Below are 231,251 nucleotides of genomic sequence, written 5' to 3'. Positions count from 1 at the left end.
AGAAAGGAGCATTAATCTGCATGCTGTTGGCGAAAAATCTGATAATGAGAATGACACAGGACTGGGTAGCCTTGAGATTTACAAATGTGAAAAATAACATGAGCCAAGCAATATGACTTGTACCAGAAGTGAACGGCAACTTAATTAAAATGGATCTGGACACTTGCTTGTCTGTTTCAGTCATTCCACAAAATGAGTTTGAACAGTATTTCAAAAATACTGAACTGAAGCCTGCAGATATCCAACTAAGACATTATATTAGAGAAAAGCTCATTCTTGTGGGAATGACAGCAGGCCACATGGAGTTTGTATGCGGTAAAACCAGGAGGGTCAGCATTGTGGGGCACGATTGACTGAGACAACTGCAACTCGATTGGAGATCCATCCACCATTTGCACGCCACATGCAATAAAGTCAACAGGAAGTGAATTAAGAAAGGTACTGGAGAATGCCACAGCTGTGCTCAAGGATGGCATAGGAAAATTCAAACATATCAAGGGTAAAATAGAGTTGAATAAAAATGTTATACCCAAATTTTACAAAGCCTGTCTGGTTCCTTATAGCATCCGTGATAAATTAGCCAGTGATCACAATTAGGCTGAAGGAATTCTTTCCAAGGTTAAGTGGAGCCCATGGGCAATGCCAGTAGTCTCAGTAAGCAAGAAGAATAGGTCTGGCATTTTAAGTATGTGGTGATTTTAAGGTCACCATCAACCCAGCACTTAAGGTAGATCGATACTCTCTGCCCAGGATAGAGGACATCTTGGCAAACCTTTCTGGAGGAAAACACTTCAGCAAAGTGAACTTAGCCAAGATGTACCTACAGATGGAGACCGAAGAGGTGTTCAAAGCCTTTCTCATCATAACACTCAGAAAGGGCTTTATTGCTATGGTAGGCTTATTTTTGGAGTGGTATCTGCTCCTGCACTCTGACAGAAAGCTACTGGACCAGATGCTGCAAGGTTGCCCAGGCACTCAGTGTTACCTGGATGGCAAGGAACATCTCCAAAATCTCAAGACAGTGTTGAAGATATTAGAAGACTATTGTCTCAGAGCACGATGCTGCAAGTGTGAATTCTTTAAACCAAGTATCACTTACTGTGGTCAGACCATTGACACATAAGTATGCTGATAAAATTCAAGTAGCGGTGGATGCCCCAAGATCAAAGGACATGTCACAGTTTGTCTTTTTTAGGATTTGTCAATTACTAACAGGTTCCTGCCAAACCTAACTACTGTGTTCAACCCCTGAAAATCATTGCTACAGATCGGGAAGAAATGGCAGTGGACAAAGCAGTATGAGGTGGCTTTCCAAAAGAACGGTGACTGTACTCACACATTATGATCCACATCATCCAGTGAAGTTTGCCTGTGATGCCTTGCCTCATGGTATAGGTGCAGTCGTGTCACTTGTTATAAGTGATGGAAGTGAAAACCCCATAGCTTATGCATCATGTTCCCTTACTGCTGCAGAGAAAAGTTACACACAGATTGACAGAAAGGCCTTGAGTCTGGTTCGGGATGTGAAACATTTCAACCAGTATTTGTATGGGTGAGAGTTTACCTCATTACTGATCATCAACCACTGGTGTCAATTTTCAATCTAAAAAATGGTGTTCCACTAACAAAAACAACACAAGTACAAAGATGGGCTCTGTTATTTTGAGGATACAATTATAAGATTGAATTCAAGAAGACAAATAATCATAGAAATGCTGATGGATTGTCCCCTTTACTCCTGGAAAAGGAAAGAGCTGAAAAATTTACAAAAAGGACACTCCCCTTGACATATCATCCCTAATGCAAATTGGAGGTCTCCCTATTACTGCAGAGATGATTCAAAGGGAAATGAGAAAAGACTCCTCACTGTTTCAGGTCTACATGACAACTCAATATGGTCGGAATGTGCAGCAAAAACTCCAATACCCCTATTTTTACCAGGATGAACTTTCCCTTGACTGTGGTTACCTTATGTGGGGATTGAGAGTTGTTGTACCATCCAAGCTAAGAGCTAAAGTGTTGGAGGAGCTTCATGCTGGTCATCTAGGCATGGTCAACTCCTACAACTATCATGGAGAAGGCCCCAGAACCTGAGATTGTTTCACAGTGACAAATCTCACCTGCCAAGTAGAGTAACACCTACCCTCCATCAGAAAAAGGCATTATCCCACAGGAGTAGGAAATCTACAGCGATTAATTCTTTTGGCCTGAATGGGATCATGCTTTGGATGCCTATATAATAGTTGTATACTGTGTATAAATGTGCGTTTTGCAGTTACCAAGCATAAGAACCTACCTCACATATAACCAGGTCTACTGCCGAGGACCATGCTTTCAAGGAGCTTGAGAGACACTTCACCATCGCTCCCATTCTCCACCATCCAAACCCTTCCGGACCTTTTGTGGTAAAGGCGGATGCATCTGACATGGGCACTGGAGCCATTCTCTCCCAGAGTGGATCGAATGGGAAGACACACACTTGTGCTGTCTTCTCCTGCGAGTTCGACTCTACTCGCCCTTAAATGGTCCTTGGACAAGTAGAGACAATGGCTGATGGGAAACACTGAACACTTCCTGATTTGGATTGACTTCCAAAACCTTATATCCATTCAGCAGACTCGGCAACTCAAACACATCAGACTTGCAGGGTCCTCTTCTTCATGCAGTTCAACTTCATCTCCTACCAACCGGCTCCAAGAACACTATGGCTAGAAGTCCTGTCACGACACTTTGACCCGGCTGAAACAGACCATCATTCCATCCTCCCAGATCCTTGTCCTGATTGTCTGGGACATTGTGAACCAGATCCGCCAGGCCCTACAGCACGAGCCTACTCTGGCCGAGTCCCCTGGCAATCATATGCACATGCTGGCAGCTGTACACTCTGAGGCACACCAGGGGACGTTCCTCACCCCTCTTCAGCCATCCAGGCACAGGTCGGACTCTGGATATTCTGCGATGCTGTTTCTGGCGGCCCACCATGATTGCAGCTGTATGTCAATTCACCGTAGCCTGTCCTCAATGTGCCTATCCTTCAACCAATGGCCCTCTGGTCTCCTGCAGCCTCTACCAGTCTCTCAATGCCTCTGGTCCCTCATCACCATGTATTTCATCATGGGTTTGCCACCTTCTGATGAGGTCACGGCGATCATGACAATGGTGGGCCCATTCTCCAAGGCAGCCCACTTCATTGCCATCCCCAAACTTCTGCAGCCACTGTCTGCGGACCTGGTTCTCCAACATGTAGTTGGCATCCCTCAGGACATTGTGTCGACAATTCGTCTCCCACTTTTGGCAAACCTTTTCTTCCCTCTTCTGCACTTCAGTGAGTTTGTCGTCTGGCTATCATCCACAGAACAACGGGCAGTCAGAAAGAGCCAATCAGCAAGTGAAGTTTCTGCGATGCTTCCCTGCCTCTAACCCATCCACATGGGAGAAAGTATCTGCTTTGGGCCGAGCTGTCCTCCAATTTACACACCTCCTCCACGACGACTATATCACCCTTTTAACATGACTATCAACCCTCACTGTTCCCCATGGAGGAGCCAACAGTGGAGGATTTGTCCACCAGGGCCCTGGTTTCCCACTGCCAGAATGCTTGGAAGATGGCTCAAAGAGCCACGCTAGCTGCCGACCACACCTACTGCCACTAGATCATACACTAGCAGTGCCCAGCCAGACTACTCCAGCCGGGGGAATGTGTCTGGCTGTCCACCCAAGATCTGCCCCTGTGCACGTTCTTCCGCAAGCTCTCACCCCGGTTTATTGGTCCCTCCTACCCATCGCATCAGCCCAGTCACACCATCTCCCATTGCTACTGTCCCTCAGGGTCGCACCTACCCTTCCATGTGTCCTGCCTCAAGCCCATTGTCCATGGACCACGTGGACTCAGAACATCCAGCACCCTAGGATTGTAAAAGGTGATCCAATGTACACCTTGGAGGCCAGTTGATGGATTCACATCATCATAGACTGGGTGTGCAGTATCTAGTTGACAGGGAAAGGTACGGCCTGGAGGACTGGTTTTGGGTGCCGTCAAGTTCCAGTGGACTCATCCGGATCAGTCTGGACCATCAGATGCTGGCCATAGGAATTGGGGGGGAGGGATCTGTCAGGCGTGAACAAGCGGGTACTTCTCAGTCTCCACCCAGACAACAGGTATTACCTACCATGTATTTCCAACTCATCACCTGCGACCTATAAAAACCCAGCTCGCATCCACAGCCATTGTTCATTCATTGAACCAGCTGGATTCAACTAGATGCTTACCCAGCCTTCACTTACCTTGTTGCCTTTAGCTTTTTCTGTTCTCTCTTGTTTTGTGGTCCCTCGAGGATTGCTATTTTGCAGTTTATTATTAAAGTTATCATTCATTATTAAATAGTCTCTCCTGCTCTGCTTTTGGGTTAAGCCTTTTCTAAGTTTCCTGACAATATCAATCAGCACTCAAGCAAATAAGATAATATTTAATAAAATTTTAGACAACTGCATCCTCGGGAAGCTAACAGACATCAGGGACTTTTTCATCTTTGTTTGAAAGATTATATTGACAATTACAGTTATTTTGCATATTTGTCACAAGTAATGGACAACTTTTCATTTTCATAAATAAAAATATTTCACCAAAACCACAGACATAGTTTTTGTACTAAATGAGTACAGTTTACATGGCTGTATTAATATTCCTTTATATGTGCTTACTCAGTAGATTTCTTCAAAGTTCAGAGTGAATTTCATGTCAAGGTATATATATGTCACCTTATACTACCCTAAGATTTATTTTCTCACAAACATTGACAGTAAACACAAAGAAACAACAGAAGCAATGAAAAACCATAAAAGACAGACAAGTATGTGTTGAAGTTAACAAACTGTGCAATACAAAAAGAAAAAAAGCATAACAAAATAACTAAATTAAGCAATAACTATTAAGAACATATGATGAGGAGTCCTTGAAATTGAGTCCAAAGGTTGTAGGAATATGTCAGGGGTGGGGCAAGTGAAGTTACCCCCCCCCCTGGTTCAAGAGCCTGATGGTTGAAGAGTAGTAACTATTCCTGAACCTAATGGTGTGGGGCTTGAGCTCCTGGACCTCCTTCCTGGTGGCAGCAGTGAGAAGAAGACATGGTCTGGATGGTAGGGTTCCTTGATGATGGATGGTGCTTTCCTGTAACAACGGTCCTGGTAGATGTGCTCAGTGGTAGGGAAGGTTTTTCCCATGAAGACCTGGGTTGTATCAACTACTTTTTGAAGGCTTTTCCATTTAACTGCATTGGTGTTTCCATGCTGTGAAGCAACCAGTCAGTATACACTCCACCGAACATCTGTTGAAGTTTGTCAAAGTTCTAGATGACGTGCTGAATCTTCACACAGTAGAGGTGCTGCCGTGCTTTCTTTATAATGGCACTTAAGCGCTGGACTGAGAACAACTACTCTGAAATGATAACGCTGAGGAATTTAATGTTTCCGATCCTCTTCACCTCTGATCCCTGACAATGACTGTCACCTGGGCCTCAGTTTTCTTCCTCCTGTAGTCAATAATCAGCTCTTTAGTTTTACTGACATTGAGTGAGAGTTTGTTGTTGTGGCACCACTCAGCCAGATTTTCAATCTCCCTCCTATCTGCTGATTCGTCACCACCTTTGATTCAGCCATCAACAGTGGTATCATCAGCAAACTTAAATATGGCATTGGAGCTGTGCTTAGCCACACAATCATAGGTAGAAAGTAAGAAGAGTAGGGGGCTATGCACACAGCCTTGTGGTGTTCCTGTGCTGATGGAGTTTGTGCAGATGATGATGTTGCCAATCTGAACTGACTGCAGTCTGCAAGAGAGGAAATCAAATATCCAGTTGCACAAGGACATATTGAGGTCTAGGTCTTGGAGCTTATTGATTAGTTTTGAGGAGATGATAGCAATGAATGCTGAGCTGTAGACAATGAAGAGCATCCTGATGTATGCATCTTCACTATCCAGATGCTCCAGGGTTGAGTGAAGGGCCAATGAAATGACATCTACTGTTGACCTGTTGAGATGGTAGGCAAATCAGAGGGGACCCAGATCGCTCCTCAAGCAGGAGTTGACAGGTTTCATCACCAACCTCTCAAAGCAATTCACCAGTTAATGTAATGTTACTGGGCAATAGTCATTGAGGTAGGTTGTCACGTTCTTCTTCGGCACCCGTATAATTGAAGCTGCTTGAAGCAGGTGGGTACCTAAGACTGCTGAAGCGAGCAGTGAAAGATATCAATGAACACTCCAGCTAGATGATCAGCACAGGTCTTCAGTGTTCAGCTAAGTACCCCATCTTGGCCAGAAGCTTTCTGTGGGTTCACCCTCTTGTAGGATGTGGTCATATCGGCCTCAGAAACTGAAATCACGGGGTCGCTGGGGGCTGTGGGAGCACCTGAAGTTATCTGCCAAAGTGAGCATAAAGGGTATTGAGCTCATCTGAGAGCAAAACCTTGTTGTCATATATGTAGGAGGCAATAGCATTCAAGCCCTGACAGAGCTATTGAGAAAATTCTGTGATTCCAGTTTGTTTTGAATTGACACTACACATGTGAGATGGCTTTCTGAAGGTCGTACCTGAACCTCTTGTATTTTACTTGGTCGCCAGACCTGAACTCCAGTGATCTTGCCCTTAGCATATTGTGGATATCTTGGTTCATTCAAGGCTTCTGGCTGGGGAAGACTCTAAAAGATTTTGTTGGGGACACACTCATCCATGACTGATTTTATAATGTCCATGACAACTGAGGTGTATTTGTTCAGATCCTCTGATGAGTCCATGAGCATGGCCCAGTCCACTGACACAAAGCAGACCAGAATCTGTTCTTCTTCATCCAGTGACCTCTTCATTGTCCTTATTTCTGGAGCCTTGCTCGTTGGCCTCTCCCTCTATGTAGGTAGGAGGAGGACAGCCAGATGATCAGATTTCCCTAAATGCTGTGCAGGTATAGAATGGTAGGCGTTCCTGATTGTCGTATGGCAGTGGTCAAGTGTGTTTTGATTTTTGATAATTGACCTAGCAAACAAGAATTTTTGAAGGAAAATGATTTCACATTACCTGCACCCAAAGAAGGGAAAGACAATCTTGAATTGTCTGGCTTAATTTTCAGATTATGCCCTCTTGTTCCTGGTTCTCAAGTTTTGAAAGAAGTGGATGCACTTGCCTCTTGAGAGTACAGTAAAAATTACACGGGTGTATAATAAAAACAAATCCAGTTTTAATCTGGGTTTTATAATTAGAATGGAGAATGTTGGTTGTGGGTCAGATAACAAGCAAGTATCTCTGAAGTGGGGTGTGGCAAAATATATGGAAACTATGCAGGATTCTGCCACCAACGAAGCAATTTCTCTGTATTGACAACATTAATTCTCTTTATCATTTTAAGCATCATTATAAGATCATCTACAAAACTTTTAAAACTGGCAATGCAAAGTACTTAATATGCTACCCATTGAACTCTACTCATTACTACCATGTGGGAGATACACACTCAGAGCTTCCTTCCCTCTGTCATCAGATTTCTGAACCATCTTTGAACCCACAGACACTACTTCACCATTGCCTCTTTTTTTCACTTTGTTTATGCATTTATTTGTAACATTTAGTAATTTATCTATCTTGCATTGTATTGCAACTACAAAACAACAAGTTTCATGACATGTCAGTAATAATGAGCCCAGGCATCCCACCCTGCAAAAACTCACTTCAGGGAGGTAGCACCATCAATTTGCAGGAGACTCCCCAGAACTTCCGGGAGAGGTGGGATGTCTGCAATAGAGTAGCTCCTTAGCAGCCAGCCAGCTAGTTTAAATAACGCTAGCTATGCTAATGAACGAATGACACCTGTTAAACTCACCTCAACATGCCTTTTACAGTCTTAACCCACCATGGGCAATAGAAAAGTCACTGTCGCAAACGGTGCAGCGAGCAACACTGTCATTATTTTTGACCCCTATTAGGCAGGGTACACTTTAGGGTAGTCTGGGGTGACGTACGTTTTAAATTTTCTTTTTTTGGAACACTCTGCCATGGCGCGCTTGCTCTCTCGCTCGTGCGCTCTCTCTCTCGTGGTTGCTCCCGTGCTCTCTCTCTCTCTTTCTCTCGTGGTCCCTCTTGCGCTCTCTCTTTCTCTCTCTTATGGTTGCTCTCTCTCTCTCTCTCTCTCTCTCTCGTGGTCGCTCCCGCGCTCTCTCTCTCTCTCTCTCTCGCGCTCTCTCTCATGCTCTCTCTCTCTCTCGTGGTCGCTCTTACACTCGCTCTCTCTTGCTCTTTCTCTCTCTCTCTCTCTCAAAAAAAAATTGATTTCCAGGATATTGTATATAATTTGCGGGCATCAGGGAGCCACTGTCGATATGCGGGAGACTCCCGGATCTTCCGGGAGAGGTGGGATGTCTGATAAGCCTGACCAGGATTCATAAGCTCTGCTGTCCTTCTGGTGAAGCAGTGCTATAAAATGTCCATTTTTAATATACCCACACTGAGGTGAATTATCTCCAGCTGAAACAATACTGCAAAATGGACTTATAAAAATATAATTCTGTATTTATTCTAAGATAAAGCGAGTGCAATTACAAAATACAAATAATATACACAAACGTTGGCAGCAAATTAGGAAAATTAATATTTGTTTAACAATTGTAATGTAGTGAGCAATGTAAAAATAAAAAGTGAAACCTCACACAAATAATGAGCATTTAATGGGAGATTTTAATTTTCATATAGACTGAGTGAAAAAGGACAGCTCACATAATAATATAAATAAGTTTATACATTAAGTTTTAGAAGACAGCACGGAACAGGTTATACAACATGTTGTGACTAGTAATGAATCAGGTGAGCTAGCTGACTATAAGAATACAAATCTTGAACTGTAACCATGAGTTTACACAAGTTTGTGCTGAGATACTTAGGTAATTTTACAGAGACAGAAAGAGGTTTAATGTTTCAGGTTAATTGCTCTTTATTGGACATTTTGGGATGTGACAGGCAGATGTAGAGAGACCAAACAGACTGTGAATGAATACATGGAGGCCAAAGTTGTCCAGGTGTTACAACTGCTTTTGATGCTGTCTGAGAGAGGAATTTGTCTGAAGGAGTGTTATTAAATCCCAGACCTTAAGATCTCATTGTTAGAGGATATCCTCAGGGCAATTCCTTCAGCTGCTTCATCATTAACTGCCCTTCCCTCCATCATAGTTTTAGAAATGGTGATGTTCACAGATGATTCCATCCACAACCGCTTCACCAAATTAAGCAGTCCATACCTGCGTGCTGTTAGACAAAGAAAACATTCAGGCATCTGCTGACAAGTAACATTCATGTGGCTAAGCAAGAGTAACTGGAACCACTTTCAATAGCACTGCCACTGTAGAATGTGCTGCCATCAATTTCTGGGAGACACAAAGAGACTGGCAGTTCCAGTCTGTCTTGTTCCAAATGCCTGAATCTGGAACAAAAAATAAAATTGAGGAACTCAGTGGATCAGGCAGCATCTATGGAGGGAAAGGAATGGAGTCATAGAGAATTACAGCACAGAAATAAGCCCTTTGGCCCATCTAGTCCATGCTGAAACCATTTAAACTGGTGACTCCCATCATCCTGCACCAGGACCATAGTCCTCCATATCCCTACTATCCATGTACCTATCCAAACTTCTCTTAAATGCTGAAGTCAACCTTGCATGCACCACTTGTGCTGGCAGCTCATTCCAAACTCTCACGGCCCTCTGAGTGAATAGGTTTCCCCTCACGTTCCTCTTAAACTTCCCAACTCCTGTACTCAATACTTGTGATTTATGAAGCCGATTGATTTCTTTACAACACTATCTATCTCTGACACCACCCTCAATGAAGTATGGACCTGTATTCCCAGATCCCTTTCTTCTATCACACTGAACAGTGCCCTATCTACCCCGGTTGGTCCTACTGAAGTGCAAAACCTTGCACTTGTCTGCATTAAATTCCATCTGCCATTTTTCCAGCTGATGCAGATCCCTCTGCAAGCCATGGTAGCCTTTCTCACTGTCCACTACAACCCCAATCTTGGTGTCATCTGCAAATTTGCTGATCCAGTTAACCACATTATCATCCAGATCATTGATATAGATGACAGACAACAAAGGACCTAGCACCCATCCCTGCAGCACACCACCAGTCACAGGCTTCCAGTCAGAGAGGCAAATCTCTACTACAACTCTCTGGCTTCTCCCACAAAGTCAATGTCTAATCCAATTTACCTCACCCTGAATGCCAAATGACATACAGGACCTTGTCAAGTGCCTTACTAAAATCCATGTAGCCAACATCCACTGACTTGCCTTCAACCACTTTCCTGGTAACTTCCTGGAATGATGTGACATGTGCCAAATCCTGCATCACTTTCCTGTGGCGACCATTCACTAGATACTGAATCAGTCATGCCACAGAACTACTATGGCTACTATTAGTAAATCAGAGGATGGATATCCTGTGTGAGTGACTCACCTCTTAATAGCTTAAGGCTTTCCAACCTACACGTCAGAAGTCAGAAATGTAACTTAATTTGCCTGACTGAACACAGTACCAATAAATCAAGAAGGTCAACACTATGCAGGACAAGTGCTTGATTGGCACCCTACCCATCACTCTAATTATTAATTCCCTCTACCGCTAGCATGTAGTGGCTGAAGTCCATACCATTTACAAAAGGCATTGCAGTTCCTCAACCAGGCAAGTCCTATATCATCTCCCAAACCCACAAACTTTGCTTCCAGGAAGGAGAAAGTTAGCAGATGCACAAGACCATTATTGCCTGTAGGCTGCTCTCTATGTTGTCCACCAACCTGACCTGGAAATATATCAACAGTTTGATGGATCTAAGTCCTGGAACTCCCTCCCCAGCAACACTGCAGGAATACCTTGACTGGAAAGACTGCAGCGGCTCAGCTTCAGTTAGGGACAGGCAGTCAATGCTGAACTTAATGACCTAATCCTGAAAATAGGTTTTAAAGAAGTAGTAAATGATTGAGGCGAACAAGAATCAATAATACTGGAACAGTGAAGTGCAAAACACAAGAGATGTTGGAAATCTGAAACAAATGAGAACGTTGAAAACATTCATTTGATCAGGTAGCATCTATTAAGAGAGCAAATGTTGCGTATGGATGATGGCTCATCAGTAATGATCAGTTCTGTCAACAAACAGGAAAGATGGATTATCTGAAATTATGGAATGCACTATTAAGCCTCAAGGTAAGAAATGTATGTATAAAGACAGAAGGTGAAGTGCTATTGTTCATATGACTTCATTAGATCAATGTAGAATGCCAAAGAGATTGAAGCCAGAGTGGGAGTTGTATAGGGGACAAAGCAACAGGTGAGGGTTACCTTTAAGGTGTCAATGGAGGTGTTCGACAAAGTGGCTCCTCAGTTTGTCCATGAGAGGTCCAATGGTGGGACACAGTGGTCTGGTCTGTGTCAAGACTTCTGCTTTATTCAGGAGTTATGAACTCCCACCTAATTTTGCATCTCAAACAGTAGATTCAAGCCTCTCTCTCATAGAGTGAATAGTATCATCCGCCAAGAATTACATTTGTAAATTAACTTCAAAGCATTTTACAGACAACAAATTACTTCTGGTTCCTGTTCCACTTGACACTTTTTAAAGACCATAAGTTATAGGAGCAGAATTAGGACCTTTGGCCCATCGAGTCTGCTCCACCATTTCATGGCTGATCCAATTTTCCTCTCAGCCCAAACTCCCGCCTTCTCCTTGTATCCCTTCATGCCCTGACCAATCAAGAATCTATCAATCTCTGCCTTAAATATACATAAAGACTTGGGCCCCCATTCATCACTCTCTGGCTGAAGAAATTCCTCCTCAGCTCCATTCTAAAAGGATGTCTCTCTATTCTGAGGTTGTGTCCTCTGGTCTTAAACTCTCCACCCTTAAGAAACATCCTCTCACATCTACTCTATCAAGGCCTTTCACCACTCAATAGGTTTCAGTGAGGTCACCCCTCATTCTTCTGAATTCCATGAATACAGACCCAGAACCAACAAATACTCTTCATATGACAAGCCACCCAATCTTACGATCAGTTTTGTGAACCTCCTTTGAACTCTCCCCAGTTTCAGTATATCATTTCTAAGTCAAAGGGTCCAAAACTGCTCACAATAATCCACATGAGTCCTCAGCAGAGCCTTATAAAGTCTCAACATTACATCCTTGCTTTTATATTCTGGTTCTCTTGAAATTGCCTTTCTCACCACAGACCCAACCTGCAAATTTAGGGGATCATGCACAAGGACTCCCAAGTCCTCTTCCACCTCAGATTCTTGTATTTTCCCTCCATTTAGAAAATAGTCAACCCTTTCATTTCTTCTACCAAAGTGCAAAATCATACACTTCCTGACACTATATTCCATCTGCCATTTCTTTGCCCATTATTCTTATTTGTCCAAGTCCTTCTGCAGCCTATCTGCTTCCTTGAAACTACCTTACCCTCCCCCTATCTTCATATCATCTTCAAATTTTGCAGTAAAGCCATCAATTCCATCATCCAAATCACTGACATATAATGTAAAACGAATTGGTCCCAACACCTGTGGAACACTACTAGTCACTGGCAGCCAATCAGAAAAGGCTCGCTTTAATCTCACTCATTGCCTCCTGCCAATCAACCACTGTTTTAGCCATGCTAGAATCTTTCCTGTAATACCATGGGCTCGTAGCTTGTTAAGCAGCCTCATGTCAAAGGCCTGAAAATCCAAGTACACAATATCAACTGATTCTCCTTCGTCTATCCTGCTTGTTATTATTGCAAAGAATTCCAACAGATTTTTCAGGCAAGATTTTCCCTGGAGGAAACCATGTTGACAATGGCCTACTTTATCATGTGCCTGAGACCTCATCTTTAATAATTGACTCCAACATCTTCCCAACCACTAAGGTCAGACTAACTGGCCTATAGTTTCCTTTCTTCTACCTCTCCCCCTTCTTGAAGAATGGAATGACATTTGCAGTCTTCTAGTCTTCCAGAACCACTTCAGAATCTAGTGACTCTTCAAAGATCATTACTAATGCCTCCACAATCTCTTCAGCCACCTCTCTCAGAACCCTGGGGTGTACACCATCCGGTCCAGGTAACTTATCTACCTTCAGACCTTTCAATTTTCCAAAACCTTCTCTCCAGTTATGGTAACTTCACCCACTAAGTGAGCCCTGACACTTGGAACTTCCACCATACTGCTTCCACAGTGGGATTGTAGGATATATCAATGCAACAAGAAAATAAATGCTGCAACAAAATTAAACTCTGTCAATATGATAAGCCAAACCAATGGGCGGCTATCTTAAGAGATTTAGCAAGACTTTAATTTAGAATGATAATAAAGGGCATGGACTTCAGAATAAATTCATGGAAAACTTCAACTCCATTTGGATGGAGGAACTGAGTTAACCTCACCAGTTTCTGCACTTTAAAAAAGGTATCCACACATAACTTTGTGTTCAGCTGGGATTCACACGCCTTTGCTAGATAAAAATGTGTCCACTTTTTACTAACTTCAGCAACTATGTGACTATTCACAAAATGTTACATTATGCCCAGAAGGCATACTGGTTTTCTTTGTCATTAGTCGCCGTTGTAATAGGGAGGCAATTAGTAATTGGATTTATGATACAATAATTTTTCGAACTTTTACAATTGTTTTGCCCAATGTGAATTGATGCAGAGACAGCCAATGGTGAATATTTTCAACCTATTCTGGGGTTGGATGATAACGAATAAAACTGACTCTTGGACATGAAGCAGATTACGTGATCTGAAATTTCCAAGCACGATTTAATACATTGCCCAAATTATCCCAGATCCAGTACAAGAAACAGTTCCCTGACCATTTCTTCAAACTATTTCGCACCCATCCGGCGCCGGAACGGCAATAGAAAGAGCGGCACGGATGCGCACGTCGCTCGCTTTAGTTTTACGGTGCGAGGATGAGCCTTGAAAATCTGATTTAAAGAGGAGCGAATGCCTGCCCCCTACCTGATATTGTCTCAGGCGTTCATTTGCTCGCCCGTGAGGCGCGCGTTCCGCTAGCAGCCCCCCGCACTCGCATGCGTTCTGTCGTGGGGAGGCGAGAGCGCGCTCCGACCGGACTCATCGACCCCCTCACCATTCTACCCGCAGCCACCTCATCCCTAACAACCTCTCTGCGCGCACACGGCGCACCAGAACCTACCCACCCACTTCGCTTGCGTTTGCGCGCCTCCGCCTTCAACAGCAGCGCTCTACGCGCGCGCTCCCGGCTACTCGTGTGTGTGTGTGTGCGGACGTCGCAAGCAGCCATAGTAATCCTGTGTGTGTGTGTGTATGTTTGAGAGAGGGAGGGATATACAACATATGATTCTTGCTGGAGAGGTGGGGTGAGACTCGGCAAAGGAGCGAGGTGAGGTAAGGAGGCAACTAGCGCGCCGCAGTGGTTCAGAACATCATCGGGTCTTAATGAAATTAGGGTCAAGGGAGCGGGCTTTTTCGTTGTCGTTCTTGCACCTTGCACTCACCTAGCGGTTTTATGAATCCAGTTACATTTGCAAAGAAAGAAAGGAAGTGAAGAGCGGCAGAATTGGAACGGCGAGGCTTTATGGATTTAAGTAATCAGTAACTTAACTCTTCGTGTTAGACCTGGTGTTGCAATGCGGAGTGTACCTACCGTAAACGTGCACTTTCTTCGCATGTTTTCTGTGTAGCGTTTCATCCAACAGAATACACATCGCCACTTCCCATCGGCTCACTCCTAGAAAGGGATTTTTTGGGTTGCAAATTTGCAAAACTGAAGGGAGAGCGAGTGAGTGTGTCGGTGTACGTTATTCCATAGCGAACGTGTCAATCTGTTGAAGCCCCGTTTTCTCCCTTGTAGTCTGCAGCCGTTGAATTTTTTCAAGTCATACAAACCGAGTTGGTAATGAATGACTGGAGCATTGCAATGGCTGCCCTAAACTGTACTGAAGGGGGAAAAACACAGGGGGGAAAGTGCGCCTGGTTTATGTTAAGAGCACGGCTGTTTAAGAGATTACGCCGCATAAAGCATTACGGCTCTTCTTAATTTCGATTTAGATTTCAGTTTGGCAGGCATCTTTTTAGATCCGCCTTCCTCTCTCCTCCCCATCCTCAAATGAGTGTCTATTAACATTAGGAGCCACGTTTATACAGTCCTGTGGCTTTGGTGGATAAAGGGAATGTGCGTATGGAATTGAAAGGGAGTAGGGGGCGTTTGTGAAAGTTCCTGTTGTAGGTTGTAATTCCACTTTTGATGGTTGAAAATGTCCTATTTTTGCAATTATAATAGGAATCCAATGATGATGAAATAAAATAGGATCGTGAAAAAACACTTTTTCTTGCAGATCTTTAAATTTTGTTCAACTCAGTATATGAAACAGTAAGTTCAGTGAAGACTTTCAAATGAAAGGTATAAACTGGGGGATGTCTCCTTTGTGCTTGGAACTTGTGTGATGGGGTGCTCTAGACACGTTGAATAGCATAGCTTTAGTGAGGAGCTAAAATAAATATTGTGGGAGAGGTTTGTATCTTAAAGGCTTTAAATCAATGGTTAAGGTGATATCCAGGATGTATGATTAAGACATGTTTCTGAATCATATGACAGATGGGAAATTTCTAATAATTAAATTAGAAGATTATATTAAAAGTAAATGTTAGTAAAATCAATTATGAAACTTCTTGACTGATGCAAAAACCCTTTTGTGGTTTGGCCTATGCCATATCCTAACTCGAGCTCCACCAATGTGATTGACTCTTAATTGCATACTCAGTTAACATCTGTACTAATTTAATTTTTACTCCACTGATGACCATTTACATGTTGTAAGCATTATGAGCAAGAGCATTATTTAATGATCATTGCTAATTGCCCCTGAGAATGTGGTGGTGCTTTGCTTTCATCCTTACGAATGTCCTCCAAGTGCCGTTCAGTAGAGTTCCATTGTTTCAAACAGTGGTTCCCAAAGTGGCGATATCATCCCCCCAGGGATGTTGGGAATTTGTAAGGGGAGGGTGATAAAGATAAGGGGGGCAGCTGAGGGATTCCAGGCTTAGTTGAATTACTGATCCTAAGCATTTGATCGTCAGTGCCTTGTAATTGATTACAATGATTGCATAATCACCTCATCGCTTGCTAACCCACTGTCCTGTTAGACTTTGCTTTTCAGCAACTATAACATGCTTTGAGCAATATGACACTTCTGTGTAAGGCACATCATGAGAAGTCTGGACTGAAGAAATAATGTTATTTCTGGGCACAGTGTACACATTACTGCTGTTCACTACTGTATTAGCTAGTACAATTCCCACAGTGATGCAATTCCTGTGAATTAGACTGTGGCGTTCAATAGGGTAAAGTTCAGAATCTGCCCTTTGGAATGGTCTTAACCGCGTTTGAAGGCTCCTCTAACATTTGAAGAGAATACACTCTGATAAAGCAAGCCAAGAACTTGGTTTATTTTTGGTCACCATGAAAATTTTCAAAACTGGAAAACACTTCAAGGCATGTTTCTTAGTACTTCACAACAAAACAGTGATGGCTTGCATGCTTCATACATTTCATTGTTAAATCTGGAAAACCCCATTAAATTGGAAAGGAACTGATTCTGCCAGGAGTATGGAAGTTCTGAAAGACAACTCTGTAGGAAGACAAATAGATGACATGTTTGGCAATGTGGATGACACATCGTGCAACATACTTAGGACAACAGAATTTGCTCAGCAGTTGGATGAGTAATTTTTGATGGGCAATGAATCTTTGCTTCTTGGTTATGTTCGCTTCATAAAACATGAAAGCACAGTTCATGAGTTGTTATTTGCAAGGAGACTAGAAACAGATACGGGTGGGGGTGGTCAGTATATTGGACTGTTGAGCAATTTTTTTTTTAAAGAGGAGATTCACCTCACCAACATTCTTGCTTGTTTAGCAGATGGGGCACCATCGATGACCGGACATCACGGTGGGGATATTACTTTCTTGAAAAAAGCAGTACCTAACATATTTACCATTCATTGTGTAATTCACAGACAGCATCTTGTCACAAAAAAACCAAATGATCGGCTGCACAAATCACTTAATGTCATTATCACAATGGTGAATAAAACAAGTCTCATGCTCTCAGTTTTTGACTGTTTCAAGAGATTTGTATTGAGAATGATGCACAGTTTGAATACTTGCTATTGCACACAGAAATCATATGGCTCTCAAAAGGAAACTGACTGAGATGATTTTATTCTCTTTTTGAAACCGTGATAAGATTCTTTGAAGACTTGAATGCTTAATTCAATAATCAACTCAAGAATATTAGATATTTGCCAAAACCTAATGAAATTGAAATTTTAATTCAAAAAAGGAAAATTAAAAAATTTATTACTTGTATGTATAATTTGATTCAAGAACAGACAATTAAACAAGGAACCCATAAGTCAAAGCAAAAATGGGAAACAGATCTGAATATTATTATTGATGAAACAAATTGGTCAAGACTTTGTCTTGACAGTATGACAAATACAATAAATGTTCGACTTAGATTAGTACAATATAATTTTTTACACCAATTATATATTACACCGCAAAAAATAAATAGATTAAATTCAAATCTATCTGATAAATGTTTTCGGTGTAATCAAGAAATTGGTACTTTTTTACATTCTACTTGGTCTTGTTTTAAAATTCAACCCTTTTGGATAAATTTAAGAATCTTATTGGAACAAATTACTGCAACTCAACTTCCACATAACCCTGTATTATTTTTATTAGGTGATATTGAAGGGATAAAACCGAAACTTAAATTGAATAAATATCAGAAAGAATTTATAAAAATTGCATTGGCAGTAGCTAAGAAGACTAGAGCAGTTACTTGGAAATCTGATTCATATTTAAGTATGGATCGTTGGAATAATGAAATGGCTAGTTCTATTCCACTCGAAAAAATTACTTATAATTTAAGAGATAAATATGTAACATTTTTGAATATTTGGCGCCCTTATTTACAAAAGACAGGATGGCATATTTAAGTGCTCCGATAAAGACTTTGGTCACTTGGGGAAAGTAACGAATAATTATACCAAATTTATTTTGAATCCCATGGAACATGTGGAAACCTTCCAATACCCAGGCGGTTCTTTTCTTTTTTTTTTCTTTTTCTTTTTCTTTCTTTTAGGTAGGACTATATATGGGGGGGGAGTGTTAAGGGGAGAGGGGAGGGTAGATTCTATTTTTTCATGTATTCTTTTTGAAAATTCAATAAAAATTATATTACAAAAAAAGAATATTAGGTATGATATTAATTATTTGTCAGAATTATTCACAAAGTTTAATGAAGTGAATCTTCATTGCAAAGAAATTATGTGAATCTTACCAAAGTCAAATCAGTCATCTCCACATTTCTGTCCAAGATAGCCCTATTTAAGAGCAACATTGCCATCATAATCTTTTCCAATTTCCGAGTCTCCCTGAGTTGGAAGGGAAAGAATTAATGCCAAAGTTCAAAGTAAATTTATTATCAAACTACACGTACATCACCATATACAACCCTGAGCAACACACATCAATGTTGCTGGTGAACGCAGCAGGCCAGGCAGCATCTCTAGAAAGAGGTACAGTCGACGTTTCCGGCCGAGACCCTTCGTCAGGACTAACGGAAGGAAGAGCTAGTAAGAGATTTGAAATATGAGATTTGAGATTTCATACAACCCTGAGATTGAGTTTCTTTCAGGCAGGCTCAGTAAGTCATTTAACCATAATAGGATCAATGAAAGACTGCACTGAGTGGACAACCAATGTGCAAAACTCAACAAACTGCAAATACAAAAAGAAAGAAGTAATAATAAATAAATAAGCAATATGTATCAAAGCCATGAATGAAGAGTCCTTGAAAGTGAGACCATAGCTTGTGCAAACATTTCAATGATGGGGAAAGTGTGGTTGAGTGATACTGTCCCCTCTGGTTAAAGGAGTAATTGAAGAGTAATAACGTTCCTGAACCTGGTGGTGTGCGTCCTGTGGCTCTTGTACCACCTTGCTCATGTCAGCAGCATGACCTGGGTGGTGGAGCGAGAGGGCTGCTGCTGATGATGGATAATGCTTTCCCATGACAGTGCTCCATGTGGAAGTGCTCAATGATGTGGAGGGCTTTACCCGTGATGGACTGGGCTGTACCTACTATTTTTTGTAGGATTTTCTATTTAAGGGCATTGGTGTTTCCATGCCAGGCTGTGATTAAATAAAGAAATGATTTTATTTGTAAGTTTAATTAGATTTGAATATTTTTGCAATTATTTGTTGCTGCTTTAAATTTGCAGTTCCTATTTTATTTCACTGTGCATCGCAAATCAAATTCTTAATAGTTTTTATGTAATGGCCAGTGAGGGAGAGGTGGGCACTGGGGATGTGGACTGAGAGCCAAGAGGGCAGTAATCCCTTTTTCTCCTCTCTGGTAGGGTTGTGAGGTTGACAGTGCTGTCAAATCTTGTTGGATTGTTGTGGTGCATCTTGTAGCTGGTTTAAACTGGTGGTATGTCAGTGATAGATGGAGTGAATGTTTACTGCAGTGGATAGAGTAAAATATAGCAGCTGCACTCAATACTCAACTTTTCAGGAACAGCTTCTTCCTCCCTGCCAGATGATTTCTGAATGGACATTGAAGCCAGTAACACTACCTGACTGGTTTTTTATTTCTGTTTTTGCACTACTTATTTAACTATTTAATAGGTACATACTTACTGTAATTCACATTTTTTCACATTATGTGTTGCATTCTACTGCTGCCACAAAGACAACAACTTTCATGACATACGCCAGCCTGATTCTGATTTGTCCTGGGTGGTGGTGAGTAGTCTGACTATTGCTGGAACTGCACTCTTCAAGATAAGTGGAGATTGGTCAAGTATTATTGGTTAAATAGATGGTGAAATACTGTTTGGAAACATGGAGTCGTGTCACTTGCTGTAGGATATCTGGAGTTGTGCTGCTTGTGTAGTCACAGGGGCAGAAACTCAGTTGCATAATATTTTATTTCTGAATTATGCAACTGAAAATCAATTTCACTCTTCCATTGTGAAGCCCGAAAATAACCATTTTCAGAGTTGCTTTGCGTCCCTTTGAAAATTCAGTGGGCCATTTTCCAACCTGAGTCACGATTTCCAAGTCACAGATGTACCAGATGATGTCAATGCCTGTGAAATGCCAGGACAACCTGGTGTTAACCAGTGCTGGTCTGAGAGCTTAATCAGCTAGATAAATTGCTTACTTCATTCTGTGAGTCGTAGGGGAAAAAAGAACAATGAACTGACCCCCAAATCCCACAGTCTACTGCCCCCTCACTACTTTAAAAATGCTAGTTCTGATTTTAGTTTATTTTTCCCCCCTCGGCCCTTGCGGTATCGTCATTTCTAATTGATTTCCATTTGAATGTGGTCTGTTTTCCCAGTTCGGACATTTGTAAATAAAGTTCTGTAATGTCAACATATAAGTGGCATTTAGACTGGCACGCGAACAGGCAGAGAACTGAGGTATATTGACCAAGTACAGGTAGATGAGATGAGTTTAAATTGACAGCATAGTTGGCACTGAGATCGTAAGCTGAAGGGGTGTTTCTGTGCCAAACTGTTCTGCTCCATGTTCAATGATGTGCAGTACATTAATTGCACTGCTTTAAATAGATGTTGAAAAATGCTGTAACTGCAATTCTGCCGTTATATGGAGCTGATGTTTATAATTTAAAAAGAAAGTAAAACATGAAACCACGTAAAAATGTCATTCTTTTATCCAATAAAGGATAAGGCCAATATTAACAAATATCAGGAGTCTTTCCAGTTTTTCTCAGCTGCTTGATGGTAGTTTTATACATCATGATATAACTAGTCCAAGTGCCATAATTAAATAAAGAAAGCTCGCATTTTACTTTTTGAAATGATTTGATTTTGAGTGTGACATTGAATTCACTCTTCATCATGACATTATATCCTTTATTGCTTCTGACAAAGGGGAGAGAGTGTTAACTGCCAAGAAGGAATTTTTACAAATTCATAATCTAATCTAAGGGTTCAAAATCCATATTAAGCCATGAGGGCAAAGTTTCAAGTATTTTAGAGTTGCTAGGGAACCCATCTAAAGTTCGAGCTCTAGTTACTGATTTTGTGGTAGTTATTACTACTTTGTTTTCTCTCCTCCTTTCTGAAGGCACTGATCATCTTATGGGATCTACACAACTAAACTGGTTTTATGCTCTGCATTCTCTCCATTCACATGAACGCCCCTCAGCAGAATCCATGTCAGTTCTCCACCTTACCTGAGGCAGCTCATGATCTACTTTGTCTGAAATCAACACCAATGAAGAATGAAGCCAAGCATTTTGGTCATTATAGCTTGGTCCTCAGATTACTTACCATGTGTACTTGTGCATTTGACCATTTAGACTTTAAAGCTTATTTCTGATTGCTGAGAAATTATTGATACGTTTCAGCACCTTGAGGTGCCTGCAGCAGGTAATGCAAGTCTCCGAATTATGTAAAAGTGCAGGGATCAGCACTACTTGATATACCATGAGTCCCGATTTTCCAGTGGCCTTTTCCTGAGTTGACCAAGACTGTGCATTGAAGGTTATGACACAATTCACCAAAGTCTGCTTTCTTCAAGAGGTGACTCCTGAGGTATGGGACTAGGTCTCTGCTTTCTAAAGCCTTGCTTAGAACCTTTAATACCTTTTAATATAGGTGGATCAAGTGGTGCTGATTGCTCGAGGATCTTTGCTTGACTGATGTCATGTGCATACACCAACCTGGTGCATGCGTCTAGTGAACAAGCAGGTGATACTTGAGAGGTCAGTCTCTGAGCATGTGACAATGCAAGTATTGCCTACAGACTGCTAATATTTCAGTGACCTTTATTCTGGAGTGTAGTTGCTGCAGGCTGAGGGGTTCCTCCTTAGTCCTGGTTCCGTTCTTGCAGAAGTGTGTAGGTGAGGTGCCAGACTGGGGTGGGAAAGATCTAGAGAAGTGTAAAATCAATGATGCAGTGTTCAACATAAGTCATCACGGAGTTTAGCCCTGAAGTAGACCCATCATTTTGTATCAGGGCTTTCATGCTGTTACGGAACAAGCATAAAATGAAAATGAATTCCTGTGGGTAGTGGAATTTGAGAAGGGTGTTCCACAATTCCTCCTGCTTGATGGAATCGAAAGTTTTGCTGAGATTTAAACAAAAAGACCGTCTATAATGGATGAAATATTTTTCTCGGTGTTTCACATGTTGAAGATTCTGTCCACTAGACCTCCTAGATGGGCAGAATCTACACCATGTTTCAGGAAGCAGTTCTTCAGCCACTAGGAAGAAGCTGTTGAGAAGAGCCCAGGTGATGATTTTTTTCTTGTGGTAGGTGGAGCAGGGAAGGCATGCACAGCTGCTTCCTTTCTTAGGTGTTCCTACTATTGTGTTCTGAGGTCCCTCTTCTTCTTCTTGAACGTGGACAGTGAGATTGTGCATTTGTGACTGATGCTCTTCACCCATGCCAACATTCCCTCATTGAGACTCCAAAGCAATTGATAAGCTTGCTGAATAGACAGTGCCATTCACGTACTTGTACACCCTTTGCCAGGCTTTGACGCTGAAAGAGACAGAGGAATAATACATGGGGAAGTCCTAAAAGCCTCCTTGAAGAGGTGCAATGGCTTAATTGACTCTCGAAAATGTTTGGGCCTTAACCACACAAAGTGAAAGGTGGAGCATTCAGGATGGTGCAGAGAACCTTAATCCTTGTTTCTAAAGTACACAGAAATCCCACACAAGCAGCAGAAGAATACACCATCTCTCCATCCACTTGCACCATCAGCTGTATCCTGTTCCATCCCTGAAGGAGCTTGTTGTTCCCACTTTGCCTTCATTTTCATTCATTATGTGCTGTGTCATGTGACGTGGGCAATCATGTTCTTGGCCATGATTGTTCTGGGCCAATTTTTCTACAGAAGTGCCTTCTTCTGGGCAGTGTCTTTACAGGATAGATGACCCCAGCCATTATTGATACGCTACAGAAATTACCTGCCTGGTGTCAGCGGTGGCATAACCAGCACCTGCGATAAGCACCAGCTGCTCCTCTGACCATCCACCACCTGTTTCCATGGCTTTACATGACCCTGATCAGGGGACTAAACAGATACTACACCTTGCCCGAGTGTGACCTTCAGGCAAGGAGGAAGGAGTGCCTTCCATCTCCTTTGGTAGAGACGTATCTCTACTCTGCCACCTATTGCCTAAATTTAGCTACCTCAAAATCCAAAACCACGGAGTGGAAGTTTCTATCCCAGGGACAGATTGGGAAATGAAGATGATTTGTTATATTGCTAGTATGTTACTGAAATGGTCTGTTTACCTTATTCTTGTGTGCGGCTTTTAGATTTCAGTTAGTTCTATGGCAACCAGCATTGGAGATGAAGGGCCTTGGCCTGAAATGCTGCTTGTTTATTTCCATGGATGCTGCCTGACCTGCTGAGTCCCTCCAGTTTTTATTTCTATTTTTGCACTACTTACTTAATTTAACTGTATAACTATACTTTTTTTCTATTATTATGTATTGCATTGAACTGGTGCTGCCAAGATGACAAATTTCATGATATCTGCCGGTGATATTAAACCTGATTCTGATTCACTTTGTGTGTGTTGCTCGGCAATGAAAAATGCAAGCTTTGTCAAATGTGGCAATCAGTTCCGTGTTATCACTTGATAATCTACATTTAATTACCGTATGATATGGATTTTATGAATGAGGCAGTGTAATCGGTTTCAGTGTGAGTTCAATGTGTTGTTATCACTGCAATGATATCAGATTCAAATGTGCTTGAATCAGAATCTTCATATTGCCGGGTAATCATTTTATAAACTGGCCTTTGATTCATCACAGTACACTTTGTACTGATAAAATTTCCCTTTGTTCAGCTACTTGAAACATTCAATTTTCACCTAAAGTTTTAAAATCCATGGAAATTCTCTGCCATGAATCACACATATAATTAAACATTCCTGTATTGTGTAGGTTCAGTGAGAGGTGACTCTAGAAGCGGTGGAGATTTGTTTTACTGTTCTGCATAGAATAAATGGAGCAATTGAATTTGATCTCAGCCTTAAAGTATTAAGGTCATAGATGTAACGCTTAGATGCTTGGTAATGTTGTTAGCATGGAGAAACATCTTGGAGAACACATGAACAAGATTTGCACAAAACACAACTGTGTATTCGTTGTTGATGTTTTGGTGGCATTAAGCTTCTCTTCATAGTTAAAGATGATAAATGCAGAATTGAATAAACATTGATCAGAAGAGAATTTTTATGTGTGTTACCTGAATTTACAGCATCTGCAGGTTTCCTGATGTCTAGCTTTCCCTATTTTGCATTATTTTTTGCTAGAGGAAGATGTTCCACAACTGAGCAAAATTGCAGTCAGAAACGGGTTTGAATGGGGGAAAAGATCACTGTGTATAGTCTGCATGTAGTACTTTGAGCTCTGTTTACATTTACATAGATCCATTGCTCAGATCCATTTGGTGTGCTTGCAGTGACCAGGGTATCTGGCACTGAGTCTGGTGCTGTGGCTCAGAGGAGAAGAGAGGTGAAGAGCGGTGATAGGAGATTCCACAGTCAGAACAAAGGTGAGATCCTGCAGTCCCGATAGAGGCACCCGAGAGGTATGTTGCCTCCCATGTACCAGGATCAGGGGTGTCTCTGATCAATTCCACAGCATTTTGGAGGGTGAGCAGCCAGAGGTCTTGGCACCAATGACATAGGTAGGAAAGGTGAGGAGGTCCTGAAGAGAGATTTTAGGGTGCTAGGTAGAGAATGGAAAAACATAACCACCAGGGTAGTAATCTCTAGATTGCTGCCCTTGCCATGCACCAGTGAGGGTAAGAATAGGGTAACTTGGCAGGTGAATGCGTGGCTGAGGAATTAGTGCAGGGGACAGGAGTTCAGATTTATGGAACATTGTGGATCTCTTCTGGGGAAGTTGTGACCTGTACAAGAGGGACAGGTTACTCCTGAACCCGTGGGGGATCAATATCCTTTTGGGAAGGTTTGCCAGAGTTGTTCCGGAGGGTTTAACATAATTTGGTAGGGGTTGGGAGTGATAGTGCTGAGGATGAGGTAGTTGATTTACAAATAGAGGCAATGTGTAAAGAGACTGCTAGCAAGGAGAGGCTGATGATGGGGTGAAATTGCAGCCAACAGGATAAGTTGCAATGTAAAAGGTGGACAAAATTGAAACGGGTGAGTACAAGACACAAGGTGTTACATTTGAATGCACACTGTATGTGGAATGAGTGAATTAACTTGTAGCACACTTACAAATTAGTAATGTATGATATTGTAGGGATCACTGAATCGTGACTTAAAGAAGATTATAGCTGGAAGCTTATTGTTCAATGATACATTTTATATCAAAAGGGCAGGCAGAGAGGGTGCCATGACTCTTGGTATAAAATGAAATCAAATCTTTAGAATGAGGTGATGTTGGATCGGAAGGTGTTGAATTGTGGGTGGAGCTAATGAACTGCAAGGGTAAAAACTCCCTAATAAGAGTTATATAATGATCCCCAAATAGTAGTAAAGATGTAGTCTACAAATTACTTCAGGAAATAGAAAATACATGTCAAAAAGGTAATAATATGATAGTTCTGGGGGATATCAATATGCAGGTCGATCGGGAAAATCATATTGCTGGATCTCAAGAGAGTTGAATTTCTAGAATGCCTATAAGATGACTTTTTAGAGCAGTTAACTGTTGAGCCCACTAGGGGATTCGCTATACTGGATTGGGTGTTTTGCAACGAACTGGAATTGACTAAGGATCTTAAGGTAAAGGAACCCTTTGGGGAAAGTGATCATAATATGATAGTATTCACCCTGCAATTTGAGAAGGAGAAACTAAAGTTAGATGTATCAATATTACAATGGAGTAAAGAGAATTACAGAGGCATGAGAGAGGAGCTGGCCAAAATTGATTGGAAAGGAACACTAGCAGGGATGACAGCAGAGCAGCAATGGCTGGTATTTTAGGGAGCAATTCAGAAGGCACAGGATATGTAAACATCCCAAAGAGGAAGAAGTATTCTGAAGGCAGTGTGACTTTAAACGTGGCTGACAAGGAAAGTCAAAGACAACATAAAAGCCAAAGAGAGAGCATATAATGTCGCAAAAAATTAGTGGGAAGTTAATGGATTGGGAAGCTTTAAAAAAAACACAACAGGCGACTGAAAAAGTCATAAAGAAGGTAAAGATGGAATACAAAGGTAAGCTAGCCAATAATATCGAAGAGGATATCAAAGGTTTTTTCAGAAATATAATGTATAAAAGAGAGGCAAGAGTAGATAATAGACTGCTGGAAAATTATTCTGGAGAGGTAGTAACAGGGGACAAGGAAATGGCAAACAAGCTGAATAAGTATTTGGCATCACTCTTCACCGTGCAAGACACTTTTAGTCTGCCAGAAATTCGAGAGTGTCGGGGGACAGAAGTGTGTGAAGTTGGCACGACTAGGGAGACTGAAAGGTCCGAAGGTAGATAAGTCACCTGTATACACACCAGGGTACTGAAGGAACTGGCTGAAGAGATCGTAGAGGCATTACCAGTGATCTTTCAAGAATCAGTTGATTTTGGAATGGAACTGGAGAAATGGAAAATTGCAAATGTCACTCCACTCTTCAAGGAGGAAGAAAGGCCAGTTAGTCTGACCTCAGTGGTTGGGAAGTTGTTGGGGTCGATTATTAAGGTTGAAGTCTCAGTGTACTTGGAGGCACCTGAAAAAAAAGACCAGTCAGCGTGATTACTCTAAGGGAAAATATTGCCTGACACATGGAATACTGTGTTCATTTCTGGTCACCTCACTACAGGAAGGATGTGGATACTATAGAGAGGGTGCAAAGGAGACTTGTAAGTATGTTGCCTGGATTGGAGAGTGTGCCTTATGAGAATAGCTTGAGTGAATGGCCTTTTCTCCTGGGAGCGATGGAGGATGAGAGGTAACCTGAGAGAGGTGTATAAGATGATGAGAAGCATTGAGCATGTGATTAGTCAGAGGCTTTTTCCCAGGGCTGAAATGGCTAACATGAGGGGGCATAGTGCTTGGAAGTAGGTACAGGGGGAATGTCAGAGGTAGATTTTCACACACAGAGTGGTGGGTGCATGGAATGTTCTGCTAGTTTCAGCAGTAGAGGTGGATACAATAGGGTCTTTAAAGAGACTTTTAGATGGGTACATGAAGCTTGGCAAAATAGAGGGCTACGTGGTAGGGAAATTCTCGACAGTTTCTAGAGTAAGTTAGATGGTTGACACAACATTGTGGACCAAATGGCCTGTAATGTGCTGTAGATTTCTATGTTCGAATTCTATTGGAATTCTTTGAGGAAATAACAAGCAGAATGGATAAAGGAGAGTTGGTGGATATGTACTTGGATTTTCAGAAGGCTTTTTGTCTAGGTGCCACACATGAGGCTGCTTAACAAGTTAAGAGCCCATGGAATTGCTGGAAAGATACTAGCATGGATAAAGCAGTGGCTGATTGGCAGGAAGCAAAGAGTGGGAATAAACGAAGCCTTTTCTGGTTGGTTGCCAGTGACTAGTGGTGTTCCTCAGGGGTTTGTGTTGGGGCCGATTCTTTTTACGTTGTATGTCGATGATTTGGATGGTGGAATCAATGTCTTTGTTGCAAAATTTGCAGATGATAAGAAGATAGGTGGGAGGGGCAGGTAGTTTGGAGGAAGTAGAGAGGCTACATAAGGACGATAAGAGACTGGGCAAAGAAGAAGCAGGTGGAATACTGTGTTGGGAAGTGTATGATCATGCACCTTGGTAGAAAAAATAAAAGCAAAGACTATTTGCAAGATATTTAAGCTAAAGTTCAGAAAGTGAAAGCAATGGATTTAAAAGATGGAGGCAATTGTAGGTGCTGTGAAGCAATGGGAACCCACCTGCTCAGTCCATGACCACAGTAACAATTTTTGAGTTTAACCAAGGTCTTCATGAAGTCAGTACAGAGTTTTCTCCCCCAAGGAAAGCAGGTGCATCTCTTGCTTTGTCATCATGGCAAGCTAACAGTTAAAACTGGGGTAAGACCAGAGGTGTCATGAAAGAGTGTTTCTTCTGAAATATTCTATACTGCTTTGTTACCGGAATAAACTGGTGCTAAATTGGTAGCTTGGGATTGAGTGAGCACACCAATTTGGCAAAAGTGAGAAAATCTGCAGACGCTAGAAATCCAAAATGCTGGTGGAACTCAGCAGGGGGTCTCGGCCTGAAATGTCGGCGTTTTATTTGCTTCCATAGGTACTTCCTGACCTGCTAAGTTCCTCCAGCATTTTGTGCGTGATACCAATTTGGATGCAGCTTACGATTCATATATTCGTGGCAAATGAAAAGCTAGGTTCAAATTAGAGCTTTGTTTGCATTTTTGTGCATAGTGTTTACTCTTGGAACAGATCTTGTAGTAATTAGTAGTGAAAAATAACCCAGGAAAGATGGGTTATCATCAGAGGAGTCAATTAAGAATTATAACCTTTTCGGTGTAAGGTTAGAATCTGAGCCAAATCTGAATAATAATTTCTTACTTATCTGACTGACCTTCGGCGTAAATAGAACATCATGCACATCCGTTCATCAATTCTATAAAAAAAATGCGTACTGAGCAGTTCATCCTGACCTGGAGAGGATATCGTACTGTGCTGGCTTGACGCGCCCATACCCAGCCCAGGCAATAAAACATGTTTAAACAGAGGTTATTCTGGAGATGCTGGGATCTTGAGCAGTGCACAAAAAAATGCTGGCGGATTTCAGCAAGCCGGGTAGAATCTGTGGACGTGAATAAATAGTTGACAATTTGGAACAAGTCGATATGTTCCTCATTTGTAAGGGTATCAAAGGTTATGGGGATAAGGCAGAAGAATGGGGCTGGAGTGGTGAAAATGAGTCACCCATAATCGAATGGTGAAGCAGACTTGATGGGCTTAATGGCCTAATTCTGTTCTTATGTCTTATGGGTAGACAATCCCCTTTGAGTCAGGGTGCACATCTTTTCCTCTTTCCCCACCCCCAGCTTTCTGTAGGTATCTCTCTCTCTGTGACTCCCTTGTCCATTTATTCCTCCCCACTGATCTCCCTGCAGGCCCTTATTTCTGCAAGTGGGACAAGTGCTACACCTGCTCCTTCACTACCAATCAAGACTCGCTCCTGCCACATCTATTGATGCAATATTTTCCTCTTCTTTTGAAGGCATTTCCCTTTGAAGTGCTTTTGTGGAGAGTCGGGTGCCCTCTGCTGACTCAGCAAACTGGGATTAATAATTCCTAGTGGCTGACATGACATGCATTAATGTGTTGCTGATTTACATGAATGGTGACTGTGGAAGCAGTGCCCTGCCCTTTAGTAAACCAGTTTTAGAATAGGCTGCAGTAAATCAGTATAACAGTTCAGAGGTATCAATCCTTGAGAATCTTGCCACACTTCTCTCCAGTGTTTAGCAGACTAAGCTTCAGATAAAACTTGGGCAATGTAAGAAATAATATGTCATCCAAATATAGAATTCTAGTAAAAACAGTGAAACCAGTGTTGCTCTCTTTTCATGCTAGAGATTTCCAAATGTTGCTGTGTTCCACTTAGAGAATTTGTTTCGTTATTTGTTCATTCTCCTGTCTCCTATCCTGAATCAATTATTCTAATTATAAGCATTGATTTAAAAGCTCTGATTTAATGATTGCACCAACTGTCCAACTTTATCATTCTTTTTTCCTTCCCTGCCACTGAATCCGAACACTTTGATTCAAGCTTAATTATCATTCAATCACACATGAACACAGCCAAATGAGACAGCGTGACTCCGGGGCCAAGGTGAAAAACACAGTACCAACAGTCACACAGCACAAAGCACACTGAATTGAATTGACTTTATTTCTTACGTCCTTCACATATATGAGTAAAGATCTTTATGTTACGTTTCCATCTAAATGTGCAATCATAGTAATTTACACTAAATAGAACAGTCAATGTAACATAGAAATACACTCAAATCTGCGTGAGTTCATCAGCCTGATGGGCTGGTGGAAGAAGCTGTCCCGGAGCTTGTTGGTCTTGGCTTTTATGCTGCCGGACCTTTTCCCGGATGGTAGCAGCTGGATTAGATTGTGGTTGGGGTGACTCAGGTCCCCAATGATCCTACGGGCCCTTTTTACACACCTGTCTTTCTCAATGTCCAGAATCTTGGGAAGTTCACAACTACAAACGTGCTGGGCTATCTGTATCACTCTCTGCAGAGTCCTGCGATTAAGGGAGGTACAATTCCCATACCAGGCTGTGATGCAGCCAGTCAGGATGCTCTCAATTGTGATCCTGTAGAAAGTTCTTAGGATTTGGGGGCCCATATCAAACTTCTTCAACCGTCTGAGGTGAAAGACGTGCTGTTGTGCCTTTTTCACCACACAGCTGGTGTGTACAGACCACGTGAAGTCCTCGGTGATGTGGATGCAGAGGAATTTAAAGCTGTTTACCCTCTCATCCCCCAGATCCATTGATGTCTCTTCTCCATTACTCCTGTAATCCACAACCAGCTCCTTTATTTTTGTGACATTGAGGGAGAGGTTGCTTTCTTGACACCACTGTGTCAGAGATATGACTTTTCCACTTCATTATTGTTTGAGATTAGGCCAATCAGTGTAGTGTTGTCAGCAAATTTAATTAGCAGATTAGAGCTGTGAGTGGCAATATAGTCATGGGTATTCAGGGAGTAAGGGAGGGGACTTAGTACACAGCCCTGAGGGGCTCCTGTGTTGAGAGTCAGAGGGGTGGAGGTGAGGCAGCCCACTCTTACCAGCTCCCGGTTATCTGACAGGAAGTCCAGGATCCAGCTGCACAAGGCAGAGTGAAGGCTAATGTCTCTGAGCTTTCTGTCAAGCCTGGATGGAATTATGGTGTTGAATACTGAACTGTAGTCCAAGAACAACATTCTCACATAAGCATCCTTCTTCTCCAAATATGTAAGGACAGTATGTAGAGCAGTGGCTATTGTGTCATCTGTCGATTGGTTGTGTCAGTAGGCGAATTGTAGGTGGTCCAGTTTGGGTGGTAGCAAGCTGCAGATCTAATCCTTGACCAGCCTCTCAAAGCATTTGCTTATTATTGAGGTGAGTCCGACAGGACGCCAGTCGTTCAGGTATGTTACCTTGGTCTTTTTTGGTACAGGGACAATGGTGGATAATTTGAAACAGGAGGAGACTCTACACTGGGAGAGGGAGAGAATAAAAATATAGCACATACAAGATAGCAAGGTATCAGTAAGATACTGCTATGCAAAAGAAAATAGTCCAGTCCAGAGCCATGAATACAGCAGAAATCCGCAGTCGACCACAATACATTTTGTCTTCTGTCAAGCGAACTCTGGGGGCCAGCTCTGACTCCAGCCTGGATGCTGGGCCACACTGCCCCCCGTTGGTGTGCAGCAGGTCCAACGCCTCTCTCCTGGCTGTTGTAAACAGCCGACACCACAGCTTAAGGCCTAGTCCTTGCATATACAAGGCTTGGGAACAGGTTAGAAGCTAGTCTGTCAGGGATGCCTAAAACCATTTCTATTTCTGGAGCTACTGTGCAATCCGAAATCTCTGGAGGGGAAGGCCCCAAATCCTTGGCTTTGCCTGTTGCTTGGCGGCTGGGGTTGGGGTTGAAGCACTCGGCAGAGATGGTGCTCGGTGTCGGAGGTCTGGTCGGGGGCTCGAAGTTTTCGGACAAACTCAGAGTCCGCTGTGTTCGGGTGCTTCCAGGATGCTGCACCGATGTTTGCAGCACTGGAAGCTCATGGCAGGGAGAGTTTCTCCCTTCTACCATCTGCGTGAGATGTTGGGGCTATCGGGAGTTTGAGACTATTTTTTAGCGTACCCATGGTTGGCTCTTATCAAATTACGGTATTGCTTTGCACTGTTGCAACTATATGTTATAATTATGTGGTTTTTGTCAGTTTTAGTCTTGGTCTGCCTTGTGTTTCTGTGATATCATACCGGAGGAACATTGTATCATTTTTTAATGCATGCATTTCTCAATGACAATAAACGAGGACTGAGTGTCCTCATAATCTAATCTAATCTAATCTAATCAGTCTGACTTCTTCACATGTACATTGTCTAGCAGGATTCACTGGCCAGTAGACTGGGAAGGTTGTCTGACTTCCTCCCCCATCTCCTCTACCCTGTCTCTACATTCTCTTACTTTGGGTTTAGAGATTAAACCTTCCTGGTGTGGATGATTTGTACATAAGTAGGCTGAGGCATGAAGGGGGTTTAAGAGCTGTGATTATATTCTGCAGAAATTTCTTCTGTAAGTACATAAGCATCTTGTTAATTAGCTACGTTCTAAATCTGCACTACAAGGTAAACTACATAGTAAGGTGTATTTCTTAATAATATCAATACTCAGATATTCTCTGATCATCATTGCAAGTCAACAGATTTCCTGGGCTCGGAGTGTTATTAGAGTTGCAGATGCAGAGTATTTTGTAATTTGCATTCGCCTTCCTAACAATGTGCAGTGCTGTAATCTTTCATTTTGATACAGAGCTATTTCTGTAGTCTGTAGGAGGATAAAGATTTTAATCCTTGCTGTTTGACTGCTTAAAATGCTTGATGTCCCATACAGAAGGAAAGTTAACAAAAAGTAATATTTGTTTTGTGTATAAAAGGTAAGATTATTTGAGTTATTGCAAATGGATTTTTCTTCACTATTACTGAGTGAGCTGATATTTGTGCATTGGGAAAATTCTGAAAAGCGTGTTCCTTCAGTTGGCTAGTGATACTCGAATGTAGTAGTGGTCGTGTTACTCTGTGAGTGCTGATTTTCCAGTGAGCTGTTAAACCAATGCTCTTTCTGTCAGGTGGGTACAAAAGATCCCACACCGCTGTTTTGCGGAAGAGCAGGAGAGATATTCCTGTGCTCAAGCCAGTCCTTATCATTTGATCAGCATTGCAACAGAAATGATAACTTGGCTGTAAGTAAATCATCATGTGTGCGAGATTGCTGTGTGCAAGTTGGCTGATGCGTTTCTTCCATTACAATTGTAAAATTTTTGTTGACATGGAGAACGTTGGGATGTTGTAAAAGGATCATGCGACCTGCTGTATAAATTCAGTGCAGACATAGGTCTCTTCCTCTTGCTCCCATTAAACTGAATGATCTTGTAGTTTATCTGATAAGGGAAGGAACAGTGAGGTATAGCCCTCAGAGGAGGAAATTAATTTTCTACTTAACACCCTTTTGGCCCGGGGTGCTACAAGTGTAGAGGGCAGATACTCTCCTCTTTTTTTTCCACCTCTTCCTCCCCGGTGAGGGCTTAAAACATTTCCCTCTTTCGTAACTTTACTACTGGCTTTACCCAGAAGAGGCTTCCACTTCTGTGCCAAGTTAGTGTAAATTTAAATTATGCTGTTTTTTTTCCCCTTCCATTGTGGTAATGGTTCCTGTTTGGATCATCCTGTCCCACTAAGGGAATTTTTTTTTTCTGGTTCAAATTATGCAGCAACAAGGATGGTCATGACCAGAATGGAAGCTGAAATAGGATATCCTTGGTTGCTCATTAAGCACCTGAATCCTCGTGAACTAATGAGTGCTTATTAGCACTGTGGGATTTTCAACAGCAAGATAGGATATTTTTGAGAACATCTGTGACATTGAGGATGCATCTGAAGCTGGCTTCCAGTATCATTCTTAAGATAGGATGAAGTTAAAACTTTATCATGAATAAATTGAGATCTATACAAAACATAGTATTTTATATTTCTACTTGCTGATTTTATCTAAGCAGTATTGAAAGAATAGCTACCTCCCATGGGCAGCTGTTCACAATGACTTGCCTAATCCTGTTCTGAGTTGGCTGCAGAATCTCTTTGTGGTGTAGCGTAATGTACTGGGTGACAGGTGGCACATACTGTTTATAACTGAAGTTGTTCGATATAATTTATAAACACTGTTACTGAGTTGTGTTCACTTTAGGAAATGGTGTCTGACATAATGACGTTAGCGTAAGGCGACTGCTTTTGGTTTGTTCGGAATGGAAGTAAAGGGCTGTGGCTTTTGTCAAACACACAAAATGACTCTGGCATGTTTTCCTCACAAAATCCTACAGTGGTGAACCTCGAAGCTCTCGGACAGCTCCCGAGTTACTCATCGACGTGTCGACCAACACAGTTGCATCGAAGTTTGCGGAGTTCTGGGAGCAGCACGTTATTGCATGGTTTGTATAGGTGGAAGCCCAGTTCGCACTGTGAGAAATCACGGCGGTCAATATCAAATGTTACTACATTGTACCATCGTGAAGTGGTTCATGGCGTCCAGAGTGGTGAGTCTATTGGAAGACCAGCCTGAACGTGATAAACATGTCACTCTGCATGCTCACCAATTACAGGCTTCTGGACTCTGAGTCTGAGTGTACCAAACAGTTGCTGTCTTTGCCCGGCCTGGGTGATGCCAGGCCTTCAGAACTAACTGACCATGGGCCATCTCTCCTGGGAAATCACCCTTCTTGTTCTTATCAACAAATGCCTGGTCAAGTCCACACAGCCCTCGCTAACACACTCATGAAGTACTTGCTAAAATGGCTGATAATCTACGCTCAGCCAGGTGGATTACTCTATACTATCCCTAATGTGTCATTCCTCCTCCTTTCCTTGACTCAATAAGCCCTGTCATCAGAGGCTCCAGCAGACTCACGCCCACAGCTTCAAACCAGACCACAGCTGGTTCAGTCTTTGCGATGTATGCTTCAGCATGAATGCTGAGAAGGGCTGACTGCCATGCAGCTTTAATAGTGCCAGGATATCGGGACATCACAGCTCCGTCAACACAGTGGGTTCCTGCTGCCGGGGTTGTCTGTTGTTCTCTTACCCCTCTCAGGGCAACACTTCCTGTGTGACATGGGCGCTGAAGTGAGTGTACTGCCAGCATCACCTAACGATTATAAGGCAGAGAGTTACGGACCCTCACTGGAGGCCGCCAACAGCAGCAGAACCCGGACTTATGGGAAACGATGCATGATGCTCTGCTACAGTGAATGACTCTACCTGTGGGACTTTATCTTAACTAAAGTTGCTGGCCCTCTGCTTGGCATGGATTTCCTGTAGACCCAAAGCACTTGGGCCTTTACCCTGTACCCCATTAACTTCCACACGATGACTCTGCCTGATCACCACAGGTAATTTACTCACCTAGTGGGTGAATTCCCAAACCTTACCAAGCTCACATTTTCCACACTAAAGGCTGGAGGAACTCAGCAAGCCAGGCAGCACTTATGGAAAAGGGTAAACAGTCGACGTTTCAGGCCAAGAACCTCCAGTTTTGTGTGTGTGTGTGTGTTGCCTGGATTATCAGCATCTGCAGAGTTTCTCGTGTTTGTGTCGCCTTTTCCACCACAGTCACAAAGCATGGGGCTGAGCACCACATCAACAGGCCCACCGGTCCGTGCCCATGCATGTAGAATTTGCTGACGTGGAAGTGCTTGGCATTGCACACAGGTGAACTGGCCCACGGGCTTCACCCCTCCCCGTGGTCCTGATGGTGGTTGCCATCCATGAGGCAGTTACCACTGCCATAATGAGGCCACCACCCTGGTCACTGCCCAGTCCCATATATTCAAGACCTTTCCGCACTTTTAGCCTGAAAGATAATTTTCACTGAAGTTGACTTCGTCAGGAGCTATCATCAGGTGCCTGTGTGTGCTGAGGATGTTCCCAAAGCCACATTTTGCCGACCTTGAGTTTCTGTGAGGTCTGAAAAAGGCAGATTTCCAACGCCTAATGGACTCTGTTTAAAAAAAAACATAGATTTTCTTTTAGCTGTGCGACATGTCGCCGGAGAATCTAAAACCAAACACTTATCACATCTCCACACAGTTTTCAAATGATTAAGCCAACATGGGCTGATTAGTAATCCCGCTAAATGCCAGTTTGTGTTGTGTACTATTGACTTTCACGGCCACCGCATCTCCACAGAAAGTGCGACACCTCTGCTGTAAAAAGCTTCGCTATTATGGACTTCCCACTGCCCTGCGCTACTGAAGCACTGCAGAAGTTTTTTAGGTATAGTGAGTTTCTATCACATTCATTCTGCAAGCTGCTGAACTTGTGTTGCCCTTCTATTGTGCCCTTAAAGGGCCATGCCCCAATCACGTGTGTGAGTGGTCTGCAGACATGACCAGAGCACTTGACAATGTACCAAACGAGCTCTTTCGAATGTGACCCTGTTGGCACACCTGCTCCTCATCGCACCTGTAGCCATCACTACTGACACCTTACACTATGCTGTGGGTGCATTGCACGAATAATTGGTTGGAAGCGTGTGGCAGCCGCTCATTGCCTTCAGCTGCCAGCTCCTTCTCTCCCCCGCCCCACACCCCAATAGGAAATACAACACATTTGACTATGTGCTTCTCAATTTCTAGCTATCTGTCCACCATTTTCATCTTCTACTGGTCAGCATTAAATAGCATTTGTTGACCACAAACCCCTTGAGCACACGATGGCCAAAGGGTCATACAGTTGCTCTGCACGGTAGCAATACCGCCTGGCCTACATTTTGGAATTCACAACTGACATACAGTGCATCAAAGTGAAAAATAAGGCTGTGGCTGACTGCCTCGTGGCTGGTGGACTTGCAGGACAGCAGTCACAGGCCTGTGGTTGGTTGATGTCAAGTCTGGGGACATGGGAGTTTCTCTCCTGTGCAATGTCTCAATTGGTTGCCCTCACCCCACAGTGCCTGCAAATTGGAGGCATAGTGTTTTTAACTCCATTCTTGCATTTAACAACTTCTTGCATCTGGGTGGGAATGCTTCATAGAAACTGGTTCTTTTAAAGTTTGTTTTGCCCAGCCTTAGGATGGACATGCGAGACCAGAGTGCAGTCTGCATTGTGCGTCATTGGACGAAAATTAACCCGGATGTTTGGGCACCTTTTTAGGTCGCTAAGCGACTCTTTGACCACGTCAGTGTGGACCTGGCTGTTCCTCTTCCCTGCTCCCACAGTTTCCAATAGCCTGTGTGAGCAGTTTCACCATTCTTTAAAGGCTGCTCTAAGGGCCTCTCTGACAGACGGATGTTGGCACGATCATCTCCCATGAGGCTCAGAACAGCTCCAAAAGAGGACCTGCAGTCCTTGGCAGCTGAGTTGGTATTTGGGCAGCTGCTATGGATGCTGAGTGATATTTATTCCTGGTGCCATGACCACCTGGTCGGTGTCTTAGCAACGTTGCACCCTCTTTTACACCTATTCTAAATTCCCATCACGACATACAATGCTCTTGGGTTTCAGTTGATCTATGTTCTTCCTCATTCGTTTTGTCCGTGATGATGCACATCACCACCCCCTTAAGCCCCCTTACGATGGCCCATTCCGAGTTTTGGAATAGGGTGAAAAGACTTTTATTGTAGATAGGAAGAGTAAACCTGAATGTATTTCTGTAGATCCCCTTAAACAGGCCCACCTAGACCCGGATGGTTTCACAACCACGCCTCCTGCATTACAACATGGCCGTGTGATTGTCAGCACGCACCTGGACGAGCCAGATGCACCTGCTGTTACCCCAACCAAGGCGCATAAGACCCGAGCCAGGTGGCTTATGTGAGCTCCAAGCAGACTCTCAATACCAGTTTTGGTGAATTCTGGGGGTGCCTGTGTTGGGTAATATAATGGGTGATAAATGACTCATTGTTCATAAAGGAAACGGTTCTACCTAATTCACAAACACTGTCATTGAGTTTATTTATTGAGATACAGCATGGAACAGGCCCTTCTGGCTCTTCAAGCTGTGCTGCACAACAACCCCTGATTTAACCTTAGCTTAATCATGGAACAATTTACAATGACCAATTAACCTACAAACCAGTATCTCTTTAGACTGAGTGAGGAAACCAGAGCACCTGGAGAAAACCCATGCGGTCATGGGGAGAACATACAGATTCCTTAAGCCATCACCCCAGAGTCCACCGACTGCTGCTCGCCAGAGTCCTCTATCCTGGGCCACTCTTTCAAGTTATCCTACATGTAGCCCATCCTCTCCTCCTCCATCCAGTGATGAGGTCTTTGGAACTTCTGTTGGCCAACCACCTGGCAGGTGTGTTCAAAGGCATCTTAAATCTCTCATTGCTAGTTCCCATCTGCTTCAAGAGGGCAACAATCATACCAGTGTCCAAGAAGAGGGAGAATTGAACCCAGGTCACTGACATTGTAAAGTGTTGTGCTGACCACTATGCTACCGTGCTGTGTAGAGTTGTGTTCACTTTAAAAGATGGTATCTGATGTAATGACTTTTGTTCGTAGTGGAAGCAAAGAGCTGTGGCTATTCTTAAGCACATAAAATGACACACATGTTTTATTCTCCAAATCCTACAGTGAGATCAGTAGCCTCTGCTGCAGGTGGGGGAGTAGTTTAGGATGTTGTGCTCTCCTTCCACTGTTTCCATGTGATGTTAGACTGCTGTCATCTTAGATGCTTGAAGATTGGAGCATTCCTGAATGCTTCTCCTGGACTAAGGATTCCATGAGTCACTGAGGAAATTATAGTTGGTTTTTCTCCATAGAGACTTGGAAGAGATTCTTGAAGAGATTATGAGCATATCTTCCTGAAGCTAAACTTGGAGATCGGTGTTTTGTTTAAGTAAGTTTTTCATACATGTACTCTTTCATATGACAATAAATTCGACTTTGACTTCTTCTAGAAGACTGGTGTCAGATGTGTGGACAGTGTGGCCTACCTGCCATTGAAGATCTTGGCTTGGAAGAGGATTTGTAGGTTATTGTAGAAATAGTGTTGGAATTTCACCAATTTCACCAATAGAGCTTGGAGGTTTTCCTAATGGGTTGTACAGGAGTGAGAGCATTACTGTTGTTGAGTAGTTCATGGATTTAGTGAGGGGTTTGAAGTCTTGATTCTAAAATATCCCTTGTCTCAGTTGGCTGAAAAGTGAGCTCATGCACTGGCTGTGGTTACAAACCACACTATCAGGAACTTCACCACTTCTGGTGCAGGGAATATATCGATTGCTTTATAAACTCGGAATCAGGTTTAATATCACCAGCGTAAGTAAATAGGTAGTGCAGAAAGAGGGGGGAAAGTAGTGAGGTAGTGTTCATGGGTTCAATATTCATCCAGAAATCTGATGGCAGAGGGGAAGAAACTGTTCCTGAATCATTGAGTGTGTGCCTTCAGGCTCCTGTACCACCTTGCTGATAGCAATGAGAAGAGGGCATGTACACTGTGATGGGGGTCCTTAATGATGGATGCGGCCTTTTTGAGACATTGCTCCTTGAAGATGTCCTGGTTGCTGATGGACTAATGCCCATGATAGAGCTGACTGTGTTTACAACTTACTGCAACTTTAATCCTGTGTGGTGTCTCCCCACCTCATACCAGATGGTGGTGCAGCCAGTTACATCTAAAGAAATTTGCATGTGTCTTTGGTGACATAATAAATCTCCCCAAGTTCCTAATGAAGTACAGTCACTGTCATGCCTTCTTTGTAACTGCATCAATATGTTGGCCCAGGATAGACCCAGCAACTTGAAATTGCTCACCCTTTCCATTCTGATCCCTCTGGGTGCACTGGTGTGTGTTCTCTCATCTTGCCCTTTCCGAAGTCCACAATCAATTATTTGGTTGTACTGACATTGAGTGCAAGATTGTTGCTGTAACACGACTCAGCCAGCTGATCTATATCACTGCTGAAAGCCTTCTCATCACTGTCTGAAATTCTGCCAACAAATTTATAGATAGCATTTGAGCTGTGCCAAGCCATGGAGTCATAGAGTAGAGCAGTGGGCTAAGCACACATCCTTCAGATGCACCGGGATCTTACCTCTGATCCACAAAGACTGTAGTCTTTCAGAGGGGAAGTCAAAGATCCAGTTCCAGAGTGAGGTACAGAGGCCCAGGTTTTGGAACTTTATGATCAGAGCTGTGGGAATGATGGTGTTAGACACTGAGCTATAGTTAATAACAGCAGCCTGACGTAAGTATTAGTATTGTTCAGATGATCCAAGCCCAAGTGAAGAGCCAATGAAGTCACATCTGCTGTAGACCTATTTTGGTGATGGCAAATTGTAGTGGGCCCAGGCCTTTGCTTAGGCTGGAGTTAATCTCTCAAATCACTTCATCACTGTAGATGTGAATGCTACTCAATGATAGTCGTTAAGCCCGCTCACCCTGCTTTTCTTGGGTATGATTGTTGCCCTTTTGAAGCAGATGGGAACTAGCAACGAGAGATTTAAGATGTCTTTGAACACACCTGCCAGTTGGTTCACCAACAGAAGTTCGAAAGATCTTATCACTGGGTGAGGAAGGAGAGGATGGGCTTCAGGAAGGATAACTTGAAAGTGTGGCCCAGGATAGAGGACTCTGGTGAGCAGCAATTGGTGGACTCTGGGGTGATGGGCTTAAGTAAGACAGACCTCTGCACAGCGTTGATCCAAACAGGAGACACAAAGACTGAATTCCAGAGATGATGTGGAGAATCCGAGTAGCATTAAACAATCGTGGTAAAGGTGAAGTCTGTGGGCATCACAGGGAAACATTCCAGTGGTTGGAACCATATTGTGAACTGGTTGTTGGAGTTCAATCATACTTGCCCCGAGGATGTTGCTGCAGGAGTTCCTTGGAGGCGGATCCTCGGCCTCTTCATCAATTAACATCCTTTCGACCTAAAGGTGTTCACTGACATTCAGTCCAATTACACGTCCAGCAAATAAAGCACTTTATGCCCACATGCAGTGGGACCTTGATAACATCCAGGCATGAGCTGATAATTGGCAAATAACATGTGCACTATAAAAGACTTTGGCAGTGACATCTTCAACAGAAGTAGTTTAACCACCTCTTGGTGTTCAGTGGCTTTACTTGGGGGGGGGCGGGGTGGTGGTTAATATTGACATAAGTCTTGACTTGAGCGTAAATGCTGTAGCTACAAGAGCAAGTAACTTATCTCCTGAAAGCAGATGCTTAATTAGTATCTTACGCAAAGCATTTGCTCATTCTTTGTACAGCCGGAACACAATGGCTCCAGTGTATACCATCTGCTCACCAAGGATACTTCAACTGAACCACCTAAGCTTGTCACTTCATGCACCAAGGATAAGGGAAGTACCATCTCCTACAGTTTCCCCTCCAATTTATGCAATCCCAGGTCTATTGGAAATACATATTGCTGTTCTGTCATCTTCTTGGAACATTGAAAAGCACCGTTTGATTACTGCAATAGCTGACGGAGGTATCTCACCGGTCCTTTGCAAGGGAAGTTTGAGGTGAGCAGTAGAATGCTGCATCTCCGCCAATGGCCAATTGCTGAAAATGAATTGTGCCTTGTGTCCATGTATGGACACCAAGAATGACTACTGACTGCTGTCTGCTGCCTGAGTGCAAATATTGTCTCTGATGGACTTGATTCCATCCTCATCAGGGCTTCCACTCCCTCCAGAAATCCTTCTGCTGTGTTTAAGAGCTGGAACGGTGGCTGCCTTTGTTTACCAACTGGCAGGGTCAGTCAGTGTAGGTTCCACGTGGGTTGTGATCAGATGTCATAAATGTGAATGGTCAGATCGGACATTGTGTTCCATTAATCTGTCAATGTGTGCATGTACTATTCACTAGATGATTTCTTAGGATGTGTTGTATGCAGCCATGAATGCTTTTAAATGTATGAAAGTGAAAGCAGCAGATTTGCTATTAGGCTGTCTTTAAAATTACTTAACCATAAAATGATGCAATTCACTTCAAGTCACTGCCTCACTATGAAGATAATGAAAGCTTGGCTTGCAACTAAGTGCCACAGATTATGGACTAAGTGTAAGCCTTTATCAGTCATTTATTGAAAGTATTTTCCTGAAATACCCTTTTGGACTAGTGTTATCTTTTATATAAAGGCATTGATAGTAATGGTTCTTGAGACCTTTTATTCATGCATAGTTCATCTGTAGATTTTATCCTTACTTTCTTAAGTTATTGTATTTTATGTGTACTACTGTGCTTTGCACCTTGGGTCGGATAAACATTGTCTTGTTTGACAGTATGCACGTATGTAATTAAATGACAATAAACTTCAGGAACCAACTTAATAGAATACAGTAGCTTTTTGAAGAAGTCACCTGAGACAAAAAGTGAACATAAACTGGCAATGTATTGTAAAATGAGATACTGTCGGATATTACTCAGGTTTCTAGTCATTTTAAAGAACTTCCAGCAAGGAAAAACTTCTAAAGCTGCAACTGAGTTTTATACATTTGAAACAGCTTTACTGCTGGCTTTGTCCAACAAGCACAGAGATGGTTCATAGCACTAATGGGTTTGTCAGCTGCAAAAATGGTTCTGTTGACTTAGTGGTCGATGCTTTATTCATTTTTATTTGCCCAATGCAGCTGCATGATGGTAAAATGTCTCTGGGGAAAATAGATCTACGTTCAGAGCAGAATCAATATCTTTACATTTCGTGCCACTGAGATTTTACTACTACTAAATTTGGAACTGCACTTCATAAAGCTTTAATATGCATCACTCCTCGGTCAAGACCAGCTCCAAGTGATGTATTTGGACCGCAAAGTGCAAAGGTTTGGCTGACTGAAGAATGACGCTGCTTGGCACTCATCAGGTTATATTCGCTTAATTTATTACAGTATGCAATATTTTCGGTTGGATGTTTGTAAGTTTTTAAGAATTTTGTTTAATAGCCTTATGATCTATTATCAAAGTTGCTGTGAACGCAGCAGGCCAAGCAGCATCTATAGGAAGAGGCGCAGTCGACGTTTCAGGCCGAGACCCTTCGTCAGGACTAACTGAAGGAAGATCAGTAACCTTCAGTTAGTCCTGACGAAGGGTCTCGGCCTGAAACGTCGACTGCGCCTCTTCCTATAGATGCTGCTTGGCCTGCTGCGTTCACCAGCAACTTTGATGTGTATTGCTTGAATTTCCAGCATCTGCAGAATTCCTGTTGTTTATGATCTATTATACTGTTTTTTAATTTTCACAACAATTAAAATGAGTACACTGCTCCAACCGTTTGGAAGCGTGAGGTGCCTGACCTTCATGGTAACTTGTTAGTTCAGATGAACTGATCTAAAAAGACGTGACACTATAGGATGTCACTAAATCATCTTCTGAGCACTAAATAGTATAATTTGTAGACAACATACCTTATGGTTTTATTTCACGATTGCAATTGTAACACCATTGTTTATGCTGGTGTAAAGTGTTTTCTTTCCACAATTGTAATTTTCATCCCATTATCTTTCAGTTCATGTTATCAGTGCTTGCCTTTCAGTCGGATATTTGAATGAGCACAATGGAAACTGGTACGGTGCAGCTGTTAGGAATGCAATATTGTTTAACGCAGCTGTTTATTAGCAGCAGACTGGATGTTAAGTTACAGTGAAGGGCTGAGGAAGTAGAAAGACCATTAACTACACTTTGATGTTTTTCTAGCACTGATGGGAGTAACATAATGCTAAGCAATATTGCTTCGGGCAGTTGTCATGCATGCCGCAGAGTACTGTTCTTTACCTTGGTATACTGGAACATTAGTACACTTTGTGTCATACGGGTTTTGTTCCTTCATTTTCAAAGACAAGTACAATTTGTGCATAGTTCCTGTGAGTTCAGATCTTGTTTCCAGTTTTGGAACGGCAAAGAGCATGTTCTAACTGGGAAATAATGCGGATGACAGCTTCATGATTAGATTGCTAATCCTTGATCTTTCTTTCCGCCATGTAACTGTTCCATATGGTGTGATTATTTTCTGCATAGTGGTCACTTTCCTGTACCACTGGAAAATTGTCATCATTATATGCATGTCATATGATGTAAGCAACCATGAGCTCATCACCGTGTTTGTTCTTGACAAGTTTTTCTACGGAAGTGATTTACCATTGCCTCCCTCTGGCCAGGTGTCCTTACAAGGTGGGCAACCCCAAACATCATCAATACTGTTCAGAGGCTGTCTGCCTGATGACAGTGGTCACATCACTAGCGTGTGTGATGTGCATCAGTTGTTCGTACGACCATCCACCACCTGCTCCCATGGCCTGATGTGATCCTGATTGGGGGGCTAAGCAGATACTTCACACCTTGCATAAAGGTGACCTGCAGGCTAGCGGAGGGAAGGGACTCCTTACACCTCTTTGGTGGCAACCTATTTCCACCGCGCTGAACAACTGGAAAATAATCAACATTATCATTCTGGTATTAACCTCCCTATTTTTTTTCCTGCCTTCCACTAATTATTGCATTAAAAAAAAGTAGAGTCCTTTCACACCGGTCAGTGGTGTTATATTGGTATGTTGTGATGTTTCAGATTTTGGTAAGGAATCCTGATCACTTCCAAAGATGCTTTGTCCCATAATGAGAGGGAGTCAGTTCAGAAGGGTTAATATTCCTGAGATGAGCAGAATGTGATTGAAATTGCAGGAGCACATAGCTGTAATTTTGTCAGGAAAAGTGATGAAAAGTGGCTACCAGGTTGAACTTTGAAGCATTGCATTTTATAGAGTAATTCCAAGACCCTAACAATTAAGGTGACGTCAGAATTTCACTATTTTCAATAGGTTTCAGTAGGTAGATTTAATGTCAGAGAAACGTATACAATATACATCCTGATATTCTTTCTCTTCCCAAACATCCATGAAAACAGAAGAGTGCCTCAAAGAATGAATGACAGTTAAATGTTAGAACCCCAAAGCCCTTCCGCAACTCCCCCCCCAAGCAGCAGCAAAGCAATGACCCCCTCCCCCCACCACCAGCAAAAAAGCATCAACACTCCCCACTGAACACTCAAGCGTGCAGCAAAGCATCAATAAAGACAGATTTGCAGTACCTCAAAGACTACTGGTTCACCCAGTGATTGACATACCACAGGCTCTCTCTCTCCCTAATAAGAGAAAAGGAGGTGTCCCTGTTTCACAGCGAGAGGGGAGACACAACAAACAACTCGCCGATTTATGGCATTAGAAGTCTGTTGCATTGCTTTTTCCAAGCTCTGTGCCCAAAGATCTCGGGTTTCTGGGCACACAGCCAGCTCGCTGCTTTTGATCTTCCGTGTAGTTCCATGACACACCAGTTTTATGTGGCAGCACCGATCTCAAAACTGCCTGCCCCCAGGGCCATGAAAATCTGGCACCCTGAAGGCACGCTAGTCTTCCAGGCTGCATCCTTGGCATCTTGAAAAGCGGACGGTTGTGAGGCCCTGAGAGCGAATCCCGTTCCTGCAAAGAGCCGAAGTCAGCGTGTAACTCCAGGTCAGGGTCTTTAAAAGAACCCTGCAAAGGGAAAAAGTGATATTAAAGATAGAAATAGAGCTGTTTCCAAAGATGCAAACAAAGGAGATGCCTTTAGGCGTCTTCATCCTAAGCTCCGCCCTCCGGTGATTTCTTATCATCAAAATGTAGGCACTTATGTAACATGGGAAATAAGGCAAAACCCAGATGGAACAGTCTGATGGTGAACAGATTTTTGCAATTTTTAAAAAAAATTGAGGATAAGTATTGAGAGAGCACTGAGTTTCTTTGAAGTGGTGCCACTGGGAACTTTTACGTCCACCGTAGTGGACTTTGGTATTACAGCTCATCTGTGTGATGACACAAACAGCAACACAGTATTATCTCGGTGTCAGCCCCAGAGAACAAGAATTCACAACCTTTTTGCTTTTATTATTAACTGAACCATGAAAAGTGCTAACATCTTGATTTCTTCATGCCCTATGGAACATTAACCTTTTGTACAGTCCAGAGTCATGAAATATTTTTCATAAATTACGATCAGCACCCTATGGAAATGATGCTGAAATGACTTTGAAATGCATAGGTGTTGCTTTCATCATCATGTGGTTCAAAGTCCCAGAACAGTCTGCATAACACCCTTGGGAGGGAGGGAGAAAATAAGGCCATCACAGGAATCACCATTATAGTGGTACCAGAGCACCCTTGTGGATAATGAGGGAGGATAATAGACTATATCTTTACCAGTGATGACCATTTCACAAAATAAAATTACTGCAGTCAAACAGCATTCGAGCATCTCTTTAAATGCTTAGCAAAAAGCAAATGACCTTATTGGATCATTGGCTTTGTAAAGAAATCTAGTTTTGAATGGTAGACCTTAAAGCTTTCTCTAATGTGAAAATCTTACTGACTGGGCTAGAAGTACTTCTGGATGATGCTGTTCTCTAGCCTTCAGGACGACGGCTGCATTTTGCTTAATGGTTTTTTACTAATGGGTTTAGAGCTGATGAAGGCGCTAAATATTTTACCTGTATTAGCACTGCCACCTTCTGTTTGGTTCCTGAGTTGTTCTCCTAAACAATATGTCATCCATCCATGATTTGGCTTGCTTCATCTTAAGTCGCATAGTATCATTGTATAGTATCAATCCCTAAGATCTTGAAAAAGTTTTTAAATCTTATGCATGCTTTTTTTTGCCCAAAGGGAGACCTATTATCCCTGATGAAACTTGGTATGGAGTCATTGAGTTCAAGCATGATTCTGTAAGAGTCAAGGTATAGAACACAGAACATCAAGGTACAGCTCTTTGGCCCATGATGTTGCCCCAACCTATTAATCTAGTCTAAGATCAATTAAATCCTCCCTCCCAGATAGTCCTCCTATTATCTTTCATCCCTGGTCCCATCTAAGAGTCCCTTAAATGTCCCTAATGTATCTACCTGTACTACCACCCCTGGGAGCATGTTCCATGAACCCACTGCACTCTGTATTTTTAAAACAAAACCCTACCACAGACATCCCCATCCCTATGCTTTCCTCAAATTACCTTGGAATTATACCCCCTTGTATTAGTTACTTCGGCTGGTGAGAAACAATGTCGCTGGCTGTCCACTGCGTTAATGCCACTTATAATCTTGTATACCTCCCTCAAGTTGCAAGATGGTGGCGCATTTGATCGCAGTGGCTACTCCAGCAACAGCCAATGGTGAAATTTCTTGTTCTATTCATCCTTTCTCTGATCAAAAAAAAACCACTGTTGATCTTAAAGAACATTAAAATCTGCAAGTTTACCTCATTAGCGAGCAGGATAATGAAGTGTGGTGTACTTTGATGTTCTGTTCTATGTTCTATACCTTGACCGTTACTCTTACAGCATCACGCTTGAACTCAATGACTCCATACTAAGTTTCATCAGGGATAATAGGTCTCCCTTTGGACAAAAAAAGCATGCATAAGATTAAAAAACTTTTTCAAGATCTTAAGGACTGATACTATACAATGATACTATGCGATTTAAGGCGAAGCAAGCCAAATCATGGATGGATGACATATAACTCAGTTGTGGCGTGCTGTGTGGAGCGGACCCTCCCTCAGTTACTCAGTGCGCAGGAACACAGAAGTGCAGTGAGTGCGTTGGTGTTTCAGTGAGACAGTGGATCCCTGAAGACCCACACTGCAATGATTCTCGCTAACATCCAATCACTAGAACATCAGCTGGGTTACCTACATCTGTGCCTGAAACAGCAGGAGATGGGGGAGCAGTGCACTTCCGTCATGACAGAAATGTGGCTCCAGGACGCCATTACAGACTTGGCCATCCAGACAGAAGGCCTAATTTCCTTTCAAGCAGACAGAAATGCTGCAATCTTCAGCAAGACCTGTGATTCTATGTTAATTGAACTTGTGTGTGAACACCTCTTTGCATTGGACGACAAGTCCCTACAGAGGATGGTAAAGACTGCGGAGAAGATGGCTGGGGTCTCCCTCCTCCCTATTTGTGACAGTTACTGGGAGCATAGTAAATGAAGGGCTCAGAAGTGTTGCTGAGTATCCCAACCATCCATCCCACACTCTCTTTGACCCACTACCATCAGGAAGGAGGTACGAGACTGGGTAATACCTTCTTCCCTCAGGCTGTGAGTCTAATGAATACTCTGGCACCACCAAGGTCTCGTGGCTAGGACAGTGCGCAGTTTATTGTTTACCTGTGCTGTGCACAAATGCATTTTTTGAATTAGACTTCTGTTAACTTATCTATGGTAATATTTTCTTCTAGGTGCTGTGTGTTTTGCGGGTGCATTGTGGTCTGGAGGAGCATTGTTTCATTTGGTTGGATATCTGTAGTCAGATGACAAGAAACTTGAACTTGAAGTTACTGCTCATCCTTCTTCACTCCAGAGAGAAAAGCCCGAGCCTACTCAACCTATCCTCATAAGACATGCTCTATAATCCAGGCAGTATCCTGGTAAATCTCCTCTGCACCCTCGCCAAAGCTTCTACATCCTTCCTTTAATGAGTCAACCGAAATTGGATACAATATTCCAAGTGTGATCTAACCAGAGTTTTGTAGAGCTGCAATATTACTTCAGGCCTCTTGAATTCAATCCCCTCAACTAATGAAGGCCAAAACGCCACTCACCTTTGTAACCGTTTTTGTGTGTAGACCCCATGATCCCTCTGTTCCTCCATGCTACTGAGACTCCTGCCTTTATCCCCTGTACTCTGCCTTCAAGTTTGAACTTCCAGAGTGTTTCCTGGATTGAACTCATCTGCCACTTCTCAGCCCAGCTCTGCATCCTATCAATGTCCCAGTGTAACCCAGGGCAATCTTCTACACCATCCACAATACCAGCAGTGTTTGTGTCATTTGCAAACTTAACTGATGTTCAGCTCACTACTCTGTCTCAGCCAGGGCCCCCCCAGCCGCATCTGTCTGCATCTGACCGTCTCCCTCTCTTCTCACCACTGCCATCAGGTGTGAGTTGCAGAAGTCCTGACCGGCTCCACTTGCCTCAGCACTGAACCGACTCTGTGGCTGTGCACTCAATTTTCAGGACTCTAAAGTTCGTGTGCTGTGTGTTATTTGCTTGCTTTCTTATTGTCTGGTTTGCACAATTTATTCTTTTTTTCACACATTGGATGTTTAATGTTCTTTGTTGCTGAATGGTGCTATAACAACAACCTCTCATGCAATGTTAGCAAGACCAGGGAGCTGATTATTGACTTTAGGAGAAGGAAATCGAGGGACCATGAGCCAGTCCTTATTGGGGGAATCAGAGGTGGAGAGGGTCAGTAACTTTACATTCTTCAGTCCTATCATTTCGGAGGATCTGTCCTTGCTCCAGCAAGCAAGTGCCATTATGAAGAAAGTGTGGCAGTGCCTCTTCTTTCTTAGAAGTTAGCAAAGATTCAGCAAGTCATCTAAAACTTTGACAAACTTCTATGGATGTGTGCTGAAGATATTGTCTGGTTGCATCATGCCTAGTATGGAAACACCAATGCCCTCGAATGGAAAAGCCTACAAAAAGGTAGTGCCTCGGGACCAGTCCATCACGGGTAAAGCCCTCCCCACCATTGAGCACATCCACCCAGTGCGCTGTTGCAGGAAAGCAGCATCCATTATCAAAATCTTTCACCATCCAGACCGTGCTCTCTTCTCACTGCTGCCATCAGGAAGAAGATACAGGAGCCTTAGAACCCACACCACCAGCTACAGGAATATTTATTACCCCTCAACCATCAGGCTCTTCAACCAGAGGGGATAACTTCACTGGACCATCACTAAACTGTTCCCACAACCAATCGACTTAACTTCAAAGACTTTTCATTTCATGTTCTCGAGATTTATTGTTTATTTATTATTATTACTATTATTCCTAATCTTTCTTTTTGTATGTGCACAGTTTGTTGTTTTTTGCACATGGTTTGTTTGACCATCCGTTTGGAGTGGAAGCGGTCTTTAATTTATTCTATTGTGTTTCTTCTTATTTACTGTGAATCCCACAAGAAAATGAATCTCAAGGTTATATATGGTTTGATAATGAATGTACTTTGAACTACTGACCCATCTTTGCACTTCCTCATCCAAGTCATTTATTAATATCACAACCATCAGAGTCCCAAAACAGATCCCTGTGGAACAGCCCCGTTCACTGTCCTTCAGGCAGAGTGCATTTCATCTGCATATACACTTCCTTTTCATTACATTGTCTTGTTTCAGTTCAATTCTTCTGAAATCTATTCAACAGCCCAACATACATCCTTTCTCTTTGTATGTTCCTGTCCATGCTTGGCTGATAGCCTACTTTTGAATTCAGAAATATTGCAGAAAATTTGTATTGCTGGTTAAGTCCTTTTTGTCTTGAATTGATGAACTTACAGGTTCTGGTGTCTCAAACAGGCAGCCCTAGAAGACACCAAATGCGTTTTCTTGGTGGTCTGAAGGATACAAGTGAAGCAGATGCATGTTTTACAACCACCCTGTAGTTTCATGGTTGCCATTATTGATATTAGTATTCTATTCCTGATGTGTTCAGCTGGTTTTTAAAACCCACAACCGTCGTAGGATTTTGGCTTTTGATTTCAAGATAGTTTCTCCAAGTCTCTGACTAAAGCGATAACTCTATTTCTGCGTCTTTAACTGCCTAGTTTCACTGTATTTGGTAGTATAATTGTCATGACAAAAAAATTCCTCTTTACTGAACAATCTGGATCAAAGTGTGTGTGTGTACGTGCGCGTGCATGTGTACGCCCGAGAGTGGTGAGAGATTTTTCTGAATATCCATCGTGTTAATGGATGACTAATTGTTTTCCATCACTGCAAAAATAACCTGATAAAGCAGCATCTTTTTAGCACTGAAATCTGAAAACGGGACTCAAAATACCAACAGATACTCAGTACATTGCAAAATAAGCTCAACATTTCAGAATGGGTATCAAATTCAGTCGCTATAGAATTTCAAGTTTCTATTCCATTACCATTGACTTAGCTTTACATTTTGCCTGTCACAATACTGTGTACATCTGTTAGACTTAAAATATATTGTAGACATGGGAATGCAGAAGCTGGAATCTGGAGTAGCAATCTGCTAGTCAGGGTCCTGAAATAGGATATCTAGTGACAATCCAGCAGATCATTAGTTGCGTGTAATATTTTAGGATATGATTTGTTAATACTATCAGTGTTTAAATAGCTTTTGTGATTAAATGTGTAAGGCTTTTGCTCATATAGAGGAAAGGTTATTTAAAGCAGGACATGGCTTTGTTTCACTTGTTTTCATTTTGATTTTATAATTTTTGACTCATCATCATAAGCACAGAATTTGTTCAGTTTGCTCAACAGGTTAAAACAAATGGGGTAGGAGCGTAGTTCATAATGCTTCAGTGTAGCAGCTGTCAAACTTCCATCCAAAAAAAATACATCTCAACTCCTTGGTATAGCTGTTACTGTCGTAGTTGTAATTTTTTAATTTCTGCAATATTCCTTCCCTACCACCCCCCACCCCCCAAACGTTCATCCTTCCAATTGCTGCCTGTCTCTTATTTCCATTCCCTTCTCCTTCTTTGTCAATTCTACGTTTTTTCTTGACAACATTGGATGCTGTATTCATTGGCTGCAAGGTTTGTCATTTCCTTGGCCTTGTTAGACCTTTTATTATCCCAGTTCCAGTTCAGGGTATTCTATACGGGTTTGGAAAATAATGGAACTCATATTCTTTTTTTCCCTTTGGAGTGACATTTGGGAGACATCCTACAATGTGAATTAACGTATGTTTATCAGTAGAAATTTGTGTGTGTTGCAGTAGAAATTTTCAAGTGGTTTGGTAGTCTGGAACTGACTTTGTTGTGGGTTGGGAACTTGGTTCTCCTTGTGACTTATTCTGTGGTGCCCTGATTTTAGTTGTACCTCCGCAACCTATGGAGCTCAAAAGACAAAGGTGTATTCTGATACACACTGAGTGGCCACTTTATTCGGTATACCTGTACACCTGCTTGTTAATGCAAATATCTAATCAGCAATCACATGGCAGCAGCTCAATGCATAAAAACCTGCAGTCATGGCCAAGAGGTTCAGACCAAATATCAGAATGGGAAGAAGTGTAATCTGAGTGACAATGTCTATGGAGTGATTGCTGGTGCCCGATGGTGTGGTTTGAGTACCTCAGAAACCATTCATCTGCTGGGATTTTTACACACAGCGGTCTCTATAGAGTTTACAGAGAATCCTGTGAAAAACAAAAAATAACATCTAGGGAGCAGCGGTTCTAGAAATGAAAATGCCTTGTTAATGATGTCAGCGGAGATTTGGCCAGACTGGTTCAAGCTGACAGGAAGGAGACAGTAACTCAAATAACCACGTGTTACAACAGTGTTGTGCAAAATAACTTCTTTGGATGCACAGCACATCACACCTTGAAGTGGATGGGCCACAGCAGCAGACCACACTAGCTCTATTCCTGTGGCCACTTTGTTAGTGTGAAGTTGGTGCTTAATTATGAGTCACATAATTGCCCTACAGTTTCATTGACTTAATGTTGCATCAAGTCCCATAGGCATTGGCAGCATTCCAGTATACTGTGCTATTTTTGCTTGTTTTATTTCTCATTTATAAATTGCTGCATCCCAAATCTAAAACTTCCTCCCAGCTACATCCTGTCCTCATTACCCATGTGTTCCCTTTTATCATTATATCTTCTTTCTCTAAATTTTTAGAATTCTTGCTGGAGTTCTCATCCGTCAAATTCCTGCAATTAAGAGAATGCAGAAAGTCGTCTTATGTTTTTTTTTGCAGCTAACTAGTTTATTTCTCCTTGGTTTCAGTACCCAAAACCTACTGCTGTACTTTGAGCTAGATGGTAACATAACTTCCAAATAACTGAAGCCTCCAACAGCTCAACCACTCTCCGAATCACCATGTTCACTTTCTGCAAGGCCACTACAGGTTGTCTTTCCTCCACCTCTCCTGGCCCAAACGCCTGGGGCACTGGTGACCTAATGTTGAATCACCAATACTAACCCCCACCCAATCCCTGACCTCCTCCAAATAACCTTACATCATCTCCAAGATGTACTTGACCTGCCACCTTGCCCATTTCCTGAATCCCTTTGGTAGTCTTATTATGTCCTTCTTAAAGACCTTTTTTTCCCCATCGGACTTTGCAACCAAAAGAGTTTTGCATCTCTCGCACTTGTTGAAAGTTACGAGTTAACACTGGCAATTAACCAGTAACAGGATGCCAACCTGAGGGCTATATATTTATTCTTTACTCTGTTATACAGTATATCCTTTTAACTAACTCGTAGCTAATATGTTTTCCTTAACCCCATGAGCCCCTTGGTAACAACTTTTTGATTGGCATGTGAAAATAATGCACATGCACACATGCAACAGCTCATTTGACTTTAGATTTTTTTTCTCTTTACAATTTACAAGAGAAAAAAATCTCTTCCTCTGACAAATTTGCAAAGAAATTTACCAACACAAGCATCCTAACAAACTACATCACTGCTTGGTACAGAAACTGCATTACAACGGACTGGAAGGCTCTACTGTGGGGAGTTAAAACTGCCTGGTGCATTGCTGGCCATCAAGGACATATTGACAGAAAGATGCCGAAAATGGCCAGTATCATCATGAAGGATCCCACCCACCCTGCTCATGGACTGTTGGTCCCACTCCCATGAGGGAGGAAGCCGCGTAGCATGCATGCCAGGACCACCAGACACAGAAACAGTTGCTTTCCCCAAGCAGTAAGACTGATCAACCCCTCCATCCACTAACTCCACCACTACTTTATTATTTCCCTTCAGTCACCTTATGTGCAGCTGAACATCACTTTATGGGCTTACAGTCAATCTATGTAGAAAAGCTAACTTATGTATTTATATTTATTGTGCTTGCTTTTATTATTTTGTTTTTTTTTTGTGTTGCATCGGATCTGGAGTAACAATTACTTTGTTCTCCTTACACTTGTGCACAGGAAATAATATGAAACAATCTTGTATCTTAAGTACATGTGACAATAACAAACCATTTTACCAAAAATGCTTTTTTTAATCAGTAAATTTTGCAGAAACCAAGTAAGTAAGCAAAATACGTTTAATAAATCAATATAAAATGTAAATACTGCAGCTAAGTATAGCTGGGAAGGTTGCATATGGAGAGGTATTGCTAAAATAAGGAACGGCAGGAAAAATATTCTGATGATTGAGCTGACCAATATTGAATGTGTTACATCGTAAGGAACAGTTGCTACAGCAAATAATTGAAGGCAGCCTGTGGAAGTGCTTTTGAATCTGAAATTTTGAGAGTGTATTGATTATCAGGGTGAGCTCTGTTGTAAAGAAGACCATAAAGGATTAAAAAGCCACTTTGGTGATTTGTCTGATTTGGAAGTGTTTCATGTTGTCTGCACTTGGATGCTCAGTGAGGTGGCATCCAAGGCCAATAGCATGTCTTTGGAGTGTTAACTGTTGTGGGGAAATGGCTTTCAATTAATGCAGTGGTAGAACTATTACTGGGAAAAGAGGGAGCTATTCCACTGGGGTGGATGTCTCTTGAATTGTGGTGCAACTAACATTCTGACAAAGTTTGAGTAAAGCAAGGTGGTAATGTGGGGCAGCAAGCAGTAATGATGAATATTAACTGGAGTTTCTCAGGAAGAGACAGAGAATATAAACATTTGAGAATACCAGGCAGAATAAGGGAAAATAATAAGATCATATTGAGGATTTTTTATAGGATTTCAAATCTAGTATTGTGCAGTGAGCATGGTTAATTAGTAATCCCGTTGGAGAGGGTACAGAGAAGATTCACTAGAATGATTCCGGGAATGAGAGGGTTAACATATGAGGAACGTTTGTCCGCTCTTGGACGGTATTCCTTGGAGTTTAGAAGAATGAGGGGAGACCTCTTAGAAACATTTCGAATGTTGAAAGGCATGGACAGTGTGGATGTGGCAAAGTTGTTTCCCATGATGGGGGAGTCTAGTACGAGAGGGCATGACTTAAGGATTGGAGGGCACCCATTCAGAACAGAAATGCGAAGAAATTTTTTTAGTCAGAGGGTGGTGAATCTATGGAATTTGTTGCCTCGGGCAGCAGTGGAGGCCAAGTCATTGGGTGTATTTAAGGCAGAGATTGATAGGTATCTGAGTAGCCAGGGCATCAAAGGTTATGGTGAGAAGCCGGGGAGTGGGACTAAATAGGAGAATGGATCAGCTCATGATAAAATGGTGGAGCAGACTCGATGGGCCGAATGGCCTACTTCTGCTCCTTTGTCTTATGGTCTTATGGTCTAAGCAACACACAGAGAATGCTGGAAGAACTCGGCAGGTCAGGCAGCATCTATGGAAATGGAAAGTTGAAGTTTCAGGCTGAAATCCTTCTTCAGGGCTCCTGTAGGTCAGGGACTAATTAAGGGAAGAGTAATTATAATGTGATATAATTTTAGGTTTAAGACCTAATGTAACTTGGTTTAATCTGAATCTAGACTTTTAAATCTAAATGTAACAAACTAACTGAGGTTGAAAGATAGCTACAATAGATTAGCGAACTGCATTAAAACAAACAGCAGCAGGCAATCAATGGTTAACACTTAAAGAATTATTACATAGGTTAAGATATATGACCATAAATGCAAAACAAAACAGCAGGAAAGTGATCAAATCATGGCTAACAGGAAGTTAGGGATGGTATTAGATGAAAGAAAAAAGCTTGTAATGTTGCCGGAAAGAGCACAATTTATCAGAAGGGTATCACAATATGGATAAGGAAAAGAAAGATGATTTAGATGTTTAGATTGTGAAGACACACAGTCCTCTTTTATTGTCATTTAGTAATGCATGCATTAAGAAGTGATACAGTATTTCCTCCAGTGTGATATCACAAAACACAGGACAGACCAAGACTGAAAAAACTGACAAAACCACATAATTATAACATATAGTTACAACAGTGCAAGAATACCATAACTTGATGAAGAAGTTCTCAAATGTCCTACATCTCACGCAGACAGGAGAAGAAAGAAAAATTGTCCCTGCCATGCCAACCACAATCCGACTCTGCGTCATCTGAAAACTTGGAGCTCTGATCAGCTCTCCGACACCGAGTACTGAGTGCCATCTCTGTCCGAACGATTCGACCTCCTTCTCAGACGCCAAAAGCAGGCAAGGCCGGGGATTTTGAGGCCTAACCTCCGAAAGATTCCGACCACACAGTAATTACAGCAGTGAACAGGCGTTTCAGAAATTTCTCCAGATGTTCCTCTGTGCTTTCACGTCCATTCTCCATCAAATCAGAATTGTCCACAGCCCCTATTTAACAGATACAATATCATTTTTCACCGGAGGGCTGCGCACACGCAGGCGTGCCGTCATCTCCTCCTCCCGCATTTACAGGAATAATCTAGTCTACAAAATAAAAATGGACTACAAAAGCAAAAAACTAGACATAAATGTAAAATGCATCAAATCAGCAAAAGTTAATCTGGGCCCCCTGTATTTTGAGATGACAGAAGTTATATTGGAGGATAAGGATGTATCAAAGAATTTAAGCATATTTTGTAAAATAAACTGTGTGCTGGAGCGCCCAGCAAGTCTGCACATCAATAACCCTGCAGTAGCTCTTGGATTCTCATTCTTATCGATCCTGTCGTCACCTTCCTGTAGACCCTGTTGGTATCACACCTTGCTGTATTTTCATTTTTCATTCTCATCTCTGTATCTGAATTATCGGTCCTCAGCAGCAGACTCAGTGCATCTCAGTCTTTCACCGTTTTAATGAATTCCAAGTCTGAGCTCTTCTTCTACTGCTTTGCTAGGAATTTTCTCCTCAAATAGTTTACTCTTTCTCCTGTCTCCATAATTCCCAGTCTTTCTCCTTCCATTCTCTCAACCTGACCGGAGCTACTTATCACTGTCAACTCAATATTGACTGCCTCCATTTTTCTTCGACCTTTACTCACATTTACCCAATTCCTATCCCTCCCCCATCCTCAACTTTAGCATTGTGCTCTCTAAAGATCAATCCCAAATATTGTAATCGTAAGTGTGGTGGTGGTGTAGTTTATCTTACTGCCTTCTATCTTGCAGCTCTCAGGGACTTCCGGAGACCATGACATCTCATCAGGACAATGACTCCCTGACAGTCACTGACCTAATTTCCTCAGGAGATGACATCTCCACGGCCTCCAGCCTTGTAGTTCCCTCAGCCCTGCCTAGGTCTGTAAACTTCGCAAGATCCACAGGTGGACCTGTCCAGTGTACCCATCATTTAAGCCCGCCGTTTGTCTACGCAACATCTTCTTTCTTAAAAGTTGATGATGGTTGATGACCAGAAGCATTAGCTGATGAATATTACATCTTTTTTTGTTTTAAAATTTTGATTTCAATTTTATTACTTTTCAGTGAACATTTTGCTTCCCTTCACTTGAGTAAAGTTTTATAAAGCTGCACGTAACTTCCTGACTTTTAAACTCAATGCCTTGACTAATAAAGGCAATGTACCACTTACCTTCTTAACCATCATATTAACCTGTGTAGCCACTTGCAGGGAGCCGTGAAGTTGGACAGCAAGATCCCTCTGCTCATCAACACTATTCATGATCAGAGAACTGTCTCTTTACATTTCAACTCTTCTCATTTGGCTGGGTTAAACTCCATCTGCCATTTCTCCACCCATATCTGTAACTGATCTATGTCCTGCTGTATTCTTTGCCAGTCACCTACATTATCCACACCACCACCACCAATCTTTGTATGATCTACAAACTTATTAACCCACTCATCTACATTCGCCTTACGAAAATCCTTGTAGACAACATCAACAGCACTATCTTCATCTTTGCACTCAACAACTCATCAAAACACCATCAAGTTAGTAAGACACGACTTGCCTTGCACAAAACTATCCTGGCTTCCTTAGTTAGGCTCTCCCTAATTAGCACGTTCAGGACTTTGACAGAACCAGGGTATTAGTAACTGCTCCAGCATGCATTAATTGACTCTTTCTTGAAATGCTACAGTAGAATATTTTTTTCTAGTGAAACCAATTTGAAGGGAGTGCAGGAAAGCAGTCCTTGTGGAGCAGAAAGGGGGCCCCAGGAACCGGAAAGGCAGTGTGGTAAATGTCAATGTCACTGGCTGAGCCCTTGGGAATTCCAAGTAGTCAGATGGGGGTTTGCAGAGTGTACTGTACTCTTCATGGAGAAATGCAATAGAGATTTAGCATATTGACTTGAGCACTGATAATTTGTCATATATGGACCTATGTTCAGATTGATGTTATGCCTTCTGGTGTTTAAAGTGTGAGCTGATTTCTATGAAACATACAAAATTCTGTGGGACTTGACAGGTTTGATGCAGTGATGTTTTATTGAATGAGCTGCCTGGAACCAGGAATTATCATTCCAAAATAAAGGTATGGCCATTCAAGACTGAGATGCAAAGAAACTTCACATGGAGGTAATTGAATCTCAAGATATTCTTTTGGAGTATTAAGGGAATCCTGGAATGTGGATCAATTACAGCAAAGTAGTGCTGAGCTGCTGTTTTTTTTTTGAAGGGTAAATGAGCTGCTGCTTCTGATAAACATTGTCAATATCTGTAGGCTTACAGCCTACAAGAAAGCGAAATTTAAGTGTCAGACGTGATTGGCAAACAAAAAGGCCGTTGTGTTAATAGGAAGACAAGCTGTCAATATGATAGAAACGCAACAAAAATAAACTCTCTTCAGGTGAAGAGTATTTTTCCTGTGATGTACTCCCTGTATTCAGTTTCTTTTTGGGTTGAGTGGGGAATTGGGACTTGAACTTGCCATTCAGCTGTGTGGTTGCTGCTGTGATTCCTGATGTATGGGGAATCAAGACCTAAATAACGATATGAAGAGATTGATAATCCAATTTTCACACTGGATATATTTCTGAAGATTTAATTTTCAGTCTGCTTGAATTCTCTTGAGAATTTTATCAATCTGGAGTGATGCAGTTGATTCGTTTATAAGAGTTGTTTAAGTGCAGGCTGCCCTTCAGTGTCCTCTATACTGGGTATGTATGAGACCAAGTTAGTACTAAGTTTAGTTAACATATTACAATGACAATAGTAAACAGCTGAACTGTTAGTGTTATGCATTATCAGTCAAAAGCTTATTTATAGACTCCACCTATTACTCAAGTGATTGTGACTACATTTTCACTCCCTCTGCCTTTAGACTGTTGAATTGTTATCTGTGAACACATTCTCCCTCTGTTCTGTTCAGATTGATCTGCACTAAACTTCCACTTCTCTCCAATGCTGGAACATAGCAGTTGTTGCAGTAACAAAGGCTGCCTTAAAATTAAATGCAAAGAGGCCCTGCTGTGGTAGTTTAGCACTGCACAATGATGTCTTTGGGACTTGTGGGCTACTTAGGAATTTCATTTTAACTGTCCAACCAAATTCCTCATTTAGTGATTATTTCTGTAGGCTCATTGAATTAAAAAGGTCAATCTTGATGCTGTCCTTAGGAATGTGGACAATAATTCTGTCCGCTCATTGAATAAAAGGTCAGTCTTGATACTGTCCTTAGGAATGTGAATTGTATAAGTCACATTTGATGCTCAAATGTTTGGATTGTGATATGTAATCTCAGTAATCAATGAAATGCAATCCCTTGTTTTATTCTCTCCATTTCCAATTACCCATGTTCCTCATTTTCTACTTATTAAATTAAAATCAATTCCACTTTTCTTTCTTTGTTTATAAGTTGAGATATGTGCACGTATATGAAGGTTTAACGTACAATCAATGACTACTTAACTCTTTGTGAGCCAGTTCTCTTTTCCTAAACCAGTTAGGTATAATGATGGGCCCTAATGGCAGGGTTTTGCAGCATACAAATTTGCACATCTGTTGTTGTTCACAGTGTGACCAAACTGTAAAAATAGTTTTTCAAATCCTTCTGTTTGGCCATCTGTTTACTTCTATCAGTTAAATTGTAGGAAGTGTTCACTTTAATAAATGATGGATTTTAATTGTGTAGTTGTAGCTGTATTTTGAGAATAACCAATTTGTATCTTATTTTTGAAGGGGCATTGCAAAGTTGTTAACTAAAAGTATATCGTCATCTACTTGAAAGAAAACCTTGTCTTCCTGTCCTCTTATTTGTACATAATAGGTGTTGGGTAAAGGTTAGTGATCTTGTGTTTGAGCTGTGCATGATTTACTGCTATACATCTGGGGCTTCCGCACCTTGCTATCACAACTGCAATATAGCGGGCACTTTTTGTGCAATTAACCATTTCTAGAGATGCAGAATGAGTCCCTCCAGTATTTTTACACGTTAATTGGTTCTCAGAGGATGCATCATGTGATTTTAAAAGATTTTAGATCATAAGTAACTTGTAATTTGACTTCCCCTCAATTACTTTGCATATGTAGTAGTGTAGTAATTCTTCAAGAGCTTCCAGCATCTCACCATGTACCACTGTGCTCTTTGTATACACAATATTATGCCATGAAGGATAAAACAGTTATTTACATTATAGCATGTAGGCGACTGGAATGTTCATAATATCATATTGCCTTCATAATAGCATTGATGCTCTCGCGGAGTTATTTTGCAAGGAGGCAGACAATGGACTCTGTCTATGCATCTCACTGCCTCAGTAAAGTAACCGTCATAATCAGAGCCCCAGCCTACCCAGGGCATTCTCTCTTCTCTCTTCTCCCTTCTCCCATCGGGGAGAAGATTCAAAAGCTAGTAAGTATGTACCATCAGTAGGGTTGCCAACTTTCTCACTCCCAAGTAAGGGACAAAAGTAGCAGTCAAATACGGGACACTTGTGTTTACCCCCGAGAAAGACTACCATGACTAGCGGAATTAGTCCTTACTCTTAATAATTTCTCCTTTTGCTCCTCCCATTTCCTCCAAGCTAAAGGTGTAGCTATGGGCACCCGTATGGGTCCTAGCTATGCCTGCCTTTTTGTTGGGTTTGTGGAACAATCTATGTTCCGTGCCTATTCTGGTATCTGTCCCCCACTTTTCCTTCGCTACATCGACGACTGCATTGGCGCTGCTTCCTGCACGCATGCAGAACTCGTTGACTTTATTAACTTTGCCTCCAACTTTCACCCTGCCCTCAAGTTTACCTGGCCCATTTCCGACACCTCCCTCCCCTTTCTAGATCTTTCTGTCTCTGTCTCTGGAGACAGCTTATCCACTGATGTCTACTATAAGCCTACTGACTCTCACAGCTATCTGGACTATTCCTCTTCTCACCCTGTCTCTTGCAAAAACGCCATCCCCTTCTCGCAATTCCTCCGTCTCCGCCGCATCTGCTCTCAGGATGAGGCTTTTCATTCTAGGACGAGGGAGATGTCTTCATTTTTTAAAGAAAGGGGCTTCCCTTCCTCCACTATCAACTCTGCTCTTAATTGCATCTCCCCCATTTCACGTACATCTGCTCTCACTCCATCCTCCCACCACCCCACTAGGAATAGGGTTCCCCTGGTCCTCACCTACCACCCCACCAGCCTCCGGGTCCAACATATTATTCTCCGTAACTTCCGCCACCTCCAACGGGATCCCACCACTAAGCACATCTTTCCCTCCCCCCCCCTCTGCATTCCGTAGGGATCGCTCCCTACACAACTCCCTTGTCCATTCGTCCCCCCCATCCCTCCCCACTGATCTCCCTCCTGGCACTTATCCGTGTAAGCGGAACAAGTGCTACACATGCCCTTACACTTCCTCCCTTACCACCATTCAGGGCCCCAAACAGTCCTTCCAGGTGAGGCATCACTTCACCTGTGAGTCGACTGGGGTGATATACTGCGTCCGGTGCTCCCGATGTGGGCTTTTATATATTGGTGAGACCCGACGCAGACTGGGAGACCGCTTTGCTGAACATCTACGCTCTGTCCACCAGAGAAAGCAGGATCTCCCAGTGGCCACACATTTTAATTCCACATCCCATTCCCATTCTGACATGTCTATCCACGGCCTCCTCTACTGTAAAGATGAAGCCACACTCAGGTTGGAGGAACAACACCTTATATTCCGTCTGGGTAGCCTCCAACCTGATGGCATGAACATTGACTTCTCTAACTTCCGCTAGGCCCCACCTCCCCCTCGTACCCCAGCTGTTACTCATTTTTATGCACACCTTCTTTCTCTCACTCTCCTTTTTCTCCCTCTGTCCCTCTGAATATACCTCTTGCCCATCCTCTGGGTCACCCCCCCCCCCCGTCTTTCTTCCCGGACCTCCTGTCCCATGATCCTCTCGTATCCCCTTTTGCCTATCACCTGTCCAGCTCTCGGCTCTATCCCTCCCCCTCCTGTCTTCTCCTATCATTTTGCATCTCCTCCTCCCCCTCCAGCTTTCAAATCCCTTACTCACTCTTCCTTCAGTTAGTCCTGACGAAGGGTCTCGGCCTGAAACGTCTACTGCGCCTCTTCCTAGAGATGCTGCCTGGCCTGCTGCGTTCACCAGCAACTTTGATGTGTGTTGCTTGAATTTCCAGCATCTGCAGAATTCCTGTTGTTTGCGTTTATCATTTTTGCTAGCTTTTACACTTTATTTTGCATTGTTATTGTTTTACTTTATTGTAGCTCAGTAGACTGTGTAATTCTTTGAACAGTAGGCAAGTCAAGTTTTTCACTGTATCTTGGTACATGTGACAATAATTATGTTTTGTAACTTCAAAACATTAAATTAATTTAAAGAAACACAAAGAACCTTGATACAACTTGTGTACACTTGTTTTTACTTTAAGCAAGGTCTGCACATATCACATGGTGGCATCAAGATTTTATGCAGTTCACATATTTTTATATATAACCATAATGAATTATATAAACAACAAAGAATGCATAGTCAAACACTATATTTACTAGATTACTCAATAGAGAATGCATCTCAACTATATACACAGTATACTATATAACAAAGCTACTACATACCGACGTGCACAGCATAGTAAATTCTAAATTGTCCCATTCAACCCTAAAGATTTAATTGCTGTGGGGCATTTCTTAGTCTTGTCGAATAATGTCTTTCTTGACAAGGGAGGTCACTCTGCTTGCCAGGTGGGAGTTGTGGCTATGAAAATAATCTCATGTTATGGGCGTCCTCCGTGCTGTTTGCAGGAGTTGATTCTAAGACTGCAGGAAGTGGTTCTGACAGCTCTGGAGACCTCTCTCTCCTTTTCTCTCTCTCGATCTACTTTGATCCCTTTCATTTTCTTTCTGCCGTTCATTCTCTCTTACACACCTTTCTCTTTCTCACTCACATTCTTCCTCTCTTATTCTTCTAGTTTGTGCATCTTGATCCTGGGAAGGTGCATTTAGTTCACTGGAGTATTCTCTTATTAATCCTTCCATTGCTCCCTTTATGATCCGGCCTCTCTTCCCTTGGTTTCCTTGCCTGTAACATCATCTGACAAATCCTCTGTTTTCATATCTCCATTGACTCCTTTCCATTCATCCAGCTTTGGTCTTTTTATCTGCTTTTACAGGCAGCTTTTGGTCTCCCACTTGAAGTTCATGCAATAATCTTAATGCATGCAAGTAAATTTTGGTTCTTTATACTCACAAAAGTTGAATGCTTATTGCTTTCCCGAAGCTGTTTGAACTCTCTCCCAGTTTAAGACCAAGCTACATTTCACAAGTAACTGCCTGATTAACATATAAGAGCCTTTCCTAGATAAGTTACCTACAAAAACTGTTGTTGTCAGACCGGTGCTTTCATCACTTTCATGCCTCCTGTGAGCAGCATGGTCCTTCCTTGGTCCAATGAGCTTTCTACCCAGAGGCACAGAGGCTGGCACCAACAACTGTTTGTCCTCTGTTGGGCAGCAGTTCATGGTGTCCAAGCATGGAGACAGTTGTGACCTCATCCAGTACCTTTATTAATTTGCTTTCAGTTGGCTCTATTGCAGGGGATGTGGTATGGAAATTGCTGTTGGAATTCTTTGAGGAGATTACAAGTGGGACAGATAAAGGGGATGCAGTGGATGTTGTATATTTGGACTTTCAGAAGGCCTTTGACAAGGTGCCACACATGAGGCTGCTTACCAAGTTAAGAGTCTGTGTACTAACATGGTTAGAGCATTGGCTGATTGGTAGGAGGCAGCGAGTGGGAATAAAAGGATCCTTTTCTGGTTGGCTGCCAGTGACTAGTGGTGTTCCGCTGGAGCTGGTGTTGGGACCGCTTCTTTTTATGCTGTGTATCAATGATTTAGGTAATGTAATAGATGGCTTTGTGGCCAAGTTTGCAGATTGGTGGAGGGACATGTAGTGTTGAGGAAATGGGTAGGATGCAGAAGGACTTGGACAAATTAGGAGAATGGGCAGGAAAGTGGCGAATGAAATACAATGTTGGAAAATGCATGGTCATGCACTTTGTTAGTAGAAATAAATGTGCGGACTATTTTCTAAATGGGGAGAAAATCCAAATACCTGAGATGCAAGGGGACTTGGGAGTCCTTGTGCAGAACACCTGAAGTTAACTTGCAGGTTGAGTCAGTGGTGAGGAAGGCAAATACCATGTTAGCATTCAGTTCAAGAGGCCTAGAATACAAGAGCAAGGATGTGATGCTGAGGCTTTATAAGGCACTGGTGAGGCCTCACCTTGAGTAATGTGAACAGTTTTGGGCTTCTCATATTGGAAAAGATGTGCTGGCATTGGAGAGGGTTTATCAGATTTTTCATCAACAACATGCAGATTAATGTTCTATTTGAAAATGCAACTTGAAATTTTATCTTTTTCTCTTCCTTATGCAGTCTATTTATTTTTGTCTGACATGCTCTTTGTATGTGTCCTACTTTGTTGCATTTTCTGCAATTTTCACCTTTAAATCTGTATTGGTCTGGAGCATGTGAGTCCCTGCCACAACGGTAACAAAATTTATTGGGCCAGGCAGGCCTCCTAGATGCTGCAATTTGTTCACACTCACTTTCATTTTGGATTGCAGCTTAAGTTTCCATTGATACAGCTATCTCAACTGCTCTTTTAAATGTAAGCTGTGCTTCAGTTACGGCTGTTTTTGAATGATTTCTTGTAAGATTCCACAGCCTAAGCAATCTCTCAGTGCATCATTAAACCCATTACCTAACTGACGATGCTCATTCTCTTTAATTCAACCACGTACACTGAAGTAGATGCCCCTTCTTTTTGATTCCGTTTATGCAGTTAACAATGGCTTTGGTTGTAAATGTTCCTGCATTACTTTCACAGTGCCAGCAAAGCTCACTTCAGCTGGTTTGGTTGGAGCAGTCAAACTTTGAAACAAATTGTATGCCTTTAAATCCAATGCACTCAGCATAAATGATACTTATTTCCCATTGGCTATGTCATTTGTTTAATATTACTGTTCAATTAGCTCTGTATACATGAGCCAGTTACTCGTAGAGCAATTGAATGTGTCTATCCTTCTAATGTAGCCAGCCATTTATGTATGATTATTATCAACCAGTACTCACTGTTAATGAACCTGTGAATTTTTCCATTTTCTGCCTTTCTTTTAACTCAATTGTCTCTGCGTATGCTGTGTTTTTTTAAAATTCACAGTTCCTTGCTGAGTGTTTCTTTTACTTGAACATCTTGCTGCACTTCAACAGGTGTATAGTTCATTTTAAAAGTGCCTCGTCATTACTGTGATATTTTGTAACTCCAAAACATTAACCAATTTAAAAAAAAACAGATAACTCGCGTACGTTCGTTTTTACTTTAAGTGAGGTCTGTGTATATCATGTGATAGCATCATGACATGTGCAATTCGCATATTTTTACATGTAACTATAATGAATTATATAAGCAACAAAGAATGCTTAATCCAACAATACATTTACAAGGTTACTCAAGTGTTACTGAAATATTAAATACACAACAATAATAAGTCAATATCAATACCAAAACCAATCGTCCATGCCATCCACGATGTTTATGATCTAGTCACATTTGCCTGTGTTCAGCTCATATCCCTTTAGTCCTTATCTATCTGTGTATCTGTTGGCTTGGTCTACCAGTAAAATGGGCTTAATGCACAGAGTGATACAAATCAGTGAGAAATATGTAAATTGTTAAGGCAACAGCTTGTATATCCAGGATGCTGAGCAGCATCTGAGGATGTTTTTCAAAGAAAATTGTGATAACAGTTGGCACCAATTTCAGAAGAACAGATTAGGGGAGTTGCTCAAAGGTTTAGTAAATTTTAATGAGCATTTGAAGGGATGAGAGGAAGACAGAGAATTCCAGTGATTGGAGCCAGTTGAAAATAGTGTTGGTGATGGTCAGAGTCAGGCCACAGTGGGGAAGAAATTGTTCCTAAAACATTTAGTTTGTGACCTTGGGGCTCCTGTATATCCTCCCCAGTGTGAAGAGGGCATGCCCTAGATGTTGATGGTCCTTAATGAAGAATGTTGCCTTCCTGTTGCATGTATAGTCATGCTGAGGTACAATATGATCTTTTACCTCTGGATTATTTTCACAAGCAGCAATCAACTTGGGCCATCATTAAAATTCTTACACTCTTACTTATTTTATTGAAGTCGAACCTCTTTGAAGATATTTTAATCTTTCCTTGTTACTATTTACATCCCCAGAACTCTCAAATTATCTGTCCCTGCTCCATTCTTCTTTCTGTTTAATGTGCTGTTGATGCCATGCCTGGAAAAGAGATTAACTTTACAGCTTGTCATTATCTTGTCACCCATAAAGTGAAAGCCACAAACTGCACTGCCACTTTTTTTTTGTGACTTCATGTACAAAATCTGATCAGCTTCCTGAAACAGCTTTTAGCATTGAGTAACTAGTGTGATTTTTGTTTTAAAAACATATATTTTTAAGTTTTAAGGCTACCTGTGAGGGCTTTTGTTTGGTAGGCTGTGTCTGGCGGTGTGTGTGCTCAGCAATGGGATATGATTTGTATTGCAGTACAATGTGTGGAGACACTACCTGGATCATATGGTCTCCTCCTTTGGAAGCTGCTGTCTGCCCAAACTTCGGCTACACAGATCACTACACTCAGAGATTTCTCTAGTAACATGATCAATGGTGGTCAATGTATTTTCTGAACATAGAGAAGAACTTTTGGACATAAATGTTATTGAGTAACATTCTGTCATGTTCTGACTTGCATCACAAAACGGAACATATGTGAAAACGAGAATGCAAATATTCCAAGTAGGGCCTGAGAGATTAAAGAATCTAGAATCTAGCCTTTCTCTTTCAAATTTGGGTCAACAATGTTTCTAGCTATTTGTTTGTTTCCCTATATTTTCCACATGCATCATTTAAAAAAAATTGTCATTAGGGTATTGTTTGAACTCTGCAGCAGCATTAGCCATACTTATGAAATTTACTCAATGCTTAAGTGAGTGAAGGTATCTGTATCAATTTTTTATGTTCTGTGTAACTTGACCACTGAATTTGGAGCCAGTCCTATAATGAGCAATATAAGTTAATGAAGAACATGCATTCTTACCTTGCATTTATAGATGTAGATGTTATTAAAAAATTTACACTATACCATGTAAGAGCATTATCAGAGCTAAATTTGCTATTAAGGTTTTAAGATTTTATTTATCCAAAAATCTGCTCATCGACTCATATGAGGATTGCTTAACAATACAACTTAATGCACGCTATAACTTCTTTAAAAATATACTCAGCTGTGTAAATGCTTCAGCAATAAAATAAAGGGGATTTTCCTTACTGTCTTTCCAGATAATATTGCAAAATTAATGTGTTCGGAGCATATTTTCTTCCATTGTACGCAATGATAAAGTCTGTGTTCTTTGCCGCATAATCCAACTGATTATCAACTGTACAAAATCCAACTGATTTCCCTCTGGAAGTTGGTGTGAATGCACAGAAGAGCATCGCAGATTCATGTTCTCTTATTCAGTTTGACCTTCAACTGTGTGCTTGCATTTGATGGTTCTTTCAAGTAGAAATCCTATTGGCTCAACTCAACACTATTCTATAATTCTTCAACATCAGGAATAGATTAATCCTCGAGCATCACTAAAATAACTTAAGGTATAAGCTTATAGGGATGATCTGATCGGTATGAACTATCACAACTTTATTTACTAAATACCTCTTTTTGAACAAAGGATTTTGATTATTTTACCAGGTACCATTGTTGGCTCTCATTTGCTTACTGCTCTGGTAGTTCGCATTCTCAATTAGCTGGAATTGCTTTTCTTGGTCTTTTGCTGTCCTTCCTCTTTCCCTTCCAGAGTCAATAGCATTCAGTTCAATGATGTGTGAAGGCAATCATGCATTAAGAGCTCTCCTGGAGTAGTGTGTGGAAGGATATGCTGTGGAAAAAAAAAGTTAGCCAAGCAGTGGTTCAACTTGAAGCTGAAATAACTTTGGAATCTGTGCTTCCTTAAGAGTGCTTTAAGGACATCAGCAGAGTTGCCTTGCAAACAGGACAATGTGGGGAATTCAGTTGAGATTTGATACTGTTGTGTCATGTGAAACACAGAAATACTTGTAGAGTCAATTTAGAAACTAATTCTGCCGAGTTTCTGAATGGAATGAAGATGAATTTTCCTCCAATGGTGTATACTGCTGTGGCACAAGTAGATACTTGTCTGACTTTAATCTACTTTGCTGTGTCAGCAAATGCTAGGTAACGTTTAACTTCTCTTTCAGCTAAAGTGGGCATGGATTTGTAGGAGCAGTTGAGTTGGCAGTTTTCATTGTCAAAGTGTATTGCTCTTGCACTGCAGGCAACTTACACATTAACACAACTTTCTATGAATCTTTAACGGTGTGCAGCAAATGCGTTAAACTCCTGACAATGATGATTCCAGAGTGTTCAACATGAAGTTCATCTACAACAAGAAATCCCAACCTGGGGTCCATGGCATTAAAAAAAAAGGTTGGGAACTCTCTGATCGACAATATTTTCCTTCGGAGCACACAATTGGAATAATTAATTGACATCTCCATCTTTAAATATGCTTTTATCACAGCTGGTCCATCAGTGGCTGTGGCAGACGAATCCTTGTCTTTTAGTTGCAGTGTAGATGTCAAAACTTTACTGCCTACATTAGATGATTCTTACAGCAAACTGGGCACTGCATCACCAGTCGACAATTGAAATTTGTTTACCAGACAAAAAGCATAAACTGATTTAACTGCTTATCTTACTTTGCATGGTTGATGACTGCCCCATACTGTGACTAGCCTTGCGGTTCTCATCATGTTACAGTGACTCACTTGAGTGTCACTACTCAAGTTGTGCTCAGATCAATCAAAAAGCTTACTTTGAATATTAATCCAGTTCTTAACATTCTTATGAATTTTGGTAGAATGGTATTTGATCCATTGCTAGGTCAGATACAATCTGGACTACTGTATCGGTGAATTATTCGCAGATGAGAGTGAAGTTTTGTGACGTTTTCTGGATGTTCGTCCCTCAAGAAACATTGACCTTTATAGCTTTCAGTCCTTCATATATGGGTACAACATCACTGGCTGTATGAAGTCACAAAAATAGCATTTAAATTTCATGCTTTGATGGTCCAGTCACTTCAGTCCTTGCTCTAAAATTAGACTGCAATAATTGTCACCATCATAAAATTCACCTGGGTGCAGAGGAGAATTAGCAATATCTGCTTTTAAAAAATTTTTTTGTTATTTGCAGACTCTTAAAACCTTTGTTCTTTTTAAATCTTTTTATTGAATAAGTATACAAAAAGGTAAGCCATATAAACATTAATACAATGTTAAAATATAATAAAATTACAGAAGGTATCAATACCAAAAAAAATACTACAAACAATGTAATTTAAACATAAGAAACCAAGATAACATAATAGTATACTAAATCTTATATATATATCAATAGAAAAAAAGAAAAAAAAACCCAAAAAAAACCCACCGTGCAACTAACTAAAAGCAAAGCAAAGCAATGGGCTAACTTGAAACCAAACAGAGTTAAACTTAAAATCACGTCCTCAATCCCGACCTCCATTAAAAACAGTGAAAAAAAAACAAGAAGGGTATATATTACATTAAATGAAAATATCAAATAAAAGATCCCCAAGTCTGTTCAAATTTAAATGAAGAATCATAAAAGTTACTTCTAATTTTCTCCAGATTCAAACATAATATCGTCTGAGAGAACCAAAAAAAGGTAGTTGGAGCATTAAGCTCTTTCCAATGTTGTAAAATACATCTTTTCGCCATTAAAGTAAGAAATGCAATCATTCTACAGGCTGAAGGGGAAAGATTACTAGAAATTTTAGATAGTCCAAAGATAGCAGTAATAGGGTGAGGAGAGATATCTATATTTAATACCTTAGAAATAATATTAAAAATGTCTCTCCAAAAAGTTTCCAAAGTAGGGCAAGACCAAAACATATGAGTTAAAGAGGCTATCTGCCCTGAACATCTATCACAAAAAGGATTAATATGCAAGTAAAAACGCGCTAACTTATCTTTGGACATATGTGCTCTATGAACAACTTTAAATTGAATTAGGGAATGTTTAGCACAGATAGAGGAAGTATTGACTAATTGTAAAATCTGCCCCCAATCATCCACAGAAATGGTAAGCCCCAATTCCTGTTCCCAATCTACCCTAATCTTATCAAATGGAGCTTTCCTAAGTTTCATAATAATATTATAAATCATAGCCGATGCACCTTTCTGACATGGATTAAGGTTAATTATCGAATCTAAAATATATGTAGGAGGAAGCATTGGAAAGGAAGAAAGTATAGTACTAACTCTTAAAACCTTTGGTCAGCAGTTTAGTGTAGTGGTACAGCTTACTGGGTGCATTGATTGTGAGGTATTTCTCTGTGCCCAGCTGTACATGGCCATCAACAAAAAGAATTCATTTTAAAAATGAATTCTGTTAAATCTGCACATAGCTTTATGGAAGCATGTTGTTCAGCATTAAGGATGTGATTTGAAAGTTGTCTTGTCACTATATAACTATCCACATTGTAAATGATTAATTTCAGTGTTGTCCAGTTACTTTCCAGTTTTTTTTATTACACCAACTTGATTTTATACCCAGTATGTTCCATTATGTTACAAATCAACATGGTATTACTTTGATTTACTGTAAAATCTGTACCCTTGCGCTGCTTCATTATTTGCTGCAGACCTACATAAATGTACTTGCTAGCTGATATTGATGAGTTTTGACATTGTTCTGCCATTTCTACTCGCTTTGCAATGCAGTCAGGGTATTTTGTTCAAATCCCAGATGAGCCTGGACTGGGAGCAATTCCTTTTGAACAGTTGACTAGGAAGAACTCCTGTATATAAATATGGGAATGAGGCAAGGGTGGGGAAGGCAGATGAAGCAAAAGTCTTTGTTCTTGCTGTGTGTTATGTGTTGAAACTCTAAAGCATAAAACTAATTTAAAGGAAAAGATGGAGAGTCCAAAATGTGAGTCTAACTTAGTTTTCACTTTAAGCGAGGTGCATGCATATCATGTGTTGCTGTGATGACGTACCCACAACATCACTGGCCTTACGAATGAGTTTGTTGATTCTGTTGGTGTCTGCTACCCTCAGCCTGCTGCCCCAGCACACAACAGCAAACATGATAGCACTGGCCACCACAGACTCGTAGAACATCCTCAGCATCGTCCGACAGATGTTAAAGGACCTCAGTCTCCTCAGGAAATAGAGACTGCTCTGACCCTTCTTGTAGACAGCCTCAGTGTTCTTTGACCAGTCCAGTTTATTGTCAATTCGTATCCCCAGGTATTTGTAATCCTCCATCATTTCCACACTGACCCCCTGGATGGAAACAGGGGTCACAGGTGCCTTAGCCCTCCTCAGGTCTACCGCCAGCTCCTTAGTCTTTTTCACATTAAGCTGCAGATAATTCTGCTCACACCATGTGACAAAGTTTCCTACCGTAGTCCTGTAATCAGCCTCATCTCCCTTGCTGATGCATCCAACTATGGCAGAGTCATCAGAAAACTTCTGAAGATGGCAAGACTCTGTGCAGTAGTTGAAGTCCGAGGTATAAATGGTGAAGAGAAAGGGAGACAAGACAGTCCCCTGTGGAGCCCCAGTGCTGCTGATCACTCTGTCGGACACACAGTGTTGCAAGCACATGTACTGTGGTCTGCCAGTCAAGTAATCAAGAATCCATGACACCAGGAAAGCATCCACCTGCATCGCTGTCAGCTTCTCCCCCAGCAGAGCAGGGCGGATGGTGTTGAACGCACTGGAGAAGTCAAAAAACATGACCCTCACAGTGCTCACTGGCTTGTCCAGGTGGGCGTAGATACGGTTCAGCAGGTAGACGATGGCATCCTCAACTCCTAGTCGGGGCTGGTAGGCGAACTGGAGGGAATCTAAGTGTGGCCCGACCATAGGCCGGAGCAGCTCCAGAACAAGTCTCTCCGGGTCTTCATGACGTGGGAGGTCAATGCCACCGGTCTGTAGTCATTGAGGCCACTGGGGTGCGGCATCTTTGGCACAGGGACGAGGCAGGACGTCTTCCACAGCACAGGAACCCTCTGGAGACTCAAGATCAGGCTGAAGACATGGTGCAACTGTAACGAAAACCAATTTACCTCGGGATCAATAAAGTATGACTATGACTATGTGTGCCATTTACGTACTTTTACATATAACCTGCACTGTATTATGTAAACAACACAGAATGCTTAATCAAACATTATATTTACAATATTACTCAAATGTTACTGAAATATTAAATACACAACACTACCCCCCCCGTTAAACTCTGTAAACTCTAACTCAATATAGAATGCATCTAAACTCTATAAACAGCATACTATATAATACAACTACTATATATGGACATCCACAGCATAGTAAATTCTCAAATTGTTCCATTCAGGCCTAAAGATTTAATCACAGTGGAGGCTTTTTTCATCTTGTGGGATAACATCTTTCCTGACAAGGGAGGTCACTCTACTTGACTGGTGACACTAGTGACTGTGAAACAATCTCAGGTTCTGGGGTCTCCTCTGTGGTGGTTGCAGGAGTTGACTATGGGACTGCAGGAAGCAGTTCTGACAGCTCTGGTCACCTTTCTTCTCTAACAATTGACTGCGCTCTCAAATGATCGAGGTGTCACCTCCAGATGATGTCAGACACAATCTCCACTGTGTCGGAGAGTGGTCTAGTTCTGTTCTTAATCTTTCCGAGCCCCCACTTTTGATCACCACTGTAGTTCCCCGCCAGGGCTGCTTGTCCGGGAATGAGACATCAAAACTTCTTGTTTGAGGAGTTTTCAACTTGTCTCAGCTGTTTGTCCTGCATATTCCTTCTGAGATTGGGTTTGAGGAGATCCAAAAGTGTGAGTCCAAGGGACAACCCAGAAACAACATAGCTGGTGAGTTGTTGGCTGTGGAGTGTGCTGCATTACGATATGCAAAGAAGAAATTGGTGATTCTGTGTCAGTGTAGTGTGTTCTGCTGACATTGCTTGCAGTGTGTTCTTAAGACTCTGGACAAACCTTTCCACCAAGCTATTTGTAGCTGGGTGATACAGTATAATTGTAGTATGTCTTATTTATTTTCAGGAATGACTGAAACTTCCACAACAAACTGTGACCCCTTATCACTAACTATGTGCTCTAGGACACCAGTTCTTGAGAAAGGGCTTCTCCACACCTCGACAGTATGTGAGCCTGTAGTGGAGGCTGTTAGAGACACTTCTGTCCACTTTGTAGCTGCATCCACTTCTACCAAGAAATTTGTGCCAGTGAATGATCTGACAAATTCCACATGCATCCTTTGCCATGGAAATACAGGTCATTCCCAGGGATGTAGAGGGGCAGCTTTTGGCATCTTCTGGGTGTATTGGCAAACTGAATAGTCTATGGCAAGCTGCTTGATCTGCTAATCTATCCCAGGCCACCAGACAAAGCATTGTGCCAGTACTTTCATTTTGACCGTTTCTAGATGATTGGCATGTAGCTCCTTTGACACGTTAGCTCTCAGCTTGGATGGTACAACAACTCTCAATCCCCACTCCCGCTGCTGGTAAAAATGGGAAAGTGGAATTTTTTCTGCACTTTCCGGCCATTTGTGGCCAGGTAGATCTTAAGACAGTGTGGGGTCTTGTCTCATTTCCCTTTGGATTATCTCTGCCATAATAGGGAAAAAGTTGGATTTGCATTAGGGCCAATACTGTTTTGAGATTTTGGAGATGTTCCTTCTTCTCCTTACCAGTAACACTTATGTCATCCAGGTAACACTGAGTACCGGGGCAACCTTGCAGCACCTGGTCCTTAGCTTTCTGCCGGAGTTCAGGTGCAGATGCTGCTCCAAAAAATAAGCCTATTATAGAGAAAATCAGCCCTTGTGAATGTTTATTGTGAGAAACACTTTGGACTTTTCTTCCATCTCCATCTGTAGGTAGGCCTTAGAGTACACTTCGCTGAAGGGTTTCCCCCCCCCAGAAAGGTTTGCAAAGATGTCCTGTATCCTGGGCATAGGGTATTAATTTATTTTCAGTTCTGGGTTGATGGTGACCTTAAAATGACCACAGATCCTGACAAACCCATTCTTCTTGGCTACTGGGATCACTGGCTTTTCCCATGTGCTCGACTCAACCTTAGAAAGAATTCCTTCCGCCTCCATGCAGTCTAGCTCGCTGGCTACTTTATCAGGGATGGTATAAGGAACTGGACAGGCTTTGCAAAACTTGGGTTTGGCATCTTAATTTAACACTGTTTTATCCTTGATGTGTTTGAGTTTTCCAATGCCATCCTTGAATACTGCTGTGGTATCATCCAGTTCCTCTCTTGATTTACTTTTGGTTGACTGTTACAGGGGATGTGGCATGCACGTGGTGGATGGACCTCCAATCAGCTTGTAATTATCTCAGCCTTCTGATTTTAACCACATAATTTTAACCCAATGTGGCTTGTTAGTTGTTGTATTTCACTGTTACAAATGTCATTTCCATAGGAGTTATTTTTCTCCAGTATACGTTCTTAGTTGTGTACCTGCAGGTTCAGTATCTTTGAAATGCTGTTTAAACTCATTTTGTGGAATGACTGAGCTCGTGACAAATTCCATTTTAGTTAATTTGCAGTTCACTTTTAGTATAAGCCATATTGCTTGCCTCTGGTTAATTTTCATATCATAAAGCTCAAGGCAACTCAGTCTTGTGTCACTCTTATCATTATCAGAATTTTCATCAAGAGTATGCAGATTAGTGTTCTTTTTGAAGCTGCAGTTTGACTCTTTAGCCTTTTCTCTTCCCTGTGCAGTTCATTTATTTTTGTCTGCCCAATATGCTCTTTGTATGTGTCCTATTACGTTGCATTTTCTGTGAGTTTTGCCCTTAAACCTGCTTTGGTCTCCTTGCCACACTGGTAATACAATTTGTTTGGCCAGGCAGGTTTCTGTTGGAATGTTGCAGTTCTGTTCACGCTCAATTTCATTCTTGACTGCAGCTCAGCTGAATCTCTGTCTGCTGTTTCCCTTGATACGGCTATTTCAACTGCTCTTTTAAACGTAAGTTGTGCTTCAATTAGTAGCAATTTTTGAATACTTTCTTGTAAGGTTCCACAAATGAAACAATCTCTCAGTGCATCACTAAGCCCATCATTGAATTGACAATGCTCATACAATCTCTATAATTCAGCCATGTACGCTAAAATGGATTCCCCCTTTTTTTTAACCGCTTATGAAATATAATGTGTTCTGCAATCAACAATGCTTTGGTTTCTAAATGTTCCTGCATTACTTTCACGATATCAGCCAAGTTCATTTTGTCTAGTTTGGTTGGAGCAGTCAAAATTTCTAAGCAAACAGTAGGCCTTTAAACATAATACAGCCAGCAACACTGGTACTTCTCATTGGCTATTTCACTTGCCTCAAAAAGCTAATCAATTAGTTCAGTATACTTGAATCAGTTATATGTGTCAATCTTTCCGATGCTGCCTTTTTAAAAATGATTGTCATCACCCAGTATTCACTGTTTATGAACCCATGAATTCTTCTGTTTCTTTTCCCCCGACTTGTTGCCTTTCCTGTTGCAAAGAAAGCATATTGCTCTGAAGGGGGGAAAAAATGTACTGCCCCTTTTTAAAAAAGAACTCAACCATTTTTTGATGTGCTTCAATAGGAAAGTAGTTGTCTTGAGTTTGTTTAAAACTTGCTTGTTGCCTTGGCTACATTTTGTACTTTCAAAACATAAAACTAATTTAAAAGAAAAGGTGGGGAGTTTGAAATGAGAGACTGGGATAGTTGTACTTTAAGCGAGCAGCACACGTGATGGTGTGATGACATACCCCATTTACGTACTTTTACATATAACCGTCAATGCTTTATGCAAATAAAATAAGAGTGTTTAATCAAACTCTGTGTGCAATATTACTGAAGTATTAACTGCACAACAGCATGTGATCGTAGGAAAGGGGGCTACCATTTTCTGAGACTGTCTTTGTAGCTGTCATTTTGTGAACTGCTTGATGAATTGATCCTTGCTCCGGGATAACTTAATCAGAACAGTTGAATTTAGACATAAGGAGTTTCGTCCTAGTGATCTGCTAAACCTGGCAACATTCTCAGATAAGAAGCTGTTTATTTGGTAAAATGGCAGTTTTGCAGAAGGGGCAGCTTGTGATCTGGCCAGCTGTGCCCATCATTTGGGTGGCCTGCTGAGAGTAGTAAGAACCAGTCTGAGTGGACGGAGCAAAAGAAATTGCCTCAGGCACAAGGCTGAAGGGAGAATCTTAAAGCAATACTGCTTGTAGTCCTGGGCCACATCCGGTGAAAATTTGACACAGATCAGATAACCTTGAGCCATAGAAATTAAAACATTGTAGACTGATCGGATAAGGAAAAGGATAAGAATGAGGATTTTGGGAGCACAGGCAGCGACAACTGTCCAGAGACCAACCATCGTGGATGTGGAGGATCCCACATGTTGATCATATTGGGACTGCTAGGAATGCCTGGCTAGTGTAGACTCTTCCTTTTCCCAGTGATTACCTTTTCTCATCTTTTGACTGTTCATGGAGGGTCAAGGAAAGTTAGTAGATGTGTCCCCATGTATCCTGTTATGTAAAATCATGTGCTTGTGACCTGAGCCAATAAAGGTACTTGCTAGTAAATACAGATTCTCTCTGTATTATGATCATTATTATTGAGGGTTAATCCTTCTAAGAGAAAGTATAATGACCACTTTTCTTCCCAACAACTCTTCCCATAGTGGTGACATGCAATGATAAAACAAACTAATGTTGCTGCCAGTTGTAAGATCTGGGTGTATCTTTTACTGTGTTGAACTGCTGGTAAGCTGCAGTGCAATAAGCGTAAACTCTAAAAGCTAGATGGTGTTCTTCATTCCAGTGTAAAAGCAGTACAACCTGCATACATCCATCAGACATACTTAGGTGGGCATAGAGTTTATTTTTTCCCTGTGATCAAACTGAATGCTTGTGCAATTACTGAGATAGATATAGCTGGAGTGGGTTCTTCTCTTGCCCTTAATGAGTTTCTCATCTCTGATGCCCATTTCTGACCATAAGGTAGGTTAGTGGACTGTGAGCAGGAGGAGGTGGCATTGAAAGCAAGCTGTACCTTCCCAGGAAAGAACAGAATGAGCACAGTCCATCTCAGATTCCACACATCAGCAAACAAGCAGATGGTTGCACCGCAAAGCTGGCAGAGAGCTGGCAGCCCTCCACTGTGGCCCACACTGAGTTTTTGACGCAGTGAGCTTTAAAATAGCGCTTTTTGTTTCTTTCCCCTACAAAATGCCCAATGTCAGATGATCCTTTACAGAAAATGTACGATGAGTCTGCCTTGTGCTTGGAAAGTTGACAGAATGTGTCCAGTTTGTAAAGTAAGGTCTGATCAGTGAAATTCTGCAGGCAGCACCCAAGTGTGCATTGGAAATTATCCAATTTCAGTAAAAACATCCTCCCTTATATTGCTTCCCCAATAAAAATGATATGCCATATTATCATAGGATACTAACCTTTGGGGCAAGTAGGCTCTTTTAAAGCTGCAGTATAAATGTTTGAATAGATGGGATTCAAATCTGCTAGTTCCAGTGTTTTTTTTTGCTTTGTTGCCTCTGGCTTATTGCCAATCACTCTTTGTAGATCTCCATAAATCAAATGTAATAGCTTTTTACTTCAGTTGCATGAAGTTGCAAAGTTTTATTTAATCGTGAGGCTTCCCGATTCATGAAGAAACTTTTTAAAAAACTGCTCCAAATTGCAATTGAAATAAGAAACCAAATTCAGCATGAAGTGGTGTATAGCATACAGTTCACAGTTCTCATATAGAATGAATGATCTATTTCCCCATGTTTGATAGAGCATTGTTAAGCAACAGCCCGGTAATGTCATTGTCCTGGAGTGCTGGCTGTTTTTCTCAGTTAAATGATTTTGAATGACTGCAGTTGTATCATTAGCATCAATTACAGCTGGGTTTCAGTGCTATGAGGACAAGAATAAGATGTTCTAACAGATGCTTGCGTGGCTGAGAAATTGTTGTAGGGTGTAGAGTTTCAGGTTTCTGCATCATTGAGATCTCTTCTGGGGAAAGTATGACCTGTACAAAAAGAACGGGTTACATTTGAACCTGAAGGGGATCAATATCCTTGCGGGCATATTTGCTAAAGCTGTTGGTGAGAGTTTAAACTAAGTTAGCAGGGGGATGGGAACCGGAGTGATAGGGCTGAGGATGGGGCAGTTGGTATACAAGTCGATGCAGTGTGTAATGAGGCTATGAGAAAGGACTAGTAGTTAATAGTACAAAATTACAGTCAGTGAGCTAAGTGGAAGTATAACCATGGGGGCAAAATCAAAAAGCATGATTATAGGATTGAAACGTGTTATATTTGAATACACTACAATTATGAAATAAGATAGGTGATCTTGCAATACAATTAGAGATTGGCATGTACGACATTGTGGGCATCACTGAATTGCTGCTGAAAGAAGATCATAGTTGGGAGTGTGACATCCAAGGATTCACCTTGTATCAAAAAGACCAGCAGGTAGACAGAGTAGTCGGGGTGGCTCTGTTGGTTTAAAAAAAAATGAAATCAAATCCTTAGAGGTGACATAGGATCAGACCATGTTGAATCCTTGGGGGTAGAATTAAAGGGTGGATGAACCCTCTTGTAGGGTCAACGGCCATCTAGCAAACACATGCTGTGAGGCGCGGAAAGGGCATCCCTTGCATCGAAGCTTGGTCTGGCTATTCACTGCAACAGAAGGTCCCCCAGCCGTCTTGGACCCCACCATGCCGCTGGATCCGGGAGGGGATGTTGAGAGGGTGGGTCTGGACCTGTGCAACCCCCTACTCACCTAAAATCCACTCACACACATGCTGTTCCTTTCTAAGGAGTGGGGTACCACCCCACTAACTGACTGAAAGGAACCATCATCATCCTATGGGATGGATAGCCAGAGAGAGTTAAGAAACTGCAAGGGTAAAATGTTCTTGATGGGTGTCATATATGGGCCTCCAAATAGTAGTCAGGATATGGGGTACAAATTACAATAGGGTGATAGAGAAAGCATGTAAGATGGACAATGTTGTGATAATCATGGGGGATTTCAATATGCAGGTAGATTGGGAAAATCCGGTTGGTGCTTGATTCCAAGAAACGGAATTTGTAGAATGCCTACGAGATAGCTTTTTAGAGTAACTTGTGTTCGAGCCCATTAGGTGAAAGGCAATTCTGGATTGGGTGTTATGTAACGCAGCAGATTTGTTTACGGAGTTTAAGGTAAAGGAATCCTTAGGAGACAGTGATCATTATACGATAGAATTCACCATGTAGTTTGAGAGGGAGAAGGTAAAGTCTAAGTCAATGTTACAGTGGAGTAAAGGGAATTACAGAGACCTATGAAAGGAGCTAGCCAAGGTTGATTGTAAGGAGATACCAGCAGAGATGACGGTAGAACAATAGCTGAAGTTTTTGGGGAGCAATTTGGAAGGTGTAGGATAGATACATCCCAAAGATGAAGTACTCTAAAAGGAGGATGAGCCAACCGTGGCAAATAAGGGAAGTAAGAGGCAGTATCAAATCAAAAGAGATGGCATTTAATATAGCAAAAATCAGTGCAAAGTTAGAGGATTGAGAAGCTTATAAAAAACAAAAGAAGGCAAATGAGAAAACAATAACTGGAAAGATGCAATATGAAGGTAAGCTAGCCAATAATATAGAAGCGCATAGCAAATGTGTTTGCAAATATATGAAGAGTAAAAGAGAGGCAAGAATGGATATCGGACCACTGGAAAATGACATAGGAGAGCTAGTTTTGGGGGGCAAAGAAATGGTGGATGAACATACAAAGTATTTTGCATCAGTCTTCACTATAGGACCTGGCTGGTGGCGTAATGGCATCAATGTTGCACTTCGAGGCGAAAGGTCCCGAGTTCGAATCCAGTTCCAGCTGCTTCCCTGCACACTTTCCATCCATGCTGGGTTACGAGCTGGTGACCTGTTTGGAAACTCACCCGGCAGAAGGCAATGGCAAACCACAGCTGTAACTTGCCTCGTACGTAGTTCCAGTTCCCCACTACGTCAGAGGGGCGTGGAGGGAAATCGTCCGCTAACCAGAGAAACTCCAGGTGCGACGTACCTTTCCTTTCCTTCACTATAGAAGCCATCGGCAGTATGCCAGAAATTCAGAAGTGTCAGAGGGCAGAAGCAAGTGTTGTAGCTATTACTAGACAAGATGAACTACGGCCCAGGTAGCTGAAGAAATTGTGGAGGCATTAGTAATGATCTTTCAAGCATCATTAGATTCTGGAATGGTTCCAGAGGACTTGGAAAATTGCAAATGTCACTCCACTCTTTAAGAATGGAAGGAAGCAGAAGACGGGAAATGATAGGGCAGTTGGCCTGACTGCAGTGGTTGAGAAGATGTTAGGAGCCCATTATTAAGGATGATGTTTTGGGGTTACTTGGAGGAACAGGATAAAATAAGCCAAAGTCAGCATGGCTTCCTTAAAGGGAATAATTTCCTGTCAAATCTGTTGGAATTCATTGAGGAAATAACAGGCAGGATAAACAAAGGAGAGTCAGTGGATGTTGTTTACTTGGATTGTCAGAAGGCATATAACAAGGTGCCATGCGTGAGGCTGCTTAACAAGATATGAGCCCATGGTATTACAGGAAAGATACTAGCATGGATAGAAGACTGACTGATTGGCAATAGGCAGAGAGTGGAAATAGAGGGGGCCTTTTCTGGGTTGGCTGTTGAGTATTCCACAGGGGTCTGTGTTGGAACCACTTCTTTTCATGTCATATGTCAATGATTTGGATGACAGAACTGATGGCTCTGTGGCCAATTTTGCAGACGATGTAAAGATAGGTAGAGGGGCAAGTAGTGTTGAGGAAGCAGGAAGCCTGCAGAAGGACTGAGGATTGGGAGAATGGGCAAAGATGTGGCAGATGGTATACGGTGTCAGGAAGTGTACGGTCATGCACTTTGGTAGAAGGAATAAAAGCATATTCGATTTTCTAAATGGGAAGCAAATTCAAAAATCAGAGGTGCAAAGGGACTTGGGAGTCCTCGTGTAGGAATTCCTAAAGGTTAACTTGCGGGTTGAGTCAGTGGCAAGGAAGGCAAATGCAATGCTAGCATTCATTTTGAGAGGACTAGAATATTACAGCAAGGATGTAGTGTTGAGGCCTTATAAGGCATTGGTCAGATGGCACTTGGAGTACTGTGAGTAGTTTTGGACCCCTTATCAAAGAAAAGATGTGCTGGCATTGGGGGGAGAGAAGTGTCACAAGAATTATCCCAAGAATGAAGGGGTTAATATATGAAGAGCATTTGATGGCTCTGGGCCTGTATTTGCTGAAGTTTAGAAGAGTGAGGAGGGATCTCATTTAAACCTATCAAATATTGAATGGCCTAGATAGAGCAGATGTGGAGAGGATATTTCCTACAGTGGGTGAATCTAGGACCAGAGAGCACAGCCTCAGAAGAGAGGGACATCCATTTTGAACAGAGATGAGGAATTTCTCTCGCCAGACAATAGTGAATCTGTGGACTTCATTGTCACAGGCAGCTGTGAATGCCAAGTCATTGAGTATATTTATAGCAGAGGCTTGTGAATCCTTAATTAATCAGGGTGTCAAAAATTACAGAGAGAAGGCAAGAGAGTGGGGTGAGAGTGATAATAGAACAGCCATGATGGAATAGTGGAGCAGACTCGATGGGCTGAATGCCCTAATTCTGCTTCCATGTCTTATTGCTCTTGTGTATTTCATGACTGTTAATATGCTGAATTAGCATAACATTAACAGAGAAGATGTTAGGAATCAAAATTAGCATAATGACAAATTATTGAGGATAGATTTGATTTGAATCCTCCAGCTTTTCCCTTTCTAGTTGTTTCTCTGTGTAGTCCTATATTTTACAGCTTGTTCTTTGAGCCTTAGTAGATATAAAATGGTATATACCAAATTCTTTGAACATAGTGTAAGAGTGGTGTTAAGAATTTTGGCAGTTTGTCATTTTGTTGGAAACTTTAATATTTTTTTCCATTATTTCTTTAAAGTTCTATTGTGCCCATTAATTTCCTTTGGCTCAACTACCTTACAATCTGCTGCTTTGTTGGCATTCACATGATAGCTAATTATTCTTCAGCTCAAGATGAATTTCTATTTAGATCATAAATGAAAAGTCTAATCATTGACTCAAACAAGCTTGCACAGAAGAGTGATTCATTCTTTCAGATATTCAGTTTTGTAATTGCATATCTTTTGTTGAAATCGAGCAGTTTTTAAGTGGATAATCTCCGTAATTGTCTTTGTCCTTGTTACGATGAGGTTATGAAAAATTTAGTTCTAAGTAATGTCGGCATTAAATTCTTGTAGATTGGATTCTTTTTCTTTCACTTTTTTGCAAAGTTCTGTGAGTGTGTGGTCAGCTGCTGCTTTGATCTGCTGTAATCCCTGTGAAAGTGCATTTGCCACTGGGAGTTCCAAGATTTAGGCCTAGCAATATTGACGGACTGGCAGTACATTTTCAAGATGGGTTGTTATGTTCTTTGGAAGGGAACCTGCAAGTAGTGGTGTGTGCATGCTTCTATTATCCTTGTTGTCTTTGGGGTGCCAAATTTGGGATGTTTCAACAGTAACTGTAGTGCATTTTGTGTGTGGCACTGTGCAGCTATGGTACACCATGGTGAAGGGAAGGAGTGGCAGAGACAGAGCTCATTGGCACATTTAGAAGGTACCTAGATGAGTATATAAAGTTCCATAACCAATGGGGCAATGGACCAAGATTTGAGAATTGAGATGATCCTGCACAGAATATCCTAAGTAGGTGTTTCTAGGCTAGTGTGGACACAATAGCTACCTCCAGTGCTATAAATACCCATGATTCCTTGTATTAAAGTCACTTGAGAGCCAGACTGGAAAAGTTGAGAGACTATTTGCCAAAAATATAAGTAAACAAGTTTTTTTGCTGACAGCCTCATCACACTTTTACACACCCCAACTTCTATGGACACTGTATTCAAATTCTGCACATCCTGCAGTTGGTTTTGTACTTCAGTACTAATTGTTGACAGTCTTGGATGAGACAACATTAGTGGATAATCCCTTTTTGCACATCAGTATTCAAGTACTTTGTTTATATAGTATCATTCTATATTGATGACAGCCATATCAAATCGGCATTGCTCAGTGTAATGGAGGTTGTGTGTAAACAAATTATATTATGCTGAGTTGGATCAATTTGAAACTGTTAACCTGGGTAGATAGTATTTGCAGTAGTATTCAGATCAGAACATGTCAGTTGTGGAATAGGCTTGGACATTTCCTGTTGCAGGTTGTGCTTCCAATCCTGATACACTTCCATCAAGTAAATTCACAGAGAAACTTCATCCTGTGTGGAATGCTGCTTTTTAAGAGCATTACATGTAGAACATAACTGTGTTGTTCTAAGACTGTAGATTGTTGGGCACTTCCTGGACAAAGTGGTCTTAATCCTGCAACAGCATTTGGTAGAATATTTGGTAGAATATTTGCACACTACCATCCTTCATTTCACTGACTCCTTCCCATTGCACAACCAGCCTCCCAAACTGTAATGGATATGATACCCTCAGCACCACCACCACCAACATCTCCTTGCCTTGCAAGAAGTGCCATCCAGATTTCCACGCCTATCCTAGTAAGTGCCAGAGCTCCTTTCCTAAGTTTTCTGCCCCTGGCTGTGTCATGTATGAGTCCTTGAGTGATGGTAAGCCCTACTGTTTTCCCATCATGCTAACTGGGTCTGTAGCTGACCATTTCCTGAGCCCAGCATTGGGAAAGGAGTATTGGACAGCATATCTATTTCTTGAACTCAGAAATACAAATACCTAAAGATTGGTGGGACAGTGACCAACTGTTAATTGTTCAACTCCAATAATACCATTCCAACATCTTTTAGTGAGCTGCACTGCAATTTCCAGCCAGTACTAATTCCTAATTTCTGTGATCACTGAACATTCAGGTTCCATTACTAAATGTGTTTTTTAGAATCTTGGTAGTTTGGGATTAAAATCTAAACTCGGTTGCTTGTGTTTGGGAATTGTAATTGTTACCTCCTGCCTGTACATTCTTCGTCCTATTTATCTATGTATTCTTTTTCCCCCAATCTATTTATTTATCTATATATATACATTCATTCATTCAGTTATTTAGATATACAGCACAGTAACAGGCCCATCCGTCCCAACAAGCCCGCAGCAGTGGGAATTGAACCCAGGTTATTGGTGTTGTACTGCAGTGTGATAACGGCTATGCTACCGTGCCTCCCCCATATTTTGGTTTGTTGTCCTCTATTTAAATATCACAGTCCTGGTGCAAAGTTTCCCAATTTATCACAAACACGAGAAAATCTGCAGATGATCATCTGTACTGTCACTTACAGGAGTGACATTCCAGAGAAATCATGGTTCGTTAGGGGAATGGTCTCTGTATCTTTATGGAGTGACCACGTAGCTGTAACATTTGTATTTAAACAAATCTTGTTTGCCTCTTATACAAGGGGTGATTGATAAGTTCGTGACAAGGAGTCACGGGTAGAAGGAGTCAATTTTAGAAAACCTAGCATATTTATTTTTTATTTTTATAATCCCTTACTCACTCTTCCTTCAGTTAGTCCTGACGAAGGGTCTCGGCCTGAAACGTCGACTGCGCCTCTTCCTATAGATGCTGCCTGGCCTGCTGCGTTCACCAGCAACTTTGATGTATGTTGCTTGAATTTCCAGCATCTGCAGAATTCCTGTTGTTTATATTTATTTTTCCTACATTTACACACTTCGTCCAGCAGTCGTGGAGCATACGGATCCCTTCTTTGTAGAAGTCGGCGTCTTGGACCTCCAGAAGTGGTCCACAGCAGGGGTGATTGATAAGTTTGTCGCCTAAGGTAAAAGGAGATGAATTATTAACTTCAAACTTCCTGCATTTTCACTCAAAGAGTTGAACTGCATGTGCATCTAGCAAGAGCGTTTTAATTCATCTCCTTCTACCTTAGGCCATGAACATATCAATCACCCCTGCTGTGGACCACCTGGAGGTCCAGGATGCTCTCGTTACATGCACTTGCAGTTCAAATCTTTGAGTAATAATGCAGAAAGTTTGAAGTTAATAACTCATCTCCTTCTACCTTAGGCCACAAACTTATCAATCACCCCTGCTGTGGACCACTTCTACAAAGGAGGGATACGTATGTTCTACGACCCCTGGACTAAGTGTGTACATGTAGGAGGGGACTATGTTGAAAAATAAATTATGCTAGGTTTCTTCTACCTCAAGGCCATGAACTTATCAATCACCCCTCCTATGTATAGTTGGGCAATAACAAGTTTCAATTAACGGTACATAGCATTTAGGAAGGAGTCCTCTTTCTATTAGTCCTGTTGTTGTATTTACCCAGTTTCAAAAGGAAAAATACTGTTTGTTTCCTCCCTTTGCACCTATACAGTATATACTAACTGTAAGTCATGTTTTTTCCTGTTATCATGTATTGCATTGTACTGCTGCCACAAAGACAACAAATTTCTCAACATATGCCAATGATATTAAGCAATGCACACAAGCTTTTTTGTGTGTGTTTAGTTTGGATTTCCAGCATCTGCAGATTTTCTCTGCTGGTGATATTAAACCTGATTCAGATTCTGAGCTTGTTTAATTGGCAAACCTTGTAAAACATGTGATGGACAAAGAATAACAATACATTCCCCCTTTGTTTTCAGTCTTTACAAAGCAGTGTACCGCACCATGGGCCAGCTGGCAATCAGGATACTGTCCAATGAAAGTGGCATGTGATCGGAAGTAGATTCAGAGTGCATTTCCATCATATAGTGAGAGTTTCTGTTTACAAGCAATATATACTATAACTTGGTACACACTCCACAGAGAATGTGCAAGGTGCAACATTTTACATTCAGAAGGTTGTGTACAATAGGTGTTTACATAAGGTTCTGATTTAGCTCCATTCTGTTTGCAGGTGACTGAGTTTAGATAACATCCACTCTCTGCGTGACTGCACAAATCTCCAGAACTTTGAGAATTTAACGTCAAGCTGAAGAATATTTTTATTTCACAGAAGACCAGGGTATTGAATTAAATGGCTGAAAAACAAATCAGGTATTTGCACTAAAGTTATTTTCACCATTTGCTGACGTTTTGCTATAGAATTGCTATCATGTATTGTGAGTTTCTGTTTACAAACAGTACTCTTGCTAAACTCCATCTGAATTCAGAATTAAGCAATACACACAATGTCCTAGAGGAGCTAAGCAGGTCAGGCAGCATCTATGGATGGGAATAAACAGTCAATGTTTCTGTTATGTTTCAGTAATATTTGAGTAATATTGTAAATGTATTATTTGGTTAAACTTGTGTATTTTAATAATTCATTACGGGTTACACGTCAAAGTACAAGAATGGCATACACCATCGTGGCACCACTGCATCCGTGCGCGCTCATTTCAAGTAAAGATGGAACTAAGACATGCATTCAGGCTCCATGTTTCCTTTCAATTAGTTTTATCTTTTGGAGTTACAAAATGTAACACTATCCTTGCATCCTGTCTGTAAAATATGGTTTTATTCTCTGTAATAATGTCTTTTTCATATTTCTGTTTTCCTCTCTTCCAAAACAACTTTCCTCAGTATGGGGTATTCTTAGTATAGTACTCATGCCAATTCTCGTATGCAAACTGAGCTGATAAGTATTCGTGTTTACTCATGGATATTTAGAGTGTAGAGTTATACAGCTCAGATACAGGCCCATTGGTTCTGAATTTGTCCTGTTCATCCTTCTAACCCTTTCCTATCCACGTACCTGTCCAAGTACCTTTTAAATATTGTAATTGTAGCCTCCTCTACTCCCTCTTCTGGCAGCTCATTCCACAAAACCAGCACACTGTGTGGAAAAGTTGCCCCTCAAAACCCCTTTACATTTCTGCCCCTCAATTAAATCTGTGCCCTCTACTTTTGGACTCCCCTATCCTGGGAAAAAGATGGTGACCATTCACTTTATCTCCGCCCCTCATGATTTTATATACCTCTGTAAGTTCATTCCTGCATTCCTCTTTTGGGTGATGGGATGGAGATACGTTTCTAACAAAGGAGGTGCAAGGCACTGCTTCCCTCTGCTAGCCTGCTTGGGCAAGGTGTAGCACCTGCTTAGCCAGGATCAGGGTCATGTGAAACCATGGGAGCAGGTGGTGGATGGTTGCTTGAGTAGCTGGTTTATATCACAAGTCCTGGATATGTGACCACTGACGCCAGGCAGACAGTCTCTGCAGAGTATTGATAATGGCTGCAGTCACCCATCTTATGCCTTGTAAGGCATAAAAATGCCCGACGCAGGCCTCTCATGGTCTGAGTTGAGGTTCCCTCCTCCCCCACCCATCTTGTAAAGATACTGCCCAGAAGAAGTCAGTGTCAAACCACTTCTGTAGAAAAATTTGCCAGGAACAATCATCGTAAATCATATGAAAGGGCACATAATGATGATGATTGTGTTCCATTCCTCCTACATTCTTAAGGAAAAGCCCTAGCTTTCCAGTCTCTCTTTATAACTTATCCCGACTCCGTACCATGCTTATAAATCCTCTCTGCACCCTTTTTAGTTTAACGTCATCCTTCCTATTGGGAGTTGGCCAGAACTGCACACAATACTCCAAGTGTGATCTTACCACCTCTTATAGGGTTGGAGCACAACATCCCTACTCAATGTTTCGATCAATGAAGGCAGACATGTCAGATACTGCTTCTACTACCCTGTTTACCTGTGTTGTGTCTTCTAGGGAAAAGTAGAACACTCTAGAACAGGAGTTCCCAACCTGGGGTCCATGACAACCTTGCTTTATGGTATTGATCCATGACATAAAAAAGGTGTTGGGAACCCCTGCTCTCGAGCTTTGCCATTCGCTGTGTAAGCTCTCCCCAGGTTTAACTTGCTAAAGTGTAACACTTTGCACCTGTCCAAGTTAAATTCCATCTGCTCTTCCTCGGCCCCCTTTCCATGTTGATCTAGAACCTGCTTTACCCTTATAGCTTTCTTTACTGTTTTTGTTTTTTTATTTTGTGTCATTTGCATCCTTAGTAATCACATTATGTATATACCCATCCAAATTGATAATTGAGATGACATGGAACATTAAACCCAGCACCGATCCCTGCAGCATACCAGTTCTCACAGGCCTTCATTCTGAGCAGCTGCCTTCCACTTCCATCATCTGACTCCTTCCACCATGCCAGTATTGATTACTCACCTCTGGCTAAAGGTAATGCAAGTACCTCTTTGTTGGCTTCCTACAATGTGCTTGGATACAGTTGGTCAGACCCAGGGGTGTTGTCCACCTCTTATGTGCTTTAAGAGCTTCAGCACCCCCATTTGCAATGTGGTTATGTTTCAAGACATCATTGTTCTCTTCTCTGAAATCCTTGACTTCCATGATGTTTTCTATGTACAGCACATGAGAAATTGGTATTGAATACCTCACCCGTCTCCCATGGCTCCATACATAGATAAACCCATTGATTCATCAGGGGATCTTTTTTGCTCTTACTGTAATTATTGAATTTCTTAAGATTCCCCTTAATCTTAGGCAGCATGGTGGCGTAGTGGTTAGAGCAATTGCTTTTCTGTGCTGGCAATCACCATTTGGGGTTCAATTTCCACTGCTCTCTGTCGGGAGTGTGTAAATAGATAGACACTTTATTGATCCCAAAGGAAATTACATTGTCACAGCAGCATTACGAGTGCACAGATATACAAATATTAGAAGTACAAACGTTTGTAAGAAAGAGTAAAAAAAATAAGTTGCTTTAAACAGACTAACAGGAGGGGGTCATCACTTCCCCAGCTATCGATTGACTCATTATAGAACCTAATGGCCGAGGGTAAGAATTACCTCATATAGCGCTCTTTGGAGCAGCACAGTTGTCTTAATCTATTACTAAAAGTGCTCCTCTATTCAGCCAAGGTGGCCTGCAGAAGGTGAGAAACATTGCCCAGAATTGCCAGGACTTTTCTTGGGGTCCTTTGTTCTACCATAGTCTCCATTGTGTCCAGTTTGACTCCTATAACAGTGCCAGCTTTTCTAATCAGTTTATTGAGCCTGGTGCTGTCACCCGTGTTGATGCCATTGCCCCAGCACACCAACAATTAGAAGATTTCTCTGGTAACAACTGATTGGTAGAAAATGTGGAGAGGCCTGCATACTCCAAAGGACTTCAGTCTCCTCAGGAAGTAGAGGCTACTCTGGCCCTTCTTGTACACAGCTTCTGTGTTGGTCACGCCACTCAAGTCTGTCATCCAGGTGCACCCATCAATAGTAACAGGGACCAGTGCAGGCTTTGTCTTCCTAAAGTCCATCACCATCTCCTTTGTCTCACTGATGCTGAGTTGCAGATGATTCAGCTTGCACCATTTGACGAAGTCCTCCACCAGAGCCTGGTATTTATCCTCCAGTCCTCCCTTTATACACCCAACTATTGCTGAGTCATCAGAGAATTTCTGCTGATGACATGAGTCAGTGTTATATCTAAAGTCCAAGGTATACAGGATGAACGGGAAGGGAGCCAGTACAGTCCCCAGTGCTGCTTATGGCCACATCTGACACAGGGCTCTGAAGCTGCACAAGCTGTGGTCTGCCAGTCGGGTAGTCCATTATCCAGGATACAGTGGAAGTGCCAATCTGCATTGAACAGAGCTTTTCCCCCAGCGACAAGGGCTGTATGGAATTGAATGCACTTGAGAAATCAAAAACATAATCCTCATAGTGCAGGCCTGCTTATCCAAATGGGAGTAGGCTCTGTTCAGCAGGTAGATGACAGCATCGTTGACTCCAGTGTGCTCTGGGTAGGCAAACTGCAGAGGATCCAGGGCTGTTCTGACCAGGGGTCAGAGGTGAGCCAGGACCAACCTCTCTAGGGTCTTCATGATGTGTGAGGTTAATGCCACTAGATGGACTTTTGTTTGGCCCTTCTTGGGTACTGGGACCACACACGATGTTTACAAGACAGTTAGGACATGTTCCAGGCTGAGACTCAGATTAGAAGTGTGCGGGAGAATTCCACACAGCTGCGTAGCTCACTCCTTCGGGACCTTGGGGTTCCCACTATCCGGTCCCAATACTTTGCCGTGTCTGAATTTCCCCAGAGCCCTTCCCACCTGCTCAGTAGTGAAGGTGAGTCCATGATGACTGGGGAGTTGGTGGAAGGTGGGGTTAGGTGGAGGGCAAGATTGGGACGATAGCAGTTGTGGAGGTGTGGATGGTAGGTGCAGGTCAAGGAGGGAATGTAGACAGTGGCAGCCTGTGTTGAACTGGAGGGGTGAGGAGGGTAGGCATTGTGCTGAGGGAGCATTGGTTGCCTCGGCATCTGGGCAGGTGTGCTGAGGGGAGTGAGAACAGTAGGGCAATTGTCAAACCTATTGAAGAATTGGTTTAACTCATTAGCCCACTCACGGCCGCATTCTGAGGCTCTACAGCTAGGCTGATTGAAACCAGTGATGTTCTTCATGCCGCTCCACACCTCCCGTGTGCTACTCTGCCCAAGCTTGTTCTCCAGCTCTCCCCTGTATTCCTCTTTAACCACCATGATCTTCACCTTTAGCCCCCTCTGCACGTGTTTCAATTCCTCCCTGTCTCCTGATCTAAAGGCTCTCCTTTTGTACTTGAGAAGAGCCTTTAGATCACTGGTGACCAGTGGTTTGTTGTTAGGAAAACAGTCAACAGTCCTTGATGGTAGTTCACACAGAAGTTGATGTAGCCATTGATGCAATCAGTAAGTCCATTAATGTCCTCCCCATAAGTTTCACAAAGCATGTCCCAGTCAGTAGCCTCAAAGCAGCCCTTCAAGGCCTCGAAGGTCACTGGAGACCATTCCTTTACTATCTTGGTGGTCGCTAGCTGTTGCTGTAGTTTGTATGTTCTTCCTGTGACTACGTGGGTACTCCAGTTTCCTCACACATTCCAAAGAGGTTACGGTAAGGCTATTGAGTCGTGGGAATGCTGTGTTGGTGCTGGAAGCATGGCGACTCTAGTGGGCTGACCCAGCACAATTCTTGAACTGTGGTGGTTGTTGATAAAAAATGGCACATTTCGCTATGTGTTTGGATGTTTCAATGTACATGTGAAAAATAAAGGTCATCACTACAGCTAATCTATCAAAGCAAAACACACAAACTGCTGGAGGAACTCAGCAGGTCAGGCAGCATCTATTAAAAAAAAAAGAGTAAACCGTTGATGTTTCAGGCTGAGACTCTTCTTCAGGACTAGATTTCTGTCAAAGAAATCTGACGTGCCCTGCTCCTCCTGCAGGGATCTACATGATCTCACGTCTATACTTGACGAAGGCCTCCTGTTTTCTCCCTCATAGGACCTTAATAGCACTCAGGAACAAGGGTTCCCTAGTCATGCCAGGTTTATTCTTCACTCTAACAGGAGCATGCTGTTAGAGTGAAGACTTCTCCCTGTTTCATTTTTTAAAAAAACCTCCTCGTCAGATGTCCCTTAAATGCAAATTTGCCATGATTCACCAGCATTTTGATGCATCCAGTATTCTATCACTTTGTCGGTTTGCAAAAATACCCTGATTGTCTTAAACAGAAGAATTTCTTCAGCTTTTCTTCTGTACGAGATGATAAGATATAGGAGCAGAATTAGACCAATTAGGCAGAATTAGTCTACTGAGTGTGCTCCAATGTTTCATCACGTCTGCAGCCTGGAAAAGGGTTTGGCATTTTCTAATTACTTTTGTTTGTGCTGTATATTAGTGCTGGGTAATGAAATACTTTAGCCACTCATTGTCAGTGAAACATATTATCATGTCAGAGATGGGATGCAACATCTGATGTTGCAACATGTTTTGAAATTTCAGGGACTTGCAATGTGGTTACTATCTTGCTTGGAAAACGTGATAGAAGAAATCTGAGAATATGTGATTGATCTTTGGGAAAAAAGAAGAAAATGATCTTTGAAAAAGATTCCATTGGAGACAATAGACATGTTCACATCAGTTCATGTAAAGGCAAATTAGATATTTCTTTATCAAAAGTAACATGGGGAAGAAGAGAAGTAATTTGTAAATTCACAAAGTTCTCTATCACTGGAGGCATATTTTGTTCATTTATGGATGGTTGAAGTTTGATCATTATTGAAAGTCTAAATTTCAATTACAGTGGATTCCTGTTAATTGGGACAGATCGGGACCAGTACTTTTTGATCCAATTAAGCTGCTGTTCCAATTATACAATGTTTCATAGAAATAGTTGAAAAGGTATTAAAAAAAAGGTCAAAAAACTACCTTTTAACTGAGTAGTCTATAATGTAATTTCATGAAATATAGAACATATTGGAACACTACTAATATTACTGTAGTACTATAAAACTGTGTAATAGTTACCGACAGAGGAATTCGAGTATATGCTGACATAGTACGCAATTGGTAAACTACACATTCTTAGCTCTTTAAAGCATCAAAGTTTAATGCTTTCCCCAATAAGCAACAATTTTTTTTTATCAGTTCATGACAACACAATACAGTTATGCAATCCATTGCTTTCTTTGAACCTGATAGTGTTGTGTGTTAGTGGCAATTAGGAACTGTCCAGCGTGGCTTGAATTTTTTTTAAAAAACTGTTTCATTGGCATTGTAGATATCATCAGCACAACATTTTTGAAGCAAGTTGGGGAGTTTTGTAGAATTCCATGTTTCTGCACTTACGGCATCAGCACTACCTTTCTCGCTGTGTCTTTTCTTGACTTTAATGTGGAGCCAACATTTCCATTGAGACAACCAACCATCTGTTGCTTTAAAATCTTCACAACTCAGCTTCTTACCTAGCTCTTCTGACGTTTTTTTGCATTAGCACATCTTGTCCCGTTACAATGAGAAATCATTGACTGAGGGTCTCTTCAACACCTGGAGCCTTATCTTCACACTTTAGTTTTTGGGATGTTCTTTGTTATCCCTCGCGTTATCCACCCTTCCTGCAGTTTATCTTGCTGATGTATCAAGTGTGCAATTGTAGATTTCAGCACTCCAGTTATCTCTGCAGCTGACAATGAGTGGTGTTAAATGGATGGCATTTAGCTGGGTCCAGCATGGTGATTTTTTTTTGGCTAGTGTCAAATCTTTTTGTCGCAAGGGTTCAAAATACTTTTAACAAAAAACAGGCAACACACCTCAAAGTTGCTGGTGAATGCAGCAGGCCAGGCAGCATCTCTAGGAAGAGGTACAGTCGACGTTTCAGGCCGAGACCCTTAGTCAGGACTGACGTTTCAGGCCAAGATCCCTCGTCAGGACTGTACTCTCTGTACTCTGACTGTACCTCTTCCTAGAGATGCTGCCTGGTTTGAGCTGTGTTGCTTGAATTTCCAGCATCTGCAGAATTCCTCGTGTTTGCGTTTAACAAAAAACGCTGCTTTTTGAATCAGCATCTGTCAGTCCAAATGGAGAACGTAGCGCAAGCACATGTAACTGACATAACTGTTCGCTCTGAGCACGGTGTAGCATCTTACGCAAATACACGAGACTGACCGTCTCTTGTCACAGTTAAGTGGCATAGTGTCCCAAAGAAACTAAGGGATTCCTAGCCATTTTCTTAATCTGTTTTTGTTCTTTCAGAGTTGTCCCAAATAAGCTGCTACCCTGATTAACCAATGACCCAATTAATTGGAATCCACTGTGTTGTTAATATCTTAACAAAATTATGTATATTGACAAAAAAAGTTTTGATTTTACAGTTCCATATTAGTGTTATGCCAACACTAAGCCAACCAATCCCCTTACCTATAAGTTCTATATCTTGCTATCCTGAGTAAAGTTCAAAGTAAAATCTATTTCATAGTATATATGTCGCCGCATACAAAGCTGAGAATCCTTTTCATTGGGCATAAGTATTCTTCCTGATTTGCCTTTTTGATACTTTAGTCACCAGCTTGTAATATGCCTTTAATCTTGTCTCTGGGAAGTGATTACCAAAAATATGTAGGTTAGATGAGATTGTTTTTCTACCTAAAACTTCCTTTATTCCTGTGAGGCAAAGAAATATTGAAATCCTGGAAAAGAATGTGCTGGCAAGTTCATTTGACATCACCACTTAATCGTGTAAAGCCAACACCCTTTATCTTGAAGCATATCAGTGACAGTTTGAGGAGTGCTGAACTGCTCTTAATGTACTGTAGGGTGTAAATCATCAGAAACTCTCCATATTCACCATTATTCTTTGGTCAGCCTGTGTCTCACAAAACCAGTTCCTTTACTTTGTCTCCACACCCTTTCAAACACTGTCTTTTATTTATATACTTTCTTCAATGAAGTTTTTTTTTCAGGCTCATTTGGCAATCCCACCGTTTTCATCCACTCTTGTTGTGTGGTCAGATCACCGTGCAGAATGGTAATGAGGAATAATTGTTAGCTTGCCAAGTTCCTGAAGTCATCATTTATCTGGAACTGTCCAAGAGATAATTTTCAACTGGTTTGTCCACTATCCAAAAATGAGTCAAGTCTATTGTAAGTTTCCTTTTATTGAAAACATGATATAAAGTGTAACGTAAGCAACAGCAGAAAGTGCATCAGAAATAATTGGCAAAATCAAATCACAATGCTGCAAACATGCATCAATTGCTTGAGTCAGACTATGTAATACATCTCACAATAAAAGTGGTGATCTTGGCATCCTTACAGATTTAGGTGACCTCTTTACTATGATGTGTCTGCAGTCCTATGAAACGAGTGACAAATTAATCTTCCTTCGATGTTCTTTGTGGTGACTGTGAATGAAGTCACTGGAGAGACTCTGAAACTGGTGATATGGAGGTCTTTATTCAGCAAAACAAGAAGCAGGCATCAGACTGGAGACACTCTTGGAAGAAGAGGCCTCCTAAACTCAAAGTACATCGCTTTTTTATACCCTTCAGATCAATGGTAACTCAATACAGTTTCAATGGCTACGATGGCATTGTCATAGTCATAGTCATACTTTATTGATCCTGGGGGAAATTGGTTTTCTTTACAGTTGCACCATAAATAATAAACAGTAATAGAACCATAAATAGTTAAATAGTAATATGTAAATTATGCCAGAAAATTATGAAATAAGTCCAGGACCAGCCTATCGGCTCAGGGTGTCTGACCCTCCAAGGGAGGAGTTTACTCATAGTTGGGTTGACAGTGTTTCATTTAGGTTGTATATAATTTTAAAACACTTAAATCTTCGTACGGACACACTGAACACCCTAGATTGAATGTTAATTGCCATTCTGTCTCTAGCTGCATTCATGCATATGCAGACATCTCAGGTGAATGAGTGTTTCCTGGTTTGCAATCAACCCCAGTCTCAGCTCCAGGAAGACCATTGTTCAGAGCTGCATTTTAAATTCAATTTACAGTTCACGTTCAGATCTGAAGACTGGTTGCTGTTGAGTTTATCTCCAGAATATACCCTAACACTCTTTCACTATACTCTTTACAAAATTTTTACCTTCCAGTTCTGATTGAGTTCTCTTCTCAAAGTAAGATCCATCGTGGCTCCTCACAGGCAGCCATGACACAAAGAACCCATTAAGAAACGAAAGAAGACTGTCAAACACCCAATGTTCAGAAAGAAAAGAAAACCAAATCCTGCAAACAATAAAGCAAGCAAGCGAACAGCATTTAAAGCTGAAGTTCACAACACCAGGCATCACTGCAGATGATTCAGAAGGCCTTAGTCCAGCACAGAGTTGAACAAAGCCCGTGGAGCAGTGATCAAAACTGGCCCATCTCTCGCCTCCCGAATCTGACCATTTCAATCTGGCCGGTGCTTAAGTTGTCTAAACTTGGGTTGTTCCTTGCCCTCTGGCTTGGACTCCGTCATCTCAATAAAGCCAGTACCTGACCACTCCAATTCGGTTCGGCTCTTAAATCGATTAAATCTCAGATCTTTCCACTCTTCTCCTCGCCCTGCCAACGCTGCATCGAATTACCTTACCTTTCCAATTTGACCTTTCTAAAAGGGATGGAAAATGCTCATATTTTTAACATTAAAAAATCAGGATGAGAAGAAATGGAGTTCTCAGAAACTGGGGAAAGCAGTCACTGTGAATTATTTTGGTTATGTGGGAGTATGGAATGATGTCTCAATATTATAACTCTTGTATGGAGGAAAATGGAGTTACTGAATCAAAGAATAAACTTGAGCTGGTTGTCTCCTAGTTATTCTGTTCTTTCATATAACTACATAGCTTTTGGTTTTTGTCTCTATTTATACCACTATTGACTGAAGGTGTGTTTCCTGAATTGTTGATCCATTTCTGTTTGTGAACTTACAGATTTCACAAAATGAGTACTCCCCCATGCATTGTATTAACTTTTTACACCAACTTTATGTGTACTCTCAAATCACAGACCCTCCTTGCTCTTATTAATCACTTGTATATAGGTAAACTTTTTTTTAGCCATTCTTTAATTAGGACAGTAGAAATGTGTTTTTACATTCCTTCAGTGCATTTCTACAATGTGAATCAAATGTTGCAGGAACCTCCCTGTCCTAATTAAGACAGGCATGGGGTAGGCATGTCTGTGGCAGTTAAATCATGGTGAACGGGATGCCGTCAGCAAAAAGTTCAGTCATCTTGCAAGGCTATGCCTTCCAAATGCAACATACCACCATTGCGACCAAGATCCTTTGATATTTTACAGTGAACTACCCCTCTCATCACTTATCCCACAGCTGTCTCAATTGGGATTCTTCTCCTAGACAGCGTGCGCTGCCATTATGTACCCTTATACAATGAGCAAAAAGTCTCATGCCCACATCTCACTGTGTGTACACTACCATACCATTCAACCGTGGCAGGCATGACAGCGAAACATTTTCATTAATACCCATCTCCTTCTTGCAGGAGAAGGTGCCATAGAGCTGAAGTTGACATGCAGGGGCAGGTGTGGCTGCATCCCTCTGCAGGAATGATGCAGACCATCAGTGAGGTGCCATTGCAGAATCTATGACCCACGATAGAGCTGAAACCAAGAAAAGGTGACAGTATCCTCATACATACTTCATCTTGAGTCCCTCTATCCATTAATTCCACACTTTTCTGATTTAAAAGCTGCTGATGGTGTAAACCTGTTATTCTTAACTTTCCTTCACCCCTTTGCCATGTCACTATTCTTGTGGCTTTCGGACAATCAGAAATTGCATGTGGTCAGATGATGGTAAAGTGCAATTTGACATTCATTTATCAGCTTTTGTTATCGGCTCGGTCCCTTGGACAGTGTAGCGTAGAGGTTAATTTCTGGGATCTGCATGTAACATGTTGATTATATCCAAGAAGAGCCCAAGACGTGGCGGGGGAAAGAATGGCCAGGTGCTAGATCCTGGAAAGTGATGTAGCAAACACCTTCTGCAGAAGGTACAAATGAAGACTTCATTGTGGCAGACCACAGAAGGAGGCTAATAGATCTAGCTCAACGAAATTTTCAGTCCATGGCAGGTGTGTTAGAAAGTCTGTTATGTTTCAGTCCATGGCAGCGTCAATCATAGAAAGTCTTTGAATTAATCCACACCAATGTACCGATGGCGTAGAAATCTATCAGCATATTTGTGCGCACAACAATGCTGCAGCATCTGATGGCAGCTGTTCTGTTTCCACTGAAGCAAGCACAAGCAGAAACCATTTGATACCTGAATCCTTGAATATTAGTAACGTAAATAATTGCCTGTATAGTTGGGTTACGTTGTATAGAATGACTGGGGGCTGATAGTGGTTCACCACTATCTTCTCAGTATGACTGCTGAAGCACTACTTGAGGTACGAGGTAGAGTTGGCCAGCTTGCAAACCTGCACTGTTTTACACTGACCGTTGTTAGGGCACCCACTATCTCCTCATTGCCTATTGCCTGTAGCCTTGCAGCTGCCCACTAAGCTGCTGCTATCCACAAGAAGTGATTACAATCTGAAGTTGGTGTCACTAAGCCCAAGTCTGCCAACAGTTTCCTTCACCGTGAGTTGGCAGCTTCCCAGCAGCTATGCTGCAGTTCATGAGGTAGCACTGACAATACAGGGAGGGCAATGGTATGTGGGTGGCAGAAATTACAGACAAGCTTTTTGTAAGTTATTTATCATGCATTGGATATAACTTTGATTTGGAATTTGTATTTTTATTGCAATTGCATTGCTAAGAAGAGGACAGCTGACTATTGTGGACTTGGATATGTTCGAGCAGGAAATAAAAACCCATTTGGCAAGTACCAGACCTCCACCAAACCTGAGCTTTGCCAAGTACTAAGCTTAGAACACTCAGGGCTGTGCTACACTACATTCTCTATGGCAAAATTTCATTTGTTAAGTGTTTTCAGTTGACTTTTTTAACAAATGCTTTTCCTTTCTTATTCATTGATACTTTATACTTTATTGTCGCCAAACAATTGATACTGGAACGTACAATCATCACAGCGATATTTGATTCTGCGCTTCCTGCTCCCTGGATTACAAATCGATAGTAAATATTAAAAATTTAAATTATAAATCATAAATAGAAAATAGAAAAATGGAAAGTAAGGTAGTGCAAAAAAAACCGAGAGGCAGATCCGGATATTTGGAGGGCATGGCCCAGATCCGGGGCAGGATCCGTTCAGCAGTCTTATCACAGTTGGAAAAAAGCTGTTCCCAAATCTGGTCTTACGAGTCTTCAAGCTCCTGAGCCTTCTCCCGGAGGGAAGAAGGACGGAAAGTGTGTTGGCTGGGTGGGCCGTGTCCTTGATTACCCTGGCAGCACTGCTCCGACAGCATGCAGTGTAAAGTGAGTCCAAGGACGGAAGATCGGTTTGTGTGATGTGCTGCGCCGTGTTCACGATCTTCTGCAGCTTCTTCTGGTCTTGGACAGGACAACTTCCATACCAGGTTGTGATGCACCCTAGAAGAATGCTTTCTACGGTGCATCTATAAAAATTAGTGAGGGTTTTAGGGGACAGGCCAAATTTCTTTAGTTTTCTCAGGAAGTAAAAGTGCTGGTGGGCCTTCTTGGCAGTGGACTCTGCTTGGTTGGACCAAGTCAGGTCATTTGTGATATTGACCCCGAGGAACTTAAAGCTTTTGACCTGTTCCACTTGCGCACCACCAATGTAAATTGGGTCGTGCGGTCCGCTACTCGTTCTGAAGACAACAACCAATTTCTTTGTCTTGCTGACGTTGAGGGATAGGTTATTGTCTTTGCACCATGCCACCAGGTTCTTAATTTCCTCTTTGTACTCAAACTCATCATTACCTGAGATATGGCCTACAATTGTGTCATCAGCAAACTTATATATTGAGTTCGATGGAAACTTGGCTACACAATCATGGGTGTACAGTGAGTACAGCAGGGGGCTGAGTACACAGCCTTATGGGACACCGGTGCTCAGAGTGATTGTAGAGGAGAGCTTGTCCCCTGTTTTTACAGCCTGGGTCCTGTCTGTGAGGAAGTTGAAGATCCAGCTGCAGATCTGAGTGCTAAGGCCCAGGTTCCGTAGCTTAGGAATCAGCTTATTTGGAATGATGGTATTAAAGGCAGAGCTGTAGTCAATGAACAGGAGCCTTACATATGCGTCTTTATTCTCCAGGTGTTCTAAGGAGGAGTGTAGGGCCAGAGAGATGGCACCTGCCATTGACCTGTTGCTCCGGTAGGTGAATTGCAAAGTGTCGAGGTTGACCGGTAGGCTGTGGTTGATGTGTGCCATAACCAATCTCTCGAAGCACTTCATAGCAATTGATGTCAGAGCCACAGGTTGATAGTCATTCAGGCATGCCACCTTGCTCTTCTACGGCACTGGGATTACCGTTACCTTCTTAAAACACGAGGGGATCTTATTCTGAAGCAAGGAGCAGTTGAAGATGTCAGCAAACACTCCAGCTAGCTCGCTTGCACAGGCCTGGAGAACCCGTCCCGGGACGCCACCTGGGCCCCTCGCCTTCTTTGGATTTATCTTCAGGAAGGCCCTTCTAACGTCCTCCTCGGTGACGATGAATCTTGATCCCATCAGGTCCAGTTCATCCGGTGGGGGCGGGATGCTCCTCTTCTGTTCGAATCTTGCGTAGAATACGTTAAGTTCGTCAGGAAGAGAAGCGCCACATTTATTGATATTCCCAGCCTTCTCTTTGCGCCCAGTGATCTCATTTAGACCCTGCCATAGTCTACTGGCGTCCCTCTGGTTAGCCTGGGCTTCCAACTTGGCTCGATATTGCCTCTTGGCGCCCTTAATGGCTTTCCGGAGTTCACGCCTGGATTCCATGTAGCGACTGGTATCCTCGGACCTAAAAGCCGCAGCTCTAGCCTTTAAAAGGGACTTGACCTCATAATTCATACAAGGTTTCTGGTTAGGGAATACCCAGATCGTCTTGTGAGACACACAGTCTTCTGTGCATTTCCAAACAATGTCCGTGACAGCTGAGGCATACTCATCGAGGTTAGCTGCTGAGTCCTTGAATACTAACCAGTCTACCAATTCAAAGCAGTCACGGAGGACCTCATCCGTTTCCTCTGTCCAACGCGACATTACTTTTGACACGGTGACCTCCCGGTTCAGTTTCTGTTTGTAAGCCAGGAGGAGGAGTACGGCCTGATGGTCTGATTTTCCGAAGTGAGGTCGTGGGATGGAATGGTAGGCATCCCTGACTGCTGTGTAGCGGTGGTCAAGTATATTCAGGCCTCTAGTGGGGCAGGAGACATGTTGATATAACTTTGGCAGCGCCTTTCTGAGGTTGATATAGTGTGGAACAGGTTCTTCCAGTCCAATGACCTGCACCACCCAGTAACCCCCAGTTTAAATGTAGCCTAATCACGGGGCAATTTACAATGACCAATTAACCTTCTATTCAGTACATCCTTTGGACTGTGGGAGAAACGGAAAGAATCTACAAACTTCAGAATTTTTACAAAAAGGAATATTTTAAAATTTTTTAATGTAAATTAAACTTGGAATTACATAAGATTTGTTTGTAGAGTTACAAAGACAGAGTTTTAAACACTGTTTTAGCCTAGCATGATTTTTTAAATCCCCCATTATTTATTTGTGTTCTACAGAAATGGCATTTGGACTGCTTGGGAGCTATGGCATTCAGTTATTCCGAGCTGCCTTGCTGTTAGGTCAGATCAGAGCTGATCTATATTTCAGCTTTTTTTATTTACAGGAGAATCATATCCCTTATTGACATTGTCTGACCTAATAATTCTGTTATTTTCATGTGGCAAGTTTAATCTTCATGCATGATCGCTTACTTTCTGAATCCATTTGATGGAATTGTTTATTGGATACTTGTTTGAAAATGGAAATGGGAGATATAATGGTGTTTATTGTACCTTTTTTTTAGAGATACGTCTTGGTAACAGGCCCTTCTGACCCAGGGAGTTTGCACCACCTAATTATACCCATGTGACCAGTTGGCTTACTAACTTATACTCTACATCTTCGTGATGTGGGGGGAATTGGAGAACCTGGAGGAAGCCCACATGGTCATGAGGAGAACATTAAAACCCCTTACAGGCAGCGGTGGGAACTGAGCGCAGGTCCCTGGCATTGTAATAACATTAGGCTTACCACTATGCTACTGAGCTGCCTCTGATGGTATTTGAATTATCCTGACATCCCATCTGATTTTCGACTTTCCTCATCAACCATGGGAGCAGAAGTTTTACCTGGAAGCAGTTGTAGAAGCTTATTCTTTTTCCAGAGGCATGGATGGGTTTGCTTAATTCAGTTCACTCGTTCTTGTAACTTGCACCGTCCCCTGGAACTAGGCTGAATGTTATGGCAACGTTCACATCGTACCATAGATGGTGTTTCCAGATGGAAGCCAAAATGCTTGTTTCTAGACCAAGAGCACTTATGTAATGTTAGCTTTGCAAAACACTGAAGGGCTGACTTAAACCCGCATTGGTAAGATGAGAAGTAGGGTAGGTCATTTGCTCCTTGAGCCTGCTCCCCTGTGCTTGATCATCTACATCAAACATATTCCTACACTAATACCTCATTACAGAATGGCCACAGCACTGAGGAAGAGTGTTTTGCCATGCATTTGTTTGAGCCAACCAAGTTAGTTTCATTCCCTGGCTCTTCTCCCATACTCTTGAAGTTTTGTTTTTATTAAAGTACTACTTCTTGCATCAATGAAAAGTGCTTGTGTTTGTTCATAAATCCTTCGTAAGGCACCCTTCATAATTTTGAACACTTCTGTGAATATTTTCTAACGAGCAGTCCTAGCTTCTCCAGACCATCCATGAAATTGAAGTTTTTTTTCCTGTTCTTCAATCCAGTAAATCTGCCTTGCACATTTTCTAGCTTCTTCATTCTTTTTGAAGTATAGGGCTCAGAAAATGATCCACTAGACCAGTTCGGCCAAACAGAGTTGAAGCATAATTTCTTTGTTGTAGTTCATGTTTATTGTTACTTTCATAAATAGGTTATAAATGCCCTGAAAATTAGCTTTCGCTAATGATACCACTTTATAATATTTTGTGCTGTTGTTTATAAACCCTAGGGTCATATCTGTCTTTTAGCCATAATGAATTTGTCTTGCTGTCTTTATATATGCTGGCATGCCTGTCACTGCAGCTTTTTTAGGAACGCATGCTACATAACGTCTTAAATTTTCCTGGGTTTTGCCAGCGGATCTGCAGGGAGCCGACAGCATTGACACACACAAGTGATAGTAAGTGTAAGGTACTCCGATAAACATGCAAGTGCAAAACTTGATGAGCTCTGCCGACCATTTCGCAACAGAACCTTGCTATTGAGTTCTGCATGGTTCCCACAGGGTGCTGGATACCCCGTCATTTGCACTGGGGACCTTAGAGCTGATTGATTTAAGTGGAAATTGTATGGTTTCAAGAAAAGAAGGTAAGATATGAGTATGTTTGATTTTTTAAAAATTATTTATCTGTCATTATATTTTTAATATTTTAATTCTGTTTCCTTCAATCTAAATGTGCTTTAAGTATTTCTGAAATGCTTCTGTTGTTGCATTAGCGATAATATTTTATATCCGGCTTGTATTTGGTTGTTTTGAGAACTATACATGTAGCACTAGTCTCGTCAGTAAGTCTTCTCCTATAATTAGACTTGACCAGGTTTGTCACTGAAAACAATAACTCACTTGAGTATTTGTGGAATTGCTGAACTAGGTACAGGATTTACGATTAAAATCACAGAATATCCAGTGTTCACTCATATATAGCAGAAGAAAAAATGAAAGCACAGCAAATCCAATGCCAACTAGCCCAACCATTTACTATCGAAATACTGATGTGTACACCAGGTCTGTGAGGATTTCAAAATGTATCATCCAAATTCACATGTTCTGCCAACTGTCTAGCTGTTGACAAGCTGGTATGAGACATTTCCTGTGAAAACATCGCATTGTTCTTGGGTTGTAAAAACAAAATCATTCACCACTTCATTTGGCAGTAAAGATAATTATAGTGTTTCTTTTTATGATGGGCGGGGTTTGAGGAATCAGGGGTCAGCATTGCAAGCCACATGCCTACAAACTTTTTATACATACCATCTCAGGCACACATAGGTTTGCCATCCCAGCAGCTCTACTCCATGCTCCTTCATTCTTTCAACATGCAAACATTTTTTATACTGTGTTTTGAGCGTATTCAGTGACTGAACATACACAGCCTTCCAGGTGAGGAATTCCAAAGATTCAGAACCCTTTGTGTAACGATATTTCTCCTTATCCCAATCCAGATGGCAAATTTGTTAAGTACATGAAATTCTGCAGGTGCCAGTCCTGATGAAGGGCCTCAGCCTGAAACATCGATTTTTTAAAAATTCATTTCCATAGATACTGCCTGACCTGCTGAGTTCCTCCAGCATCTTATGTGGCCAATTTCTTATTCTGAGAAAGCAATCCTCTTCTAGATATGCAGACTGGAACCAGCTCCTAGCATCTATTCCATCATGTCTTAAAAGAGCATCTCCTATTCCGGTTATGTGTAGGATGATCTAGAGCAGGTTTGCTCCATCTTATCATTAATAGAAAACTTATCCATTCCAAGAATTGTTTTAATGAGCCAATGTTGCAGTCTGTCTAAGACTAGTAAATCCTTGCAAGAGTATGAAGATCAAAGCTGTAGGTAGTTTGATTCGTTATTTTAATTCATTGAAGTAGAGATTTTTTAAAAATTTGCTTGCTGTACTTGTACATTAGCTTTCTCTGATTTGCTTTGAAGGACCCAAGGATGTTTTCATCATTAAAATTTCTCCGTTCATCAGCATTCCAGATAAAATTATTATTTATTAAAATATTTCTTACCGAAGAGAATGACTTTGTTCACATTGTATTATGTTTGTCATAATATTGGCATACAGGCATCCCCAGGTTATGAGCATCCAACTTAATTCAAAAGTCCATTGTGTTTTTTCCAACGAGCAGCAAAACTAGTTTCCTCGCACACTCCATATTTTTATTATCAGTCTTGTATGCCTTTGATGCTATCTGTGCAGGAATAGTTACTGTATTTGTTTTTATGTGTATTTTCAAATTTCTGAATGCCTGTAAAACAGAATCTGTTAGCCAGGACAGACTGTATAATTTTTCAGGATCAAGATGAAGCTCCATTGTACTCCTCTGGTTGTATTGTCAGTAAATTTGGATGCACTACAGCAATCTGTGCATCAGTTCATTGTTATTCTTAATGATGATTCAATAATTATAGCCAGCCAGGCCAAAAATAACTCAGTTATTCTGAACCTTATCATTGAGTAATCCCAGTAAATGCATTGCCTCAATTGCAAGTCCATAGCTGATTTGAATAATTACAAGTTCAAAAAAAGCTAACAAATTTATGAAAAATAAACCATGTTTCATAACTCAGAGTTCAACATAAACTATATATGTCACCACACACTACCCTGAGTTTCATTTTCTTGTGGGCATTCACAGTAGATACAAATAAGCTCAATAGAATCAATGGAAAAACTACACAGAAATATTGGCAAGCAACCAATGTGTAAAACACAACAAATTGTGCAAATGCAAAAAAGGAAAACAAAATAATAAAAATAACTGAAAAAGTAATAAAAACTATTGAGAACATGAGTTGTAGACTCCTTGAAAATGAGCTCATAGGTTGTGGAAACAGTTCAGTGTTGGGGGTGAGTGAAGTTATCCACTCTGCTTCAGGAGCCTGATGGTTAAGGGGTAGTAACTGTTCCTGAACATGGTGGCGAGGGTCCTAATGCTCCGGTACCTCCTTCCTGGTGGCAGCAGCAAGAAGAGAGCATGGATGGTGGGGGTCCTTGATGATAGATGCTGCTTTCCTGTGACAATGCTATTGTAAATGTGTTCAGTAGGTGGGAGGGCTTTACTTGTAATGGACTGGGCTGTATCCATTATTTTTTGTAGGCTTTTCCTTTTAAGGGCATGGTGTTTTCATACCAGGCCATGATGCAGCCAGTCAGCATACTCTCCACCATGCATTTATACAAGTTTGTCTAAGTTTTAGATTACATGCCAGATCTTTGTAAACTTCAGAGAAAATGGAGGTGCTGTTATGTCTTCATTACAATGGCACTTGCATGGTGGACCCAGGGCAGATCTTCTGAAATGTTGGGGAATTTAAAGTTACTGGCGCTCTCTACCTCTGATGTCCTGATGAGGACTTGCTCATGGATTACTGGTTTCCTCTTCATCAGTGTTCAGTTTCCCTATCCTTAATGACTTCCTCTTCCCTTATTGATAACTTTGTATGCTACAGATATTAGGCTATCTCTTCTGCATTTATTTTCTCTCCTTCCTTTTTTGAATACTGTAGCTGGGCCATGGTTGTTAATATGCAAATATGTTTTATACCTTGGAAGATCATAATGAAATATCCATTATCTGTTGCTAAGTCTGGGATACGGCCATCAAGGCTGAGGAGTGCCAGTGCTTTCAAACATACTTCAAGAATTTATTTAACTTCCTCATTCTCACCAGTAGTTCAGTTCTTTATTATGTCCAGAATTTATTTTTCTGTGTTTTCTACCATCAAGACAACCACAAAAAAATGTTAAATATTTCTGTGTTTCTTTATTCACCATTGTAATTTTTCAAGTCTGCAATAAGATAGTGTTTAGTTTTTCCACAAAAACTTTGGAATCTTGTATTCTGTTTCCTTCATCAATTTCTTACTCACTCTTTGTTGATTTGTAAAGTCAAATTGAGCTTCTTGGAGTAAACTGATTTTTTGTGACAATTGGTATAATGCATTAAGGAGTGAATTGAAGTTTCTCCTGTCTTGTCTTGCAGTTTACCTGCTAAGCTGATCAACGGGGGCATTGCAGGGTTAATTGGTGTCACCTGTGTCTTTCCCATCGACTTAGCGAAAACACGGCTTCAGAACCAGCAGAATGGCCAACGGTTGTACAATAGCATGTAAGTATAGCAAAAAGTTCTTCCTCCTTTTATTCACACCCATGGTCATAAAGTTGATGTTTTTGAAAAATATTCTCATTCTTAGAAATAAAAAAAAAGCTCAGAAATATAAAATAAAAGCAGAGAATGCTGGAATTGCCAGAAGGTCAGGCAGCATATGTGAAGAGGGAAACGTTTAACGTTTCCAGTTATTGACCTTTTCACTGGTATTTTATTACAGCTTTGAAAGGTCATGGTTCTGAAACATTTAATTCTGTTTTTTTCTCTTCACAAATACTGACTGATGCTGAGTGTCAAGTAATTTGTGTTTTTGAGGTTATTTTGAGATGTCTCTGAAAAACCAGTATGATATTGCACAGGGCTTAATTCATGGTAACTATAATATCCTTTACTGCTGTCTCTGACATGTGTTGTATATTAGCTAGGCCACCTATTGCACATTTCACCTAATTTTAATTTATGTTACTTTCATTATGAATAAAAAAAAGAGGACCTTTTTAAAATTGAAATAATGCTCAGATTTTCAACTATCATCCAAAGTCAAATTGAGCTGCTTAGAATTTTGAGTTACAGATTATACCCTTATCAAAGTCACCTACAACTTCATGATAGTTGTGGTTGGTTACATTGCATCAAGATTTTATGTTCCTCATAATCCCTTTCTCTGAATTCACTGCTTCAGCTGGATTCCAGCTCAACACAAGTACTCCACACTTTGAGCGATACCAGATGATGATGAGATGCTCAAAATGTACAAGGTTTCTCATTCCCATTGACATCACAGTATTGAAGAAATGCAAGTAGGAAAACTCAGGCATGCTGAAATGATGAGTTCTTGAAATGTTGTCATTGTAAAATGTAGGTTGCAACCTTTATCCTGTAGGGAAAGTGCTATTCATCAAAATATTTGCAGATCATTAGCCGACGTCTGTAGCTGTATGAAAGTACCAGTGACACCCATCCCCCGGCAATGCATTCTCACTCCTGCTGCACCTGAACTTGACTGTAAACTTGCTGTTGCGTAGTAGCATGCACATGGATCAGTGAAATTACCTTTCCTCCTTTCTTCCTTCTGCAGTGAAGGGATATTGAATATTTTTAGCATTTAATGTAGGTGAGCAAGAGACTAAACCAGATTTCTGATCATGGACATATGACGTGAAATTTGTTGTTTTGCGATAACAGTGCAAAAAGAAAAAAATCTCTAAATTACAAAATAAGTAGTGTAAACTAATAAATGATGAAGTTGTGAACATGGATCCATGGACCATTCAGAAATCTGAATGGTAGAGAGGAAGAAGCTGGGAATAATTTGGAAGATGTGTAGCTCGGGTGGTTGACGGTTGGATTGAGGTGTTCTCTGAACTTGGCAATGTACTTGCAAACATTTAGTCACCATGAGAGGAGTCATTGTCAGAGCTCTGTTGATTATAATGATACTGTCTCAGTGCATCTGTAATGATAATGCTAACAGTAGTAATGTCTTATTGACCCAAAGATCTTTACTGAAGCCAAGAATTGAAACCATGCTCATATCATGCGTCAACACTTACAGTGACTTTCTTTTTAATAGCTGAGCTATTAATTGTCATCTTACCAATAGCATAGAGGGAACTTGTTATTACAGTTCCCTATCTTATCCTCCTTAACTTTGACAGTGCCCTCTAACCAGTCCCTTTAACTTCCTACAATAGAGCTCGTTCATTTTACATATGTAAATTGTACCTGAAAATTTCAGCTCTTAAGCCTGCTCTGTATAAATCCTTGTCAAGTTCCTTTCAGAAATTTAAGGTGATAACATTGTAGGGCCCACCAGTTGGTTTAGCTTGTCACTCGTCTCAGTTGAAGGAGATTGGTGAGCAAAAATACCTGGTGTCATTTGATATTAGTTGCAGTTACTAGGTTAGTATTACTGATAATGCAGTGAATACCATATGCTTTTAATGAAGTAGCCAACTGGCCTGTTAGGTTTATACTGGTTCTCCATTTGTTTCTCCTTCTTCACTTCCCTGTGTCCTTGCATTTTGTATTCTCTTGCACTGATGCCCATCAACAGCCCTTTGATTCTTTTTTTGCCATTAACCTATAAGAAGGGGGTAACTCGCAAGAGCTGGGTATCTTAACTATGTGTCCTTGTGAAAGCAGAACACCCGATGACAATCCACAGTGTGACAGAGCAAGTGTCCAAACTCTGCACGCCTAGCACCTATGATCAAGTTTGAGGCTGGGCTGCTGGGACTAAAGGACAGCAGTACTTCAGCCGCACCACCCCTGGCCTTTTCTGCTGTTTGCAGAGCCAACAATTTTAGCTTCATTTGATGTCAGTTTTCAGTAAAAGTAATTGGAAAAGCAAATTTGTAGGATCCCAGATCCTGCAAGTTCACAACTCTAATCGTAAAAGTAAGAAATATTGCTTTTGATAGTTACCTTTCAAAGCAAATCACTCTGTGATTAGTTGTTTCATATCACTCTCCTCCTTGCATTCTTTCTATTTCAAACCTTCCTTTTCAGGGGAAAGAAAAGTTTCATGCAAACTAATTAACTATGAGCTTGATTCTGCATTATGGAATAGTACTAGAATAAGGCATTGCTACTAACTTGTGTAAGTAAACAAATAGTTCCAAGAAGGAAATAAAAATATACTTTTGTCATTCAGGGGGAATAAAAATATGCTTTTGTCATTCAGGGTAGCCTCACAATCATTTGTAGCAACTGTCAGAATATGATCCCTGCCCCAGGCAGGGAAAGGAACAGATTTGTTGTATGAGGTGGTAAATTATATTATGAGTGCCTTCAGGGTTCCTCCAGGCCAATGTTAGCAAATGCCTGCAGTTTGAAGCAAGTTACCTGGAAATCTCGATCATCCTCGGTCACAGTGTGAGAATGCAGAGCTTTGATGCAGAAGGATTTGGTTTTCCAGCAGCACGTTTCACAAAAGGCCAGTGCGCTGGTGAAGAAACTAGTTAGGAAAGATAACAGCATTTTTGTTTTGGGTCAATTCCTCTTGCAATACCAAAGTGAGGTGGTTATGTTTGTGTTATATGGGGCATTGGTGAGTCGTTATCTGGGATACTGTACAGAATTGCCTTTTCTTATTTACAGAAGAATATTAAATTTTGGAAACAGATAGAGAAGATCTATTTGCCTATTCGGATGGTTTGTTTTCTGAGGAAATGGTAGGGCTGAGCTCGTAATCAGTGACATTTCAGAGTGTGAATAGGGCCTTAACTGAAGCAGATATGGTCCCATGGGGTCTTGATACTATGGATATTTGAATGAATTGTGGGAGAAACCTAGAAATGGAGATCGCTCAAAGGTCACCAATTTAAGGGATGATAAGACATTATCAACACAAGAAAGTCTGCAGACACTGGAAATCCAAAACAACATGCACAAAATGCTGGAGGAACTCAGCAGGTCAGGCAGCACCTGTGGAAATGAATAAACAGACGACATTTCGGGCCAAGACCCTTCTTCAGGACTGGAAAAGATAGGACAATTATGTTTCTCTTCAGATTCTGAGCCTTTGGAATCCTCTTCCTCAGAGGGCCATGAAAGTAGAGACTGTTAATATGTTTAAGGCAGAGGTGAATTGAAATTAAGTTCATTGCTTGCTCATGCTGTTTATGTGCCACTCTGTTGTTAGATCTTAAACACAAGGAAATCTGCAGATGCTGAAAATCTAAAGCCACAGACACAAAATGCTCAGCAGTTTAGGCAGCATCTTTGGAAGAGAGTAAACATCGACATTTTGGGCTGAGACGCATGTTAGATTTTGTTACTGTAATAACTGTAGGTATTCTCCTGCATTTAGAACTAATTATTCCTGGAAAGAAAAATCATCATCTATTTAACACTGAGGCAGAAGCTATCTTTATGTTACCTATCACTCACTTATCCAAATTCTTTCATTCAAAATGGAAGGTTGCAGGAATTAAGGAAATGCAGAAAATGAAATCACAAATAGTCTCATCATAAGGTGCTTATTAATTCATGTATGTTAACCATCTCTCCAAATTAATCTTCAATTTCATGTTTCCTGAATAAAATAGGATGTTGTTCTAAATAGTTTGGGATTCACACTCCCTGCAGTCATTATTGGTACAGGATCATTCATCCCCAAGCTAAGGTGCACCTCTTCCAAAAATGAATCTGAATAAATCAGTTTGTGGAAGGCGAACAGGTGTGGAATTATGAAAAAGAAGATAATATACAAAGCGATACACACAAAGTGCTGGAGGAACTCAACAGGTCAGGCAAAATTCAGGGACAGGAGCAGTCGACATTTTGGGCTGAGGCATTTCCTCAGGATTGGAAAGGAAGGGGGAAGGTGCCGGAATAAAAAGGTAGAGAGAGGGGAAGGAGGACGAGCTGGAAAGTGATAGGTGAAGCCAGGTGAGTGGCAAAGGTAAAAGGTTGGAGAGGAAGGAATCTGGTAGGAGGGGAGAGTGGACCATAGGAGAAAGGGAAGGAGAAGGGGCACCAGTGGAAGGTGATAGGCAGGTGAAAAAAGGGAATTGAAGAGGGGAGGGGGAGTGAATTTTTTAACAGGAAGGTGAAATTGATATCCATGTCATCAGGTTGGAGGGTATCCAGAAAGAATATAAGATGTTGCTCCTCCACCCTGAGGGTGACCTCATTGTGGCACAAGAGGAGGCTATGGACTGACACGTTGGGGTGGGAATGGGAATGAATTTGTTTGGTCACCAGGAAGTTTGGCTGATGGAGTGGAGGTGCTTGACCAAGGGGTGGTAGATATATTGAATTTACTGAAAGGAGCAGTTGAGATTATTAGGTTAGGAAGCTACATAAACATATCAAACAATTAATGCACAAGTTCTGATAAGATCTGATCAAGTGTGGTAATATCGGTCCACACGAAGCGTAAACGTATACAGATCTGTTGGGCAAAATGGCCTGTGTCTGTAGTATGTACACCTTGTTATTGTATGTGGTAACAATGAAAGGAAGGCTTCATCATGATTAAAAAGGAATACACTAATCTGCAATGCGCCCTCCAATTCAGTAACTTGTATTTTATTTTTCAGTGGGTTTTCCATTTCCAGAAATGCATGGCATGTTTTCTTTGGACCTGAGAGCACGTCATTGAAACACTTCCTTGGTCTTGGTCCTGCCGAAGGGTCTCGGCCCAAAACATTGATTGCACTTTTTTCCATAGATGCTGCCTGGCGTGCTGAGTTCCTCCAGCATTTTGTGTGTGTGTGTGTGTGTGTGTGTGTCTTGGATTTCCAGCGTCTGCAGATTTTCACTTGCTCGTCCTTGGTCTTGTGCTGGTTCTTTGCTGAAAGAACAACTGCAGATTCAGCCGTGCTTAATTCATCACGCCTTCTCAAAATGCAAGTTAGCCCAGCACATGGCTGCCAGCTGCCACTGTTTGTGTTAGTCGCATTGATTCTGTTTGAAGTCAAAATAAAGGAAGGGTGGCACAGTGTACAGATAACATTTTAGCTAAACTGGGTGAAAAGTACGGAAGAATCATGAGGAATCTAGTAATTGTAACTGTACAATATAAAGAATGAAAAAAAGTTACATTGAAGAAAAATGAATGCAAGTTGTAGTTGCAAAGGAAGTCTCGACACCCAAGTTGGGAGGGGAAATGCTGACCAGCTTCCTTGCCACATGTTTGTCAGTCGACTACTTCTGCTGGAATGTACGTGTGCATGAAGTTTGGTTATGAATACATGTGATAAGCTCTGTGCTGTTCACCTTGTTCACCTTTTAGGTGGGTTCTCACACAGCTTTGGCACTTGAATGAGGAGCTGCCAGTTGGCATCCCTGCAGTGCCAGGTATAACGGAAGTCGAGGGATATAGCCTGCTCCTGCTTCTACTGTGTCCCAGTCAAGATGGGGCTGAGCTCCAATGTCCATCGGAGGTCATGGCTCAGAATTGGGGTCGTAGGGCTGGCTTTGAGGACAGCACGGAGAACTAGGGTTCAGGTTAGGTGTAACAACAGGGGCGAGGTAGAGTTCGAGGTCAGGTGCCAGGCAGCAGGGTAGCGTGGTGGTTAGCACAGTGCTTTATATTATCAGTGACCCAGGTTCAATTCCCGCCACTCCCCATAAGGATGTATGTTCTGCCTGTGACCATGTGCATTTCCTCTGGGTGCTCCAGTGTCCTCCCACAGTCTAAAGACATACCATTTGGTAGGTTAATTGGTCATTGTAAATTGTCCTATGATTAGATTTGGCTAGGGTTAAATTGGGGGTTGCTGGGTGGTATCTATTCCAGCTTATTTCATGCTGTATCTCAATAGATGGACAGTCAGTCAGTCTAGAACATAGAACATAGAGAACATAGAAAACGTACAGCACAATACAGGCCATTCAGCCCACAAAGTTGTGCCGGACATGTCCCTACCTTAGAAATTACTAGGGTTACCCATAGCCCTCTATTTTTGTAAGCTCCATGTACCTATCCAGAAGTCCCTTAAAAGGCCCTATTGTTTCTGCCTCCACCACCGTTGCCGGCAGCCCATTCCATGCACTCACCACTCTCTGCATAAAAAAAACACCAACAACAACTTACCCCTGACATCTCCTCTGTACCTACTCCCCAGCACCTTAAACCTGTGCCTTCTTGTGGCAGCCATTTCAGCCCTGGGAAAAAGCCTCTGACTATCCACATGATCAATGCCTCTCATCATCTTATACACCTCTATCAGGTCACCTCTCTTCCTCCGTCGCTCCAAGGAGAAAAGGCCAAGTTCACTCCACCTGGCATGCTCCCTAATCCAGACAACATTCTTGTAAATCTCCTCTGCACCCTTTCTATGGTTTCCACATCCTTCCTGTAGTGGGGTGACCAGAACAGAGCACAGTTCTCCAAGTGGGGTCTGACCAGGGTCCTATATAGCTGCAACATACTTTATACTTTATTGTCGCCAGACAATTGGTACTAGAATGTACAATCATCACAGCGATATTTGATTCTGTGCTTCCCGCTCCCTGGATTACAAATATTAAATATTTAAAATAGTTTAAATTAGTAAATATTAAAAATTTTAATTATAAATCATTAATGGAAAATAGACAAATGGGAAGTAAGGTAGTGCAAAAAAAACCGAGAGGCAGGTCCAGATATTTGGAGGGTATGGCCCAGATCCGTACATTACCTCTCGGCTCCTAAATTCAATTCCACGATTGATGAAGGCCAATGCACAGTATGCCTTCTTAACCACAGAATCAACCTGCACAGCTGCTTTGAGCATCCTATGGACACGGGACCCCAAGATCCCTCTGATCTTCCACACTGCCAAGAGTCTTACCGTTAGTGCTATATTCTGCCATCATATTTGACCTACCAAAATGAACCACTTCACACTTATCTGGGTTGAACTCCATCTGCCACGTCTCAGCCCAGTTTTGCATCCTATCAGTGTCCCACTGTAACCTCTGACAGCCCTCCACACTATCCACAACACCCCCAACCTTTGTGTCATCATTCTATGGCAGGTGCTACAGGTCAGAGTCTAGGTTGGAGTGGTCTGTGGTTGAAGGGCAGTGATCTTTGAGGACAGAGGTCGAGATGCCAGGAGCTGAGGCCAAAGACTACCAATCCCCAGAGTTAAAGACTGAGGCCCCGAGGATGAGGGCAGGTGCTCCCCTGCCCCCCCGCGGGTGGTCGGGATTGGAGATCCACGTGGGCAGGAGGCACGAACACTGTTGACCCTCCTAGTTCACATCCAAGAATTAGAGGTCCATGTGAGTCTGAAGGTCAAAGTTCTGTGATCGTTGAGTCCAGAGGTTGAAGCCCAAAGTTTGAAACCACAGGGTCAGTCTTCCTTTAGGTTAAAGGCCTGATGTCCCTGGGTCCAGTACAGGCTATCCTTTCTTTATTTTTCCTTTTTTTTTCAATCCTTCACCTTCCCATTTCCTTGCAATTGCCCTGTTTGGTGATGTTGGCCTGAGAGGGAAAAATTGTGAAGTAAATCTAGTTTTAGATCGCAGCATGTGATCTATAATTGTGCACCGAAGGTCACCTGCAATTCCGTAACTTGTCCTTGAAAGTGTTGGATGGGAGCGAAGCGGAAAATAGGACTAATGTGACAAAATGATGTAATCAGTTAGTGAGCATCAGTATTGGCTACTGATCTTAGAATATTACAAACGTAGATAAGAGTAATACGACAATGATACTTTAAAACAGTACTTCACCCTTTTAGCAGGAAGCTGTTCTGCATGTTATTCATCTAATGAAATGAGTTATGATTTGAGTTATATGTATGCAGACCACAATCTTAGAATTTTAAAATGGAAATTACTTCAGCCACAACTTAATTCTCAAAACTGAAAAACAGGGGTTGAAAGGGAGAATGCAGGAAAGGTCGACAAGAATATTTCCAGAATTGCAATATTATAGTTGTGAGGGAAGATTGGGTTGTTTCATTTGGGCTAGAGGAGGCAAACGTAAAACTTATTTGATGTGGATAAAATTGAGAGACCTATTGCCTTTTGCTGAGATGTGAATACTTTGGTGCTAAGGTAGATAAAATTAAAGTAACTAGGAGAAGGATTTTCATGAGAGCAGGGGAAGAGAAACTTTTTCAACAGGAAGGGTGGTAGGGATCTGGAATTCTCTGACTAGATGGGCGAGAGGCAGAAACCTTCATCAATTGAAGCAATGTATACCTATGTACTTGACAAGCCATGACTGGCATAAAAATGGGATTGGTTTGGGGTAGCTCTTTTGATTAACACAGACATGATGGGCCAAATGGACTCATTCTGCATCATAAATGCTCTATATATATCACAGTTCCTGGTGTGAAGGAAAGGTGAGTATTGTATTATAGAACGCATTTGGTGTTTGCAGATTGTGCTTATGCAAATGAGACACCTGATATATTTTAAGGATCCGCTTGCAAAGAGGAGCTGAAGAAAATCAGGATCCAAATGTCTGGATGGTATTTTGCAGTTAGCCTTAATGTCAATAACCTTTTCTAATCAGAAAACTGTTTTGGGGGAGGCCCTGAAGTAGATACTTCCCAAAGGTCCTAAAGACAAAGAGCTATTGTCCATCAAACTTGCTTGTGCAGAGTGAGTAGCAAATACGAGGGGTGATTGATAAGTTTGTGGCCTAAGGTAGAAGGAGTCAATTTTAGAAGACCTAGCACATTTATTTTTCAACATAGTCCCCTCCTGCATTTACACACTTAGTCCAGCGGTCGTGGAGCATATGGATCTTGGACCTTCAGAAAGTGTCCACAGATGGGTGATAAGTTCGTGGCCTACAGTAGAAGGAGATGAGTTATACAGCTCTTGTTACATGCACATGCAGGTCAACTCTTTGAGTGATTGTGCAGAAAGTTTGAGGTTAATAACTCATCTCCTTCTACCTTAGGCTATGAACTTATCAATCACCCCTGATGAGTTATTAACTTCATGTGAAACTTCTGGCATGCTTGCAGTTCTCCTTATCGTTTATACGCCGTATTTGTGACTAAAGTTTGCTTGACAAAATGGTACCAAAGTGAAACCTTTCTTGGTGAAACGACTAAATTGAGAATGGAAAGTGTGTCCCATCCACTACATAATGTACTGGTTGGGCACAGGAGTACATTCAGCGAGAGACTCATTCCACTGAGATGCAACACAGAGCGTCATAGGAAGTCATTCCTGCCTGTGGCCATCAAACTTTACAACTCCTCCCTTGGAGGGTCAGACACCCTGAGCCAATAGGCTGGTCCTGGGCTTATTTCATAATTTACTGGCATAATTTACATATTACTGTTTAACTATTTATGGTTCTATTACTATTTATTATTTATGGTGCAACTGTAACGAAAACCAATTTCCCCTGGGATCAATAAAGTATGACTATGACTATGTGTTTAAAGTGTCACTGTGATAGCAGTTATCGGAAATCTCCAGTGTCTGCCTTTTAATTGCTGTGTAACTGCATTGAGTCTTTTTCTGAATGTATAATTTCTGATGAGGAAATTGTAATTCTCATTTTACTTCAGGTCTGATTGCCTCATGAAGACAATCCGATCAGATGGCTATTTTGGGATGTATCGAGGTAAGTATTTGAAAGTTTTCTGTTTTCTCTTTAATTCCATAAGCCTGCAGAGGAGTTTACAAATAGTAAAATAATTTTTAAATCTGTTCTTTTGTGTTTAGCTGTCAGTAGGTGATTACTTGGTGCGTCTGAATTACATTTGTGCCCTAGAGTTTTGAACTTGTTGAAAATTTGAAGGGTTTTGCATGTATTGGTGCAACAACGAGTTGGATCTAGGAGCAGCAGAACCCGTGTTAACATCTGCATGTCCAGGTAGCGGACAGGTGAACCTTCATGAAGGTTTTTTTTTTCATATGAACTTGCTATAGCGTTCGTTAAAATCCCTGATGAGAGACAGTAAGTTAAATTTGAAGTGCTTGAGGGGCAATTATGTGACTTGGTTGAGTGGTAGGAGATGAAGAGGAGGAATTAGAGCAGCAAATTGTTCTATGTATTAAGTAAGATCCGTTGAGGATGTGCAGTTATTTACTTTTTGTATATAAATATTTTAGAATAATTACAACAGAGAGGGAGGTCAGTTGTTTACCACAGCAAATTGCCAGCTCTACCAATTCTTGCAAATTGTTTTTATCATATATTTAACTAATTCCCTCTTGGAGGCCATAAAGAAATCTGCTTCCACCTTAAATAAAGAGATAATCAGCCATGAATACGATGATCCATGTAGGCACAGCATTTTAAGGGGGGGGGATGCAAGCATTAGATTATAAAGATATATTTCTTAAGTGAATGGGCATTACTATAGCAGATAGATTTCAAGGTAGCTAAGTGTGATGTCAAGCGATTTGGACGTTAAAAGGATATCACAGAGTATTTTCTTAATTCTTCAGTGAACTGTCATATCAATCAAGAGATCAAAAGAGATTTGGAGGTCATTTAGGTGCAAAATATTCACAGATTAATCTTTGTTTTCCCACTGAATGGCAAAACAAGCTCTTGCAGTTGAATAGACAACATTTGTTCTCGCTTTTCTCAGAGCTGTTGGGACAAGCTCTCATCAGTAACTGGACAATAAGCTGATATGCAAGTTGCTTTGCACTGGTTATTATGTAACCACTCAAGGAACATCAGATGAATCTGAATTACTTAGCTGGGGCAAAAGAGTTTTTTCCCTTTAAGAATATATATCTTTAAAAAAGATTTTACTTCTGGGTTGATTTAGTTGAATATTCTTAAGTAGAATGCCCAAGTCAACATATTTGAGTGCATAAAGTAACATAATTGCCCACTGCAGTGTGCAAGCTTACTTGAGTGTGAAAGTCATAACTTTGGGTTCTATATGTAGCCCCCCCGTCCGGCCACCCTCAGGGTCGCTCGGCTCGCTGTCGTCTAGGGAAACAGCCTTGGCCCCGCCAAACTGGATAATTCGTTTGTGTGGGTGCTGTGTGAGGTACCCCACCCCACCCAAATAACAGACAATACACCAGATGCAATTAAATGATACACAGTTTATAGATATTACTGGAACTATATAATTAAAAGAGAATAAAATATAAAAGGAAAATAAAAGGCGCCACACTTATCAAAGTTCAATCTCTTCGTGCACAAAAACCGTTGGAGCTCAAGGACCTTCTTCTTCACCCTGCAACCCCCTCGGACCACCTCGACCGGCCGCCTGGGACCAACAACGGTGGTCAACCAGACGCTCCACACGAGTCCGTCTCCGTCTCCTCGCCGAATGTCCCGCTCAGGGTCCAACCCCGTTAGCGGACTCACAGCACCTCATCCATCCTCTGTCTTGCTCTCCCGCCTTCTCCCCCAAAACCCTGCGCATACAGTATCTTCAAATACACCAAAACCATAACAACTATCCCAATTGGTTAATAACGTATTTCTTATCACACTCTAAACCACAACAAGCTGCTAGCGCAAACTTTCTCAGCATTTAACACAACAAAGCCGCATTCCCCAGATTAACATAACAAAGATGCCATTTTAATTAGCCTCCGCAGTAACATAAAAGTCGAAACCCCCTTACACTCTCCTCCCACCAAATAAAGTCATGTCCTCATCACTTCTAAATAACTCGCCAACCAGTCCTGCAGACACACAACACACACATACACAAATACACACAGTGACAATGCTCCCCAAACAGTGGACCTTACTCCTGTCCCACGGGCGCTACATAGGTCAACCTATCTGGGAGCTTCTTAACCCTCCGAGACCTCCATACCCCCTCACCTAAACCCAAAAGGCTCAGACACTACTAGGGATACCTCGGGCCTGCTTGCCAACTCCTGTCTCACTCAGGCCACCACTACAGCTTGGAGTCCCCTGTCCCACCTCTCCTCCTTCCCAATCCTGCCGTAACTCAGTCTGCCCACAGCTAACCCTCCCCACCACACCTGACTCAGTGGGAGAAGGGCCAAAGGTCTCTTCCTCAATCACGGGGAAGTTAGCAAAAGGCAGCATGTTCCACATGTGCAGCACATCATCCTTCAAGCCCGTATCCTTCCTCATTCCCTCGATCGGTAGCTGCTGTTTGAGTTTCTCCAAACTGAAACATTTAGCCGGGGCTACCCCTACAGCCTCCTGCAGTCGAGACGTCAGCTTCTTCGGGGACTCCTTCAACTCTTGCCACAGCCTCAGCCGTTCTGACTCAGGGTTCCTGGCCATCTCAATCTTGGACGCAGTTACCCCACCAGCTTCTTCCACCCTGACCTGAAAAGCAGCAGTTAAAGAACGTTCAGCCTCCGATTGTTTCTTCCTGAGGGCGTCCTCCAGGTCAACTTTCAGTTTTTCCACTTCATTTAAACTCGCGATAGTCACCTTCAGGTTCCTTTCAAGCGTCCGCCTCCCTTTTCCGAGAAATGTCCTCCATTTCTTTACTTCCTCGGGAATGTAGTCAAACTCCCCTCCCTGGGCTCTCGGTTTTCTGTTGACCTTAGTCAGAACACTTCCTTGATCTTCCCCAACTTGTAAATCTTCCAATCTGTTCTGAATCGACGTCTTGAGTTTCTGCTGATCCCTTCGAAGGTGGGTCATTGTTTCTTCTCGCTGGATTAATTCATCAGTACATGACCGCAGTGCAGTGCAAATCCCATCTCTTCCCTGTGTCTCATTCAGATTGACGACCTGGGTTTCCATCCCCCGGTCCACCACTGTCTGTCCCAACACCAGGAAGTTCAACTGGTATGTCGGGTCATTTTCCTCACATTGCACCAAACTTCTCCTTTGACACTTCGCTTCGGTCGCCTGGGCTCAGCCACTCGCCTCGCTTCATAGTCCCCCCAGGCGAATCCAAGCTCCAGGCGGTCATCCACATACGCCAAAACTTCACACACCTTCACTTCCCCCATGGTCTTCCTCATGCCCCGCGGGAAGGATGCAGGGGCTCCGGGTATGCCCTTGCGCATCTTTTCGGATCGGAAGAATCCTAGGGAACTAGTAAAGGCCATCTTCAGCTCGACAGCCGCACTCCTCAGGATCTGGCAACATCCACCCCTCAGATGCAGCACATTAAACCACATCGCATAATCCACACACACGCTGCCTTCATCTTCCACGCCGCCAGGGTCCATTTGCCGCGACCTCTCGCTCACTGAGGTGTCTTCAGCGGTCAACTCCCCTCCCTCGTGGTAGTTCAGAGCATCTACTAAGAGGGTCTCACCCTCAGCTACTTTCCCCAATCCATACCACCGCCGGGTCTCGTTTAAATTTGGTACAGGCTCAAGGCTGCTACACACGTCCTCAGAAGCAACTCGACACGCTGGGTGCCCAGAAAATGCCTCCATGAACTCCAGGGTCATTAACCAATCATCGTCTTCTGGATAACTACTGCCACTAGTACCCAAAGTCTCCGGTGCCCTTGCGGTTGTCAAGGCTAAATGCTTCAGACACCGGTTGTAAAACGAACTGTACAACAACTTGATCTGTGCCCCGGGGTCGAGGATAGCTTTAGCATCGCTTCCCTCTATCCATAGCGACACCCTGGGGCGTGGCCCCTCTAAGCCTTCAGGAATAGGGTCTTTTCCTTTCGGAAGTTCATCGGTACATTGCTGGGAACGTGCTTCCCCGGAGACCCCAAGCCGTTCCCCCACTGGGCCTCCACTAAATTTCCCGACACCTCTCTGATCAGCTGAACAACTGATCCCCTGAATTGATCCCCCTGGCACTGCAAGCAATTTAGCCGCCCTCCTAGCTAGAGAAGACAGACTGAAAACTTTCCCCCCTCTTTCAAATAACTGACAGCTGTCACTACGGTGTAAGTGAACCTGACAGCTCTAACAATGTCACCAGCCCGCCTAATCAAACTTTCCACCAATCCCTGTTGCTGTCCCTCAACCGAGCACTGCCACTCATCTAACAACTGAGAGGTCCGCTCCGCCCACGTCTCGCACGTCTCTGCCCCTCTTGGGGTGGACACTATCCCAAACGCCAGGTGGAGCCTGCTAGAGCTAGAACATTTATTCACAGACTCTACCTCCAAATCAGACCACTCTTTCCTCTCTCTCCCAACCACATGGACAGCCCCAAGTGCCACCTCCAACTCGTCAATGCCAGCCCGAACTCGAACAAAGACCGCACCCACAATGCATATAGCAATCAACAGCAAATAACCCACAGAGACACACATTACAGATTTAAACAGGGCACCCACACAGCATACCAGCAGACTCAATCCCGGACGAGCCCCCACAATGTAGCCCCCCCCCGCCCCTGGCCACCCTCAGGGTCGCTCGGCTCGCTGTCGTCTAGGGAAACCGCCTCGGCCCCGCCAAACTGGATAATTCGTTTGTGTGGATGCTGTGTGAGGTACCCCACCCCACCCAAATAACAGACAATACACCAGATGCAATTAAATGATATACAGTTTATAGATATTACTGGAACTATATAATTAAAAGAGAATAAAATATAAAAGGAAAATAAAAGGCGCCACACCTATCAAAGTTCAATCTTTTCGTGCACAAAAACCGTTGGAGCTCAAGGACCTTCTTCTTCACCCTGCGACCCCCTCGGACCACCTCGACCGGCTGCCTGGGACCAACAACGATGGTCAACCAGACGCTCCACACGAGTCCATCTCCGTCTCCTCGCCGAACGTCCCGCTCGGGGTCCGACCCCATTAGCGGACTCACAGAACCTCGTCCATCCTCTGTCTCGCTCTCCCGCCTTCTCCCCCAAAACCCCGCACATACAGTATCTTCAAATACACCAAAAACATAACAACTATCCCAATTGGTTAATAACGTATTTCTTATCACACTGTAAACCACAACAAGCTGCTAGCGCAAACTTTCTCAGCGTTTAAAACAACAAAGCCGCATTCCCCAGATTAACATAACAAAGATGACATTTTAATTAGCCTCTGCAGTAACATAAAAGTCGAAACCCCCTTACATATATATTCAAAATTAATATTTTGTAAAGTGAATTTAAAGCTGAGTTATTGATCGATTACAGAGATCAGTCCTAGAAGTTTCAAGTGGTAGCCTATCAGTGAGTGTTTAATAAGCTTTCAAAGATGATGAGGTAATCACAGAAACGAAGCAAAACAAGCTAGGTGGGACACTTTCCACAGCTCTCACTTTACAGAGATGATTTTGATCAACATCTCTGAACACATCTCTTTCAACTGAACTCAAGACACATTTTAAATTTCACTACCACTATAACCGTGCATACTCTTCAACTTGCAGCACTCTTCCTCTCCACTGAAATTGGTTGTCTTTCTCCAGGGGTTAGTTAAGGTTTTTAACTTCGTAGCTCAAATATTTTTCATTTTTGAGTCACAGAGAAAGGAAGTGCCAGAGTAGAATCTTAGCCAAGTTTGCACTTAGCTGATCTCAGATGGGTTAGCATTGGGGTTTGGAACCATATTTACATTATCCCTGGAACAAACAGTGGAGAAATAGCTGGAACCCAGGAGCATTCAATGCTGATACATAGCATTGGGTGACAAAACACTATAGCTGGTATTAAACTTGCTTTTTTTGTCATATACGTTCTGTACTTTGAAGCTGTAAAACCCAGCATTAGTCACTTTCAGGAAGAAGAGGTTGCTGTAGTTAAAAAGCATCTGTTGTTCATGGGTGGTTTCAGCATAGCAAAATCACTGCTTTTGGGCAGCACTCCATGAATTGACTGCTTCGAAACTGAAATTACATTTATTATTTAATAGAGATTTGGAGAAGTTGAGACCTTTACTTTCATGCTAGTATCAAAATCTTTTTTAGTGATCTGATACAGTTGTGCTTTTAACTGGAAAATTAGCAAGTGAAGAAACAAACAGGAAATACTGCTGATTAACTTCTGGATAGAGTGGAAAACTTCAGTTTTTCTTGCTAATATTGTACATTAGAGTCTCTAGCTTGTTTTAGCATTAGTTTCAAAAGCTACAATACCCCAGTGACTGGGCACCTTTCCAGTTCTTCATCTAAAACCATTATTATTAAAACATCCTTGAGAGTGATTCGATGGCTCATAGAGTGAGGGGGAGAATGGAATTGAAGCTGCAATAAGTTGCCCATGCACAACTGTATTAATGGACTCTATAATGGAGTGCATCATGGGTGAAACGAGGACGGAGGCTGTATGTGAGGGTACTGTTCCCAAAAACATCTGGCAAAAATTCGCCAACAGAATCAATAATATCACAACAAAATAGACTGCTTAGAATAAACTTTGAATGAACATGGCTATTGTCGCAGAAATTACCACAACGTGGCCAATGTATACCTTGCACTATGTGCCTTCCTGAGTAGATGGGTGACAAAAGAGTTTTTAATCACCTTTTGCAATGTTACCTCTGTTGTTGCAACCATGGTGCTTTATTACCATCTTGATCCTGCTGGTGGATTCAATATTACTCCTCTTCCCTGTTTGTGTCTGTCAGAACCAGTCTTGTTCTGGTCTCCACAGTGTTGAGGCTACCATGATATGAGAATCAGCGACAGCAGCTTCTCTCGGGTTTCTTAAATCAATGCTTCTGGTATTCTTTATGGTACAGTTCTTGCTTCAGGTGTTCTTAAAATCAGTGGTTTCATAGAACTGTTGCGTTGCCAAAGAAGTAAAGTATATCAGAATCAGGTTTATTATCACTGGCATATGACACTTGTTTTGTGGCAGCAGTACAATGCAGGACAAAAAACAAAATTATAAGCTGCAATAACAAATAAACAGTGGGATAGTGAGAGTGCTCATAGTTCGTGGACCTCTCTGAGATCTGATAGCAGAGGGGAAGAAGCTGTTCCTATAGCACTGAATGTGAGTTTTCAAGCTCCAGTTCAAAGTTCAAGTTTAATTGCCATTCAATCATACATGGATACCCATGAATACAGCCAAATGAAACAGTGTTACTCTGGGGCCAAGGTGCAAAATGCAGTACCAACAATCATACACACGGTACATATAGCACACATAAAATATCAGTAAAATACATTCACACAAAAAATACAGTCTAAGACTGTGTTAGTATACTGTATTAGCAGTATGAATGTTGCGTCAATCTGCAATCGAACACAATGGGCCCGTCTTCTGCTGAATGAACACTGGGGGCAGCACTGACTCCGGCATGTATGCAATGCCACAACAACTCCAGTAAAACACGCCGACTCCGACACCTCTCTCCAGTGCTGCTCTAAACAGGCGACTCCATGGCTTGAGACATAATCCTCACTACGACTGAGGCTACACAGCTCCCCTGTTGTCCACCAATATAACAGTGAATCGGGCTTGCAGCATTCCACGTTAACAATGTCCTAAATGGGTGTTGCAATCACACGAAAAGCGACCGAGAGACTCATTCACAATTAGACAGCTCACTGCTGTCACATACCGACTCCTCCTACACCTCTCTGACAGAGCCAACAGCACAATCCAAACCAAGTCCAGCTCCTTCAGTTTCTCTGCCAGCGAGCAGCTCACTAATGGGGTCAATCTGCAGGACTTTTAAGTTTTTAATGTCCAGCAGAGTCTTGCAATTATAACAACAACATTTTGAAAAAAAGACAATAACACCTTTGGTTGGCCCTGTAGAAGCCACTGTGATCGAACGCTCTGCTATCTTACTGGATGAAACACTGCCATCCTTTATCTCCTCCCTGATGGTAACAGTGAGGACATGTCCTGGGTGGTGAGGAGAAAACAAATTCCAGGTTTCAAATTCCATTAGCTGGCAATGTTAGACAACATAGCTTATGTTAATGGATAGTAGTGGGAGTAGGGAAAGGTGAAGTTATTTTTCTCCATCCTCTGGGTTCATCATTGGAAATCCAAAACAGCACAGATACTGGAAATCTTAAGAAAAACCAAAAAATGTTGAAATACGCCGCAGCTCAAGGTGCGTGTAGGAAGTGAAACTGAGTTACATTACAGGTTGAAGAACACGAAGAGGTGGAAAATGGAACTGGCCCTCCTACAATCATCACAATGTGCCACTTTGGAGGGAACCTGTTTATTCCTACTTTGCTTTCTGCTGGCCTATGCTAGCTGAAGCACCTTCAATTACTCCAAAAGACTGAGGTTTGGTAAAATACTGAAAGGCTTTTATTCGCTGTACAATACAACCTCCACAGTGAGTGTCTGCCCCCGGACTGAGGGGGAGGGGCAAGGCAAACACCTTTATACAGGACTCTGTGGGAGGAGCCACAGGGACAGTCAGCAGAGGGGTGTGTCCAGACAGGTAACCGAGTTACAACATATATACATGGTTTACCACACTAGCATACTTCCCCAATTCATTTTTCAGTATAGGGCCTTTTTGGAAGCACTTCTGGAAAACAAGTACACACATCTATTCTCATCTACTCCACTGGGTACCTCTTCAAGGAACTCCAGTGAGTTAGTAAAAAATTATTTTTCTTTCATAGATCCAAGTTGATTGTGTCATGATTTTCTGTCTTAATATCTGTTATAGAGATAAGCATTTTCCCAAATACTGAGTTAGGCTAACAGGGTAGTAGTTCTCGTCAATCATTTGTTTTCTCAAATGATGGAGCCATTCTAAAACCTATAGACTTCTTTTGGAAAATGATAACCTGAATATGTATTCGCTTTATGCCCAACTCTTTCAATTGTTTGTGGATGATCAGATTCAAAGGATTAATCAGTTTTTCTGATCACTGGCTTCCTGCAAATGATATTTTCTTGATGTAAATTTCATTGATCTCCATATTTTTGTAGACCCTTGGTTTTCAGTATGTATTTCCAGGACATTTTGTTGTGTATTTTCCTGTGAAGACAGAGAAAGTACTTGTTTAAATCTTTACTATTTTTTTATACCCCATTATAAAATCTCCATGAAGAATTCTTATTTGCCTTCAATGAGCTTTTCCTTTTACAGAATTTATTGATGCTCTTGCAATTTGCTCATTTATTGTCTTCTTTCCCCTTCCTAATACATTTCTAGGTCCTCCAAATTCTAAACCACTCCCTATCCTGAAGCTTAAAAGATTTTCTTGCAACTTCATAAGCCTTTTCCTTCAATTTAATGTCATTTTTACTATCTTCTGTAGGTCATGGTTGGGCAACTAGCAGTTCATTACTGTAGGTACTCAGAAATCCTATGAGAAGAAAGTACTCAAAGTGCACACTTGGATGTAGGAATAAGTAGGAATGAACAGTCCGACTTTAAAAATATATCAACAAGAAAGTAGGCACAATAATGAGCTATTTGTTATTAAATTTCCTTGGGGAATGAAACTCTGCAAAAGGGTGGGCTACAGGCAAAGCACTGAGACAACAGTATTGTTGTGTTTGATTTGAGCTTTGTAGAATTTTTTTTGGCTTTCTGTACACTCAGTTGCCATTGACACTCCGGAAGAAATTCAATTCAATTCAACATAGTGAAAGTTAAGCAGCAAATACAAGGAAATCTGCAGATGCTGGAATTTCAAGCAACACACACAGAAGTTGCTTAAGCAGCAAGTGTATGTTTGCTTTCTATTGAATAAGCTATGTTTATTTCTTTGTTTATCCAGTACTTTTCAACAAAGCTGCTCCAAATTAATATTTATCCTGAATGTTTGAGATATTGGAGGCATCTTAGGCAAAATTTATGGAAAATGCAGTTTTTGTCTTTGTGTCAATGATATTTGTAGAACTAAAATCTTATAATATGAATGTCAGGTTTGCATCCCTGAAAGGCACATGTGTTATAGACTTCAATTTGGTGTTAGCTCACAAATTTCCATTCTGATTTTATTTATATTGTAGGCATCAGCCAGTTATCTTTTAATTGAAAGTAGTCTGGAGCTTATTGTTTCTCTGCAAATTGGAATATGGAAGAGTAATGGAGCACTCAGAATTAAAGCAAAATACTGAAGTTCTTACAGTGATTTTATGTAATCAAATGTAATTTAATAGCGAACTAAATGTTCACATTTATGAATAAATGTGTGCAGTTGGTCTTGAAGCCACTGGCTTATGCTGGGTTCAGTTTCAAAGAAGCTGGAAATTAAAGTGAGCTTTCTTATCCCCACATTGGTAGATACTTTGGCTAAGACCATATCACGTTCAAGCTCATTCCTCTTGACAAAATGAATTCCTGGACAGCGCTTTCTAATGGTGATCACTCATTTAAGGTGACTGATTTTTCCCCTCCCCAGTATTACCATAATCATTCCGGCACTGTTTGTCTTAGAACTTAGTTAAACTTCCCTTTGCCTTGACTAAAATCAGCTAATTCAGAAAGAATTGTTAAGTCTGAGCCATCTTGATTTCTATTACTTAATGCCTCATAGAGTGGTATCTTTATCAAAAAGACCACATCGCAATTTAATTATCAAAATCCCCTTCAGGTTGAAATGAACTCTGAAGCCGGTTACTGTTTAAGCATTGGATAAAACTTGAGTTTAGTTTTTAGTCAAGTTATTGGAAGGTGTTTGTGTATTTCTGTATGAAATATGAGTATGCAGTTGCAAAGAAAGCCTTCAATTGTAGATGTGAAAACACTTTATTTGTTTTTTTTCAGAGTACGAGAAAATGTGAGCACTCAAAAGACCAGTGCCACTTTTAATGGTATGGTAAATGCATAAACTGAAAGAAATGTTGCAATTGGAAAGAAATGTATTGCTGAATAAACACCTTTTGTACAAACTGGTGAAGGGACATTTGAAGCAAAGCTCCTTTTCTTACTAACTGGTGTTTTGCATGGAACTTCATTTTTTCCTTTAAGTTGATGGTCTAAATGCTTTGACTTGTTTAAAACCTTTGAATTAAGTTTTTATGTTTAAAATAAATTGTTCTACTCCTGAACATTTGGACCATAACATTGGCATAGGTTTTAATTTGTTTTTTTTTAATTCACGCATATGGGTAATGAAAACAGACTGTATTTATTGCCCACTCCTTGTCCTGTCAAGGTGATGGGCTTCTCCTTGTACCGCTGCAGTCCTTGTGGTGAGGATGCTCCCATGGTTAAGTTAGATGGCCAATTGGTGGATATTGAACCAATAGCATTCAAGAAACTTCAGTACAGGTTGAGTGCCCCCTATCCAAAATGCTTGGGGTTTTGGATTTTGGATTTTTTTGAGTTTTGGAATATATGATGTGATAGCTTGGGATTACCATCATTTTCAACTCTGAATTTGTGTGTCACAGGTAAGCAGTCTCAGTCTTACACGTTCGTCACACATGTACTTAACAGTAAACATTATTTTGTACCATTAATATAATGAACATATAATGTGTGCAGGGTAACAAAAACAGCACAGCAGTATCGGGAGAATCCCTGAATCAGCTGTTGAACAACAAGCGACAGGCTTTCAGTCTCCACCTACGAAGCTAGGTTTTGATTAAAAGGTCACAGTACACTGTATTTGTATTTTACTACTTTTAGGTTTTATGTAAGATATGAAAAAAACAATCAGCGTTGTAGACTTGCTCTGGTGTTAGATTTATAGCAGTGACCATCTTGGCAAACTCATCAATTAATTTCTCTGCTGCTTCATGATCAGCTTAAAAAATTTACTGTTATGCCTTTTTGTAAATTGGCTGAGTATTCACAGTTAGCTTCAATTTTCAGTTTGTTATGATAGATGTTTGTTTGTTTCGTGATCAGCATACCATTAAGCAGCATTTGTACATACTGACACTCACAAATCCATATTTTCAATATACGATTGAGAACTTCATTTTTCACTTTATGTAGTGTTTTTTTATTCTTCATGATCTTCTGTTCCTTATGTATGTGAGGTCACTTCTCAGAACTATCAGTGGTGTGCAGAGGCCTGCATATTGCATGGGAACCTTCCCCACGTCTTGTGGAATTTTGCATTTGTGACTTCGTTTTAGCACTCAAAATAAATTTTGGAGGTTTTCAGATTTTGGATTAGGGATACTCAACCTATCTATGTCCCTGTCAGGATGGTTGGATCTCGCTTAGAGTTCCACTCCCAAGTCACACGCCCTCTCCAAGAGTTAACAACAGTTGGAATTAATAAACTATTGAAACATTGACACAATTACTTTAAAGACAGCCCTTGCAGAATATTTCCATTTTCTTTGGAAACTGCAGAACCACTAATTTACCATTTTGTTTCCTTCCGTTTAACAAAAAAAAAAGAAAAAATATGTTAGGTATTTGAATGTTATGAAGAAAACAGTGTGGTTTAAGAACTTTTGGAAAGCTTGGTCTTGAATAGCATGCACTAATACAGCATAACTGATCGTAAGACATAGGTTAATTTATGTCAATATGCAGACTCTTTCAGTGTCTTTCTACTTTCCCCTGCCTCGTGTGGCCAGTTTAAAACCTGGCTTTGAAGGTTACCCATTGCCTTGTAGTTGGATTAGTTGCTTGAATATCTGTTTCCCCCTAACTCCCTCCCTCTTTGCTCTTGGAACTGAGAGAAAAGTGTGCACAGGAGTCTCCAGCCTCAATTACGTGAAGGTGATTAGCCTTTATTTCTTTGCTGCAGAACCAGTGGAAGAACTCAGTAACCCTAGAAATTAATCCTGTATTTCCTAACTTCATTAAGGCCATAGGAGGATCAATATAACTTACAACATCTACATTATCAGAAAAATAGCTGTTTGTCAAATACAACTGAAGGCGATAGGAGCCAATATGAACTTAACAGTTGTAAAATCTGGCTGGAGAAATGGAATTGATTGCGGAAACTGTGACCTCCATGTGCAGCTATCCACTCCTGTCCAGGAGTACTGTGTAAGGCTGCAGATTTCATTCCCATGTGTACAATACTATTAAAAAAACAGCAGCCAGTGTGCATTTGTGAGTAACTTACTCACTATAGAGGATTCCTCCTGTGGAGAATTACATGCCCTCCAATCCATCTATTGTGTTATTGTACAGTGAGAATAAACTGCAGAGTAAAACTCTGCTAATCCTTTGGAAATAATTTGGCTCACTGGGTATTGATTCTCGTAATCCCTTCAAAAACATTGAGGGCCCTTGTTTCTGCATTCCCTCTAAACTTGCCAGTTTTACTGAAAAATGTACTACACTACAATGTAATGTTTTACCAAAAAAAAGAGTTGAAAGTGTGTTGGACATTAAATTGGAAGAACATCCAATAGTTCTGAAAATCTACTTGTCTAGATCTCACTTTCCCAGGTGGTATGACTGAGTGGACTGCTGGCCACTTTACAGGCAGGTATGAGTCAATTCAGTACTTTGTACAGAAGTTTTCCATCCCAAAAAGAAACCAGTGAAACATTTGAGCTTTTCTATCAAGCCTGACAGCTCCATGGTAACCTGTACTCATTCCATTTAATTTTGTATTTATTTTTCAGATCTATTTTTTAAAAATTCTGCCACAGTAAGATTTAAACTTGTGCTCTTTGAATTATAACTCAGTTTAACATAAGTATAGTACTTCCTGCATTGACCTGCTGGAGGCTTTCAATATATTTTTAAAAAATCAAAGTTGTGGTGCATTTTATATTCTGTGCATTTTTTGGCTCTGTGTATGACTTCCTTTGGGAAAATTCAAATTGCATTCACCTTCCATGAGTAACTCTTAATGCTTTTGAGCCAGATTTTCAAGGCACTGGCTGTGCAGTGTGCATCAGAGATTGCGTCATCCTCCGAGCTTGATGAAATGTCCAGGTTCACAATGTGCAGGAGCCCTAATCTACATTTGGCATGTAACCAGTTGGATCTTTCACAGTGTGGGTTCTGGTGGTGGTGTACTACAGCAACAACACTCTTTCCCTTGTGATGCTAGGGATATACATCACTCTTTTTGAGTCTCTTTGAACTTCAGTTAAACAGCAGATAACAACCAACTGCTGATTCTGGCCTTTTTTCATCCTGGTCTTTCTCCTTTAATAGGACCCATTGCATCCCATGCAGATGGTGAGTGGGAGTTGGGTGCCTAATGCACCGAGGATATGAAGTGCATGGGGATACACTGCCAGCACACCATTGTGCTTGTCTTTTTATCCCTACCTTTAAATTTACAACGATGACCTCTGCAAACTACCTGTCTTACTCCCATGGTTGTGAACTCTGCAAATCTTGAGAAATTAAAAATACGTAGGTCTGAAACACGGTCACTTAAATGGAAAATCAAATGTTATCTCCAAAATAAAGCTGCGTGTATTTCAGAAGCTGATCAGAGGCCTCAGTAACAATATAAGTTTGCTTTTTTCTTTTTTGCTTATTTTGATCCCATGTGTTCTAATTCTTCACAATTAGCACAATGTGTCTTCTGCCTTCCAAGGCTGTAGTCATTTGGCCAGTGTCCATTGTTGGAGCTTCTTCAGAATGAAGTGCCAGGGAGAAAGTGTCCTTGGAGTGATAATTGCAGGGTTGCGTCTCATCTCAAATGACTCTGCCTGTCACTTCTTGAAGGAGCAGTGCTGTGGGGGCACCTTTTCCCTGGCCTTTGCTGGTTACTTTTGATGAATTTTTTTTTTTGCAGACTTTCTGGTCGTAAAGTCATAGGGATCAGTTCTTGGCACTGCAACGTTATCAGAATCTCTTAGCCAAAGTCAACAGCACCAGCAAGGCGCGGAGTAGGCTAACCCATGTAATAAGTGCATTACAAAACTCTGCAAAGTATGAACAGAAAGCTGACTAGTAAGCAACTGTTACGATATCGCAAACGATGCAAGGAGATGGGGCAGAATTGATTAGGTTTTACTGGTGCTTTTCTCCCTGTTAGATTGAGACCCCATTGTAGTTGAAGTGATTTGCTTTTGTTCTTGAAAAGCAGTCAGTTACAGGTTTGCTGTTTCTCCATTGGTTCATTTCTACATTTGGTAATCCTTGGAAAAGGATTTCAAAGGGCAATTTCGCCTTTACTTGCTGTCCCTCTATGTGCGTGTCTAACTGCACATTAGCAAAGAGACCTGCTGAAGCCAATATGCTAGTTTATTATGGTGGTTAGTAGTGATAAATGCACAAGCAGTGTCCCTGATCTGGTTAGAGCTGCTGAGTTTTTTTTATTCTTTATTGTATACATTGGAGTCATTGGGAAGTACAGCACAGAAATAGGCCATTTGGCCCATCTAGTCCATGCCAAACCAATTGAAACTGCCTACTCCCATAGACCTGCACCGAGACCATAGCCTAACATACTTCTAACATCCGTGTACCTATCCAAACTTTTCTTAAATGTTGAAATCGAGCTCGTACGTTACCACTTGTGCTGGCAGCTCATTTCACACTCTCACGGCCCTCTAAGTGAAGAAGTTGTTTGAACATGTGATGCACTTAGAATTTTAACAATTAAATATACATTAGCATTCTAACATTGTTCTAATTGCACTCGTTTAACAATGATATCCCATCCAGTTGGGTGCTCCAATATATGTTTGCTGGTTGATGTTGTGCTGGTATGCAGTCCTCTGAGCAGAAGGAAGCAGAGTCTACAGTAACATATTGAAATAATGAGGCATAATTGGCTGCATGTCCTCAGCAAAACATTTAGATGCTGAACAACCCACATAAGAACTGCAGTTTCTTTCAAAACTTTCCATCACTAACCAACCATGGTGCTCATGCTATCTCTAACCTCACTGTGTGCTGCCTTCGGTTGTTTTAATGTAAGATTTGAAAGCTGTCATTGTGAAGACAAATCTGAATTAATTTTGCTTCATAATAATAGTGCACACGCAACTGTTGTATTTGCTTTCTAGCTTTGAACTGTTAAAAGTTGAAGATTTTGGAAATACATTAACAACTTTTCAAACTGGAAATGATTTCCCTGTGTTTTCTTTTCTCTCTTCCCACCCACCCCACCTTTATTCATCCCCACTCTACATCATTCAAGGTGCTGCTGTGAATCTTACCCTAGTTACACCTGAAAAGGCCATCAAGCTTGCTGCAAATGACTTCTTCCGTCATATACTGTCCAAAGATGGGTGAGTGGAAGTTACTTTTGACAAATTGGGCTAACTATGAAGGTATAAGGGGAGAAGAAGATATCTTTTACTTGAAGTTTAGCCAACTATAGGAGACAAAGCCTGATATTGTTGCCTGCTTCAGAACTTGTAGAATATTTTGATTGTGCAACACAATTACAAGTGCGGCAATAAAGATACTGATAGTAGAACCATTGCAGTTAACTTGCCTGAGATCTGTGAAAGTATAATGTAACCATTTGTTTTAAAGTTGAAAAAGAACTCCACATGCATCTTCTCATCGATATAAAATTTCATCAGAACTTCATGCTAACTTGACTGAGCCACTCTAAATCACTTAAAGACTTCCTATCTTAGTACACATTTCAGCATTTTAAGCCTCCTTCTTGTATGAAGCCATATTTGACTAATGTATCCTTCGATGTGCAAGATTCACCCAAGATTTAATCCTTTGACACTGTGTTTAGAAAGTTACTTTTGCCTTCCTTAAATATGTTCAAAGTACAATTCAGATGGGATAGCAACACACATAAAATGCTGGAGGAACTCAGCGGGGCAGACAGCATCTATGGAAAAAAATATACAAACTTTTGTAGTTGACTGTACCCTTTCCCATAGATGCAGCCTGGCCTGCTGAGTTCCTCCAGCATTTTGTGTGTCCTGCCGAAGGGTCTTGGCCTGAAATGTTGACTGTACTCTTTCCCATAGATGCTGCCTGGTCTGCTGAGGTCTTCCAACATTTTGTGTGTGTTGCTTGGATTTCTAGCATTGCAGATTTTCTCTTGCCTGTAATTCAGATGGCATATTTCTGTTTCTAAACATTTCAGCTTGTGTTGGCTTTGATGTAGAAACTGAACAAAAAGAACAACAAACAAGACAAAAATAAAATCGCAGCCCTTCAAATATATCAAAAGACTCTTAGCATCTTGAATGATTTTAGTTTGGAGCAAGAATTTTCCTTTCTGGCACCTTGGTCTGGTTAGAACGCCAAAAGTAAAAGCATTGCCTGTTGCAACAATGCTACAAGTTATTGTTTTTTAAAAACTTATTTTTACATTTAATGTTTGCAGTGCACTATTAGGTTTTCTGATCAAAAATTGTGTGTTCATTAAAATATAATAAAATGCTAAATATTTATTGTTTACAATTTACCATTCATTTGCCAGGTCAATCTTTGATGATAATTTTCCTTTTAACCTTGCAGACAGTCAGTTATTTGCAGCTCTACCTGTCTGAGATCCCTGCAGAGAAGCCAGCAGATGCTCCCACGCATAGTTACTGTATATAGATGATGGCTAATTCCAATATGTGACCATGGGATTAGAGATCCATAATAGCACCACAAAGCAGTCTCTCTCAGAGTCTGTTTTGTCCGTTTCTGTTCCCCTTGCCTTCTCTTTCCTTCTTGGCCTCATTTGCCTTGCCCTCTGTGTCACTTTTTAAAACTCAACACAAGAGAAATTGTGATAGTTAAATTTCACTCACTCTGAAAGCAACCTTTGCTGTAATTTATAGCAACCAAATATTACTGATTATCAGCATTTGAAGCATAAGGAAGAAGTATCTGTGGGTCTTGTTTGACCTCACATTTTCAGCACATTGTAGACATCACATTTGCTCTTCTGTATGACGGAAAAGACTGGAATAATGATGTTGATATTGGCAAAATAGATAGCATTGGACTGGGCCTGCTTAATTTGTTTTTAATTACTTGTATCATTTTAGAAGTAGGACTATCAGTTTCAGAGCATTTAGATGAAATAGTTAATATTTCCTGGATTAGTTTTCCCTAGCAATTTAAAAGAAGTAGGAGATGCATAAGGCAGGTTGGGCTCGCATAAATAGAAGCTGCCAGTCTATCATAATGCGACTGGTGTCTGAAGAAACAAACCTCACCTTGTGCTGTGCAAGCATTAATAGCAGGCTGATGTCTTGGTTCTATTTAGTGAAATGCATTAATTACTTATACATTCATATTTATGCAGTTTAATTTTAAGGCTGAAGAATTCCACTCATAATGTATATTTATAAACCTCAGTAATGTCTCTCTGTCTCTGTCTCTCTCCACCTCTCTGTCTCTCTCCACCTCTCTGTCTCTCTCCACCTCTCTGTCTCTCTCCACCTCTCTGTCTCTCTCCCCCTCTCTCTTCCCCCTCTCTCTTCCCCCTCTCTCTTCCCCCTCTCTCTTCCCCTTCTCTCTTCCCCCTCTCTCTTCCCCCCTCTCTTCCCCCCTCTCTCTTCCCCCCTCTCCCCCCCTCTCCCACCCTCTCCCCCCTCTCCCCCTCTCTCCCCCTTCCCCCCTTCCCCCTTCCCCCCTTCCCCCTTCTCCCCTTCCCCCTTCTCCCCTTCTCCCCTTCCCCCTCTCCCCTCCCCTCTCCTCTCTCCCTCTCCCCTCTCCCCCTTCCCCCCTCTCCCCCTTCCCTCTCTCTCTTCCCCCTCCCCCCTCTCTCTCTGCCCCCTCCCCTCTCTCTCTCTTCCCCCTCCCCCCTCCCTCTCCCCCTCTCCCTCTCCCCCTCTCCCTCTCCCCCCTCTCCCCCTCCCCTCCCCCCCTCTCTCTTCCCCATCCCCTCTCTCTCCCCCTCTCCTCTCTCTCTCCCCCTCTCCCCCCACTCCCTCTCCCTCTCCCCCCACTCCCTCCCCCTCTCCCCCCACTCCCTCTCCCTCTCCCTCTCCCTCTCCCCCCTCTCCCTCCCCCTCCCCCTCTCCCCCTCTCTCCCCCTCTCCCTCTCCCCCTCCCCTCCCCCCTCCGCCCTCTCCCCCTCCCCCTCCCCTCTCTCCCTCTCCCCCTCCCCCCCTCCCCCCCTCTCTCCCTCTCCCCCTCCCCCCTCCCTCTCCCCCCTCCCTCTCCCCCTCTCCCTCTCCCTCTCCCCCTCTCCCTCTCCCCCTCTCCCTCTCCCCCTCTCCCTCTCCCCCTCTCCCTCTCCCCCTCTCCCTCTCCCTCCTCTCCCTCTCCCCCTCCCCTCTCCCCTTCCCCTTCCCCCTTCCCCTTCCCCCTTCCCCTTCCCCCTTCCCCTTCCCCCTTCCCCTTCCCCCTCCCCCTTCATCCTCTCCCCCTTCATCTCTCCCCTTCATCCTCTTCCCCTTCCCCTCTTCCCCTTCCCCCTCTTCCCCCTTCCCCCTTCCCCCTTCCCCCTTCCCCCTCTTCCCCTCTTCCCCCCCCCTCCCTCTCCCCCTCCCTCTCCCCCTCCCTCTCCCCCTCCCTCTCCCCCTCTCCCTCTCCCCCTCTCCCTCTCCCCCTCTCCCTCTCCCCCTCTCCCTCTCCCCCTCTCCCTCTCCCCCCTCTCCCTCTCCCCCCTCTCCCTCTCCCTCCTCTCCCTCTCCCCCCTCCCCTCTCCCCTTCCCCTTCCCCCTTCCCCTTCCCCCTTCCCCTTCATCCTCTCCCCCTTCATCCTCTCCCCCTTCATCCTCTTCCCCTTCCCCCTCTTCCCCTTCCCCCTCTTCCCCCTTCCCCCTTCCCCCTCTTCCCCCCCTTCCCCCTTTTCCCCTTTTCCCCCTTCCCCCTTTTCCCCCTTCCCCCTTTTCCCCCTTCCCCTTCCCCCCTTTCCCCCTTCCCCCTTTCCCCCTTCCCCTTCCCCCTCTTCCCCTTCCCCCTCTTCCCCCTCCCCCTTCTCTCCCTCCCTCTTCCCCCCTCTCTCCCCCCCTTCCCCCCTCTCTCCCCTCTTCCCCCCTCTCTTCCCCCCTCTCTTCCCCCCTCTCTTCCCCCCTCTCTTCCCCCCCTCTCTTCCCCCCCTCTCTTCCCCCCCTCTCTTCCCCCCCTCTCTTCCCCCCCTCTTCCCCCCCCCCTCTTCCCCCCCCTTCCCCCCCCTCTCTCTCTCCCTCTCTCAGAAGCAGGACCCTCCATTGGTTTTAAACAGTACCTGGATGAGTCCTTGAACAATCATGAGTTACAGAACTGTTGACCTGGTGCTTTAAATTGAGTTTGGGTTTGTAGTTCTGTTTCAGTCAACGCAGAAGCAACGAGCTGATTAGCCTCATTCTGTATCATAAATTATCTGTGATTATGTTCTGTAACTGTAGCAGTTCAAGAGGAAAATCTGAGTAGGTTCTCAAGGGCCCTTAGGAATGGGCAATAAAAGCTGGCCTTCCTGTTGATGTTCTCATCGCTGAAAATAATGGGAGGACAATTAAAAATTTGATTACATTGCATTTTGGCAGCTCTTCTCCTTCCACTGTATTTTGGCAACTCTCCCTAGCAGTCTGAAGGTGCTGAAGTGGTGGTATGCATGAAGTAATTAGAAATGCCCTTGGGCTGTTGGCCTTTGAATCAAAGGAATTAGAATCGAAAAGGGAGGACATAAACAGACGTTTGGTTAGATGGTCTATGAGGTCTATAGTATATTTAAAATTCAATAGAGTAAATGTCAAGAAATTACTTTGAAGGGCAACAAGAACTGAAAAGCAAAATTTAAAATTTAAATAACACACATAAATTGCTGGTGGAACGCAGTAGGCCAGGCAGCATCCATAGGAAGAAGCACAGTTAATGTTTCAGGCCGAGACCCTTCGTCAGGACTAACTGAAAGAAGCGATAGTAAGAGATTTGAAAGTGGGAGGGGGAGGGGGAGATCCGAAAAGATAGGAGAAGACAGGAGGAGGAGGGATGGAGCCAAGAGCTGGGCAGGTGATTGGCAAAAGGGATACAAGGCTGGAGAAGGGAGAGGATCATGGGACAGGAGGCCGAGGGTGAAAGAAAGGGGGAGGGGAGCACCAGAGGAAGATGGACAGCAGGCAAGGAGTTATTGTGAGAGGGACAGAGAGAGAGGAAAAAAAGGAAAATAAATAAATAACTAAGGGACGGGGTGAGAACGGAAGGTGGGGCATTAACGGAAGTTAGAGAAGTCAATGTTCATGCCATCAGGTTGGAGGCCACCTAGACGGAATATAAGGTGTTGTTCCTCCAACCTGAGTGTGGCTTCATCTTGATAGTTCCGGAGGCCATGGATAGACACATCAGAACAGGAATGGGGTGTGGAATTAAAATGTGTGGCCACTGGGAGATCCTGCTTTTTCTGGCGGACAGAGCGTAGGTGTTCAGTGAAACGGTCTCCCAGTCTGCGTCGGGTCTCACCAATATATAGAAGGCCGCACCGGATGCAGTATATCACACCAGCAGATTCACAGGTGAAGTGTCGCCTCACCTGGAAGGACTGTCTGGGGCCCTGAATGGTGGTGAGGGAGGAAGTGTAAGGGCATGTGTAGCACTTGTTCTGCTTACAACGATAAGTGCCGGGAAGGAGATTGGTGGGATGGGATGGGGGGCACGAATGGACAAGGGAGTTGCGTAGGGAGCGAGGGGGGAGGGAAAGATGTACTTAGTGGTGGGATCCCGTTGGAGGTGGTGGAAGTTACAGAGAATTATATGTTGGACCCAGAGGCAAGTCTTTTCATCTTAAAGTTGGTGGAAATACATTTTCATGCAAACAAAAGTGGAGATCTGGAGCCAAAAAAAAACGAATAGTTCAAAGAACTCGGTGAGAGGAGCAGCATCTGTGGAGGCAAAGGGACGGCTGATGGTTTGGGTCACGATCCTTTTGCTCCAGGTTACAGCATTTGCAGTCTCTTGTCAGAAAATCCAGAAAGCCCCTAATGCTGAAATTTTTAAATGCTGAGATTTTTGTGATATTGATGCAGGTTTATGGGGTAGTGATTATTGAGCTTATTGAATGGTCTCTCCATTCTGAAGAGATCAGTGGCTGATTCTTATCTTAACATCCTGCTCCTTATTATTAGGCTTTCTTTTAGTCGAGTCTGCTTTTAAACGAAACTGTCTGTGTCACTGCAGTGACATTCTCACACGCATATCCAGTGAAGAGTAGCTGTCTATCCAAACTGCTTTCCCCCCCACTTTCGCTCCATATTTGATTGAACGGAGCTATTTGAGGCACCCTCTTTTTTCAAGGCAAACTTCAAACTTCAGGAAAAATAATGGACTAACACCTTACCCAGAAAGTCATCCCAACAATCCAGTACAGGGGTTCCCAACCTCTTTTACGCCATGGAGCAATGCCATGAAGTAAGGGGTCTGTGGATCCCAGGTTGGGAACCCCAAGTAGACTCTAGTATCTTACAGTTGATCCTACACATGGACTATTTTATTTTGCATCTGTTTCAGGACTATTTGGGCTTGAAAGACGCCAAGTCCATAGAAACAGATGCTGTGCTTCAGACTCAGATCCTGATTTGTATTTTTATGAAATCTTTCTGGTGGCAGTAAAATCCATCTGATGGGATTTCACTATAAAGTACCATTGTCATTGAATTGAAAATACTAAGCATTTAGTATTATGGTGTTGGGCATTGAAAGAATTTGAGATTGCATAATTGTGTTATAAACCCATGCATATGTCAGGAGTGATGGATGTTAAAAATCGGGGGGTGGGGAGAGGGGGAAATGCGATTAGTTTTATGTGAAGAGCTTTGGGAAATGGCATCAATAGATATTTAAAATGAAGGGAGATGTAAAGCATCTCTTAAACCGCTGTCAATGATTTTACACTATAATAAAAGTCAAGATCTAAATTTCCCTGTATTGGAAGGACATGCAGTGACTAGATAATAATACTTTAATTCAGAAAAAATAACTATTCATATTACTACCTAGCAAATGGGTACTTTTCTTTGTAGCAGGAGAAAGCACAGTAAGTGGCTACACGCCAAGATCAGAGCAATGAATATAAGTGAGCTTACATTGATTGGCTTTAGTCTTAGGAGACTAACAAACAATCTGCTTTACTAGTTTGGCTGATGTTAGCTGATCTTTTTCAAGATCCAGGTTTATTTATTATGTGTACATGACAGCATACAGCGAACTGCGTCATTGACCTTAACAACCAACACACCAAAGGGTGTGCTCGGTGGCAGGCTGCAAATGTTGCCACACATTTCACTCTCAACATAGCATGCCCACAAAGCTCGGCAGTACAACACAGGACACAACAAGCAACAAAACAACAGCAAAACAAGCCCTGTTCCTCCCTCCCACCCATGTACATGCACAATTCTCTAACCACAAAGCAGTCTGTATTTTTCGGCTCCCAGCCTCCACAATGAAATCGGTCCGTGGATGTCGAATGTCCACATTGCTGCCCTTCAAATGCAGTGTGGAAACAAGAATTAAGATGCCATCCTGTCTTCCAATTCCTTAAATTTCCCCAGATCCTGTCCCTCAAGCCCTTATTTGACCTCTAACTCCTCTCTGTCCCCAGAACCGTCCACACAAACCCCAAAGGTCACTGCTCAAGATTTGAACTATGGTATTTCAGTCAGGATCTGTGCCTGTCTTTTTCTCAGTACTGATTAACTCTTTCCAGATAGTGTAGGTTTAATAGATACTAGTGTGACAGGAAGTAGCTATAAGGATCGTTCTCAACCGTGAGTGCTTATTGATATGATAACTTTCCAACATGTACAACAGCAGCTGAAGAAAATCCACCTTTCATGTAGACAGATAGGGTTTTTTTTCAAGAGAGCGGAGGTTGCATTAATTATTTTCCGATGATACAAATAGCCATGCAGTGTCAGATTCTGGATGTCATCAGAGAACAAACTAAGCATTAATTAACATTAGCTGAATGCCTCCTACTGCTTATTTAGGAGTACACCAGCTTTTTGCTCGAAGTTGCAGTGATGCGTAAATCCTCTACTGAAATTGTATGCAGATTAGCATATAAAAGGAGAAACTGAGTCAGCTTTTAATGTCCCTGGCGCTTCTTAGTACACCGCATATTGGATGTAATGATCTTGTTATTCACTATGTGATTTTTGTGAAGCATTTAACAGAAATAAGTAGATGGTGACGGAATAAAATCACAAAGCCTCCCTGCTTTTCCATGATGTGAATTAAAAAAAATAAATTGTGTGGTTTCCTTTCTCTTGGCTCCCTTTTGAAAGAGGTCAAACTGGCACGCACAAAGGTTAGAAGATTTGAAACACTAAATCATCAACTTCAGTCGCTGAATTTGCCCAGCACTCCCCAAAAATAAGATAGTGGAAAAAACACCACTTCTATGTAAAAATACATTATTATCTTTGCAATAGTTAATAGTACTGGGAAAAAAGGATAACTTACCTGTGGGAAATTCTGAAGGCTTCCTATCCACTGTCTGAATTGATCAGTGTATTTTTAAACTATATTGTCACAGTTTGGTATTGTCCTCTGTGGACCTACACTGTTATTTCAAGCATCAGAAACAGATGATAAACTATTTTTTTTCTTGTTCAGTCACTGCTGTTAATCCATTGGGACAAAACCCAGTTTCCTGTTTCTAATCCCTATTTCTCATTTGCTGATGACACAGCTATTTCAGATTTCAGATGGTGACAAGGTGGTATTTAGTAAGTGAACAAGATCATCTGGTTGAGTGGTGTCGCAACAACAATATTGCATTCAGTGTCAGAAAGAATAAGGAATTGGTTGTGGTCTTCGGGAAAAGGAATCGACAGAACACACACCAGTCTTCATCGAGGGATCAACAGTGGAAAGGGAGAGCAGTTTCAGGTTCCTGGGTGTCAGCATCTCTGAAGATCCATCCTGGGCCCAACATATTGATGCAATTATGAAAAAAACATAACAGCAGCTATATTTTATTAGTAGTTTGAAAACACTTGATATGTCACCAAAGACACTCGCAGATTTCTGCAGATGTACCATGGAGAGCATTCTAACTAGCTGCGTCACCATCTGGTATGGAGGGTCCATTGAGCTCAGGATTGGAGAAAGCTGCAGAATAGTGTAAACTCAGCCAGCTCCATCATGGGCGCTAGCCTCCCCAGCATTGAGGGCATCTTCGGCAGGCAGTGCCTCAAAAAGGAGCCCAACACCCAGGACGTGCCCTCTTCTCATTGCTACCATCTAGGAGGAGATGCAGGAGCCTGAAGACATACTCAACAGCTTATGAACAGCTTCTTGCCCACGGTCAGATTTCGGAAACGACAACGAAGCCTTGTACATTCTCACTTTTCCATTTTTTGCTCTCTTTTTGCACTACTTATTTAATTGTTTTGTATTTCTTATTGCAATGTATAATTTTTTATTGTTATGTATTGCAAAGTGCTGCTGCCACAAAATATACTGGTGATATTAAACCTGATTCTGAGTTTATTGAGGAATACTGAAGGCTATCCCAGGATCAAGACACCTTGCCTAAAATGAAGATGAGACAATCTAGTGGATCTGAAACAAAGGCATGCTACACATTAAAAGGAACATGCAGTGGAGCTAAGTGATCCCATAACAAATAGGCTGAATCAAAGCCCAGCAGTCATGCAACATGCTTGAATAATAACGGACAGTGAAATATTTAAGGGGGAGAGGAAACACCAAGAGCATTCCTGTTCTCTCTGTTTCTGGAGTCTGTCATTTGAGGGCCAAAGCAAATATGATACATTTTCAGCCAGTTTCAGTTAGACATAGCAAAGTTGTCAAAACATGCAATATTCAAAATTTTAGAATCAAACAATCAGAAAACATAATGAAATTCAAACTATTAAAATGTAATATGTTTTAAATTAGTAATATAATTAATATTATTGATACAATTTTCTAAACAAGTCAAATCACCTAAAAATGTTCAATCAGAAAACAATTTAGACACTTCAACATGACAAATTATACAATTATACAATATTAAAAAAAACAATAAAACAAATGAGAACACAAATTAAAACTTGTTTCCTCAGAGCCATTCTCTTCTGTTCAAGTGAATGAGATATGTTTCCAAGTCCCCACAGGATGTGGTAGAGAATTATCAGGGGTTTGTACTCTTGCTATCAGACCACATGGGAAGTTGATTGTTGGGCAGTGCCCTGCGATCAAGATAACTTGCCTACATTTTGTTGCTTTAGAGGTATCTGGCAAGGCCAAAGTGGGAACTGCAAACTCTTCCACATCCACTCTGATTAAACAAAGTCTCGTTTCACATATGCCTGTTAAGCTTTCCTCATCGCACCGTAAACCTTTGCCCTTTAATATTTGACATTTCCACCTTAGGAAAATGACTGTCTACCATGTAAGTCTAGGCCTCTCATAATTTTATATACTTCTGTCATGTCACCTCCAGCTTCTGATGCTCCAGAGAGAAGAATCAAGATTTGTCCATCCTCTCCTTATATATACATCAATCTAGGCAACTTCCTAGTTTGTGATAGGTCCTGATGTGTTTATCAATCCTTGCAAAATTTAAAGTTGTACTTGGGGTCAAAAGAGACTTCTGATTGTAGTTTTACCTAACGTTCTTCTTCTCAGCTCAGGCTCGCAGTCCAACTTTTAGCCTTCCTGTCTTAATGCCTCCACTTTTTCCTCTACTCTGCATCTGGAATCCATCGTGATATTGCTGTTTTAGGTCATCATGGTTTTAGGGATTGATTCCTCATGATTTCCAATATACTTGTAAGCTAAACTTTGCATCAAGTGCAATACTTGGGGTTTTGTCATTGTTCTTGCTTCTTCAACAAAGAATTAGTCTGTTTTCCAAGCTAAATCAGAAGGGTACAGATTTTACATACTAGATCTGCTAAAACTTCCCACTTCCATGTTAATTCTTGTGCATGTATGTAGAGGTTGCAAATGCACCTTTGAGCAAATATGTTTTCCCCACAACTTTGTCGCTCTGTCAGAAACCTTGAAGCAGCTGATCATGGTAGAACAGTTCTTTGGGAAGACTGGATTGAGGAGTGTAAGAAAGCCAAATACCAGGAGCTGGTAGAGCAGTCCCAGAGGCAAAGGTGGAGGGCATTATGTGGACCTATAGAGGTGGGGTGTAGGAGTTTTGCTGACTGTTTGTTCTGCAGAACCGACTCCCTCCTTGGCATTACAGGGACTGCAAAGAAAAGACCATAATTTGTCACAGAGGCTGCTGAGAAAGCCTCCAAATAGCTATGGGTCAAGAGCTGTGACCTGTAGACCAGTGTTGCTGGGGAACAAGCCAGGGCCTGATCAACCCTAGCTAGGTTGCCTGGGTGAGAGTGCCTGATGCTGAAACTCCCAAAACACCTGATGACCTCAGATTACATGATGTCCCAGTTGATGATGTGTCCCACTGCATCATGGGATGTATCTCAGCATCTTGCTCCTTAAGATCTCTTGTAAACTATCTCACAAGGCACAGCACAGGATATTGAGGATTGGTTTCAATTTGTTGTGCTATTTTAGGTAATGAAGATTTCTTTCAGATTTGTAACTTCAACTTTTAATCAAGTCTCTCATTGTTTTGAGCACTGTATTTTCCTCTTGGGTATTGACCTTCGGTTGAATGGTTCGGAGAAACATATGGAAGATTTCTTTTTGTAGCTGTGCCTTTTTGCTGTGTTTCTTTAAAAATGAAGCCCTAGACATTTAAACCCAGGACCTAATTGACTCTGCACCTTCTGTGTGTCGTTGCTTGAATAGCTTTCCATATTTCCCAATGATATAGAAGAGGCCATTTGGTACATTGAATCTATACTGGCTCGCAGCAGTCTCATTCCCCACTAGTTTAGTCCGTGAGGTATTCTCCCCAAAATCCCATCAACCCTTCCAAGATTCTCCCACCCAGTTGCACTAAGAGCAGTTTCTTATAGTGGCCATTTGATGGCTTTGGGACGTGGGAGGAAACTGAAGCACCAGCAGAAAAGATACAGGGACAGTGTGCAAACTCCACGTAGAGATCAAGCAATCACTGAAGATCAAGACTACCAAAGCTGCTGGTGCTGTAAGCCAGCAGCTCAATTCACCGTGCCCATTTTCTGTTTTGGTTTCTGATCATTAAAATAACCTTGTTTGCTCAAAATGTTCTGTCACATGCAAGTCATTTTCTGTCTTAAACCAATCAAAGATTGCTTAGTATGAGATTATGAAGGCAACTTTCAGACTTCTGAAAGTTGAGTGATTGGCTGGATGCAATGTTTGTCACTATTTCTTATTGGTTCAGCATAAGTTCTGCATAATACAGGATGCCTCTCCCTACAAACATCAACCATCTAACATTGAAGAGGAAATTCATAATGGGTGGAAATGCACTGATATTGCACCAAGCGATGACACAGGAAAGCTTTAAACCCCATTGAATGTATTTTTTGAAGGAAACAATGGGCAACTTAGAAATTGACATTTCTCTGCCTTTTAAAACAAAGATAGAATTACAAGAAATTACTTTTTCCCGTTTTTCAAAATTCTTGGTCAAGTTTCTCAAGTCTGATATGCTACTGGTGTTTGTGCCTGTCACTATTGTCAGTGTCACTTATGAAATCCACTGTTACCTTTTTGCTTCCTTTTGTAGGAAGAAGCTGACTTTGTTGAAGGAGATGCTGGCAGGCTGTGGTGCTGGGACCTGTCAGGTTATTGTAACCACACCCATGGAGATGTTGAAAATTCAGCTGCAGGATGCAGGTCGTCTTGGTAAGTGGAACTAAAGAGAAAGCCTTTCTTCCAGGCCTGATCTGTATTCCAGAATTCAATTTGCAAGTCAGAAAGTGCTGGAATTGCTCATAAGTCTGGGCAGAGAAACAGTTAATACTTCAGAAACAAGAGAAGATCTGCAGATGCTGGAGATCCAAAGATACACACACAAAATGCTGGAGGAACTCAGCAGGCCAGGTAGTATTATGGAAAAAGCCCAGAATGTCGACTATTTACTCTTTCAGTAGATACAGCCTGGCCTGCTGAGTTCCTCTAGCATTTTGTGTGTAACATGTTGATACTTCAGATTGAACATAGTTTGTCAGACCTTCATTTCTTCAATCTGAAGTCTTACTGTTTCTCTTTCTGTTTCTGCTGCAAGACCAGCACTTTGATTTCATTCCTGATTTCCAGTCTTTGTTTTATGTTTAATTTGTTGTGTTGATTTTGAATTCCTGGCTTGCATTTTCTATCTTTTAATTGTACCTGAACTGCTGTGAGATTTCTTTCAGAATTTTTGGCATGTGGGGCAGTTGTAGGCGATGAAACCTCAGGAATATTTCTGCTCAGATAGTATGTGCATCCGAATTTTCCAGCCGTGGATGGTAAGGTCTCAATAGAAAAGGTGGAAACTGAGAATCATTTAAATCCAGAGGGGGCACCTAAGAGATGTGGTGAAAAGACCATTGGAACAAGTGGCTGGGCGGAGGACAGCCTGGGTTTTAGCTGAAGAGTTTGATTTCAGTGATACAAAATGTTTGCTGACCTTGTGGAGATCATAGCTAGTCTCCTGTTAGATACAGATTTAGCTTTGGCCACTGTGCAAATCAGAGAATCACATATGTTACACCTACAGTGGGCTAGGCCTGTGGGTATTTGGGCTTTAGCTGAAGAAAGTGTGCATATCATAGTTATCAACAGCTGCTGGAACTCTTAAGCTCTTTCAATCTACTGTCAGTTCTACAGGCCGGTGGGGTTTTCTGACCTTCATGTAGCTGCAGAACTATATATTTTTTTTACTTTGTTTTTGAGGAACACGTTGTGTTTGTATTTAATTAACTCCCAGGTTTGGTCACTCATATCAAACCAGCTCTGTTGTCTTGTGATAGAAAGCCAAGAGTAAATAGTTGTAAACAACAGGAATTCTGCAGATGCTGGAAATTCAAGCAACATACATCAAAGTTGCTGGTGAACGCAGCAGGCCAAGCAGCATCTATAGGAAGAGGCGCAGTCGACGTTTCAGGCCGAGACCCTTCGTCAGGACAAATGTTACACCTACAGTTGTAATGTTTAAATAGTTGTGATGTATACTAAGGCAACCCAGAAACGCTGGACCTTCCAAGGTTCCTTTTGGTTAGAGATTGCTTGGTTGTTTGTGAGGCACTGCCTAGGAAGTGTCCTTAGTGGCAGCTTTCCTGTTCCTGCTCTGTACTGGGGGCCGGGTTGATGGAGATAAATGAATTGGGTGGTGATTGATCTCAATCATGATCGGTACCTGTGATAGTACGGATGAGTCAGACAGACATACTTGTAGTTTCTCACCGTACAGACGTGTTTGTAATCTAGCATTTCCCAGTGTCTAGGTTGTGGGCTTGCCCATGAGGCCCTGTTCTTATCCCTCTGCAATGACCAGAACATGTTCCAAGCATGGCGTCAGAATAAGGCTTCCGCATGTGATCAGCACCCAACGGCCAATTGCACTGAAAGCCAAAAAGAGAGGAGTGTGTATCAAACTTAGTGAAGCAGTCATCTTCCTCTGTAAGGAGTACTTTGATGGGCTCATTAACTGAGAGACTGTCCTTGACATGACTTTCTTCTGTCCAGCCCAGATCGAACAATTAAACAATTAACAGATATGTCAATTAAAAACAACAAGGCCTTCAAAACTACTTTGTAAGTATGGAGTCTGTCCACGTGATATCCCCATGGAACTCTGATGGAGAGGAGCTGCGGGCTCGGGTTTGCAGACTCATCTCCCACATCTGGGAAGAGAGTGTGCTACAAGTCCTCAGCAATGGCATAATTGTGACCGTCTTAAAGAAAGACATCAAATCCAAATGCAGTCGCAGAAGGATTCTCCCTGCCGAATACTTCTCTGTCCATCCAGAAGCATGGTAGACAGGATCTTCATTGTGCAACAACACCAATGGAAACGCAAGATCTGGCACCAACCATTGTACACAGACTTGTTTTTATCCTAAAATGCCATAAGACCAGAACTAGGTCTTTTGGCCCTTCAAGTCCACTCCACCATTTGATGATGACTGATTTATTATCCCTCTCAACCCTATTCTCCTGCCTTCTTCCAGTAACCTTTGATGCTCTTACGAATCAAGAATCTATCAACCTCCGCTTTAAATATACCCAAAGACCTGGCCACCACAGATGGCTATGGTAATGAATTCCACAGATTATCCACCCTCAGGCTAAAGAAATTCTTTCTCACCTCTTTTCTAAAGGGGTGACCTTCTATTCCGAGATTTTGCCCTCTGGTCTTAGACTCTCCCACTATTATAAACATCCTCTCCATGTCCACTCTATCTAAGCCTTTCAATATTCAATAGGTTTCAGTGAGATCACCTCTTATTTTTCTAAACTCCAGTGAATGCAGGCCAAGAGCCATCAAACGTTCCTCATATGTAAACTCTTTCATTCCTAGGATCATGAGAATGATCTCATGAACCTCCTCTGGATCCTTTTCAAGGCCAGCACATACTTTTGTAGACAAAGGGCTCATTTCTCTACAGGTAGTCTGAGCAATGCCTTACAAAACCTCAGCATGACATCCTTGTTGTTATATTTTAATCTGTCTGAAACAAATGCTAGCATTGTGTTTACCTTCTTCACCACTGACTCAACCGGCAAGTTAACCTTCAAGAAATCCTGCACTAGGACTCCCATTTACCTACTCTGTATTCCATCTGCCACTTTTTGCCCGTTGTTCTAATTTGTATAAGTCCTCTGCAGGCTCCCTGCTTCCTCAGTACCGTTTGCCCCTCCACCGTTCTCTGTATCTTCCACAGAATTGAGCACAAGGCCATCAATTCTCTCGTCCAGGTCTTAGGGTGAAAAGAAGCGGTCCCAACACTGACCCTTGTGGAACATCACTAGTCACCAGCAGCCAACCAGAAAAGGCTCCCTTTATTTCCACTCTGCCGCCTGCCAGTGACCAATGCCCAAGAATAGAAAAGCCAACATCAATGCCCAAGAATAGAGAAGCCAGCAAAAAAAAGTGGATACTGCCCAGTCCATCACAGGGGAAAGCCGTCTTCACCACTGCGCACATCTACAAGGATTGCTGTCACAATAAAGCATTAAAGATCATCACCATCCAGGCCAGGCTCCATGGGGAAGGAGGTACAGAACCAGTGTGGATAATTTCACTCACCTCATCATTGAACTGATTCCACAATCTACGGACTCACTTTCAAGGACGCTACAGCTTGAGGCCTGAGTATTATTTGTTTAACTGTTTATCAACAGTACTGTGAATAGGTCTTGGGCACATTTAATAAGTACTCACCCCCATTGGAAGTTTTCATGTTTTGTTGTTTAACAACATTGAATCACAGTGGATTTAATTTGGCTTTTTGACACTGATCAACAGAAAAAAGACTCCAGCATTGTGTGTGTGTGTGTGTGTGTGTGTTGCTTGGATTTCCAGCAACTGCAGATTTCCTAGTCTTAGTGATTGTGTTGATTTGCTTTTCAAAAGTCAAGTCTTTTGATCCATTGAATTTGTCTTGACCTGTTGACTTAGTGCCAGGTTTTAGCTTCCTTTTGTTACCAAGGGGATAGAGACATACAGCATGGAAGTAGGCCCAGCAGCCCACAGTTAATGGTGAGCAGTGTTGGTGGGCTGAGGAGCATGTTTCCATGCCTTTTCCCTATTCCCTTGGTAACAAAGTGAAAATAGAAACAGGATAATTCACAGTCTCATTAATTTCCCTCAGATCTATGCCCCAGGGGCAAGTTATAGTGGCCAATTAACCTCCCAACCTGTACACCTTTGAGATCTTGGAGGAAACCAGAGAACTGTGAGGAGATGCATGCAGACATGGGAAGAATGTGCAAATTCCATACAATTGGGTGTGATGGTCACTGAAGAACCTAATAGGCAATGATGGAGTTGTATGCAAAAGTGAAAGTGGGGAGCTAAGGTTGTGGCTGCTTCTATTTCATTTGTGTTGGGACAGTCCGGATTGCTGCATGCCACCCGGTTACTCCAACTCTGTTTCGGGTAGATGGAGCTCGTCAGCCTGGGAAGGCAGTCCATCTAAGAGAAGGAAAACTCTGATTTCAAACCTCCGCTGCCTTGTGGCCATGTCTGCTTATGGGAAAGGCTTCGGGAGTAAACCCTGAGGACAAATCCGGAGCTGGAGTCCCTAAGGCAGTCCGATGTTGCTTTCAACCCCACTCTGGCAACTCCTGCGACGACACTGGTGCCAAGCTGTATCGGCCCTTGCCCTTCCCTTGGACAACATTGGTGGCATGGAGAGGGGAGACTTGCTGCTTGGGCAACTGCCGGTCTTCCATACAACCATGCCCAGGCCTGTGCCCTGGAGAGACTGAAGCAAGACTTTCCAGGCGTAGATCCATGGTTTCGCGAGACTAACAGATGCCATCCACCCACCCCGACTCTGTGCCTGAGAGGCCGAGGCCAAGGCGGCGCACTCAGGCTGCTGCTGGTTGACGATCTTTGGAGGCCACTTGGGTGGGAAGGGTCAGTAATGGTGTAACGTGTGCATAGTAGGCAGGCACCCAGAAAATTGACGCTAGGTCAGACTACAGGACAGCTTCACTGCATGATGCCTGTGATTTAAGGATATAGCAGAAAACCACATGCCTCCTCACACACACACACTTTCGAAGAGAAAACTATAAATTGTGCATCATCTTGACTTGACACTTTGAACAGATAAGGAAAATAGACAGTTGGAGAGTCAATATTCTGACACTTCTACCGTTAATGCTGAAATACCCCTGTTGTGCAGATGGATGCTCCACATGCTCTGTGATATATCTGGCTTAATCCGCTTGCTCCTGCTGACCCACTTTCTCTGTAATTACATGCAGCCGCCCAACAGAAGCTGATGGCAGCGCAGGCAGTGTCGAGCTCCCCCTCGGGAAGCCCTGTTTCCAGTGCAAGTCATGCTACCTCTGCTCTCAAGTCCCCACAGACTGCCACGCAGATCACCAAAGAACTGCTCAGAAGCAAGGGAATTACCGGCCTTTACAAAGGCTTAGGGGCAACATTGCTAAGGTATGTAACAAGTTGTAAATTGTGTAGGCTGATCACGGCCAAATGCAATCAAACAAGGTTCAATATCACAGCAGCTCTCAACGTAACGGTGCAGTGTTTTTTTTCCACTTGCACGATTTTTAACTCAATCTGACACAGAGTTGAAAGATGAGAGATATTTAGGTTGCACCTCAGCTTAGAAAATCTCCTTTAAGCACATGCAGTGACTTAATCAAAGAAAAAGGGTGCTTGCAGAAGGAATAATCAGGAAGGAGTTCAGACAGATGAGTTTTAAGGAGAGTCTTAAAATGAGAGAGGATATGGAGTAGCTAAAGTCCTAGATTCCAGAGGTTATGACTTGGGTCGCTGAAGACCTGCCCTCATAGGTGGACTGAAGTTTGCACAGAGTCAGAGGGTTGGAGGAGTACTGAAGGAATGAGGTCTGGAGATGATTATAGGGAAAGAGGGGGGAAAGGATGAGAATTTTTAAATGGAAGAGGCTAAATGCCAGCAAAGGTCATTGAGTCAGTATGTGCCAGTGGAAAATAGCATCCCAAACAGAGAACTTAAAGACTGTCACCAAAGCACATCCATTAAAACCAGTCACACTAAAGAGCACTATAGTTCAAATACATCTCAGCCATTTAAATGTCTGACTCATGAATAAACTCTTTCAGCATAGAGTCTTGAAAGCTGTCATGCACAGTAGCATTTATATTTTATCAAATAGATAAAAGGAAACAGAATTGATTTTGATCTGGCCATTAAAATATTTTACTGCGATCCTTCATTGCCAATGAACCAACTTGGATGGTAAGGGAGAGGTGGAAATTATGCTTTTAATTCAACTTTTCATTAAATTCTCAGCTCAGTCCCTTTGCATTTACTCAAATTATAATCTTCTGCAAGGCATTCATGTTTTATTCAGCAAGGTCAATCACTGTCATTGCTTACAATGACATTGATTGAAAGAAATAGAAATAGGATGGGTGGAAGTTGATTCATGTTTAAAAGGACCACGAATAAGAATCTGTCATTTAGTTTCCATGTTTCTCTTCAGCTTTTCAATCAACACGAGCTCTTTCTCAGAAAGAAACCATAGGTGCTAGCTTCTATCCACTTAATTATCCTTGATACATAGGCCATCCCTGGGTAAGAAACGTGTCCTGTTTTAACAGATAAGTCAGAAAGTACATAAAAATCATGTGATGCAATAACTATATCTTCACAGTGTTGTAATAATTGTTGTCAAAAATGCACAAGTTTGATAGGAGAGAACAACTACTGGGATGGGAAACAGCTTCTTCCCCCAGGCCTTAAGACTACCAAACTCCCTGCCACCACCCAGATCTCATCACGTATGAAGTGCCAGTAGTATCATACTGTTTTACTTTTTAACTTGTGTCATAAATGCTCCTTAGTATTTGTTACTTGATTTGTGGTAATATTACTTCATGTATTATGTGTGTGAGTTATATATTCTGTGTTGTGCACCTTGGTCTGGGGGAATGTGGTCTTGTTTGCTTGAATGACAATAAACTGAACTGGAACTAGTGGAGAGAAAAAGGAAATGAGTTCTGCTATTTGTAAGAAAATGTGTTTGTTAGACTTTTGAATTTAATAATGATAGAGGAGCTCAGTTCATATGTAGGGATGTCCTCAGTCAGGTATCTGTAACCCAAGGATGGTCTGTATCAATCTTGTCAAATAGCTGTCATTTTGAGCATCACATGTAAACAATAACAATAATTTATGTTCAGAGACTAGTATAAAACAGTGGCTAGATTCTCAGACTAATTAACATGGATACACTATCTATGGCTATAATCTCACCATGAAGGTGACTAATCTTTAGCAGTAGGAGCATTTTCTGGTATCCTTGTCAGTGAGGTGATCTGGGATGTGAACTCTGCACTTTCTGTCAAAAGGACAAGAACACCACTACAAAGCCAAAGATTTACTCTTTATACTTGCTTTCCCATTCTTGTACTCAGAGCATGAAACCTCCTTCGGTCTATATATGAACATTCCTGGTTAAACACAAATTTAGCGTTTTGCGAACTTATAACCTTCTTGATCTGCGCTATACTGACAACTGCATGGGTGCTGCTTCGTACACCCCTGTTAATTTCATCAACTTTCCCTCTAACTTCCACCCTGCCCTTAAATTCACTTGGTCCATTTCACGATACCTCTCCCCTTTTTCAATCTCTGTGTTTCCATCACTGGAAGCAAACTGTTGACTGATATCTTTTTACAAACCTACCGAATCCCATGGCTATCTTGACTATGCCTTTTCCCCACTGGTTCCTGTAAAAATGCCATTCCTTTTTCTCAGTTCCTTTGTCTCCACCAACTCTGTTCACAGGATGAGGCTTTTTGTTTCCAGGATGTGAGATGGCCTCCTTCAAAGAACAAGGTTTCTCTTCCTCCACCCTTGATGCTGCGCTCCCGGTATCGCCTCTATTGCCCAGACTTCTGCACTCACCCCATCTTCCCACCGCCTGAACAGTGATAGAGTTCCTCTTGTTCCCCACCCCCACCCCGTGAGCCTCTTCCTCCAACACATCATTCTTTGAAACTTCCGCTATCTTCAATGGGACCTCTCCCCCCACACCCACTATCTTCCTTCCACAAGGATTGCCTCCTCTGTAGTTCCCTTGTCCATTCATCACTCCCCAGTGATCTCCTTCCTGCCACTTATCCCTGCAAGCGGCAGAATTGCTAAACCTGCTCATGCACCTCCTCCCTCACCTCCATCATTCAGAGCCCCAAGCAGTCCTTCTGTTTGAGGCAACACTTCACATGTAAATCTTTGGGGGTTGTCTACTGTGTCCAATGCTCTGGATGTGACCACCTCTACATTTGTTGAGACCCAAGAATGAATGGGGGACTGCTTTGTCAAGCACCACAGCTCCATTCACAGAATGCGGAATTTCCTGATGGCCAACCATTTCAATTCCTATCTCCATTCCCATTCTGATATGTCGGTCCACGACCTCTTATTCTGCCATGATGAAGCAACTCTCAGGTTGGAGAAGCAGCACCTCATATTCCAGCTACATAGCCTCCAACGTGATGGTATCAATTTCTCCAATTTTTGGTATTGTTTTTCCTTCTTTCCCCTCCCCCCTTCCCTCTTCTTTATTTCCCCACCCTGGCCTCTTACCTCTTCTCCTCACCTGTCTATCACCTCCCTGGTTCCCCTCCTTCCCTTTCTCCCACAATCCACTCTCTTCTCCTATCAGATTCCCTTTCCCCCAGCCCTTTATCAATCACTTCCCAGCTTTTTATTTCATCCTCCCTTACACACTTGCCCAGTTGCACCTATCACCTTCTAGCTTGTACGCCTTCCTCTCCTCCCACCTTCTTATTCGTGCTTTCCAGTCCTGGTGAAGGGTTTCAACTGGAAACTTCGATTGATTTTGCACTTCCATAGATGCTGCCTGACTTGCTGAGTTTTGCCGGCATTTTCTGTGTTGCTCTGGATTTCCATCATCAGCAGGATCTCCTGTGTTCACCTTCCTCATGTTATTCATTTAAGCATCACCTAAACCATTTTGTTACCAGTTGGTGTCAGTACTGAGTGATTCTTAAAGTTTATCCTGCTATAGATAAAACGTGGAAGTCTTCACCATCTCTGATTCAACAGAGTGTTGGATGGTCCTACACCTGGCCCATGCCTTGCATAAGCCTCTCACAAGATGTCCCCTTTGCATTTGCCTTTCATAGCCGTGGGGCTGCCAACTACTTGCCAGTTTTGCTGCTGTAGTCCCTCTGCAAAATGAAGCAGTCCGTAAAAAGGCTGCATGTAGTAGAATTACTTTATTATCGGTGATGGCCTTCTCGTAGTTTGTACTGTCCAAAGCCCATTTTCATGATCTTCAAATGTCCCTCAACCGAAGGGTTTTGAAATATGAAGAACTAATGCTCGGACCTTTGTTGTTTTTGATATATGTTAAAGACTTCGATGTGAATGTAATTCTGCAGATGGCACTAAAACTGTGGTGTTGTGCATAGCAAGGAAGGTTGCCTAAGGCTATGGTATGGATCAGCTGGAAGTGGGGCAGAGCATTGGCAGATGGAACTTCATCTTCACAAGTGCAAAGTGGTATATTTTAGGAAGTCAAATGAGGGTAAGATGTATACAGATCAGGATAGGGGGTGCCAAAGGAATTTTGATGAACAGAGAGACATTTCATATGCAAATCAATAAGCTGGTGAAGAAGGCATATGACATGCTTGCCTAGTTGGACTGCAACATAGAATATCAGGAGGAGTTGGAGCATCTTTTGAAACTTTTTAAAAACTCTGAACAGGCCTCAATTAGAGTATTGTATGCAGCTCTACATCACCCCATAGGAAGGATGCAGTTGCAGTGGAGATCACCAGGATGCTGCCTATGTTCGAGGACTTTAGTCATGGGGAGAGGTTGGATAGGCTGGGTTTGCCTTCCCTGCAATGTAGGCGGCTGAGGGTGACCTGATTAAGTTAAATGAAAGAATGAGATGCTTAAATAGGATAAATGATCTGAATCTTTTTCCCATGCTAGTACTATTAGTAAACGTGAGTGCACATGTTTGAAGTGAGATGTATGAATTTTAAAGGGAATATGAGGAGTTCTTTCTGCATTGAGTGTGGTTGATATTGAGCTGCAGAAGATGTGATGAAATCAGATGCTAATACTACTATTAAGAGGCACTTAAGACAGGCACCTGAAATAGGAAAAGTATAAAAGGATATGGGGCTAATGTGGGCAAGTAGGATTAGGGAAGATGTGCACGATGTTCGGCATAGGCACAATGGATCAAAGACCCTGCTTCTGTGCTGCTTGAGTCTGACATTTAAATAATTAAAAAGTAATTCATTTGAACTGTATTTGCCTGTGTAAATTTATTAAAAATGTTAGTTAACATAAAATTACAAGAAGATACAGCGTTTACTTTTAGTGAAGACTGTATGAAACTGAGAGTCCTGAAGCAATGTAACCACACCCCAAGTCAGTGTATCACAGAGCTGCCATTGAACTTGTATCATTAGACCAGCAGTGGAACACTGAGGTCAGATGTATGGCTCTCTGATTCCCAATATATTCCTGCACTATAGTGGGCAAGCATGGGTAAACAGAACAAAATGATGATTGCGTTGCAGCTAGCTAGTGCATCCCTGTGCAGCCGTCAGCCAGCTGCCAGTGCAATGCAACCCATCATAAATTGCAGTTTGTGCACTATTTTTATTCTGCTTACTCATGTTAAAACCAACACAATTTCGGTTTATAAGATGAGCATGTTTCTATGTACTAACACCTTGCTATTTTCCTATGTAACCAATCATATGGAACAAGTGCACGACCATCCGTTTCTGGTCTCTGCCTAGCAGGAGGTGGTATAACAAACGAGTGGTCAGCTTTTAACAGACCGAGTTCCCATGCCTGACTTCTCGGTAGTACATTAGAATTTAAGTTTGACCACATTTAAAAAGGCTCATTAAGCACACATTATTCATGCTCTTAATGATTATCTAGGCCAGAGAGCAGAGGAGGTACAATACTGAAAGTGAGATAGTTTTCCTGTGAAATGCTCAAAATTAATAGTAATCAGCAGATTTGTATTGCTTAGATATCCGAGTTAAGTGATAGTAAATGCCACTATTATGGCATATTCGTCAACAGTGTCCTTTTCTTATAATCGGGTGCTTTAACAGCCACTGTTTACTACTGAGGGAACACTCAAAAGGTTATTTATCTTGGTTGGACATGAATAAACACTCTAGCTGAATTATAGAATATGGGGAGAAAGGCATATTATAGAAAGATTGGTCGATCACCTCCCATCTAATTCAAAAATGATGATGATTCCAAACTGTCGAATGATTTATGATACTACTCAACATTTCCTCTGAATGCAGGGGTAAAATTGTGTCAAAAGGGAAAGAAAAGTCCTGTGATCTGTGTGGTTCTTTGTGAAATTCTGTTGCAGCCATTTGTTCTGTGTTCAGGGTTCTCATGTTAATTTTATTTAACTCGCAAAAAGGATGTTTACAACTCTCGGTAATCGCTTTTGAATAATTACTCCTTTGTATCTTTTTCATGACTGACGTTGCTACTTGTCTCCCATCTCCATAGTCGGGTTGATAATTTTGCTTTGATGGAAGTTTAAACTGAGGCAACGTGCTTTCATATATACTGTAGTGGTCAATTTTAATTAGTATTGGCACTCATTGTAATGCATTGTAATAGAACAAAGTGTTACACTATGTAATATTTTCTGGATAACAATTCTTTCTCTTTAAAGGGACGTTCCTTTCTCCATCATCTACTTCCCACTGTTTGCTAATCTTAACAAGCTGGGGCAGAAGAGTGCAGATGGGAAAGCTCCATTTTATGTTTCTTTCATCAGTGGCTGTATTGCAGGCAGCACAGCAGCAGTGGCAGTAAATCCCTGTGATGGTAAGGAACTCTTTTCATTTAATACACTGTGAAATATTGTAAGAAAATCTGTCTTCACCTCTGTCTGCTTGTAACTATCCTGCACCTTATAACAGTCTACAGAAACAGGTCACTGGTCTGCATCAGCTCAACAGGGGAGAAATCCCCTTGAGTTCTGTTCCCCTTATTTCCCACTGACCATCTCTCTCCCTGCACAATGTATAAACGGGATTAGAGCATTTGGCCATTGGAGCTAGCTTCACCGGTCAGTTGTATTCTTTTAATCTGTACCTTAAACCACCTCCCCAAATTAATGTACAAGTTCAAAAATCGGCCTGAAAGCTGCAGCATGTTTATGGGTGTTTGATTTTGTCGGCTTATGCATCCATATTTTCTCCCAGCGTTATAAAAATGGATTGAATTTTCATTCCAGATAATTGCTAACCCATTCTATTTCTCAGCTCTTTCCAAGCCCTGCTATAGAACATTCTTTCAAACACAATCAGATCAGATCAGAAGTACAGCTGCACTTCAGGACAATAATATCTCTTTTTCAAGATGCTACCTAGTGCTAGGTCGAAGTTGAAACAATAGTACAGATAAGACATTACAGGTAATACTTCCATTGGAGATGGAGCTGAATGTGAAAAGCTGTAGATCAAAGGGAAAGAAGTGAACTAGAAACTTTAGGTAATCAGTGACTTTATCTTCTGGGGACAAAATCAAATAGATGAGACAGCGATGCATGAACGTCTTATCCAGCGATGTCTGCTGTGGTTAGTGTTGAGTCTGAGAAATGTATTGATTATCCTTGTGGTTAATTATTAGCATTTGAGCAGAGACTGAGGATTGCCCAATGGACTTTATGAGAACAGCATATAATTGAGACACCATAAATAGCAAGGTCCAATCACTGAAGTGATTGGGGAGATCAATAAAAGATACTAGTTAAGAGCAAATTAAATGGGGCGGTGTGCAAATGAGGAATATTTTCTGTTTCTTTCTCAAATAGCTCTGATTTAGCTATGTCAGTTAATAAAATAACACCCACCCATCAAGGTCCTTGGAGTCGCTCTTCAGCTGTCAGACAGAACCTTGCTTTTCTTTATGGATGTACGCCTCAGACTATATTTATTCCATGATGCCTTTGACCTTCAAAACTTGCATTTAAGCAGTGTTATTTCAGAAATGAGAAGGTTCTGAGCTACATCTCATCTACCCTGGAGGCCAAATGCTGTCACTGAGTTCCTGAACTCACTTGCTCCACTACCGGAATTCTCAAGCTTTACTTTGAGGACAAATTTAATGTCTTCCCTCCAAAAGGTCTATTTGCTAGCTTACAAGTGTTAATGTTGATACTGTTACTGCTGATACCATTAATGCTTAAGAAATTTACATATTTTTTTCTTAATTATAGAAGCTGTTAGCCAGAGAGTGCTGAATCTATTGGATTTGTTGCCACAGGCAGCTGTGGAGGCCTAGTCATTGGGTATATTTCAGGCAGAAGTTGATAGATTCTTGAATGATCAGGGCATGAAGGGATACGGGGAGAATGCACGAGGTTGGGGCTGAGAGGGAATATGAATCAGCGACAATGAAATGGTGGAGAAGACTGAATAGGCCAAATGGTCTAACTCTGCTCTTATATCTTATGGTCTTATGGTTATCCTACTGCGTTAAAATCTAATGTGCAAGTGGAACACTATTGGGTTCCACTGTGTCTGAGTTTTCAAAATGTGGGTTCCTTGGAGCTTCCAGTCAATTTTTGTATCCCTTAGTGGCTTCCTATTCTTCAAGCAGTTGTGAACATTTTTCTGACATACTGAGAAAATAGAAGCAAGAGTCAGTCATTTATTCCTTGAAGCCTGCTCCACCATTCACTGTGGACATAGTTGATCCTCTGTCTCAATGCCGTGTTCCTGCTCATCCAATAGCACTTAAAGGCTTTTGTGTGTAGAAAACTACCCCTCTCCTTAAATACAGTATAAACTGTGACCTGACCTCTACTGCCCGTTTGTGGGAGGGAATACATACACTGACCGCCCTCTAATGAAACTCATCATCTCAGTCCTAAATGTCCTACCCTGTATCCTGTAACTGTCTCATGATCTCCCATCCGGGGTGTGGACGGGTGGAAGTGTTCTCCCTGCAAACAGCCTTTTGAGCCCTAACAGAATTTTATACATTTCACTGTGATCTCCGATCATGCTTCTCAACGCAAGTGGATACAGGCATAATTAACTTAATGTCTCCTCATACAATAGAATCTCTCCTCAATACCAGGAAACAATCCAATGAATCTCCTTCCATGAAAACAGTTTCTGTATATTGGTAAGGAATCTGCACACACAATTCTGGGGATGGTCTCACTATTCTCTATCAATGGCAATAGGACGTCCTTACCCTTGTACTACCTGAGACAACTAAGTTCAGTGTCTAATAGCATGGAGAAACGTGTAGCGTTTTTATGTACACAGCTGAAGTCTCTATTCTGAGTTGCTTCAGTTTAATATTTGGCAGAAGGCAGTAACACAACTCCAGTAGGTTCATGTGGTAGGAAATTGGTGTAAATCCCAGTCTGCTGCACTTGTGTCCACGATTAGGCAGTTTTATTGAATCATGTGTCTAAGAAGAAATTCAATGGTTCAATTTAATATCAGAGAATATATACAGTATACAACCTGAAATTCTTACTCTTCACAGACATCCGCAAAACAAGCAGAAAAAAACCTAGAGAATGAATGACAGAACAACATTAGAACCCCCTCCCCCTCCCAGCCACAAGCTTCAGCAAAAGCATCAACCCTCTCCCACCCGCTCCTCCTCCTCCTCGCTTCACCAAAAGCATCAGCCCCCCACCACCCAAGCAATAGCAAGCCCCCCAAGACCACGATCTAGAGTCCATCAAAAACGACTGTCCATTCCAACCTTGACATCTCAGCAAGCCCACTCTCTCGCACTAATGATGGAGAGAGAGAGAAATCACTCCTGCCACGGTGCGAGGGGAGGCTGACGGCTCGCTGTTTTGACGTTACAGCCTGCAGCGTTGCTTATTTGCCTCAGAGCCAGCAGACTGTCACTCACCATTGAAAGAGAGAGAGATCACTCTAGTGCAGAGGCTTCCAACAGCTGCACCTTCTGTCTCGAACTCAGTGACTCTAGGTCGTGGTCTTGGGGGGGCTTGCTATTGCTTGGGTGGTGGGGAGCTGATGCTTTTGGTGAAGCGAGGAGGAGGAGGAGGAGTGGGTGGGAGAGGGTTGATGCTTTTGCTGCAGCTTGTGGGTGGGGGGAGGGGGTTCTAGTGTTTTTCTGTCACTCATTCTTTAGGTTATTTCCCTCTTGTTTCACGGATGTCTGCGAAGAGTAAGAATTTCAGGTTGAGTACTGTATACATTCTCTGATGTTAAATTAAACCTTTGAATTTCTTCTTAAACACATGATTCAATAGAACTGCCTAATCCTGGACACAAGTGCAGCAGACTGGGATTTACGCGAGGTATCAGGTCATCCACAGGGCTGCACCCCAAAGCCGCACGTCTCCCATGCCACCCTTGGATATACCAAAGCGCAGGCTGCTTGGCAAGTTTCTAAGAGCGAGAACCCAGCGCCCATGAAGAACATAGTTTAAGCACAGCTGTAGATCATGACTCTGACAGGACCCTAGCCACCTTGAAAAGTTGAAAAATAGAAATGAGAGCAGGAGAGATTTAAGTTCTTTCAAGGATGAACTGAATGAAATCGCCCAGGTCCACAAGAACCTCTGGTGCTCCTCCGACTAGGAAGGTGAATATGCTGTCAGTGTCATCCAGTGAATGGTAGTTCATACAGAGGCTAAACTTCCACATTTCCTGTTTATTTGGGGTTTGAGAGTTTAGGTATTAAATATAGCAGCATCATGTTAAAAGAGGCAGAATAAAGAGGAAAGAAAAAGCACCCACTCAAATAAGAAAATGAGCTGTGGAGAAATTGCTGGAGAACAGATGAAGACATGACAATGGTGTTAATTATCCCATACTATAAAAGTATAAATAGATAAGTGTGGTGTACAAGTAAATCATGTGTGATCATTCCCTTATGTAAAGAAGGGAGAATAAACACCTGTTAATTCATAGAAAGAAATAAAACTGCACCAGCAGGAATTACTCAGCAGGTCCAGCAGCACCTGCAGAAAGGGAATGTATATTTCAGGTCCAGCAGCATCTGTGGAAAGGGATGCATATTTCAGGTATGTGACTACCTTCAAAACTGTTCAGTTCTGATGGAGGGTCTCAAACTAAAATAGTAAATTTATTGCTCTGTTCACAGATGCTGCTTAACCTGCCTAGTGTTTTCAGCATTTTCTGTTTTTATTGAAAAATTCTAGCAACTGTAGTTTCTTGATTTTCTTTTGAATAATAGAATGACTTGTGTCAGCCAGAGCACTGAAGGTAGGAAAAAGGCAGATCTACACCCCAGCCAAGACAAGACAAGACAAGACAAAGGAGCAGAAGTAGGCCATTTGGCCCATTGAGTCTGCTCCACAGCTCCCCCATGAGCTAAACTATTCACCCATCTAGTTCCAATTTCCGGCATTTTCCCCATATCCCTTGATACCCTGACTAATTAGATACCTGTCAATCTCCTCCTTAAACACCCTCAATGATTGGGCCTCCACAGCTGTAGGTAGCAACGAATTCCAGAAAACCACGACCCTCTGGCTAAAAAAGTTTCTCCTCATCTCTGTTTTAACTGGGTACCCTCCAATTTTAAGACTATGGCCTCTTGTCCTGGACTCACCCGCCAAGGGAAACAACCTTTCCACATCTACTCTGTCCAACCCTTTCAACATTCGAACTGTTGCTATGAGATCCCCTCTCATTCTTCTATACTCTAATGAATACAGTCTAAGAGCCGACAAACACTCCTCATATGTTAGCCCCTGCATTCCAGGAATCATCCTCATAAATCTTCTCTGAACTCTGTCCAACATCAGTACATCCTTTCTAAGATAGGGGGCCCAAAACTGCACACAGTATTCCAAATGAGGTCTCACTAATGCCCCATAGAGCCTCATCAACACCTCCTTACTCTTATACACTATTCCTCTTGAAATGAATGCCAACATAGCATTCGCTTTCCTTACCGCTGGTCCAACTTGGTGGTTAACCTTTAGGGTATCCTGCACGAGGACCCCCCAAGTCCCTTTGCACTTCCGATTTTTGAACTTTCTCCCTATCTAAATAATAATCTGCCGGATTATTTCTTCTTCCAAAATGTACAACCGTACATTTGTCAACGTTGTATCTCATCTGCCATTTCTTTTCCCACTCTCCTAAACTGACTTAGTCTCTCTGCAACCTTTCCGTTTCTTCAACATTTCCTGCTCCTCCACCTATCTTGGTGTCATCCGCAAACTTAGCCACAAAACCATTTTATCCATAATCCAAATCATCGATATACATCGTAAAAAGAAACAGCCCCAACACCGATCCCTGCAGAACACCACTAGTAACCGGCAACCAATCAGAATAGGACCCTTTATTCCCACCCTTTGCTTTCTGCCTGTCAGCTAATGCTCCACCCATTTCAATATCTTTCCTATAATTCCATGGGCTCTCCTCTTATTAAACAGCCTCATATGTGGCACCTTATCGAAGGCCTTTTGAAAATCCAAATACATAACAGCCACAGCCTCTCCCTTGTCAATCTTATTCGAGATTACCTCAAAAAATTCCAATAGGTTGGTGAGGCAGGATCTTCCCTTCATGAAACCATGCTGGCTTCGGCCTATCTTGTCATGCACCTCGAGGTATTTCATAACCTCGTCCTTGAGGATTGACTCCAATATCTTTCCAACTACCGATGTCAGACTAATAGGTCTGTAATTTTCTTTTTGCTGCCTCCTTCCTTTCTTAAAAGGCAGAACTACATTTGCGACCTTCCAGTCCTCCGGAACCATGCCAGAGTCTATTCATTCCTGGAAGATCATTTCCAATGCTTCCACAATCTCCAAAGCCACCTCCTTCAGAACCCTTGGGTGCACCTTATCCGGACCAGGAGACTTATCTATTCTTAGTCCACTTAGCTTCCCAAGCACTTTCTCTCTGGTAATCTTGACTGTACCTAATTCTATTCCCTGATACCTCTGACTATCAGGTATATTGCTCATGTCTTCCACTGTGAAGACTGATGCAAAATATTCATTCAGTTCCTCCGCCATCTCTTTGTTATCCTTTATAATTTCTCCAGCATCATTTTCAATCGGTCCTGTATCTACCCTTGTCACTCTTTTACCCTTCATATATTTAAAAAAACTCTTAGTATTCGTTTTTATGTTAATCGCCAACTTCCTTTCATAATTCATCTTTTCTTTCCTAATGACTTTCTTAGTTTCCTTCTGTAAGTTTTTAAAAGTCTTCCAGTCCTCATTTTTCCCACTAATTTTTGCTTCTTTGTACGCCGTTTCTCGTGCTTTTATTTTTGCCTTAACCTCTCTCATCAGCCACATTTGTGCCATTTTTCCATTCATGATTTTCTTTTTTCTTGGAATATATTTTTCCTGCATTTTCCTTATTTCTTGTAGGAATTTCATCCAATTCTGCTCTGCCGTCCCTCCATTTAGCTTACTTTTCCAATCGACTTGGGCCAGTCCTCTCTCATACCACTGTAATTTCCCCTGTTCCACTGAAATATCGATACACCTGATACCAGCTTCTCCTTTTCAAATTTGAAACTGAACTCAATCATATTATGATCACTATTTCCAAGGGGTTCCTTTACCTCCAGCTCCCTAATCGCCTCAGGTTCGTTACACAACACCCAATCCAAAACAGCCGGTCCCCTGGTGGGCTTCTGGACAAGCTGCTCCAAAAAGCCATCCTGTAGGCATTCTACAAACTCCCTCTCCTGAGATCCATTACCTTCCTGACTTTCCCAATCCACTTTCATATTAAAATCCCCCATAATTATCTTGACATTTTCCTTCTGACATGCTTTTTCTATTTCCGTCTTCAACTTGTAGTCCACATCCCAGCTGCTGTTTGGAGGCCTGTATATAACTGCTATTTGTGTCTTTTTACCCTTGCCATTTCTTAATTCTACCCATAAGGATTCTAGCTGTTCTGATCCTATATCCCTTCTTTCTATTGATTTGATATCGTTACTTACCACCAGGGCCACACCACCCCCTTTACCTACCTTCCTATCTTTCCTATACACTGTGTATCCTTGGATACTCAGCTCCCAATCACATCCATCATTTAGCCATGAATCGGTGATGGCCACAATGTCATATCTTTCAACCTGCAGCTGTGCAGCAAGGTCATCCACTTTATTTCTAATGCTGCGTGCATTTAAGTAAAGTACATTTAGATCAGTATCTGTTGCCGATTTTGCTATATTTCTATTTTGCAGCAAATTATCCAGTATATTCACCGGCCTGTCCTTCTTGCCATCTTTGCTGCACGGTATTTTTGACTTCTTCTATTTCAAAATGCTTGAGAAACTCAACAAGTTAGGCAGCATCTATGGAGGGGAACAAACAGCCGACATTTTTGACCGAGACCCTTCATGAGCACTGGAAAGGAATGGGGCAGAGGGTGGGGGAAGGAGAAAGAATACAAGCTGGCAGTGATACATGAGACAGGTAAGTGGGGGGAGAAGGGGGACGAAGTAAGAAGCTGGGAGGGGATACATCAAGAAGTAAAGGGCTGAAGAAGAAGGAGTCTAACATGAGAAGACTGGATTATGGAAGAAAGGGAAGGAAGAAGACTAACAGAGGGAAGTGATGGCCGTGAAAAGTGAGAAAGGGTGAGAGGAATGGAAAAAGACAAAAGATAGGAGGGAGAGATATTACTAAAAGTTGGAGAATCAATGTTCGTTGCATCAGATTTGAAGCTACTCAGAGAGAGGAGCTCCCCTTTGAGATCTACTGTATGTCTCAAGCTGCAGGAGTTCAAGAGGGGGAATTTTTAATGAGTATCTCTCCTTGGTGTTTATGGAGGAGAAAATCATAGTTGCTCAAGAGAAAAGGGAAGCAAGTGGAGATGTTTTGCAGGACAGTTATATTACCAGGAAGGAGATAAGTGCAGCCATAGAGTGCATTAAGGTGGATAAATCTCCAGGGACTGACAGAGAGCATGCTTGACCTCGTGGGAGGCTACAGGGGAAATTGTGGAAGTCCTTGCAGATAGACTTGCTTCATAAATGGCCACTGGTGAAGTTCCCGAAGGCTGGAAGGTGACTAATAATATTCTATTGTTTCTGACTGGTAGCAAGACAAGCCAGGAAACTACAGGCCAGTTAGCCTGTTATCAGTAGTACTGGAGACAATTGTGAGGGGCAGGATCTACCACTATTTGGAGAGACAGAGACAGATTAGGAGTCGTCATGGCTTTGTGAGTGGGGAGTCATACTTGACAAAATTTTTAGAATAGGATTGGGGGTTGAAATTTGATCTCCTCAAACTCCATACTAAGTAGAGCCTTCATCTACTGATATGTTACCAAGGTGGTCATCTGCACATCTGGTGAGGATCTTAACTGCATGAGATTTTGCAGATGCTGGAAACTGGGAAGTATGCTCAGCCCACTGCTCTACTCTATCTACACAGCTAGACACGATTCAAATGCCATCTGAAAATTTGCCGATGACACAACTATCACTGGCAGAATTTCAGATGCTGATGAGGAGGCACGCAGGAGTGGGATAGATCAGCTGATTGAGTGGTGTCGCAACAACAACCTTGCTCAACATCAGTAAGACCAAGAAATCGACTGTGAACTTCAGGAAAGGAAAGTCAAGGGATCAACTGTGGAAAGGGTGAGCAGTGTTCACCAATCATCAACTGATCTAGGTTAGGCAATTCACTGCGCAACTCTTAATCAAAGCTTGTGCTTTGTTGTCTCTGCACAAACATCACCCTAACTATGTTGACCCCAGGCCAACAATTTAAAACATGAATTCTACTGTTCCCTCGAAATCAATTCTCATTCAGACAACTTCTCCAATTTATTACATTAATAAAGGGGATCTCTCGTTGGTCAAATGATTGTTCCTTTTTCTCAGAGTCACTGGCATGGAGGTCTTTCTTGCAATATTTAGTCTCCAGAGTAGTCGTCCCTTTGCATTCAAAGCCCCTCATTCTTAAGCTCTTTCCTTATCAGTTCAAATGTTGCGTTTCGATCTCATTGGCTCGAGGTCATCTGACCTCTGTCAGATTCCCACTGGATGTAGCCAAGGGCTACACAACTTCATTCCTTGGGTGACTTCTTTTGTTCTATTTGGCTCTTGGTTCAAACCAGTCAAACTGGGTTACCCAGACACCGAGCCAAGATAATGAGATTAGTTCTATAAAGCTGCCATTGAACACAATAAACAGTTCTCTTTCTGTGCTACTTTTTAATTCCTACATACACACACATATATATACATATATATGTGTGTGTGTATTTTCCTTGTAGTTCACAGTCTTTATTATTGTGTATTGCATTGTTCTGCTGCCACAAAACAACATATTTTACAGCATATGCCAGTGATATTAAACCTGATTCTTCAGCAACATGAACAGAATGCTGTTATTCTTAATAGAATTATCGAACCTGTTGGGATTTCCCTTAACCTTAGCTGCCAAATCCATCTCATACCCTCTCTTTGGCCTCTGGGGAGTACTGTTAATTTTTATAGTCATCAAGGGATTTGTTCAATCCTGACCTCCTAAATCCTTCTCTTTCTTTGCCATAGCCTCATATCTCTTGTCAGCCATGGTTCCTTAATGTCAGTAAGTTTACACTTCACTCCATCAAGAATAAGCAGCTACTGGATACTTGTTTTCACATTTTTAAAAACCTTCCACTTGCCATTTGTTCCTTTGCTTTCAAACAGACTCACTCATTGACCTCTGCTAAACCCTGTATAGTTCCCCCAAAGTTAGCCTGCTCCATTTTAGGACCCTGGCCTGTGGGCTTGTCCTATCCTTGTCTATCACTATCTTGAAGCTAACAGAATTATGATCACTAAAGCCAAAGTGCTTCCTGACTACCCTACATTACATGTCCTTCCTTTTTGCCTAAGATAAGGTCCAGCATTGCTCCTTTCTGAATTGCCTTGGAAAAGCTTTCCAGGACACATTGCACAAATTCCATTCTATCTAGTTCTTAACAATACTAGGGAAATTAAAATCTCCCAACAATACAACCCTACTATTCTTACAACTATGAGCAATTTCTGTACACACCTACTCCACAAATTTCCACTGAATATTGAGATGTCTATAATATAGCCTCTCCAGAGTGGCCCACCCCTTCTTGATTCTAAGTTCTGTCCAGATAACCTCACCTGATGATCTCCAAGAATGTAATCTCAAAGTATTGCTGTAACATCCTCCCTTCTCAAAAAGACTGCAATCCTTCTTTGTTACCTGTACTTCTGCCATGCCTGTAGCCTGTAGAAGAGCAGCTGTTTATCCTGCCCTCCTCTCAGCCATATTCCTGTTATGGCTGTAACATCCCAGTCCTCAGAGCCAATCTGTGCTCTCCGTTCGTCCTTCTTGCCTATTAAACCTCGAGCTTCTTCCTTTCTGCCGTCAGATTTCTAAACTGTCCATGAATTCACCAACAATACCTTTTTATTGCACTATTTATTAATTTTATTGTTCATTGTAATTTTATGTCTTGCTCTGTACTGCTGCTGCAAAATAAGTTTCACGTCAAATGTCAGTGATAGTAAACCTAATTTTAATTCTTTATTCCAAGCATCAACATGATCCCTTCTAGAAGAACTGTTGCAGCTTTTGTATTATTGCCCATAAAAGATCTCCAGGAGAAACTCATTGTTTTGATCATATCTGTTGGTCAGCATTAAGGCCATCTGATGGCCATGTGCTTGGCAGAAGCAGTGTTTCCAATGTGATTGTGCTCCTTCAGTCTTCAGACTCCATTAGTTTCAGTTATGCTGAGCAAAGCAGTGATAGCGATGTTATACCTTAGCTTAGTGTCCTGGGGCTAGAGGAGAGAGAGTCATCCATGTTCTCTGTACAGATCATTGTATTTCAGTTCTTTTGGAAAAGCAGTGGATCCCAGAATTAAACAGGGTTATAACAGGACCCTAACATTGTAATTGACCTGCTGTCCTTCAACGTTTGAGTGAAGTGCTAAAAGGTAATCTTCATCACCATAACTATATACCAGACATCCCAGCTCTCCCGGAAGTTCCAGAAGTCTCCCACATATTGATAGCGGCTCCCTGATGCCCAGAATTTATATACAATGTCCCGCAAATCGATTTTTTTGAGAGGGAGAGGGAGAGGGAGAGGGAGAACGAGCATCCTGATTGGTCTCTCTCTGTGCTAAGTAGACCTATCAGTTTTCTCTGTGGGTGGGCTTTACAGTCGACCTCAAAAATAATGACAGTGTTGCTCGCTGCACTGTTTGCAACAGTGACTTTTCCATTGCCCATGGTGGGGCAAAATGTAAAAGACATGTTGAGGTGAGTTTGACAGGTGTCATTACAGCATAGCTAACGTTATTTAAACTAGCTGGCTAGCTGCCAAGGAGCTACTCTATTGATGTCCTACGTGATGAGGCCAAACTCCCTGTAGACTTGCTTAAAGTTGTAATAGAATAAACATGAGAATATAATATAATATATGTACATATTTTAATGCCACATTTTCTGCATAGACCCAACTTGGTTTACAGATTAGACAAAATCACGAAACAAAGTATTACACACACCTTTGGAGGTCGACTGGGGGGCGGGGGGGGAGTGGAATATGGGGTTGGGGGGGGTGGGGGTGCTACCTTCCTGAAATGGTGGTGCTACCTCCCTGAAATGAATTTTTGCAGGGTGGGATGTCTGATATACTAAAATGAAAAACTAATTTAAAAAAAAATTACTCTTGTTACTTACAGTGAAAAAATTTTTTTCGTCTTTTATTCCAATTTAGTAATAAAGACCAGGCTTCAATCCCTTCAAAGGGGTTTGAATGAAGACACATACTCAGGAATAATTGACTGCGCCAGGTAATAAACAATGATTTAAGTATTCCAAGTCAACAAGCATCTGCAATTCTTCGCATGCCCTTAATGTAGAACAGCAATCATAGCACGTAATGAGTAACAGAAGGGAAAAATGATTTAAGGGCATAGGAAAAAGGATATGTGATGTGGAAATTTATTGGGTTAGGTTGGGTTTCAGAAGAAAGCCAGTGGAGAACCAAAGGATACATGATGGGGAATTGCACAGGTGTGAGGTATAGATAAGCTTTTCTAATCATAACCAAGGAAGTGAAAACATGCTGCAGTGAGTCAGACGTCAGCTTGGGCAAGGCTGTGCAAGGATTTACTTAGAAGTCTAAATTTGATGTAATTTGGAATTAGAGTATTGGCTAGAACTGAAAAGCCTGGTGAATGATGTGGACGTGGCGTTGCATAGCATGTGATGCACCAGAGATCTGACTAAAGTGAAATTTATTTATTAAATGTTGGAGTCTGGCCAGCAAAACAGTGAAGTCAACAGACGCCAAAGGCTTGAAAGAATCAGAGGAGCAAGATAAAAGCAGTAGATTTTCATGTGAAGTTGTGATTAATATTTAGAAACATGTAATGCCATTTTGTGCAAAAATATTGACGATATTGCTGGCATTATAAAGGTACTTTTGTAATCCAGGCTTACTACATAAGAAGAAATTTACTCTTAGGCTAAGTTACATTAGTATTTTTAGGAAGACAATGGTTGCTGATGGCCACAAATGCAAATCAGTATTTTGCAACATTTCTGCTTTCAGCCTATAATGGTTCACTGTTTAGGCTCACAGCCCACAGATTTATGTATGTCTTATATTATTTTAGTTAATATATGTCAATGCTTTGCAGTAACACCAAGATCAGAACTATTAAATAATCCCCATTACACTAAGCTTTACTGAATTGGTGGTGATTATGAAGCTTGATAGTTCTGACTTCACAATTGTTAACTGAGGAAGCTTTTTTCGTATTGGAGCTGCTGCCCTTTATGTGAACCCTGTCCAAAAATTCTTCCTTATCCATTACTAGCCAAGAAGTTTTGCTGATCGTGCACCTTAACTTGTTACTGATTATTAGGTTAACTGCATTTTCTGAATAATTCAAGTAGCCACTGATTGCATATCTCAATCACTGCACCAGGTTAATGACCCCTGCTAGGGATGTAACAGAAATTGAGAACTCGTTGGGGTTCAGTTGTGTAGTTGCCCTTCAGCAGATCAGACCTCTGTTTTAATTTTGTGTTTGGCTCCTCTCGATCCATATTCAACAATGTTAGATCACAAGATGTGTTGTTTTTGAAAATCTTGGAACGGTACTAATTTCCTGTTATATTTGCTTATTATAGGAAAATCTGGAGAAATGAAGGACCAGGAGCTTTCCTGAAGGGTGCATACTGCAGAGCACTGGTTATTGCCCCCTTATTTGGTATTGCACAAGTTGTTTACTTCCTGGGAATAGCAGAGACTTTAATAGAGATGCTTCCAAGCAGACAATATTAATGAAGGTGGAGCACCTCAGCAAGACATCCAGCCTGGTTCCACAGGATTATGTGTGTCACTTGAACAGCACAGTTTTTGGAAACTACAACTTGGATCACCGTCCTCTTCCCCATTCTACCCACCCTGCCTCCACCACCTTCATCGCAAAAATCGTTCCCACTTTTCCCAATCATTCCGAAAGATTGTCAGTATTTTTTTTGTTTGTTCTACTTTTAAATTGTTAACACTTTGAAGAAAATGTGTCTGGGGCTAGATAGCACCAGATACCATTGCAATTGTTATAGTCTGTTCTCTTAAGTTGGCCAGTACTGATACAACAGAAATCTTTTTGAAGGGATCATCTTCGGAGAAAGCAGAAGGCCCTTGCAACTAATAATTCCCATGTGGGAAGCAACAATAAATGAGCCAGATTGAATTTCCAATAGCAGAACACTAATGGGTTTGGGATACTTTTACTTTGGGCTTCTGTGCCTAGGTGCTGAGTGGCATTATTTTTAAACATTGAAATGGAATGGTTCATCTTGAGTCCACTGAACTTTCAACATGTTGGTTATTGGAACAACAGGTAATTTAGTCTTCTAATCTAGATAATTAAGTTTCATTGTACAAAATGAACAGTAAGGCATTGGCTGCCCATTAGATGTCTTTTCTGATTGTATTTGCACGAGATGTATTGGAATTCAATGTAAGATGGGCATTTAATGACTAGCTGATGTGGTGCCGTACATTCCATTTCCTCCTTGTTAAATTTCATCCTCCTCATTCCTTACTAGATGATTGAGTATGTTTTTTTGTTGTTGTGAAAAATGTAACTTGAGACAACATAAATAGAAAATGCAGAGAGATTGGGAACCCGTAACATTTGATGGTTGTGGCTGCCATCAGTTTGTGTGAACATTGTGGACATTGAAGCTGAGATAGTAGATGACGTGGCTGGTGAAATGTTAGTAGAGACTGAATAGGTGAGTGATGAATTTGATATAAATCTGTTTCAGGCCATGAAGATACAGCAATTTAAATTCAAGTGATTCCTGAACTGCATTGCATGTAAATGTAGGCCTTCAGTGCTGTAACTCCATGGTCTGAGTGGGGTTAATATCTTTGCAACTATGCGGCAACATTCCTGTCTTATCACCAGCTCCCAGGTGTCAGCCTTGGAAGGCAGGCTTCTTCTTTTGTGCTTAGCATCCAAACTATGGCACTATCGTACAGACTGCTGCATTTATGATTTAAGAGGACCTGTTTCATCTGGCCCTTTTTTAAATTAATCACATGATTAGAACAAACTGGTATCATCCATTAAACTTAAGTAGATTCAATACAGGAAACATAGGATATCTGTCACTGTTGGATTTTTTTTATTGTAAGAGAAGCCAATATACTTTAATCCTGAATAATTCTCATAGTATGCATTTCTATACAACCTCCCATTATTAGCTACCAGTAGATCGCCCTTGACTGACACAAATTACAATTCCTCAAATGTCAGATTAATTTAGAAAGATAAAATTTTATTTTCATAACAAAGTGAACAAAGAACAAGTGTTCCCAGAGGCCCAACTTTTGCACTGTTGGTATTTTAATGATGTGTATTTCAACAGTAGCAAATTGGGATGCTTTGTTTTGAAGGATTGGTATTTTACTGCCCAGATATCTGGTATCTGCACCACATTCTGTACATTTAAGTAATTTGTTGAGGTCTGATATAATTAATACGATGCTGCTGTAGAATGAATTGAGAGAGAATAAATGTGCTTCTGATATACAGTTGAAAGAAAAAAAAACACGGGTATAATACATGTACAGGTTTAATGTAGGAGATATTTGCTTTTAAAGAATAGAATAATATTTTTGTAAGGAAGTGATTTTTTTCCACACCCCTCCCCACAAACTAGTAATTCGCAACCATGTTTCTATAATCTTGATATGATCCCCGTGAAATATTGGATTGTAAAGATCTGCATTTTTACAGTACAGTACTTCTTGTATCTAAGGTATCAGTACTGAAACCAAAGTATTATTTCACATGATTGAAGAGGATTATTGTTCTGGTCCCTTTTGGAGGTGCTGACATTGTGCTTTAATTACCAATGTAATAGTATGCTGTATAAGGAATTGTGCTAGGTGTTGGTTGTCAGGAAATACTAACAATACGAGGGAAGGAACATTTATTCAATGATTTATCTCCACCAAAATTGCATTTAGAAGTTGAGATGTTAGTGTTCTCATTATTGTGCAATATAGATAAAAAGTAAATCTACAGGAGACTCGGTGATGTAGTATATTAGATTGTTGCCTTATACCTCGGGGACAGTTGTTCAAATCCAGTCTACAATTATGAGATACAACTGCTGCTTTTCTTTGGGTCCTAAATGAAAAGAGTTTGCTGTCTAACCAAAGTGCTGCTAATCAGCACTGAATTGCCAGTCTTACAAGGTACACTGTAGGATGGCTGGTGTGAAAAATCGGACAGAGCCATATTGGTGCATTAGAGTGTCCTCAGGTTTTGTGGCAGACCCATGTTTCTGGAGCAGGGTACTGGGTGTGCTTAGTTCTGCCACTTTGTGACCAGCCAAATTCCTTATGACACAAAAAACGCGGAATGCTTGAAATGAGTTAAAATACAGAAGTTAAATCCATTTTAGCCTTTACTGCTTTTTGTACACTACACTGAAGCTCCTTTTATAATGAACTGATCTATAGGGTTACAGGACCCAGAGTGTGCAAGAGATTGCTGAATAAGTTTTGTTGGGGGCCTAATCCCAGCATGCACAATCTTCTTGTTCCTTCCTAAGCAAGTAGTGCTGTTATAATTCTGAATTACTTTTTGCCTTAATTAGTATTTTGGGGCAATGGAGTATAATGGACCTGTGAGAGCTCTCAAAAATCTGCTGGGGAGCTTGTCATTGTAGAATGTTAGTAAGGAAGTAAAATAGTTCAATAGATGGTTTGTTGTACAGTGGAACTATGCACACTGAATTAATACTAAAAATAAATTTTTGAAAATGTATTTATATACTAGCTGCCCTCTTGTACAAACTTGCGCAGCCTAACCATATTTAGTTTTACTCATAATTAGAATCATATCACACATTTGCCTTTCTGAGCTCTGCCTCAACATTAATTTGGAAAGTAGATGAGTAATCCATGGCATTTTGCAAAAAATCTTCAGAGAATCAGGAGTTGGAATGAATGTACTATGCACATGTAAAAAGTTGTAGTTTTTTCAACTCCTACTACCCAGTCTCCTCTCCTCGCCTCAATCAATGTCATCATTTCCATAATGACACCTGCCTCTCACTCCAAGTCCACTTGTAATGCAACCCTTAATAGAGCTGAATTGAGATTTTCTTTGTTCCACCTCCTCTGCATGGAGACTACTTTGTTTCTTCTGCTTAATTCTGATGAAGGGATCTTTAACCTGAAATATTAACTCTTTCCCTTTTTACAGATGTTGCCTGAGTTGTTGTGTTTCCCAACAGAACAATAATCTTTTCTGCACCAATATGCATTCATTAATTACACAAGCAATATTTTCACCCACCTGAAAAGCCGATTTACCTAAAATCTTTTGTTAATATTTCTTCTACCGCCTAGACACCAAGTTTAGCTAGCATATCTTCATTCACCTCTCCTACCTTTGCCCTTCTGTTTGGTTTTAATCTGTATGGTCAGGGTAATCCATTGTATTCTGATGGTAGTCCAATGAAAATTATTTTTCCATGTTCTCTGGTGCTTGCTGCATTGTAAGTCAGTTCATCCTGATCTGTTGGTTCTGTGTAAATTCTAGCCTACAATTCCACCCAGAGATTCACATCAGGAATGCCTTGCTTTCCTTCTAGAGCTTCTGTTCTTCACTGAGAATGATGAACTCTTCACACCACCTGAATGAAGATCAGTGCGAATACCTTCACACCTCCCTTAGTGCGCTGTCTTCAGAATCAGATTTATTATCCCCTGTCTTGTATGACATGAAATGTGTTGTTTTGCAGCAGCAGTTTCAGGCAGAAACTTGAAATTGCAATGAATTACAAAATAAATAAATAGTACAAAAATAGAATAATGAGGTGGTGTTCCTGGACTATCTAGCTGTTGCTAAATCATTGAGTGTGAGTCTTCAGGCTCCTGTGCCACCTCCCTAATGGTAATAAGAAGAGTAGCATATCCCAGTAGTGATGGTCCTTGTGTATTGATGCCACCTTCTTGAGGCACTGCCTCAGTGGTAAGGAATTGCTCACGCTCATACAACTGATTTCCATACCTTGAGCTTTGGAGGATAGTTGTCTATGAAAATCCCAGCCTGCTTATATTTATTGTACAAGTCAGTAGTGTCTTTCTCACACCCCTGTTCAGATGTATCGAAAGAGGTGATCGCTGGCCAGTGTGGTGCAGTAGGAGGGAGACGTCTGATGTCATCAGGACTGGGTTGAATTATCAAGACTTCTTCACTATCGTTTCACTTTGCCTCCTAACAAAGAGCCATCTGATATCATTCCTCATCTTATTCCCTCTGGTGACCCCACAGATCTATCCTTCGAAATACTGAAAACACAATGTCATTTTCCATTTGTCCCTGCAAACTCTCACCTCCAAATTCTCTGCGTTTCCAGACTGTGTGCTCAGCACGTAGCGTTAGGTGAACTAAAATTCACTATAAAATGTTGAGAAGATAATCGTCTTTGTTCAGAAACCAGCCCAGCAATTCTGTATGAAAATAACTGAGCCACACCATCCTCAAACTGTCCTAACTGACTTCCAGAAAAGCTTCTGATATCTGTACTCTCCGTCCTTGCTCTCTTTGTAGCTCTACAAGATCAGACTTGCTCAGACCATTTATCGCTGAGCTCCTTTTGCTTTTATTCCCACCAGACTATTATCCTGGCACATTTCAGGCCAGCCACACTTGTTCTAGCTTCCATAATCTTGTTATCAAGACCACTTTGCAGCCTAACAGTGGCTCCTGTATTCACTTAGCTCCCATTTAAATCTTACCATGACTTTAAAATTCTCAACTTTCTTTTCAAATACTTCCTCTCATCTTCATATAATCCTGCCCTGCGAGGACCAACAGCTATCTGGCTCCTCGATCATATGTGCCTGCAATTGTTTTACTGCTCAACCCTGTGTGGCCAAATAACAACCATTTCAAGTTGTGAAATTCTCTTTTGAATCGACACTGCCTCTTAAAGCATTTTTTGAAATACCACTTAAAACCTAACTCTGCCCAATCTTTTGATTATCAATCTTAATATCTGACTTGGTGCAGAATAAAGACAAAGTTATACCGTACCGTAACAAGCCCATTGGCCCTGGCACGTGCCAACTAAGCTCAGCTCATTTACCAGCCTTTGGCAAAACTTTTCCAGTCAAATAACTGCCATTGAAAGTTATTGTACCTTCTTCAATCGCTTCCTTTGGCAGCTCATTCCACATACGTAGGTATCACCATTTTGTGTAAGTATAAATTTGCTCCATATATTCCTATTAAATGTTTCCCCTCTCACCTTAAACCTGTACTCTTGAGACCTTAACTTCATAAATCTGAAAATAGATGCATTCACTTTATGCTCCCCATGATTTTATTTGCCTCGATAATAAATAACCTGAGATATATAGCTGTAGCAGGCATCATGCAAATATAGTTGTATTGTGTTTCCCTGAATTATACATTGAACTGCTGTGCCGTAAATCCAATGGTGATATTCAAACCAACTGAGTCACAGCAGCAAAAATGTTATCCAATTGTTTCTGAAAATTCAAAATGTGGACAAACCAGTGCTTTCTCCAGCTTGGTATAGAATATTCAATCTCTTCCTACTTGGCTCCTTTTGACAATATAATCTCAAATTCCATTGAATTTATCTCAGGCAGGCTCTACTGTAGCATGTTCTATCTGAGCTGAGCCTTCAGTCCTATAACCTATGCATCAACAAAGCTGGTTCCTTCAGCTGATTTCCTGTAATGTTCTTTGTTCCCTTAAGCCTTTAGTCAGAGCTCCTTCCTGTACACACTCTGAATCACTCCCAAATATGCTACAAACACGTTACTGCAAAACACACCCTTGCCCTTCTTCACATCACCAAAGCCCATCCATCAGCCTTGCCCTAATCAATCTCCATTCATTTCCTGACTCATCTGGACTCCTAATCTTTTCAGTGTTCTTACTCTGTTGCTTCTGCAGCTTTGTATCTCGTACTGTGCCCTACACCCTGCTGACTGGCATCCATCCTGTGCTTCCACCCCTCCAATATCTCCAGCTGAAAGCCTCATCTCTTGGAGTTGCTTCTCTAAATCAGCTTGTCTAGGCATTCTAAATGTTGTTAAATGTCAACTCAAAATGTTCCTTCAGTGACCAGTTTATGTGCTCCATCTTGTGATGTTTGCTACATGAAAATGCCAGATAAAAGCAAGCGGAATATAGATAGCTGAGCACTGACCGAGGATTTTTCCTAACGTAAATACTAGCCGTGTACAGTCTGTACCACAGACAAGGCAGTTATTGTTAACGACCACTGCAGACTGCTCATTTTTAACATTTGACACTCTTTATCCCCAGAAATCCCTTTTAAGCACAACGTGAGGTGCTTCTTTAGGCTTAAAGAGGCAGTAGTGCATAGCTAATTAAAATAGCGCTGGGCTTCAGAAGTGTAGCTTGTGGGAATCTCACAATTCTCCAGCCACCAACAGCTCACTTTGGGTTTAAAATCCCTGGCTTAGCATTTGCTCCAAACCGTGTTTTCTTGACATTAAAGCAACATTACAGGTTATCCTCACATTGTTTGTGATGGCTGTATGAAGCATGAGAGCTTAAAATGCAAGCTTCATAGAACATTACATTGTGTTAAAACTGATATAAGATCATTGTTAGTTTCTACACAATATTCTCTATTAACTTGTTGCAAGTTCTGACAGTTGGTACATTGTAACACAGCAGATATGTTTGTAGGCAGCTCTTAAAGGGACATATCACCATAGAAACATTAAAGGGATGTATCACCATAGAAACATTACTCTTCCTGTTGCAGGGGAGTGTTGCCAATGAATGGAGAGTGGAGAGGAGTAGGTGGTTAGTGGAATGGGAGAGGTTGGTGGAGAACAAGAGGCAGGCCCAGAGTTACATGTATGAGATGTGGCAGAGACCTGCAGCAGCCTGAAATGATCCTTAGGCAGGGTGGCTGAGACTGGGTCTGCACCTGACAATCGAGTCCAAAGTGGCCACGACACATGTAAAGTCGATTTCCAGTTGTAGTGGATCACATACTTCAGTGAAGACGAAGAATGGAGTTTGTTGCCTGGTTAAAAGGCACTACTTTGGGTTAATTAAAGTTGGATTTTTTTTCTGTAGGTGAGTAAGAATTGACAGTTTTCAAAGTAGGAGACTGAAAAATCTCTGCAGGCTTACTCTGGATAGTTCATTGTTTTGGCAACATTTGGCAGAGTTCTACAACAGAAAAAAAAGTGATAAGGATCATAGGAATCTTGCTGAAAATATGAAAAGGTGTATACCCAAGAGGGTGTTAAGGTATGCAGATAGGACTTCAAAATTGCTTACTCCTGGTTAACTCAAGTTTTCAACTGAACAGCGCTCTTTGGAACTGTCTAAACAAATTTCTAGCACCCTGACTTTCATTGTTATGACAGTGCCAAAAGATTCACTACCAAGTGCCAAAGAGTTAAGTTGTTACAAACAGCTGTTTTTTTATTAGGTTTGCCATGTAATGCATGAAGAATTTTTTCTTTTCAGATCAGTACTTTAATTGCTTACAATTGCCGTATTAGTCTCACTAAAAACATATTAGAATATTCATTGCTGTTTAATAATTATTCTGGAGGTTCAGTATTTGCTTAGCAAAGTATTATTTCGAATAATTCTATTAATAGAGGTACTCTCCTGAGTGACTTTCATAAGAAAGGGAAACAATACATTTCCAGCAGTTAATTGAACAATTAACTGGAATGGTTGTCCTTTGAAGACTGTTTAATAATGTTTCACTGCATTGTTTTGTCATTTTTGCTTTGTGTTCAGTGAGTTAGGGGTCAGTGCAGCATTGCAAATCTACAATAGTTGACTGCTTTCAACAGGAGGTTCGCAACTGCAAATTACATCTGCAGTATGTAATTGGAGTTTGGCTTCTTGGAATTGTGAGCATTAGACAGGTATGAAACACACTTGATGGTACAAATTTGCACCCCGGCTCTTGGGCCTCAATGTGTCCCTCATCAGCTGCCTACCTAGATAAGGGACCAAGCAGTTGTTGGTTGATAAGGAGTGTCACAAACTGGGGGAGAGAGACACTGTTCAGCAAGTACATAATGGTGTCAGGTTTTGGGAGGATTTTTAGCATTCTGGTGGAGTGGAGGAACATTTGAGTTGTAATGGTCTCCAACTGTACATCATCCAGACCAGGTAAGATGAAATTCTTCTCAATAAATCATTCTACCAAAGACATCTACAGCCCAGCACTTTACATGAGCAATTATTAGTCTATTTTAATGCTAGTGCTTTCTGTGTACCTGCTAATGTTAATCATACACTGACTGTCCTCTGACAAATCCATAATTAATCAAACTCCATGCACTTAATTTTAATAAAGAAGGTGAGTTACCTAAATCCTTCCCAAAGTAACTTCAATAAAGTGTATGCAACAATGCTCACCCCTGGCAATGTTAAACATGCAATGTAGACTTGATTTCTGATGCCTGCCTCAGTCACTGGGTTGCCAGTTCACCTGTGTTCAGTCAAGACATTGGCCACAGTCTTCATGCATGGCAGAAACATTAATTTTCTGCACCCGATTTACAATAAAACTTTAAATTGCAGTAATATAGGAACTCTAAAACTCACCTTTGATTTTTACAGCTCCTGGACTCAGTTCAGATCAATAATTGAAGAAGTCTCCCTGGGTGGCTATTTAACTGTGTGGCAGAGAGAGAAATGGCAACAGCTTGCTGCTGCTGCTATGGAAAATTTCAACCATGAATGTCAATAGGTTTAAGTTCACTAACTTATTGGTCCTGCAATCAAGAAGGGTGGATATAAACTGCCACGTATGTCTTTGTCCTCCAGATCCTGGCTTTGGCAAATTGCTGAGCTGTTGGAACACGTACACATCTGTAAAGATCTATAGCAACTTGAGAATACTAAGGACTACTGGCAATAGGCAGATAGATTGTAAATGACCTCTGCACTATGTTGTGACTCTAATGTGCTAAATTCTGCTTGGAGGGCTCATCTTTGTTCTTCTACGTGCTGCTGGTCTAAAAGCCAGTCGAAATACATTTGTGTTTTAAAACGGATTGTTTCTCTCATAGATAATTGAATACTCTTCTTGCATATTGTCAGTTACCTCAAGCACATAGCCAGGCAATCTGAACACCAGGTCTGGATTCAGAATTAAATTTCTGTTTCTATTCCTGATTGCATTCTGTTGTGCATCTCTGTAGGCTGCTTGTGTAGAGGAGAGGCAGAGTAGGTGTGAAGCTGGGCAAGTTTCACTTCCTGATTGGCCATGATTTGGGAGACATTTCCTCGTGGATTTTTATTGAGCAAGGGCAGAAAACTTAAGTTTTCTGGACAATTATGCAGAGTAACCCTCAAAGAGAGCTCAAGATGGTTGGAGTAAGCACATGGAAATAATGACCAAATTTTAGTACAGTATTTTAACAATTATGAGTCACAGTGTCTGTGGTGTCTGTGAAATTAATGGAAAACTGAGAATCATGTAGGCATTTGGCACTGCTCTCAGGACAGGTGCTGTAAAGCCATTATTAATGCAAGTGGTGAAGCGAAAGTGGAGAGAAATTTTAACTGTAGTGTCTGAGAAGTGAATGTATTGTAATGTGAAGCTGTCGAGTGCTGATGCTTGTGATGTTGGTTAGATTTTGTTTTTTTGTTGCATCTGTCCGAAAATAAATCTTCCTGGGCATTGTTCAATAAGTTATATTAATACATATGCAAAATAATCTGCACAGTTTGCACTGGTACTTTTCAGTGTCAAGACTAATTAGTGTTGTCATTTTCAAATCAGTGAGTCCTTACAGGTTTTGGTTATTTGTTTGTAACCGGATTCCGTTTATTGTAACTGTGTGGGAATCCCCCAGAACCAAATTAGTAGCAGCTTAGATACTGAGTGTAGTGACATTTGTAATTGCGTAATGCTTTTTTCTTGTCTGGGGAACCAATTTGTTGGGAGGTAAACGTCGCATATTGATTGTGATCTCCGTCATGATTGCACCCTCTTCCTGTTGTGCGCATCCAATCAGTGGCTGTAAATGCCCTTTTGGGTTGTTTACATGCATGTGTTTACATGTGACCTTTGCCAGCGTGAGGGAGCTGCCAGCATAATCACCCCCAGCTGAGGAGGGTTTCTGTGCACTTCATATAGCTTTGTATTCTGTGGTTTTGAGGAATTCAATTTTGTCTGAGGTGCTGCCTAAGAATGAGCCAACCCACTCCCAGTGCCACCAGTCCCCTTTGTTTGTTGCAGTGCTTTAGTGAAAATGTTTCCATTCAGCTGCTTGATGACCACCACAGGTTTAGTCTTATTCTGATCACTGTCCTTCCATATACTGCAAACACCAAAAAGAAACTGATCATGGAAACTTTGCCCATTTCTCTGCTGGAATTATCTAAAATGTTTTAATGGCTTCTAAGGTACTATACAAGTTCTTTTGTTTGGTAAATTTCCTGTTAAATTATTATAAACCAATACAAAAGAAGGAAACCCCAGATTAGATCTTTATCGTGTCTTTGCTGCTGGGAATGGGCAGAAGTGGGATTTGTGCTAGTGAGAATTGGAATGATCAGCAAATTTTGAGCATAGAAGTAATTCTTGCTTTTCTTTTACACAAATTGACAAGAAAGGACTTGATTAATTCATATGGTATCATAAAGCAGTAGATGTACTTTCGAAAATGGCTTGAAGGTAGCAGTGTTGTTGGGGTTTCATTGGTGTGTGCCTTTTTTTTTCACCCTTCTGCACTGTGTGGTCTAGGAGTAAGGGAATCTGTGAATATGACAACAGCAACACTACAAGCTATGTGGGCTGAAGTAAATTGTTCCACAACTTTTAGAGATCATCTTCTGTAGTTAATCTCTACAGAAGAACATTTTTCATATATTTATTGCTGACTACAAATTAAATATGAATAGAGAATCTAATATTTTCAATTACTGGCAACAAATTTCAAAGCCTAGGTGTGTGGGTCACATCTGCAAATTGGCACCTCTTTGAAATCTGCAGCCAACAAGTATTCTGTAAGACAATAACAGACTAGACAGTGCACAAAGGCTAGGAGATGTTTAGAGGAAAGATGAGGTTGATTACTGGGGCGTGGATTGCATCTGACAATCTTGGGATCTAAATCCTTCGACCATTGTAACTTGAAGCATTCCTAGTCCAATATATGAAGTATGACTGGTTGTTTTGATTGAAGTTTTATTCCAGAGATGCTAAAGTGATAACATTTGAACAAAAGTTTAATTGGAAATGTTTAACAACTCTGAATTGCAAACACTAATTCCTTAATAATATACAATAGAGTGCAATTTATAAATGTCAGTTTATTTAAATAAATGGAAATATGTTCTTTGTGCAAGAATACAGTTAAAATGATCTTTTTTTTTGAGTATTTTTTTCATCATTGCAGAATGCTGTATTCTGATTTCACTGTAGTAGGAACAGCTCTCCTACTGGGTTAACTGAAGTTCCAAAACAAACTGGAGCTGACTTATTTTTGCACATTGACCTGAGAATTATGTACTTCCTCCCACAACTTCATTTCACCCCCCCCATTTAAAAAATAATAATTTTTTAATAGTGGCTTTTTTTTGAGAAATAGTATTGTCTGAACTCTGAAAATGTGAAATGTTTTCCTCAGCAGTGGGTTGTTTAAATGCAGTTGTAATTAAGCTCCAAAGTTAACCTGCTGTGATGAGTGTAATTTTGTGAATTAATGTAATTTGACGTGAAGCCTGCACACTGCTTTTAGTAGCTGCTGCATACTGGCACTATTTAACTCTGTAAATGGATCTGTATTAAAATAAAATTGAATTCTGTGTAATTGATGTAATGTGGGAAAATAATAAAGGTTATTGAGACCAGAATATTGAGGAGCATCAATTTCTGCCTTGTCTACTTTTCCATTCGCAATTCCTGTTAGATTGTCAGCTAGATACAATGCATGCACTTCAGTTGTGTCAGTGGGCTAGAGGTTGGTACCACAGGCTGTTGTTTACCTGTCCCTCTGGTGAGATGGGTGTTTAATTATGTCAGGGCAGCATTCAAAAAGGTGATGGTCACTAGATGCAATAGGTATTACACATTACAAAGAGCTGAGACTTAAAGATGCTGTTGAACAACTTATTGCAGGAAAATTAGTAAGAGATCATAGTGAAAAGGCATCTGCAGATTTTCTCTTGTTTGTGGTAGAAAGAAGGCAAATTAGGCAGATAGCGGACTGTAGAACAATTTGGTAAGGGAGCTGGAGTCAATAGAGTTAACATGTATAGGACAGAGGGATATTTAGCAAAAGTGCTGTGGAGTCTGCATCAGGAATACAGGGTAGTTTTGTAATGAGCACTTTGAGGGGGTATTTAACAAAATTGTTATAAGGATTGCATGGTATTTAGTAAAATGGAAAAGGGGGTGCAGGAAAATTGTAAGAATATGAGGGAATGGCTGTGACAAGGATTTAGTAAGGTATTATAGGAAATGCAGGAAATTTGTTTTGGGAGCCATAGGGGAGTGCAGTAAGTATGCTAAAGGAGTAGCAGAAAGATTTGATCAATGTTGAACTGACTGCTGTATTAGACCAAGAGATTTACAGGAATTCAGGAAATTCAGTAAGTTATAGATACGGCAGGGGGACTTGCTAAGAATGATTGAGGAATTCAGTTAGGCAAAAGTACAGAGAAGTCCAGGTCAGGCCCCCTTCTCATTGCTACCATCAGGCAAGAGATATAGAAGCCTGAAGTCCCTCAGCACCCTATTCAGGAACAGGTACTTTCCTATGAAACCAGGTTTTTGAGCCAACCTGCACAACTCTAATCCTTCCTCAGCAAAGGAACACTACAGACCACCATTTGCACCACCATGAACTTGTGTCTGATTGTGTCATTTTTGGCCTGCTGTCTTGTGTTAAATAGTCTTTTTCTTCTTCACTGTCTTGTGTAATTTATGTATAATGTTCTGTGTTTTGTCTTGGTCTACATGCCTGTTCCGTCTTCTGGGTTTTCGGCAAGATTTAATCAACATGGTTTGTGCATTAGACTCTGTAGTTCACATTGTGCTGTGTTTCTGGTTCCTGGTTGCTCCTTTTTTTTCCATGTTGCTATTTCTGGGTGATTTTGATCAGGGTGTCCCGCAGGTACTGAACTAAATATGGACTCTTTTCAGTTTTGTGTTTTGTATTCTGTGTTTTGAGCTAGTTTTTTTTTTTGTTGCCATTTGTGCAATTCTTTTTGCATGTGGTGGGGGGTGTTGATGTGTTTCTTTGAATAAGTTCCACTGTTTTCTTTGTTTCATGGCTGGCTGTGGAGAGGACGAATCTCGGGGTTGTATATTGTACACATACTTTGATAATAAATATACTTTGAATCATTGTGCTCCTCTGTTCTTATTTAGAATTATTGAAGTTGCAGGGAAATTTAGTAAGCATTGGTAGTTATATAAATTTTTAAAAATACACAATATAAAGGACATTTAGGAAGAACTAGAGGAACTATAAGGGAGTTTAGTTAGAATATTATCAGGACTCAAGTGGGAGTGTTTTGTGGTTGCAACAAGAAAATTAGACGGATTCCAATAGGAATTTATAGGAGGTTTAACAAGAAATTCAGTAAACATAATTAAGGGTTTACAAGGGAATTTAATGGGAAGGGTTATAAGGACTCCATGGGAATTTAGTAAGAGAGTTAGAGAAAATGCAGCAGAAATTAGAAACCACAGAAAAATTTATTAATATTGTTGGAGTAACTATGAGGAAATTCAGCAAGAGGTACTGAAGCATACCAGAAGTTAGAATTCAAAGTCCGTACTGCCTGGTTGGACACTTCCCAGGCAGAATGAGATACTGGTCCTCTTTAACCCGTAGCTTTCATGCAGGCTATGGACGGACATTTGGTGTGGCAATGCAAAATAGAATTAAAATAGCTGACCCGAAGATCCCAGCTGGCACAGCATCTGGAGCTGAGCTCTAATAGTAACTTGCACAGAATGCTGAAGAAACTCAGCAAATCAGACAGCATCTATGAATAAACGGTCATTGTTTCTGGCTAAGACCCTTTACCCGGACCCAAAATGTTGACTGTTTATTCCTCCCATAGGTGCTGCCTGACCTGCTGATTTCCTCCAGCATTTTGGACCACAAGACATAGGAGCAGAACTTGGTTCATCAAGTCTGCTCCACCTTTCCATCATGGCTGATTTACTATCCCTCTCAACCCCATTTTCCTGTCTCCTTTTCATTACCCCTTACTAATCAAGAATGCATCAAGCTCCACTTTAAATATACCCAATGACTTGGCCTTCACTGTCACCTGTGGTAAAGAATTCCACAGATTCACCACTCTCCAGCTAAAGAAATTCCTCCTCATCTCCGTTCTAAAAGGACGCCCCTCTATTCTGAGGCAGTGTCCTCTGGTCTTAGACTCTAGGAAACATAGGAAACATCCTCTCCACATCCACTCTGTCAAGGCCTTTTGCCATTCCATAGGTTTCAATGAGGTCACACCTCAGTCTACTGAATTCCAGTGAATACAGGCCCAGAGCTTTCAAATGCTTTTCATATGACAAGCAGTCAATCCTGCAATCATTTTTGTGAATCTCCTTTGAATCTTCTCCAGTTTCAGCACATCCTTTCTAAGATAAGGGGCCCAACACTGCTCACAGTATTCCGTCAGGCTTCATCAGTGCTTTATAAAGTCTCAACATTACATCCTTGCTTTTATATTCTCATCCTCTTGAAATGTATACTAACATTGCATTTGCCTTCCTCACCACAGACTCAATCTGCAAAGTAACCTTTGGGGAATCCTGCAGAAGGACTCCCAAGTCCCTTTGTGTGTCAGTTTTTTGTATTTTGTCTCCATTTAGAAAGTAGTCAACCCTTTGATTTCTTCTACTGAAGTGCATGGGCATACACTCCCTGACACTGTATTCCATCTGCCATTTCTTTGCCCATTCTCCTAATCTAAGTCCTTCTGTAGCCTTTCTATTTCCTCAAAACTACTTTCACCTCCACCCATCTTCATATCATCTGCAAACTTTGTAAAAAAAAAAGCCATGAATTCCATCATCCAAATCACTGACATATAATGTAAAAAGAACTGGTTCCAACACAGACCCCTGTGGAATACCACTAGTCACTGGCAGCCAACCAGAAAAGGCTGCCTTTATTCCCACTTATTGGCTCCTGCCAATTAGCCACTGCTTTATCTATGCTGGAATCTTTTCTGTAATACCCTGGGATCGTAGCTTGTTAAGCAGCCTCACTTGTGGCACCTTGTAAAAGGCCGCCGGAAAATCTAAGTACACATCAACCAAACCACCTTTGTCTATCCTGCGTGTTATTTCAAAGAATTCCAACAGATTTGTCAGGCAAGATTTTCCCTTGAGGAAACCATGCTGACTATGGCCTATTTTATCATGTGCTTTCAAGTACCCTGAGACCTCATCCTTACTAATTGACTCCAACATCTTCCCAACCACTAAGATCAGACTAACTGGCCTATAGTTTCCTTCATTCTGCCTCTCTCCCTTCTTGAAGAGTGGAATGACATTTGCAGTCTTCTGGAACCACTCCAGAATCTAGTGATTCTTGAAAGATCATTACTGATGCCTCCACAATCTCTTCAGTCACCTCTTTCAGAACCCTGGGGTGTAGGGTTTACACTCAGATTTTTTTTTAACCTTCAGATCTTTCAGTTTCCCAAGAACCTTCTGTCTAGTAGTGGTGATTTCACACACTTCATGACCCCTGACACCTGGAACTTCCACCATACTGCTAGTGTCTTCCACAATGAAGACTAATGCAAAATACTTGCTCAGTTCTTCTGCCATTTTATTGTCCCCCATTACTACCTCTCCAGCATTGTTTTCTGATATCCACTCTTGCCTCTCTTTTACACTTCACGTATCTAAAGAAACATTTGGTATTCTCATTAATATTATTGGCTAGCTTACTTTCATATTCCATCTTTACCCTCTTAATGACCTTTTTCGTTGCCTTCTGTTGGTTTTTAAAAGCTCCTCAATCCTTGAACTTCCCACTAATTTTTGCTCTATGATATGCCTCTCTTTGGAGCATGGGTTAAGCCTTTGTCTGATTTAAGATTCGGACATCAAAGCTACACGATTCTCATTGGTCTACCCAGCTGCAGTGATTGTTAGCCTCCTTTACATTTCTGAGATCTGGGCAATGTCCAGCAATCACCTCAATGCACCACAGAGATAATCCAAGGTAGTCCCCACTTCCTCCAGATACGGTGGAGAGATGTGAATGGACAGTTGCCTTCTTCCTGCAGGGTACAAACCAGAATCAGTTCAATATTCAGAGGATTAAATCAGATGAAATTGGAATTCAGCAAATACAGCTTCATTGTCACTCCTGCTCCTTTAAAAGCTGCAGAGATGTTATACAGCATGAGTACAACAGGTCCAACAAAGAGCTTCCCACATACATTAGAACATGAAGGAAGGGTCTGGAACTAACCTGTGTGTCGTATCCACCCCAGTTCAGCTTCCCGTTGTCTGACATTCTGCTAACTCTCAGCATAGACAAGACAGCAGGAGGTGGGAAACTGTGAGTTGGTGATCCCACAACAAGTCCATCAGGATGGGCCAACACTAACGCCTGGAAGGTAAACCACACAGTTTCACTAGTCTGCCCCTTCTGACCAATAGCACAAGCTCCTACACACTGCTAGGTTGAATGATGTCAGACAGCTATCATCAGACTGTTTGGACCCTGCAAGCTCTTCCAGGAAATGCTTTATCTTTCTCAAAAACTGCAGCACAAAGCTAGAGGAAGACAGAAGTACAAACTCTTCAAACCTGTTCCATCACTGGTCTAGACTGATCCATTCACAACACCAATTGTTCTTTTTCTCCTCTGTATGACACCATCTAACAAGAATAAAAAGTGAGAACCTTGACTGGTCAGGCATTTGTACATTTTCACAAACGAGAGAATCTGCAGATGCTGGAAATCCGAACAACAGATACAAAATACTGAAGGAACTCAGCAGGCCAGGCAGCATCTATGGAAAAAAGTACAGTCGACGTTTCGGGCCATGATACTTTGGCAGGACTTTTTTCATAGACCTATTTCAGAAAGAGAAATTGGTATTGTTGGAAGGAAAGATATCATCTTGCAGACATCTGATCTGCACATTCTGGCTTTTATCTGTCTTATGGCGAGGAGGGCGCTTTTGTTTAAATGGAAGGATGCTGTCCGCCTAATCATGCTCAGTGGTTATGGGATGTTATGGCATGCCTAAATTTAGAAAAGATTCGTTGTTCAATTTCTGAATCTAACCAAGATTTTCAAAATTTGTGGGGGCTGTTTTTAAATTATTTTCATCTTTGACTTTTTGTTAAAGTACAGAAGTTAGTTAATAGTATATTATATTATCTGATGTTTTTTTTTCTTTTTTTTCCCGAACAGCTTCGACTTCGGTAGTGGGTGTAGATTTTTTTTTAAGTAAAATTGTTTATATTCTAATATACAAATTAATCTCATCCATATGAATATAGAGTAAGGAGATCGTTAATATGGTTCAATATATTGTATCTGGTATTATTATATTTTGTCTTTTGTTTTATAATATGTATTCTCTTGAACTCTGTATTCTTCTATATAGAAATCAATAAAAATATTGAAAAAGAAAGAGAGAGAAATCAAATTATGCACCACCTTTCATGTGAAGGCATTTCTGAATTTCAAATTCGAGTTTAAGTTTATTGTCATTCAATCATACACATGTATACAGGGAAACTAAGGTGCAAAACACAGTACATATATCACATACTAATTATCACTATTAAACATCATATAAAATAATTTAACACTATTATTAAAAGATAAAAACAAGTATTCTGTAACACACATAAAATCCTGGAGGAACCCAGCAGGGCAGGCAGCTTCTATAGAAGAGAGTATAGTTGATATTTCAGGCTGAGATGTCTGGAGAATAAAAGATGAGGAGTCAGAAGGTGGGAGTGGGGGGGGGGGAGGAGAGGAAGAAGCACAAGGTGATAGGTGAAACTAGGAAAGGGGGATGGAGGAAGTAAGGAGCAGGGAAGTTGATTGGTGGAAGAGCTACAGGGCTGGAGAAGGGGGAATCTGATAGGAGAGGACAGAAGGCCATGGAAGAAAGAAAAGTGGGTGGAGCGCCAGAGGTGATGGGCAGGTGCAGAGATAAGGTGAGTGAGGGAGAAGGAATGGGAAATGAGAAGGAGGGGCAATAGCTTCAATAGTAAAGAAGAACCTTGCACAGCTGGTCATGAAGTGCATTAAATCTTGCCTTCCCACTTCATTGGACCCCCCTCAATTTCATGATTGCCATTAATTTGATGTTCCTTTGTACTGGATTTCACGATAATATGGAATGAATTCGCTCTTCGCAAGCCCCATTGTCTTTACAAACCATAACTCAATTACCTTAATTATGTCATGCTATCAGTTGCAGCTGAGCTGGTGATAAACTGGCAAAATAAGCCAACGGATTGTGGGTTCTAAAAATGACAAACAGAGTCTTAAGCTCAGGAATGTCTGGGGACACAGCAGTGTAGAACTGCAGATCTGTTTGTCTAGGTATGTCATCCTCTGCTCAGTATTGATTAGCAGCACATCAATCATCCAAGATTTTCATTCCCTCCACCACCAATGCAGGGTGGCATCAGATGATGCCATCTACACAATGCTAAACCAGACCAGTCCAACAGCACATCCAAAGCAGAACCTGTATCATCACAAAGGGAGAAGGGTAAATGAGGGTCGGGCATTTTGTACAAATGATAGGGTGCATGTTAATGAATGAGAATCAAAATCAGGTTTATTATCACTGACATATGTTGTGAAATTTGTTGTTCTGTGACAGCAGTACAGTGCAATAAATAAAATATACTATAAATTACAATGAGAATTATGTATGTAAGAAGTTAAGTAAGTAGTGCAAAAATAGTGAGGTAGTGTTTATGGGTTCATTGTCCATTATGAAATCTGATGGCAGGGGAGAAAACGTTGTTCCTAAATGTTGAGTGTGTGTCTTCAGGCTTCTATGCCTCCTCTCCAGTGGTAGAGTTGAGAAAAGGGCATGTCCTGAGTGGGAGTGCTTTATGACGGATGTTGTCTTTCTGAGGCGTCCACCCTGACGTTGGAGTGTCCATGTTGGAGCTGGCTAAGTTTACAACCCTCTGCGGCTTTCTCTGATCCTGTGCAGTGGCTGCTCCATACCAGGCCAGAGGGAGTTAGGGTTTCAAGTCAATAATATGGGTAGATAGAGTGGTGAATAAAGCAAATGGCATATTTGGCTTCATAGGTCAGGACATGGAATACTAAAGTTAAGACTTTAAATTGCATCTTTACAACACACTGGTAAGACCACTCTTGGAGTTTTGGGCACAGTACTGGTCATTCCACTACTGGAAAGATGTGATCATGCTGGGGAAAACAGAAGAGATTCACCAGAATGCTACCTGGAATGGAACAATCTAGTTTTGGAGAGAGATTGGACAGACTGGGTTTCTTTTCATTGGAGTGAAGGATGCTGAGGGGTGACTTGAAAGAAATACATAAAACTATTAGAGCATAGATAGGATAGTTAGAATCTTTTCCCCTGGTGGGGGTATCAAAAACAAGTAGATTTATGTTGAGAGGAAGGAGTTTTAAGGGGAACGTTTTCTACACTGTGAGAAGTTGGTATCTGGAATGAGTTGCCAAAAGAGGTGGTATATAATTACTGTATTTAAAAGACATTTTGACAGGATTTGAATAGGTCAGGTATAGGAGGATATGGACCTGATGCAGGCAAATGGGATTAGACTAGATGGACTAAAAGGTGAGCATTGATGTGGTAGGCTTGAGGTCCTGTTTCGATGCTGGCCAGCTTTATGACTATGGTAGCAGGCACTTGGGAACTCCATCACCTCCTCATGGTCTTCCAAGTTGTACACCATCCTCACTTGTTAATATATCGCCTGTCCTTTATCTACACTGAGTTTAAATCCTGCAATTCCCCACTGAGTGGGGTGTGGCAGTCATTTACCCAGGAGGTGTGCATTGATTTGAGGCATCATCTATTCAAGGGCAGTTAAGGATGGATGGTAAATGCTGAAGGTGCCCAGATCCTGGGAAATGAGTAGTTTAAAAAAAATTCCAACCTGGACTCATGTCTCATCGTTCCGTAACCCAATCTAAAATCGCCAACAGAATATATACTGGGATATTTTCAACAAACCTACTTTGTGCATTGATAAGTTTGGCAGGTCATCTGCTGTTGAGGCAAAACTCCGGTGGATGATGCAACTGGCGATAAAACAAGATCTGATCTGCTTGATGATTCACCGGTCATGTAGATGGAGGAGATGCCAAGGCCTCCTGCAGCAAGAGAAACAGATTTAATGCTTCTACTCACTGCCCTTTCATTTGAAGAGCAGGATGTCAAAGGTGAATATATTTAATCAAGTCCAGAGCTCGGGCTGTGAGGAAAGAAAAGCACAATCAGTGCTAGGGTGGAGGTTAGTAACTGTTCCGTCGCAAAAGGCAGAACTTTATAATGAGAAAAGTACTGAAGTAAAATCAAAAGATCTTTCTTTTCCTTCCTACCTTTTTGTCTTTCAGAAAGGATATTGGCCTGAAATGTTAACACTACTCCTCTAAAGCTGCTGCCTAATTCATTTGTGTATCTCTGGAATTTGCTGCATTGATTTCATAATATTGACATTGGATTATTTTCTTTTGCTGGCCTGCACAATGGACAATTGGTGTTGCAGTGTGCAGCATTCCAGGAAAAACCCAGATTTAGCAATCAGTACAAATGAGTAACATCAGCTGAGCTTACTCGTACACCATACTGAAGGAAATTTAAGTTGCATTCACCCGTAAAAAGGAATGAACTTCACTGTTTTTTCTAAGTACTCATTCATTTGAATCTGGTTCTCAGATCAATATCAGAACTTTCAGTCTACTTGTTAAGGCTACCTCTTTTAAAATTCCTTTATAGGAATTACTTCCTGATGGGAATCACAACTAACTTAAACGTCCAGGAGCAAAGGCTGGAAATATGAAATAGAACAGAAAATAGTGGAAAGTTGTGGATGCAGTTCAGTCCATCACAGGAACCAGCCTCCCCTCCATGGAGTTTGTCTAAGCTGCTAAGTGATGCAGTCAACATAATAAAAAAAACTCCACACCTTGGACAATCTCTCTTCTCAAAAACACAAGAAATTCTGCAGATGCTGGGGATCCAGAGTAACACACACAAAACGTTGGAGGTCAGGCAGCATCTATGGAGAAGAATAAAGAGTCGACATTTCCGATCAAGTCCTAATAAAGGATCTTGGCCCGAAATGTTGACTCTTCATTCCTCTCCATAGATGCTGCTTGACCTGCTGAGTTCCTGCAATATTTTGTGTGTGGCATTCTCTCTTCGCCCCTCTCCCATTGGGCAGTAGATACAAATGTCTGAAAGCACATGCCACCAGACTCAAGCACAACTTTAATACTGCTGTTATAAGACTATCGAATAGTTTCCTGGGATGATAAGAAAGACTGCAATATACTTCATTATGATCTTGCACTTTGTCGCTTACCTGCACTGCACTTTCTCTGTAGCTGTTACACTTTATTCTGCATCCGTTATTGATTTACTTTGTACTGCCTCTATGCACTCCGTAATGATCTGATCTGTATAAACAGTATGCAAGATTTGTTTTCCACTGTACATCAGTACATGTGACAATAATAAACCAAATCCAATCCAATCTAATTCAGATACTCACTTGGTCAAGTTGTGTCTGAGAAACTGTTAAATTTCATCAGAATCAAGTGGCATTGAAGCTTTTTATCAATGAAGATACAAGTAAAAAATTCCACCAGGGTCCGGATTCCTGACTGATTTTCATCTATCCCTCACTACCCTGGGGTTACAACACTACCAGGGTGGTGACAGAGGTTAATTTCCTTGAGTCTCACCTAAGTATGATGCTATTACTTTTTCACTCAGGACCTGACTGGGTGGTACATCTACATCTTCTTCTTCTGCCTTTCAACTTGCTAGTGAGCATAGGCCATCAACAACCTCTTTCCAGATCAACCCGTCTTGTGCATATCTCTCCAGCTGTGACCATGTCATTCCCACTCTCCTGGCGTCGGTTAACACTTCCGTCCTCCATGTGGACTTGGACCTACCTCGATTTTGCTTGCCCTGAGGATTCCATGTGAAAGCTTGTCCGGTGATACTATATGGGGGTTTCCTCAACGTGTGTCCTACCCAGCACCACTTCCTTCTCTTGATCTCTGCCTCAATTTGTGTCTGGTTGGTCCTTTGCCATAATTCTGTATTGTTCACATAATCTGTCCATGTTAGCCCTAAAATCTCTTGCAAGCATTTGTTGATGAAGGTCTGGATTTTTCTGATTGCTTCTGATGTCAGTCTCCAAGTTTCAGAGCCATATAAGGGGACAGATTTGACATTTGAGTTGAAGGTTCTCAGTTTGGTTCTTAACCTTAATTCTTTTGCCGTCCAAACTGGACGTAGTATTATGAAGGCTGCTCTGGCTTTTTGGATCCTGTTCTTTACATCCTCATCTGTCCCTCTTTCCTTGTTGACAATGCTTCCCAGATAGACAAATGACTCAACTTCTTCTAGAGGAGCATTTCTCAGGATAACTGTGTTGTTTCCTGCATTTACTTTTAGTAATTTTGTTTTCCCTACATGGATGTGTAGCCCTGTTTTCTGCGATGTGGAGTCTAGAAGATCTGTTTTCTTTTGCATCTGGGCATGGCTGTGTGACAGTGGTGCCAAATCATCAGCAAAGTCAAGATCATCTAGCTGTCTGAACAATGTCCACTGTATTCCATTCTTCTTGCCATCTGTTGTTTGCTTCATAATCCAGTCCACCGCCAGCAGGAAGAGAAAAGGGGACAGTAAGCATCCCTGTCTTAACCTAGTGTTCACCTTGAAAGTATCTGACAACTGACCTATATGGATTACTCTACTTTCCATATCTGCATAGATCTTCTTCACCAAGTTAGTTAACTTCTCTGGAATCCCAAAATGCCTCATTAGTTTCCACAATGTCTCCCTGTCCAGGCTGTCAAATGCTTTTTCTTTCTTTCTTTTTAAATCTTTTTATTAATTTTTCAAAATTATAAACTCAATAACAAAGTTGGTACAAAGAGAATGGAAAAATGTTCATCAGCATATATAAAATGAATTTTAAGTAACATAGATATAAAAGACTTCCAAACTCATAATGAAATTAAATATTAAAAAAGAAATAAAAAGAAAAAAAATACATAAACCAAAAAAACCCCAAAAGAAAAAGAGAAAAAATCCCCCAAGAAAAAAAAAACAAAACAGGGCTAGACCAACAGCTTGTATCGGACACGTTCAATAATGTTGTTAACTCCGCTCCTCTCATCATATAATTCAAGTTTAGAAAAAAGATTCGGAAAGGTCAAATTACATCATATGAAAATGTTCCATAAAAGGTTTCCAAGTTTCTTCAAATTTAACCGAAGGGTCAAAAATATCACTTCTAATTTTTTCTAAATTTAAACTTAATATGGTTTGAGAAAACCATTGGAATGTAGTTGGAGGATTAGTTTCCTTCCATTTCAACAAAATAGATCTTCTCGCCATTAAAGTAACAAAAGCTATCACTCGACTGGCTGAAGAAGACAAAGATCTATGTTCTACCATTGGCAATCCAAAGATTGCCGTAATAGAATGGGGTTTTAAATCGAAGCATAGAACTGTTGAAATAATATCAAAAATGTCTTTCCAATATTTTTCCAAAAGAGGACAGGACCAAGACATATGAGTTAAAGAAGCCACTTCAGAGTGACATCTATCACAGGTAGGGTTTATATGGGAATAAAAATGAGCTAGTTTATCTTTGGACATATGAGCTCTGTGTACTACTTTAAATTGTATTAAAGTATGTTTAGCACATATAGAAGAAGTACTAACTAAATGAAAAATTTTATCCCATTTCTCTGTAGGTAGGGAAAATTGAAGTTCCCTTTCCCATTCATTTTTAATTTTATCAGATATATCTGGCTGTAATTTCATAATTATATCATAAATTATTGCTATTAATCCCTTCTGCAAAGGATTAAAACCTAAAATTTTATCAAAAGAGCCAGAAGGATTAGAAGTCGGAAAGGTAGGCAATGTAATATTTAAAAAATTTCTTATTTGTAAGTATCTAAAAAAATGGGATCTAGGCAAATCAAATTTCTCAGTTAACTGCTCAAAAGACACAAAGCAGTTATCCAAAAATAAATCACGAAAACATATTATGCCTTTCGTTTTCCATATCAAAAAGGCTTGGTCCATTACCGAAGGTTGGAAAAAAAAATTAGATATAATAGGACTTGATAACATAAACTCATTCAGGCCAAAAAATTTACGAAATTGAAACCATATTCGCAATGTATGTTTAACTATAGGGTTGAAAATTTGTTTATTCAATTTAGATAGTGCAAAAGGCAATGAAGTTCCTAAAATGGAGGCTAAAGAAGACCCTTGTACAGAATGGCCTTCAAGGTTACCCAATGTGGGCTTGGAGTTATATTCCAATCTTGTGTCCAAAATATTAAGTATCGGATATTAATTGCCCAGTAGTAAAATCTTAGGACAGGCAATGTCAAACTACCCTCTTTCTTAGATTTCTGTAAGTATTTTTTACCTAATCTGGGATTTCTATTTTGCCATATGTAAGAAGAAATTTTAGAGTCAATAATATCAAAAAAAGATTTAGGAATAAAAATCGGTATTGCTTGAAATAAATATAAAAATTTGGGTAAAATAATCATTTTAAAGCATTAATACGGCCAATCAATGATAGAGACAAAGGGGACCATTTAGTAAAAATGCTTTTTCATAATCTACAAAATTAATGTACGGTGATGTGTTCCATTCCAGCGACTGTTCAATGATAATCCTTAGAGTTGTAATCTGATCAGAGCAAGACCTGTTTTATTGAAATCCTGCTTGTTCATCTCTAAGCTTCTCATCCACTGCATTTTCCAATCTCTCTAAAATGATTCTGCTCAGAACTTTCCCTGGCACTGAAAGCAACATTATCCCTCTGTAGTTTTTGCATTCCTGGATATCTCCTTTCTTAGGGATTTTAACTAGATGTCCTGTTCTCCAGTCCTTGGGTATTTCTTCTGCTTCCCAGACCTTTTTTATGATGTTGTGCCTCATTTCAGTATAGCTATGTCTATACTGCTCTTGAGTGCCCCTGACATCTACATAACTGTCACAAATTAATTTTCATGAAAAGAATTTTGACACATCAAGTCTGTGCTGTCCTCCAGCGGTCCCAGTCCTGATCTCCTTATTTCCCTTTACCCCATAGTTATTCTCAGTCACATCTCCTGTCAACAGCCTTCTGGTTCTTGTTGCCACATGCCTGCACGAAGGGGGAATGTACCATAACCTATTAGCCTCTTTGTTCTTCATTGAAATGTGGGAAGAAACAAAAGCATCTGACAGCAAGCCAGACCATCACATGTAGAATGGGCAATCTACAAACAGCCTGGACCAGTCTCCGGAACAGCAACACTATGCAGCCTGAATAACACAAATCAGTAATTCAAGAGGTTCTCCATTTCCAAACAGATTCATGATTTTAGAAGTACTTTAGCACCCTCTTCTGTCAGTGTCTGTTACCCCCAGGTGCCATGAATTCTCCAGAATTAATTCCCTGTATGATCAGAGTGAACACAGTTATACAAGGTGCTTCTGTGTTAGAAAGTGTTTTTGTACTCACCTGCAATCAATCAAAAATATTTTAATATTTGAAAAGAATTTTGGCCTATTGAGTCAATGCTGTCTTCCAGCACTGGACTTCCAGCAGTCTGTGAATTTCACATCAGTGGTATGGAAATTATTGAGGAACATTCTAAGGGATTGGATTCATGTACATTTGGAAACGTAGGGACTGATCAAGGATAGTCAGCAGGGCTCTTTCTGTGGGACATCTTGCCCAACTAATTTGATTAAGATTTTTGATGAGGTCACTAAGAAGACTGATGATAATAATAATAATAAGAAGAAGTACTTTATTGATCCTGAATGGGGAATTCTTTCATTACAGCAGCAACATTTAAAAACACACTTAGCAGTGTACAGACTTAACTAATAGTAAAGTACAGAATAATAATATATACAATAATAATGTAATAGTGCAGCGTAGGTTCACGCAGTTAATTCCCGGGATGGTGGGACTGTCATATGTTGAAAGATTGAAGTGACTGAGCTTGTATACACTGGAATTTAGGAGGATGAGAGGGGATCTGATTGAAACATATAAGATTATTAAGGGATTGGACACGCTAGAGGCAGGAAACATGTTCCTGATGTTGGGGGAGCCAAGAACCAAAGGCCACAATTTGAGAATAAGGGGTAGGCCATTGAGAACGGAGTTGAGGAAAAACTTTTTCACCCAGAGAGTTGTGGATCTATGGAATGCTCTGCCTCAGAAGGCAGTGGAGGCCAATTCTCTGGATGCTTTCAAGAAAGTGTTAGATAGAGCTCTTAATGATAGCGGAGTCAAGGGATATGGGGAGAAGGCAGGAACGGGGTATTGATTGTGGATGATCAGCCATGATCACAGTGAATGGCGGTGCTGGCTCGAAGGGCCGAATGGCCTACTCCTGCACCTATTGTCTATTGTCTATTGTAATAATGCACAATAATAATGTACAAAATAATAAAGCAGAGACTATTGTAGTATGATGTGTGTTCTCCTGTTGCATAGAGATGAACTGTTGTATATGATTATTGCATTTGGTAGGAAAGATTTTCTGCAATGTTCCTTCAGTCCGTGAGCCAGTAGGGTTGGTCGGTACCATCTGAGGGGAATAATGCTCATACTGATTTTTGGCGAGGTATACACCTCTAGAGTTAGAAAAAATGTGATAGCATTGCACCAGTGGCAGCTTTATTACTTCAAATAAGTAATCACTTTTTGTAAATATTCCATATTAACATCAGTACAGCAGAAAATGTTACCCCACCCCCCAAAAGGTAAAAAACCTCATTTGGAGAGATTTCTGGAGTTTTCTCAATGTCATGATATTTTCCATATTGTTGTATCAAATCAAAGCAATCTTAAGCTTTTGTCATAGCATACAGAATTACAGTACAATAATTCAAATGTGGGGTTCCACACAGCCATAACCTAGGCCCCATTTGGTTGTAAAATGAATATATTTAATCAAAAACTGCTTTCCATACTTTGTTTATGTACTTTCATAACCTATTAATAATCATAATAATTTTCCAAGTCTTCTACATCTTCCACATCTTCATCTGAACGTTCCACACTCTCTGAGGTGGATGCCTGGTTTTCACAGTCTGCCAGTCTACACATGTCAGTACACCTGAGGCCATTTGCAACACACATACATCTTGGGAGTGAACATTGTTTTGGACAGTTACAGGCCAGTAGATCCAGGATGGCATCGGGTGCTGGCTGGCCTTCCATCCAGTGCACCACCAACTGTTCAGCTTCCTCTTCTCTCTCCATCTTCCATCCTCTGCCAACAGGGCTTGGCACTTGTGCGTCCTTCTCCAAACATCTTCTCCATATACCAGCCTGGTAGTTGGCTCGCTGTGCATGTTTTGTTAAGCAGTCCTTGCACGGTGGGAGTTGATGACTTTCGATTTCACCTTTTTTGGCAAAGAAAAGGTGATACCTGAGCTCATTGACCTTGGTGGTCGATGCTTTTGAGGCATACAGGAGACATCTAAATGCCTCCAGTTTGTCCATCAGTTCTGGGGAGAGGTCCCATTCCTGACCCAACTCTAAGAATGTGTCCTGAGTTTTCCTGTTGCTGGCCAGAAGTTTTAGGGCACTTGTCTTCCCTTTGCCTCCAAAAGCGCTTACAGTGTCACATCCTGTATATGCGTGCAACCCGATGAGAGCCCTACAAACCTCTATACCAACAGTGGCAGCAACCTTCCTGATGTTTACAAGCCTTGTACGGGTTCTAGTGCCACACTTCTGGAATAATGGGGCCTCAATCTTGTCACAAAATGCTAAAGACATGATAAAGACATCTGTGTCTTCTGAGCAGATCACTACAGATTGGTATTCCTCTTATGTTTCATGGGAAGCATGGAGAAGTAGGCGGCCATCTACTTCTTCTTGTTGACACTGAAGAGCTGACACCTCCTCACTGTCTTGAGATGTGATTCTGTAACATTTGTCATTCACAGTTGCAAACAGAATCTTCTCCTGTAGCTTTGCTCTGTACTCCTCCTTCCTCCATTCATGGACTATGAAGCTAATGAGACTATTTTTGTGACTGACTTTAGTTAGGAAGCTCCTCCACTGCCTCACCATCTGTGTTCCTGTGATACCATGCAACTCATGACCAGTTTCTTCACCCCGTAGGGATCTCTCACTATTCTTGATAGTTCTCCTTGTATGTGTCGAACACAACATCTATTCTGCTACTCCGACTGCCTTCCCTCAGAGCCATACCCAGAATTGTTGTGGCAACATCTCTGAAAGTAACTTGATCACCTTTCACTCTTTGGACCAAGTTCATTTCATCAACCACTGTAGCAGAGTTTCCTGGGAGTTGCTCTTCTACTGGAACATTTTTCTGCAAGGTTGTGGCTAAAGTCGCCTTATTTGTCTTTCTCAGCAATCCTTCTGGTGTGGACAGGGCCCAGGGCAATGGTACAAGGGGATGAGAAAGGTTATCCTCCATACGTAGACTGCGCCCTTGTGCCATCACTATGATGCGTCCAAACAAAGACCTGTCTGCTTTCAAGATGATCGCTCTCCCATTTGAATTCACTTCTTTCTTCTTAAACATATCACTGAATGTTTTCAGCTTGTTGGTTTTCATTGGATCATGGAATTTCTTTGCTGGTGGGTCTTTCTCTAGTCTCTCATCCTTGAACGTTGCATAACATTGCTCACCAATCTCATATGCCTTCATCAGGTCGGAGGCAATGTCCTTGGGGGCTGCCTTTGCTGTAGAGATGCTAATGAGGTCCTGCTTCTCTGCAAATGAGTTGACCCATTCACGTATGAGGTTAACCACTGCTGAAATTGCTTCCTCATCTTTCTGGATTCTTAGCCGCTGTAGCTCCGTATGACAAAGCTCTGATTTGTTGCCTTGCACCATCTCCCTTAACTGTCCCAGGAATGCACTGCGGTGTTCAGCTGTTATGTAGTAATGCTTGATAGCTCCAGCATTCAGGCTGAACTGTGATGTGCCTCCAGGAGCCTGTGTGTCTTTGTTCACTGTGGCTTCAATAGCCTGGTCCACAGGGATCTGCCCAAAGGGGTTGTTACTTGACAGCTGCACTGAGAATTCGCCTGTCTTGAAGGCCTCATACAAAGAAGGATTCTTCTCTAGGAGGCTCATCATCTGAGCAAAGTAAGGGGACAGGTACCTGGCATAATTCATCTTATCATAGGCAAAGCACCATGGGATCACAGAAAGCTACTATAGCTGCAATGCTATCACATATTTTCTAGCACTAGGGGTGTATACCTTCCCAAAAATCACTATAAGAATTATTCACACAAGGGTGAGCTATCACACTAGAATATATTGACCTTACACAGCTTCAGTTCAGTTCGACTTCTAGGCCATCATCTCTTGGCCAACTATCAATGGATAAGGATCTTAGAGACACAGCAGTCAATGGCAATGGATTTGTAAACAAGGAAAATACTACTGGGTGTGGCAAGACCATAAAGCATCTCAAAGGTACAATTAGACTCTGATAATCTGGCAACACAAGGCTTTGGTACAACTAGACGTGCCGATTTTCCTGACTATTGGGGGTTACTCTTATTACTACCCAGTGCCCTTTTACTGAGTAGCACAATAAAACTACCAGTGAACCAGATTAGTTTAAAGACAACAGGAAATACACAAATGCTCCCGACACCATCTCTGATCACAACCCTGACCCCTTGTCTGCACACCTTCTTCTGGCCACAATCCCACCCATATTCCTGACCTGTGGTGTTCCATTCCCGGGGCCGGGCTCTGGCTGCACATTGGCTCTTCAGCTCACATTCTGGACTGATGATTGAACCGTACTGTATTCCAAATATCAGAATTCCAAAGTGTCAGAATGCTGAATTGTTAGGGTTTCACCGCACTTGGGAACAAGAGATGTGGACCTCATTGGAATAAACATTTTTTTAAATTTTATTTTTTTATTTTAGAGGCACATCATGGAATAGGCCTTTCTGGCCCTTTGAGCCGCACTGTTCAGCAACCCCCGATTTAAACCTAGCCTAATCATGGGACTGTTTACAATGACCAATTAGCATAGAACATAGAACATAGAAATCTACAGCACATTACAGGCCCTTTGGCCCACAAGCTGGTGCTGACCAGGTAACCTACTCTAGAAACTGCCTAGAATTTCCCTACCCTATAGCCCTCGATCAATGCCTCTCATCACCTTATACACCTCTATCAGGTCACCTCTCATCCTCCGTTGCTCCAAGGAGAAAAGGCAAAGTACACTCAACCTATTCTCATAAGGCACGCTCTCCAATCCAGGCAACATCCTTGAAAATCTCCTCTGCACCCCCTCTATATTAACCACATCCTTCCTGTACTGAGGTGACCAAAACTAAACACAGTACTCCAAATGGAGTCTAACTAAGGTCTTATAGAGTCTTAACATTACCTCATCGCTCTTAAACTCAATTCCACAGATGAAGGATCCTACTAATCTGTACATTTTTGGACTGTGTGAGGGATCCAGAATATAAATTAAGAATAAAGGCATTTGTTAGTCTTGTGAGACCATGGATCTGCACCTGGAAAGTCTTCAGTCTTCAGGGCGCAGGCCTGGGCAAGGTTGTATGGAAGACCGGCAGTTGCTCATGCTGCAAGTCTCCCCTCTCCACGACACCGATGTTGTCCAAGGGAAGGGCAAGGGCCAATACAGCTTGGCACCAGTACCATCGCAGAGCAATGTGTGCTTAAGTGCCTTGCTCAAGGACACAACACGCTGCCTCAGCTGGGGCTCGAACTCACGACCTTCAGATCGCTAGTCGAATGCCTTAACCAGGGATCTAGAGCACCTGGAGAAAGCTCATTCATTCCACAGGGAGGGTGTACAAACTCCTTACAGAAGACGCTAAGAATGAACTCTGAACTCTGATGCCCCGAGCTGTAATAGTGTTGTGCAAGCTGCTAAGTACCCTTCTTTTGGGGTTGGCAGGCTATGATAGTGCATCAGAACTTGGACCTTGGCTTTTATGGGTAATATGGGTGAGTGAGACACTGGGCTTGAGGGCATGATATTCCACACCACTGATGATGAGAAGCAGAAAGAGGAAGTAAGTTGTAATAAGGTTTTAAAGAGTTTGCCCATAGAGACACAAGAGATTTTGCAGATGTCAGAAATCTTGAGCAACACACATAAAATACTGGAGAATAAAGAGTTGATGATTTGGGCCGTCACCGTTCAACAGGGTGGAAAGGAAGGGGTTAGAAGCCAGAATTAAAAGGTGGAGGAGTGGCAGGAGTGAAATCTGGCAAGTGATAGGTGAGACCAGGTGTGGAGAAAGATGGGTGGGTGGGGAAATTTGGAGAGGTTTGTTAGAAGATGATATAAGAAGCTAGGAGCAGATATGCGGAATTGGGAAAGGGCTGAAGAATAAGGAATCTGATAGGAGACAGCAGTAGACCATGGCAGAAAGGGAAGGTGGGGAGCCAGAGGGAGGTGATGAGAACAGGGAAAAGGAAGAGAAGTGGTGCATCACTAGAATGAAGGAGATAAAAGGTGGGGGGGAGGTGGTGGAGGTGAACAGAGGGTAGTGCGTACCACAAGTTAGAAAACTAGATATTCATGTCAACAGGTTGGAGTCTACCCAGATGGAATATGAGGTGATGCTCCTCCAACCTGTGTCTGGTCTAACTGTGGCAATAAAGGAGGCCATGGACAGACATATTGATGTGGGAATGGGAAGTGGAATTGAAATAGATGGCCACCAGGACATCTTGTCTGTTGTGACGGACAGAGTGAAGGAGTTCAACAAAGCAGCCCTCAATTTGCATTGGGTCTCACCAATGCAGAGGAGGCCACACTGTGAGCCCCGGAGACAATAAATGACCCTGACAGACTCACAGGTGAAGCACATTCCCTGTTCTAGTATTGGGCTTCCAGCACCCACAGTGCTTTGCTCCCATTGGCAACTCTCATGTTGTCGCCATGGATTAGGCATCGCTAGATTCAAGATTTTTATTTTTTCTACTTTTAGTTTTAGATCCTGTTAAATAATTCTCCGATGTGGAGTGATTACAGAGACATCATCTTTATATCCTGGCACTGTGACACAATTTTGGCTTGGATTACTGTACAAATGATATATTCTTGGAGAAACAATGACAAGGTTTGATGTGAAGAGAACAAGGGGATATTAGTCCTAATGGTTCCTTCATTGTTGCTGGTGACTTCAATCATGACAACTTAGAAAACAGCTCTGCAGAAGTTTGACCAGTATGTCAACTTTGCAACCAGAAGGAGGAACGTAGTGACTTGGTCTATACCAATACTCATGGAGGCAACACTGCTGCCCCCCACCACCCTCATCTCAGACACTCAGACCACATATCCATTTTGTTAAGCCTGCATACAGACCACTGGTTAAATGAGTCAAACAAGTAAACCAGTGACTCAGTGAGTTTACAGAGAGTCCATGACCTGTCCAGGAGGTGACAGCTCAGCACTGTAGGACTGTTTTGAGAGCACAGACTGCAGCATATTCCATCATCACATTAATATTTATGAATACACAGGATTGGTGACTAGCTACCCAGGAAAATGCATTAAAAACGTTACCGTGATTAAATACCGCACTGCCAGGGCAAACCAGCAACCATGGCTGACTGGAGAGGTCTGTGCACTGTCCAGAGATCAGGACACTACCTTCAAACTGGGGATAGGATGACTCTTAAGAGCCACGCTCTCGAGTGCCATTGGGAAGGCAAAGTGAGAGTACTCACAGAAAATTTGCGGATACCTTTGTGACACCAGGAACGTGCAGTGCATGTGGCAAGGTATACAAACTCTTAACAGACTCCAAGTCTACCCTGTGCATCAATGACAGAGATGTCTTCCTTTCCAAATAGGCTGAATACCTTCTACACACAATTTAATGCAATGAATGATGTGACATTGAGGAAAAGCCCTCAGACCCCCTGAGGAACAGACACTCTCTCTGGTCACAGCTGAGTTGTGGAGGATCTTAGCTAGCGTAACCCCACGCAAAGTTGTGAGGCTTGATAACATGCCTGGCTGGGTGCTGAGGGATTATAACACAGGTCATAACGGACATCTTTAACAACTCTTTGAAACAGTCCACTGCAGGCCTCAAAGCAGTCACCATCATTCTGGTGTTCAAGAGTGACGGTAACTGGCCATAATGCATACTGCCCAGTGGCAGTGACTTTAACAGTCATTAAGTACTTTGAGCATCTGATAGTGAATCATTTAAAATCCCACCTTCCAGCTACGGCGGACTCTTTCCAGTTTACCTATCGCTCAATCTGGTCTACTGATGATGAGATAGCCTTGGCCCTCCACTCCATCCTGTCCTACATAGAAAATAATAGATCATACCCCAGGATACTGTTTGTGAACTTCAGCTTGCCGCTTGACACGATTATCCCTCAGAGGTCGGTGGGTAAACTGTCCTCCCTGGGAGTCAACACCACCCTCTGTAACTCGATTTTAGACCTTGATTGAAAGACTCCAGTCAGCAACATCTCAAACTCCATCACACTGAGCACTGTTGCCCCCCAGGGCTGTGAGCTCAGCTTGCTGCTGTTTGCACTGCTGATTCATGACTACATAGCCAGATCCATCTCAAACCGCGTCACCAAGTTCGCTGATGATACACCAGTGGTTGGCCTCATCAGCAACAATGGTGAGCCAGCGTACAGAGAGGAGGTAGAGACCAAATGGTATGAGAACAACAACCTGAGTCTCAACATGGAAAAGGCAAAAGAGATGATTATGGACTTCAGGAAGACACAGATCAATCACTCGTCATTGCACACCAATGGCTCTGCCGCGGAGAGAGTGAAGAATGCAAAGATCCTTGGTGTGCACATAATGGACAATCTAACCTGGACCCACAACACCTCCTCATTAGTCAAGAAGGCACAACAGCATCTACACTTTCTGAGGAGACTGAAGTGTGCAAAACTCCCCAACCCCCATTCTAGCAACTTTCTACAGGAGCATCATCTATAGAGTCCTGTCTGGCTGTAACATTGTGTGCTACAGCAGATGTAAGGCATTGGACCACAAGACCCTACAGAGGATAGTAAAAGCCACGAAGAGAATCACCAGTGTCTCCTTCCCCCCGTTAATGACATTTACTAGCAGTAATGTATACAAAAGGCCCGAAGCATTCTTGAGGATCCCTACCACCCACCCCACAATCTCTTTGACCCGCTACTGTCAAGAAGAAGGTACAGGAACATCAGGACTAGCATCGCCAGACTTGGTAACAGCTTCTTCTCTCGGGCTGTGAGACTAATGAATACCCTGCCAACACTGCGGTCTCATCACTCGGACAGTGAGCTCTTTAATGTTTACCTGTGCTGCACACTACATGCACTTTGAATTATATTTTATTAACACACTTGTGGTAATACTTTGCTTTATGTGCTCTGTGTGATATATGTTTTGTGGGCGCACCATGGTCCAGAGGTTGAAGGATGCTTCATCTGCTATTTTTACTGTTTTTCTTGCGACCTCTTGGTTGTATATTACATACAGTAAGATGACAATAAACTTGAGTTTGAGCTTAAGTGGATGCTTTGAGTATCCTATCATTTAATAACTTTGGAGTCAGCTATTTAAAAATTCCGTAGTATATCAACCTCAAGTAGACCAGAATACGAAGAGGAGAACACTGTGCTTTATTTGTACAGTTTTGTTCAGACCCCAGTGCGTTCAATCTGGACACCAAAATCCTGGCCTTAAAAGGGTCGTAGAAAAGGTTTACAGGATGATACTCAGGTTTTAAGAATTATATCATGTTAAATTCAGATAATCCCTTGAGTTTACAAGGCCCAGTGGTGATCTAATTTCAGTAGTTAAAATGACAAAACAATTAGACAGAGACATATAGACTGGCTATTTTCTCTGTAACATAAAGCAAGATCATAGGGGCAGAGACCTTGATGTTGGGAGCAGTGCCATCTCATTAGGCAGGTCCTGCAGTCTTCCACTTAAGTTGAAGCTGGATGAAGGACAAATGAAAATCTGCTGCCAGCACTAAATTCCAATATATTCATCATAATGTCTCTGAGTATATGATCACAAACATCTGTGACTAAATTGTGCTGTGCATTGCATCCTTCCCAACTGAGCTGCATTTTGAATGAATTTGAATGACAAGTCTTTCACTAGGACTGCTGAGTTAGCTCTGCCTCTGTGGTATTTTCTTTCACCGTCAAGTGAGAGAAAGCCATTAACAAGTTCCTATAGCCAGGATCAAAGACTTTCAGAGAAAAAAATGTAAAAGGAGAAAAAATAATTTAATGTCACTTGGTTAATAGGTCAGCATAACATTGTGGGCCAAAGACAATAGACAATAGGTGCAGGAGTAGGCCATTCAGCCCTTCGAGCCAGCACCACCATTCACTGTGATCATGGCAGATCATCCACAATCAGTACCCTTTTCCTGCCTTCTCCCCATGTCCCTTCACTCCGCTATCTTTAAGAGCTCTATCAAACTCTTTTTTGAAAGAATCCAGAGAATTGGCCTCCACTGCCTTCTGAGGCAGAACATTCCACAGAACCACAACCCTCTGTGTGAAAAAGTTTTTCCTCAACTCCGTTCTAAATTGTCTACCCCTTATTCTTAAACTGTGCCCTATGGTTCTGGACTCCCCCAACATCGGGAACATGTTTCCTGCCTCTAGCGTGTCCAATCTCTTAATAATCTTATATGTTTCAATCAGATCACCTCTCATCCTTCTAAATTCCAGTGTATACAACCCCAGTCGCTCCAATCTTTCAACATATCACAGTCCCTCCATCCCGGGAATTAACCTCATGAACCTACGCTGCACTCCCTCAATAGCTAGAATGTCCTTCCTCAAATTTGGAGACCAAAACTGTACACAATATTCCAGGTGTGGTCTCACCAGGGCCCCGTACAGCTGCAGAAGGACCTCTTTGCTCCTATACTCAATCCCCCTTGTTATGAAGGCCAGCTTGTCATTAGCTTTCTTCACTGCCTGCTGTACCTGCATGCTTACTTTCAGTGACTGATGAACAAGGACACCTAGATCTCGTTGTACTTCCCCTTTTCCTAACTTACCATTCAGATAGTAATCTGCCCTCAAAGGGCTGATACTGTGCTGTAAATTTCTATGTTTTATGTTCTAAGCCTTGTGCCAATATGAATTCTTGTTCATGAATGAATTCTTAAACCCAAATTTCTTACTAATGCTGTCAGCACTTAAATGTGTTTAATCAGGGTATTTTCCGAGGAACTATATCAATTGGCTCCATACAAAGTGATGCTTTTTCGCAATCTTAAAATTGAATCCAAGTCTCAGTCTGGCTGAATGCCAAGCCAAAATGGATTGAAGATCAGACATTTAGCTCTTATCTAATGCTTAGGCCCAGTCCAACTCTGCAAACTAAAGATTTAAAACACTGAGAACCAATGCACTTAATTGTAGGCATTTTGGTGCATTAACAAAGCTTCACTCTATCAAAAAAAAACCAAAGATCTACTTGGTTTAATAAATTAGATGAGATGTGTTATTCTGAGTGGGTGACCAACAGGTCAGTAAGCTGTGTTGAAAGTATTGTCTTCGACTGACAACTCTTCTAAGATCCAGGACAGTTGGTGAAGTCTTGATTAGCTGCAGCCCTCAATGACTGACCATGTTATAGACGGAAATATCATCTCTCAGATATAGAAACCATAGAAAAACTACAGCACAGAAACAGGCCTTTTGGCCCTTCTTGGCTGTGCCGAACCATTTTCTGCCCAGTCCCACTGACCTGCACACGGACCATATCCCTCCATACACCTCCCATTCATGTATCTGTCCAATTTATTCTTAAATGTTAAAAAAGAACCCGCATTTACCACCTCGTCTGGCAGCTCATTCCATACTCCCACCACTCTCTGTGTGAGGAAGCCCCCCTTGATGTTCCCTTTAAACATTTCCCCCTTCACCCTTAACCCATGTCCTCTGGTTTTTTTCTCCCCTTGCCTCAGTGGAAAAAGCCTGCTTGCATTCATTCTATCTATACCCATCATAATTTTATATACCTCTATCAAATCTCCCTTCATTCTTCTACGCTCCAGGGAATAAAGTCCTAACCTATTCAACCTTTCTCTGTAACTGAGTTTCTCAAGTCCCGGCAACATCCTTGTAAACCTTCTCTGCACTCTTTCAACCTTATTAATATCCCTCCTGTAATTTGGTGACCAAAACCGAACACAATACTCCAGATTTGGCCTCACCAATGCCTTATACAACCTCATCATAACATTCCAGCTCTTATACTCAATACTTTGATTAATAAACGCCAATGTACCAAAAGCTCTCTTTACGACCCTATCTACCTGTGACACCACTTTTAGGGAATTTTGTATCAGTATTCCCAGATCCCTCTGTTCTACAGCACTCCTCAGTGCCTTACCATTTACCCTGTATGTTCTACCTTGGTTTGTCCTTCCAAAGTGCAATACCTCACACTTGTCAGTATTAAACTCCATCTGCTGTTTTTCAGCCCATTTTTCTAGCTGGTCCAAATCCCTCTGCAAGGTTTGAAAACCTTTCTCACTGTCCACTACACCTCCAATCTTTGTATCATCAGCAAATTTGCTGATCCAATATACCATATTGTATTGTATTGATTGATATTTTGAGGATTAGAGAAAGGAGTCAGTCTATGAGTGGTTCACAGTCAATTTCTGCAAGGTTGCTTGGTTTCAAAGTCAGTGCTCCTCAGGTTACAAAAATGGTGTTAACTTACAGTGAGTTTTTGCTTAGTATGTTAAGCATTCTCCCATGCTTAGAGAGAATGGGAGGCACAATATTAACTGTTTGATATCTGGAGGGCTGAAAGAAATGTAAAGTTCACTGTGTACCACGCATTCACCTCTCTGATGTAATTATAGAAAGTGTATGTTAAATGTGCACATCAATGACAAAGGGATTATTCATTCTTTGATTGGAGAAGACAATCTAACATATTCCAACTAATATTGTACCAATCTCCTTTGTTATTGTCTTTGCACCTAGCTGAAAACGTCAGATCACTTATAAAGGAGACTTACGAACTTGTATAATTTCCAACGAAAGGTGTAGTACCAGTTCTTTTGTCCTGTGATATTGGTTACTCCCAAGGATTGTTTAGTTTTATATATTTAAAAAAATTTATTTGTATCAGGTTTATTATCACGGGCATGTGTCGTGAAATTTGTTAACTTAGCAACAGCAGTACAATGCAATACATGATAATAGAGAAAGAAAAAATAGATCAATTATAGTAAGTATAGCTCAATATGAATATTGAATGGATTTAAAATTGTGCAAAAACTGAAATAATATATATTAAAAAAAAGTAAGTTAGTGTTTCTGGGTTCAATGTCCATTTAGGAATCGGATGGCAGAGGGGAAGAAGCTGTCCTGATTCATTGAGTGTGTGCCTTCAGGCTCCTGTACCTCCTTCCTGACAGTAACAATGAGAAGAGGACACGTTCTGGGTGATGGGGGTCCTTAATAACGGATGTTGCCTTTCTGAGGCACTGCTCCTTGAAGATATCGTAGGTACTACAGAGACTAGTCCCCATGATGTAGCTGAATAATTTTCCAACTTTCTGTCGCTTCTTTTGATCTTGTGTAGTAGCACCCCCCCCCCATCAGACAGTGATTCAGCTTGTCAAAATGCTCTCCACAGTACATGTGTAGAAGTTTTTGAGTGTTTTAGGTGACAAACTGAACCTCCTCAAACTCCTAATGAAATATAGCCACATCTTGTCTTCTTTATAGCTGCATCAGTATGTTGGGACCAGGTTAGATCCTTAGAGATCTTGACACCCAGTAATTTGAAATTGCTCACTCTCTTCACTTCTGATCCCTCTATGAGGGTTGGTTTGTTTCCTCATCTTCCTGTTTCTAAAGTCTACAATCAGCTTTTTCATCTTCCTGACATTGAGTGCAAGGTTGTTGCTGTGACACCTCTCGACTAACTGGTATATGCAGTTTTGGTGCCCTAATCTGAGGAAAGACATCTTTGCCATAGAGGGAGTACAAAGAAGGTTCACCAGATTGATTCCTGGGATGGCAGGTCTTTCATATGAAGAAAGACTGGATGAACTGGGCTTGTACTCATTGGAATTTAGAAGATTGAGGGGGGATCTGATTGAAACGTATAAGATCCTAAAGGGATTGGACAGGCTAGATGCGGGAAGATTGTTCCCGATGTTGGGGAGGTCTAGAACGAGGGGTCACAGTTTGAGGATAGAGGGGAAGCCTTTTAGGACCGAGGTTAGGAAAAACTTCTTCACACAGAGAGTGGTGAATCTGTGGAATTCTCTGCCACAGCAAACTGTTGAGGCCAGTTCATTAGCTATGTTTAAAAGGAAGTTAGATATGGCCCTTGTGGCTACAGGGGTCAGGGGGTATGGAGGGAAGGCTGGGTTCTGAGTTGGATGATCAACCATGATCATAATAAATGGCGGTGCAGGCTCGAAGGGCCGAATGGCCTACTCCTGCACCTATTTTCTATGTTTCTATGTTTCTATCTCGCTCCTGTGAGCCCACGCCTCTCCATCTGAGATTCTACCAACAATGGTTGTATCATCAGCAAACTGAAGGATGGTATTTGAGCTATGCCTTGCCTTAGTCATTGGTGCACAGAGAGTAGAGCAGTGGGCTAAGCACACACACAAAGTGCACCAGTGTTGATCTTCAGCGAGGAGGAGATGTTAGCACCAATCCACACAGACAGAGGTCTTCATTAGGAAGCTGAGGATCCAATTACAGAAGGAAATACAGAGGCCCAGGTTTTGTAGCTTACTGCTTAGGACTGTAGGAATGATGGTGTTAAATGCTGAGCTATAGTCAATGAACAGCATCCTGACATAGGTGTTTGTATTGTCCAGGAGATCTAAGGCAGTGTGCAGAGCCATTGAGATTGTGTCTGCTATAGACCTATTGTGCTGATTGGCAAACTGCAGTGGGTCCAGGTCCTTGCTGAGGCAGGAGTTCATTCCAGCCATGACCAATCTCAATGCACTTCATCACCGTAGATGTGAGTGCCACTGGGTGATAGTCATTAAGGCAGCTCACACTTCTCTTCTAGGGCACTGGTATAACTGTTGTCTTTTAGAAGCAAGTGGGAACTTCCAACTGTAGCAGTGAGAGGTTGAAAATTTAATTGCCACCTTGAACCAGCATTTCTTGTCTGTCGTTTGTGATGTATTTATTTTTTGGACTCTGGCAGTCGACCCATGCTGCAAAGCTTGAGCAGTGCATGGTGGGTGACCGTGCCGCAGATAGTGGTCCTTAAGTCCCTCCCTTTGTCCCTCTCACTGCCATCAAAGATCACAAGACCATAAGACAATGGTGCCTAACGTCGACTCCTTTGCTTGCATCTTCAGAAACAGCTCTATTCCTATCTTTAGTATTCCTATCTTTAGTATTTCAGGGTTCTTTCGAAGACCCTGACCTGGAGTTACACGCTGACATCGGTTCTCTGCGGGAATGGGACCCTCTCTCGGGGTCTTTCTTTCTTTTTAAATCTTTTTATTGAGTAAGTATACAAAAAAGGTAAGCCATATAAACATTAATACAATGTTAAAGTATAATAAAATTCCAAAAGGTATCAATACCAAAAAAAAACTACAAACAATATAATTTAAACATAAGAAACCAAGATAACATAATAGTATACTAAATTTTATATATATCAATGGAAAAAAAAGAAAAAAAAACCCCCAAAAAAAACCCACCGTGCAACTAACTAAAAGCAAAGCAAAGCAATGGGCTAACTTGAAACCAAACAGAGTTAAACTTAAAATCACGTCCTCAATCCCGACCTCCATTAAAAACAGTGAAAAAAAAACAAGAAGGGTAAATATTACATTAAATGAAAATATCGAATAAAAGGTCCCCAAATCTGTTCAAATTTAAATGAAGAATCATAAAGGTTACTTCTAATTTTCTCCAAATTCAAACATAAAATCGTCTGAGAAAACCAAAAAAAGGTAGTTGGAGCATTAAGCTCTTTCCAATGTTGTAAAATACATCTTTTCGCCATTAAAGTAAGAAATGCAATCATTCTACGGGCTGAAGGGGAAAGATTACTAGAAATTTTAGGTAGTCCAAAGATAGCAGTAATAGGGTGAGGAGAGATATCTATATTTAATACCTTAGAAACAATATTGAAAATATCTCTCCAAAAAGTTTCCAAAGTAGGGCAAGACCAAAACATATGAGTTAAAGAGGCTATCTGCCCCGAACATCTATCACAGAAAGGATTAATATGCGAGTAAAAACGCGCTAACTTATCTTTGGACATATGTGCTCTATGAACCACTTTAAATTGAATTAGGGAATGTTTAGCACAAATAGAGGAAGTATTAACTAATTGTAAAATCTGCCCCCAATCATCCACAGAAATGGTAAGCCCCAATTCCTGTTCCCAATCTACCCTAATCTTATCAAATGGAGCTTTCCTAAGTTTCATAATAATATTATAAATCATAGCCGATGCACCTTTCTGACATGGATTAAGGTTAATTATCGAATCTAAAATATATGTAGGAGGAAGCATTGGAAAGGAAGAAAGTATAGTACTTAGGAAATTTCTAACTTGTAAATATCTAAAAAAATGTATTCTTGATAAGTTATATTTATTAGATAATTGTTCAAAAGACATAAGGGAACCATCTAAAAATAAATCCAAAAACCGTAAAATACCCTTAGTCTTCCAAGTTTGAAAAGCGCGATCCATAAAAGAGGGAGGAAAAAATATGTTACCTAAAATAGGAATCGCTAACCCGAATTGATTAAGATCAAAAAATTTTCTGAATTGAAACCAAATGCGCAAAGCATATTTAACTATCGGGTTAGAGACCTGCTTAAGGCGTTTCGAATCAAAGGGGAGAGAGGAACCTAAAATAGAGCCAAGTGTATAACCCTGAACAGATTGTAATTCCAATGCTACCCATTTAGGAATAGATAGTATATCCTGGTCAAGTAACCAAAATTTCATATGTCGAATATTAATAGCCCAATAATAGAATCTAAAGTTAGGTAATGCTAAACCTCCATCTCTCTTAGCTTTCTGTAAATGTATTTTACTCAGTCTCGGATTCTTATTCTGCCAAATAAATGAAGAAATTTTAGAGTCAACTTTATCAAAGAAAGATTTTGGAACGAAAATTGGTAATGCCTGAAACACATATAAAAATTTTGGCAAAAAAAACATCTTAACTGCATTAATACGACCAATCAAAGTTAAATATAAGGGAAACCATTTAGATGAAAGTTGAGTAATATGGTCTATTAATGGTAAGAAGTTAGTCTTAAATAAATCTTTGTATTTACAAGTAATTTTAATCCCAAGATATGAAAAATAATTATTAATCAATTTAAATGGAAATTTATAATATAAGGGAAGATGTTTATTAATCGGAAAAAGTTCACTCTTACTAAGATTTAATTTATAACCTGAGAAAAAACCAAATTGTGCTAATAACTCTAAAACAGCAGGAATGGATTTCTCAGGATTAGAAATATATAAAAGTAAATCATCAGCATAGAGTGATAATTTATGGGACTTTAATCCCCGAGTTATCCCAGTAATATTTGAAGATTCTCGAATAGCAATTGCAAGAGGTTCTAATGCAATATCAAATAATAGGGGACTAAGAGGACAGCCTTGTCGAGTACCACGAAAGAGAGGAAAAAAAGGTGAGTTTAAAGAGTTAGTACGAACCGAGGCTACAGGGGAATGATATAACAGTTTAATCCAGGATATAAATTTCAAGCTAAAATTAAACATTTCAAGCACCTTAAATAAATAAGGCCATTCTACTCTATCAAAAGCTTTCTCGGCATCTAAAGAAATAACACACTCAGGAACATTTTGTGAGGGAGTATAAACGATATTTAACAATGTACGAATATTATAAAAAGAGTAACGACCTTTAATAAAACCCGTTTGGTCTTCCGAAATAATAGAAGGAAGTACTTTTTCTAGTCTATTTGCTAATAACTTAGAAAAAACTTTAGAATCAACATTTAATAAAGATATTGGTCTATAAGATGCACATTGAGCAGGGTCTTTATCCTTCTTTAGTATTAGAGAAATTGATGCTCTATTAAAAGATTCAGGAAGTTTACCAAGTTTCAAAGAAGCCTCAAAAACCCTACAGAGCCAAGGAATCAATAAAGAAGCAAAACATTTATAAAATTCAATGGTAAACCCATCCGGGCCAGGAGCTTTCCCCAGATTCATAGAAAAAATAACATTCTTAATCTCATCCATTGTAATGGAAGTATCTAATAAAGAAGACATATCCTGTGAAATCTGAGGGAAGTCTAACTTATCTAAAAAATCATTCATATATTTAGAATCTCGAGGAGACTCTGATTGATATAAAGAAGAATAAAAATCACAAAAGGTTTGATTAATCCCCACATGATCCAGTATCAATCGATCATTTTGGTTATAAATCTGATTGATTTGAGATTTAACATAATTAGATTTCAATTGATTAGCCAGCAGCTTGCCAATTTTGTCACTGTGAACATAAAAGTCACTTCTTGTTTTCTTTAATTGGTTTACAATCGAGGACGAGAGTAGTAAACTGTGTTCCATTTGAAGTTCAGTTCTTTGTTTGTATAACTCCTCAGAAGGAGCCATAACATATTTCTTATCAATTTCTTTAATCTTGTCCACAATTGCCATCTCCTCCTGCTTCTGTTTCTTCCTCAAAGCAGCAGAGTACGAAATAATCTGACCCCGAATATAGGCTTTAAAAGTGTCCCAAAGAGTGTTAACCGAAATATCTTCTGTATGGTTAATTGTAAAAAAAAGCTCAATCTGTTCATTCATAAAATTAACAAAGTCCGAGTCCTGAAGCAACAGCGAATTAAAACGCCATTGTCTATTATTTGGTATATTGGCCATAATTTTAATAGAAAGCTTAAGTGGAGCATGATCCGAAATGGTTATAGAATCATAATCACATTTAATCACTGAAGGAATAAGACGAGAATCAATGAAAAAATAATCAATTCTTGAGTAGGAATGATGAACATGTGAAAAGAAGGAAAAATCTTTTTCCTGAGGATGCAGAAAACGCCAAATGTCCATCGACCCAGAATCAGAAAGGAAAAAATTAATCAAATTTGCAGATTTATTAGGTAAAGTCTGTAAAGGAGCCGAACGGTCCAAAGCTGGAGACAAACAGGTATTAAGATCTCCGCCCCAGATCAATGAAAACTCGTTCAAATTCGGAAACTGATCAAACAATGATTTATAAAATTCCGGACAATCCATATTAGGAGCATAAACATTAACCAAAACTACTTTTTTATTAAATAGTAAACCACTAACCAATAAAAATCTACCATTCGGATCAGAAATAATATCCTGTTGTATAAAAGTAACTGAGGAATCTATAAAAATAGAGACGCCTCGAATCTTAGCATTGGAGTTCGAATGAAATTGTTGTCCCTTCCAGAATTTGAAAAAACGTAGTCTGTCCCCCCTCCGTACATGGGTCTCTTGTAAAAATAAAATTTGTGCTTTAAGTCTCCGGAACACTTTAAAAACTTTTTTCCTTTTAATAGGATGATTAAGACCGTTAGTATTCCAGGAGACAAAATTAATAATAGACTCCATAAATCCTAAAGTCAACCCACAACAAGGAGGATTGACGATAGGCGCGACCCACAAACCCGGAGAGGAAACAGAACATACAAAAGATACCGGGAAAAAGGACGCAAACAGTACTTCAATAATGTATATAGCCCAAAGAAAAACAAACTAAAACGTGAAGCCCCTCCCACCACCCCCCACCCCAAGACCGCAAGGCAAAATCTAAAGCAGACCCGCCAGAAAGAAGCAAGCGCTAAAACTACCCCCATGACTTCCAGTATACGCTCCCTAAAAAAAAGGTATAAATATGAAAAAGATCAGCTAATTGTAAAACAGTAAAAAAGTAAAAAAAAAGGTAGCTCAATTAAAATACACACAGAACAGAACAAAAGCCAGAAAATATATATTTAAAAAAAACACAATAAACCTCAAACCCATGAATAAACACAGCAACAAGAAAAAATAAGATTATTGACATAAAATGGTTATAAAAAGCAAAACAGAATAAAATTTTAAAAAACTACAAAATTTAAGGCCACACAGGAAACACGTAAGATGACAAAAAGGAAGTAACCACCCAGAATCCCCTGGGAAAAGAAAGAAATGACGCAGTTAAAAAGAAAGTTTAGCAACCATATTAAGAAATCAAAAATAAACTTTTCTGCCCAAATAGGGCACGAAAAAGTTAAAACCAACCAATTCACAGCCTCCGATCAACGGAGATAATTAAAAAAAAAAGCAATTAAGATGTTGAAGATGAAAGTTGATCCAGATAACTCTGGGCATCCGATGGAGAATCAAAAAAACGAAGGGCTCCATCTGACATGCGAATCCTTAGACGTGCAGGGTATAGCAGCGCTGGTCTTAAATCCATCTTATAGAATTCCGACATCACGGATCTGTAACGAACCCGTTGGTCCCAGATTGGTTTACTGAAATCTTCCAACTTTGTTGCGCGAATTTTTGAAGATCAGATATAGCCGACTGATGTTCCGCAATAAATGTTTGCATCTTATCAATTGAATCGGCAATTTTCTGGAGATTAGTTGAGATTTCCATATGAATCAGGTCTTTAACAGGGCCTGCAATTTCTGTACGAATCATCTCCTTAACAGAGGTTGAAATTTCCCTCTGAATTAACTCCGATATAGCTTTCAAAGTCACCGGTGATTCAGTCGGGGGGAGATCCGTACCTTTCGGTTTAACCGGAGGTTTACCATCCTTGCCGTTTTTCCCGTTCTTAGACATAGCAGATCTAAGTTTCATCCAGTTGTCGGAGAATTCAGTTTAATTCAAAGTATTGAGAGAATTGATGCCTTAATGGTTAATTAAAGTATAGCTGACCATAGAGAAAAAAACTCAGAGGTAATGGAGCGAGTCAAGAACGCGACTTCACTCCATGAGCGCTACCGGAAGTCCCCCTCAGGGTCTTACAACTGGCCGCTAATTGATATGTCAAGGACGCGGCCTAAATTAGCTTGCCTTCAGAGTTTTGGGATTTCATGGCTCTGGAGGCGGGCAGACTCGAGGTCGGTGCCTCTGCAGGAAATCGGTGTGTCGTGGGAGACAGAACATCTCTGGCTGTGTGCCCTGAGACCTGAGTTCTTTGGGCACAGAGCTTGGAAAAAGCGACGCAACGGACTTTTAACATCGTAAATCATTGAGTTGTTTGTTATGCCTCCCCTCTCATTGTGAAACAGAAACACCTCTTTTTTCCCTTATTAGGGTGAGAGAGAGCCTGTGCTATGTCAAGTACTGGGTTAATGAGTAGACTTTGGGATACTGCAAGTCTGTGTCTTTATTGATGCTTTGATGCACGCTTGAATGCTTGGTGGGGGGGGGGCGCCAATGCTTTTTTTGCTGGTGGGGGAGGGGGGGTCATTGCTCTGCTGCAGCTTATGTGTGGGTGGGGGGAGCTGGGGGGGATTTGGGGTGCTAATATTTAACTGTCATTCATTTTTTGCAGCTCCTCTGTTTTCATGGATGGTTGCGAAGAAAAGGTATTTCAAGATGTATACTGTATACATTTCTCTGACATTAAATGTACCTTTGAAACCTTTGACATAGGAGCAGAATTAAGGCATTTTCCCCATTAGGTCTACTCTACCATTCCATCATGGCTGATCTATTATCTCTCTCAACCCCATTCTCCTGCCTTCTCCCCATAAGCAATGGCACCCTTACTAATCAGAAACTATCAACCTCTGCTTTAATATACCCAATGACTTGGCCTTCAGAGCCTTCTGTGGTAATAAATTCCACAGATTCACCACTCTCTGGCTCAAGAAATTCCTCCTCATCTCTGTTCTAAATGGACATTCTCTACTCTGAGGCTGTGCCTACTTGTGCTAGACTCCCCCTACTATAAGAAATACCCTTTCTACATCTACTCTATCTTGGCCTTTCAATATTTGATAGGTTTCAATGGGATCCCTCCTCATTCTTCTAAACTCCAGTGAGTACAGGCATGATACTTAAATGCTCCTCATACACTAACTCTTTCATTCCCAGGATCATTCTTGTGAACCTCCTCTGGATCCTCTCCAATGCCAGCACATCCCTTCTTAGACAAGGAGCCAAAGACTACTCACAGTACTCCAAGAGCAACCTGACCAATTCCTTACAATGTCCCAGCAATATATTCTAGTTTTTTTATATTCAAGTCCTCTTGAAATAAATGGTAACTTTGCATTTGTCTTCTTTAGCAGAGGTTTCAAAGGTACATTTAATGTCAGAGGATACAATATATAATATACATCCTGAAATTCTTTTTCTTCGCAACCATCCATGAAAACAGAGGAGTGCCCCCAAAGAATGAATGACAGTTAAATGTTACAACCCCACAGCCGCCCAGCTCCTCCCCCCATGCACAAGCAACAGCAAGGCAACAACCCCCCCCCCACCAGCAAAAAAGGCATCGGCACCCACCACCGAGCACTCAAGCGTGCAGCAAAGCTTCAGCAAAGACAGTCTTGCAGTACCCTAAAGACTTCTCGTTCACCCGGTATTCGACATACCACAGGCTCTCTCTCTCCCTAATAATGGAAGAAAAGGTGTCTCAGTTTCACAGCGAGAGGGGAGACATAAACAACTCAACCTGCAAGTTAACATTTACAGAATCTTGCATGAGGTCTCCTAAGTCCCTTTGCACCTCTGATTTCTGAATTTTCTCTCCATTTAGAAAATAGTTTATCCCTTTATTCCTTTCACTAAAGTGCATGATCATACATTTCCCAACATTATATTCCATCTGCCACTTCTTTGCCCATTCCCCTAATCTGTCTAAGTACTTCTGCAGATTCCCTTCTTCCTTAACAGTACCCATCTACTTTTGTATCATCTGCAAACTTGACCACAAAGCCATCAATTCTCTCATCCAAATCATTGATATATAACGTGAAAAGAAGCGGGCATAACATTGACCCCTGTGGAGCGCCACTAATCACTACCAGCCAACCAGAAAAGGCTCTCCTTATTCCAACTCTTTACCCCCTGTCTGTCAGCCACTATTTTTCCTGTAATACCATAGGCTTTTAACTTGTTTAACAGCGTCATGTGCAACATCTTGTCAAGGTCTTCTGAAAAATCAAAGCAAGCTACATTAACGGGCTCTCCTTTGTCTAGCCAATCTGTTATTTCCTCAATGAATTCAAACAGATTTGTCAGACAACACACATAAAAGTTGCTGGTGAACGCAGCAGGCCAGGCAGCATCTCTAGGAAGAGGTACAGTCAACATTTCGGGCCAAGACCCTTCGTCAGGACTAACTGAAGGAAGAGCTAGTAAGTGATTTGAAAGGGGGAGGGGGAGATCCAAAATGATAGGAGAAGACAGGAGGGGGAGGGATGGAGCCAAGAACTGGACAGTTGATTGGCAAAAGGGATATGAGAGGATCATGGGATGGGAGGCCAAGGGAGAAAGAAAGGGGGAGGGTGGAAGCCCAAAGGATGGGCAAGGAGTATAGTAAGAGGGACAGAAGGAGAAAAAGAATATATATATATATAAATATAAATATAAAAATAACGGATGGGGTACAAGGGGGAGATGGGGCATAGCGGAACTTTGAGAAGTCAATGTTCATGCCATCAGGTTGGAGGCTACCCAGACAGAATATAAGGTGTTGTTCCTCCAACCTGAGTATGGCTTCACCTTTACAGTAGAGGAAACCGTGGATAGACATATCAGAATGGGAATGGGATGTGGAATTAAAATGTGTGGCCACTGGGAGATCCTGCTTTCTCTGGCGGACAGAGTGTAGGTGTTCAGCGAAACGGTCTCCCAGTCTGTGTCGGATCTCGCCAATATATAGAAGGCCGCATCAGGAGCACCGGATGCAGTATATCACCCCAGCCGACTCACAGGCGAAGTGTCGCCTCACCTGGAAGGACTGTCTGGGGGCCCTGAATGGTAGTGAGGGAGGAAGTGTAAGGGCATGTGTAGCACTTGTTCCGCTTACAAGGATAAGTGCCAGGAGGGTGATCGGTGAGGAGGGATGGGGGGGGAAACGAATGGACAAGGGAGTTGCGTAGGGAACGATCCCTGCGGAAAGCTTGGGTGGGGGGAGGAGGAAAAGATATGTTTATTGGTGGGATTCCGTTGGAGGTGGTGGAAGTTACAGAGAATTATATGTTGGACCCAGAGGCTGGTGGGGTGGTAGGTGGGGACAAGGGGAACCCTATTCCTAGTGGGGTGGCGGGAGGATGGCGTGAGAGCAGATGTGCATGAAATGGGAGAGATGCGTTTGAGAGCAGAGTTGATGGTCTTTCTTTTAAAAAGGAAGACATCTCCCTCGTCCTAGAATGAAAAGCCTCATCCTGAGAGCAGATGTGGCGGAGACGGAGGAATTGCGAGAAGGGGATGGCGTTTTTGCAAGAGACAGGGTGAGAAGAGGAATAGTCCAGATAGCTGTGAGAGTCAGTAGGCTTATAGTAGACATCAGTGGATAAGCTGTCTCCAGAGACAGAGACAGAAAGATCTAGAAAGGGGAGGGAGGTGTCGGAAATGGACCAGGTAAACTTGAGGGCAGGGTGAAAGTTGGAGGCAAAGTTAATAAAGTCAATGAGTTCTGCATGCGTGCAGGAAGCAGCGCCAATGCAGTCGTCGATGTAGCGAAGGAAAAGTGGGGGACAGATACCAGAATAGGCACAGAACATAGATTGTTCCACAAAGCCAACAAAAAGGCAGGCATAGCTAGGACCCATACGGGTGCCCATAGCTACACCTTTAGTTTGGAGGAAGTGAGAGGAGTCAAAGGAGAAATTATTCAGAGTAAGGACTAGTTCCGCTAGACGGAGCAGAGTGGTGGTAGAGGGGAACTGATTAGGTCTGGAATCCAAAAAGAAGCGTAGAGCTTTGAGCTCTGTCCCCCACTTTTCCTTCGCTACATCGACGACTGCATTGGCGCTGCTTCCTGCACGCATGCAGAACTCGTTGACTTTATTAACTTTGCCTCCAACTTTCACCCTGCCCTCAAGTTTACCTGGTCCATTTCCGACACCTCCCTCCCCTTTCTAGATCTTTCTGTCTCTGTCTCTGGAGACAGCTTATCCACTGATGTCTACTATAAGCCTACTTGACTCTCACAGCTATCTGGACTATTCCTCTTCTCACCCTGTCTCTTGCAAAAACGCCATCCCCTTCTCGCAATTCTTTCATCTCCGCCGCATCTGCTCTCAGGATCAAGCTTTTCATTCCAGGACGAGGGAGATGTCTTCCTTTTTTAAAGAAAGGGGCTTCCCTTCCTCCACTATCAACTCTGCTCTTAAGTGCATCTCGCCCATTTCACATACATCTGCTCTCACTCCATCCTCCCACCACCCCACTAGGAATAGGGTTCCCCTGGTCCTCACCTACCACCCCACCAGCCTCCGGGTCCAACATATTATTCTCCGTAACTTCCGCCACCTCCAACGGGATCCCACCACTAAACACATCTTTCCCTCCCCCCCCCTGCATTCCGCAGGGATCGCTCCCTACGCAACTCCCTTGTCCATTCGTCCCCCCTATCCCTCCCCACTGATCTCCCTCCTGGCACTTATCCGTGTAAGCGGAACATGTGCTACACATGCCCTTACACTTCCTCCCTTACCACCATTCAGGGCCCCAAACAGTCCTTCCAGGTGAGGCAACACTTCACCTGTGAGTCGACTGGGGTGATATATTGCGTCCGGTGCTCCCGATGTGGCCTTTTATATATTGGCGAGACACGACGCAGACTGGGAGACCGCTTTGCTGAACATCTACGCTCTGTCCGCCAGAGAAAGCAGGATCTCCCAGTGGCCACACATTTTAATTCCACATCCCATTCCCATTCTGACATGTCTATCCACGGCCTCCTCGACTGTAAAGGTGAAGCCACACTCAGGTTGGAGGAACAACACCTTATATTCCGTCTGGGTAGCCTCCAACCTGATGGCATGAACATCGACTTCTCTAACTTCCGCTAATGCCCCACCTCCCCCTCGTACCCCATCTGTTACTTATTATTATACACACATTCTTTCTTTCACTCTCCTTTTTCTCCCTCTGTCCCTCTGAATATACTCCTTGCCCATCCTCTGGGTCCCCCCCGCCTTGTCTTTCTTCCTGGACCTCCTGTCCCATGATCCTCTCGTATTCCCTTTTGCCTATCACCTGTCCAGCTCTTGGCTCCATCCCGCCCCCTCCTGTCTTCTCCTATCATTTTGGATCTCCCCCTCCCCCTCCAACTTTCAAATCCCTTACTCACTCTTCCTTCAGTTAGTCCTGACGAAGGGTCTCGGCCTGAAACGGTGACTGCACCTCTTCCTAGAGATGCTGCCTGGCCTGCTACGTTCACCAGCAACTTTTATGTGTGTTGCTTGAATTTCCAGCATCTGCAGAATTCCTGTTGTTTACTGAAGAGAAGTATTCACTGAGGACCTCGCTCACCTCCACAGCCTCCAGGCACATCTTCCCACCTTTATCTCTAATCGGTCCTACCTTCACTCCTGTCATTCTTTTTTTCTTCACATAATTGAAGAATGCCTTGGGGTTTTCCTTTACCCTACTCGACAAGGCCTTCTCATGCCCCCTTCTTGCTCTTCTCAGCCCCTTCTTAAGCTCCTTTCTTGCTTCCCTATATTCCTCAATAGACCCATCTGATCCTTGCTTCCTAAACCTCATGTATGCTGCCTTCTTCCACCTGACTAGATTTTCTACCTCACTTGTCACCCGTGGTTCCTTCACCCTACCATTCTTTATCTTCCTCACCGGGACAAATTTATCGCTTACATCCCGCAAGAGATCTCTAAACATCGACCACATGTCCATAGTACATTTCCCTGCAAAAACATCATCCCAATTCACACCCGCAAGTTCTAGCCTTATAGCCTCATAATTTGCCTTTCCCCAATTAAAAATTTTCCTGTCCTCTTTGATTCTATCCTTTTCCATGATAATTGTAAAGGCCAGGGAGCGGTGGTCACTGTCCCCCAGATGCTCACCCACTGAGAGATCTGTGACCTGACTCGGTTCATTACCTAGTACTAGATCTAGTATGGCATTCCCCCTGGTCGGCCTGTCCACATACTGTGACAGGAATCCATCCTGGACACACTTAACAAATTCTGCCCCATCTAAACCCTTGGAACTAATCAGGTGCCAATCAATATTAGGGAAGTTAAAGTCACCCATGATAACAACCCTGTTATTTTTGCACCTTTCCAAAATCTGCCTCCCAATCTGCTCCTCTGTATCTCTGCTGCTACCAGGGGGCCTATAGAATACCCCCAGTAGAGTAACTGCTCCCTTCCTGTTCCTGACTTCTACCCATATTGACTCAAAAGAGGATCCTGCTACATTACCCACCCTTTCTGTAGCTGTAATAGTATCCCTGACCAGTAATGCCACCCCTCCTCCCCTTTTTCCGCCCTCTCTATCCCTTTTAAAGCACTGAAATCCAGGAATATTGAGAATCCATTCCTGCCCTGGTGCCAGCCAAGTCTCTGTAATGGCCCCTACATCATAATTCCATGTATGTATCCAAGCTCTCAGTTCATCACCTTTGTTCCTGATGCTTCTTGCATTGAGGTACACACATTTCAGCCCTTCTACCTTACTGTCTTTACACTGTTTATTCTGCTTCTCTTTCCTCAAAGCCTCTCTATATGTTAGATCTGGCTTTACTCCATGCACTTCTTTCACTGCTCTATCGCTCCGGGTCCCATCCCCCTTGCAAATTAGTTTAAACCCTCCCGAACCATGCTAGCAAACCTACCTGCAAGGTTATTGCTCCCCCTCGAGTTCAGGTGCAACCCACCCAATCTGTACAGGTCCCACCTTCCCCAGAAGAGATCCCAATGATCTAAAAATCTAAAACCCTGCTCCCTGCACCAACTCCTCAGCCACGCATTCAACTACCATCTCCTCCAATTCTTACCATCTCTGTCACGTAGCACTGGCAGCAATCCTGAGAACGTCACCCTTGAGGTCCTGTTCTTCAGCCTTCTGCCTATTTCCCCGAAACTCACACTTCAGGACCTCATCCCTCTTCCTGCCTATGTCATTGGTCCCAACATGTATCACGACTTCTGGTTGCTTTCCCTCTCGTACCAGGATGTCGTCCACTCGATCAGAGACATCCCGGACCCTGGCACCCGGGAGGCAACAAACCATGCAGGTGTCCTCTTCACGTCCACAAAATCTCCTGTCTGCTCCCCTGACTATAATATAGAGTCTCCAATGACGACAGCGCTCCTCTTCTCTGTCCCACCGTTCTGCACCACAGGGTCAGACTCAGTGCCGGAGGCCCTGCCACCGTGGCTCACACCTGGTCGGTCGTCCCCGCCAACAGTCTCCAGGACGGTAAACTTATTATTCAGGGGAATGGCTACAGGGGTGCTCTGCACTATCTGTCTGCTCGCCTTCGCTTTCCCCCCTCTGACTGTCACCCAACGACCTGCTTCCGACAGCCTAGGTGTGACTACCTCCCTGTAGCTCTCATCTATGACTGCCTCATTCTCCCCTATGAATCGAAGGTCATCTAGCTGCTGCTCCAGATTCCTTACACGGTCTTCCAGATCACCCAGCCGTATGCACTTCTGGCAGATGTGACTCTGCGGGAGAGGGGAGGTCCCCCAAGACTGCCACATCTCACATGAGAGGCACATCACCAGCTCAGGAGACATTGTAAAATCTAACTGCGAGCTAGCTTGTCCTCCGCCTCTTCTTGTCAAAGCCTCAAAGCTCCACTCCTTCACTGGCCCACTCACACCCTGGGCGCTTCGCTTGAGCTATCCCTCTATTTATCTGTTTGAGCTTTTCAAAATGTTTGGTCACCTGACCTCGACTGCCCAATCAGCTGCTTTCTGCTGAGTCTGAGCTATTCAAATCTTGATTGTCTAATCAACGGCTTTCTGCTGATCTATTCAAACCTTGATTGACTTGATTGCACAGACCAACTGCCAAAACTGCCAGAATCTCTCGAGTCAAAGCCTCAAAGCTCCACTCCTTCACTGGCCCACTCACGCACTGGCCACTTCGCTTGAGCTATCCCTCTATTTATCTGTTTGAGCTTTTCTCTTTCTCTTGCCCAATTTTATTCCCCTTTTCTTGCCCACTTGCACATTGGTGAAGACACCCGATCCACCCCCCAGCCTCTCTTCGTCATTCTGCTCCTGCCGATCTCTGGTGGTTCTTTTGCCCTCGCATCCATTTTCCTCCCTCTTATCCTCTTGATTCCAATGTTCATCCACTGGGCTTAGCTCCAGTTCAGTCGCCTCTGTTTGGATATGCCCACGAGCCGGTTCAGGACTTAGCCTTCGATCTTTCAGAGCCGGTTCAGGACTTAGCCTTCGATCTGCCAGAGCCGGTTCAGGACTTAGCCTTCGATCTGCCAGTCCCTGTGACAAGATTCCCCGCTCGTTTCCTCCATCCCCTGATTCTATACTTCCCTCCTCCATATTCTGGCTTCTAACCTCCAGATCCACAGTGTAGATTCTCTTGACCGGTAGTCCAGAGTGAGCAGCAAAGCCCCCTGGCTTCAATTCCTCAGTGTTGGGCTTCACTTCGCAATCTACTGGCTGGGCTGTGCCGATTATGGGCTTGGCCTTAACAGTTTGGGGTCGCTTCTTGGCGAAATTATGGCAGGCCCACCAGCCGATGATAATGGTAGCTCTGACCATCGACAGGCCAAGGAACGCCAGCCAGAATAGTTCGCTGAATTCCATTGACTTTGTGTGTAATTCCAAGAAAATGTTGATGAGCAGCTCAGCACCTCACGGAGTCTAGTCTCTTCGTGCACTCAGATGAACTGCACTCAGCCGGCAGTTTGTGGTCAGTTACTGGTCATAATGACTTCACAATCCACCTCATTATGATCAAGCATCTGACTGCAGGAAAATACAGGTTGCTACGGATACAGAGGCACATAACAGAAAACATCCCCTCCTCCTTGGACTCTTCTGCATTTCTCACTGCCTCAGTAAAACAGCCGGCACAATCAAAGACCCCTCCCATATTCTGTCTTATCCCCTCTCTCATCGGGCAGGAGATAGGAAAGCACAAAAACACTTTCCAACAGGCTCGAGGATAGCTCCTACCCTGTCCGTCATTGAATTTAGGACAGACAGAATAGGAACAATTAAACTTTTGATAGGCACATGGATGAGGGAGAGATTGAGGGCCATGTAGGAAGGAAGGGTTACATAGACCTTAGATTAGGATCAAATATCAGCAGAAGTTTGTGGCTAACTGGCCTGTATTGTGCTGTAATGTTCTATGTTCTATTGAATGGTCCTCTACTGTGATAAGATGGACTGTTGACCTCACAATGTCAATTGTTACAATCTTGCACCTTATTGTTTACCAGAACTGCACTTCAATTTAGCTGTTAGACTTTATTCTGCATTCTGTTATTGTTTTACCTTGTTCTATCTCTATACACTGTGTGATGTTTTGATCGGTATGAACAGTTTGCAAGTCAGGCTTTTCACTGTATCTCAGTACATGAGACAATAATAAACCAACACCAAATAGTGAAAGTAAAGAATGAAGCCTCTAGTGACTGGTGTTTGTTGGGAGGGGGAGAGGAGGTGTCCATTTTCATTTCAACATGGTAATTTTGCGGCCATGCTTCCTGTGAATGCCCCTCACTCTCCCTTGACCATGACTCTGAGGCAATGCTGATAATGGAATTCCTTGTTCTACTGGATATCACCACACAGCCTGTCTTTTTGCAATTGATAGATAGACCCATTTTTGCACTTTCTTCAACAACTATATCAATTAAGTTTTGCAGTTCTTCCTCTGTAGTTGTAATTAAGACAGTGTCATCTGCATACCTGAAATTATTGATGTTTTCACCACCAACTTTGATTCCCAAGATGTCTCTTATTTTTTGTACTATTGTTTCACTGTACACATTAAACAAATCAGGGGAGAAAACACACTGACGAAGGGTCTCGGCCTGAAACGGTGACTGCGCCTCTTCCTATAGATGCTGCTTGGCCTGCTGCGTTCACCAGCAACTTTGATGTGTGTTGCTTGAATTTCCAGCATCTGCAGAATTCCTGTTGTTTGAGAAAACACACTGTTGTCTATCTATCAATTGCAAAAAGACAGAATGTATGGTGATATCCAAAAAGAAGGAGAATCCTATCTGAAGGCTGAGAATAAACGGGGAAGACATAAAACAAGTACAGAACTTTTGCTACTCAGGAAGCTGGGTGAAATCAGATGGCAGGTGCGACATGGATATCAAAGAAGAATAGGGATGGCAAGCGACATCTTTATGAGAATGGAGAGTATACTGACCAACACTAAACTAGGCATGACAACACACCTCAGAGTACTGAAATGTTAAGTTTATCCAGTTATGTAATATGGCTCAGAATGTTGGACAATATCTAGTAACATGAGGAAACGAACTGAAGCAGCAGGGATGTGGTTTCTGAGGAGGATGCAAAGAATATCATGGACAAAACGAACATCTAACGAAAATGCCATGAATAGAGCAAGCACAAAAAGAGAAATAATGTATGAGATCATGAAAAGGTAACATAACTTCATTGGAAACACAAAATTCTCTGCAGATGCTGGAGTCAAAGCAACACGCACAACACGCTGGAGGAACTCAGCAGGTCGGGCAGCATCCGTAGAAAAGAACAGTCAAAGTTTCGGGCCAAGATCCTTCATCAGGACTGAAGGAGGGGGCAGGGGCCCTGTAAAGAAGGTGGGGGGAGGGTGGGAAGGAGACGGCTGGTAGGTGCCAGGTGAAAAACCAGTAAGGTCAAGAGGTGGGGGAGGGGATACGCAGGAAAGGTGAAGAAGGAATAGGGGGAAGCACAATGGGTAGTAGAAGGAGGTGGAACCATGAGGGGGGTGATGGGTGGCTGGGGAAGGAGCAGAGTGAAACTGGGATGGGGGAAGGGAGGGGGAGGGAATTACCAGAAGTTGGAGAATTCTATGTTCATACCAAGGGGCTGGAGACTACCTAGACGGTATATAAGGTGTTGCTCCTCCAACCTGAGTTTGGCCTCATCATGGCAGTACAGGAGGCCATGTATGAACATTTCCGAATGGGAATGTGAAGCAAGTTGAAGTGGGTGGCAATTATTATTGATATATTGTTTAGCTTTGTTAATCAGTTATTTGGCAATTTATTCCTCATTGTACATATTGACATGTTGACTTGATTACTTTTATGTTTTTTTTTGTTGATCTTCAATAATAATTAATAAAAAAGATTTAAAAATGAAAATGAAGTGGGTGGCAACCGGGAGATCCTGTCTGTTGTGGCAGACAGAGCGGAGGTGCTCGACACAGCAGTCCCCCAATCTGCGTCGGATCTCACCGATGTAGAGGAGGCCACACCAGGAGCACCGGATGCAATAGATGACCCCAACAGACTCACAAGTGAAGTGTTGCCTCACCTGGAAGGACTGTTTGCGACCCTGAATACTGGTGAGAGAGGAGGTGTAGGGATAGGTGTAGCACTTACGCTTACAGGGATAAGTGGCGGGTGGGAGATCTGTGGGGAGGGACGTGTGGACCAGGGAGTCGCAGAGGGAATGATCCCTACAGAAAGCAGAGAGGGGTGGAGAGGGAAAGATGTGCTTAGTGGTGGGGTCCTGTTGAAGGTGGCGGAAGTTGCAGAGGATAATGTGCTCGATCCGGAGGCTGGTGGGGTGGTGGGTGAGGACAAGGGAACTCTGTCCCTGTTGTGGTGACGGAAGGATGGGATGAGGGCCGAAGTGCGGAAAATGGAGGAGATGCAGGTGAGGGCATCATTGATGACGGCAAAAGGGAAACCATGATCCTTAAAGAAAGAGGACATTTGAGATGTCCTGGAATGGAACCCCTCATCCTGGGAGCAGATGCGGCGGAGATGGAGGAACTGGGAATAGGGAATAGCACTTTTGCATGTGGCAGGGTGGGAAGAGGTATAGTCGAGGTAGTTATGAGAGTTAGTGGGCTTATAGAAGATGTCAGTGGACAGTCTGTCTCCAGAGATGGAGACCGAGATCGACAAAGGGGAGAGAAGTGTCCGAGATGGACCAAGTGAATTTGAGGGCTGGGTGAAAGTTAGAAGCAAAGTCGATGAAATTGACGAGCTCAGCATGGGTGCAGGAAGCAGCACCAATGTAGTCATTAATGTAGAGAAGGAAAAGTTGGGCAGCAGAACCAGTATAAGTTTGGAGCATAGACTGTTCCACATAACCAACGAAGAGGCAGGCATAGCTGGGGCCCATGCGAGTGCCCATAGCTACACCCTTGGTCTGAAGAAAGTGGGAAAAGCCAAAAGAGAAGTTATTAAGTGTGAGTACCAATTCCGCCAACCGGAGGAGGGTAGTGGTGGTGGGGAACTGGTAAGGTCTATTGTCCAGAAGGTAGTGGAGGGCTTTGAGGCCTTCTTGATGGGGAACAGAAGTGTATAAGGATTGGACATCCATAGTGAAAATGAAGCGGTTGGGACCAGGGAACTGGAAGTCATTGAAGAGGTGGAGGGCATTGGATGTATCCCGGATGTAGGTGGGGTTTGATTTCCTCCTTCACCTTTCCTGCCTATCCTCTCCTTGCTTCCCCTACCTCACCCCTTTATCTTTCCCCTTACTGGTTTTTCACCTAACTGATGGCACCTAACTGCTATCTCCCTCCCACCCTCCCCCCACCTTCTTTATAAGGCCCCTGCCCCCTCCCTCTTCAGTCCTGATGAAGGGTCTCGGCCCGAAACATTGTCTGTTCATTTCCACGGATGCTGTCCGACCTGCTGAGTTCCTCCAGCGTGTTATGCGTGTTGCTTTGACCCCAGCATCTGCAGAGAATTTTGTGTTTACGATTCGCTACTCCGCTGTGAAGTCTCTTCGAGGTATGCCTACCCTGAAGAAGTTTAAATCTTCCTTTCGACGGGAGTTCAGTGAGATCCTTTCTCACTGCTCCCCCTCTGTGATCTCCGCCTCTCTCCAACTCTTCGACCACATCCGGACTCAGATCCGCTACCACGTCTCCTTCCTGGGAACATGTCTCCACCGCCATCTTGTACCGCAGGGATTCCAGCTCTGGTTCCAGGCCTCCCAGTTCGGGCCCAGCGAGAATCCCAATTACCTCAGCTTTATTGACCGCTGCTCCCGCCGGATTCTCCGCGCCACGCTCACTGCCATGCGGAGATACCTACGGGCCCTGTCCCTCTCTCTGCCACCACTCCGGGCCTCACTCGTCACCGTCTGCCATGGACCTCTCCTACACTTCATTCTCCGCCGGATACACGCCTCCAACCGCCGTTTCTTCTCCTTCCTCGCGTCCAAGAAGGACCACAAGCTCACCCGCCTGGAGACCACGACAACGACTGGCTCCAGCCCAGACCCCGACCCCTCGGACCTCGACTTCTCAGGCCTTCGGCAGGCCGAAGACCCATCCACCTCTGACTCTGACCCCGACTGGAACCACGGCCTCCCGGACATGGGCACCAGCCCCTGGCGGGCCATGGACTCACTTGCTTCCCACTCGGACCTCAGTTCTGGTGCCCTGCAGGCCACAGGCTCCATCACCTCCAGCTCCAGATTCAGCTCCGACCGAGGTCCTCACCCTCTCCAGACTGGGACCGCTCTTACTGCCTCTGGTTCCTACCGCTCGTCTTATTCCTCCAAGACCCTCTATCCCCCCCCGCGACTCCCAACCTTCCCTCTCGCCCTCATCCCACCTCCATTCCTCTGATCCCTCATCCTTCCCTTAACCTCGCTCTCCCTGAACATTCTAAGCCCCTCTCTCTCCTCAGACTTCCCTCTCTTCACCCTCCTCTGATCCCACCCCCAACCCTTGCCGTGTCTTCACCATCCCCTCTGACCTTCCCCTCTCTGAGGCAGAACGTTCTGTCCTTAGCAAGGGCCTCATTTTTGACCCCCTCCGCCCACACCTCAGTGAGTTCTGTGCCCACCATGACGCTGAACTCTCCTTCCGTCGCCTACATCTCCGAGCCTACTTCTTTGGCAAGCCCCTCCCCCCACTGATGACCCCTTCTCCCGTCTTCAACCCTCCACCACCTGCTGGACACCCTGCCCAGGCCTTCTACCTGCACACGATCTTTTCATCTCCAACTGTCGCTGAGACATCAACCGTCTCAACTTCACCACTCCTCTCTCCTGTTCCAACCTCATTCCCTCTGA

General features: G+C 41.9%; 1 protein-coding gene across 3 annotated transcripts; it reads left to right on the top strand.

Annotated features, from left to right (window-relative positions):
- Positions 1 to 14,308: 14,308 nt before the first annotated feature.
- On the top strand, positions 14,309 to 184,060 carry slc25a22a (solute carrier family 25 member 22a). 3 transcript variants are annotated; one of them, XM_063062156.1, is made up of 10 exons: positions 14,309 to 14,445; positions 86,253 to 86,392; positions 106,525 to 106,650; positions 116,634 to 116,689; positions 132,877 to 132,967; positions 145,222 to 145,340; positions 150,417 to 150,603; positions 156,876 to 157,030; positions 168,933 to 169,008; positions 170,357 to 184,060. In XM_063062156.1, exons 2-10 carry the CDS (start codon positions 86,373 to 86,375, stop codon positions 170,508 to 170,510), a joined length of 984 nt encoding a protein of 327 aa, XP_062918226.1. In that variant the 5' UTR covers positions 14,309 to 14,445; positions 86,253 to 86,372; the 3' UTR covers positions 170,511 to 184,060. The 3 variants fall into 3 exon arrangements, with proteins under 3 accessions (XP_062918226.1, XP_062918227.1, XP_062918229.1); XM_063062157.1 differs by having other exon boundaries at positions 14,340 to 14,440; XM_063062159.1 differs by lacking the exons at positions 14,309 to 14,445; positions 86,253 to 86,392; positions 106,525 to 106,650 and adding an exon at positions 127,608 to 127,654.
- Positions 184,061 to 231,251: the final 47,191 nt, after the last annotated feature.

This window comes from Mobula hypostoma, chromosome 11, assembly GCF_963921235.1.
Source record: "Mobula hypostoma chromosome 11, sMobHyp1.1, whole genome shotgun sequence".
NCBI lineage: Eukaryota > Metazoa > Chordata > Chondrichthyes > Myliobatiformes > Myliobatidae > Mobula > Mobula hypostoma.
The sequence above is the reverse complement of the archived record's forward strand: the minus strand, read 5'-3'. Positions and strand labels throughout refer to the sequence as shown.

Bases quoted from the DNA above. Each gene is read 5' to 3' on its own strand.
- slc25a22a (XM_063062156.1), top strand. From the start codon at position 86,373: ATGGCTGAAAAACAAATCAG. The intron at 86,393-106,524 runs GTATTTGCACTA...CTTGTCTTGCAG, and splicing joins ATGGCTGAAAAACAAATCAG to TTTACCTGCTAAGCTGATCA. The intron at 157,031-168,932 runs GTAAGGAACTCT...ATTCCAATTTAG, and splicing joins GGCAGTAAATCCCTGTGATG to TAATAAAGACCAGGCTTCAA.